General features: G+C 41.1%; 11 protein-coding genes and 1 non-coding gene across 24 annotated transcripts in view; 7 read left to right on the top strand and 5 right to left on the bottom strand.

Annotated features, from left to right (window-relative positions):
* The window catches only part of LOC133402688 (annexin A2-like), a 9,588-nt gene extending 2,433 nt beyond the window's left edge, over positions 1–7,155 (top strand). The window contains exons 5-13 of the mRNA XM_061676690.1: positions 133–246; positions 414–504; positions 1,458–1,537; positions 1,617–1,676; positions 2,016–2,109; positions 2,206–2,301; positions 2,389–2,447; positions 5,498–5,620; positions 5,703–7,155. Coding sequence (XP_061532674.1) covers positions 133–246; positions 414–504; positions 1,458–1,537; positions 1,617–1,676; positions 2,016–2,109; positions 2,206–2,301; positions 2,389–2,447; positions 5,498–5,620; positions 5,703–5,768 — 783 coding nt within the window. The 3' untranslated portion in view covers positions 5,769–7,155. The remainder of the gene's footprint in view (positions 1–132; positions 247–413; positions 505–1,457; positions 1,538–1,616; positions 1,677–2,015; positions 2,110–2,205; positions 2,302–2,388; positions 2,448–5,497; positions 5,621–5,702) is intronic.
* Positions 7,156–57,422: 50,267 nt separating this feature from the next.
* On the bottom strand, positions 57,423–58,367 carry foxb1a (forkhead box B1a). Its single transcript, XM_061677121.1, has one exon. It carries the CDS (start codon positions 58,365–58,367, stop codon positions 57,423–57,425), a length of 945 nt encoding a protein of 314 aa, XP_061533105.1.
* Positions 58,368–87,547: 29,180 nt separating this feature from the next.
* On the top strand, positions 87,548–99,889 carry bnip2 (BCL2 interacting protein 2). 4 transcript variants are annotated; one of them, XM_061678094.1, is made up of 11 exons: positions 87,548–87,833; positions 87,996–88,363; positions 91,305–91,400; positions 91,510–91,580; positions 91,990–92,157; positions 93,748–93,930; positions 95,273–95,375; positions 95,444–95,575; positions 95,658–95,744; positions 95,825–95,923; positions 96,746–97,038. In XM_061678094.1, exons 2-11 carry the CDS (start codon positions 88,020–88,022, stop codon positions 96,894–96,896), a joined length of 1,434 nt encoding a protein of 477 aa, XP_061534078.1. In that variant the 5' UTR covers positions 87,548–87,833; positions 87,996–88,019; the 3' UTR covers positions 96,897–97,038. The 4 variants fall into 4 exon arrangements, with proteins under 4 accessions (XP_061534078.1, XP_061534077.1, XP_061534079.1 ...); XM_061678095.1 differs by adding an exon at positions 98,627–99,889 and having other exon boundaries at positions 87,552–88,363; positions 96,746–96,781; XM_061678093.1 differs by having other exon boundaries at positions 87,549–88,363.
* On the bottom strand, positions 98,384–101,615 carry gcnt3 (glucosaminyl (N-acetyl) transferase 3, mucin type). The gene has a single exon (XM_061678098.1). The coding sequence runs from the start codon at positions 101,593–101,595 to the stop codon at positions 100,330–100,332; it is 1,266 nt and encodes a 421-aa protein (XP_061534082.1). The 5' UTR covers positions 101,596–101,615; the 3' UTR covers positions 98,384–100,329.
* Positions 101,616–102,882: 1,267 nt separating this feature from the next.
* LOC133403290 (proprotein convertase subtilisin/kexin type 5) lies at positions 102,883–123,724 on the bottom strand. Of its 3 annotated transcripts, none has more exons than XM_061678091.1 (17): positions 123,640–123,724; positions 122,786–122,980; positions 118,970–119,173; positions 118,706–118,774; positions 118,490–118,532; positions 115,385–115,530; positions 113,470–113,664; positions 112,492–112,578; positions 112,223–112,421; positions 110,480–110,703; positions 110,173–110,415; positions 108,785–109,030; positions 107,098–107,293; positions 106,558–106,763; positions 106,342–106,442; positions 104,735–104,906; positions 102,883–104,528 (listed from the first exon to the last, which is right to left on the bottom strand). In XM_061678091.1, exons 2-17 carry the CDS (start codon positions 122,961–122,963, stop codon positions 104,164–104,166), a joined length of 2,874 nt encoding a protein of 957 aa, XP_061534075.1. In that variant the 5' UTR covers positions 122,964–122,980; positions 123,640–123,724; the 3' UTR covers positions 102,883–104,163. The 3 variants fall into 3 exon arrangements, with proteins under 3 accessions (XP_061534075.1, XP_061534076.1, XP_061534074.1); XM_061678092.1 differs by lacking the exon at positions 123,640–123,724 and having other exon boundaries at positions 102,883–103,295; positions 104,164–104,528; positions 122,786–123,090; XM_061678090.1 differs by lacking the exon at positions 123,640–123,724 and having other exon boundaries at positions 122,786–123,090.
* A 121-nt stretch (positions 123,725–123,845) lies between these two features.
* otud7a (OTU deubiquitinase 7A) lies at positions 123,846–171,518 on the top strand. 6 transcript variants are annotated; one of them, XR_009768639.1, is made up of 14 exons: positions 123,846–123,983; positions 139,432–139,560; positions 142,840–142,993; positions 146,963–147,148; positions 148,159–148,377; positions 149,500–149,601; positions 152,919–153,046; positions 153,345–153,457; positions 155,776–155,903; positions 155,979–156,128; positions 166,158–166,272; positions 167,580–167,664; positions 168,531–170,228; positions 171,296–171,518. XR_009768639.1 is itself a non-coding variant. In XM_061678088.1 (14 exons), exons 4-14 carry the CDS (start codon positions 142,909–142,911, stop codon positions 170,079–170,081), a joined length of 2,862 nt encoding a protein of 953 aa, XP_061534072.1. In that variant the 5' UTR covers positions 123,846–123,983; positions 131,297–131,488; positions 139,432–139,560; positions 142,840–142,908; the 3' UTR covers positions 170,082–171,517. The 6 variants fall into 6 exon arrangements, 3 of the variants coding, with proteins under 3 accessions (XP_061534072.1, XP_061534071.1, XP_061534073.1); XR_009768638.1 differs by having other exon boundaries at positions 168,531–170,842; positions 170,934–171,518; XR_009768637.1 differs by having other exon boundaries at positions 170,746–171,517.
* A 15,853-nt stretch (positions 171,519–187,371) lies between these two features.
* Positions 187,372–229,726, bottom strand: poc1b (POC1 centriolar protein B). Its single transcript, XM_061676685.1, has 13 exons — positions 229,326–229,726; positions 229,029–229,113; positions 226,106–226,277; positions 225,280–225,459; positions 224,455–224,562; positions 224,260–224,375; positions 224,069–224,202; positions 223,192–223,260; positions 221,868–222,029; positions 221,647–221,799; positions 192,903–193,220; positions 191,966–192,080; positions 187,372–187,448 (listed from the first exon to the last, which is right to left on the bottom strand). Exons 1-12 carry the CDS (start codon positions 229,359–229,361, stop codon positions 191,967–191,969), a joined length of 1,647 nt encoding a protein of 548 aa, XP_061532669.1. The 5' UTR covers positions 229,362–229,726; the 3' UTR covers positions 187,372–187,448; position 191,966.
* A 521-nt stretch (positions 229,727–230,247) lies between these two features.
* On the top strand, positions 230,248–236,514 carry cep41 (centrosomal protein 41). Of its 2 annotated transcripts, XM_061676684.1 has the most exons (11): positions 230,248–230,916; positions 231,182–231,245; positions 231,339–231,386; positions 231,471–231,532; positions 231,737–231,806; positions 231,881–232,013; positions 232,985–233,145; positions 233,947–234,014; positions 234,128–234,242; positions 234,326–234,541; positions 236,042–236,514. In XM_061676684.1, exons 1-11 carry the CDS (start codon positions 230,884–230,886, stop codon positions 236,173–236,175), a joined length of 1,104 nt encoding a protein of 367 aa, XP_061532668.1. In that variant the 5' UTR covers positions 230,248–230,883; the 3' UTR covers positions 236,176–236,514. The 2 variants fall into 2 exon arrangements, with proteins under 2 accessions (XP_061532668.1, XP_061532667.1); XM_061676683.1 differs by lacking the exon at positions 236,042–236,514 and having other exon boundaries at positions 234,326–236,035.
* A 1,003-nt stretch (positions 236,515–237,517) lies between these two features.
* cpa5 (carboxypeptidase A5) lies at positions 237,518–245,103 on the bottom strand. The gene is made up of 12 exons (XM_061676682.1): positions 245,002–245,103; positions 243,006–243,281; positions 241,911–241,989; positions 241,680–241,814; positions 240,962–241,066; positions 240,783–240,884; positions 239,465–239,566; positions 239,276–239,386; positions 239,115–239,205; positions 238,369–238,568; positions 238,209–238,293; positions 237,518–237,771 (listed from the first exon to the last, which is right to left on the bottom strand). Exons 2-12 carry the CDS (start codon positions 243,068–243,070, stop codon positions 237,584–237,586), a joined length of 1,263 nt encoding a protein of 420 aa, XP_061532666.1. The 5' UTR covers positions 243,071–243,281; positions 245,002–245,103; the 3' UTR covers positions 237,518–237,583.
* A 1,949-nt stretch (positions 245,104–247,052) lies between these two features.
* On the top strand, positions 247,053–260,955 carry tes (testis derived transcript (3 LIM domains)). 2 transcript variants are annotated; one of them, XM_061678086.1, is made up of 8 exons: positions 247,053–247,257; positions 250,335–250,420; positions 251,633–251,705; positions 252,664–253,089; positions 254,331–254,747; positions 257,376–257,591; positions 257,841–257,999; positions 260,445–260,955. In XM_061678086.1, exons 1-8 carry the CDS (start codon positions 247,231–247,233, stop codon positions 260,523–260,525), a joined length of 1,485 nt encoding a protein of 494 aa, XP_061534070.1. In that variant the 5' UTR covers positions 247,053–247,230; the 3' UTR covers positions 260,526–260,955. The 2 variants fall into 2 exon arrangements, with proteins under 2 accessions (XP_061534070.1, XP_061534069.1); XM_061678085.1 differs by lacking the exon at positions 260,445–260,955 and adding an exon at positions 259,368–260,365.
* A 164-nt stretch (positions 260,956–261,119) lies between these two features.
* trnan-guu (transfer RNA asparagine (anticodon GUU)) lies at positions 261,120–261,193 on the top strand. Its single transcript has one exon. It is a non-coding gene; the product is annotated as a tRNA-Asn (tRNA).
* Positions 261,194–281,299: 20,106 nt separating this feature from the next.
* On the top strand, positions 281,300–288,048 carry cav2 (caveolin 2). The gene is made up of 3 exons (XM_061676676.1): positions 281,300–281,735; positions 283,407–283,594; positions 286,213–288,048. The coding sequence occupies exons 1-3, from the start codon at positions 281,583–281,585 to the stop codon at positions 286,361–286,363; spliced, it is 492 nt and encodes a 163-aa protein (XP_061532660.1). The 5' UTR covers positions 281,300–281,582; the 3' UTR covers positions 286,364–288,048.
* Positions 288,049–288,358: the final 310 nt, after the last annotated feature.

The following is a 288,358-nucleotide window of genomic DNA, read 5'->3' as shown; positions in this document are numbered from 1 at the left end:
AAGGCTGTTTATTGTTCATATTTGGAGTTTAAATAAACGTTTAACTTAAGGTGAATAAAACCAGTGTGACGGAAACATGATATTGTGCAGGATCACTTAAGGTGACCATAATATGATGCCACTGTCTTTTAGGACATGATCACAGCTCTGAAGGGGGCACTGTCGGGCTCCGTGGAATGTGTCATCCTTGGTCTGATGAAGAGCACGTCCCAGTATGATGCCTCAGAGATCAGAGGATCCATCAAGGTACACAACAGGACACAATATTGCATTACACTGTTCAGCGTGCCGGCAGGCGCATTTCCAGAGCGGCACTTCCCTCTTGCGGGCAAACGACAGAATGCGCCTTATTTCACATGTCGGATGTCTTGTAACTTTGAAGAGTTCAAACGAGACGTGGGTGTGTCTTTCAGGGACTCGGCACTGATGAAGAAACACTCATTGAGATTCTGTGCTCACGCAGCAACTCTGAGCTGCAGGAGATCAAGCAGGTCTACAAGGAGTGTGAGTAATAATCATTATGAATGGCCCTTCGCACCCGCTTTTTTCATGGCGAATCCTCCAAATGATCATCAAACTTTCACGCCATGCCCTACCCACATTAGATTGCATTGTCAAAACCATCACAATTTAGCATCGTCCATCTGTGTTAGGATACCTGGTTCAGGGTTTCGGGGGAATTCCCTTGTAAGAGTTCAAAGTTCACCCAAAGATACCTACTTTAAAAGAAATTTGCAGACTCTGTTCAGTTGCTGCTCGAGACTCTTCCCTTCATCTTGTTAAAATGGACATGCCCATACAATCTCGTGTCACTCGGTGAACCTGGTGTCCGGGCCTGACTTTTTTTCGAACTTTTCAGAGGTCACTATTAAATGGTTAATGCATAATTAGATTTTCGGATAAAAATGCACCAGAATTGAATGTGTATGAAACTTTCCAACTTTTTGTACAAACCATCATGTCATCAACCCTCAGTTATGCGAGTTATCGCAACATACACAGGGAGTCCGCTAAGCTGTTTTCCGGGTTTGGTCACATGACATTCCGCTTATAGCTGACGCAACGCGAGGGGGCAGTTGTGATGTTAATTTCGGTCGACAGCAGAGGGGCATATTGCCCGACATGGCGGCTTCCTGAGATGGGTGAAAATTGATTAATTCATATTTTAATCTTATTCCACAAACACAATTATTAATCAGAATATTGTGCTCGAGGGGGCGCATATGACGTATTGGCTTTAGTTCCTCTTTAAGGCTTCATAGCCCAGCCCTTTTTTTTTTATATATTTTTTAATTGTGGAAAATAAGAACTAAAGACTTCTCCTCAAATAAAGGCCGCCTGTTACTTTCTGCAGCGGGATAAATAAATGTAGCGGCCACTATACAGTGTATAGCAATTATAATGTGTGTTTCTGCAACATCGCCATTGCTACATCTAAAATGGAAAACTTTCCACAGTGTTCAAGAAAGACCTGGATAAAGACGTAGCAGATGACACTTCGGGAAACTTTGCAAAGCTGCTGCTCGCTCTGGTGCAGGTGCGCTCAGACACTCACACCAACGACTTTGTTTATGTTCATAATTTTGAGTCTGAATACAAACTTTCATTCTGCGCAGGCCAAGCGAGACGAGCCGTCCTCTGTGGTGGACTATGAAAAGATTGATGAAGACGCCAGAGTAAGTTCTGTCCACACTTTGTTTCACTAACAGATTAATATTTACAGCATCGTCACATTTAAAAGTTGTAATTTTTAAATTATAGTTGTAATAAAACATGCACCGGTCCTTTTAGGCACTCCTAATAAAAATCCCTTGATTGCTATTTGCTTGGTATTTAACATCAGAGGGACTTAAGAGGACCATAATTAAAATAAATGCCACTTCCAAATGACTTTGCAAAGGGACGCGGAGTCATTTGGGCTCCTGATCCTTTTTCTACCATCAATTATCTCAAACACACCAGACTTGGATGATAAAACTTCGCTAATTTACTGGCGTCTTGTTGATTCAACGCAGAAACTCTACGACGCTGGTGTGAAGACCAAAGGAACGGACGTGGCAACGTGGATCTCTATCATGACGGAGAGGAGTGTCCCCCACCTGCAAAGAGGTTCAGCGCACGTCATTGTTGTGTATCGAATGCAGGTTGTTGTTGTTTTTAAAGCGGAACAAAAAGCAGCTCATGAAGCGCTCGTGTCCTTGGTAGTGTTTCAGAGGTACAAGAGTTACAGCCCCTACGACATGCAGGAGAGCATCATGAAGGAAGTGAAAAGAGACTTGCAGAAGTCCTTCCTGGTTCTAGGTACTTAAGATTTAAATATAGTACATGACTTCCAGTATTACTTGTATGGTGATTTATTTTTGACTTTTTTTTCTTTTCTTTTTCTAGTACAAAGCTTTGAAAACAAACAGCTGTACTTTGCCAACAGACTGCATGACGCTATGAAGGTAAAAGGATACACTAATAATAATTAAATAAAATTCTCACTAGAGGTGTGCACCTATGGGGAAATCAACAAGCAGTTTGTTACTATAGAACTATCAGTTACAGTACATGGATATTTTCAGTTTATCATGAGGATGATGGGTTTGTATGGAGCATTCATTTTTCATTATTCAGTTTGGGCTTCGAACTTGATTCTTATCAGAATATTAGGTCCTATGTAAACCAGGCTATATTATTATGTTATAGTTAGACTTTACGCCGATCTGATCGGTGTTATCGGTATTGGCCGATAATTAACATTTTTTGCTTGATTGGCTGATCGGCTTTCATGTCATAATTCGCCGATGCGATCAATGACGTCATCGATCGGCGCCGCACAAGACATTTAACTACGCGTCTTTGTCGCTGAATCCAAAAGCTAGTTTATTTTTAGCCTTGTCCCGTGTCTTGTTGCGCAGTACTGTAACTATCTGACGGCCAATAAAGTTTTTTTCAATCTTGTGGGTGAAAAAACACGTCGTCGGTGCGGAACTATTTTGCGGTGTCTCATACAAACACCACGGAGGTTATTTGCAGTCTGTGCACAACTGAAGTACGTCGTGGGGAACGTCCTCTAAATGCTTCAACACAACAAATTTGAGCGAGCACCTGAAGAATGTACACAAGGAGCATGCTGCGTTCAAGCAACAAAGCGGGCAGGGGGAAAGGGGGGGGAGTCAAACGCACTCGAACAATGGACAAAACCCATCCATATACCTGGGACAGTGAGAAAGTTAGAGTAACCCATTATCATATCACCATCATTAACAGTGTTTATTAAAGTAATTTAATTGCAATAAAGTAATTGAATTACAGCAAGTTATTACCCGCCAGCACGATGAGCGACTGGTTAGCACATCTGCCTCACAGTTCTGGGGACCGGGGTTCAAATCCCGGCCCCGCCTGTGTGGAGTTTGCATGTTCTCCCTGTGCCTGGGTGGGTTTTCTCCAGGCACACCCGTTTACTCCCACATCCCAAAAACATGTAGGGTAGGTTAATTGAAGACTCTAAATTGCCCGTAGGTGTGAATGTGAGCGCAAATAGTTGTTTGTTTACATGTGCCCTGCGATTGGCTGGCGACCAGTTCAGGGTGTACCCCGCCTCCCGCCCGAAGATGGCTAGGATAGGCTCCAGCAGCCCGTGACCCTAGTGAGGAGAAGCGGTAAAGAAAATGGATGGATATCACCCATTATTTCAGTCATGTAATGTTGATTTGTTGATTTTTTAATGTTGATTTCTTATGTCATTGGCCAATCCTTGAATGTCCCCTAGAGGTCATTGGTGTTTTAACTTTTGTCTAAAACGCTCGAGAATAATTTGAGCTGGGACGGCTCCAGCACGCCTACAGGAACAAGGATAAGCTGTACAGAAAATGGATGGATGGATACAGTATACAGTACACAAGTATATACAATAAATGAACAAGTCATGTAAATAGTCACATTGCTCCAACTTGTGATCGGTTATCGTTTCTTTTTAAACTTGCTGATCGGTGATCGGCCCCAAAAATCCTGATCGTGTAAAGCCTAGTCATATTCATCCATCCATTTTCTGAGCCGCTTCTCCTCACTAGGGTCGCGGGCGTGCTGGAGCCTATCCCAGCTGTCATCGGGCAGGAGGCGGGGTACACCCTGAACTGGTTGCCAGCCAATCGCAGGGCACATAGAAACAAACAACCATTCGCACTCACAGTCATGCCTACGGCAATTTAGAGTCTCCAATGAATGCATGTTTTTGGGATGTGGGAGGAAACCGGAGTGCCCGGAGAAAACCCACGCAGGCACGGGGAGAACATGCAAACTCCACACAGGCGGGGCCGGGGATTGAACCCGGGTCCTCAGAACTGTGAGGCTGACGCTCTAACCAGTCGGCCACCGTGCCCCTAGTCATATTATTATATTGAAATACTTATAAAAAATAATTTATTTTGTTTGTTTATTGGGCAGCTTGGTGGGTTAGTGGTTGTAGGTTCTGAATCTCAGCTCCGGCCTTCTTATGTGGAGTGTGTATGTTCTCCCCTTGCTTATGTGGGTTTTCTTCAGGTGCTCCAGCCGCCCCCTACATTAAAAAAAAAAATGCATGTTAGGTTCATTAAAGACTTTAAAAATGTCCATAGGTGTGAATGTGAGTGGGAATGATTTAGTTCATCCCACATATATTTGATGGGGTTGAGGTCAGGGCTCTCGAGTATTCTACATCAAACGTGTTCAACCTTACTGAAAAAGAACCTTGCCTAATGGGTCCCCAAAAATTAGAAGCATTCACTTGATTGATTAAAGGGAGTGTTTAACTACTAAATAACGAAGGCAGTAAAGCTATCTTAAACGGGGTGCACACATTCCACTTTTTAACATCATTCTTGTAGTATGAGACCCCACATATGAAAAATACACGTGTTTTCTTACTGCTCTTAGCGTGTGTGTGGTATACTCCAGATGACGAACTGCACGTTGTCTGTCGTAGTACCAAAACTGACCTGTGAGAGGCAGCATGGATCCACAGGGCATCCGGACCTAGGCTAAACATCCATCCATTTTCTTTACCCCTTTATTACATTATCTCTCATTTTTATTTTACATTCACACCGATGGATAACTATTTTATTATTATTACTATTGTTTTTGTTGTGAGACACATTCTAGAAATAAACAACACAAGCTTTTCTATTTATGTCCGACAACAGTGGCAGCTTCAGGTTGCTTCCTAATTTGGCCATTATTCCGTTTCATGTCATTACCAAGGTGTCCGTGGATTGACGCACATATAAGGATTTGTGAATGTAAATATTCAACTGGTTTAACATCTACAATTGTCTACCCTGACCATTTACTGAGCAAATTATTGTTAACACAGCCCACGGATAATCTATTAGGGACGTAATCTCCTTTTGCTGACTTTGATCAGAAGGCTGATTTGATCAATTCAACCTAATTTATCGGTATGCGTGTACCCCGCTTTAGAGTAGAACAAGTACAACTCCAGAAAGTGCTGACATATTGTCGCTGTGTTTAGAATAAAGGAGCCAAGGAGAAGGTGGTGACTAGGATCATTGTGTCGCGCTGTGAAGTGGACCTGAAGAAGATCTGCTCGGAATACAAAGCCCACCATGGCCAGTCTCTTCAAAAGACCATCATGGTGAGTCTACTAATGTATGGCCTCTTATGTTGCTATACAAGCAGCTGGATTTGATTGTGCTCTGTTTGTGCTCCCTGTGCAGGAACACACCAAGGGAGACTACCAAAAGGTTCTGCTGGGCCTTTGTGGACCAGAGGAGATAAATTAATTAATTCATTCGACAAATGAAGATAACTGGACCTAGAATGCTAAAGCAGATTTTTTATTATTATTATTATTTTTTTTTTTTGCTATATGAAGTATATTGATATCGATTATTGAAGCAAACTAGCAATAAAGCAGCACACACTATTATAAAAGCTTTTTCCTATCTGTAGTTACTGCTTGCATCCCATAGAGAGCGTTATAGTAGCGTTAAAAACAGGGCGACATTTTTAGTTGAGGCCTCGCTCAGATGATACACTCGCTGATGAAATGCACGTTGACATTTGTTTCTGTTTGTATATTGTAATGAAACCACAGATTATACATGACATTTGCGTTCATGCCCAAAACATATAAAAAGCGGTGAACGTAAACTGTAAAGATTTTATTGAATATTGCACAAGAACAATTTGCAACTTTTGAAGAATTAAATTGATAATTAGGATTATAGCAAACACGTTTTTGGACTAGCATGGTACAAGAATAGGCACCAATATCTTCCTCTTTTTTCCACGATGAGAATCTATGAATATGATTTAATCATTAGTGTGTTTTTCCGTGTTTGTTTGGTGCTAATATTTTAATTAAAAATGTTAATTTTACCTCCAGCAAAGACGATTTGCATAGCACTAAACAAGCGTATATACAGTGTTTCTGCTGTTTAGTTTGGGGTCTCTCAGGATGGAATAAGCAGCACAGTGTTGTCAAGGCATTTCTACTGAAGTATAAGGAAAAACAACATCCCCAAAAGGCAACATGACTTCTGCTGAACACAGCAATGAGGAAGCTAATGAAAATAAGTCCTGAAGATCAAACACAGTCGTTTATATTTTATTTTAAGAGATTAAATAAGGTTTCCGTCAAACTGTTTTTCCTAGTTGAGCTTCCGACAAAAAAATGGACTTAAAATTTTAACAAGACCTCAGATTTATGGTCATTTTGTAATAATACTGATGAGAACATTATCCCTTTGTGACACTTTATGTTTATAGGCAATAGAAAAATAAAATATAGCATAAAGTAAGCTAAAACACTATTTTGCGGGGAGGGGGAATTTATGCGCCAATATGCTTGACAGATTAATCACTCCATCATAAAGAGGAAAGTACCGCCATATTTCCTCCTTTTTTTTATATGGATGTACAACATGCTGTTCTGCTCAAGGCCGGCCCATGGGGACCGGCGGCGGACCCGAGGGGAAGTCTCTTCTCAATTGAAACCGTGCAATTTACTGTCCCAAACGCTGACACTTCATCATTCAGAGGACTTTAACCCCATGAATGTCAAACAGCGAGCATGCTGGGAAGGCGCCGGCACGTATCCGCATTACCATAACCACAGCTTAGTATCACCCCCCCCCCCCCAAAAAAAAGGGAAGAATCATAAACACAGACATTTCCAAGTAGAAGGTGACAACGATGTCTTTTTTTTTTTTTTTTTTTTTAATATAAATGTGGTGGCACGCCCACCACGACTTATTTTCATGCCAGCAGGAACAGGAAGTCAAAGGAACCCCAGTGTTTCCCAACCTTTTTTGAGCCGAGGAGCATATTTTACACTAGAACGAGCTCACATCGCGGCGCTTATCGTCACATTAGCTGTAAAAAAAAAAAAAAAGTTTTAATTTTAAAACTTTTTGCTTCAATTCAAAGGAAATTGTGCTGCTCCTTCTAGTGTGCATGCCATGGCGCCTCGAGACAATATAATACAGACATACAAATGTACATGTTACAACTCCTTAGCACTATTAGTCGTTCTTCCTGGAGGATAAAAAATATATGCCTGTGACTGTTATCGGTCTATGATGATCCACCGTTTTTGTTCAAATATCTGTTGGTTAAAGTTTTATAACTATGTGGTTGTTTTAAATACCTGTGTAATTCTTTTTGTTTTTAGTTTGATAGTAAACTTCAACTGGGGGTGGCAATGAAGAAGAATTGTTGACTATCTGCCAAACTGCAGCTTGTTGTAAAGTGAGTTGGGTTCACTACCACCGTACAGCATTTGTATATAAACTTTTTGCTGTCACGTCAAGCAAAACGTTGGGCAAACGATGTCATATCTCTAAAAACTCGTAAGTCGGGGTCACTCGTAAGTCGGGGTTTTTATTTTAAGGCCTCATCACCCAGCCTGAATCTGAACAAATGGAAGGTCATAGGATCAATTGGGTTCAACCAGAGGTTCCACTGTACGTATTCCTTTTGCGATCAATTAAATAAAAACGGCTCCATCTTGTGGCCACGAGTTTTATGTAATCAAGTGGCCTTTTAGCGGTTCAACAGCCGGCTGCGTCCTCCCATATTCTTGTCCTAGTTACGGTGAACATGTGGAAGCCTCCCCTCCGTCACCTCGGAGAGAGAACCCAGGCGGCGCTCGCGGCATCCAGCGGCATTAAAGTTTCACAGTACAGCTGGAAGAGCTGCTGCCGGCTCGCCAGACATAGCGAGCGCATGCACACCGGGAAGGTTCGAGTTTGTGCTTGTGATTAATTCATCCGACACAACTTTGAGGAGGGACACTTTCTTTAAAGGCGATGTGGCTCCCTTCTCGCGCTGACACAGACAGAACCCTGGCTCAGGATCGGGGGGGGAGAACGCCAAAGGGTGTTTAATTATATAGTAGGAGACCACTAAGGTCTTCTTTTTAATTGTGTGCATCTGTTTGTGCGTGTTAGCCTGCAGCTCTGTATAGGTCGCAGGCCTAGTCTAAATGAGAAGTCCTACAGGCGAAGCTGGAAGACGCGCCTTCCCTCAACACGAACGAGCACAAAGAGCCAGTTTGATTAATATTTTCTTAATTATCATTATTTAATTCGGCCCAAGCGCGACACATTGAAACACGGCCTTTTGTCTCAACGCTGAGGAAGAAGCCGGCTCATTAGGGCGCGGCGAGATGCTGCGTATGGTAAATAAGAGGCTCGTGGCCTGGGGGGGAGAGTCAGCACCACACTGAAGGACATCTCCCCTCCTGAAGGATGCTGCGGCGCTCATGTTAACCAGCACCAGATCGCAGAATAGCGGATGCTGCGCCTCTGGCACCGTCAAGGCCCGCTTCCTTTTATGAGGCTCAAGCAGCAGACGAGACAGCTGTGAACCGGCCGGCCCGTCACATCAGTCAGCCTCCTTTGTAAAGCAGAGCGATGCTTGAAATAAGAACACAGAAAAGGCAGAATGAGGCCCATTTCCTGGCGATTTGGACCGCACCCCATCAGTCCGTCGGCAGACAAAGCAGAAAGTTTGACGACGAGTAACTTTGTAGAGTTCAGCTCGGAGAGCTGCAAACATTCCCCGCAAAAATCCATGCTACTTCCTGGTAGGCCTTTAAGCAGTCACCTCCAAATATGGGCAAGCATGCATAAGTATACGAACGAAGAAGACGGTCACAACTACTCAGTATGCTGCAGTAATATTAGTTGTTGTTCGCAAACGATAACGAATATTTTCCTGTGAGTAGGGTTATGTCGTTTATGTACAAATATACATTGCTAGGGGGTTATAACTCCGCAGCATCGAGCTAGTTCTGTTAGCCCACATATGTCGTTTTGCGTTGTGTGTTAGCATTAAGCTATCAGACAAAGTTGTGGTTCTGTTAAATACAAAATATGTACAGTAATTCTTTTTGTTTATTTCAACACTAAACTTTGCTGCCATGTAGCGCTCACTCGACAAAAAGATCAGCCGAGCAACGGCTCGTATCAAAAAACTAAATCGGGTCAGTCATAATTCAAGGTGCCACTGTATTACGAATTCATCTTGCCATGAATCAATATACTGTATGTGTGTATATATATATATATATATATATATATATATATATATACTACGAAGCTACATTAAAAAACATGATTTGGTGAATTTGTGAACTGCAAAACGTGATAGATGGGGGTTCACTCTACATATTTTTGAGTTAATGCAGCAAGTGACAATTTGTGTTGAACGAAAATGGCGGAGGAACGTGAAGCTTGCTGCTTTTGTCATTACATTATTTTAATGATGTGCTGTGTATTGCTTCACACAAGATCTGTAGCGTACATATATTTTGTAAATAACACCTTATGAAGACAATGCTCTGTTTTTGTGTCTGTTGTGACGGTGGTAGTTTGCGGTGTTTTAGTAGAATATATTTGGCCACTGAGTGCATTTACATACTGGAAGCTTCTAGATTTAATCTAGTTATATGACCTGATTAAGTGACATGCAGGAATTTTTGACATGGGGCTACTTGTGCAAAGATTGTTGGTTATGAAATAGTTTGAATACAAGAAGCAAGTCCAGGCACGGTGTCCAATATTATATGGATAATGTGTGTGTTTGCATGTGCGCTTAGTTGTGTTAAGGTTTGGTGGCCCTCAGCCAGATGGACTGATGCTAATTCTCCATGAAATGCTTGTAATGACGTGGTCCTGGCTTCAGCCCCTCCTTTGCTATTTCATTTGCACACTGGATCACTGTGTGTGTGTGCGTGTGTGTGTGTGTGTGTGCGCACGTGCATCGCAGTGGTCGATGCTAATATGCAAAGAACTACAAGGAGGAGGCAGGACGCCCTCTTCATCAGCGTGGCATATTCACAATTATCTACATCCTGGCTAATATGTGCTCTGCTGCTAGGTAAGACAGAAAGATGTTAGGTAATTAAACTGCTTTGCTTCCCGTTCATCCATTATCCAAACTCACGCCTGCATACATAATGTAATAATATCAAATAAGACACAAATGGATGAGGTAGCCATTCTGGCGTGTTTTAGCGCTGGCAGCGTGTCGTAAATCTACACGGCGTTGTCACAGGAGACAAAATGTACAGAAGTTATCGTGATGAATTTAGGAAGACTCAAAATATGTATTCGGGTGGGGGGGGGGGGCGGTATATATATGACTCTTTACATAATGCAGTCGTGCAAGAGCACAAACAAGCTGGCGAGTGTTCATCACCAGGTGCTCAACCTCCAACCCGCTGGAGGTTTTCGGCTCGACCGAGTGGGTCTCTAATCCGTGTTGTCATGTTACTTAATCCTGCCGATTGAAGGCGAGCTTTGGCGCTGGTGTCCTTGTCACACTAGCCGCTGGACCCCACGCACACACGTTCAGGGCCTTGCCTTCACGCAAAAAAAAATGAAATCAGCCGGGCAGACACTCAAGCATGAACCAAATGCCATCGGCGAGCCACAAGGAGGAGAGGAGGCTGTGTTAATTATCACGCAGGTTCACGTACACGGCGAGCCTCAAGTCATTTCCCAGGTCCCACCCCTCCAGGGATACGTCAAGTGGAGAAACAGTTTCAACAAGTAGGCACTGATTAACTCCATGATGTATGCGGTTTTATCAATCACGCTCTGGAATGGTGATATCTCCATCTTGTCCTGACTGATGATGAATTTGTACAATTGCGTACCGTGTTGGTGAAGAATTTTACTGTTCATCAAAGCGCCGTATCATATGATAGTGTTTGAAGGCAGATTGTTGGAAGTTCTGCTTCTCCAAATCGAGAAAATAGCTACAAAATTCCCACATCTTGCATTCCATAGTCAACACACAGAAAGCCATTAAGGTAGGATCATGGTAGATTCTTCCCACCTAGCATATCGATATTCTGGATATCAGAAGAAGAAATTGTTCTGCTGCTCATAAAATGAAAAAAAAGGCAGAGCCCAATTGGAGCTGCCATAAGGTGTTCAAATGTACTGTCCAATATTTGCGTTATTGAGCTAAATGATGGTAGATTCTTTTTATTCTTACATTGAAATATAGTAATTCTTCACACTCGAAGGGCAAGTATTACCCTTTTTTTTCACAATTTAAAGGTGTTTGCACTTATCTTAATAAAAGGTCTCTGTTATTCTTCTGTCAAAATACACAATGGATCAAGAAGTATACAATACTTGATATTTACACTCTGATTCAAATCACACAGTTTTAGGAGGCGGTCCCTTTTCATGTCCATGACGGCCGGGGCATAAACTTTAACACTACGTTCACTGACTTTTCCAACCCCCTGAGCGAATATTTTTTTTTAAAAACTTGTGACTTAGGACTTTTTGCAAGATTTTGTCGACTCTGCGACTCCCTCCAGCGAATGAGACATCCAACCCTCAGCCTCCAGATAGCAAATGAAGGGTGCTTGCGCAAAAGCGACACAACGCAACCAATGTCTAATTTACCCATACACGCCAAAATATTTACTAGGTTGTTTGATTTCACACTGGGTGGGTAGGCAGTCACTGCCAAGACCCTGATTTCAGTGGCAGTTCTAGGGGACACCGCCTAACACTGTGTTTGCCCCCAATTCCCCCACCCCGCAAAACCCCTATGAATGGTATTTAATGTACCAACCAAGTTGATTGGCCATTGATGAAATTTATTTGGATGGTTCAAATATACCAACAATGTTTTCAAATGTACCAGTCAAGTTATTCCAAAGTAACACTACTCTTACTTGGCCACGATTTTTGGCGACTCCACCCACCTCTGGAACTTGTAATGGTGCATTACAAAGTGGTTAAAAACTGCCAGTGCACAAAACAATGTCATATCTATCATCTTCTCACAAAGATGAAAGAAAATCTGTGTGATGCACACCGATATTTAATGGCTTCGTCCTTACATGTCAATGCTGGTAACAAACAGACGCTCAAACACAGATAAGAACCGCCTGTCTAATGCTGTGGGCTTGAAGAACGTATCTACATTCGACTTCTTTTCCAACAACACGTTTCCCATGTGACACTTAACCTTTAGAGATTTCCCCTCCTGTCTGTTTGGTTCGTGTTAATTAACCCTGAGGACCCATCAAAGAGGGACTGGCGTCCAAGCGTCAATTAAGATGATTCTTTATAGTGATCAGTGACCAGAAGCCATGTGACCGTATGTGTGTGTGTGTGCACGTGCGTGTGCGTGCATGTGCGTTGCCAAGGAAGAGAAGGAGATGGCATGCGGCTGGTGCTGGCGTTTGTGTCGCTGTCACCGTTGTGTCCTCGTCACTGGGAAGAAGTTGGCTGGCACAGCCTGACCTCCCTCAGGTGGCCATGGATATGCAAATGACTTCAAAAATAGAAGCGCTTCTCTTCAAAAACAGCAAAAAAGGATTTTGGGGTTCTCTTTTCATTCATTTTGGCTGCTGGGAGAAGTTGCTGAAATACACAAAAGAACACTTCCTGGTGAAAAGAAGCACTGATGGCAGGATGAGCAGCAATGCCTGAGCCTCAAGGCAAGGAAAACACCGCGCATGTGAAATCATCTCAATGCTTGGGAATCAGCTATGTTGATAAAGATCCCCGCAAAAATATGTTATTTATCATCAGAGTCTGAAATACGTTTATTTTTGCAAATCAAGTGCTTCTGCATGTGCCAACCGACTCGTCTTGGTCACATGATAAGAGCACAAGCTAGCAAAGATAATTAAAAGACAAACGTCTTTGGAGAGCTTTTTTCGGAACGGGGAAAAGGCCAAGAGCCGACAACTGCCAAGAAAATGAAATCCGGATTCAAGAGATAATATCAGCAGTCCCACACCTGAAATACGGCTCACAGATATTTATGCCCAATAGTCAATCATAATTGTCTCGCATTACCCCAAGATGGGACCGGCTCGTTGCAGACAAACACGCACAGGGCTACCACTGATTAAAAGGTTTAAGATTACATCCAGCATAATGGTGATTTATATTTTCAATCGTTTGCTTTTATTTGTTTTCTATTCTGGTCCGACAAAATATTGCTTTATGTGAATCCGGTCCATGGCGCAAACAAAGTTGGGGAGCACGGGCTATGGGATCGAACGTTTGACCTTCTGTCATCTCCCTGAGCGTAATATACACCCGTGTCAGGACACACACTCTGCATTTATTCTCCACTCTGACAATCCTTTTGGGGTCTGAAAAGTGCTGTTTTCGTGGAGAGGCTACGGGGGTTGAAACCCACAAGTCAAACAAAAAACAGCGGAACTCTTCATGATGAAAGACTCGCTGCAGCACCACCAGAGGCTTTATTCTCCGTGTTCTCGGGGCAAATCTGCACCCGGCGCCTCTGTCTGACGTTTGTCTAAAGCATATAAAGACAAAGACAGGAAGTGTGATTAGCCATAAAGGATAGCGGCGTATCTTGCGCTCCCTCCAGGACACGTCTTGAGGTGAGGCTGATCAAAGCTGTGCCCAGAGACACGACGAGACTGAAGCAGCACTTTTTCAACGGCTATTTCTGCCTTGAGACATGATTGTTGCGGTGGGGTGGGGGGGGGGTCATGTTGAAGACATATTTCCCTCACAACGCCTTTATGAGAAAGTTTACAAATAGCTGTGGAACAATACGACATGATACATTCTGTATAACAATTTAGTAAATCGTAGGAAAACCAGCACAATTTTATGTTCATATACTTTCCAAATAAGCAAGACTTTGCCTGCACAAAAACGCTCAATCAAAATAAAATAAATTGAAAATTAATGTGTTCTATGCTGAAGAAGCACGGTGGACTTACAGTACAGTAAAGGTCTTCAAGTCTATTCTATTTGATTCCTCGCTCAATTTGTAAATTTTCTTGCCTACAAAGAAATTAACTTTCATTTTAATCTTTAAGTTTTATGGTTGTTTATTGATTACGGTAAGAGACGGAATATCAAAATAAATCTTCATAAGGAAATGAGTAGCTACTTAAGTTAGCGTTCGTTGGAGAAACCATTGCTCTTGTAGTTTGCAGGCAGCTCAGGAGGGATTCTGGCGCACAGAAACTCTCCAAATGCTGCCACTGGGAAACTCAAAGCTTCAGCTCCCTCAACAGGTTTCCTAATGGGTTGAGATCTAGAGACTGACTAGGCCGCTCCATGGCCTTAATATATTTTTTCTTTGGCCACCATAATCAATAAACAACCATAACAATTGGAGACTGTAATCTTTGTAAGTGAGGAAATGTAGAAATTCATCAGTGGATCAAACATTTCCCCCACTGTATATTTGGCTTCAAAATGGCCTTATTTTACCCTAGCTACAAGGATGTTAAGGTTAATTAGGTCACATTATTACCATAAAATTCAGGATGGGGGGGGGGGGGGGAAGGATTGATTTTTCAAGTAACCCTCTTTGAAGTGGTGCCATCAGACAGACGTTCCAAAAGCCCTCAGCTCAGTACACATAACCAGACTGAAGAACAGCTTTTGACCCAGAGCTGTGGCTGCTCTGGCCCTCGCCAAAAAACGCAAGATTTAATAAATACGATGCAATATCCATGGGAACTGCGCGCACACACACACACACACACACACACACGCACACAAACACACGTACATTTTCTGCCATAATAAGATCTACCGTAAGTCGATGATAAAAGCATCTAGTACTATACCAATGAAAACAAATGTGAATTTTGAAAAACTTACTATTCTTACGTTGTCATAATTTTAAAAATGTATTTCAATGTGTGTCCCATTAGGGTTTTGCGCAGCCATTTCTCCTGCTGCTGATGTTGTGCATCATACAAAAAAATTATATACGCCTTATGTATATAGTGGGAGAACAAAATATGTGAACCCTTTGGAATTTGTTAAATGCATTAATTGGTCATAAAATGTGCGCAGATCTTCATCTAAATCAAAAGAATTCAACAGTCTGCTTAAAGTAATACCATACAAACAATTACAGTGGAAACTCGATAAAATGAACCCCGATATAACGGATATCAAAAACGGACTGTCGGGACTGACCAATGTGTCCAAAATAGTTTCCATTTGTCAATTAAAATCCCGTTGAGAAAGTCTGCCAGTTCCAGAATTGGTTGCTGTTGTTTACTGCCGCTGTTGTGCAATGCAGGCAGAGAATGGGACTGACATGGTTCCGGGTCACAGATATACAATATGACTGGATCCAATTCCAAAAGACGTGCCTCCCGCACCTACGTGGCAGCCATGTTGAATGTGGAGCACCGATGTCGCGGCCATGTGATGAGGGTTCTATCTATTTTCTATTGTGCATAGAGCAAGAGAGAGCGGCATGGCTCTGAGAAATATAAAACTGGAGTCTGGAACATACTATTTTTTGTACAGTAAAAAAAAAAAAAAAATTATTTTTTTGCCCAGCCGTTTGCCTTTGCAACCTATTTGGAAATAGGAAGCACACTAATTCCTCGCGGCTCATGAAAGCGACTCGCCTATGAGAAGTACTGTTCGTCAACAATGTCACGATGACCAAGCACACCAGCGTGGTAAATTTGGATAAAATATTAAACTTTCAAACATTTTCAAGCGTTTTTTTTTTAATACACCCATATACTGTAACTTTGTACTGTCCTGTGTGTTTTAGGCCACGAAAGAAACCTACAGAACAAGGATTTTGTACTGTACAGTAATGGTGCATATGGCTTCAAAACAAAAGTGCTTCAATCTAACAAACAATCGACTATATCAGACATATTGTCTATAAATGGCTCAAGTTTAGCACTGTTGCTTCTCTTCCAAGGAGTGGCCATCCTGTAAAGATGACTGCAAAAGGACAGTGCAGAATGATCATCCATCCATCCATTTTCTGTACCGCTTATCCTACTAGGGTCACGGGCGTGCTGGAGCCTATCGCAGCTATCTTTGGACAAGAGGCGGGGTACACCCTGAACTGGTCGCCAGCCAATCGCAGGGCACATATAAACAACCATTCGCACCCACATTCACACCTACGGGCAATTTAGAGTCTTCAACCTACCACGCATGTTTTTGGGATGTGGGAGGAAACCCACGCAGGCACTGGGAGAACATGCAAACTCCACACAGGCGGGGCCGGGATTTGAACCCCGGTCCTCAGAACTGTGAGGCAGATGTGCTAACCAGTCGCTCACCGTGCCGGCCAGAATGATCAATGAGGTTAAAAAATCTAACGATCAAATATACCATACGTAAAACATTAAGAATGGGTTTAATGGGAGAACACCAAGGACAATGCGGTTGCTGTAAAAAAAAAAAAAAAAAAAACACATGGCTGCACGTTTCAAGTTCGCTAAAGAGTACTTGCATGTTCTACAGCACTACTGGCAAAATAGTCTGTTGACAGAAGAAAACAAAGTTGAATTATTTGGGAGGAAAAATAGCACAGCACACCAACATCAAAATCTTATCGCAACTGTGAGCATGGTGGAGGGAGCATCCTGGTATTGGACATACTTTTCTACCTGAGGGCCTGGACAGCTGGTTGTCATCAATGGAAATATTAAATCACATGTTTATCAAGATATTTTCCCTAAGATCTTGAGAACAGCTGTCCAAAAGTTGAAGCTCAGAAGAGGATGGGTGTTGCAACAAGACAATGATCTAAAACAAATCAAAAACACAAATCGACAACGGAATGGCTTCAGAAGAAGAAAATACATGTTCTGAAGTGGCCCAGTCAAAGTCCTGACATCAACCCGATTGTGATGCTGTGGCATGACCGACCTCAAGTATGCTATTCACACCAGACATCCCAGCTCAGCAAGATGCTGAACTGCAACTGTTTTGTCAAGAGGAATGGTCCCAAATTCATCCTGATTGTTGTGCACGTCTGATCTGCAACTACAAGAAACGTTTGGTTGAGGGGCATTTGAAACGTTTACAATAAACTTGAAATATTACGAATAAACTTGTAAAGTTACAACATTACATTGAATTGGGCATTTTGACACTCATATTACTTTTTTCAAGTAACTGGATTTTTGAGTAACTGTGTCTTTGAAGCAATTCTTCTCAACTAGTTTGGGGTCTAAAGGAGCTGGCAGCTATGGAAAGGTGAGCTAAAGTGTGAGTACTTTTATATTGTCTGCCTCTTGTCTTGTCTGCCTCTGCGCTTTATTCTCATAATATTACAACTGTTGTCTCAAAACGTGGCATTTTTCTTCTTTTCAGATTGCCCCTAAAAATGATTGTCGTTGAGAATTCATTTAAAACACAATTAAAAAAAAATAATTTGACTGGCAATCACTGCCGTAAATGTAAGATTCACGTCTTTTTGTGTGTCAAAGTTGGTGATTGTTCCAACGGCTTTCTGATGGACTGACAAGTGTCACATGTTGCACGCTGTGCTGCTTTCAAGTGCGGCCTATGCGCTCCAGTGGAGGAGCAAAAGGAGGCGCAGGTACATTGTCATGGCCTTAGGGGCTGCAACTGCTAGTACGAGGCTCGGCCTGGTAATTGAGGCAGAGGGAATTTGATGAGACGCTGGTCATTATAGACCTGTGTGAGACTTGGTTCTACCACAAGAACCACTTTGATTGTTGGGCCTTCGGCACTTGCAGGTGGAGGAATGACAGCTCATTTGGATTTCATTGTTTTGTTTTCTGTTGGAAGTTTCTTCACTGCTATCATCAATATTTGATTTTTTGCTTGTGCAAAGTTGCCTGTCTATGTAATGACATCCACATTGCAAAGCTCCTCTTCTCCATTCTCTTGCATATGCAAATGATGCGTCTTCCTCTGGTAAGTGAATAATACTATCAATACGTTTTATGATTATACCGAGCAGGGCAGAATTGATACATACTGTAGATGTTCATAACATGTTGGATATAGCCAGGAAGTCATCAATGTGCTTTTTCATAACAGCACAAATTTCTGTCCTGGCCTCTAAGCCTCTAAACTAGGAGACTAAATATATACTTAATTTTGTTTTCAAAGAGGAAAAAAAACAACCCTCTCTGGCAAAAAAAAAAAAGAGCAGCAAAGAAGAACTTTACTCAAGGATAGGAAGCACATCATTATAAGGGGGAAGAAATATTAAAAAGGGGGATATGAAAGAGTGAGGAGTTACTCGCCTTTGGCTACTCCAACTGGCTTCAAAAGCATCTGGAGATCTTTCCCTCCCTCAGACCCTTACTCTGCCTTGTTGTTTGACTTTATTTGCCAGCTCTTGCTCTCATTCAGGCTGGGGAGTCTTCCATTAAATAACCAATGACACATGGCAGCATAAAGGCGAGGGTCCCAGTGTGCGCACGTGGAGGTTACGGCAGCATAAACACAAGCGTGGGCACAAAAGCGACCGCCTTCCACCTCCTACCCGCCGTACCCGCTTGTGTCTGTTTGACACTTCACACTTCAGTCAGGCTTGCCCTCATGTGACTGTGGCCTGGCTGGCCTAATTACACACAAGTACGAAGGTTGTGGGGAGCGTAAGTGTAGGTATGAAGGCAATTACCTGATTTTGCCTCCCTGTGCTCCTCTTTTGTCTCTCATCATCTGTGACACGGGGCAGCGGGCTGTCAGATTAGAGGAGGACATTAACACATTACTCCCTTCTCCCTCATGGATAATGGAACATGGTTTTCATTTGAATGATAAACAAAATGACTTGAAGACAGTGGGGAGATCACTGGAACTGCAACCCCCCCCCCACTCGCCTCGCTGGCATCCATGCAAAGCTGTATTATGCAAAACAAGGGACAAGGATTTTGGGAGTCCCTTATCTCCAAGGCATGTTGGGACAATTATGAGCCGGTGCAAGTAACTCTACCTTGCTAATGTGATGCAGCATGATGTGCGCTGCTCTTTTATCAGGGCCGTGCTACTTTCATCTGCAAACTTCTACACCAAATCCTGTGTTCTTCGCATCAGCATAGACTTGCAATTTGAGGCCCTTAATCACACCCTAGAAAACAACAAAGCCTCGTGCAATATATGTCCAGGGGCTTTCATGAAGTCTTGACCTTGTCAGAACAACCAAATCAAATAATAGAATATGAAATATTAATGTGCAAAAGGTGAAAATGTAAATATATTTGTAAGAGAAAGCTTATTCGGCAGCACATAGCTGCAGTGCTGTTTATTTTCATTTAGCAAGACTTTCAATTCAAAACAAACTGAAGTTATTTTAGTTTACTTTGCTGCCAATAAACAGCTGGGGGGAATGTTGTTCCGCAGTGACGCTCCTACTAAAAAAGGCACTTCAAGTTTCCCAAAAAACTACAGCGACGTGGCTCACGCAACACTGCCTCGCTTGAAGAGTCACTCTTCAGAAGTGCATCTAAAAAGGGAGCATTGAACATATATTGGTTAACATCCTTTCACTGCAACTACAATTAACGTGTGAAGCTGCGCTCGAATCACACTTTGTGCCATCCACCTGCCAATCACTGTGTTTGCAGAGCCGGATCACAGCATTGTCTTCCCACTGTGTGTGTATATGTGTGTACTCGCACCGGTGTAAGAGGGCCGCGTTAACTGGTCGTTTGAAGACGACGAACAACCACTCGTGCTGTGCATAAACTCGTAAATTGCAAGAAAATACAAATAAAAGGCAGGAATGAAGGTATGTTGGCAAGTACGTGGGCTGACAGTCACGCCGGGCTCGTTACTTGCACGGTGTGAGTGCGGTGCTGACTTCATTGCCTTGTGATGAAAAGGGATTGTTCCATCGCAATTTAGGATGGGAATCTGACATAATTACTTTGATCATAAATGAGGAAAATTAACGCCAATGAAGCGACTGCTTTACTGTATTTTCAATTTGCTACTTCTCTTTTCAGTTTTGAGCAGTCGGTATGGTTGCAACGCAACGGAGATGTAAGAATCGCTCTCCGAATGTTATGAACTCCTTCTTCCACGTCAGGGTTGTTTCGAGCAAAAATAATGATGCCCAGAGGAGTTGTGCCATCGTGGAGGTTTGCGGCTTTAGCGAAACTTGCCGTAGACCCCAAACTAGTTGTGAATAGTTGCTTCAAAGACACAGTCACTCAAAAATCAATTCCACACAATCGATCGGTAATTAATCTTCGGTGGCAGTAAACGCTTGGGTTCCACTTGACGAATATTAACATCCACGGGAGTAAATGAGTTCATGATCAAAATATCATTTATAATGTCCATCACTGGTAGCAATGCCCACTTTGCAGCAGGGCCAAGTGAAGTAGTGCCCTACCAGAGCCACCAGATAGCTTTGATTTTTTTTTTCTCCCAGAGTGGTATTAGAGTACCTTAATTGCTCCATTCAAGCGGAGGTGTTTCCACAAAAAAAATTAAACGACCAAGCTATGGTTTGTAATTCAAAACACTCAAGTCAATATATAACCACTGCATATCCCGAAATGACTGTGATCCTGCCACATCTCCCTGTCCCTGTCCCTTATGTGGTGCAGCAGAGCCTTCTGCGCCAAGTTGGTAAAGAAGCAGCATAGTAAAAACGACAAGCAATTTTTAAAAAAATGGATTCTGATTGAGCCCCCAAAAAATTCTACCTGACAAAAAGTGACCGGGTAAAAGACAAATCGAGAATTCACCTACATTGCTGCATCTGCTAAATACTTAGTTTTGGTTGCGACGCTTTGAAAATAAATCACGCGTGTTTGTGCAGTGCCATCCCGAGATCAATCGGAAGCAAATAGAGCACATGCGACAGTAAGCGAGAATAGTTTTAAATAAATATGCCACCGCCCTGTAGTCGAGGGCCCACTTCCTCCTCATTTGACAAACTGAGCAGTTTTAAAAATGCACATTCCTAACTAAATGTCTCGATACATACAAACTGGCATTAGCTTCTTCATTTCGAATCTAGAAACTGTAAAATTCCGCCCGAGTGCTCTGTTCAATTGACTTTGTGTGTCTATTTTCTCCATAGCCAGTATTTCACTCTGCAAGTCTTGTCCTGCAGGGATTGCAAACAGTTCACGTTTGCTCGGTTCTCCAGCGATTCGATCATCCAGAGAGGTGCCAATCCAGACATCTCAGCACCTCGTCGAAAGAGAGCCCACAGGGCGCACGAAGACGCAAAGTCCCTCATCAGGACACGGCGCCATCTTTTTATCAATGTTGACCAGACAGACTCCTCGTCTTGTCGCATCGAGGGAGCTTTTTCTGGTCCCTTTTCTTTGTCGTCTCAGGTCAGGCGGTGCCGTGTCTCCACCATGAGAATTGTGACAAAGGAAATACTCTGAAGGTATGGAACAAGGAATAACTCGAACCCGTGGATGAGTTCAAATTTATCCGGCGTTACAGAGCTCTCCGTGACGGGGCGCGGATCCACAGGGAAGCTCAAAGATGACAAATTCAAGTCCGTGAACAGTCTGTCAAAATTACTCTGACTCACTGGATTGCAATTGGTGTTCACATCATTTCAATTATTTCCAGGCAGCATTAGGGAGGCGCGGATTAAAAAGATAAAACATGAGCTTTTATCTATAGGCCACTTTGCTAATGAGATGGATTAAAACGCGCTCTGCGAGGGGAATTAATTTGCACGTGAATGGCAGTTAGGAGGCAAACGTGTTGAGCAGATGATTCAAACGCCCGAGGGCGCTCCACGGTTAGTTTGGCACAATTTAGAAATTACACAACTCGTTTACTAAATAACAGACTGATCTTTCCCTGCACTGCATTCTTTGGCGCTGGCTGTCACTTGACTTTCAAATGTGTTGAAAATAGGTTAGTCTCTCCCAGTGAATGCGGCCTCCTGGTAGGAACCACTCACTGCAATATGGTCATTTATAATTCATGAGGTGGCTCGTCCCCTAACTTAATTTTGCCCAGGGCACTGTTTATTTCTGCTTTGTACTTTGTTTAAAGTGAGTTGTTGACAACTCTTGCACATGTCAAACTATCACCGCTAATAATTGCTTAAGGAGATAGAACTTTTGCAAATGTTGGTTCCACCAGAGGTACATTCTGCTCGCCCTGCGCACAACTTCTTCAGATGAATTTTTGATTCATCTCCTTCTTGCTCTCGACAAAAAAGTCCTCTGTAATTCAAAGCCATCGCTGTAAGAGAAATGTTAAAAAAGAATAATGTAGTGCGCTCTCCATAACATCCTAGATGTTCATGTGAAATAGGAAACGTCTCCCTCCACCACCGCCTCGCCCCCCCCCCCCCCCCTCCCTGTTTCCTTTTTCTTTCCCTTCGACTTTCTTCTTCTTTTTCGTTGCATATTGACCAAAGTCGCTGCGCTGCCGTATGATGACAGTCACACTTGCTGGATTGACAGAATACATTGTAGCGGAGTTGCGGGCCTTGGGCGCTACCTCGATGGGTCAACGGCGTTGCTTTCTCCGAGCCCAAAGTGACATTCCCTCAATACAAGCAGTCACTTGATTAGTGCCAATTATCCAGGCTGTCACTTTCCCTGGTGAGCGTGGCCCAGGATGGGATCCCCCCCCCACGCTTCCCGTCTACGGCGGACGCACGCTAAAAGTCTGCGCTCGTAGCTGTAGGCTGTGGGAATCATTTTGAATGCAGAGATGAGGAAGGAGGGATGGGGGTGGATGATGGGGAATGAAAGACACGCGGGAAGCAAGTTCGGAGTTTGACAGTGTGATAGCATTGACTTCCGAGACGGTTACAAGGGGAGTGTCAGTTCCCTCACAAAGACGTCTCCCCAGGGCCGCACCAGCTTCCATAAGTCAATCAGTCAGCAGCTTGATATTCAGCTGTGCACCGTCTACACTACCCAACTGGGTTACGCTCACTCCAACATTCACTTGGAAGTGCGTTGGTTTTAGGCTAAAACTGAGCTACAATAACAGCCATGTGGTGAGAACATAATTAATGTGCCGGAAAATAAATATAGGCCACATTCGGAATCCAAAAGGACGACCGTAAATCTTTGACGACAGTGAATCAAATCCAACGCAAACATGTGTTCGCAGCTGGTGCAGAGCCTGAATAAACACACCAAACAAAGGCAGGGCCTCGTTAACGCATGTGGACTCAGGAAAGTGAAAAGGACTACAATTACTATGATAGAGCGATAATTGACAATTCACTCCATTATTTTACGGTCTAACAAACAAAGCATCTTTTCTATCCCGATAGAATAATCAATATGTATCAATTTTCCCTTGAATGGTCATTAGGATTTTACACTGGTTTGTAATTATGTGATTCCCCCCCAAACATAAATTCCGTTGAAAATGTTACAAAAATATTTAAACACAATATTAAATTTACAAACTGTCTATTTTCCTGCACTGTGTTCTGAGTACAAACTCAAATCCTAATGACACACATAATTATATACGAATGTAAAATCCTGCACAGAAATCAGAATTGGAAAAAAAATCACAAACATATAAACCCTTGAAGAAAAGAAAATTGACGAGCATAATTAGTAATAATAATAATTACTTTTCTCCAAAAGCCTTCTAAAATCTTACTACTATACTAATTTAAATAGAAAAAAAATAAATAAAATACAATCAAAATACATCCATTGTGCTAACATCAGAGTTGATTTAAAAAGTCTGCAGCATGTTCAAATGTTCTGACAATGCTCATTTCAAAATATTGTTGAAAGTCTAACGTCGCATGGCCCTGAGGTCGTACATTTCCCAGTTCAATGAAAATATTCAGAGAAACTATGCCTCTAAAGTCACACAAAAACAGCTCAAAAAGCTGTCATGCATGCCCTTGAGCAAGACCAAAGTCCAGCGAGCATTCAAGGATTAACTGCATGTGCATGTTGTTATTTTTGTTTCGTTCACCAACCGGTACTTGAATTCAATCGAACGCGGTGTCACTGTCAGATGTTATTTTGAGCTACTATTAGGTTTTTACATTTGATTAACATTTGATATTAACATCGTTCAACATTCTTATACTTGTATGAGAGTTAATAATGTTTAGAAGTTATTTTGGAAATTGTAATAAACTCTTAAGATGATCTTAATTTGACACTGGAATTAATGACTTCTATTTCCATTATTTCTGATAGGAATAATTGTTTCAAAATCAGAACAAGCTGGGTGTGAGCAAGAGTGTCAAAACGTTTTTGTTTCCAGCCTTTAAGAGGTTCACCTGCATTGTGTTTTTTTTTTTTTTTCCATTGTTATTGGCTTTGTTTTTCCCCCCAGCTTTTACCCTTGTTGCTTTAACAAAGGCACAACAAAACTGTTGCTTGATATGTATCACGCGATTAAAATCAAATTAAAATTTGAACTAGTTGGCGGTGCCTGACAGCCAAGTGGTCTGCAAGCTTGAAGTTTATCACCTGTTTGCAGTTGTAACCACAGTTTTTTCATCAGCTATTGCAATATTTCCCCCCACTTCTCTCCAAAAACACAACCCCTGTGTTATTGAGACACTCTTTAAACAGCGCTGCAGTGTATTTACTGATCTATTTCTTGCAGCTTTCATGTTGTTACTGTGCCTCTTGTAACTTTTCTGCATTGTGCGGCGGGTGCAGAGCTCCTTAGAACGGCAGAGGTTATCCTCAGTGTGGATGACTGCAGGGGAGTAAACACTATTGGAGCGCGAGTGAATATTTTGTGTGAGAGGACATTAATTATTCATGGACGCCTCATTGTGTATGATGATGTGTCAGGATGTTTGCCAATAAACAACAATATTCCTTGTAGGATTGATACGATATGAAAAGTTGTTGAGCGAGTTCGTCGCACTGTGGAGAAGCCTGACGGATGCAGTTTGTGGGAGAGTGGGTACTTATTTATGGAAATATCAATATTGTACTATAATGCTTTATGCTCTCCACTCAGTAAAAACAATAAACTTACTGCTACTTGAAATCTGGACTGTGAGAAATTCAAATGTATTTTTAAAGGAAGCGTAGATTTGAAAGAGAAAGATACACTTGGTAAGTCCACCGCAGATAATCTCTGCAAAAAAAACAAAACCAAAACAACAGCACTTCTGCGCCTGCTTTCAAAGTGTTAAGTTCCCAAATAGAGGCTCTAGTGAGGTATGGCGCACACCATTGGCTCAAGTGCACAGTGATAAGCTCCGCATGTCCACGGGGAGATTTGGTTTCCCTTTCATGGTGCCCCTGCCACCCGTCTCCCAACGACGCCCCGGGGAATACACCAGCCGCACGGGCAGGACTGCAGCAGGCCGCACGCCGGGCGTTATAATTGCTATCTCCTCCTCGTGCAACACTGTGAACTGAAGAGCACGGTGATTAAATGAACAAAAAAAAAAACCTCTACATCACAGTTTTTACCTTGCAGGCAAAACAGCAGGGTCCTCTGGGATGGGGTCATCATGGCTCCCTCTGTGATCTGTGGATGGGGGTGTACATGATTGTTCACTATTATGTGTCAGTGCAGAGAATACAAATACAAATCAGTCAAATATTCACATGCAAGGGGCGAAATATTGAATACATATTTAAACTTGAATGGCACTCAGTAAAGTCTCAGCGCAAAACTTGCACAGTTAGACAGCCACCTTATACTGTACGTCTGAAATTTGGCGCTATAGGAACGCATGCATTATGCATTGAGAAATTGAACAATAATGTGAACAAAACAACTTTATCAGGGTCCACACCTAAATTTAATGGGCTTTTTTTATTGGTACGTGACCCAATCCTCCACAGATTCTGTTTTTGGATAACCATGCTCGTAAAGTGGACCCGACTATTCGCTGGGGATCGGGACCGGGACCGACCGCCAACAGCAAAAAATTGTGAATAATTGACGGCCATGAATATAATTTCTATGAAACCAAAATTAGTTTTTTTAAAAGCATGAATGTAGGAAAATACCACCAATAAGAGGTTTGTGTGAAAAACAGGGATACGTTCCTCCCCAAATAAAACATTCACAACAATTAACAACAACCAAAAATATTGGAAAACAAATCTGTGATAGGCGAATCCACAGATCCCGAACCGCGAATATAAAAAAAATGTATATAATTGGCAAAGACAAACCTCATCGAATGAGGTAACAAAGTACTGATATGCTGTACAAATGACATGTCAATAAATGCATGTGAACACTTCAGTTAGAAAAGAGATACACTTCAGAAAAACTAAACCACAAATAGACAGCATGAAAACATTGTTAAAAAAGTGTGTTAATATGCTTCATTAATGATAGCAGGAATAATGCTAACAAACAATTGATGAGAACAAGGTTCTCCCATTCTCGGTAACTGGTTGTTGTCCGCAGTATAGACTGCATTTAATTCAAGAGGAGAATGAGGGCAGCGAGAAAACAAACATTGCAACAGAGAGGACACTCGGGAGCTTAATACTGCAGTGTCCAGAGCTAAGGCCCAGCAAAAGGGTAAAGTAACGCAAGCCCGTGTTTATTTTTGTCATTTCTAGCTGCGCATCCTCAAATGTTACAATGGCACGGCGATGACCACTCGCACTTTGCCATGCTTGGATCTCCTGAAAGGTTCCTCAACTCCCTCTGGCCAGCTTGTCAACAATACAGCAAATTACCCCCCACAAAAAATGCCAAATAACTAGCAGAAAGCAATGAAAACATACTGTAGCCTTCGTGGCTGAGGCCATTAGTGAAGGGGAGCTGAGGAGGAACAATAAACTGCTTCATTTCACGCTGGGACACAATTACTTTGAATTTAATCACATTCCTATTAGAGGATTCATTCCTGATTAAGCACAGCTAGTTTGAACCCTCACTCAATCAGCAGCATCCTGATTTAAAGTTGTCTGTGACCATCAAGGTGCAGATAATTCACCTGGAGCCATAAAGAGATTTAGACCAAGGCTTTACACGAAGTTATTGTCCTTGGACAACCTGCACATACACGCAGAGCCGGCCATTATCACATTGGGTTAATGGCTTTGTTAATTTGGAGACATTAACAACTGCTCGCCTGTCCCCAATGAACATGTCATACAAGGCGGGTCTTGCATTGTTAAAGGGGCTGCTAAGTAGATTGATTCCTCGGACGCAAAGCGCAGCGGCGACGTCGGCGAGCGGGTTAATTAAACATTTACACACAAACACTCGATTGTGCTCGGCTAATTTATGACATCAATATGCACTTTCATCAGGATTTTTCAGAGGCATATGTCCGCCTGCTCCGTGCTAATTGGCACCATGCCGCTTTAACTGCGCTGCTGTTCTTTTTTCCCCCTTTTTTTCCAGACTATTGAGCTTGCTGCGTTCAACCATAATAGGGACATAGCGTTCCCACCAGAGTGCACATGCAGACTTAAGCACCTGCACCCACACCTCCACCTCCGCTCGCTTTTATCTCAGGCACAGGAAGCTTTTCTACTTTCCCCCGCACGGCCTCAGCTCTCTCTCTCTCTCTCTCTCTCACACACACACACACACACACACACACTCATCAATGCAACATTTGTACACAACAGTCCACACTAGAGACTAACTCACAAGGCTCAATGTACAAGCAAGCACCACACCTCTTCCAAAACTCTTTTGCAAAACTCCTGGGGTCACCAGACCGCAAAACGTTCTCTCTTTTATCACTCACTTTCTGTGAATTTCTGTATTTCTCAGTGCAAAGAGGGATCGGGGCCAGAGGCGCCAACGTTCTCCATCTTTCATGTATCCTCGCCTGACGGGACGGCAACAAGAGAGCGATCAATCACCTCCCTGTTTCCAACTTACGTGCGTGTGTCGCTTAACTTGTTAACACTGGGAAAACGGCACCTTGTCTCTTCACTGGTCGTCACGGCGATGGAGCGTAAGGCTGATGAATCCCAATCATCGCTCCAGATGCCGAGCCTCATTAACTACGGATGTGTTTGCTCACAGCTTCGCCTTAATACTTCGAGTACGCTACACGGATGCATGTTGTTTTCTTCGCTTCCTTTCAAGTTCGCTCCCAATTCACAAACACACACATGCCGGCAAAGTCTTTAATACACGTGCCAAGCGTGCACAGGCCCTGGGTAAGATTCCTCCAGGCTGGATGTGTATCCACAACAGCGTCTCTCCCTCCGACATATGTGGCGTGGGTAAACAACATAGTTAAGCCTAAAACAATGCGGGTCCCCGGTGACTGCAATTATTTATGAAATCAAACACAATTCAGCTCGTAGCCAACTGGGACGGCTCTCTGACATCACTCAACAAATCACCACTCTTTAATGCAAATACGCCATGTGCCGCACCACTTATCACAATCAATATCTGTGCCATTAACCTAAAAAATGCATTTAAACATTGTAAAGTGGATCATGTGTAAAACGATGGCAAACGTATTGGTCCTCAGGCCTAAGACTCATCCCCGGTGACTTATGTAGGAGCCACGGCTAAATTATTCAAGCTGAGCTGTTATGGCTTGTGACCGCAGTGAGACATTGTCAGGGCAGTACGCATGCTCTCAGGGCATTGGCCTACAAGCGAGCAGCTGCTGCACACGGTATGCTCACTTCGGAGGGAGACCAAAAAGATTGCTCAACAAACAGCGATGCCTCTTCCTCGAAACACTCGCTCATACGACAAAGACTTGGGGGCGACTTTAAGCAAACAGTCACACTTTAGACGGACGCACGCAAGCAGATGCTGACAAGTGGACAAGTCACTCGCAAACTTTCCTCGATGTCGGTGTCACTGACCTCTGTCAGCGGTCCTCTCTCCAGCGGTGTAATTGGAGATTGGGACAATTTCATACAAGCGCACTTCAAGTGTTTAAGTGTAGAAAAACAACACTAAGGTCGGGCTGCGACAGCCTAAATCATCACAACTGTCTTGCTATTATTAGTATCATTTTGGGGGGGGGAACACTACAGTACACTAATACTATCCGGATACAATTCAGGATAAAAATGGACAAGACCTATTTATGTACTTTAGTCAAATGTTCAGCGTTTATTCTGTATGTATTATATTTTGTACAGAGAAGTGATTAAATTGTAGAATGAAAGCGTATGAATAAACCGTCCCTATAATGTTGTTTTTGGTGTCAGTTTATTGGGGAGGAACAGCATATGTTATTATTTGATTGGCCTGTGGGGAACAAATGATCATGCTCCACGAGCCAAGCAAGAATGTGGCTGAAAAAATGTCGCGTGTAGCCTACCAAAGTGCTGGATTCCTGGAAGAAAAAAAAAAAAATCATAAAACACCACTACATTTGTTGTTACTGTTGTGAAACTAAGTCAATACTCAAAGGCATATTGTGTGTTGTTTTAAAAATGTTTTAAAATTTCAAACGGTCGTCAGATGTTTCATAACATCTGTAACATGCTTTCGTCAAAACACCCCGAGGATACAAAAATCAGAATCAGAATCAGAATCATCTTTATTTGCCAAGTATGTCCAAAACACACAAGGAATTTGTCTCCGGTAGTTGGAGCCGCTCTAGTACAACAGACAGTCAATTGACAGAACACTTTGGAGACAGAAAGACATTGACAAAAAACAATTGTGCAAAAAGATGCAGAGTCCTCTAGCACTTAGAGCAGTTCGAATGACTAATATCGCAATAGTCCGGTGCAATGACCATTGCGCAAAGGGCGCTGAGACTTCAAGGAGTGTATGCGGTTTAAAGTGACGAGTAGTGCGATCATCTGGGACAATGTCGGTTGTGCAAATGTTACAGATACTCCTCAATCAGTGTGCAAATGGAGCAGATGCTACTCTGGCATGAGTGGCCAGTATATGCAAATAGTGCAGCATGGCGAGACAACTGCAGTGAGTGCACGAGTAATACATAATTGGCCCCACAGAAATGTGACAATGAACTCAAGTCAAAAAATTGCCAGCTTATTGTAATGGAATTATTGGTTAGGTGTTTAAGAAGTTGATCGCAAGAGGGAAGAAGCTGTTGGAATGTCTACTAGTTCTAGTTTGCGTTGATCGGTAGCGCCTACCTGAGGGAAGGAGCCGGAAGAGCTGGTGACCGGGGTGCGGAGGGTCCGAGAGGATTTTGCACGCCCTTGTCTTAGTTCTGGCAGCGTGCAAGTCCTCAATGGTGGGTAGCGGTGTATGTAATATGTAATATGTAAAATGTAATAATTCAAAAAATAAAGTGTACTTTATACACCTGACTTCTTGTCTTGCTGAATTCAGCCTATATTTAGGGGCCAGCCCTGTGTTATGCAAGTGAGCCAACCCTCATCCTGCTCGACTGTTACGTAACACTGGGGTTGAAATGCAGAACAGTTTGTTCACAAACAATTTCAGAACTAGGCAGAGAACTAAAAAGAGAAGCAATTAAAAAGTACATTTTCCATAATATGTCCCCCTTTCAACATTTCAACTTGAGACAATTACGAGCATACACAGCATTTTGAGACTCCCAGTCGCCCAGCTTGTGGCAGCCGAGCAGTGTAATCGACTTTGACTCAACTGCTTTGAGGAGTAATCAACAATCCATTCCAAACAATTGTCCGAATTCTTACCGATCGACTTATTGATTATTATGACCCTCCGTAGTTTATTGTGGACAAATGTACAAAAATAATTCTACATTGTTATTCCTATTGGCGTGACTAATTCAAATGTAATTCTAAGGAAAGAGTTGTCTGTTTATCGTGTGAAATTCTGCAGGACCGGCAAAGCAAAGAGACACCCGCATTTCCGATGCAGGGATTCTAAGCTCATAAATCACCAGCAGATGATAAACATGTGAGGGCGACGAAATTAAATGGTACTTAGCCTTGTGAGGTACAATGTAATAGATGTGGAGTAGGAGGTCTACAGAAACAAAAAGGTTGCGCGTCTTTTCTTCTCCAGCCAGTGGTTGTAAGCCCCCCAATGATGAGCCTTGGAACAAAGGAAAGCAAAGATCATAACAAGACCTACTGGAAATGGATCTCATTAGCCGCCGCTTCCCATCGCTTCCTGCAGCCCTCGGTGGGACTTTAGAGATGCAGCGCTGTCTGCTCCCTCCCTCAGCTCTTGTCAAAATCTTCTTAATTATGATTAATTACACAGCTGTAAAGATTTCCTCTACAAATAAGAGGAGCCTCTCGCTAAACACTACATTATTCATTCATTATAGGGCCGTTTGGTGCAAACTGTAATTCCTGCTGAGAACGCACTGCTCGTGACAAGAAGCCATGTTTTCTCACAATCGCTTGAAAAACATCTATTCGCGAGCAAAGGACGCCCTATAGCTCAGACTCCTCTGCATAGCGGAGCCTTTCCCTCAGAGGCCTCAATTGTTATGGATGCTGTTTATGGTGCTGCTATGACAAGTGTGAAGGGCACGGCGTGGTGAAAGATGCACGGCTCGCTCGTCTGCTCGGTGTCTGAATAGGATATAGGATTGTAAATGACCCTGCATCATGGCACAGGCTCACGCTGCGCTAAAGCGATTTTTCCTTTTTATCCCTGTGATGACTTTTTTGACACAAAGTGACAAATACCGCTCGAGAGCCTAAACGTCTGCAAATTCATTGGATTTGTGTGTGCACGCATGTGTGTATGCGCGTGTGTGTTTGTGGCAGGAAAGAAGGGGGTTGTTGCAAAACGCCTCTGATATCAGGAGATCAAATTATTTCGTCTCGCTCACATTGGAAGTTGTTCCCAAGTTTGCAGAAAGTCGTCAGAGGAAAACAGCTAGCTGTGAGTCAAACAGCACGACTGAGTGACAAGAGGCAGACTAATGATAAGCTTTATAAGTTTTGATAGTTTTTTACGGCCTTCTCGCAGGCAACGTGAAGCGCTCCAGAGCTGCAAAGAGAACAATGTGCCTTTGAGACGCGCTCGCTGCAGCGAGGCAGCCGCGTCCTTCCGCCTCCTGCCGCACATGTTTTACTGCCGACAATAAACCATTTTAGTGCAAAATAAATTGGGATCGTATTGAAATGCTGGCACTATATATGTCACGGAAGACATACAGTTATTTTTGAGCAAAGCTGGAGGGATAGTTTATCATCATGCTGCTGCCTAGATGGGTCTGTTCCACATCATTGGCTCCTCTTGCTTAGTTAGATTGTGAAGGTCAGAGTTCTCAAGCCGTTTATGGCTGTTTAACTTTGGAGAATTATCACATGGGCGCCACTTGGCTGATATACTGCACCGCTCCATCCCACCTCAGCATTGTTCAGTCCAAAGCCATTATTTGGACCCAGAGGACGCAAGGAGGTGGCCTCACGATGTGATATTTGCACGGATGGCCCGATTTCTATTGCTAAATAAAATCCTTTGTTTTTTACACGACAAGAGGGGAAATTTAAATGTTTCATAGCTTTCAATCAATTATTAAAAGTGATAGATTTGGCCAGAGGTATACGCACATGCACAAAGAGAGACGTCAGTATGAGGGGGCTGCGTATGAACAAATGCCCTAAGCAATATTGGAGGGGAAGGAGGAATGTTCTTTGCTCAAGGGCACCGCAGTAGTACTTGGGAAGCAAACTGGCAACTCTCCAGTATCCAGTCCTAATTTCCATATTTTGGTCTAAAGCAGTCCCCCCGAAGCTAAACTACTGCTATATTATTATTATATTACTACTGCTATATTACAGCTTTTTCTAACATTCACAGTGTTATTCTTAACACTTAACCCGTGTTTTGATGTCACCTACTTTATACTCTTGGGTGAATTTCCATTAGCTTTCTCTGTTGATTGGGTGAGAGAAATCACATGGTTCTATTGCATCAAGGCGAAGTGTGTGGAGTCTATTTAGACTGTAATGACCCGTCTCCACGAAACAGTCCCTAATTTGGCTATCACTATTGACACTACTGTACAAAGTACTACTTCTAGTACCTGGTTATTTTTCAACTGCACCAAGCCATTACCATAGGGGTGACAAACCACTGCTGTTCGCTTATTGATTTCCATCGCCATCGTCATGTCATTGTAGCATTTAACGATATGGACAGAATTGACGAAAATATTTACCCATGATAAAAAATGTTGCATGCCCCTTTGCTCATGTGCCTAGCTCTGGATGCTCCAGTATTACGCTCCACAGGAGCGGAGGCTATGTGCTGGCTTTAAATATACAACTTGTAATTCACTTTGTTTAATGTTTAGTTTGACAGTAACCTTCACCTGAGTGTGGCAAAATTCAGCTTTGCCTCTTTTTGAAGAATATTTACGAATTCTATCTGCCAAACCGCCGCTTGTTGTGAAGTGAGTTGAAACACCTGCCACCATACAATGCTTGTATGGCCATTTATAAGCTCGCAAGTCAAAGCAAAAAAAAAAAAAATTGCACGATGGACGGGTTATATCTTGCATAAGTCGGATCACTCGTATCTCAAGGCACCACTGTATGGTTCCTGTGCCTGTAGAGTGTACTACCTCTCTGGACATATCCATAAATAAAACATAGTTCCCACGCAAACCTTATGGGGAAAAACATGTTTGAATGATCCCATTATGTGGTACAACTATTTGATGTTAATTGCTTTACTGGGTTTCAAAACTTTGCAAACATAATTAGCCCTCCCAAAGTCAATGGAAACGTGTATGGTAGCACACAGCACCATCAGGAAATTACCATAAGAAAGGACTTGAAAGTTCTCAACTTGAAACCTTGAGGGGAGAAGGCTTCTCCCTGAAACGGGAAGGTGACATTTTATTTCTAACTGTTGGCTGTTAATTGATGCTCCGCTGATTAAAGCACATTTTATGGAGACGACCGGGGGGCTGCGTTTGCAGGCATGGATTGCAGCAGAGTTACGAGGCTGCAACATCTTCATCTTCATCTTCATTTGGGTTGCATCAGAGAGCCATGTTGTTGCAGGAAAGCAAACTGCAAAAAGTTAGTGAGGACAAAAGCTGCAGCACGCTCAGTGCCTGTTTGGAAGTCAGAGCAATAATTTGAATGGCAGTTTAAGAACTAATATTTGAACTGCTGTGGTGCTAACTATACGAGCGTGTGTGCTGTACTACACAGGCGACACGTGAAATATGACATTAAATCCTTTGTGAACAATCCATATCATTAATCACGATGCAGTATTTGTTTGAGCAAAGCAGACTCATAATTCAAAGGCGCGTGGTGATTTATTTATGGGAGTGTGCAATTGATAAAATGCCAAGAAGGAGCAATCTTTTAAAGCACCTCATACAAAAACCTCTTTGTCAGAATAACCAACACAATCTGCATAATTTACATTACTTACTTAGAAGTGTGCATCCCAGCCTTAAAGTAAAGAAGTTTGTTTTCTCGTGTTTGTGCCTATTAGCAACAAATTAATTAATCCACCATCCAAATCCTCATCAAGCCACAAGCTATATATTAATACAGTGTTCTTCTTGTTTCCCAGAATGCAAAAGGAAGTACTCCGGAAGCTCTGTTGTTTCCACAACATAATTGTGTTGCTTACACCCACACATATGCCCCCCCCCCCACACCTTTTGTTTCTATTTTAATGTATCCACAAGCCATTCAAGTTTGATTTCAAGTTCAGGCTAATTTATTGATCTGCCACTAGGGGGCGAGGTGCTCCTCCCAGGGCTCACCATGGCAGCAATAATATGCAGCCATAAAGTACTGATGAGGTAGCTCAGTGAATATTTATGAAGGGTCCTGCATTGGATTCGCTCTCAGCCATCTTCATTCCAAACGCTCTCAGTGGGCTTTATAGCCCATGTATAACGACACATCCCAGAGCACCAATCATATAATTACCAACGTCTCCAACTTGAGTGTTCAATTCAACTCCATTTCTCTCCGCCTTTCTGATCCTCTATCCATCAATGGTGTGAAAAAGCCCAGCTCCTCCATTTAATATTGTTTGTTTTGTTGTTTGTCAACACAACAGAAGGAGATGTGCTTTTCTAAAGCTCAGTGTTAAAGAGGCACCCCCCGAGAAGAATACACACAGTGTTGCCATGGAGACAATTGATGTGCAAATGTTTTCATTTAAATATTTTTAAGAGGATCAGCTCAGATTACGCCAAAGTTTGACAGAGATAATTCGATGGCTTGTGTAGCAGCTTTGTTTGGGGAGACCATCATTCAAGGCACGTCAGACCACCTTCACAAGCCACATAGACTTTTTAATGAAGTTTACTTTGAGAAATAGGCCAAAGCTTGCACTTCTCTGCCATATGAAGTAAATCGTCTTATTGATGAGAGCCGGTTTAATATTTTAAGTCCCGCGAGACTTGCTAAACAGGCTTTGGCTCTTTCTTGTGAAAAGAAAAAGTTTGAGTTAACACAATCGCTAATTCCATTTAACAACTCTTCGAAAAGAGTGGGGAAAAAGTGCCAACAAGCCATTATGGTGTCATCCAGCGGATATATTTGCTCTTTTTCCTGCATTATAGATAAATGCACCATGGAGACCCCCCAGTATTTGAGACAAGGGAGAGGAGCTTAAATATTTATGCCTAAGCCTCTAGAGCCCCACTATTAGTAGTAAAATGTTTTACTTTCTGGGCCTGTCACTCTGCTCGGGCCGCCATTAAGAACGGTGCTGACAGGGACCTCCGGGTCAAACACTTTGAAGCAACAAAAGAGCCTGATGAAATCGCTCAGTGAGACCCAAATTACTTCTGTGTCATTGGTAGACAATATTTTCTCCCCACAGCATTCCTCTGTCTGTTAACGCCGTGACCCCGTCCTCTGCATATGGAAAGATTGTTTGCCTACAACACTGGGCTATGGAGATGAGGAGAAGTTCATGGACAATGTTCCCGGCGGTGTTCGACCCCCGTTGGCTGCGACGCTACCCTCCCTCCGTTTTGTTGGGCTTTGTGGAAAAAGTTGATAAAAACAGCTTGTAAATGGGATGGGCAGTATAAAATGAACATGTTGGGGTGGAGCAGTGAAGCGGGAAATCCAAATATACAAGACCTCAAAGAAAAGTGGCAAAAGGAAAAAGAGAAAAGACTCTTTGCACAAAGAAGACATACACGAATATATTAAGGAATATATACACGACATAACATTGAACCAGAGTCACCCAAATTGTTGCTATGAATTGGATGGTTATCATTTCAGTCTGTTGTTATCATCCATCCATCCATTTTCTGTACCGCTTATCCTCACTAGGGTCGCGAAATGTGTTCTCATCCCTCAGACCCCTGATGACGACTCGGGTCTCTGGTGTTTGCGGAGAAGTATCTGTGACGTCGACACGAGTCTCCTGGAGAAGAGCCATGTTACCAAGGAGTCGCGGTGAAATCGAACGTGTCGATTTCATTTGAGACCTTTTGGCGACTCCTCTATATCAGTGGTTCTCAACCGGTCAGGCTTCGGGACCCACCATAGCTCCTTATAGACAAGCCGCAACCCAGATTTCAACATCTCAATTTAATGAAAATGTTGCGGTTTGAACCTGAAACATTACAAAATATGACAGTGTGCCAATAGACACAAAATTCAAGTTTATGTCACGATAGAATCGTATCAATGTTGACTGGACCCAGAAGCAGACAGAGGCGGAGGAAGTAGTGGAGAAGGGTTTATTATAATCCAGTTCAGGGTATGTATTTCCAAGGCATGATGATGGACTGTAGGGACAAGGAACATGCAGAAGCAGGGGGCGTGAGCAGGTGGGAGAGCTTGGCGGCGTGGCTGGAGCTGACAGCGAGGTGGGGAACACAGAAGGAGCACTGGAGATGAAAAAGAACACAGGGAGGTAAGTGCGATTACAGGGAGTCGAGTAACTTACAACAAGGGTGCAAAAGTCAGCCCGTGTACCACAATTGAGTGATAATACTCTGGCGGTGGAATCCTGGATGTGGCAGGCTTATATGCAGGCAATGATGAGTGCTGATTGAAGACGGTGTGCGGCCAAGGTGATACTGATTGCTGGGGAGAGAGAGGGAGAGAGAGGCAAGGCACAAAGCGCCACCCAAGCTCCAAAGGAGGAACTGCAGGGCACAGATCATGACAGTACCACCCCTGAACGAACGTCCTACCAGGCTTCTCAGGGTGAGCGGCATAGAAGTCCCTAATAAGAGAGTTGTCCAACATCTGTTTGCGTGAAATCCAGGAGCGTTCCTCAGGATCATACCCCTCCCAGTCCACCAGGATCTGAAATCGCTGGGTACTGGTGGAGACAGGGTTAAGCAGGGACACATAGAATGTTGGGTGGATCTTGAGGGATTGCGGGAACTTCATTTGAACTGATGTGGGATTGATGATTTTAGTAATCGTAAAGGAACCAATAAAGAGAGCTTACATGATTCTGTTTGGAGCAGGAGGACATGGGAGGAGAGCCAAACCATCTGACCCACCTTGTACTGAGCCGTGGGAGAGCATCGAAGATCCGCCAGCCACTTATTCCTCTCGGCAGACCGAGTCAGAGTCACCCTGACGTCCTACCAAACAGACAGGGTCGCAGGGGATCCCTCACCGCGGGAACGCCACAGTATGTTCCTGTTCCTGTTCCTTAAACAACTGAGGTTGGAAACCGTAACATGCCATGAAAGGAGACATACCTGTGGCGGAGCTGGTAAGGGAGTTGTGTTCATATTAAATCCATGGGAGAAAGGTGCTCCAGAAGGTGGGATTGTGTGCCGTAACGCAGCGAAGAGCCGACTCCAGATTCTGATTTGCCTGCTCCGTCTGGCCGTTGGACTGTGGATGGTACCCAGAACATAGACTGACTGTTTTGTCCACCGCCTTACAGAACTCCTTCCATACTTGGGGGAGAACTGAGCACCTCGGTCCGAGACAATGTCAGTGGGGATTCCGTGAGGTTTAAACACGTGAATGACAAGGAGGTTAGCGGCTTCAAAGGCAGTGGGTAGCTTGGGGAGGGGTATGTAATGGACATATTTGGAGAACCGATCAATAATGGTAAGAATGATAGTGTTACCTTCAGAGGGAGGTAGTCCAAGGCAATGTGGGACCAAGGGTGGCTCGGGATAGGTAAGTGGCTCAGCAGACCAGCTGGGGGCAGATGTGAAGTCTTCCCTTGGGCACAGACGGAGCAGGCTCGGACGAACTCCCAGGTGTCTTTCACCAGGCTGGGCCACCAGAAGTGCTGTTGTACGAATTGAATGGTGCGTGTGATTCCGGGATGACGTGAGTTTTGAATTGTGGGGCCACAGAACGTGCCGAATTGGGTACAAATGGCCGGTCAGGAGGTCCAGTCTTGGGATCCAGTTGGGCTCTCTGAGCATTTTTAACCACCTGCTCAATCTCCCAAGTGGCTGCCCCAACGAAGCAGGAGGAAGGAAGGATGGATTCAGGTTCAAAGGGGCTGGATGGGGGTGAGTACATGCAAGAGAGAAAAAGGGCCCACCGAGCGTGACGTTTAGCGGAATGGAGATAGGCGAGATATGTATGATCAGTCCATATAATAAAAGGAGAAACGGTCCCCTCCAGCCAGTGCCTCCACTCCTCCAGGGCCCAGACGATGGCCAGCAGCTCATGATTCCCCACGTCGTAATTCCTTTTGGATGGGGAAAGGCGACGGGAAAAGAAGGCACAAAGATGCAACTTCTGGGATTCGGGGTCCCGCTGGGAGAGGACGGACATGATTGGCGGACATGATTGGCGGACATGATGGCGATGTTCTTCAGGAGAGCGGGAGAAGATGAGGATGTCGTCTAAATAGACGAAAACGAATCGGTTCAGCATATCACACAGGATGCCATTGATGAAGGTTTGGAAAACGGCAGGGGCGTTGGTTACATCCAAACGACATGACAAGATATATCCAAGGGGGGTATTGAAAGCAGTTTACCATTCATCCCCCTCTCTAATGCGGATGAGATGGTATGCATTGAGATGGCAAGCTCTTTACTGAAGACCAGAGAGGGGTCATGGTATTCTTCCGGCGTAAAACGGCGTTGTTTGTTATGTCCGTGGATCTGTCCATTTGTAATACACATTAACCATCTTCCTCAATGCGGGCTGTGGTTTGTTGTTTGACATCTACCAACATATCTTCAATTCGCCGACTGATTTGAAAGAGGTATAATTTTCAGTTTGATTGAGCAAAAACCTGTCTCACCATATCCATGGTTGCAGGTAAAATAAGCTCTTCTGCAATTGTTTGTGGGTTCTTCACCTTGGCAATACGATGTGGCACTTCGTAAGATGCACAGAGTGCCTGTTCCTGCTTCGAGAATGAAGATGTAAGACACTTTTGTGATGTCCTCAGGTCTTTGTCTTTTTTTAAAGTACTCAACAGTTTTTTATTTGTGAGAAAGGTGTTTTGATGTTTACAAATGCCTCATGAGTTTTTGATAGCTTTCTTGTGCCAACGCTTCGCTACACAAAACACACAAAACTTTTTTGTCCTCGATATAAAAAAATCTATATTCTATATAATCTGTGTCGTACTTGCATTTTGCTATTGTCAATACTGATTAGTACGTTGAAATTGCAAACAAACCACAGCTCTTCTTCTCTCTGTAAAATGGTAGGAGTCCATTGGCATTACAAGTCATCGTCGCCACCTACGTTCTGGAGTGTGAATAGCAGGCATTCTAAGCCCTTCAAAATTAAAGCAAGGTTGGTTTCTTTTTTTTTTCTCAGTTAAAGTCCGGCGAGCCATTGAAAACATATCCACGACCCACCACTTGAGAATGACTGCTCTATATACTCACCATAAAGCAAAACCTTAACGTAGCTTAATGTCACAAAACTACAATCAATTGACACCTAAATTTATGTGGACATCTCTACTTATTCCTACTTCAAAGTCCAAAAGTATCAGAATGATTATAGCAATATTTTGGGTTTTATGGATGTGAAGCATTTTTCTGCTCTGCTCTTTATATAGAAAAAGTTTAACATTGCTTAGTGTCATAAAACTGTGATCAATCGTCACCAACAATTATGTAGACAACTCTATAAATGTTCACATCAACCTCTGAAAATATCAGAACGATGGCCCCAATTTTGGGGATTTTATGGACATTAAAGTGTTTTCCTCTTTATAGAGGACTGTCCCAGTGTCCGTGCTCTGGCGACCCAGCATGGAGCACTTACGCAAACAAAACTTTGGGACTAACACAATGTTCGCGCACAATGTTCAGACTCCTTTGCACGATATAATCGAATAGGAGTTGCAAGGAGTCAACTGGTCATTTATTTTAACAAAGTTAACCCACACTTCTGATCTTCTTCGTTGGTGGTTGGCAGAACAAACATCGAAACTATGCATTACTTATATAACATGACATTGCATTTCCATGCCAGTTTCAATTTTAATCACACATTACACAAGCTTATGTTTTACCCATCCTAAATATTATCCACGCAAAATTTCCATGACTGTTCCAGAACTTTATAGAAAATGTTATTTTTCAGTTGTGTTCAAATCCGGCCTCGCCTGTGTGGAGTTTGCATTGTACTTCCCGTGCCTGCGTGGGTTTTCTCCGGGTACTCAGGTTTCCTCCCACATCCCAAAAACTTGAATGGTAGGTTAATTGAAGACTCTAAATTGCCCGTAGGTGTAAATGTGAGTGCGAATGGTTGTTAGTCTATGTGTGCCCTGCGATTGGCTGGCGACGGAAAAAAGATGGATGGATAAATGCAAGCAGATAATGTACAAGCCCAATTCCAATGAAGTTGGGACGTTGTGTTAAACATAAATAAAAACAGAATACAGTGATTTGCAAATCATGTTCGACCTATACTTAATTGAATACACTAAAAAGACAAGATATTTCATGTTCAAACTGGTAAATCTTATTGTTTTTAGCAAATAATCATTAAGTTAGAATTTTATGGCTGCAACATGTTCCAAAAAAGTTGGGACAGGTGGCAATAATGACGGAGAAAGTTGAGGAATGTTCATCAAACACCTGTTTGGAACATCCCACAGGTGAACAGGCTAACAGGTGGGTGCCATGATTGGTTATAAAAGGAGCTTCCCTGAATTGCTCAGTCATTCACAAGCAAAGATGCGGCGAGGTTCACCTCTTTGTGAACAAGTGCGTGAGAAAATAGTCGAACAGTTTAAGGACAATGTTCCTCAACGTACAATTTCAGGGAATTTAGGGATTTCATCATCTACGATCCATAATATCATCAAAACGTTCAGAGAATCTGGAGAAATCACTGCATGTAAGCGGCAAAGCCGAAAACCAACATTGAATGCCCGTGACCTTTGATCCCTCAGGCGGCACTGCATCAAAAACCGACATCAATGTGTAAAGGATGTCACCACATGGGCTCAGCAACACTTCAGAAAACCAATGTCAGTAAATACAGTTCGGCGCTACATCCGTAAGTGCAACTTGAAACTCTACTATGCAAAGCAAAAGCCATTTATCAACACCCAGAAACGCCGCCGGCTTCTCTCGGCCCGAGCTCATCTAAGATGGACTGATGCAAAGTGGAAAAGTGTTCTGTGGTCCGACGAGTCCACATTTCAAATTGTTTTTGGAAATTGTGGACGTCGTGTCCTCCGGGCCAAAGACGAAAAGAAACATCTGGACTATTATGGACGCAAAGTTCAAAAGCCAGCATCTGTGATGGTATGGAGCTGTGTTAGTGCCAATGGCATGGGTAACTTACACATCTGTGAAGGCACCATTAATGCTGAAATGTACACACAGGTTTTGGAGAAACATATGCTGCCATCCAAGCAACATCTTTTTCAAGGGCGCCCCTGCTTATTTCAGCAAACAATGCCAAACCACATTCTGCCCGTGTTACAACAGCGTGGCTTCGTAGTAAAAGAGTGCGGGTACTAGACTGACCTGCCTGCAGTCCAGACCTGTCTCCCATTGAAAATGTGTGGTGCATTATAAAGCATAAATTACGACAACGGAGACCCGGGACTGTTGAACAGCTGAAGGTGTACATCAAGCAAGAATGGAAAAGAATTCCACCTTCAAAGCTTCAACAATTAGTATCCTCAGTTCCCAAATGTTTACTGAATGATGTTGATGGTTATTTTCTAAAAACAATAAAGTTTAGCAGTTTGAACATTAAATATCTTGCCTTTGTAGTGTATTGAATGAAATATTGGTCGAACATGATTTGCAAATCATTGTATTCTGTTTTTAGTTATGTGCAACACAACATCCCAACTTAATTGGAATTGGGGTTGTACATGCAAACAGCAAAATATGCATGCTGCCTTGAAAGCAACGGGGTAGATTTTTTTGGCTAATGTTCGTATTTCATCAGCACATGGTGGACCTTCATTTAACAAACGATTCATTTAGCAAGCTGGATGTGCACTGTTTAACAAATATATTTTTAATTTCTGAAGCTTTTTTTTACTGTACTGTATATCAATTGATATTTCATGATGACAGAGTGGACATGTTAGGCTTGACAACAACCAACTACATACATAATATGATGAAAATTACAAAACATAAGAGTAAATATTTAATTTGCAACTATCCACTGTTTCAGCTTCCACTGAAGAAAGACCAAAAGCAGGTCGTAATGTCGCTGAAAACATCAGAGGTTTTCTTAAAGTGGCAGTTAGCCTATAATGACAGGGTGGACAGCGATTTCAGGGGCACACAAAATCTTCAGTATGATTATGAAAACATGTTATAGATGTTCAGAATGACTTGTTTTGTCAAATAACGTATTGTGGACAATTAAACCATGTAAAACTAATTTTGATTTTGTGTCATTTAACCACTTATTACACACAGTGTATTTATCAAAGCAGTGTGTGGGGCATTCCAAAATCACGTACATCCAATGAAAGAAAAATGGTATAAAATGAAGGAAGCACATTTTAGGACACTTATTGTACTGTAATCTTTGGCCACTTATAATAAAACCTCAGAATTTCATTATTCTGCAAAACTTTTATAATTATTAAGTGATTCTGATGAGGACATCAAAGGCACTTTATAATGGTATTGACCCAACTGCTAGTTCTCCCAGACTGATGTGTAAAAGAGGTCTGTGGTAAGTAACTCTGGACACATAAACATACACTTTGCTGAGAAAAAACAAAAAAACAGTTAAGCACAAATGCTACTACTGTATATTGCTGCAGTTCACCATTATTGTTTTGACAGTGATAATCTCGTGCAGACGCTATGGCGTACCTAAAATTCAACAGTTGAAGCCTCTCGCTCAGACAGCTAAAGAGTTACATTGCAAATACTATCAGAAAGACGAGGAAAGAAATGGGCAGGGAGGGGGAGCTTCAAATCCCCTCTCAACCCTAAGTGGGTGGTCCTCTCTTTTTACTGCGGGTAACCGTGCAGTCGCCAAGCATTCGCACGGAGGTTTTGGAGGAGGACTGGCTCTCCAGACGCAACATTCAGCATCCCAGGACCATACATCCACACAGAATGAGATTCATGCTACACTGACTTTATTTAAGCCAGCAGTCCTGGCAGTGGCAACGCTAAATGACAGCCAGGCCTGGGTTTCCTTTCTCTGGATTAAGGGATGATTCAGGAGAGCTTGACAGAAAAGGCCAGAGAAAGAATTCATTCAGGGAGAAAGAAGTTTATCTGAAAAAGTAACTGAGACTCGCCAAAGTGTTTCGAACATTGACAGAAAAAGACACCGTCGCCCACCCCCAATTGCGCCTTCAGTCTGCAAAGCTTTTACACAACCTCACCCAATTTAAGAGGTCTCACATATTAAAGAATGCTGGAAAATAGATTGTGTATTTCATGTTTTCATTTTTAATTAGGGAAGAAAAATATTCCTTTAAACATAATTTTTTTTGTGCTCATTCAACATAAGATGACCAGTCAGTCGCATGGGGTCATAAATAAATAAATAAATAAATCATCAGTGTAAGTGTCATAGCCTCTGTTTGAGCAAGCACCCGGGCCTGGGAATGCAAATTCCGCCTCCGAGCCAAGCACGGGAACTGTTTAAGTTGGCCCCACATGTCATACATTTGAATGATTTCAAAGAGAACCCCAATTAAAAGCAACAAACATGCCTTTGGAATGCGAACTAACACAATTAAAAGTGCTTCGTGAGTGTATTAGAGGAATCAGTTGTGAATTAGCACTTTGAATACACAAGGCTATGTTCACTCGCGAAGCCTTTCACTCATTTAAGAACCGGAGGCAAAAGAAGGCTTTTTGAAGTCAGCCAGTCCTCTTTCTTTCTCCGAGCAAAAGAAGATTGAGTCGGCCTAATCTGCTCCTTGTACATTTGAATGTCTTCTCCAAAGAGCTCATCCTGGTTGCTTGATAAAGGCCCAGGTGCAAAGACAGTGGCCATGCCTAACTTTGTCTCTGTGGGGGCTGTAAATCATGTGTGGGGTGGGGTTGAAGCCCAGCCTTTGAAGATACAAGCCTGCTTTCCCTGCTGATTTGTGGCCACGAGGGCAAGCCCCTTACAGCGCGCCTCGTCAGCAAGGGAGGGCGTCGCGGGAGTTGGCCTCATAACTCGCCGATATGCTGGAGGACCCTCCAAGCACGCTGCACAACACACACTCCACGCAAAGAGGAGCGGGACTTCTGACTCTCAGGGGTCAAGTGGGAGAAAAACTTGTTGACATGGCATCCATTTGGTCACAGTGGAAAAGTCAATAAAGTTGTTTAACCGACTCTCATGAGGAAAACACATTCAGCCTGCAAACGTGTATTTAGGCTTCTAGTAAATCGTGTAAAAACTGAAAAAATTCTCCTCGACTACTCTATTAAAAACAACTTTGATATGCAGTAGAGAGGCTATACAGCATTAAGTACCTGAAATCTACAAAAAGAGTTGTATCACAAATTCAGCCTTTACAAAGCTAACGATCAGTTGATACATATTTCAAGTATTTATTCAACAATTTGTTCATTCTTTCTAATATCTGGGTTAATCAATTCAGTGTCATGAGAATGGCAAAATGTTACATGCATATATACTGTAAATTACAATGTGCAATTTTACAAAAAGTCAAACAAAAAAGGCAATCATTTTGTGAAGAAATTAAAGTTGACATCATTACGAAAGCAGAATTGTTGGCACAAGTTTTGTATTGGATCATATTAGATTGTGCAAGTGTACCTAATGTTTTGGCCTGGATTTAATAATGCAAATAACTAAAACTCAATTTTCAATTTACTCGCCTGAGTAATCTCTTTGCTCCCATTGTTAAATGAATCTAAAAAAAATAAAAATAAATAGCATCCAATTTAAATAACATTAAGTGACAACAACCCAAGGTCCAAACTATCAGGCTCTTCCTTTTCAATTGTCTTCTACAGCGCAATCTAATGATGTCTAAGAAAAGAAATTAGTCGACCATTGCGCGCTCCCTTTGACAAACAGAGTCATTAGAGGTTGGCCAAGGCTGCATGGACCAAATCAATGCCCTGTGAAGCTCAGAGCGACACGCAAGCCTGCATTGCCCTGTTTGTTATTTAGATCCTTATTTACACTTGTTGTCAGCGACAGGCTGGAAGCACAGCAGTGGCTTCCTCCATGAGCCAGATAACAATGAGCTTTAGGGAGCAGCCTAGCGAGGCATTTAGCCTCGGCCCTGCCCCGTCTCGAGGAAAGTGAGCCGAGGTGGTTAACTGCATGTAAATCACGCTCCCCTCATACTTGAATATCTACAAGCGAAGGCTATTTGATTTCAGGCCCAAAATTGCACACATTCAGGTTACTGTTGAATAGCTCTAAGCGCAAAAAAAGCTTTGAGTCTCATGTTTTCCACTTTGCAGGTTCCAGACAGATGAGGTTAGATGTACCAAAATGAGATCATTCTTAAAGTTCTGCTTTTGGCTCTTACGTTGTGTTTCATCATCCTGTACTAATGAACTTAATGACAGCAAAAAAGTAGATGATAATTAATGCTTTTTTAATGCCTCATCACAAAAACGACCATACAGTTTGAGCAAATTAAGTTTTTTTTTGTTTTTTTGTTTTTGATTAAGCATTTTCTTAAACCAGTAACTCTTTTGCAGAGGTGTTGATGGTTGTCGTATTTTTTTTTTTTAGCACAAGAAGGAAAGACAGTACCTTGAAAACTGACAGTATATTTCATCATTCACAAAGAAGCCCAATTCCCAAGTGTGTTGCCGATCCACATCCCCATCGCAATAGAGATTAGCAACAAGTGTATTGTACGATCGAGGTGCACAAAAATAACAGTTTTAAATTTTGTGTTATCTGAATCCTGTGTGGGTGTATGCACCCATTGTAGCTTTTTTTTTTTTTTTTTTTTTTTTTTTGTCTGGTAACTTCCTGAGAAGACAAGCAGCATGTACGGAGGTATCAGCAGCTGCATACTACGTGCCTCTGATCCGGGCAGCTATTGACTTCCTGAGATTTGAATTAATTACTTGCTTCACAAGAGAAACTGGATTGCAGAGGGAACCCCCTAAGAAGTCCGCTCATTCTTGGGAAACTGCCCCATGGACTTGCAGATGGTTTCACTGAGATGTGCTTTCCCATAGAGAACAATTACACTGGGGATTGTGGCACTGGCATAAACCGGGAGCACACAGTCTCCATTCTGAACATCTCAAAACAGCCATAGGGGAGGTTTGTGACTTAACATAAATTAGACCACCAGGGAACGGGCCAATCTGAAGTGGCGGAAGGGCAATATTGCAAATAAATGGACTGTGCTCACACCTTGTGCGCCACATAAGACACATTGAGACTTACATTGCAACTCCATATTAATTTATGCTACCAACTGGTTATTATATATCGTCACTGTCCGACTGAAAAGACTGTATCTCCACTTCATGCCAATTTTGACATAACGTTTTCTTTGTTCTTCTGCATGTACTGCGAAAAGTGGGTAATGGAAACATGTTTTGTAAAATGAGCATCTCCATTTTCCACAAGGCGTGTCCTTCAAACAAATACATTGACTTCAGCGCACAATGAAATAAAAATGAATGGCAGTAAAGATGAGTAAAGACCAAAAACACATAAAAGCTAAGAGCCAATAACCATTACTTTGTTTTAATAAATCAACATCTGACAACTTTGGATAATGGAAGTATTTTTTGAGCAGATGATTGACAATAAAGGTGTATGTCTGACTGATTCATTCAGGTAGAAATCGGGAGGCTCAATAAGCTTTGCTACTAACTGCTACAAGCTGAGGGAAACATAAATTACTCGTAAGTATCAGTTTACTATAGTGATCCATTATGACAGTTACACACATAGCAATGTCCCTGCTCGGACAAGGACATTTGGGGCAAGCCTGCTTAAACATTTCAAAACATGAACCACACAACATACAGTGAGGGCTGTGGAAAAAGACAGTAACGTTTCTAGTGCAGAACAATTTTTCTCCCATAATAGAATAGAAAAGTGTTTTTATGAAATACTTTACTGCAAAATAGTTTTAATTTCTCCTGAAAAGATGCTACTGTAATGTGACATACATAGTTGTTATCAAACAACTAAACAACTGATATAGTGGAGAAGCTGGTTTAGATTAAACTTTGTTGATTTGGGATATTTGTTTATTTTATTTCAGAACCTGAAAACATAAATACCGTATTTTCACGACCATAAGGCGCACTTAAAAGTCTTAAATTTTCTCCAAAATGGACGGGGCGCCTTATAATGCCTTATGTGCGCACCGAGTTCCAAAATCTATAAATGTGGTGTGATGAGCACTCCGCTTGACTGACTGGGAGCATTTCCTGCCGACACGCTGCTTACACAGAGGAAAAGCGGACGTGGCTGAGGACAGCATGCGGACGTAAAGGGGGAAGGGTCCGTGTGAAGGAAGACGCTAAAGGCACGCCCCCAGTAGGTATATAGCGCCGGTCAAGCCAGCCTCCACTCGTAAAGTAGCAATCAAGCCAGCCGCCCCTACTTTTGTTCATACTAGGCATTACGGTAATAAGTCGCCAACACGCGGCGAAAGCCACCTTCAAAATAAAAGCTTCCCAATAATATGGACGTCGAAGCTCTTCGGTTAACGAATGCAACCAGCAATGTTAATTTGAATCTTGAGATGCATTAAAAAATGTAGTTTATTAGTTTTCGGAGACTTTTATTTTGAAATACAATATCAGATCTTGATCAAACCTCTTTCAGTGGAGTCCTTGGTGGTCTGTCACACAGATCTGGACTTGTAGTACGATACCAATGGGATTATGTTGGGGTGGCTTTGGCTCAGTAGGTAGAACTGGTTTGAATCCCTTCTGTGACTGTCCGCATGTCGAAGTATCCTTGGGCAAGACACTGAACCCTAATTTGCTCCCAGTGGGCCTGGCAGCGCCTCGCATGGCAGCAGTCACCCATTGGTTTTTGAATGTGTGTGCGAATGTGAGGCTTTGTAAAGCGCTTTGGGTACTTTGATGATGTTGATAAAGTGCTATATAAGTGCAGTCCATTTACCATTTATTTTCCTAAGATATGAAATAAACTAAATTTTTTAATGTATCTCAAGATTCAAATTAACTTTGGTGATTGCATTCCTTAACCGTAGAGCACTCGTGTCCGTATTTTTGGGAATCTTTTATTTTGAAGGTGGCTTTCGCCGCGAGTTGACAACGTATTACCGTAATGCCAAGTATGAACAAAATTAGGGGCGGCGGGCTTGACTGCTACTTTATGAGTGGAGGCTGGCTTGACCGCAGTCGAAAACGGCACCTACGAAGAAACACGCTTACGAAGCACAGTTTAAACTGCAAGCTGGACTTGCAAGCTACTACCCACTGTAGTAGTCTCGCCACGCTGCACTATTTGCATATCTGTTGTTGACCATACTGGCCACTCATGCCAGAGTAGCATCTGCTCCATTTGCACACTGAGTGAGGAGTATCTGCAACATTTGCACAATCAACAATGTCACAGATGATCGCGCTACTCGTAACTTTAAACTGCATACACTCCTTGAAGTCTCGGCGCCCTTTGCACAATGGTCATTGCACCGGACTATTGCAATATTAGTCATTCGAACTGCTCTAAGTGCTAGAGGACTTGTCCAAAAAGAAAAAGAAAAAAAAAAAAGGTACCGGCATTACCAGATAACTATTAACCCTTTATTGCTCAGTGACTGTTTTTTGTCAATGTCTTTATGTCTCAAAAGTGTTCTCTGTCAATTGACTGTCTGTTGTCGTACTAGAGCAGCTCCAACTCCCGGAGAGACATTCCTTGAGTGTTTTTGGACATACTTGGCAAATAAAGATGATTCTGATTCTGAAGGTATCAGTTAAGCGGAGGAACATGGGAATCGAGCAGCCGCGAGAGAATTCAAGATCAACGAATCCATGGTTCGCAAGTGGACGAAGCAGGAAAACGAGCTTCGCCAAGTCAAGAAGACGAAGCTGAGTTTCCGCGGAAAAAAACGAAAAACAAAACGTGGAAACAAGGCGAGGTAGCCCGTGTTGGAAGCCCAACTCGAGCAATGGATTAATGAACTCCAACCGCTGGGCATCGGTGTAAACAGGGCGTTCAAAGTGAAGTTGCGAGCGGCGTGGGAGCGATGGATGACAGATGGCGAACACAGCTTTACTAAGATTAGGAGGCAGCGCCGGGCGACTTACGCCACAATTTGTGAATGGATTGTGGATGCTTGGGCTAACGTCTGCTTGCATTGTTGTTCGAGCTTTCGTCAAAGCCGGCATCATTTCTGAGGAGCCGCACGGCAACGAGACTGACTCGAACCTGGCGTGTTTGATGGAGAACTTGCACAGCTGTTCATTTCAGATACAGAACATGAGGACTTTGATTGATTTGTGGATGAGGATTGATAAAAAAAAAATTACGTGAGTACATTGTTAAATACTTCAATAAAGTTGAACCGAACTCAGTTTTGCTCCCGCTGCCTTTTTAAAAACATTGTTTTAGCGTGCTACCGTATGTTTTAAGCTAGCGTATGTTTTACCATGCCTGCGCCCAATAATACGGTGCGCCTTGTGTATGTGTTAAATACAGAAATAGACCCCGTAACTGAGACCGCCTTTTAATACGGTGCGCCCTATGGTCGTGAAAATACGGTACATGAATACAGGACTCAGGTTGGATGTTTTGTAAACAAAAGTGTTACCTCAACTTTTTCTAAAAGCCAAAAACCTAATTGAATGTTTTGTGTAGGCATGTGTAAATATGTCACATACAAAAATAACACTGGTGGACCACTGGGCTTTTTCTGCTTACAGTGTTTCTGAAGCAAAGTGTACATTTATTGGACTGCTACTTACCTTTGCTAAATTCTAAAATTGCAAACAATGAAGGGTAAAGGTATGATCCAGGAGTACAGGAAGTTATTGCGCAATTGCATCGTGTTTCATCGGCAACTGCCTGTCCGCAATGTATATTAAAGCGTTGACAACCGAGGTCCATGTATACAAAGAATTGGACAATGTTACTGTCTCTACTAGAAACTTTACTGTTTTTTGGTTTTTTTAACTTGGTCACCATGAAAATGTAACCTATACTTGGTATGGCTTCTGAGAGAAAGAAAGCCACAATGAGAGTCATTAATCAAGTGTAGAAACAATTACAGTTGAGACTCTGCAGGGTTTGTGTCGCCTGAAAGGGATTAAGTTGCTGCGGCGTTTGTATTCCGCTTGCTTCCAATTTGCCCGGGTCTTGTGTTTGGTCTTGTTAGTGCCAGTAGCCGTGGTTCGTCCTAGTGAAGAGTACACTTGAGCTGTGATGAAGGATCCAGGAACGCAGAGTTTACCGGTGGCTGCTAATTAACCCCACATTGTGTTCACTAACAAAGAGACAAAGGAACAAAGTGGAATTTCAATGCAAGAGATAATCACAATCACAATGAGCGCAGCGCTTGGATCATGCACTTAATAGGGATTTTCACACCAGTCATGACAACATGGGACTGGATCAAAGAAAGATAAAGTTGAATTAACAGAACAATGTGGCCTTGTTATGCAATAACAAACAGCCATCTGGGCCGCCTCCCATTGATGGCTTCCAAGTGTACGGCGTGAAGAGGCAAGAGAAAAACCTCTACAAAATGTTATCAGACAGTAGAAAAGAAGGTGGAATCCGTTCTTACACACACAGACAAAAGAGGAAATGGACTCTGATCCGGGCTGATTATTGCTGTATCTCCTTCTGTCCCACTGGCTGAATGGCAATTACCGCCGACTTCCTATCCAGTATGGCCCCGCCTGGCTCCTCTGAGGACACTCTGACCCAGCAAGTTACCCAGAGGGGAGAAACAGGAGCTGTCAAAACTCACACCTCGTTGCTCCAGATGCTGCCCCACGGGCAACTATCGCTGCGTAACTCCCGCTAATCAGCTCCTACGCATCTCTGCAAGTAACTGGCCCCGAGTGGATGAAGGCCCCGTCTCACCTCTGCTACTCCGCACACCTTTGAAGTCCTGTGCAAGTGTTAGTTTACGGCAGGAGAGGCTATGGTAAGATTGAAGGAGTGGTGATGAATTAGCTTCTTGTCACATGTTTGAAAGGGGAAACAGCAGGCTGATAAAATCCACAGAATCTGTTAGAGTTGTAGCACATCATAGTTAAAGCACTTGAGAAGGAAAAACACTGTTGTGGCAAATCTGTTAAGTACCTTCATTAACGCAGCTCGATTGTCTCTGCTGGTTTCCCACACTCAGGTTCTGCATAAACAAGCATTTGGTCAGACCGCAGTGCCAACAGCAAGCACGCCCTTCCAAAGCACGCGCCACCGCGAATTACATCTATTAACAGAATTGAGGTGCTTCGATTTCGTTCATATGACAAATAATGAAATAGCAGAGGACTTGTGCGAGACATGTCAGATGTAATTGCTGCAGGTTGTCAAGGCTGGAGCTCGAAGTATGATGGATAGCGTTCTGTTGGTTCTGTCTCACCTTGTCTCGACCGGCCCGATGCACGCAGGAGCCAATAATAAGAGGCGTAACAAAAATCTCCACATGAACTTAAAAGGGTATTATGGGCGAGGAGTGGGGCTGGCCCTGTGAACTCATCATATATCACTCAAGTGAAATGTACATATATTGCTAACAGTTGACCTAAGTTAAGGGCTTTCTAAATGCTGACATTTTGACTCGAAGAAAAGCACTAGGAACTCTGAGAAATTCTATGAAAATATAAAGAATTTGAGGAGGGTAAAGTCATTCGTATAGAACAGGCTATAAGACGATACAGCATAGAGTCTGCGGTGCAAGACTACTTAATTCACTACCATTTACGGCCGTTGAATTCAAATATCCATGTTCACATGGAGGACTGGCAGTGAATCCGTTTTTAAGAACTTACTTGTTTCTTAACTTGTTATACTGTTATACGATGCAAGTTCTCAAGAGACTTTAATACGATTTTGAACAAAAAAAATAATGAACTGTGATTAGTACACAATTGACATTTATACACACTTTCACACATACATTGGTATTTGTGTTAAGTGATATTTAACGAGCTTGAAATAGCAGAAGAAAAGTTTACAATTAATCAGGTTAAAAGTGTATCTATATGGTATCGTAGGGGCCTTTTGTTGGATAACAAAGTCCATAAAGTCAGTTTGGGGACGTTTAATTCAGCATTTACAATTCTGGCATGCATTGACTCAGCAGCAACGACTCAAATGCATTTTGAACAAGGTCAGATACCAGTTGTTAAGCAATATATACACAACACGAGGGGTTGAAAGACTATTGAGGTTGGTTTTTGTTTTTGTTTTTTTTTTGTCGTTGACGCAAAGGTGATGATAGTTGAGTCTACGTTGGTGCTTTTGATCATGCATTCTACACATCCAACCAGCAATATAGTGAGAGATTTTTGGTAGTCCTCCAATTTTGTTTAAAATCACCACTTGCTTGTTTGGATGTCATTGGAAATGTTCTACTGTTAAATTTAAAAAAAAAAAAAAAAAAAAAAAGATAAACAAGTATTAAAATGTGTCGTAAATAATATGAACTTTTACATTTCATGTGATATGAGAAAAGTAGAAACACTGTCACATTATATGAAGGAGAAAAGGCAAACAAATGTTTTCGGAATTGTTTTCTCCCCTAATTTCCTCACACACAACGCATTTTAAGTTTAGAATGCATCCACCCTGGCTAGAGTTTTCCAAAAGCAATGTCTTCAGTGCCCTAAAACTCTCAAATCACAGACTAATGTTTTTTGTTTTTTTTTAGGACGGGGTACATCACACCATAAATTTGTAGATTCATAGATCTGAGTGAAAATGATTGATACAAAAACTAAAAATGCATGATTACAGCTGAGCAAAATATATCCTACTGGGTTCCATCCAATTATTCATGATCCTGTACATGTGCATGTGAATTGATGCTTAAAAAAAAAAGAATAATAATTAAGTCAGCTCAAATTATGTTGTCAAAGGATTTTGGATGAACACTGAAACTTTGCAATCAAAATTGAAGCGAGAGAAACCATTTTTGGCACATGTTGAGATTTTAAGTACTGTTAGAAACACAAAATTTGAGTGAGATCCAAACGAAACTGTGACCTGTTTTCTGCACACAAGAAAAAAAAAAGAATGTAGAATGGCCACCATTTGTGGGGAGTGTGCTCAACATTATTGCGGAGTGTGCAAGATGCAGGCCCTGTGACACTCGGGTTGCTTTAAATTAGTCCAGTTTTAACACATTATACCACTTAACTTTTTGTAAAAATTCCAATTCAATTTTGAACGAAATTCTGAATGAACATGCCGGAAGTAATCACGTAGAAACAAAGAGAATATTTACCAAGTCAGAATCGCTTATGACGTCCACTGTCTGCTGCTGCAGTGCAGTTTTGCCACCCGCTGACATAATTTGTTTCACAGTCACCAGCCGGCAGCATGAATCAAATGTTGACACTCTAATTTCATGCACACACGGGTGTTTGGCTGAGCCAGCCCACGAACGCGCCGGCCCTGCCCTGACTTTTCTCCCAGCTATACCCACTACACCTGCCCTTTGCCCTCCCACACTGACATGTAATGTATTTAGTCTTGAGTCATTTTTATGTTGTCAAATAAAATAAAAATGTGACGTACAGCAAAAATGTTGAGATGAGATTTAGTCAGTGTCCACATTCCGCAGGATATACAGTTGTATGCAACCATAGACGGAAAGTGGTTGTTGTATTCTAGCTATCATAAGGAGCATACACCACGAAATCTGTTTACAATACTGCACAGCTCCAAGGGAAATATTTGGTTAACTTTGTTGTTTTTATTAAAAAAAAAAAAAAAAAAAGGCTTGCAAGAAATTAAAACAGCCTGCAGGCATGTTTGAAAATGTCAAAGTCCTGCCCAAACTTGACACGTTTGCAGAGGATAATAGATGTGAGCTTGGTCCAGTTATACCTGCCGCTGTTTGTGGATGTCCTCGTTCTGTCAGCATCAAGCGTGCACTGTTTTTCAACTCCAGTGACCAGCAGGTAAACATATACTGCATATAGTATGTTGAGGGCGCAAGAGGCGGGAGAGGGAGCTAAGGTAATCCCCAAGTCCCCTTCATAACAAATCTGACAGTTTTCTTTTTGGTATGAGCATAAATCCACAAGATAAACCCATAAACAAATAAGTTGTTTGTGAAAGCCAGACAACGGGCAGGTTTTACGAAACACTCACATCCTCTTGACAAATAGCCAAACAATAAACACATAGTAAATAATAACAGCCCCGTCTGTATCAGTTCCACCGTACTCGAGGTTAAATTGAGTTTATTGCAGAGGCCACCACCTGCATGCATTAAGCAAATCATAAATTATCCATGCTAATTACCTTGGGCCTCCACTTTAATGAATTATTTTAATTAAACTACAACGCTGGGGTTTTGCATGCAGTCTATATTTCATCCCACGCCGGAGATGACCTTCGTCGTTGTCTAAGTGGAACAAAGTGGAGCAACAAGGACAATGCCCACAACACTGGTGGGGAATTATCAAATGAAAAGTTGCATGAGAAGTTGATTTTTGTTTTTTCACAGAATTAACGAGAAAGGGAAATGGCTCAAAAGCCTTTTTTGTCTGAATTTTCTTTTTGATTAATTTTGATCAAATTCATTCGACAGGCCCTCAATACCATTTTTTTCTCCTTCACGCATGAACCTTACCGATTTTCATCACTGAAATATAAATTGCTCCTTATGCTCCATATTTGTATCCTGAGATTAAAAAAAATGTGTTCCGGAAATGCCAAAACTTTGAAAAGGTAGCGCCATTTTTACCTATTAAAAGAAACATATGCAGTAATTGCTTACTTTTGCAATCAAAACATCACATTATATGTATATTTTATGGCTAAATATTTTAGGGTGAAAACACTCATTTTCTGTTTTTACTCTACATTATATACATAAACCCCACTTTCAACTGGCCAAAAATATCCTGAGTACAAAGAAAATTATAATAGTAAAAACGTAAATATTTTGTTTGTTTTATGTTTAGCGAATGATGTGACATTGCTTTGAATTGATTTCGAATGCGTTTAGGGTATTTTGGGTATTTTAATTATTCGGTCAAAAATAAAAGCTTGTAATGTATTGTCCGAGTTCCAACATCAGCAATCAATCAGGACTTAATGTTGCTCACACAACACAAAAGTGAGGAGAAAAAAAACGGACACTGTTGTACAAACAGTCCATGGGGGGAGGGGCGGATTTAAATTCCAAAAGGGTCTCGCAGCTCGTTTCCTAGTTCCCCAGTCAGCAATGTGTTTGTGGAAAAAAAAAAAAAAAAAAAATTCAGGCTTTTTGTCTTGCTGAAAAAGGCTAAATCTACATTGGTGGCCCAGTTGAAGTTTGCTATTCTTTGCACTTTCAATCCAAGTGAATGAAGCAGAATGAAGTGGCCCGGTCGCCTTTATTTGATCTAGTCCATTGCATAAAGTGACGGAATGTATTTGCTTAATGCCCTACGATGGACTGACGCTTCCATGCGTTTATTTCAAACGACGCAAAAATAAAAAATAAAAAGAAATCGAATTTAATACATAAATGTAGAAGGTGTTTTGCCGAATTTATAAACTGTTGAAGTGCACACAAGTGCAAGGGGGAGAAGGGGGGGCGAGGGTAATTTGCGTGCATCATTAACGCAAAATGTCGCTTATTCCATTAGCCGATGTTGAATGCGGTGCAAATCTGGGGTGCAGATTGCTTGTTGAAATGTTTATTGTTGGACTTTTTTTTTTTCCTTCTTCTTTATTCAGCGCGCAGCTTGATGAATGAGCACACTTGTCTGCGCTGTGGCCATGCCATGGCTGCACCGTGCATTCTAATGGGGAGCACAAATCGTGTCTGTCTGCTTCGAGGGGAAAAATCTCCCACTCTGAAATCATACAGGTTGGGATGCCACTTCGGAACAGTAATTATTACGCTTGAAAAAATAATCAGAACAGGCAAATGGGGACGTCGTTTCAATCTTTGAATTTAGTACGAGGAAAATGATGACAGTTATTGAAATAATAACAAGAAACATTTTTGATTGTTTACTTGACTTTTAATGAGAAAATATTTGGATGACCTTTTTTTTTTTCCCCCCCAATTCATTGCAGACTGTTTGCACACTTTTCAAAAGCACGCATGCTCGCAAAACAAAGAAACGAAAAAAGTCAATGACATGAACATTAACACATTTTTTTTTTAGTTTCAAATGCATGCTTCACCTTTAAAAAAAAACCCAACAAAACAAAAAAAAAAACCCGAACAAATTTACAGCAACTGATCCACGTGGTCACCACCGACTTTTTAAATTAAATGCTTCACAGGACACTTTTTTTTTTTCTTCTTCTGTAAAATAGATATCTAAAACGTATAACTAAAAAGTGCATTTCACAACATTTCCGTTTCAGTTACTTGCAATATTCACATCTTGCATTCTTGAGCACGTCACATTTAGACTTTTCAATATTCAAATGATTTTTCTCTCTTTGTGACTTGTTTTGTTGAGTTTTTTTTTTTTTTTTTTTTTTTTTAAACAGCGAAATCTAGCCTATTTGGTATCCCCTCGCCCATCACTCGATTATGAGAGGAAAGCGAGTGTCGTTGACGTTACAGTGGCCACACAGAAAAGTGTGCAAAAGTTTTGCGAGTCTATGAAACCGAAAGCTCCGTATGGAACCTTAACAAAAGTCCTCTGTCAACCGTCAAATTCACGATGAACGCTTCAAATAATTTATATGATCTTGAAAGAGCAATACTGTGAGAATCTGCGCTGGACTTTTCATGAGACAATTTAAAGCGACACATTCAACATAGACACAAGTGAATCGATACGCAACTCGCCTTGAATAGCGTCCGACGTACGACACAGAAAAAAAAAGATCAACTTTGGGTTGGTGATACCAGCGGTCGGTTTGGTCCGTTCGGTCAGTGCACGGCCACCGACTGGAGGGCGGCCGGGCTCGTGAGCGTCTCGCTGGGGGTGGCGGGGCTGCTTTGGCTGGTGGCAGTCTGCGGGGAGGTCGGGCTCAGGGACTGGGGCGAGTTGGAAAGGAAGGCGGGCAGGTGGTGCGGCAGCGCCGAGAAGCCGGCCATGGAGGTCGGCGTGGGCTTGATGGGCACCGGGATGGCCGGCAGAGTCTGCGGCCCGTGGCACAGGGACTTGAGGGGCACGCCGTAGGCGCTGTAGTCGCCGGGTGCCATGGAGATGGGCGCCGCCGTGTCCATCACGCCGCCGTTGTACATGTGCGGCCAGGCCGCGGTGAGCTGGTTGTGCAGCGGGTAGCCGGCAGACATGGACTGCACGGTGGAGAAGGCCAAGCTCCCGGGGACCTTGTACTCTCTGGCGATGATGTTCTCGATGGCGAACGGGTGCTTGAAGGTGGAGGTCTGGGACACCCCCAGGTTGTAGGTGGACATTTGGGGCAAGTGCGTCCCGGTGGCCGCCTGCAGGGCGCTCAGCCTCAGCTTGGCCTGCTGCTGGAGGTAGTGGGCGGCGTCGGACTGCTTGCTGGGGGCCAGGTGGTCGGACGCGCCGAGCACCTTGAAGCGCTTACGGCGTCTCAGGAAGCTGCCGTTCTCGAACATGTCCCCGCAGCTGGGGTGCAGCGCCCAGAAGCTGCCTTTGCCCGGCTGGTCGGGGCGCCGTGGGATCTTGATGAAGCAGTCGTTGAAGGACAAGTTGTGCCTCAGCGAGTTCTGCCACCGCTGCGTGTTTTCTCTGTAGTAAGGGAAGCGGTCCATGATGAACTTGTAGATTTCACTAAGGGGGAGCATCTTCTCCGGGCAGCTTTGGATGGCCATGGCCGTCAGAGAGATGTACGAGTACGGAGGCTTCTGGTCGCTGTACGTGTTTCTCCCCGGACGAGGCATCCTCAATATACTTTTCAACCCCCCCCCACCCCACCCCACCCCCCCCAAAAAAAAGGAAGAAAAAAAAAGCAGTCACCCTTAATTCCTCGGTGCCAGTTTCTTCATGCAGGAGTTGTTTTCCCAGCCTGTGCGCCAACCCATCAACCGAGAGAGGGGCGGATTGCCCGGACGTCTTTTCTCAGCTGCTCCCGCTAGGCGAGCTCACAAGACTTCATTGGGGCGTCCCGGACTAAGTGGATGATGCCTCCATGGCCCTCCTCGAACCATCTGATAGTTTTATGTAGTGACATGAGCAGAAAAGACCCCCGCCGAGGCGCTTCCATTAATGTGCCACCTCTTTGCTATCACATGACAATTGCCATGGGAGGAGGAGGAGGAGGAGGAGGAGGAGGAGGAGGAGGAGGAGGAGGAGGAGGGCGAGGGAGGAAGGCATAATCTGGTTTCATTTACACCTATTTACATGGACACCTTGGGCCAATGGAAATCATTTCCATTTGAAGACAGAAAAAGGGGTGAAAAGGCTCGGCTGGCGGAATTGAACTGCGATGGCACTCGGTGTGTGGAGGTATGCGCTTACGCTTGACATTTGCACACATATTTTGAAATTAATACGGCCGCAGGAGTTGAATTTGGGATTGGTTTTAAAGGGGAAACGCCTGAGTGTTGTGTGCTAAAATAACATTTAGACTATTTGTATTTTACGTCATAACAGAGTATTAACACCTACAACGAGACAAACGGACATGTAAAAATAACGTCATTCGTAATACTAACATTAAAATAAACATTTAAAAATGCATGCCGATTTTGGATTCAACTATTGGATTAATTTATTTGTCCATTGTTTACACGAACGCACAGCAAACATTTTGGGGGAAGCGGACGCCATTGAAAACATTGCAACACAATGCAAACAATGCTGTTCAAACTGCAACTTCATGAGCCAATCAATCCCATTGTGTTTATGTAAAGCAGAATGAAAAGTACTTCAGGAATGCAAATAAACCCTTGAAGATGGTGTGGTGGAAAACTGTATAAAATATCCATAAGTCAATTATATGAATGTGAAAACCAAATGGGAAGCCTATTTTGAACGACTGCTATTCAAGCTTTTTTTTTGGGGGGGGGGGGGGGGTCCTATGGAGGGCCACCTTTCCGCTTGGAGGGTTAGCAATGGCGAGGACCACACACACGCACACGCAGATTTGCTCATAATTTATGCAAATTCCAAAACCTTACCCCCTCGCCACCACCACCCCAATAAATCCACAATGCACCCCATCACCAGTCTGATGGATTACAGAAAAGAATCGCATTGCGGGGGACATTTGGGGCAGGAAAGAAAAAAAAAAAAAGCAGAAGCTGCCCTTGGAAGAGCAGACGCTCAATTCAAAACACAAAAGAGAGCATTTGAAAATAGAAATACCTTACAATAAAATAACATACAAACTGTTTAAAAAAACAAATAAAAACAATTTGCAAGCCCGGGAAATATCTTTTAAACAGTGCGGGTGTTATTCTTTTTTTCTTGGGGGGGGGGGCTTCCCCTGCAGAGTGGCTTTTAACACCTGTCAGTTCCTATTAATGTTCAGCCCAAAAGGTTTTGTGCAAAAGGAAGTGCGGATAATGACAACACATCGCCATGGATAAACAACACTTGACAACCATTCATTCATGTATTTAAGAAAAACTATTTCTTTCAAACAAAAAAAGGGATCTTTTATTGTGTTTAATTCGTGCGCGTAAAAGTCAATCACATCATCTACGCTCATTTTATTCTGCAAATGGGGAAAATGTCACGTGTGCTTTTACGCACCATTCTTTAAGCTTTTCAGCCTAATTGAAATGATTCATCTATTTTATTTGTTTATGTGCAATAAAAAAAAAAAACAACTAACGGGCCATGCACGTTTTTTTGTTTGTTTGTTTTTAAATTCTCATGTCACGCACAAAGTGCGTGGCTCCAAAGTGATGGGATATCATTATAGGGCCTTTGTCCGTGTCCAGTGCACGCACTGAAAATACCACCATGACTCTGAGTGTGAATGGGGCTCTCTTCGCTGCACCCAAACTCCCGAGTTCAAGCAGCAGTAGATCAAGACTGCACTATGTTTGGTCATTTGTAGAAAAAGCCGAACAAAGGTTGGCATAAGCCAAATTGCATTGCACTTGTGAACCGTGCCTCAGTCTGAAGTATCCTTTATAAGCAGGAGGAGGGGGTTCACCGAAGAACAATTTTGTGCGAGATTTACACACACAAAAAAAAGAGGAGAGAAAACAAAGGGCACTCTCTGCAACATCTTAAAGTAGAGTAGTGAGGCGTGACATTCCCAGGGTGACGAGACACAAAAGCCGAGGTCATGGGGATGAAAAAGAGAATCAAACAGCCACTTTCACACGTCTGCCCTCCTCTGCTGCACCCCCGAACACAATAGGAAACAAATGTTGTTAAAAGAGGATCGATGCCATTCATCCTAAAGCGGCAAATGATAGCCAAACAATATTGTCACACACTGAAGCCAGTTGAGATATGCTACCACCCAGAGCCACGCAGGGGGTGGGGGGGAGTGGGGGACCAACCGGTTTTATGGAATCATTAAGGGTTGAGAGTGGTTCTTAAGAGGTCAGTAAATATTAATTAATGCAATAATTTCACTTCAATCCCAATTTGTAGGTGATGGATTCTTTGGAACAATTGGGATTTTTTTACTCGGTGAACCATGTATTTTTTTTCCCCTTTATGCAAAATATTGCCTAATTGTGAAATGTGATCATGTGTTAAATGTGCAATGTTTGGAGCAGACTAATTTCTTTGTAGACTTTTATTATTATTATTTTTTTTTATATTTGTATTCTTTTTCAAATCTATCATTTTATTCATTTTTGGAAATCATTGCATGCTCTTTTCTATTGTAAAGTACATTTCTCTCTGTGCTAGCAATAAAATGGTGTCTTAATGGATAAAGGAACCTGTGTTCAATTCAAACATTTTTATGTCTATTACAAAACGTCAACTTTAATTGCAATTACAACGTACATGAAATCGTTTTTTTTTTGGTTTGTTTGTTTGTTTGTTTGTTTGTTTTTTCAGCAGGTCTGAGGTTTTAAAGCGATTTGTCATGACTTTTGCATTAGTGTGAGAGTCAGCAAGCGAAAACAATTTCCAAGTCAACCAATAGGTCCACGCTTCTAATTAAGTCCGCGGTGATTTCAGCCCCCCGGAGATGTTTTACGGTGCAATTAAGGACGCTCTGATGGTAAGGTATGAATATTCAGCAGAATGACAATTAATTAGCAGACGGAGGGCCCTCATAAGGAGCTCTTCAATGCCAAAATTAGCCCATGTGACGGGACACTCGCACCTCTTAAAGGCCATCCTCAGGAGCTAAATATGTTCGCCAGGAGAGGAGCGCTGCGTTGGTTAAAGTCTCATCTGGAATAATGCTACATTTTTGCATGTTTTCCTCTTGTGATCAAACAGAGGATATCAGAGTGTTCCTCGTCCCACTCCATTAGTTGTTTTGTGCGGGGTGACATCAGAGGGAGTACCTGGAAAAAGACCTCGGGGCTTTCAGAGCATATGCTCGGATTATGCTTAATGGTCTAATTACATAAATTAGGCATTCATTATACGGTACATCATCTGTAACAGATATCTCAATTCTGCGGAGGCGGGAACGTCTAATTCAATTTGTACTTGTGCGTTTTCATCCAATTAAATATTTGTAAACTATGAGAAGAAAAGGAGAATTTCAATCAACCATATCATGTTTCTTTCAAAAAATATATATTATTATTATTATTATTGCGGTTAATATTTTCAAAATGATGAACTGGATATTACCTATGATACGAGAAAACGCATGCAAACGTAGAGATAGCAGTTTCCCTATGTGACCATCACGGGAGTTACAGCGGTAAAATTGTGGTTGACGCTCACTGATTTCATTTATCCTGTTTATGTATCTAGCCACAATTGATTGTGATATTTACTGTCAGGTCATTTCACTGTATTTTTATTTTGTGGTTGTCATTTGGAGTGATGCCTAAATGCACCTCCTCACAAAGTAGCCGTGGTCCTCAATGGGTTACCTTCATAGGCTACATGAGTCAAAATATTAGAGCTCTTACTACAACCACAATAACCACAATAATTTGTGTGTGTGTGTGTGTGTGTGCGCGCGCGATATGTGTGTGTGTAGGGCTCTCCCAGATCATTGACTCCATATGGTGAGAAACAGCAGGACTGATGAGTGCACTACCTGAGGTCCATGTTTGTGCTGCCGACTGGAACCAAATCAGAGACCCCCCACGCGCCCCTCAGCCAACCGCACGATTCATTACAGACAAGACAGCGCAGCTCGCGCACTCATTTCATCATTTAGCTTTTTTCCCCAGCTTATTCTGACACGCGCCTGCCTAACAACAAATCATCCTATTAAACTACACATGATAGTTATCTGCTGACAGATAAGAGAAGAGAGGCAAAGAGGATGGTGAAAGCGAGGAGAGATGTAAATGGGGGAGGAAGATGAAAGGGAGAAAAACAGAATAACAATATGACACAGTCCATTTCAATATGGCGAGGGAAACACAGGAGGCCCTCATTACGATACAAGGTTTCTTAACGAAGGGCTTTTACGTGTATGATAATTATGGACATTCCTGGCTTCATAGCTGGAAATGAGCAAATAATGCAATATCGAGCCACGTTTCGATCATAATATATTCACAATAATTTCAACAGGAGAGTGAACATTCACCGTGAAGAAGGGAGATAAAAAAAATGGGCTATGATGCACAAGAGGGGGAGAAAAGATATGAATTAAGTTCAGTCACAAAGCGTTAAATTTTGCAGAAGATAAAAATTAGATGGAGGACTTTGAGCTGCACAATGAGAAAGGGGATCACAGGATGAAATAATATTAATGGAAGGATAAAGACGAAGCGATGGGGGCTTTAAAAATCATAACTACTCTGCCGTGACGATGTGGGGAAACATCAAACGTGACATAAGAAGTGAAGTGCACTAAATGGATTGATATAGTGGGTCACTTACAGTTTGACCTCTGTGGGTCAAAGTTGTGGGTTTAACCTCCAACGCCTCTTCCCTCTGTTGCCCATATTATCTCTTCATCTCAGAGAGAACTGCTATTCATGCTGGCAGAAGGCAGGTTAATAAGAACTTTTTACCTGTAATTTAACAAAGGAATTGAGGTTAAAAATCTTAGTGATCATTTAGCTGACACTGGCGTTCATTAGACCGTTACAGCGACGCCACAAACAAGTCACTCCTTTGGGGATTTAAAAAACATCAGGAAAATCCTTTTTTTATTGTGTGCTTGGAAGGCACGGCGGTCTTTTGTGAGACTCGCGTTCATCCAGACCTTGGCAGTGATCGGAATACACTTAACCAACTGGGACCAAATGAGGGGCATTTCCTTTCTGTCTTTCATCTAATACATGGGGGAAAAAACTCAGTCTCCAAGGATGGCTAACCATGCCAAAGACCAGAACAACACAATACATAATAATAATAACAATATGGAAGGTGTTTATGGCACTAGTAAACAAAAACACACGTGTGATGGTGGGGACACCCCCGACGGGCAAGGGAAGGTAATACTGAAAACTACACTATATAAGTTTTACATTTGTTGAATGTACAATCAATTAAAAATCAAAAAGAGGTGATAAACGTACCTGTTGAGGAGAATCGTTGTTCATTCCGTGTTGCTTCTGAATCCTCAGCTGCCTGAAGGCCCTTTGCTCTGCTTGCTCATCTTTATACCCAGTTGTTAGCCTTTCAGTCCACTAGCTTATTGCTAACGCTAAATAGCATCTATGTTGCAGTGCTATAACGCTTTAAGCATAAATCACTCATTTGACATAAAGTCCCCTTTATTGTTTTTTTTTTTTTTTTTTTAAAGGAATGGACTGAACACAAACATTGTAGCAATACATGTAACAGTACTCACCGTCAGATATTCTTCATCCTTTGCGAAAAATTACTAATAGTAGTGCTGTACTGATGACCTGAAGGAGTTCAAACGTTTCAATGAACAGTATATGTCTGTCTGTCTGCCTGTTTCGTACTGCCCCCAGGTGACCAAGGTGGGCACACCAGAAAGAGTACGATAATTGCCATTCACAACTATTTATTTATATTTAATGATATCGAATTGTTATTACTGTATGTTTTTATAAGGGGCAATATTAGGGAGTGCTATTTTTCCTCATTAAAATACACCTAACATTTTTTTTTTGTTTTTTGTTTTTTGGAGAAGGCTGGAACAGATTTATGGCATTGCCATTAATTTCAATGGGACAAGATTTGAACCTTGTAAAAATTGATGTTTTTTGAAAATTGCAAACTACCCCTTTAAGTGATGCCCTGACAGAAATGTATTGTGCTAAGATTCTTTAGGGGTGAGGCATTTATTGGAGGAAGCATTTCCTTGCAAATGCATTTTTGCGATAATATTCATTATTAATGCATATATTTTTCCATAAATAAATAACTATACATCAGCAAAACAAGACAATGGCATTTATTTATTCAAGGGGACAAACTACGACGTCTATTACCGCAAAGACTGCAATCTTTGGAAATACTGTTTTTTGCCAAACATTTCAAAAATAATGAACATGCATGAAATGCATGTTCGTAGACGACCACAACACATTCCACCGGGCAGCGTCCAATTGTCACACGCACACACACAATTAATTTAATCATTTTCTAGCTACCCAATAGTCAGTTTTGTAATTCTACTAATTCCATTGAGTTAGTGTTTGTACACAACCTGACAAAAATCTCGTGAAAACACAAATAACACCCATATCTCATTAGAATTTCACATTCTTTTTGTGTTACATTACAAAGGTGGCATCACCTCACCAATGAGCACTAACACAGTGACTAATAACCAAGTGTACCCTTTCTTGATATGTCTTAATTGGGCTGTGAAATATGCTGTTGTTAGACTCTAATTTAAATCGCTAAGCACAACAAGCCTCACAGTATAATCACAAGAGGACTTTATGGAGAAACACAAATCAGCAATGTTGCTTGAATATGCTGTATAAAGCGCCTCCATGCTTGACCAGCTCACTATGCCTCTGCTAAGAGGTAATATGCATGACACATTTCCAGGCACTAATTCATTTGTTTAGTAATAGGGAGAGCTAACCTGAGCCGTGGTGAGGAAAACATAAAGGTCCTGTTAATCCACAACTAATCAAAAAGGGCGCAGGAAACAAGGATTTTGTTATATTAATTAAGTCGAGGCTTGAATATATGAACATCTCGGGAAAAGCGGGACACATTGGTGCATCATTATTCCACAAGACTGCAATGTCAGAGTGGCGATGCAACTCTGTGCTACAGGCAGCCGAGGACCACGGTGAGCATGGTGAATGCTGAGAGAAGAATATGTATTCATGTGTCTGAAATTGTTGATAAAGGGCACTTGAAACAGCATGCGGTATAAGGGATTTGTCATTGAAGTCTAGTGGCAACATAACAAATGAACTGTGATGTTGATTAGTATAGGCCCTTAAGAGGCAACACTCAAAACTAATGCTGTTGACTCTGACCTGTTCAGTAGCAAGTGCTTCAGCGGTAGCAAAGCATTTGAATTATAGTCAGGGAACAATACATACGGGCTGCGGCACGCACACAAAAGAATATAATTACATTTCTGTCAAACAAATTTGATCTGGAGTTAAGGTTTGGGTTTTTATAATAGACTGATGGGAAGGAACAGGAAGAATCCTATGAAATGTCAAATACTGCCCCATATGAAGAAGCATCACTATTGGTCACAGAAAATGTGGGCTGCACAGAGATATTAACAGTCTTATCAACTTGGGAAATGTTTTGTTCCTTTGCCTAAACTACCGCTATTATAATCCCAAATAATTAACTTTCAGCAGAATAGGCTGTCGCCCTGACAACAAGGAGGATGCGGTACTTTGAAGACATGTCACACTGAAGATAAAAAGAATTGGAGGAGTTCTAAAAGTGATAACTTTGCAACGAAACTCACGAGGTCATGTTTTTCGTCACTTTACTCTCGATCATACATGATAGTCAATACATGGTGATGATAGAATGCTAGAATGGATGGTACATCACACGGCACACGTGACAAAGAACATTAAATCTGAAACAGAACTGAACTTCTTTTATGTAAAACGAAGGGCCATTTACATGACTGCATTTTCATCTGAAAATGGGGCGAAAGGCACCTGAGTGTTTCATGCAAAACAGGTCTCAAAGTGACACTGATAAAAATTCCATGTCAACCCTGAAAATGATCATTTTTTAAAATGGAACACATGCTCATGTGTATTAAGTGTGCAAGGAACAGGCATAATAATCGATTTATTGATCGTTAAGAATCCAGTCATTTGTCTGGGACTGCTGATTAATCAGGTCTTGAAGTAATTGAGACAAAACGGGGTGCTCGGAGATTTATTCAGTCCCAACTAGTTTGCAATCTAAAGAACAACATGGCATCAGTTATGGGAAGTTAAGATGAATTTAACGTCGACCGTTAGATGCTTTACATCTACATCAAGCAAAATCACATTAATTATGTTTTTAAAGCGTGTTTCATTGCAAAATTGACAAAGCCAACTACTGGCCTGGGGTACATACTTTAGAGTTGTTGTAGGTCCAATAATTGATCATTTTGACAATGCAAATTTTAAATACAAACATCCATCCATCCATTTTCTGAGGCGCTTCTCCTCACTAGGGTCGCGGGCGTGCTGGAGCCTATCCCAGCTGTCATCGGGCAGGAGGCGGGGTACACCCTGAACTGGTTGCCAGCCAATCGCAGGGCATATAGAAACAAACAACCATTCGCACTCAAAGTCACGCCTACGCGCAATTTAGAGTCCCCAATTAATGTAAATACAAACAAAAAGACAAAAACATTCTCGTCTATCTATGTACTCACTGTGAGATGAATATCTTGATGTACAAATGTTGTGTTCTATAGGGCACGTTTTGATGTTATGATCTCAGTCCAGATTATTTAGAACAGTTGCAAAAATGTGCTTTTATCAGTGCTTGTCATTGTTGAACAGCTGTAACCCAATTTCTCTCTTTCAGGGATGAATGCACCGGTCTGCGCGTCAGACTCAAATCACACGTCAAGACTCACCCGTCAACGAGGCAACTTGGATTTGTAACATTCAGTATATCTGAATGTTTGCTTGGGTTCAAATTTTGCTGTGGTCATGAACTGTTCCCATATCTGCACTGTTATTCAATCATTACCCTGTTTATGTCTTCATCCAAGTGACAGGCATCAACAGGCGCTAAACCAACTTAGGTAATATGGCGTAATAAATGGGCACCAATAAAAAGCATTTAATCGAGAGTGTCAACATGATTAATTGTGCACTAAAATCCATGTGAGACCTCCCAGTCATTGGGGGCAATGAAAAGGCATTTTGCATCTCAGCATAACTTGTACCAAGACAAGCCGTTATCCGAGTCTATCCGTGGAATGGGATGAATAGCAAATTAATAATTAGCCATGTAATTTCTCCTCAGGAATTACTGTGCCACAAAGTGGCTGGTGAATTTAATTATTAGCACCCTTTTTGTTTTCATGTCCCTCTCATTACTGTCAGGATTGATGTAACGTAAACTTCATTAAAAATTAAAGCGGGAGTCTTAATTATGAGGCTACACTGACTGAAGTTAGAATTAGCCAACTCAGTGATGTGCAAATGAGAGCATTATTTAAGAAACATGCTGGAAGTAGTTATGCTAATTTCAAGAGTTCACAGTAGCAGACCTTTTCACTTGCACTTGCATATTCATTAAACACACTATGCAAATTTAATGTAGCAGTCTTCGTAATGCCTTGTTAATTTATTCAGATTTATCGAGTACGACTTGTAAAAAGTACAAATTTAATTACACTATCTCCTTGGAAGGTAAGGGATATGGCCAAGGTTCTAAACTGTGTAAATCAGGAGTCGGGAGAAAACTGGAATGAAAGGACACTGCTGTTAATAGCCAAGCTCACAAGATATGATGATTTATCTAAGGTATGATCCAAGGAAAAATACTTAATGTGTACTGAGCCAGTCAAAAATAAAAAATAAAAGTGCATAAAGCTGTAGAATGCTTTCAAGTTTAACATGAATATTCCTGCCATAATATAATACAACAGGAACTTCCTGTTCGTTGAATAAACAGTGTGCACAATTTATCCATTAGGGACACATGATTGTTTTGGGCTGCTATAACACTAAAGTAAATGCATTTGTGGCCAGAAATGACTGACGACCTTAAGCATTAGAAAGTTGGTTAATGAAGATTAAACAGTTACAAAGGTTTCTGGAATAACATTTGATTAAGTTTTATTTACCGAGGAGGCGGACGGAGGATGCGTAAAATGCTGTAAGACAAACTTCTCCATGTGTTGACAAGCAGAAACCGTCAGGCGGTCAATGCACAACTGTGGTCGCAGAGCTAAATTAAACCTTAACAAAGAAATGAAGAACAAGATGAGTTGCATTTAAAAAAAATTTTTATGGGGGTGAATCACAGATTTACTCATAAAACAAGATCACAATATTTTACCAATAATAATGATAGTATCATAATATGATAATTGATAGATTAGAAGAAATCCCGATATACAACTGAAGAAGGGAAAATGTAACCATATGTCAGTCAAACTGTTTTTTTTTCTTTTTCAAATAAAATACTAAATAGTAACAATAACTAAATTAGTAATGATTACAAATGTTTTTGTTGACACAGCCACTGGAGATCTGGAAGGAAAGCCAGAAGTTGTGTAACGTGTTCAGTGTGTATTTTGCAGTATTGACAGAAGAGAATGCATCCCACAGATTGCAGCATTATCAACACGCTGGTCGCTTATTGCCGGTTTATCCACGCATTTGAGAAAAACATCCGCGAATAGGAGGATTCATTCCGCCTGTGCCGAAACGCGAGTTTGCTGGGGTCCACTGTACATAAGAGAGAAGCATGGTGCTGCATTGCAATATCAATATATCCTTCCACCCCTAGGATTTTACATTAAGCGGCTAATAAAAAAAAACAGGTCATTAGAATGGTGACAATTACAAAGAATACAGCAACAAATGTGTGTGCACTATAAGTAATGATGAATAACAAACAGAAAGACTTAAGGCTCATAGAGATTGGTTAAAATGGACGTTTTATTACATATTGACACCCAGAGGGGGGGAAAAAACATGTCTGACAAAACTAATTTATATATATTTTGTATTATTGTGAAGTAATTTCTAGTTGCATTTAAAACAATACAACATTTGTCTCATAAGCTTAAAGAGAGAGAGCTTGGAAAAGCTTTTGCACTGTGCAGCCAAATAATCTTGTTGGTTGGAAGTGGTGTGGTCAGTTGTCAGTGACTGGATGTAAGCCCTCTGAGATAGTATTAAAAAAAAAGAAGAAGAAAAAAAAAGAAAACCTCAATCGGACAAAAAAACAGCATTGCGAGAAGCCTACTCATTGTGGTGGTGAAAAGAACCTGCAAACAAGCACAGAGGGCCACACAGCTTTGACCAGAGCGCCACACAAACACACACACAAACACCACTCCAGGAGATAATTACATTGACTGGTTGTCTGTTAGTCTTGTCTTTTCATCCTCCCTTGGGATGTGTGCTTGGCACTGTGTGTGTGTGTGACTGCACACCATAATGGTCTACAGGACAGGACTGAAATCACCCTTAACAAAAATTAAAAGGTCCAACACAGAAACCAAATAAATACAAAATGCTTTTTAAAATACACTCTGCACCGTGAAGCTGTTCAGGGTTATATTTATTTTTAAGAAACCCCCACACGTTTTTATTGCACACTCCATATGAGGAAGAGCACTCCAAAGCTGCAAATGTAAGTGCCTGGAAAGATTGTAGATGTACCATAAACACCTCTGAGTTGATTACATAAATATTGCATTACTCAATTATTTATGTGTTATTAATTAGAAAACATTTACTTAAAAAGGAAAATATTTGCAAGTACCCTACCGGGCCCCCTGCTTAATACATTGAAGCATACTTCATTTGCATAAACATATATTATTATGTTTACGGTCTAATTTGCATACTTGGGAGTCGGAAATAGAATGCGTGCACACACACAAGTGCATAACGTTTCAAACTAAATAGGTTTTAAATAATTTTTGTATTCTGCTATTTTTTTTAACATGCTTTAAAAAAAAATGACTGAATGAGAAATGTGATCATTGCACACAGTCTTAATAATATGGAATTATGAAGTGAAATTTGCTGACACTGAATCTCATGAAAATGGCTGTAGACGTCCATATAGAGTATAGGCTCATTTCAAATTGACGGAGTGGATCAGAGGCAGGTGTCATTACTTATGAGGTTGTGGGTTTTCCAGGACAGTGATTGTACAATCAAGCTATTAGAACAACCCCTGGTGTTTTCCCACATTATTCTGACAAATGTCAAAATTAAAATGCGGCCCCTATTCAACCCTATTGAACCTCCGACTAACAGATGACTTAATATACATCCTTTTTCCATCTTCAGAGGAATCATTTCCATTTTTCCTCACTAGGAGTGACAGATGTGAACCGTCCCATTGACCATAATTAATCTGTGTTTAGAATGAACCGGCTGCACAGTGGAGTAGGCATATAGCCCAGGGTCTGAGGGCCTGTAACAGTTCTAGCTGTCTGGCCCCGTGCTTCTCAGTGTAATTATCCCATTGCCATGAATAATGGGACAAGAGGGATCAGAAGGATGCTTTGATAGAGATGAGATTAGTTTAATCAAGTTCATTGCTTGGGCTAGGCCATCGAATCTCATCATCCCTCCTCTCAAATCACCAGACCCTCACCCCACCCACCGACTCTCCCTTTACACGTGCCACATTAGCTGGAAAAATTTATGACATCGTTAGTTTTAAGTGCCACCTCGGTTAGGACAATGCATACTTAAAAGAAGAGACCTCTGCGACGTAAGAGGATTCATACAACATGGAGCAAAGACATTCCCAAATTGTTGGCTGGTGGGGTGGAATTGGGTACCTGCGGCCTTCTCCGGGTGGCTGGTTGTCGTGGCGCCTAGGTGGGGCCAGCGGACCGCCTTGGGTCCCTTGGTGTGGGATGTGCCCCGTGGACTCCTAAACCCGATCCCGCCTCTCATTTGATTGGGTGGGGTCCTCAGCCACCGCGGTGCAGGCACAGCAATTACAGGACACTTCTGTCAGTCATTGTGCATGCGAAACGGTGTCAATTCACTTGCATGTGTCCGCAGGCACACACCCTTGGGACTTTTTCGCTGGGTGTGGGGCCACTCACTTATTGCGACAAATAACTCATGAATATGCGAATTGCTTCGGTATCCCCTCACTCACACTCTCGTCCTATAGACTTTTATAATTTACATAGTCACTCCCACCACACTTCAGTTGTACAGCCGGGTTCACGACCGTTGTCCTGCATGCTTCTTCTCCTGTCCTTGTCCCGTCCTATCTTGTCCTGTCCTTCCCTCACAGGGTGTAGCACTACTGCCCCATACAACACTCATATCTAATGTTTCATTGTTCTCGATATATAAGGATTTTTTTCTCATCCTGTTTACAGTTAGTACTTTGTTTTTTGTCTTCTTTTCTCATTCCCCTCTAGAAACTTCGTTCTGTTCAACTCATCGCCTCTGATTCTCAATAAATAGCCATTATAATACTAAGTAACCACAGCGGCAGCTTAAAAACTCCACTGTGACACAGTAAAACTGTTCTGGCATAAAAGGGATAAAGATCGTCAATTCTGCTTGACATAACAGCTGGATGAAACAAAAAAAAGAAAAGAAAAAAGATAAGTCGACTGCATTTATAAGTGAAGAAACATATTATCGATTAGAAGTGCTGCAGTAGCCCTTTTATTGGTGAACATCATGCATTTATTTATGTTTTTAGGAGAGAGGAGAGAAGGCGACTTGGTGGTGGACCCTCACAGTACAGGAAATCATACAAGGAAAAAGGTTAGCTAAGAAGAAGTGGGACACTGAGAGGACCGAGGAGAGGGGATAGGAATACATTGAGATGCGACATAGGTCAAAGGTAGAGGTGGCAAAGGCCAAACAAGAGGAATATGATGACATGTATGCCAGGTTGGACACTAACGAAGGAGAAAAGGATCTATACAGGCTGGCCAGACAGAGGGATAGAGATGGGAAGGATGTGCAGCAGGGTAGTGTGATTAAGGATAGAGATGGAAATATGTTGACTGGTGCCAGTAGTGTGCAAAATAGATGCAAATGGAAAGGCAGTTGGTCCTGATGGCATTCCTGTGGAGGTATGGAAGCATCGAGGAGAGTTTTTGACCAGCTTGTTCAATAGTATTCTAGCAGGTGAGAAGATGCCTGAGGAATGGAGGAAAAGTGTGCTGGTGCCCATTTTTAAGAACAAGGGTGATGTGCAGAGCTGTGGCAACTGTAGAGGAATAAAGTTGATGAGCCGCACAATGAAGTTATGGGAAAAGGTAGTGGAGGCTAGACTCAGGAAAGAAGTAAGTATTTGCGAGCAACAGTATGTTTTCATGCCTAGAAAGAGTACCACAGATGCATTATTTGCCTTGACGATGTTGATGGAAAAGTACAGAGAAAGTCAGAAGGAGCTACATTGTGTCTTTGTAGATCTAGAGAAAGCCTATGAGAGAGTACCCAGAGAGGAACTGTGGTGCTGCATGCGGAAGTCTGGAGTGGCAGACAAGTATGTTACCATAATACAGGACATGTACAAGGGCAGCAGAACAGTGGTGAGGTGTGCTGCAGGTGTGACAGACGAATTTAAGGTGGAGGTGGGACTGCATCAATGAATGGCTAATTTGGGTGTAATTTAATGCAAGGATGACCAAAAATAAACCATTCATTTATTCATTCAGAAAAACATGTAAACTACACAGAAAGATCAGAGTAACATGCTCAACAACAACAAATCATAATTGACAAAAATGACACTAGGGTGCAGGAGAAAGGCAGTGAGCCATTGGCAGCTGGGCAAATCCATAAACACGTGTTGCCTACAGAGTGCCATTACTATGCCAGCATTGAGAGTGTTGCCAGCGTTGCCATTTCCACGTAAACATTTAACAGTCGTTAAGTGACAAGTGTTCAGTCTGTGCTTGCAAAAGAATATCACACTCAAACACTAATGCGCTGTTAGGGTATTCAAAAGACAATTCTGTACCGACGTACAACAGTTGCTGTACATACTGTACATGCAACGTATTACTGAAATGGCCAACTACTGGCCTGGCATGCATGTTAATACATTTTTGCTGGTCAGTGTGGGGAGGATTGTTTTGAAACATACCTGTGTACATGAGCAATTGTTGTTTTTGCCCAGGTTTTTATCCGACTGTTGTTGTGTAAATGTAGCACAAGTCAAATTGTTAAGTGTATCCTATAGTGTCAACACGCTGCTCCACAGCTCTGTGGACAGACGATACCGCTATTGCAGCACAATTTGCGAGTCATTGATAAAAAAAGACATTGGATTAATTAAGCCTGGGGACTAAATTAGCCTCCCTCCTTGCTCATCAAGGTGTAACCTTGGTTTCGGTTTGGAGGATGGGGTTGAAGGCTCCATGCTGGTTATGAAGCAGTAGGGATTTGCTATTGCTAGGATGTATGTACTTGGAAGAATGTGTTTTTCAGTCGGAGCTCCAATGATTCTGCTCACCATTACACCAAAAGATGTAAGAAATCCAGAAAGCTATTTTTGACTGTCTAATCCAAACAAAAATGTCCTTCTGTTTCTCATGCAATGGTAATTGTGAGTCATTCCTCATTTCAGGTTTTAGTTGAATAGTTAAGAAATTGACACTTAAGACAACAATGGATCTTCTCATCAAAATAGGTGCAGTGTTTTTTCATTATACATTTTCACAATAATCTGACACACACATACAGTATGTTCTCACCATACTGGGTTCATTAGTCGGGAGACTCTCGTCCCTGACTGGATAGGGTCCCGCTTTTGATGAATGGACTGAGTCGCTAATAGCTGCAGGCTACGATTCAGCACCTCAAGAGGCAGAGACGACCAAACTCTGTTTAGTGTAAAGAACCAGAAGAAAGACAGGAGGAAATGAGGGGGAGAGAAGGACAGAAGAAAGCAAGGGATGAATTTGGATTACCCAGGAGTTTGGTTTCCCCCGAGTCCTGCATCTGAGAGATATTAGGAATCTAATGTGCTATTGTTCTCCATCACCCCCTAGGCCTAAAACATCTGTCCTTGGGGTGCCTCTGGTAATAGACATGGGCTTTCGGACCCTTGGCTGAGACAAGATAGCAGCTTCTACAAGGGCCCTCGACGTCCCGCCGACTTAATCCGCGAGTACTTCTACAAAATTGACATTGCCTAGAGAGTAAAGCAATCAGCCGACACGGTGCAACACGGCATTCTTATTTCTGCTGCAGAAGGGAAGAGCTGACCTTTAGGAGGTCTGGCAAAGAATTTAATTTGTTTCAACAACTTTCTCGAATTTGCTTGCCATTTGAGTTTTCAGTTGCTGGAGAGATGTGAACGAGGCACTGAACACACCCAAAGCCTAGCTCAGGAGGTATATACAGTGTGTGTGTGTGTGTGTGTGTGTGTGTGTATATATATATATATATATATATATATATATATATGGTAAATGTACTGCATTTATATAGCGCTTTGTCTACACAATCACAGTGCCCAAAGCGCTTTACAAAGCCTCACATTCACCCACTCACACACACATTCATACACCAGTGGGCGACTGCTGCCATGCAAGGCGCTGCCAGGCCTAATTTGGGAGCAAATTTGGGTTCAGTGTCGTGCTCAAGGACACTTCGACATGCGGGCAGCCGCTGCTCAACCTGCTCTACCTACTGAGCCACAGTTTACAGTATATAACCACACATAGACACACACACACACACACACACATACTGCGATTGGCTGGCGACCAGTTCAGGGTGTACGCCGCCTCACGCCCGAAGATGACTGGGATAAGCTCCAGCATACCCGCTACCATAGTGAGGATAAGGAATACTATATAATTTTGTTATTATCTAAACTGTTCTGTTTTTGTGAAATGCCCATTAAAGCATCTCTCCAAAATACATCACACATGAGCCATGCTGCATAAACGATTTGTTTATTTTAACTAAGAAAATTTGGATTTTTAAAGGAATCACACTGAAATAAGGTTAGTTGTGTGAGACTCATTTTAAAAAAGAATTCGATACAGACAGAGCCCAATAGGCTTGGGGCAGAGAGCAGAATAACTGGGAAACAGACGGAAACAGTCTTTAGCCTTTTCTTGGGATTTGTTGACAATTGCAAACATAAAAAAAATCTAGTTAACCTTTTGGCTTTAAGGACCAAATGCTGGTAAATTCCACAATGATGACAGTTTGATCCTGACATCAACGAAACATGTTTTCACTGATCCCCATCTGATCCAATGTATTGCTCTGGAATTTTGCCCCACAGATCAAATATGTTCTGTTAAGGTGACATTTTGCAAAAACAACCAGCAACAATACAGGCATTTTAGCCTAAAAGTTTACTTGAAATTTCTTCCTTAAGCAAAATATTAAAACTGCTTTAAATTGAGCATTTATCTGTGTCTTCTCGGCATCAGAATAATTGTTTTCACATGACCATAGATTGAGTATTCATGTTATTCATATTTAACATGAAAGATCAGTTAATGGAGGCCTAGTATTTGATGTTGTATTTCTGCTAAGTGAATTAAATCTAGTCAAAGAGCCCTGATATTTGTCTTAAAGGCTTTTGTGCCCCCAAGGTCTCATTATTAATGCGTCCCCGTAAATGAAAAGAATATATCTTGATTCATTAATTATTGATGAGTGCAGTGAGGGGAAAATACTATGGACACTGATTAATTTAAGTGAAATAATATTTCAATGTTGCAAAAGACAGGATAACGACAACTCTGCTGTGCCAATGTCCCAATAGATCCATCATAGAGAGTGGATGAGACCACACAGCCTGTTAAGACACCAAGTTCCTGAGCTACGCTTACGTAAACCATGGACTGAGCAGATGGCCAAACTTGTGTCTTCCACTCGCGAGTGTTTCTGTAGAGCAATTAAAAGTTTGAGGCTGTTTTTCCTCTCCCTTCCCCCTACAGTACAGATTGCAAACATGACAAGGGGTCAAATATCTGCAAGGGGAAAAGGAGTGGAACAACTGTTCCAGAGAGCCGCTTTGGCCTCAGCTGGTGTGCAAACAGACGAGTATTCACCTGCAAGAGGATGCATAATCACCCAACACCGGAGTGAATAATTAGTGCAATAATTACCCGGCTCCAAATGAATCTGCAAGCTGGCCTCCCTTGCATTGCCGTCAAGAATAACAGGTGTTGAAAGTGCCTCGAAGGGACAGAGATTAAAGATAGTTGCGTTATCCTGGTTCTCCTTCAGGCACAACTGTTCTGTATTTTATCCTGTCACCCAAAGCAAGGGTCGTGCGGGGGCCCATTTTCCTCCGGCTTGGCAGTTTCGGAAGCGATAGGCATTTGACAGAGAATGAATGTTGTTTAATCTGCGAGTATGAGGCGTCCTTGAGCTTCCCAGACACACCGTGTCCACATAACCGCCAGCTATACAAGGAGTTAGGTTGCTGTAATGCTCATTACAAGCAGCCACATGCTGTACTTTGTGCTGAAAAAATATGGACACAGTCAAAAGCAAACTTATGTTGAGTTCTGTCCTGTGCTGTCATACTGTTGACAAATCAAGATAACAATTCAAATAAGCAATTCTGATATTTCCTGTGGTTAATATATCTCAGCATCCTTTTTTAATACTTACTTTCTAGGACTAAAAACTAAGAAACAATGGACTTCTTTTTGTAAGAGTGGTTGTTCCTTTATTGGGTCTCCTTGAAAGCCTACTGGCTGTATATATATATATTCTGTTTTGACTAAAGCAATGAAGCAAATGAGCCTAGGGGTGTTTGTTCTTGTAAGAATTACTTAAGACTTGTCAAGATGCCACAATTCGTGCTTCAGTTCCCAGGCACTTTCTCTGTTTGTTTTTCCAGACTTCCTGTGTGTTTTTGAAATAGCTACAGCAGGTGGAACGGATCTTCCACACGAAGAGTTAAAATATTTGTTCTCAAGCCTAAGTGGTGTGTATTTTGTACGAGTGCTTATAAATGATCATTGCATTTGAGTGCAACTGAGCGGTATGCCCAGACATTGTAGTAACACAAAAGGATTGCCCTACACACAAAGCTATTTATTCCCATTTCCATTTTGGTATGACGAGGATATGTCTATGCAAAATCAAGATGAATGTGCAGTTGAAACAGACAATGGTTGATTATAGTAGCCGGATGACATGCTGCACTTTATCTTTTGCAGTTCCCTGTTGTCTTATAATGTTGCATCATTAGTTTCCCTGACAATGATTAAGCTTTAAGCCTGCTACCCAATTGACCTGTGCTGTGTTTAAATGTAACCTTCTTTTAGTCCAAGCCATCATTTGTCACTTCTGAGCGGTCAAATACACACAAATTGGACACAACCTGCCACCCCCAATGACAGCAAGACATAGAGGGGCAAAAGAGGAGCAGGGAAATCAGTTGCATCTATTACATTTACATGGTCTGGGAAGGTTAGCAAGTCATTCCTGAAAGATAACCACCCCTAATTTCTTTAGGGATGATGGGACCTTGATTCGCCTGCCAAGCCTGTGTTCCAGGTCAGGGGCCCCTGAATGTTAACTAAGACCTGCAGGAGCAGGTCAGCAAGCAGGCCAAGGGACTGAAGGAAAATCTTTCCCCACCTCATATACTGGCAGCCAGCAATCCATGCAGAAAGTTGCCATCCATCTATGGCACAATGCTAATGAGCCACTGTAGGAAGAGGTCTGTGGTTAAGAGAGCTATTCAGGTGGTGCCTCCCAGTGGCTAAGCACAGCACCACCCAGCTTCCTTATTTCTGTCAAAGGTGACAGAAATGTTTGGAGGACTGACAAATAATTGTCCTCCCACTCTTATCCATCAATCCCAAATTACATTCTTAAAGAGGAACTAAACCCAATATGTCAAAATTCTGTTATATTTTGAAAGTGCACATCTTCATTATCTGACGCAGTTTACATAAATCTACTAAGTATATAAACATCACATCTACTCGGTTACGGAGGCCGCCTTGTTTAGGGTTTATCAGTCTCGCGATACGTATTGCAAATTCATATCAGCCTTTCCTGCCCGCTTTATTTGCTAAGAAAACTAGAGAGAGTTGGTAAATATTCAGCAACAACAAGCTAAACATCAGACAGATCCCCTGATCTAGCCAGCTATTGATGGAATCTTGGCAGACTCTCAACAGCTGTTATTGCATTGTTCAAATTGGTATTATACCCTAGATTACTATCATTTACTGTTGCCACCAACATCATCAGAACACCATTCCAAAATCGTGTTCAATCGCTAATAAGCAAAAAAACATAAACAAAAAAATGAAAATTGATTAAAATTGAACAATCCCTTTTTAACAAACCAGCCTTACTAAAATGTGCTGAACTAGCAGGCAAAGCGCTTGGCCCCCTTATAATGATAAATTATTCAATTTTATTCTTATTCCACTATCGCAATATTAAACAGAGTACCACATTTTGACTAGTGGTGGCACATACAATGTATTCTTGCAAAAAAAAAAAAAAATAAATAATTGGGTTTAGTTAGTTATAGTTGAGCTGACAAGCTCAAATTTGAGTGCCGTTTTCAAAGGTGTGCGAGCGGTACAGGGCGTACCCTGCCTCCTGCCCGAAGATAGCTGGAATAGGCTCCAGCAGCCCACGACTCCAGTGAGGATAAGCAGTAAAGAAAATGGATGGATGGATGCATTTTCACTCTTCAAAAGCCTGTACTCATAGAAATAAGCAGCCAAAATTTGGGCCATAAATAGCCCCAAAGGCTTGGAGCAATGGAATATACTAAATTAAACTTGAACTGAAACTGTACAGTATAGCCATTAATAAGAACTAAGTTTAAAAAGACTGAAATTATCAATTTACTAGATGAATGGACACTAACATATTTACGATTTTGCATTATATGCAATATTTACAGTGTTAGGCTTACTTAACAGTAAGTACGGTATATAAAAACAGTATATTTCTCTTCTGCTTTTGTAACATGTTCAAACAATATATGTACAATATTCCACATCGTCAGGAGCATGCCCCCTAAAGGGTACAAATTTAAAAGATAATACACCACCATATTCTTGATCAATGTGTCTGATGTTATCTTCTCTAATTGGGTTTCCAATGAAATGGCCAATTAAAAAGGGCTCCGTTGCTTTGTTAATAAAGCAGTGACTCGGGGGAACATTTGGCTGGCAGTTAATTATGCAGCATTCTCAGACTCTCTTTTGGCCAAATGTACAGTGAGGCTATAAAGCTGTTATTGTGCTGTGCTTCCTTTTTTGTATTTGCATAACAGAAAGAACGAGCATGTGTTTTGTTGCTGCCGCCACATGCAAACTCTCAGATTGTGTTTAAGCAGAGATGCATTAGCAGTTAATACAAACTCACTGGATTCAGCTCTGGTTACATAAAAGGTAGAAATAAATTATTTTATTTTTTCCCCAAACATGAGTATGAGTACATACATTTGTACTGTTGATGTTTCCATCTATACTATGGAACTTAGGTTCATTATAAGAGCATCTTGAAAAGACAACGCGCACGAACGACATTTTCAGTTCCAGTAGATTTCAATGGTCTAAACTAACATTTCCGCCCTTATTTTAATCTAATCATTGAACTGTGCTACGTCCAGTTTGTCGTCTTACTGGGATAAATGATGCTTGAACAGCAGGGACATTGCCCACCACCTTGCTCAAACATATGATTTCATGCAAAAGGTGACCAATGTTGGTGGACATTAGCATATATATATGTATAAAAAAAAGAGTTATGCAAATAAAAGCTATTTAGAAGCTAAATTACATTATTATTGCATTTTTGTTTTTTTTTCAGGATTTCTTTCTTGGTAGTTTCACTATTGTGTTTGGATTGTGTAATTACATTGTTGTTTAAATTTTTTTTTAAAACATTAAATATTTACATACAACTCTATGTGAATACATGAACTTTACAAAAACGTATGATTCTTCTACTTGTCGACATGGCTCTTTACATTAACACCAAATGAGATCAGCCTCCCCTTAGCCATAATAAAAAATATTGGCTTTTAACAGCGACATTAAAGCTTAAGGGAGCTCAAGGCCATGTCGACATTGTGTAAAAGCCAAAAGACATAGGGTGCGCAGTGTGTAGATTCCCACAGCAAAAACAACTATCGCTTCATGTGAGAATGAGCAAATACTTATCATTTGTGTGACATAAAAGGGACCATTGCAACGCTCACTGAAATAATAAAATATTGAAACGTCTGTGGAACATAAATGTGAATTCTTGCTATGTCTGTCTCCTGCTAATTGAGTTGCTACCAAGAATGTTAGCACTCTGGAGAATAATTTGTCAGTGCAAAACATCGAATGGACCAATTTATTGGTTGCTGCAGGCTGTAGCGTTCCAACAGTCTTTGATCAACCTTTTTGGGTCAGTAACTCTCGAAATAGAGAAAGAAAAATTACACAGCAGAGAAAATATTTCATCTTTTTAAAAGGCGATGAAGTATTTTTGTAGTTGCACTGAAGCTATAATACCAGATTAATTCTTTTTGAAGGCTTGAAGCCAAAGTAAGACAATAACAGCTTCGGTGCACAATATTTATTGTTCTGTGTGGATGGAAACTTAAACATTTAACATGAAAAAGTGACAGAAAGAGTAATTATAAGTTTTGCTTTGTCGCATCACTCACAAGATGTAAGCCGCTTGTGCTGACAGTTACCAGTAAACTCAGTCACACTGTCAATTAAAATAAGCCTTCAAATGCTTGTGTTGGCAGAGGCGTTGATGAATCTTAGGTTTTGAATGATTTCTGGCTTTTGATGACTTGACAGAAGTGCAAAACATGTTTTTGATAGCTAAGACGAATGTCAAAATGAAGTTTTGTCTCAAAACTACACGAAGTCTTGACTAACAAATAGTGTGCTAGTCTTGTCCTTAAGGTGAACTTGTAGTTAAACCAAATTAAGTACTGAATGCTGTATTTCTCATTTAAATCATGGTGCATTTAGTCTTGTTCAAAAGAGTGTCACTGATACAATAATAAGTAATTGAGACTATTGAGCAGAATATCGAGTTTGTGGGGGGGGGGGGGGGGGGTGTTACTTATGGTCTGTGGTGCAACAGTGTCAAAAGTATTAATTGTGCACTCTTACATCAATTAATAGCACACACTAAGCAGTCTTATGATGTGTTTACATTCAGTCTTTGTGCATAATCTGTTTTCTACATGCAACTCAATAATACTGTATACTCATTTGTTGACATTCCTGAGTCAACACATTGAGCTCATTGAGTGGCCATTACGAACCTGTTCCACTTGCAAAGGTCCTTTCTTTGGATGAGCATAAAGAGTTTACTGTTTGTAAAGACCCTGCCATAGCACTAAGGCACCCGTGGTTACCAGAAACAGACAACAAAACTCCTTTAGTCACATTGTAGCTGGCCCCCTTCAATCTATTAAGGGGCTACAAACATGGTGTCATGTTAAAACCTGATTACAAGAGCCCTGTATCTAACTATATTGTAATATGGCCTTCCTCTTGTTAAGCAGATTTAAACAAGCCTATGCTTATGACTGCCTCTCATTCATTTACCCTACAAATGGCTGCAAAAGGCAATTACGCAGGCAGTAAAAGGAAATACTGAGGGGTACATTTAAAAAATGCTGAATAGGTTCAATGAATGTAGGCAAGGTAGTAGAGTAAACTAGGGGAGGCTTATCATTCTGTGTGCCTTCAAATATGCTGCCTCAACACAAGCAGGCTGCATTTGCTTTGCTTGACGGTGCCAACGTTAATCTAACTGAATGGTTGTTTTATTAGGTTTTATATTAGTGTAGGTTCTTGTCAAATAATATAATGTAGATGTCTTAAGACGTGTTACTCCAAAAAACAAACCATGTTTAATTAAAAATCTAATCACGGAGCAATTTTTTTTCTAAACCACATCGAGCAAAACCCCTCGTGGCGTATCAAACCGAGAAACAGTGAGCGAACAGATCTAATAAAGTAAAGTATATTTGCTCGGAATATGTCAACACTACATAACAGCGATGTGCTGTAATTTCATTTATGCTCAAAACATTTCATTGAAACCCTAAAGATGAGATACGAGCTTGTGTGGCACGTCGTGTTGGTCCGGCTCGCGCATGTACACCGTCTCGGAGGACCTTTAATTTGAGAAGGAAATATTCTGTTCCTGCGGTATGAGGTTAAAGTGTGGGCGACAAGTGAGGAAAATCACATCTGAATGCATTAATTAGGTAGACCTAAAAGCATATTTATGAAAGGTTAAGCCACATGGGAATGATTCGGCGAAGGATCTAGTACAAACGGGACAGGTTAATAGAATAAAAGGCCTTGAATAGAATGTGTGCTTATACATAAAATATCAACCTGATCTCACGTGTAAATGAATCATTAGGACGTAGCAATTAAATGTGATGGCAAGCTGCTGACTGCTTAGCGTTTGCAATGACCTTCATCTGGTCTGACAGTGCCAGTTGGGTTCTTATTGTAACTCTGTTTAAAATGTCAAAGCCTCAGACTTGAAAAATTCCACGTGAAATGAAACAATATTTGTTCAGTGAAAAGACGGTTGGCATACATTTTAAATTGTCTTTTTCAAGCACCAATACTGAAGAACAATCTCTTCATCAACTGCTAAATGATATTGATGATACTGGAGAGTAGAATAAAGTGCTCTGTAATTCTGACTGAATTGCCTAACTGGTGTCAATCACAAGTGAATATTGAAGAGGGTGAGGTGGTCCATTGTCCTACTGAGTGATGAAGAGATGGCCCTTCAGTTGGCGAGCAAAACGGATGGCGCTGATTGAGGGAGCTTAGCTTTACGGTGGAGCCATGGAATTGTTAACGGGATGTGATAGCTTGCATCCGCTGCGCTGAGCGGGGAAATAAAGCTGTTGGGATCCAGCTGCTTTCCCATCATTCACAGGGGTAATGATGTCTGTCTGGCTTAGAGTTAAGTAATGGTCCGCCCACAGGTTACCGACCAGGACAAAGCGTCGCCCACAAAGTTGAACTTGGATCAGCGAGCAAGGGTCACTGCTGTATTTTAATGCATTTAATGAAGAATATAATATAATTCCAAGGTATGGTTCCAGAATATAATATAATTCCAGAGGTTCATGAAGTTTATCTGAGGGGCAACTGGCTCCAAATTTCACGCTTTGGAGTTCTGAGGTTATTCATTATGCTCCAGTAATGACGTAGCTGGGGACCAACATGCACCGCTGCAAAGCTAAAACTCTTAAAATATCCCTTGTGTCCTAATAAAACAGCTTCATTATCGCAGACGGGTATGGCTACATACTATAAACGATATTCTTAGGATAACAACAGAGGTAAGAGCATGTTGATGGGACACAGTCAAATATCAAGCTCCACTCAATTATCTATAGCAGGATAATTAATCAGATCAGTATGCACATGGAGTCTCAGAGGCATATTTGAGATAATTGTTCTCATTGACTTAATTATTTGTTTGCTGATTGAATTATTCTCACATTTAGAAAACAAATGATTATGCGCTCATACAAAGCACATATTTGTTTATTAATTTGTTGTGACGGGAAGTGAAATTAACAAAGTGCACTGATGCTGAGCTACATTCTAATGGAGAATGTCCCTTGAGAAATGAACAGCAGCCATGTTTGCAATCTATGCCATCATGTGTTATCTTTTTCCCGCCGACAGTAAATCTCAGCCTTTAGGAGGTCAATGAAACACGTCTGCAATGTAGTAGCAGCACACACGACAAGGAAGCAAAGGCTAATATTTCTCAGCTACGAGGTCAGCCCTCGGTTACAGACGCTCTGTCCTGGTATGGCTGGCATTCTGAAAACAATCATCCCGGTCCTCACGGCTACTGCACCACAAATCATGAGGGTCGTTCTAATGGCACTCGCTTCTATTTATCATGCTGTTTTAAATGTTTTGCTCATTTGTTTCCTTTAAATATTTTATTTTCCCTTAAATATTCATTTAACTTTGCCTTTCAATCTTTTACCACTCCCCCCACCCAGCTATCTTCTTGTCTCATTTTTAGGCATCTACAATCATAAAAAAATTATTCATCTACCCAGAAAGAAGATCACATAAAACATGCACATGAATCCTTTTTGTCTTTTCTCATTAGTGATATACTTCGAGTTGCCTAAATACTTCCCGCTACCACATTTATGGAAAGTGGTTGGAGAATCTTCCTAATGACTGCTTTGGTTACACCGTCCAGCTCAGATCCTGGCGTTCCTTCCTCTTTTCAACATGAAAGGAAGGTGGAGGTAGCTCTGCAGTATTTGCGTACAGTTATAGAGTTCTTGCATTATTTTTTTAAAAAGAGAACTAGTCATATCCTGCATCTGACTGTTTCACTTTAGTATTCAAACCGACTGGCACAATTAAGTGGAGTAACACATGCACGAAAAAGCTGTACACTGGCAATTAATTTTAGCTTTAATACATAAGGACAGGAGCAATATTACAAGAGGATGTTTCTAGCTTGCAATAATTTATTGTTATTAGTTTGCCAGACATAACACTATTCCTAAAATAGTGGCCACCCTCGAATAGTCGCCATGCACTGATTAATAGCTGGGTGCATCATTCACTTGAATAAATAAACGCTGAACCTCAATCAGACATCTCCTTTTGTCAACTTCAGGTAGAAAAATAACAGGTGGTGCACTTGGTGGTTCTAATTAACTTTACTCTGACATGGCATCTGTAAAGCAGAAGTTTACGGTAGTGAAAGAAAAATTATGGCAGTATGCAGTCCATAGCATTCTGGAGCAAAATCGGTCCAAAGAGATTTCTTATCCCTAAAAGATGCCTGGTAGTCTCTGTAGTTGAGTAAACAGGGAGTTGAGAATCGGGAATGTGTAAATAAAATAACAATCATATTTGACGATGAACTTTCAAAAGAAACAATTCAGAAAATGTATCATTCGGTTATATATGTAATGGAAATCTAATTAATTGTATTGCTCATCACATAAAGAGCAACCAGACCCTTTCCTATGTCAAAGCAAATTCCATTTGTAATTTGGTTATCATATCACTTTTCTGTCTTTGAAATCACTGGTACCCTTCTGTCGTTGCATCACAAAATAAAACACACAAAAAGGCTAAATAATAAAATAAATACAACAGTCCTTTCGAAGCTCGCACAGCAGAAGTCTCACAATACACACTTTAGTCTTGCTTGACGTCATGCATGATGATGGAGTGGGTTTTGTTTGAAAGACACAATTGCACAAATATTGATGTACAGTACATCTAAAATTAATTATCATAATTTATTCATTGATCATTTAAATATTATTTTAAATTTAATTAAATTTAAAATGAAATTGAAATTACATTATTAAATATTTTAAAAATATATACTATTGTTTAATATTATAATAAAGATCCATGTGTACACCAAAAAAAGAGGCCTGGTACTCATTGTAGTTAAATAAACATGGATGGAGGAAGACGGTAACCATGCGGTAATGGCATGCTAAAAATGTCCTCTTATCTGGGAATCTATGAGCAAACGATATATTGAGTGCTTCATGTGTCATGGCTACAGCTTGGCGAGCATATTTATCTTGAATTAAGTGAAAACATTTGTCTTCATTTGTAAGGTATGTTCCACGACTCATTAGCAACCAGCACCAAGAAGGATGAGAAGCATAAACTCTAAATTTGACCGGATTATCCTTTTGTGATGAGCCCTAACGGTCCAACAGAGTAAATAGCAACGTGGTAATTAGAAATTACAACGGATCATCCCATGCACACAAAGAATTAACCTTGAATCTGCATTATGTGAGCTATCGCTTTTTAACATGGGAGAGGGTGGGATAATAACTTTAAAAAGAAATAAAATGAAAATATGTCATTGACAAAAGTAGAAAAAACAAGATTCCCCCCCCCAAAAAAACAAACGTAGTTTCTATAATGTGAAATGATTCCTGTTAAATTCATATCTAAAGGCAAGACTTCAGAGTTTAAGTGAGCATTTGCCTCCACCTAGAGGAAAAGGTTAGCCACTGACTCAAAACAAATATCTGATACGAACCCACCTGTGGACATGTACTGTGTGACTAATAACGGGTTATTTATATGAGATATGAAACTAACACAACAACTGCCATTCATGTACCAATCACTGTGAGTTCAAGCCACACCTGGATGTGATTAAATATTATATTCCAAGCCGCCTGGGGAAATGTCTAACTAATCAAAGTTTATTTACAGTACATTAATGACATATTGATATCTCAAAGTATGAAGTATTCAGAAAGTCACTTGAGGTCAAATCCATCCCTATTCTCGATTATACGCTTGAAGCAGTACATGTACAGGCAGTTATCGCATGTATTCTTAGTTACGATTTTGTAACTTTTTTTTTATTTAAAGGAATACGGGTCACAAACGCATTCGATAATTTAGCAAATAGTACAATTACGTAATATTGTATTGGCCGTGGAATAAGTGACAGTCGACAATCTTGATATCAACCTGTAAGAGTGAAAGCCAGTGGACAGCGGCTCCAGGTCGCAGCCTTCCCGTAGTTCGGAACGCTGGAGGCGGTGGCTACCAGGGTTGCTACGGCTAGCATTTAGCGGTGTTAGCACACAGCTAGCATGCTGTTAGCGTTAGGGGGGTAAAAATGAAGAGGGAGTGTAACTGCCAGCTAGTCTTGTTACTAAACGAATGGTGACTGCAGCAAAATGAAGATACGTTATTTTAAAGTAATAATAATTGAAACAGTGCATTTTAAAATGCGAACTCGCGAAAGCTAGTGCCGCAAATCGAGGTTGTTAGCAAAATTATAGTTTGTGGCTGTTGTGCGTCAGTGATAAAGAAATGTTGGTACCACTTTGCCAATTATTTTGGGGTGGTGATCGTTAACGTAACAATTAGACGACTGACGTCGCGGTGAAATGATAAACTCGACTTGCATGCCGGTGGCGACTAGTCTTGCCATTTAGTTACCGCGGCTCGTTTACGTCACCGTCGACGTAGCGTCACTTACTTACGTCAGTTACGTAGGCTTGGTGGCTAGGAGGAAGGAAACCGACAAGTGGGCTCGCTGCGCACTGTTGGCCGAGTGAAGCGACGACTCCTTTCCTGTACTTTTTTTTTTTTTTTCGGTGGCACGTTTGGGGGGGAGATTATTTTCTGCACCCGGGGCGACATTCGACACTGTCTATTGAATAAGATATGTAGTGAGTCGGTAAGTAGCTTGTTGTCACCGACAACGAAGCGAGCTGCTCCGCGTGCTAAAGCTAACACGCTAACTTCCAAACTCCTGAAGGAGTTGTGTCATTATTTCGGGGTGTCTGCTTGACAGAGATTACACGACAAACCGGTGTTTCTTCGTTCACTCACAATTTAGCAACGGCGGTGGTAGGCGGACGTTATGGCTTCAGATGTGATAGAAAGCGAGGCAACTCTGAAGGCGGTGAGTGACAGCAACTTGAACAATAGTCGCCCAGATTTTGGCACACCCAGGCGGACTCACGACAACAGACGCACGTCCAGTCCCTCGTCGTCTGGGGTGTCGGGAGAAGTGGACGAGGAGGAGCTGGACGAGCTCCAACAGAGCACGACGTCCACGGTGGAAAATGGCGAGGAGGCATTTGAAGCGTGTTTAACCAAAACAAGCAGCAGTCCACAGGAAAGGACGAGTCTGGACAATGAGCAGAACCCTGGTGCCCCAGTGAGCCTCCCTCAACCATTCTCCACTGCTGGACCCAGTGGAAGGTATGTTGAGGCATACAGTAAACAGTTCATTAGGTGCACATGCATGATCTCGTGATAACTAATACCAGATATGTATACATCGTTTCTTGTTTTGCAAGTGCGCTGATGCATTTTGAAAGAGTGCCTTTGGACAGGGCGTTTTCTCTGTTAGATCGGTCCATTCGTGGAATGTAATACTGACTGCTATAATTGAACTCCCAACACTCAGCTCATTCTCTAAACATCTGAAGAACATGTCAGTGGATAATCAAATCTGCAACCGTAACCCTTTTATAAACTGCTGATTTCCTCATCTGTTGTCATTACAGCTCACATTTTACAGCTCACAGATGGAAATTAGCAATAGGATACATTCATTTTATAATGTTTTATCATTTTGCTCCATCCTTTTTCCAAATAAATGAACTTCAAACTTGACTTTGAATGAGACTGTAAGAGAGTTATTAATTTAACAGTATGCTTATAATTGTTGGTATACTTCATTTAACCTGGCCAACTAAGGCAAACAAATATTCAAAACACCTCTTAGTAAACAAACTGCAACCACATCAGCATAGTTAATATAGTCTAGTATCTGTTGGTGTCAATCAAATCTGAGCATTATTATTTTTGTAAAATCCCATTTTCTTTTGCTAGATCTCATCAGATTGGCACACACATCGTTGAGTTTTGTGTTGGTAGGCAGTTTTTTTATGTTGGTATGTTTTGGATTAAAATGTTGTTTGACAGGCTGTGAATTGCAGGCTACAGTAATTGTCTTAGTGCTCCGTGATTGCTTTACAGTTGGTTTTCATTTACACCCCAAACAATTTAACTGGCAGCTGTACAGACAGAATTGGATTCAACTTTGATTTAGGCAGCGCTCAGTCAAGACACATGCTGCTCGAGTCAAAGCTTGGTGAAATTAATTTTCAGTTAGCATTATCATCACTTTTGAATTTGGATTATTTTGCCAACCCATCAAACTACAACAGCTAGTTCAAAACATGTAGTGTGTGATCTGTGTTGAACCAACATCAATCATGTCTGCATTATTACAATTGGTCCACTTTTGATTCATTTGTTAAATGTCATTTTCCTGTATGGATTCCTGTACAATTTGTACCTCTAGGTTGTATATTATGTGGGGGAATTAGGCGCACACCTAAGCTCTACAAGCTAAACTGAATACTCTTAGTAATGTCAAGTAAAGAATGCCCAGCATGTTTGTGTGTCCGGATTTGCAAGTAACAATCATCTATGCGATTATTACAGCAAACATACAGATGATCAACATTCATTAGTGAAGGAAACCTTGAGGTTCAGCGAACTAAGCCTTAAACACCAGCATGTAAGCTTTTCAAGAAGCCAATGATCTGATTAGGTGGCAAGTAGTAACTTGTAACAGTTGGAGAGACTTTTAATGATCGTGCATGATTGGACAGGTGGCATCTGACCAGTATTAGTGCAAAGATTAGGGGCCGATTACGTCTCATCTACCACGCAATTGCTCAAATTGACTAGGTCTATGTTTTTTGGTCAAATCACAAAGGATTGTTTCAAGGGTCATTATAATCTGTTAAATTAATAGAAAGAACCTCTGCCTTTGCTAGAATTGTACATGTTTGTGTGTCCAATAATTTCATTTTTGATTGTTTCATCTACTGTACCAATCTGAAATCTTCAGCTGTCTGCAGCCAAATCCTGTCAAGGATGACACAAGTCTCTGCAATATTTCGCAATATTGTGAGTCTAAAAAATAGCACAGGTGTCATGGCGGAAGTAAGCAAAATGGTAGGCAATTTAAAAAATATGTGGTACTGTCGGCACAATTAAGGCCAGCCTCTTTTACACAGAGATCCTGCAGAATTGCTGCATCAGAACCGTAACAGTGGATGTAGCATTTATTCGCCTGTGCCTTTTGCACAGAAAATCCAGCAAATTGGAATACATTTGTAGCTGTGTCCGACACCGCATCAGATGATCGGATGCAGCAGCGTCTGGTATGACATACAAAATAGTCGACACTTGACAACCAGTGAACATTGCTTTTGAAATAATTGGTTGGGTATGTATCATTCTTAAGTTGGGCGTGTGTCAATGTGTATTGCTTCAGCGGTGGATCCCTTGCAAAGATATTTTCCTTGGTTCTTACATAGAAGTTTGTTGGATAAAAGGCCACTTCTATTGCCTCTTGGCTTGTTTTGTAGATCATAGAGTTCATTGAATGCTCCTATCTGAATGCTAAAGGTGGGATGATTCACACAATTTGAAGTAAATTTTAAATGCGGCCTTAAGTTCCCTACGTTATCCCACGTCAAAGGCCAAATCTCAGAAAAGAGAACGTATGAGGTGTTGTTTACATTATTGACAATGCAATGTTTTGCTTTACACTGCACCAGAAAAAAACATAAAACTATGCGGAGCCAACGTCTGTTGGCACTAACTAGCTCTGGACCATTTGCCTCAAAATAAGAAACTCAAAAAGTCATTTAATGTCATTTTTCAGAGCCTCGCAAATGTTTAAAAATACAGCCCTTGTTGTGTCCTTTATAAAATAGATGTCTGTTTTAAAGAAACATTAAAGGGACCTTGCTGATGGTCTGCTATTGTCCTGGTAGTGCTTCAACTTAGCCTTTAAGATGGTATGTTTCATGCTGTTCTTCAAATGTTATATAACGTTTTAGGACTATTAAGTGTAAGAGGAATTAAATGAGAGCAGCATTGCCTCCTTGCATATCCTTCGTGTTCATTCCAATATTCCACAGCGGCCTATACAAGTCAGTCAGAGTTAGATGAATATGTGTTTGGTATCCGCGTAGGACTCATCACTTCCCGGACTCTACTTGCAACCAACAAATTTGTCATTCACCAGGAGCATTGTCGCGAGCAAGGTTTTTTTTTTTTTTTTTAAACATTTTATTTATTTATTTATTAAATTGCTGTTTGTTTTCTTACCCAGCCTGGAGCGCCAGGAATCCGTTGCCACGACAGAGGCCAGATTAAGGATGGAGGGAGTCGAGCTTAAGGAAGAGTGGCAGGATGAGGACTTTCCACGGTAGTATTACAAGCACCCTCTCATTGTTGGAGGGAACGTGAGGACGACGCTCACAGCTCTGCAGTGCACAAGCCAAAAGATATTTCTCTGATTACTTTCTGCCTGTTAGGCCTCTACCTGAAGAGGAGGAGGAGCTTGAAGAGGAGTTGTTTGCTGGAGGCTCTGAAGAGGGAGATCCTGGTAATTATAAACTTGTTAGTGTACACTACAGCATAGTTGATAAACAGGAAGCAGAGAAGCTACGCTTGACTAATACCTTCTTTACTGAACTGAGATTTTTTTTTTTTTTTTTTTGTTAAGGCAGAAGTGTATTGGATTTCAATATATTTTGTAGAGGTACTTAATTTAGTGGCCATTGAGTGTATATTCTCAGTTATGGGTGTGTACAGGGAAGTACACTCAAAATAGAAGAAATATGAACTTGTGAATATGTTCATTGAATTCATTAATCTTGGTGAACTGTGGATGAATTTTAGAAATAATTTTTCCTGTTCTTTAAAACTACTTGCTGATTACGGACATTTAGGGCATCTTGTAAACACTTACCCATAATGCTTATTATTCTCCATCTGCATCATATGCTATGTAGTGAACCACAATAAGAAGGAGAAGAAGAAACTCACAGCTCCAGACATCAGCCTCACTCTTGACCGCAGTGACGGGTCCATTCTTTCTGATGAGTTGGATGAAAGTACAGAGCTGGACTTGGATGACATGGACACACCCTCCGACAACAGCAATGAATTTGAGTGGGAAGGTAAGGGCCTTTGACAATGGCAGGTTTCTTATTTGGAATGTGCTGATTAGTCATCTTTGCCATGTTTGTATGTCTGATAACTCTTGAACAAATATGGACAGTTTTAACATGCAGTGGTGCAATTTGTCAATGAAATGTTGTGCCTGGCATGCACTTCAGTGTATAAGAGAGTGCATTGTTTTTCTGGTTCTTTGACCCGATAATACGCTATATGGACAAATGTATCGGGACACATAGTCATTACAATTACTGGAAGTGATAATGGTCGAACATATAGACTCGGTCCATCCCAAACAGGTGTTAAGGTCAGGGCTCTGTTGTTCTTTCACACCAGACTCATCAAACCACCTTTGTTTTGGAAGCTGTAACCTATCCACAGGCAACAAAAATATCTAGCAGAACCCTCGATTGTTAAGAGCTGTCCCATGTTTTCGTCCATATAGTGTATGTTTCGTCATTGGTTCCCCAGGTTTGGGTTGGCAGGGAACAGTCTAAAGGTGTAAATTTATGCTGTGTTGTTTTTGTCTTTCCACACTGCTGCCTTCCGCTTTTTCACGTGGAAGGATTGTTTCCATTGCCTGCCTGGAAACAGGCTGCAGGCCAGCAAGAGGTTTCTCTCTCTTGCTCGTGGTAAGGTTCCTAGGACAGTCCCTGGACCCCCAATTTATGGTTAATCAAACCTTGTTGTCCCGATTATGTTCTGTCATCACCATTCTTTAAAAAAAAAAAAAAAAAATCATAAGCTTTTTCATTCTTATTATTTTTTTTGCATGACTTTTTTGCCTTTCCTTAAATTCGAACACATTTTGAGAAAACATAAGTAATGTGCATGTATCATTCCTGCAAATATAAATTTCAACATACAAAAATAGGTGAAAAAGCAAACCTTCAAGGTAAATCAGTCTACAAATGTGTGAAGTAGACAGCAGCACAACCTTTCTTAATTACAAATTAATTAAGAAAATTAAATGAATTAAACTTAATTTAAAATCAAAGCTACTGTAAAAACTAATGCTTTTCTTTAAAAACAAAAAGATGACATTTCTAAGTGACCCTCAACATTTGAACAATAGTGTATAATACAATTGTGCATTTTAATCCAAAAACAGGACATGTTCATTAGGGTTGGCTAAATAACACGTTTTATCTAAATGGTTTGTCATAGAAAGTCAAGGTATCGGAATGAAAATTGCATTCTCAAATTGGTAATGTTTACTGGTGTATTTATACAGGGTAAATGGAGCAGAAAATATAAATCAGGCTAATGATAATCTTGATCCTTAATCCCTATAAATAGTTGAAATCGGCATGGTTGCTCCACAAGCGAAGTAGCCATGATTCTCCATGTAATGATTCTTTGCTTTCTGCACCACCTTTATTTCTGTTACACTGTGAAATGCTAAGATCATCTACTCTATCATTATTTAAAAATAAAAAAGGTATGCAGGTGAGATTTATTTTGTAATTCAGATGCAGCATGGCGATCCCTATTGATTCGTCTATTGATCACAAATATTTGAGGGATTATTTATTACGACCAGGGATGCAAAGCACACAACAATCACCTTGTGCCACCTAATTTTCTCTCAGATGATCTCCCCAAGCCTAAAACTACAGAGCTACTAGAGAAGGGCGTGGAGTCAGTCAAGCAGTACTCGGCCTCGGACGAGAGGGAGGAGGGCCGGCGCTGGAGGGTGTTTCGCATCGGAGACCAGGAACACAAAGTGGACATGACAGCCATTGAACCTTACAAGCGGGTTATAAGCCATGGAGGTCAGTGTGGAGGTCACACCCCAAAAACAGCTCATGACAAGCTCGGCTTCTTAGGCCATTCACTCCTTAAAGTAGAACTGAGTGGTCTGTGTGTTTTATAATGCTTTTCAGTAACAGCGGATGAAACTAAATGCCAAAATAGCTAAAAACTGATGGGGACAATTGACAATAAATCTAATGTGCCTGGGTGGAATACAACTTTGGTAGTACCTTGCTTTACAAGGTTTAATTTGTTCTGTAACAGAGCTTGTATCACAATTTCCATCCCAAATTGTGAGTCAGACGCAGTTGGATGTTGTGGCATCCGCTGCCACCATCTAGCGGCGGTGTATCTGAAGCTCGCTTGTACCTCAAATTTGGGCTCGCAACACAAAGCAAAATGAAATCTTAAATCGGAAATCGGAAGTCAAGGTAGCATTGTATATATGTACAGCCCGGTGGGCCTGTGGTCTTGCACGTCAGCGTTGCAATTCTAACGATGGGATCTCGGGTTGGACTTCCTGTGTGGAGTTCGCATGGGTGTTCTTCGGGTACTCCTCCCACATTCCAAAGACATGCATGTTAGGTTCAATGAAGATTAAATTGCCCATAGGTGTGAATGGTTGTTTGACTTTAATTGGAACGGGAAGGTCAATTCCTTTGTTTTTGTTGTATACTGAAGATATTTGGGTTTCAGATCAAAAGATGAATGTCTTAAGTCGAGATTTAAATCTTTATACTGAGGTAGCAACACGAATATCCGCAGGTAGCGCATTCCAGAGTACTGGAGCCCGAACAGAAAATACAGACCTTTTTTTTGTCTCTCTGTGTCACCAAAAGACCATCGTGTTGCGAACGTAGGTTTCGGGACGGAACATACAGTACCACTAAGTCAGCAAGATAGGAGGGTTCTATGCCACGTAATATTTTATGAGTAAGTCACAAAACCTTAAAATCGCATTTTAAATTGACTGGGAGCCAATGCAAGTTTAGGTTCCAGACCACCCTCAAGTAAAATCTGTGATATTGAAATACCCTATTTAAATACACTCTAGGTTTGCCTTTTATCACATTTATGGCACTTAAATGTTTTTAAGGTGTTTAAACGCATTTATGGAACAATTCAAACACATTTTAAACACACAATATATTGAGAGAAAGCAAGATCAATGGACGGCAAAAATATTGTACAAAAGGTATTAAAAAAAGAGTAACAACTGTAATTCAGTTGCAAAAAAAAATCTGCACTATCGCTGCACTGCGAAGTGTGTACCGTGATAAAGTCGGGGATCACTGTAATATGATCAAACATACTACACATTGCATTATAATTGAAATACTTAATTGATATTTTTCTTTTCAGGTTACTACGGAGATGGCTTGAATGCTATAATTGTTTTTGCCGTGTGCTTCATGCCTGAGAGCAGTCAACCAAATTACAGATACATCATGGACAATTTATTCAAGTGAGGGTTTTGTTTGCCTCCTGACTGAACATTTTCAAACTTTTATGAATGTAATGAAATCCTCGCAGGTATGTCATCGGCACCCTGGAGCTTTTGGTGGCGGAGAACTATATGATTGTGTATCTTAACGGGGCGACGTCACGAAAAAAGATGCCAACTGTCGGCTGGCTCCGAAAGTGTTATCAGCAGATTGACAGAAGGTAAGTGTCACTGTAAAGTTACAAAAATAAAATAAATAAAAATCATTTGTCATATTCTGTCTTCTCAATTTCTGTGTTCCAGGTTAAGGAAGAATTTAAAATCTTTGATAATCGTCCATCCCTCTTGGTTCATTCGCACCCTGCTGGCACTCACAAAACCTTTTATTAGGTAACATGAATTCTTAGAAGAGTAAAGACTTCCCCTTTTGGTTAATTCGTTACATTTTAACATATTTCTTATTTTGACAGCTCCAAATTTAGTCAAAAAATCAAGTTTGTGTACAGCCTGACAGACCTTGCGGAGTTAGTCCCGATGGAGTACGTATCCATTCCAGATTGTATCAAGCTGTGAGTACTTGGATCCTCAACTCTCACACACATTCTCCCTTTTCTTCCTCTGTTTTAAACAAGCAACACACTGTTTTTTCTTCTTGTCTTCTGATGATAAACCATGATATTCTCTGATCCGCCGTGAAGAATGAATACTTGCACAGCATTAATCGTGGCAAACCTGTCTACGTTTATATAACAAAATTAGTGAGTAGAAATCCTATTGGTCGAGAGTTTGTTTTCCGGGAAGGTGTTCCGGTTTAAGCCTAAGTGAATCAGGTGATTGTAAATACACAAGAACCATCCGTACAGGTGTGTTTAAGTGTTTTATTTTTTAAGGACTCTCAAAGTCATACCTCATTCTCCAGAATCTCTCTGGACTGCCAAACATTTACATAATCAAGAATCCTCTAATATTGGTTGCATTAACTTAGCATAAGATATTCATTTATTTATCTATTCTAAAATGAGGGGCTGATGATGATACACTTTTTCCGCCGGCGATCCTTTCGGCGGGGCCGGGGGATTCTTTAAGTGTTTTTGAACAATATATGATAAAAAAAATAAACCACATTTTCAGCACAATTGTAAAACGTAATGGCATTATCAAGTGTCGGTACTTGGTATTCGCCAGTACTCAAATGTAAGTAGTGGTACTCTTACTCGGTCTGGAAAAGTGGTATTGGTGCATCGCCTAGCCCTAGATCAACCTAAAGCAAAACTTGTGTTCTTGTGACAGTCTTTATGAAACATATTTGATCATTTGTATGTAAGATTGCTGTTTATTGGCTGCCTTTTTTCCTCTCTCCTAAAACTTAATTTCCCTTCCCCCCCCTTAAGGTTTGACGAGGAAAAAAATAGGAAAAGCCGTAAAAGGTATCATGTATTTTTCACCTCGGGCTTGGTTGCCTTTCACAAAACTAACACAGTTGTCCTGTATAGACACCCCAGCACACCTCCTCCCCTCCTTATTGTTGTTGTTTTTGATTGAATTCTTTGCATTTGTCTCCAAAATCAATAACATTTATAAATCACCACTGTTTGGCCATTCAAATCACATTCACAGAGAATCATATTAAATGTATTCTTTGTTGCTTAATTCAAAACATCACTATCAGAGCATCTCTATGCCGATGCTGCTACCAAGAAGCATGTGTGTATGTGTGTGTTTTTTTTTTTAAAAAAGGTTTACAGTGGGACTTTTTTGATATTGGGTAAGTTCAACCTTGTTGGCATAATGGAAGTGGGTGGAGTCACCAGGAAGTAACTAGACATGGTCACTGAGGTTGTGCAGTTCCACGATAACGGCCCTCACATGGTCCACCCCTCGCCTCCACCGGTCACTCACTGAGTTGAACCCTCACAGCTTGTTTGCATGACTCACCACAAACCCAACTGTCAAAAGCCTTATTGCTCTTTATTTGCGCACATTGATTTAATCTGCACAATATTAAATGATGACTGCTTATTTGCTTCGGTTTTCAGTTAGAATTTTTTTATTTTTTTGAAGGGATGTTTGAGCACTGCAGCACATCACGTACACACACACACACACACACACTTTTCAACTGGACCGATAAATGTGCACCGCTGCCGAAAAATATGCAGACAAACAAACAAGATGAACCTGAAGTGCTATAGTCACCTCTGTAGTTGACAAGAATTAGAAGTTGCACAATTGAATGTCATTACTTTGCAAGGACATGTATGAGAACATGTAAAAGGTTCCTCCTTCTTTAAAATACTAATACAAGTAGTCCCATTGATAGTGGAGTTGTAGTACTGTGGGATGCAAGTCAACCCCCATTTTGCATTATTGGCTGGAAATAAATGTCACAATCATAAAACCTTTATGAATTGTACAGGCACTGTTAACATTCTGAACTGTCATACAAGTGTAAAAAGACTTTAGTGAGGTATAACAAAGGCACATCCAATGTCACGAGACAGTCAACAAACAAAGTAACCGAGCCAAAATTTCCACAAGACAGGAAAGACTGAAAAATACGTTCATGTTCATATACACTATATACAGTAAAAATATCAAAACATCTTCAATGTCTGACATGAAATCAGAGTAACCTTTCCTGTTTTAGGTTAAGATGACCGCAATTATGTCCATCTGCTGAATGCCAGAATAATGAGAGAAGGATTTTATTAGACCATTTTTCATTAATTTCTTAAAAGTCAGAATTTTCAGCTAACTGCGGGCGAGAGGCGGGGTACACCCTAAACTGGTCGCCAGCCAATCGCAGGGCTCATTGAAACAAACAAGCATTCACACATATGGGCAATTAAGTCTTCAATGAACCTACCATGCATGTTTTGGGGATGTGGGAGGAAACCGGAGTACCCGGAGAAAACCCACATAGGCACGGGCAGAGCACGCAAACTCCACACATGCGAGGTCGGATTTGAACCCGGGTCCTCAGAACTGTGAGGCAGATGTGCTATTTCAGTAAAAGTAGTTTTTTGACATTTTGGGGGGGTGGTGTGCCTTAAGATCTTTGTGTATAATGTAAAATATGTGCCTCAGTTGAATAAAGGTTGGGAAATGCTGGGTTATTGTATAAAGAACTTGGGTCTAAACCTGCTCTGTATCGGTGAAAGCGCCATTAAATAACATTTGAGGTGTCAAAGAAATCCAAAGTCAAAAGAAATGGATGCGTTGCCATTACTATCACAATAATGTCTGTTTATTGTCCATTGCTGAATGCGCAGGATCGACCAGGACGTGCACGGCAAAGTGGAGACGGCCACCGCCGCCGTTCCCAAGTGATCCTGCGAAAGTACACAGGAGGAGGACGATGAAGACTGTTCGACTCGCTGCCGCTCTTTCTTTGTGCATGTTTGTATTTTGGGGTGGTGTGACTGGAAGTTCTTGCATCAGGAAAGTGCCTTGTTAAAACGATGCTGCCTCTTACATTGCGGAACAGTTTGCGAGTTGCGTTACTCCGAAGCAGCTCTAGGCTTTTTTCCTCTCCCCACACGTTTTCCAAGAGGTTTTTAATCCTTTTTGTCTTGTTGTAATTTACTGTCGCTGTATCCTGTCAAAATGACCTTCGCTTCATCCTGTTGTATCTACTCTTTATTTAAAGCACTATGTTACAAACATTTGAATCAGTTGATGCATGTACTGCTTTATTACATTTAAATATATTTATATTTCAAAAAGGTGAAAAAGGAAAGTAATATATTTTTATGTTTGCTCTGATTTTTAAAAGTGCATTTTTAGGTCTCTGACCCAGCCCCCTCCCTTCTAAAGGCAATTCACACATTTTCATTTACCTGGGGAAAATAAATCCACCCCCAAATACCTGCAACTTGTGTGGGTCTAAACACCACTTTCTCTATGCCATTGATCAGAATTAGTTATATTTACATTAATTATCAAAATTGCTTATTCATACAGACGAATCATGTGGCTACAAGTCCATTGTATCTTTCAGATATTACCCACAATACTTTTTAATTTGGGCACTTGGTGGCACTATAATCCTTAAATTACTGTATAACATCCATCCATTTTCCGTACTGCTAATCCTCACTGTTTAGACACAAAAGAAGGTGCTTTGTAACATCAAATATTGTTTGAACAAGGTCTAAATTACATAATCAGAATATCATGTAATTTATTTTTAATAGCCTACAGTTTCCCAGAAGGATAGAAAGTACACCAAGATTGTGTGACTGTGCCTTAATGTTTTCAGAAAGGTCAATGTAAAGTTTCCTGAGAAAGCGGGGCTCGAACATTCCTGGGTGTTTTCTCACGATTTGATGGTTTATTCCATGGAGGAAAAAAGCCACTGATTGTGTAATCTGACTAACGAGATGCAATGTGCGCATAATACTAAAACCATTAAACTGAATGGTCAGAGACAAAAAAACGAGAGCCTCCATGTTGTAATTACAGGGAGAGTACATTTGCTATGATTAATTGAAAGATGCACTTAACCTACTGCTGCATGAGAAAATTAGATGCAATAAAATACAATTGCCTCCCTTTAAAGACAATGTTTTGATTGACACGACCAGAGAGGTAGTCATTTAACATTTATTATTCTGGTCAGGAGTGTGCATTGTCTTTGCATTGGCCAATGTATTGAATCTGAATCAGTGTAAAGTTTGGGCCTGTGACGTACAGTCAAGGTGTCCCCCAAAATTTTACCAGCCTAAAAGGTATTCGAGATACGAGTTCTCGTTCGGCCAATTTATTGCTTAGCCTTGTGAGCAAACATTTGAGATATGAGTGCTGTATTGTGGCACTGAACTTAATTCACTTAACTCAGCCTGGAACGGATTCATGGCATTTCCATCCATTTCAAAGGGAAATGATGATTTGAGATACGAGGATGGCCACGGAACAAATTCAACGCGTATCTCAGAGCACAGGTGAGATGTCGGATTTTGGGGGACACCCTGTATTAACCCCGATCTAAAGCTTTAAAATACAGAAACGACTCCAGGCATCTAATTGCAATGTCATCCACCATGGGATCAAACTTATTAGCCAGGAGGTGATGTTGCCTCAGGAGCCACGGCAGGTCTCCAGCTCCATATACACAAACTGCTCTTCTATTCATCCCTGTGCACGGCTCGTATGGCGCCCCTTTCCTCACATCTCCTGACAAATAGCTCCACTTGACCACGCGGGCGATAGCTTGCATGTCCGACATGTCGTACTTGCCGTTAGCAGGGACCGATCCGGGCACAGAGGGCATCCGCTGTAAAGTGGCCCACAAGTGCTCGTCTGGGCTGTAGGTGTCCTTCTCCCACTCCAGCAACGCCAGAACCTCCCGGTCCTGTGTCACATGTTCCACGAAGGCCCTGCTGGCCACAAAGTACGCATTCCCAGTGAACATGGGGCTTCTAATGGGAGGGGGGCTTTTCTTCACGTCGGTCCTGACGATGGAGTCTGTGACGTTGTAGTGATACTGCCAACGTTGCTTCTTGTAGTCATTGGTGGCTTCTGTTTCCATGCTGTTCCTTCCATTAAGAACCTTCAAAGCTCGCACTATCTCCCTGTTGGTCTTAATAGGAAAATCCGTCCCGCATGTGTTCAGCAGGTATCTCCACCGGACATGGGACCCCAACAAACTCACCATGCAGTTCAAATCGGCCTGCACTCGAGACCATGAGGCGTAAACAACGCTCTCTAATTTCCCAGCTATGAATACATTCTCAAAGCAGGAAACAATGGCATCCACGGCCTTATGGAATTCCACTGTGGATTTTCGGTCCACATGCACGCAGTAGATGTTCTGAGGGGCGTAAACGGCACGTAGGAGACGCTCGAACATCTCAATCTGTCCGTGGATCACCATAGAGTACGCGATGGGAAAATCCTTCTCTTCTTTTCCCAGAGGAACTGTAAAGAAGCCTCTGTGTGTACGATAAACTTGACAATCCTGGGTTGCGTTAAGGTAGAAGTCCTCTGATAGCAGAACTTGTCTTTTCCTGGATGATAGAAGGACTTCCAAGTCAGTTTCACGGCCTGCCAAGTCTCCCGTGATAATAGCAGAGCAGGCGGGCAGGTCAGCTGCAATTTGCTGCGGTATCCTGGGGTCAGAGTCTGCTTTCCAATGGACAAGTGAAACAAAAACACTCAGAAGGATGAGGGACAGGATTCTCAGAAGCCATCGACCTTTGAAGAACTTGGCCAAAATCCTTTTCTTGTGGGAGAGCTTCATTGCAGAAGCAAAGGATGCCACTGATATCTCAGATTGAAACAATAGGAGAAGCCACAGTGTATTTATTACTTGACTACAAAATCCTAAATCCAGTAAGGAGGTGTGTCTTACTTGACAAAGTCAACACATCACCAGAGCCTGCTCACCCATTAGGCAATATAGGAAGATGCTAAAGGTTATTACTATTAATTCTTAAAATAGAAAAGACAACGTGGATTTAAATGTAAAGCAATGCCCAATTAATATTGCTCCAAATGATTGTACCAAATAAGATACAATAATGGCAAAGTAAAGGTATCAGTTATTTCGCAGTGCACTGTTGAGTTGATAACTTGCTTTTAAGCGATTAGCCTCAACATGCTATGTAATCAATAAATAACCAGTTATATATTTTGGTATCTGGGCAACATTTAGGGATCATAATTGTTACTGATCTTTTATTTGTAGCGCTTGAACCTACTCAGTCGGTGTCTAGAATCTACAAAATGTGGAGTGTTAACATTTTAGGGTTACATTTTTGGGAGTTGATTTTAACTCCAAAAGTGTAATTTTAACATTTTCTAAATTTAATGGTGTCCAGACTACGGGTTGTTTCACAGCTTTGATCACATAGTTTATGATTAACTCTGAAAAGTAATCTGTAATTAAATTAAGATCCACCTTTGCACCTGCATTTGACTGGGGTTTCTCCAGTTTAAAAGAGACCATTTTCCTCCTCCTGCATCTTCACACGGTAAGTGAACTTAAGTTCAAATTTACTAGAATAATTATGAATTGATGCTGTGAACTGCAGTATGTACAAGGAGAAGAATATATATTGTAGCGACGGTGACAGCCATGCTACACGCACTGCTTTGTGGTGCCCATGTTGGGCGAGTTCGCATGTGGACGTTTTCCTTGAATAGAACCATGACTGTGTGTTGTATGATGACCTTCCGGCCATGTTCGCTGCATCGGCAAGAGATTCCTGGAGACTTATCAGCTGTGTAATAATAATAAAAGTTATCAAAAATCATTTTATTATAATTATTTTATACATATACACATCACGGGTCAAACATTTTGAACACCCCAGTTTTTCCAGCTTTTTTTTTTAAATTTAAAGTTATGCAGCTCAATTTTCCATTTTAGAAGTTTGAATTTGTGTAAGGTGTGCACGGTTTTGACTTGCACATCCCACCAGCATCTGTTCACTGTAGCACATTTCAAAGGTGCATTTCAAATCATTTCACTGATACATGCAATAGCACATCAAAGAGAGAAAAAAAAACAGTCACATTTTCTTAATTTATTTGTGTATCAGTGTTTACTCACTTGGGTAACAATTTCCATCACAGTATCAATATGCAGGCACTTTGTACAACAAAATCAAAACGGCCCATAAGAAGTGGGAGGGTTCGAAACAATTCTAATAGTTCTTACTTTGATTGTAAACTGACTGTGTCAGGTAAAGTGCCCAAAAAGGAGCATGTAAGCACTGATCATCTCTGTCTTGTGATGGGTGTAATTAAAAAAGAAATGCTGCTTATAGATATCAGCAAATGAAGATTAAGTCAATGCTCCTCATACCATCCATTCTTTATTTTCTACAGCGCTTGTCTTCATCAGTGGCACGGGTGAGCTGGAGCCCATCTCAGCTGAGTTGGGCGAGAGGCAGGATATACACTTGACTGTTCGCCAGCAAATCCCAGTGCACATACCTTGTGGACAAACAGCCATTCACACCTATTGACAAGTTAATTCACACCTATCAATAACTTTCTTCAATTAACCTAACATTTTGAAATGTGAGAGCAAGTTCGGGGGTACCCAGAGAAGACACGCAAGCATGGGGAGAACATGCAAACTCCACACATTCGAAGCCCGAACCTCAGAAATGCGAGGCAGTACATTAGTGTGCCGTGAGAGATCATCATGTGTGCCGTGGACAATTATCCAATTGCACTTAATTGGTCCAAAAAGCATTATTTATTCATTACAAATAAAGTATCTTTGGTCATCTATCTACAGTGTGCCAGTGACATATAGTGACAGGCATAATAATTAAATGTGCTTCCACTAGTTGGCAGAAGGTACAATTAACTTGTGTGTCCATCCTGTTGGCAGAATAATAGTTTTGTGTTCTTCTAATCATGCCGAGATTTCACACTAAGAAAATGTGAGTAATTCGAGACGCCATAATCATTTAATCAGTACGTACACCTTTTGTGGTAATTTTTGTTTGATATAGTGCTGTGAGATTTTTCCCCTTGGCCCAAAGGTTGGGAAACACTCCACTAGACTACCTAACATCATTAGCAACATAACTTAAAGAGCAATAAACAAAATAAAAACATCAGATTTTTACTCTTGACTAAATTAAAAAGAATCTTCCTATTGATATTGTGAGCATCACCTTTACATTTCTTCTGCAAACTCTTGAGGGGCATTCAAACAACAGAAAGTGACATCGCCAACTACTGGCCTGGCATAAACTTTACGGTGTGTACAGTAGGTTTTTTTTGCAGGTCCGTGTGAACATTTTCCCATTATGACTAAGTCGTTGTGGTCCCCTTTGGTGGGTCTTACCTAGGACTGGTTGAGACAAGTACTCTCATCTACATGCCGATCCGAGTCATGGTCATGGATAAAACTGTAGCGGCGGTACACAGAGCCGCCTCGACTCGTGTACACCACGTCCACCTCGTCGCCGCTGTCCGGTTCGGGTACACCGTGAGGCATGTTGGCGCCACCGCTCAGTCTCTCGTAACTCCGCTTCCAGCAAAGCCTCCTCCTTGCCCGGGCCTTCACCAAGGCAAAGGCGAGCAGAGCCAGAGCCAGGGCGGCCAGCAGCGCGACGGGCGCGGCGGCCGACGTGTGATTGAGGACGCTCGAAGACATGCTCTTGCCTGTTACCGGCTCGTCTCCTGACTCTCCTGACTCCACGCACAGAGCTACAAAATATTTTTTTTTTTTTACAGTCGGTAAGTATGCTGTAAAAACCTATTAAAAAACCCTTCAGTAATAGACAAGTATATACATTCCACAACAAAAATTCTGCAACAGAAGGTGAACAGTGAAGTAGCGGGGGGAAACTGTAGAATAGTGAAGAAGTTGGTCAGAGCCAAGGGTGATGGTTTATGATAGTGACAGCGTATACCTGAGCGGCTGTCGCAGACACAGCAGTCCGTGTGGTTCCCCTCCGCCTCACAGCAGCGAGCACAGCGGCTCTCCACGGCGTGAAGGCCAGAATCTCGGTGACAACTCAGGCAGTGGTCAGGTCTGGGGCCGCTGCAAAGCTTGCATGAGCTGTCACATGGCTCACAGGTGGCCTGCAGAGGTAGCCGTCACGCAAAAGCGGCTTTTTAATGCTTCTGCAAAATTGCAGTTAAAACATTTATAAAATATATAGAATTATTTTACAATAGAACATTTGGTGGGAAACGCAGTGTGACTGTTGACATTACCACAACAACAGTAGAAGTAGCTTTGTCGCTGTTCGGCTTCACAAATTCACTTCTTTGCATATTTTTTTTAGGTGGGAAAAAACTCGTCTATTTGCAGATTTCTGTAGCACGGCAAGAAAGTCAAAAAATGTTTGATATTCGTAGCAAAAATACTGTCTTCACTGTGTATGATATTTCTCTTTTATTGAGACAACAAACGGTTATTGTTGAAAAAAATCCCACTGAACAAGTTGTCCACTCGCCCAATCTTCCACAGTGGAAATTATGCCTAAACACACGCTCACTCGCTTTGCTCCCTCAACCAATTTACAAATCTGACAGCATCCACCTTAGATTTGTGATTAAGAGTAAGCGGGAATGGATAGATAAGATGATAGTTTCGCCAAACTACGACTAAACACGGCATCAAAACCAACGGAATCCATAACAACAGCTCAGCGGAATACCGCTAAACCGATCCATGACCACCAGTTTGTGTTGCCAATGCGTGGATCCAGCTGTTTCGGTTCAGGTAAACATCGAAGCGCTGGCAATTCTACAAAACCTTGGCCTAGGAAGCAGCGTTGTTTCCCACCAGGCCAGGCCGCCTCTGAAGCGTTGGCACCACCAATGTGATTCCGGTGCTTTTGCTGTGCAGTCAAATGTTCATTGTTTTACACTGAACTGCACTACTACAGTAATTCATCATCATTGACATGTACAGTATGTACAGGTATTGTATATTGTGTACAGTATCTATGTGCTTAGCTGTAAGCTGTTTATTGTATTTTTAAGGCTATGCAATGTTTGAAAATGTTTGTAAGCATTTAAAATGCTATGAAAGTGTTTGGGATCATAGTTTGAGGTATAGTTAGGGTTTAAACTATTAATATAAAAAATTATAATCGTGTTTAGTGGAGTGTAAATAATTCACGGAAATTCACAGTCAGGCTTGGTCCCCATCACCCGCGAATAGTGTGGTTGCACTGTATTACAATTTCCACTTGTTTGTCGTTGTGCTTAATAGTCATGCTATTGTTTGTCCTCATGAGGAGGGCACATATAGACAACCCATTGAGAGTATTCAATGAACCTAACATGTATGTTTTTGAAATGTGGGGGGAAATCAGAGTACCCAGAGAAAATAATTTGCAAAAATCACAAAAGAAGCTGAGATTCGAACCCCAAACCTCAGAGGCAAACGTGCTAAGCACTATTCCACTGTGCTGCTGAGAAACAACTAATAGCTAACGATATTGCGCATGAATAAACACCAGACGAAAAGTGGTAGTGTCAATATAACAATGTGTTTTCAGCACACCTCTTCAGTAAAGTACTTCCCCTCCTCACAGCGTGGATAGCAGACTTTGTCCTTTAACGTGCTGCCATTGTCGCAGGTCATACAGCTCTGAGGGGAGGCGTCTGCCAAACACATATGTCACTTGCTAACAAAAGAGTGTGCAATATTGACAAATAGGCAAGGTAAAGGGGGTAAGAGGTCAAAATGATTTTAGGTCGAAGGTTGCTCGACGGTCACCTGTGCAGGTGTGGCAACTGATGTGGCATTGCAGACACACGTCATCGAGCCGGTAGAAGCGCTGAGGGCAGCGCTCCACGCACAGCTTGGTGCCTTGGAGCTCCAAGAGGGGAGGCAGACAGGCCCGGCAGGACTCAGGCCCGGGACCTGTGCACATCCCACAGGAGTGGTGGCATTTCTCACAGTTGGAGCCCGCTTGGTAGTACCTTTAGTAAAGCACAAAGACATTGATGTGAAACAATAGCGTTGAGGGGATTGAAAAACAAAACATCCACCCTTCTTTTCTGGAGCGCTTGTCTTCATTAGGGTCGCGGGAGAGCTGAAACCTATCTATCTGTTTTCATAAGATAGGAGGATCAGGATGACAACTGTTCTTTTGTTGATTGACACTAACAAAGTCAATGCCATTTAAGATAGATATGTTGACTTAAAATCATTTCTACTGAAAGGTGGAGGAAGAAGCAAACAGACCGCAAAAAGTGGTTGTCTCAATACAAAGTCAACAATACAGAAACAATGAGATGCCATTCAATGTCGTACCCAGTGGGGCAATGGCGGACACAGAGATGAAGGAGGCGCAGGTATCGCGGGGAACACGTGAGGCAGTCTCTGGGCGATGCCCCCGTGCAGGTGGCGCACACGTGGTCACACGGCAAACAGAACCCCAGCTGGGTTCCATCTGCCTCCTGCCCGGTCGCGTACGTACCAGCCGGACATTCGCTGCCGCAGGTCCTGTCTGCAAAACAGTACACAGACACACCTCTCTTTGTATGCTCCACTCAAAGACAATTGTGTACATTGTACTCTCATCCCATTCTCTAACTTCTTTTTTTTTTAAATCTTAGCCAGAAAAGAACCATATTCTATTGTGCAAGTACATTTTCATCAAATAAAATGTGTAATTTAAAATATAAGTATACCTACGATATCAAACCTTTTCACGTTCCACAGCAGCACAGTCATGTACTCTACTTTGTGCCTTGACTTACAAGTTGAATTTGTTCCATGACTGTTCTTATAACTCAAAACACTTATCTCAAATCATTTTCCCCCATTGAAAATATGGAAAAGGCAATCCATTCCAGATCCACATAAAACACCCCCCCAAGAATTTGAATGTTTTAAAATAATTATCGCTCTATAGTATTGTACTTTATAAAAACACAGTTATCAAATAATTAAATAGAATGTAAATAAATAAACAGTCTGTGCATCATGAAATGCATAACCTGTCTCCTTTAAAAGGAAGCCAAACCCAAGGCCACTTTATCCATAGAAAATATGATTACTCAAAATTTTATAGGAATTCACCCAAGACCTACAAACACCAACAGTAAATGCTACATTTTCACAGGTTCTCACAGATAATTCTCCACCTTTAAGTCTCCTCAGTTCCAACAAATTCTCCAAGAACTCCAAAGACAATACAGCAGTGTTGTTTATTGTCAATTTATGACCTCTGAACCACAAACGTAAGGATCGTGTCATTTGTACGGATAATTAAAGCCTGAGAAAATCAAATTAAATATGTTTTTAAAGCTCTGCAGACAACTTGTAATCTGTTACAAGACAGATCATTTCTGTTCCTGACCTCCAATTTTTGTAACTTTTTTTTAATGAAGAAAAACTGTTTTATGTCATTATTTGTGGCAATAAGTGACATATATACAGCCGATTTTGTTTTTTGATGTCTGGCTGCTATCACTATTAAATCATCAGTATGTCTGCGTTGAGGGTTTATACTAATTTTAAGCATTTTAGGCACGTTGATGACCAATATGCAAGCCGTAACAGAGCATTACAGTGTGGGTACAGTGTAGAGTGCAGGGGATTGATTCACCTCAATATAGCACTAGGATGGAAATAGGAGCTCAAAACATTCATATATTCTCCTGTTCATGTTGGAAAAAATAAACCCCATAGTCAATCGATCCAACCATTTTAGATCAAGGAAATTAATTTCAACATAACAGCAGAAGAAGAGGCAATGTATGCAAAGCTAATTAGCTTTGTTATATTATTATGCCCATATGTACAGAAATCCATTTAGTCACAAAGTCAACCTTTTTTTGGGGAAACATAATAGTTGCATTTTACAGCACTCTAAAACCAAAGTACTTCTCTTGAAAACAAAATCCAAGCATCCTTTTTGGGAACCCTGCATAGTGGTTTGCTTGACATTCACAAGCACTTCGGCGCAAGATGAAGAAAATCAGTGGAAACTCACTGTGAAGGTATCTGGGGATGGCACACGTCAGGCATTCGTCGCTGCCGAGCCCCTCGCAGGAGTAGCAGTGGCGGTGGCAGCCCATGCAAGTGAACTGGTCGTCATGCAGAAAGGTCCTCGGGGGGCAGTAGCTGTCACCGGTCACGCCACACAGCAAGGTGTTCGGATCCAGCACCAGGCCTTGTTCGCATTGGGTGCACTGGTTTGGGTCTGGACCGGAGCAGCTGGCACATGTCTGGTGGCACTCTGCACATCATCAGTATCATTTAGGATAATTGTTATCAAAGCTTCTACCTTTACATCGATAATAATGCTCTACTTGTCTATTCAGTATTAATTAATGGTTTATTATTGTGGTTTGCAATGGTGTATAGCTGCTCTCTATCATACCAAGAGCTATTTCTAATAAAGCAGTATAAGCAATTATGTATCGGTGTTACGGCCACTGAGCATATACAGTACTGGTACAGTGCATGAGCAGCATGTTTCATAGTCAAGCCAATTGGGAATGTGGGAGGCAGCTGGAGTACCCGAGAAAAACACAAAAGCAAGCACAGGCAGAACATGCAAAAGCCACACAGGAGAGCTTCAGCCGACATTGGAACCAAAACTTTTTCATTGTGAGGCAGACGTGCCAACCACTAGGTCGGTAAGTAGGTCACGCAGCTGATACTGAAACCATTCTCTTTGTAGGAGCCCAAATACAAGTTTAATAATATTTGGATAGAAGGTGATTTGTTCATTCTTATAAAAAGGAGTTATTCACATTATTTGCAGATTGAAATGTTGTCACAGTAATTCATTTTTAAAGTAAGTCATTTTAATTCATAGTATTTAAAATATGTGTAGATAATTTAAAAGATGTAACTTTTCATATGGCTTTCATTATATTGAATAATATTTAATGGCAAGAGGGGGGTAGGAATGCACTACATTTACTCCGTTACATTTACTCAAGTAATATTTTGGATAAATTGTACTACAACAGCAAAATTCACATTCACTTGCAGTAAATTTTCATTGAATTGAATTTTTTGTTAGTTTTTTGTGTGAAATTCATGTTTTGTTGGTTTTGTTCTTTTAACACAGTGACTTTGTGTGCAACTGATGCGTGGTTCATTTTGTGCATGACCTGGATGACTGAGAATCTACACAGACAATAAAATATATACCTGTTTTGAATTTGAAATAAACCATGTTTTATTTTTCAAATTAGGAAGGGTTCCGTGCACTCCGCATGAGACTTGCGGGGTTCCGTCCCTCCAACAAGGTTAAGAACCACTGCTCTAGACAAACTGTGAACCCCCTCACAAATCTGTTCATATTATTAGCATGGATGCAAACAACTCATATTAAACAAAGCACACACTCAACATATCAAGGCTCACCTTGGCACTCTGTAGCTGCAGCCTCATAGTAGGTGTCAGTTGGGCACTCTTTTGAGCATGCGCCCTTATAGAGTTTGGGACTAAATGTGGAGCAGGTCTCGCAGTCATCGTCCAAAGACCCAGAACAGCTGCCACAGGTCGGGTGGCACAGACCACAGCGGCCCTCCTCCATGTCTTCGTAGTAGCCCGTGGGACAATTAGCCTTACACGCACCGTTCAGCATCAGGTACAAGAAACTGCACTCTAGAGGGATATGGAAGAGGGGTAGTAGGCTTGCGGTTTGATGAAATAAACATTTATAACTCACTGAAGCAGGTCCTGTCGTCTGAGCAAACGTCACAGTGTGGGGGGCAGCGCCTGCAGGTGGCGTCGTCTGCAGGGTAAGCCCCCAATGAACAGTTGAGTGTGCACACGCCACCCTCCAAGTAGCGGCCATCAGCACAGGACAGGCACTTTGTACTGGACCCATCACAAGTGAGGCAAGAACTATCGCAGGCACTGCATGATCCCTCTGCTGTGTCGAAGTACCCTCTGGAAGTAAAATCAAGTCAGATTTTCCTATCACAGAATTGGTAATTGTGAGAATATGAATTACATTCTTATTATTCCATGATTTTTATTTATTTATTTTACACATTTCTAACTCTATATTCCTCAACCTATTTAAACAATTCCATTACGTGAAAATATTCACCTCATTCAGGAGATCCTGGGTGCTATTTTTCACATCCACTCACTTATTTCATAATTACACTATTTCTACAAGACAAAAACTATTCCAATCAATGGAGAAATTAACAAATTCAAATTCTCAAATTCAAGATTTCTTAAACAGGCGGCACGGTGGTTGACTGGTTTGAGCGTCAGCCTCACAGTTCTGAGGACCGGGGTTCAATCCCCGGTCCCGCCTGTGTGGAGTTTGCATGTTCTCCCCGTGCCTGCGTGGGTTTTCTCCGGGCACTCCGGTTTCCTCCCACATCCCAAAAACATGCATTAATTGGAGACTCTAAATTGCCCACAGACGTGAATGTGAGTGCGAATGGTTGTTTGTTTGTATGTGCCCTGCGATTGGCTGGCAACCAGTTCAGGGTGTACCCCGCCTCCTGCCCGATGACAGCTGGGATAGGCTCCACCACGCCCGCGACCCTAGTGAAGAGAAGCGGCTCAGAAAATGGATGCATGGAAGATTTATTAAACAATTCAAATACTGCAATTGATGTGTTTCTACCTCCACCTTTCTTAACCAATTCAAACCTTTCCAACGTCAAAATATAAATCAAATTCAAGACATCCTGGGAAGTATATTTCACATTCCCAGAATTCCCACTTTACCCATAACTTCAAAATGTTCCTACTTAATAATTCCACAATTTTTTTTTTTTTTTTACAAATTTACCCTCAAGTTTCAGCATGTCTCAAATTTTACATTTCAAATTCATCCTACAGCATTTAAGTTGACCATGAGCTTTCCAGCATCTCCACGCAATTTCTACAGAAATTGCAATTTCTACATCCATCCATTTTCCATACCGCTTATCCTTACTAGGGTCGCAGGGGTGCTGGAGCCTATCCCAGCTGACTCTGGGTGAGAGCTGGCATACCCCCTCCACTGGTCGCCAGCCGATGGCAGGGCACATATAAACAAACAACAATTTACACTCACATTCACACGCATTGGGCAATTTAGACTCTTCAATTAACCTACCATGCATGTATTTAGAATGTGGGAGGAAACTGGAGTAACTGGAGAAAACCCACGCAGGCACGTGGAAAACATGCAAACTCCACACAGGTGAAGCCGGATTTGAACCCGGGACCTCAGAACTGTGAGGTAGATTTGCTAACCAGTCGCCCAACGTGCCGCGCAATTTCTACAGAAATGAAAATTTCCAGTATTTTACTAAGATATGCTTTGATGAAATAAACATTGCTAGAGTCCCCATTTGATGTCTTTCATTATGGCTCAGCAACTTGCATAGCCCAGTATTCACACAGAACCTCTACGAGAAATGCAATTTCTCGAAAGGATAAAAGCGTGCTAGCAGCTTACTCTGGGCAATATGACCAGCACCTGCCCTGGTGGAGAAAGAGCTTAAAGCTGCCTTTGGAACAGCCGATGCAGTTATCACTGGAGCCCACGCAGACCTCGCAGTTCGGCGAGCAGTTCTCACACAGCTGAGTGGCCGAGTTAGCATAGGAGCCGGGGGGACACTGAGCCACGCAAGAACTTTCCTGGTCTAGGAAAAAGCCTGTGAGAGCACAATGTCCGGTGAGTAGCATCATGTGTGAATTTCATTGCACGACAACGGGTGTTTGTACCTTTAAAACACATGGAGCAATCCAGTGCTTGTGGCCCAAAGCAGGTCTTGCAGGACACATCACATGTGTGACACTTACCATACTCAGCTAGAATGGAATAAAAACACACACAAGGGGAATGTCAACTCATATAAAAGCAGGCTGAGACATTATTAATCCAGTCAAGAAATAAATGCTCACTTGTGTACATTTTGTTTGGCACAAAATGTAAAACAATTATATATTTCACGGATGCCACAAACTTTAATAAAAACTTCCACCCAATCAACAGCTGTATATAAAACAAGTCCAGTTAATAATGTTTAGCTTTGATTGACACTTTTAAAGAGGTATACATTTAACGATATGTTTATTGTTGTGCTTGTAGTTTTGTAGAATTGTACTGCATCATACTGAGAGGGTGTTTTAATTACAGTACTTAGCCCCTGCCATGTAGCCAAATAAGGAGGGCAAAATATTGCAAAGGCCTGTTAGTCACAAATTTTGCTCATCTCATTAGCCTGCGTAAATGTCCCTCGTGACTATTATGATATTGTCAGCACAGCTGAAATAAAAGGCGACAAGAAAAACGGTGACAAGCAGATATATTTTGGGAAAAATAAAAATCATAATCATACACAATGATGAACATCATCCATAAACTATAAATAAAAGGAAAACGCACCCGACAAGACTGTTCATAATAATAGCACAGTTGACAACAACTTTACTGGTGCTTGAAATGTGGCAAAGAGCCCTGTGCTGAATGAGCAAAACTTTTGCACTAAAGCAGCTCTTGAATGAGAGCTAGCTGGTCCCTTGAGAGGATTCAAACCTGTGTCAGCTGTAAGCATTCACTCTGCTCAAGTGTCCTTGAATGAAGCTGTCAAACATCAGGTCAGCGTCATCTTGGGCATCTGGCACTTAACTCAAAAATGAGCACTCTACTTAACTTTCAGGGGGAAATTAGCCACATTCATGGATGATAATAAGCCTTACCGTCAAAGTAGTGCCCCAATGGGCAGTTTGCCAGAGGGCACTGCCCATGAAGAGGAGGGTTGTCCCCGAGACAGAGGTCACAGTCTGTTGACCGAGCCCCATGGCATGTATGGCAGGAGCTGTGGCAAGGCTCACAGCGCCACCCGGTGGTGTCACTGAAGGTTTGTTGGGAGCACTGTTTCACACATTTGCCTCCTGTCATGCACATAGTAGTAAAAAGACAACACTTGATATGTGATCTGACATGAATGTGGAATACAGGGGATTTTAAAAGTCTACACACCCCTGTTAAAATACCAGTTGTGAAAAAATTAGACCAAGATAAATACTTTCAAAGATTCCTCCCACCTATAACCTAAATGTTTGGGACCTGTACACAGTTGTAATTATACAAAAAATATAATTTGAAGAGGGCATTTTAAAATAAACAACTGAACTAATGCAGTTGCTGAAGTGTACACACTCTGGTGTAACTGGGATGTAGCTGTGTTCAAAAGCAACCAATCACATTCAAGCTCATTTAATGCTATTTTGAACTGTTCATAATTCCCTCTACCCCCTGTAAGGCCCCAGGTGCAGCTGTAGAAAAACAACACCAGAGCATGATTCTGCCACCAACATGCTTCACTGTGAAACCAAGGCTTAACTTTTTGACCATTATTCCAAAAGGTATGTTTGGCAGAAACACAACACCGTCACTGGGGTCTTAGTCAAGGTGGTGGGAATTATGAACAGTTCCAAATAGCAGTCAGTGTTAGTACAAAACATTCAGGCTTCTGCCAGAAAGCAAAGGAAAAATGTGTCAGGAAAAGCCTACTCGAATGTCTGAAATTTATTTGGGTAAATCACAAGCTCTTTAAATGGTGGCAGATGTGTGCTGACTCGCATTTAACATGAGTTTGAATGTCATTGGTTAATTCTGAATAACATCCCCACTTATAAGGGGGTGTGAACACCTGCAACACCACATTTTTATAAATATATAGAGAAGTGTTCATACTTATGGACAATTTAGAGTGTTAATTAACCTCACATTCATGTTTGTGGGATGAAGCCGGAGTACCCGGAGAAAACCCACGCACACCGAGAACAAACTTCACACAGAAAGGCCGCAGAAAAGATTCGAACCGCAGAAATGTGAGGCAGAATTGATAACACTAACCTTTCGTGCAACCCCATTTCCGAAATAATTTTTGAAATTGTATAAATTGTTGCAGTAATTCTCTATAATAAATAGTTTTAAGTCACAATAAAAAGTCATGTCATCCGAAATGTAGCAAATTTGCTTTTCCCTCTGTTGTATCTTTAGCCATTAAAACGAAATAAAATCAGGTTGTTAATAATTAAATTAGTTTATATTCTTTAACCAGAATGAATTTTTATTTTTGAAATTTGATTCGGATAGAAACCAAAGAGGTCACAAAATTTGGAAATTAGATGTAGAAACCATCAAACTATCCAAATGTTTTTTTTTTTGGGACATACTAGCAACAGTTACCGTGACACTTTTATACAGGAGGCCAGGAAGTGAGCAGAAACTAATATCATCCATTCATCCATTTTCTATACCGCTTATCCTCACTGGGGTCGCAGGTGCGCTGGAGCCTATCACAGCTGACATTGGGCGAGACAATCATAGGGCACATATAGACAAACAACTACTATTCACACTCACATTCAAACCTTTTGGACAATTTAGAGTCTTCAATTAACCTTACATGCCAATATTAAACCCTCAAACGACTTAATATTGCACATCATATCTTACACGCTTCCGCACATGCACATAATTTACAATTCAAATGAAGGCGGCATGCCAATGGGTCAATCCCACATAAACAATGGTAGCACGAAAAACACTAGTACTCCTAATACTAATTTGGGAACAACATGGATAAAAGATCAAGTGTGGTACCGTTTAAGAAATAATCTGGCTGGCAGGCAAGACACTGTGCATCACTCCCACAGTCTGCGCACAGCGTTGGGCAGGGAAGACACACACCCCTGCCCCGGTCCTCATATGTGCTCTGAGGGCAGTGCTTGCGACACTGGTGTCTGAAACTGTGAAAGAAAAAGTTAATAAACAACCCAAATGTAATGCCAATCACAATATTTACCCTTAATAAATAATAATTTGTCAAAAACACACCTTGGTATGTGCATGTGAAACTGATCAATTAATTATTGACAAGACTCAACTTTATTTCAAGCCAATACGCTGAGTTATTGTGACATTTAAATGGGCCTTTCAAAATGTCACAATAGAAGAAGATGGATGTTGCTACAGGCTGGTCCCACCCACTTGTAGTACGATGAAATGACAAGACAAATGATAAAACATCCACCACACCTGCAACTGTATTGCTTTCATACAACAGGAGACAAAAACAGGGACAGATTTTGCTTCTATTTTCTTTCCTCTTAATAAAGCAAGTTAATTAGCATTTATTAGCAGCTCAGAGGCAAGGGGAAACATTATCCTGTTCTCGGTGCCCTCTGGGACCAATCTGAGCTATTAAACATGAACCAACCGCCCTGAAATGTAGTGCACCGAAAGATGTCACCCACACAAAAATTACAACAGGCAACAATCCACTAATCCTCTGGGTCTGTTGTGCCACCTTCCCTAATGAGAGTCTGACCCACTGACAAGCCAGGCTCCAATCTCTGTGCCGTTGCCTTGGCACTGAGATGCACTGGCTGTTTGAGAGGGAACAGCTGGAGGCGCTACATAGTATCAATCAAGTCACGCACAATAGCATCTGGCGCAGACCAGGCGCTGTCTCTGGAAACTCACCACTTGAGGAACTGCGGGATGTTTGAGGATCCTTCTGTGCAAATATTATACTCTCCATTCCAGAGAGAACAAAAGCATTACCCAAGCAACAACTTTGTTTTCTCCTTTTCCTTTATGCAGTGTGTAAATTAGGTAAAACACGGTGCAGATGCACCATAAAGTTAACCTTTGAGCAATGAAACAAACCTGCTGAGTGTTAGTAAATGAGTAAATTCTCTTTTCCTTAGAGAGGAAGCTAAATGTCAATAAATACCAAACATCCATCCCATTTTTTCAAAGTGAGGCTACTTCTACAGACTCATTACTTTTCCATGAGTTACTCACACCACAAAAGGAGAAATATATGGTCAGAGGCTCAACTCAACTTAATTTATAGACCACTTTTAAAAAAACAACTGCAGTCGACACTCCTCAAGGTACATAGAATATAGAAAAGCAAGTTTTAATGGGACATACATTATCATGGAAAATTGACTTTTTTAACTGCTTTTATACAAATAGTTGGGCCTCTTGAGTGCCAACCCACCCATCAAGTGTGAAATTAAACAACCAAAGAAAATCTTCTGTAAGCGACATATTTCTGACAATGTGTCTGTGAGCGAGCCGTTTTTGGGAACTTCCGCCCAACTGTTACATAACAGTTTCCTAACCTCTGCTAGTAAACATTCATATTCATTCAGATTATTGCATTCTCAGGGCACTGAATAAATCACAACTGGACTTTACTGGTTGTGCAAGAAGACGTTTCGCCTCTCATCGGAGCAGGCTTCATCACTTCATGCACATTGGCTAGTTAGGAAAGTTCTAGCCTGAGTTTTGGTGTGGAAAAGCAACTAGTTATTATATATTCTCTAAATTAGAGGCAGGCACAAACCAAGAATGGTTTCACTCTTTTGGGATGCAAAACGACAGTCGTTAAGATACATTGGCACAGCCAATGAGAGTCGTGGGTGGAATATTCCATGCAGTTGAAACAATCATTGTGGGGGTACCTCTAAGTCAAAAAAATGGCTGTGTTTGTTTGTTTGTTTGTTTGTTTGTTATTTGTTAGAGGCTGAATTATTGAAAGGACAGCATTGTCTGTGGGGGATATGTTATTTTGCAGCCCCTCTCCTCTGTTTCTCAATCTTAACGTAGCTAGCCTCTTTCACTCCTCTTTCGAACCATCTGTCTTCTTTGTACAGCATATGTACATTTTTGTCCTCAAGAGTGCTGTTTGTATTTGAGGTGCAGTTAGACAGCTGAGTCTTGACCTGTAGCGTTAGCCCATTTGTGAAATGCGCCACAGAGCAGGCGCACGAAACCCCAACATTTCTGTGTGGATTTGGATCCAAAAGCTAAGTCATTGCTGGTGAACCGGTCTCCTCCATGATTTTGGCAACATGCAGGAAAACAATTTTGTAATGCACATGCCATTCCCAGTAGCCTACTGACTTCCATAAATACACTCAGGTCCAAAAGGATTAATACCCTGGTGAAATCCTGAATTAAATTTATACTGGTAAATTTTGAAGGGTATCTTATAGGTGGAATTGACATAAGAAAGTGTAATATTAATGTAAGAAGTTGTGTTAGTCAGCTACCACAGTGAAAGTCGCCATCCAAATAAGTAAAATATAACAACAGAGTTATAATTTGACTTTATCTTCTGTGATTCACAAGTGGTGACGTCAAGGTGGACATAAACCCTCGGGCAGCCTTGCACTCTTTGCATACACCTATTATTTCTTTTGGAACAAACCCCTCCTCTGAGCACCACTGTGGCTCAGGTAACAGTGTCTCTTTCTGAATGTGAGGTAACCTGATGCATATATATTACCAGAAAAGGGGCTGATGCAAACAATCAGAGGTCTGTTTAAGCTCTCTCAACTGTGATCCACACTGTCTAAGTGATAAGTTGGTGTTGGCTGCCGATGGCCAACTGCAGTTTTAGAACATAGAGTAAAACTTTAAAACTATATAAATAGGAAATGTGTACAACGCCAATCGCACAAGGGGTGATTACTTCTGAGCAACATCTTGAGGCATTATAAACCATTTTCTACACCAAAAATCCCAAACATTGTCCTTCAAGCACTTTAAATTTTACTTTAACATTTTCAAATCATATGTCATATAGTCATATGTTCACTCACTGTCAGGGTGGATGAAGGAAGGAAATGCCACTCATTGACAGATAAAATGAATGCAAGATAAATAATCATATTTGTTTTAAAAACTCACAGAAGGTAACCTTGAACACAACTGGTGCAAATCTCAGGATCTTCTGTAAAAAAAAAAATAAATAAATAAATACAAAAAAATTAAAAAAAGGAAGAATGACCAATTTGAATTCCTATAGGACAGATTCACTGAGTAATTTTACAAACAGGGTTTTAATAGACATAACAGACCTTCAATAAATATATCAACAAATGTTGACGTAAGAGAGACTTTTACCTGCTGCGCATGCTTTGCAGGCCATCTCACAGTCGATACACTCGCCTGTATCGGGGTCCTGCACTTGTCCTGGAACACAGAGATATACAAATCTGACATTTTGTGACATTTTCTGTAATTACATTTTTAAAAAGCTTTGAGTTATTTGACCTCTATTTGTATCACATTTAAGCAACTGTGTATCCAATGAAGGTCGAAAAGTGCTCACTAGCAAGCTGTTGTTCTTGGATTTGTCAACAACAAAAGATTTGGCGTCCTGTTTACCTATATCACAGAGTGTCATTTGGCAGAGCCCGTTATGGAATTTGTAGTGTTCGCGACATTTGGCACATATGTTGCCATCTGTGCAGAGTTCACAATTGGCTATGCAGGGCAGGCAGGCATAGCGACCCCTGTCAGGATACAGTCCGCGGGGGCAGTGCGTCCGACAGCGACCTTGGTGGAAGAAACGTTCCTGTCCATCTTCATCTGAAGGAAAAGGGCACAGAAGACCTGTTTTTACAAATTCTGACACAGTTTCTTGTTCAAGATACCATTTGGCCCCAAGGAACCGTTTCATGCAATCCATCCATCAACCAATTTCAATACCACTTATCCTTATTAGGGTCGCAGGTGACGCAAAGCTTATCTTAGATGACATTTGGCGAGAAGCGGGGTACACCCTGGACTGGTCGCCAGTCAGTTGCAGGGCACGAACAAACAAGCATTCACATATACACACCCCATGAACGATTTTAAAGTGTTCAATTAAACTAACGTGTGTTTTTGTCATTTGGGAGGAAGTGGGAGAACCTGGCGAAAACATATGCGAGTAGGCCTGCAACTAATTATTACTTCAATACTCCATTAATCTGTCGATTATGTTTTTGATTAATCGATGAATCGGATAACTAACATTTTTTAATTACCATTCCTTTAATCATCCATCCACCCATCCATTTTCTGAGCCGCTTCTCCTCACTAGGGTCGCGGGCGTGCTGGAGCCTATCCCAGCTGTCATCGGGCAGGAGGCGGAGTACACCCTGAACTGGTTGCCAGCCAATCGCAGGGCACATACAAACAAACAACCATTCGCACTCACAGTCACACCTACGGGCAATTTAGAGTCTCCAATTAATGCATGTTTTTGGGATGTGGGAGGAAACCGGAGTGCCTGGAGAAAACCCACGCAGGCACGGGGAGAACATGCAAACTCCACACAGGCGGGGCCGGGGACCCACGAAACATGGGTGAGTCACCATCACACAACCAATACTCCCCGGGAAGTCACCCCAGTGGTTCCATCCATTTCCAATAACGCTTATCCTGTTCAGGGTCGTGGGGTGGTGGAGGCAAAAGGCGGACTACACCCTGAACTGGTCGCCAGTCGTTCGCAGGGCACATATAGACACGGACAACCATTCAAACTCACATTCGCACCGTCACTGAGTGGGAACTGAACCCAATCTGCCTGCACCTAAGTCACGCAAATGTAGCACTACACCATCAATGACTCATGGAATCCATCCATCCATTTTCAACACCGCTTATCCTGGTTAGGGTTGCGGGACGCTGGAGCCTATCCCAGCTGACTTCGGGCGAAAGGCGGACTACACCCTGAACTGGTCGCCAGTCAGTCACAGGGCACATATAGACACAGACAACCATTCACACTCACATTCACACCGTCACTGAGTGGGAACTGAACCCACGCTGCCTGCACCAAAGTCAGGCGAGTGTACCACTACACCATCAGTGACTCTCATGGAATCCATTTACCCAAATTTGTAATGATAAAGAGAGCTTCTCAGTTACAGGTAATGCATATGGTTATGATTGATATGACTGATTAATATGATATCGATATGATTAACAGTAAGGTATTAGCAGCAGTATTTCAGTGGTTTAGTTGGTCAGAGGAGCTTCACTCCCTCTTCTCTCTCCAGGGAAGATACCAGAGCTTGAGAAACTAACTTCAGGTATTGATTAAAAGCAAAATTCATAGTCATTTTATGTTCTCTGGGGAGGCTCATTGTCACTCACACACACACACACACACACACACACACACTGAAAACAGCCCTTGTGTATTTGATCCTAAGAGGATGTCTTGTTGCTTTATATGACTTTTAAAATAAGGTGATCCATCTTACACCTCCTTAAAGATGTACAGGACTGGATTTTAAACCTTGGGCAGCCGTGGCCCAATGGTTAAGCTCATCGCCTGCCACCGTGGGGGACCTAGGTTAAAGACCCCGACTGGATCCTCCGCCAACATCACCCGGACTCACGGCTGTGGTGTCCTTGAGCAAGACACTGATACCCCAAAATGATACCCGGGCGCTTCAGCTGCCCCCTGCTCCAGTGTGTTCCACTAACATGTGTATGTGTTCATTGTGATGGGTTAAATGCAGAGAACAAATGTTCATGACAATAAAAGGTGATTCTTCTTCTTCTTCTTGGATCCTATTTAATTGGAGCTGGCAGTCAGGCTGGTGTTAAACGTGCTGTGTTGTCATTCCTTCACCTAGCATTTTGAGGTATGGCTCAAAACATCAGCTTTGTTCTGATGTTGTAATTAATGGGCTTAGTTTTGAAAATCTGGACCAATATGGGCTAAAATGGGGAAAACTTTGGCACTGTAGATAAAAGTCCTATCTTCACATCACACCGTATGCTCTACATATGAACTTTTTATTTATTTTTTTATTTTTTTATTTATTTTAATCACTGTCACAAAGATATGCGTCTGCATTTAAGACAGTGCATGATATTCTGTTGTAAAACAAAGAAGAAGCTACTGGACTTGATTGGCATTTGCAAAACAGAAAAAAACAATTCTGCCCACAAAGAGAGGCTCAATGCGATTCATGAAAATGAGGATTTTGTTTGTTGGTTTTCAATTTCTGGTAGTAAATATCTTAAGTCATTTTGCAAGCCTAATATTTTGTTACTCTAAACTTGTTTTTGCCAGTCATCATAATTTATTTGGGAATAAATTTGTTTCAAAACAATAGATGTACAACTTATGTTGAAACAAAAGACACAATGAATAGGAGAGGATAACGCTAACTTGTTTGGAGTCACCAACTGAGAACCTCAAATTGTAATGTAAAAACTTTTTAAAGTTCTCTATGAATAAAATTGAGTTGAGTTGAATGGTCACAATGTATACAGTGTCTAAACCCGAGTTGCTTGTATATTCAGCAGGCCTTGCTGTGGCCCCTGAGGCATCCCTAGAAGCAGCTACGCACAGCATTAACTGCAAGAGTCGAGTCGGGACAGGAGAGGAGCCACATGCTGCACCTGCTTTTTGAAACTCCTCCACCACCCAGCATGCATGCATGCACACACGCACACACACACACGCACGCACACACACACGCACACACACACACACACACACACACACACACACACAACAGCTCCATGAAAATACACAGCGGAGAATTACTTTTGATGCTCTTTGAAAAACAACATCAGGACTGGCCTCCATAGGGCTGATTAATATTACACACAAGACTCTGCTGCAATGTGTACTGACTAATGGAGATGGCTGCAGCACACACAAATGTGACCATGCCACAAGTGTGTGTGTGGCAGAGAGGTTAAACCCGGTGAACCGCACAAATAATTCGAGCCAAAGGGGATATTTTCTCCTTTCCCTCGGATTAACAAAGAGCCCATTCTAACGCGATCAGATTACGCTGACAAAAAAAAAACAGGAGAAAAATGATCACACCTTCATTTTTTAACAATGTCAAGGGTCCCTCTGTTCGCAGAGATGTTAGAAAGCACACCCTTGACTGTTTTAACAAGGGTAAATGTTAAACTACAAACCACTTTGGTATGTCTTAAATGGTCATCCATTAAAATGGTGGACACAGACAATCCATTACATCTAAAATACAAATAAAACTGATTATACTAACTAAAACGAGGGGTTAAGTTGTTTAGATGTGGCAAATCATATCAATACATTAGTTCACTCATTTAAAAAAAACTATTAAATCCAATCCCGTAGTTAAAACTGTATGCGTTTCTATGAATAAATAATTGTTTTTTTTTGCGGTGTTCCAAGCCGTACATCCTTTTACTCACCCACTCCACAGGTAGTGCACTCAAACAGCTCATGGCCCCTGCACTCGGAGCAGGTGGGATGGCAGAGGACACACTGGCTCTTGAGCACAAACTGCCCTCTCGGGCAGGACGACGGAGCGCTGCAGCCGGCGAGAGCGAATAAGAGGGTCTGGATCGCACCGAACAAGAGGGACCTCATGGCTGTGGCTATGGTGACTGCAAAGTGAGGAAGAAGAGGAGGGAGCAGTGCTGCCGATTGACTCGCACCGACGCAGTGTCCGTGCAGCAAGTGAAGCAACCAGACTCAAACACCAACCCACTAACACTGTAACTTGCTAGACCAGTTCAGTGGGAAGTGGACACCAATGGTCAATGTGCAGGATTATATTATATTATATTATATTATATTATATTATATTATATTAGATAGATAGATAATGTATGAGTGTCCACGGGAATATACAAGCATGCATTCAAAATATGTGCGTGTTGTAATCATCTGACCTAGATTGATTCAAAAGTAAAATCTAGGTCGCACCGGGATAAAGGGTTTATTGAGGTTTACGGGGAAATTAGAGGGATTCTGTGGTTTTCCCTCGCCGCGGCTGTTTATTTATTTAACGCGAGTAAAACAACTGTGTTAAAGGAAGGTATGAAATAAGTAAAAACAAACAAGTATTTCGGGGTGATTTGGAGCAGGAGAGATGGCTCAAGAAGACCAAAATTATGGTTTATCAGGGGCTACGTAGTTTGGCGGAAGGATTACCTGCCTTCAACGTTTACGCACAAACTATTTAAAACACTTCAGTAGCGTGTCTGTAAATTATCGTAAACTCGTCGCTTTATTTGTTACCAAAACCACAAAATATACCTACTGAAATGCTTCGGGAGTCCAAAATTTAAAATAGAGATTTGTTTTTACTCAGGCACTACAGCGGCCTCTCGCGGGCTTTTGGGTCCTTACTCACGTTATGCGCGCGCGCGCCCGGGACGCGCGTGCGCGCTCCCGAGCTCCCGGCCGGCGGTTAACGTCACGCGGCAGCCGGAGGGGGCGTGGCTTATCTGTGCTGCAGCGGAGGAATATGACACGGGGATGAGCGAGCGCGAGAGAGAAAGACACAGAGAGGAGGGAGGGAGACGACCAGCCAGGAATTAACGGTTCGTCAAGAGGTCTGCACTGATAGCGTTACGATGGGGAGCAATGACTGACGGCAGAACGGTAAGAAACACTCGGGTTGTCATTTTAGGAGGGGTAAGGGGGGGGCTCCCCTAACAGTACCGCAGGCCCCGCTTCTATGACTGCTTTACTGCCGAGCACAATGGGTTAGCACTGCGGACAGGTGCACCTGTCTTCTTTATGTGCGTGGACGTGCTTCGATGCGTTCCACTTGGGCTACGGTTTAGCTTTTATTTTTAGGTTTGAGGCTCAAACATCCAAGGCCACCCATTACGACAAGTGGACGCGATACAACGTTAACCAGTGGCGAAGAGTTAAACACGGTCAACATGAATGTGAGGCTATGTGTGCTTAGTCACATCTAGCTTTTGTGATATACAGTAGCAATGTACACTTGCATGTGACAGTCGGCTGTATTTTGGGAGGCTAGCCCGTTTTCTCACCAGTAGACATTTAGCTCACTGAATCTAGCATACAGAATATCAATCACACTTTTTTCCCCCCTGGGACAGATGGTGTAACATAAAGAGATATGATCATAATAATCATACATGACTTATTAGAGGTGGACAAATGCAGCATAGTACAGTAGTACTTTTAATCTAGTTCCTGTGTAATGTACATTTTCCTCATCAATGGCCTGATTAATGGTGTCTCCCATCAATGAGTGCCTCAAGGTATGACGAAGCCACTATTTTCCATGTTTTTTTCCAGCTTTACATTTATGTCTGTCAGTCATCAATTTAAGTGGGGAAAACTGAAGTGAACAAATTATTCCAAAATTATTTCTTATTTTCCTTTTGTTTACAACACCGTATCTATTCAACGCTAACCTGCTTTTTGGACAAGGCTAGAACAGAGCCACAAAGCCAAGGCGAGCCATTGGATGCCGGGCTAAGCTTGTGCCATGCCGTCTACTACTGAAGGCGTCTATAAAGAGATGGTGCTTGGCACCCGATCAGTTACCACTGCGAATTCTGTTCCCTGTCAGTGACATTTAGATGCACAAAATCAGAACAGAGATGATGATTTGTGTGGAACTCAGCTGGGCTTTCATGTCACTCATGGCAGCGCTCAGACAATGCGCAGTGACATTCCTTTGCAAATATCCCTGCCAACTGACCACTACTGCTATTACCTTAGCAAAGAATTCCACCATTATGATCTGTAATTGTGAAAAGAAGAACAAGAAAGCAATAGTTCCTATAATAAAAAGCACATGACAGTCATGGCTTTCTGCCATGGCTACATTCGCCAAAGTTTAGTCCATCAGAGGAGATGTAATCACCGTCCAGTCACTGCCCTTCTTTAAAGTGGACCCTGCTCCTCAGACATACCTACAGGTGGGGAGGCCATGTCAAGCATCTTCCTGCATGTAGAGTGAGTGGGGTCATCTAGAGGCCACTGAGGTGCTCATCTCACAATGTTAGGCAACCTATATTTACTGTAAAACAGAATTGTGAACAATATATATATTGTTTATGCTCGCAGGTTTCCCTGACACTGAAAGCCATTAGAAGTTGAATTTGTTAAACAACAAAAACACAGTTAGAACTTGAATAAGCCAAACCAGATAATGTACATGATAAGCCCGCCACACACCGAGCGACATGGCCAAAGACGACTGCACTGTCAAGCAGTGCATGGAGGTTGGCAAATAATTTTCATGAGGAGCCAACGGTGGGCCACCGGGTTTCCTGGGATTCAAAATTTGAATCACCAGTGCACGGTGCCGCAATGTTGTGGGTGTAACAGCCAATCAAAATGCACATGAGCTTTTACACACACAGAAAATACCGTTTCCGGGTTTGAAGCATAAGAGAGACCCAGCTGGCTGGCACCGCCAATATGTACTAATACAGTTTATACAGTATACAGTAAGGGTGGAATGGTTCACAATATCCACCGTTCGGTTCGTGTCTCCGTTTTGTAGTCATGGTTTTCGGTTTTGTTCGGTACACGTTGACTCTTAGGAAAATCAATTACATATTGTATAGTTAGTTTAAAACTAGTGAAAGTATGTTCACTTAGTTATGATTTATTATTATTATTTTTGCTGATATCTGGGATAGGCTCCAGCACGCCGGCGACCCTAGTGAGGAGAAGCGGCTCAGAAAATGGATGGATGGATGGATTGTTGCTGTTATTGTATTATAATTATTTAAATTATTTTGTGTTAATCAGAAATATATCTTTGCTGTTCTATCTATGCCAGTGTCTTATTTAGTGACAGGCAGAATGGTTAAATGCTCTTCTATTGGATGGCAAATGATACAATAAAACTATCTATGCAGCAGAACAAGTGATGTGTCCCTCCATATATCTCAGCTTTGCGTTCAACTATCCATCCATCCATTTTCTGAGCCGCTTACCCTCACTAGGGTCGCGGGCATGCTGGAGCCTATCCCAGCTGTCATCGGGCAGGAGGCGGGGTACACCCTAAACTGGTTGCCAGCCAATCGCAGGGCACATACAAACAGACAACCATTCGCACTCACATGCACACCTACGGGCAATTTAGAGTATCCAATTTATGCATGTTTTTGGGATGTGGGAGGAAACCGGAGTGCCCGGAGAAAACCCACGCAGGCACGGGGAGAACATGCAAACTCCACACAGGCGGGGACGGGGATTGAACCCGGGTCCTCAGAACTGTGAGGCTGACACTCTAACCAGTCGGCCACCGTGCCGCCTGTGTTCAACTAAAGAAGCCCAAATTTCACACTTAGTAAGTACATTTGCGACCAAATTGAGAGATCATTTTTGCAGTATTCATACTTTTTATATTTTTGTTTCGTGGTTTACTGTGAGGTTTTTCTAATGTGCCTTGGCTCAACTAAGGTCCACTGATGACAATAATTCCTCAATGAGTTCTGGTCATGCATAAAGTTTACTCCATAAACTTAATCTTTGTAATAGTAGCAGCATTATTATATTATATATATTATATATGCTTCTAGTCAGGATCATAAATATTGGCACATGGACCCAATTATCATGTTTTTGGCACTAAATGCCTCCACAATGGATTTGAAATGAATTGAACAAGATGTGCTTTAACGGCAGACCTTCAGATTTAATTTGAGGGTATTTACATCCAAATAAGGTAAACAGTGGAGGAGAACAGTTTGTGTATATAACAGTTTGTGTATATAACACCCTCTTTTTAGGTGCTAGCATGCTAGCATCGTGTATCCTCTGGTGAATCAAAGTTTCTGCGGTAATTGAAATCTCTGTCAGTCACGAGCATAGCAATTTCCAACGCGTTTACTACGTAGTATTAGCACATACTGTATGTAGCAGCTCGTACATGGGTTGGCAGCAGTGAGTGACAGGCAGTACTGATGCTCGCAGTTTATGCTTTTAGCCTACTACAGTACAGGTACTTCTACTGAGTCTTTATCTCTTCTCTCCAATGAAAGATCTCTGGTGATATGCCTCACTGTAATATGATTGGCTGCTGCATCGCTGGAAGGGCATGACACAGATGACGTGTCCGCGCTGCCATCTTGTCTAACTTACTAGCTACTTTGCTCTGGCGTGTACACACTGCTTTGACTCATGTTCCTCATGGAACTCATGCCGACAAAACAGAAACAGTCGAACAGAACTGTCTGGACGGTTTTCAGAAACCGTTCCACCCCTAGTATACAGTTAATGTATATTATGTTTTACAATAATACTATACCATATTAATAATTTTATATGTATTTGTGGCTAGGAAGCCAAGCACGGAGAGTTTCTGTCGCCAAAATGCATGGGTGCAGTCAGTGAATGGGGCAATCGATCACTGTCAAAAGACTCAAAATATCAATACTCTCTCTCCTTTTTCTTGCCAATTTCCTCTTCTTTGTGGCCATCTTTTTCTTGACAGTCGTGTAATGTTTTTGTGGTTCAATTAAATAAATAGTAAGATATTATATGTGGAACCTCAAAACCTGGAACGGTATCAGCTTTTCAGCAGCGCGTCGGTCGATGAGCGTTATTCAGTTGCTTGATGTGCATTGAAGAGTCGTACTGTAATTTTTTCGCGATGGTTCCTTTCCTTCGCGTTGAGCCGTGTCGATCAGTATTCACGAGCAGCATTGAGTCCCTTTATAGCTAGTTTGTTTCCCCCCTTTCTTTAGTTTATTTGTTAACTGTGAGCATGGTAATCAATCTCTGTTGCGGACCAAATCAAGCCGAACTAGCTGGCAAGCTTCGGGTCCGAGTCCTGAACGGAAAGCCTTACCGAATTGTTTTTTTTGTTTTTTTTACCTTGACTCCGTAAAGTATCTTGGTAGTCAGAATCCCATTTTATATTCAATACTGAGTAGTTAAATCCAGGATCGTCTTTTTAAGACACTTTATCATTCATTCACGCTGTGTACTGTTTGACTTATCAAAGTATGAAATTATATGAAAATCCACATTCCGCGTCTGGAAAGTCAAAATCGTCTGATGATAACGCGGATTTAAATGGATATCATAGAGTTTTGACAAGATAAGGCTCTGCTTTACCAGAGCTTCATGTGCTCTACTGCCTGTGTGGCTTTGACATTTCTGATGACTTCATAAGAGGCTTTAGTATGATATTTATCATGAAATGGTGTCTTGACAGCGCTTTGCTGTACTGTATAGGACTTTAAAAAGTTTTTTTTTTTTGTCCTGTTCGGCTGTTAGGTCAAGCAGAATGGAAGATCTGCTTCCCTTTTATGCCGGAACAGTTTTACTCTGTCACAGTGGAGTTTTTAAGCTTGCGCTGTGGTTTTATAGTATTATAATTGATGTTTATTGAGAGTCAGAGTCGATCAGTCGAACCGAACAAAGTTTCTAGAGGGGAGAAAGAAACAAAGACTAAAGACAAAGCACTAATTGTAATCAGGATGAGAGAAGTAAGTCATTACATTATCTACAACAATGAAACATTAAATATGAGTGTTGCATGGGGCTTTAGTGCTACACCCTGTGAGGGAAGGACAGGACAACATAGAACAGGACAAGGACAGGAGAGGAAGCATGCAGGACAAGGGTTGTGAACCCGGCTGTACAACTGAAGTGTGGTGGGATTAACTATGTAAATTATAAAAAGTCTACAGGATGAGAGCATAAGCGAGGGGATTCACAAGCAATTTGCATATTCATGAGTTATTTGTCCCAATAAGTGAGTGGCCCCAGACCCAGTGACAGAGTCCAGGGTTGTGTGCCTGCGGACACATGCAAGTGAATTGACACTGTTTTACATACACACACACTGACAGAAGTGTCCTGTAATTGCTGTGTCCTGTAATTGCTGTGCCCGCACCGCGGAGGTTGAGGACCCCACCCAATCAATTGAGGGGCGGGATCAGACCCAGGGGTCCACCTGAGAGCAGCCCAGTGACGGGACACGTCCCACACCGAGGGACCCAGGGCGGTCCGCCGACCCCACCGAAGCGCCCCAACAACTGGCCACCCGGTGGGGGCTGCAGGGACCCACTTTATTTTGTATAAGCTGTAGATTTGTGTTTTTTGTCATTCTAAACGTATTGTTACAAATCTGTATCCAGTAGCTACGGTCAGCAGACATGGAAAGGTCTGCTTCTCATTTGGTGATTGGTAAGTGGATTGATTTAGTATATGAAATTAATTTATAAACTTTTAAGAGATTTCTTTTACTTTGCGGGAGAAGCTTCACTATTTTCTTGAAAAACTCTGTCAGTTCGAGGGTGCTCTGGAGTGTTGGTATTCTTTTTTTTTTTTTAATTGCTGCTTTTAATTTATTGTATTGAAGAAATGACTTGATCTCGCCTATTATTTCGTAAAGCCATTAATGGTTTATGGCATTTTAATTTACCCTACATTGTCACAAGCAATGATCTATGAATGTCTATGTCAGCCAAAGCAGTTTTTATTGTTAAAGCATTTCAATAATAGTATTTTAAGCTGCCTTATTTTTCCAGCTGTGCACAAGGTCCAAAGCTATAAAGAGGACACTCCAAAGCCAAATCTCCCAGAGGTCGTACAATTTATATTTCAACCAAACTTGCTGGAAAAATATTCCTAACATCATGCAAAATGCAGCATATGGCTCTAGACATCAGCGTAATTCTCCGGGGCCTCTATTACATGAGCATCAAAAACTAATGAAGCCGAAAGGATTGTGGTCGATCCTACAGGTTCCACTGGCATCACTCCTGGAAGCAGGCTATTTGCCGGAGACGTAGCATTTTCCCCACAAGGGGAAACAGGTAAAGCTATCTCCTGTCTTCAGCAGCAAGGGAAAATGTTTCCAAATCAAACAGAACACAGTTGCACAGGATATCCTTTGTGGGACAATTCAGATTCATGAAAACCCACAATAGGTCATATTCTTTCACAATCAAAAGGAGGTCAGACGACCTTTTCTATGCTTCTGGAAACTCTCCATTTTGTCTGTCAGTTTCTTTCTGCTGCTGATTTATAGTGCCTGTAACGGAAATGCAGGCTCAAATCAGTTGTTCAGCTGTTGCTCATTCAAGATCTTAAGTAGAGTAAACAAAGGCTTGCTCTTTTCGGCTCTCATTGAATGCTTATCAAACAAACAAATAAATGACATATTGATGAGTAAAGGCAGTACCTTTGCCCTTTCAAATTGAATAACACCACACCCTTGTCTGTTAACAGCCAAAACAAAAGAGGAAATTGGAAATTACTTTGGGTCAACAGGGAGAGCAGTTTAAAGTAGTGGTTTTCAAGTTCTGTCACCCTGGGACCCGCTTTTTCTATTGTCACTAGGTTGCGACCCACTTTTATAGGAGTTAAGAACAATAAAGAAAATGTATGATTAAAAAATTGCCTTTTAAAAATATATATCATGTTTTTAAACAGGCGGCACGGTGGGCGACTAGTTAGCATATCTGCCTCACAGTTATGAGGAACTGGGTTCAAATCTGGCCTTTCCTATGTGGAGTTTGAATGTTCTTTCCGTGTCTGCATGGGTTTACTCTGGGTACTCTGGTTTCTTCCCACATCCCAAAAACATGCATGGTTGGTTAATTGATTAAATTGCCCGTAGTTGTGAATGTGAGTGGTTGTTTGTTTATATGCGCCCTGCGATTGGCTGGCGACCAGTTCAGGGTGTACCCCGCCTCTTGCCCAAAGACAGCTGGGATAGGCTCCAGCACGCCCGCAACCCTAATGAGGATAAGCGGTATGGAAAATGATGGGTGCATATTTTTAAACATACCTGTAACTAAACATACGTACATATTAAAAGTGCCTTTCAGAGCACCTTATTAAGGAACTGAGGATGTATGCAACAACTGCATGTATTGTACAAAAATTAATATCGTGAAATTAGATATCACAATTGCACAAAATTCGATACTATACCTCTGCATCATTTGCTGCTACAGGCAGAAAAGGAGAGAAACTCATGGTGTGGCTCCCATCGGCCCGTGACCTCAACCCTATTGAGGATTCTTTGAGCATCCTGAAGCAAAATACCTATGAGGGTTGTAGGAAATCCACATCCAAACAGCAGCTCTGCGAGGCTATTCTGACATCCTGCAAAGCAATTCAAGCAGAAACGCTCCAAAAACTCACAGGTACAATGGATGTAAGAATTGTGAAGCTGCAATCAAATAAGAAGTCCAGTGTTAAAATATAACTTGACCAGTTAAATTGTTTTTGATTGAAATAGCTTTTGATTTCTGTAAATATGACCTCCAAATGCTGCAAATTCACGAAATGACTATTTTCAATTCTTTACAATGTGTAAAATCTTTGGAAACTCTGTTGTGCAAAATTTGGGTTGGGCATCGAGAATCAAGAACCGATTGGAACCGGGACTAACGTTCCGGTTCTCCCGGAATTGTTCAAATTGAAAAATTCTGGTTCCCAGTTTCGATGCCTAGTCCGGCGACCCCGAAGTAGAAGTGGTGAAAACCAACAAAGAAGAACATGCACGGAGACGTCCTTGTGCCCAACGGCGGCGAACAAAAGTGTGTCTTAACTTTGTTCAAATTAGTCCCCTCAGTGCAACACTTGGAATAAGATTATAGTGTGCAACGGAGGCTACCAAGATGTGTAGCGTCTGACGCGCTCCGAGCCTCAGCCTACACCGCGCGGAGCTTCAGTGAAGTCAACTCTCACTCAATTGGGCGAGTTAAACAATAAAATATGTCCATGCCAACATTGAGACAGCTAACAAGTTAAATGGTTGGTTGCACTTTTGCACTGATGGTTTTTAGCATTTATTTTAGTCTTCAAACCAACGTAAGAGCCAATGGCAGAAAAAAAGCTTAACATTGAGCGAAAACTTCACCGTAGCAACTTTACATCACAATGAATTGGGACAAAATTCTCATAAATGTTGTCTCACAGTATCACAAACACTAACCTTGTGCCTGATCAGTGGGTAAGGACAAGAATAAATTTTTTATAGCATTTGTTTCCATCCATTTCAAAAAAAATAAATCACCAGTGCCGTGTGAAGTTACTTTTCGTACCAAAATGCTGAGTTCTGGTGCGTATCCTTAAAAAAAGTTAAAACTTGCACATACAAACCATTTGACAGTGATAAAACAGTCCCAAATAACGATTTTAACAATGCTATATTTAACTTTTAGCTGAAACATTAATGAATATTAAGTAAATTGGTTTAGTTCCACACACATTGCCTTTTAGTTCACAGGTTTGATATTGATACCAGTTATAAAGAACACAGAGTCAAATGTTTATTTTAGTCTATGCTGCGGGGCTGCTAAAAAAATTGGATGTTCATAATTTGGACACCCTTTATTTTATCCATGCAAACCTTTTTTCACCCAGCCCCCTAAAAGAATCAGATTTGAGAATCGTTTGGAACCGGAATCGAAATAAGGAACCGGAATCACTCAAATTCAAATGATGCCCAACCCTATGCATAATGATTAACGGTTGATGACTTGAAAATTGTACTGATTCTGACATCAATTGCATCGACTCTTTAGGAAAACTAGAGAAATATATCCTTTGCATAATAATTTGATTTCAATTTACAGTAGGTTTCAGAACTACTGTAATTTCTCGTGTATAATGTGCATTCCCACCCCCAAAATGGTCAAGTCAAAAGTGCGCATTATACATAGGGGATAATGGAAAAAACTTTCACATTTTATAAATGAATGCCGCCATCTAGAGGTTATGAAAAAGCTGTACACTTTCATTCCAAAATGACACCGGCACCTAGAGGTTATGAGAAAGATGTACACTTCAATTCTAATATTCCACCGCCACCTATTGGGTAAAAAAATGTGTAGCCTACACTTTAATTCCAATATGGCAGGGGTACGTATGACTGCTTATATGTACAGTTGTGCTCATAAGTTTACATACCCTGGCAGAATTTGTGAAAGTTTTTTTTTTTTTTTTTTTTTTAAATATGACTGACTGACTGAACAATAACCATCATTACTTTCTTTATGGTCATGTTTTGTTTAATGATAATGCTTTTCTGAAATGCTTTGCCGTTTAATTTTAATCCCATTCAAATGAAATGTGTTTCACCTGGTCCTTCATGTTTTCTTTAAATAATTGTACACATCTCACAAATTCTGCCTGGGTAATTAAACATATGATCACAACTATGTGTTTTCTAATTTACTAAATAAAAGTAGGGCTGTGAATTTCAAAATAAGAGCAAGCAAATAAAAGAAAGTATTACGTGTTCAAATAATGTGCTAAACTTCAGAATAATTCTTTGAAAAAAAGTTACAAAATACACATAATTTGTTTTGATCATATGGGTGGAAGCAAAATCTTTCATTGTAAAAATGCATTATACATGGATAGAAAGGTTTTCCAAAATGTTGAGGTCAACTTTGGGGGTGCGTGTTAGACATGGGTGCGCATTATACACGGGAAATTACGGTACATGAGTTGATCTGATGAAAACTGAAGAATTCTGTGCGTGTGACACCGGGTTGGAAAGGCCCCAGTCGAGAAAGCAGGTTTCATTTACAGTGATAGCAGAGCTAGGGGGCTGACATTTAAGGGGGTTTAGATCTTCTCCTGTGCCCCTCAGCAACCACAGCTTCGCTTTTATTGAATGCTGCACACGCAGCTGCGTTTGTGTTCGTTGAGTCAGTAGTGTGCATCCTTTTCAGAGCAGCATTGATTGAGACATACCTCAAATATTCATGTTCTAAAAACAAGTCCCAATTCTTTGCACACTCTTGCTGCACTGGAAGTGTGCAGTGTGGCAATGAGCTGTAAAGTGACATTATTGCTTCCTGTTGCGTTTCTCACCTGGCATGTGAAGCATGCGTCTAGACTTTTAAAGGCCCAGGAGTTATAAAGCAGGGCAGCAGTGTCACATCTGTGTCATGATTGTTGACAGTGGATCAAAACGGATGCAGGCTCCTGGCTGCTGCGTTTCCAAAGGATCCCCCTGGCTGGGAGCCAATAAGCAGCTGTCTGACTCTTGCACAGTCATTTCCCCATACAGAAAAGGGTAGGTGTTGTAGATTTGTAGCCTATCCACTTCTGTACAGCTGTTTAATTTTCCTCATGGGATGAATAAAGTATCTATTAATTTATCTCAACATGTCAAGCTCCTGGCCCGCGGGATCAATTTGAAGTCAGCATGACATTGGCCCTCACAACGGCATCAGCCAAATATATGCACGCAATTCCATGAGTGTCTTCTTATTTGTATGAACTATACAGTACTTGGTGTTGGGGAAATATACCAATTTTAACAGAACCACATGGCTACTTATGCATCGCTTGTGCGTTTTAAGTACTAGTAACACTGCTAATTTTGGAAGCTTTGTTTGTTGTGGATTGAATGAAGACACATTACCGAATAACTCGTGGTTGTATCCGCGCAAATCTGCCTTCAAAAAGTGTTTTCGGCATCGAAAAACGCATTTATGGGATTCGGACACAATACAAAATTATATGGACGTGATTTACTATTATTATTCTTGTTTTCTGTGAAGTTTGAAGTAAACAATGTGTTTTTGCTGTTTAAAGGTACTGTAGCTAGTTTATTTAGTTTGCCCCAAACCGTCATAGTTACGAACTCGAAATCACTAGATGATCTAAATTTCATCAAGTGGTGGCGATCATACTGTATGCTAAATTACTTACTTGTATGAGCTATACAGTAGTCAGTATAATAACTATTTGGTGTTGTGGGCAAAGTATTTTGGTGAAGATCTCCATGACTGTCTCAAGCATTAGCCGCTGCCGACATGCCCGTTAGCTTGTGCCGTAGCAGTTTCCTAATCTTCCTGGTGTCCACATACAGTATAATAAACAGTACAAATAATAGATTAGTACAGCATATAGTACATGAATACAGTAGTTACACAATTCATTGATATAGTAGTTACTCAAAATGTGATTGAGTCGAACAAGTAAACATGAACTCAAAAGACATCAATTAATAATTTGATAAGATATGAAATCAAATACTGTTAAAACACAAATTTATTTTAATTCTCAAGCAACACCTCCCAGATGAAAAGAGAATCAAGTGGATATAATAAAACCAGATGCAGGCTTGTCACTCTCGCAGCCATATCCGGCCTGCCACATCATTTTATGTGGCCGGCGAAAGCAAATCATTTGCATCAACTTCCATGATTGTTGCTAAAATCTGTTTTAGAGGACTTCATGATTCCTTCTGCTGAGGATCTGTATGGTAATGCAGATTTCATCTTCCTTGCTTTGATGCTAATGCCATCACAGTGCTTGACTGGCCAACCAGCTTGCCAGATCTAAACTTTGAGAATCCATCCATCCATCCATCCATCCATTTTCAACACCGCTTATCCTGGTTAGGGTCGCGGGACGCTGGAGCCTATCCCAGCTGACTTCGGGCGAAAGGCGGACTACACCCTGAACTGGTCGGCAGTCAGTCGCAGGGCACATATAGACACGGACAACCATTCGCACTCACATTCACACCGTCACTGAGTGTAACTGAACCCACGCTGCCTGCACCAAAGTCAGGCGAGTGTACCAAAACACCATCAGTGACCCTTTGAGAATCTATGGGGTATTATCAAGAGGAAAATGAGGGGCACCAGACCCAAAAACAAAGAAGAACTGACAGCAAGCATCAAGGAAATCTGGGTTTACATAACTCCCAGGCAATCCCACAGGCTGATTGCCTCAATGCCACGGCGCATCAAGGCAGTGATTCAAGCAAAGGGATTCCCAACCAAGTATTGAAGATTAACGTATCGTTTTGAAAGTACCATATTGTGATTGATTTAAAGTGACCCTATTTTCTTTCGTTTGTCTACAAAAGCTGAGAAGTAAATGGTGATTTCTTCATCCATCCATCCATCCATCCATTTTCTGTACCGCTTTATCCTCACAAGGGTCGCAGGCATGCTGGAGTCTATCTCAGCTATCTTCGGGCGAGAGTTGGGGTACACCCTGAACTGGTCGCCAGCCAATCGCAGGGCACATAAACAAACAACCATTTGTGCACACATTCACACCCAAGGGCAATTTAGAGTCTTCAATCAACCTACCATGCATGTTTTTGGGATGTGGGAGGAAAACGGAGTACCGGGAGAAAACCCACGCAGGCACGGGGAGAACATGCAAACTCCACAGAGGCAAGGTCGGATTTGAACCCCGGTCCTCAGAACTGTGAGTCGCCAGTCGTCCACCGTGCCTCAAATAACACATTAAAGATAAATTAATATCAAGAACAAAGCTTGGAAAAGCCACTGCATGTTTTAACATTGGTGATTGTTTAATTTGAGTAAAGATGATTTTAAGACATACTGGACCTATAACTAGAATTTTCTGCCACAAACCTCCATGTACAGTACATGTATCTTCCTATAATGCAGGCAAAGGCGTTCAAGTGTGAGTCCAGTTTACCTCCCACGTGCTGCAATATGCATTGCACGTGGGTGACTATTAACTCACCCCACTACTGTGTCATGGGCATGCATAAGCAGTGCATGCGTACATTCATAGAATAACAGCAGGTTGTTCATGTAGATGTTAAGCATCAGGGAGAGAAAAAAAAACAACCTTTTCCTCTTGGTGATTATTGCTGATTGCCTTCCTGTATTGTACAGGAGAGTATTAATTTTCCAAAGGCGGACATATTGTGTAGGTGAAGTGATGCGTGGTCCTGTGTGTTGATAGTAGTAGTAACGTCAGTGTCTGAATGTCCACCATCGTTTTCACTGGAAAAATAATAAGAGTTTGGTATTTACTATCTACAGTGCACATGCCTAAGTGGAAATAACATGACTTGAGGTTCACTGCTCACAGATCAGTAGATGACATGTTAACAAGAGTAATTTTGTGACTACACACTGGTGAATAATACATGACTTGATGCTGTTACCCAAGTGTGGGCTCCTTAGCTCAAAGTAAGAGCATAACGCTAATTATATTGTTAGAATCGATTATTCCATTGATTCATCGAATAATCAGATAATTTATTTTGCATTGAAGTTTGTTACAAAATAAATTTTTCCAGATCACTGTTTTTTTCCCAGACTCATCAACCTTTTAAAAACTAAGAGCTACTTGATACTGACTAATGCGAAGGGCTACTAGTTTGATATACACTTCTGAGGCTGCTTTAAGTTCAACTACGTCAAATACAGTTTATTCATGCAATGGCTGCAAATAACGATTATTTTCCGAATAGATTTTTTTTAAAAAAATCATAAATTGAGTATGATTCAGTTACTGGTTTGGTTTGTAACATGTCAGAAAATAGGCAAACATGTTGATCATTGTTCATCAAAGATAATCAATCTGCTTTCATGGAGGACCACTGAAATCAGAGAACATTTATTGATGAGAGGCTGAAATCAAAGGATTTGGATAATTTTAAGTTGATGTCTCTAAATGATTAATCGGTTATCCAAAAAGATGTTGATTATTCTGATAATTAATTAATCGATGAAAAGGTTAACTTATAATCGGTATGAATGTGCTGTATGCAAGTACAGTGGAGCCCCCGCATACTCGTGGTTCGGCACCCGCAGATTCACCTAGCCGCGGGTTCACCTATTCATGGATTCTTTTTTTTTTTCCGAATTTTTCTTCAATTATTTTATTTTGTGTTTTTTTTCCTTTTTGGGGGGGCAGGGAACCATCCCCAAATACGCTCAGTGGTGGTCAATTATCTGTGAATTTTCACTAATCGTGGATAGTTGGGGTCCACTGCATAGTATGCAAGTCAGCATTTTAGTTTTGAGTTATTTTCTGATTAATAGAGGATACCGTACGACTTCAAGAATGGACCAAAGTTCCATTTTAATTCTGGGGAGGACTTTGCCGTTCACGCCTAAACGCCTAGTCATACTGTAGATTCTTCATTGGAATTTAGTTTTGTTTTTAAATAATCATGTCATCTAACTAACTAATATACTTTGCTACGTAACCCTCTTGATTTTGGAAGGAACCCTGATAGATTATTTTTTAAGACCTGCAACAAATGAACATGCTTGGAAAATGTTACTACACGAGTATGTCATTTGTCATTTGACTTCTTCCCAATATAATAAATTATTGATGTAATAGTTGAAGACTGAAGCAGTTGTTAAAATAAAAGAGCATATTCACGCTTGCTTCAGAATCCAAATAAGGAACCTGAACTCATATGCTAAACCTTTTTAGTGTTCACAATGAATGACGCATGGTGTATATTTTATTTTTAGTACGAGAACTTTGACACCAACTCTTCGATGCTTGCCTTCATTCTTGTGGAGAGGCTGGTGTAAGGTGTTGCCCGCTGTCCCCTACTGGGTAGAAAACATGATCAAAAAATACTTTCAAGGAAGGCATTTTCCCTGCAGGGTTCATAACAAGGCTGCTTTAGTGTTTGGCTTTATGTATACCATTTGAGGGGAAAAATAGCTAAATGAAAGTAATTCTACACACTACATATTGTATTGTTGCATTTATGGAACAGTTTAGTTACATTTCTTATGGTTGGAGGTCTTTTATATACCGTCAATCTGTCCCAATCTATCATATAACTTCTGTTGGATGTGTGTCATTCATGATAGTCCTTCCTGGAAGTCATCATCCATCCAGACAGCTTCTCTGCATTTAGCAGCATCAGCAAGTTGACATGTTTTTGTGTATAAGCAAAGATGGTAAGGCTAGTTTTGCACTTTCTCAACCAGGTTTCTACTCATTTCACGTGTGTCTACATTTTATTGAGATAATGATAGCCTGTGCACCAAAGACATTTTGGTGCTGTAACTACTAGAGTTGAGGCTCTGTGAGCAAAATAAATGTTTTTTGTTTATCTCAGAATGTCATTTTGCAGAAGCTGACAAGTAATATGACAAACAAGGCAGTGGAACTGCCTTTTCTCCAATATAACTCGAATGAAAGTCAGTGACGAGTTAAAAAAAATACCTAAGATCATAGTAATGCTTCTACTCAGTTGAGACTGTAGAAGTGTGATTCCATTCGGTGTCTTAGCTTCAAACTGAATTCAATCAGTCGGAACCTTAACAGTATAGTTTCAATGGATGTATTGTATTATTGTTTGTATTTCAAGGTTTTCTGCATCCCCACTGTCTTCCTCTCCTTCTCAACGTGTGAAGCCATGGACTAGAGCTGCGTCTGGTCCAAAGGGTCCCGCGGTCATCTGATGGCTTCGCATCAAACCTCAGCAAAAATACGGAAAGTAAGTGTGGTAACTAAAAACCTGTATGTGCTTCATAAGAAAAGCAGCACTGACAGCCAAATACATTTACTGTATTGATCTCATCCGTAAGCTGCCTTGATACACTCTAACAAACGTGAGCCTCTTTTGTAAGGTGAACTTAGGCAAACTGATGCCCCAGTCTGTAAGATTAGAAGTAGATACAGCAATATCCACCCATCCATCCATTTACTACCACTTATCCGAGGTCGGGTCGCGGGGGCGTAGCTTTAGCAGGGACGCCCAGACTTCCCTCTCCCCAGCCACTTCATCCAGCTCTTCCAGGGGGATCCCGAGGCGTTCCCAGGCCAGCCGAAAGACATAGTCTCTCCAGCGTGTCCTGGGTCGTCCCCGGGGTCTCCTCCCGGTGGGACGTGCCCAGAACACCGAGCTTCTCACCCTATCGCTAAGGAAGAGCCCGGACACCCTGCGGTGGAAACTCATTTCGGCCGCTTGTATCCGGGATCTTGTTCTTTCTTTAATCCCATGAGTAAATTTTCTTGTCATTTATTTCCAATTTATTACAAAGGGGGAGGAACTGTGGTCGTGCCAGTCTACACTGCCATTAACGGGGATGAAGATGATAGGATGGGGGAGAGGGGCGCGCCATTGTGGGGTCTCGCACAGGGCGCCATTCAAGCTAGCACCGCCCCTGACTTGCATTATGGGTCTGCGCGATCAGCTGATTTGGCGCACTTCTCTAAGGGCACCAGTCCCAAATCTTTTTTGCAACACAGTCTGGTTACACGTAAAAAAAAAAATTTGACAGACTGTCGTAGCTGCTGTACAGCAAGACAGAGACACCACTTATGTGGACCCCTGGTAATATTTATTAGAAGCGAAATAATTTAGTTTCCACACCAGTTCCACAACTTTTTATTTATTTATTTTTAGATTTTTTTAGTTACTGTAACTTTCTACCTTAGCTCCAGCCTCCTACCTTGAAGAGTTGAATACCAAAGCCCTTCTTTTTCCAGTTGCCAGCTTTTCTCTTGCAGCTCTGGCTTCAGTGAAAAACAGCCAAATGGAAACCAACCTGTATTTTCTTTTCATGTGGAATTAGTGGTCATTTTAAGTCCTTCATGTGGATAGCATAGAGAAAATATTACAGCGTTGTCTCTTTACTTAAATTCTTCTGTAGTTCACTTTGTAATGCTTTATGTGTGACTAGAAAATTTTTAAAATGATTTAACGGAACGACGGACTCCCGCCCACATGATTTCATGTCAGATAGAAACATGCAGCCGGCTGTTTCTGAGTCACAGTTACCTCCCACGTGGGGGGGGGGGGGGGGGGCTGATGTGAACATGACTGCTTTTAAAGGAAAAGATGAGGTTACTTGGAATAATTGGCTATTTCTGTGTCTTGTCCCTCAACACTACACATAAAAGCTACAGTGGGAGGAAAAGTTTGTGAGCCCTTTGGAATTTCTTAAATTTCTGCATAAATTGGTCCAAAAATGTAGTCTGATTGTCATTTAAATCAAAAGAATAAACAGTCTGCTTAAACTAATACCACAAAAACAAATGCATACATACACATACACATCTAAACATTAACAGGACAGGGAGGAAAAAGTAAGTGAAGCCTTGGATTTAATAACTGGTTAACCCTCCTTTGGCAGCAATAACCTCAACCAAACGTTTCCTGTAGTTGCAGATCAGACGTGCACATCAATCAGGATGATTGCATTGGCTTTTGGGAGCTGGAACGGATGAATGGCATTTCAATTCATTTTAACAGGGAATGTTGATTTGATATAAGAGTAAACTTGGTCACAAATTAAACTCCCGAGTCAAGGTACCACTGTATTTTGAAAATCTAGAGCTTGGGGTTGGCTAAAGGAAAATGGGTTTTCACTTGCATAGCTCTTTTATACCTTCAAGTTACTTGAAGCACTTTAACAACATCTCCTCATTCATTGACTGATGACATCAGGAGCAACTGGGGGTGAAGTACAGTGTCTTTGCTCAAGGACAGTTTTGACATCTTGTTATCATGAACCAAAGTACACATTTTTGCTTGTTTTATTAAGTAGAATTTTCATGTACTGTATCTGTACTTGATTTGGTTATTTATATTTCTGGGAACTTTCACTTTTATTCCACTTCATTTCCTGAGTAAAATGTATACAAGTCATTTTACTCCGATACATTTCGTCTAACCATCTTTGTTACTTGTTACTACAAAATAAACAATAAAGAAATTGTTTATTGACGTGTCTGAACAGTAGAGCACAAAGCGGAAGAATAGCCCTGCCCCAGGGATACCGTTAGAGGGAGGTTATGAAAATGAGACTCAGGTAAACAGGAAGAGCTGATACGGGCACGCTGGGAGTCTCTCTCACTTTCTCTCACTCTGTCACTCGCTCTCTCGTTCTCTGTCGCTTGCTCTCTTTCACTCTCCCCCTATAACGCAGTCCAAATGGCTGACAGTAACTAGGTCAGCTAAACTATTGTACACCCTAATTGCAACTTTGACTTAAATTTAAAATCAGTTAGCAGCTCTTGAGAGCCGATGGTAGCTGAGAGGACATTTTAAAGCCTAGATGCGTCTGTTCTCCTGGCTTGCAAATGTCATTTGTGCTGTTTAATGCAAACAGCCCGCAAGGCGAACTAAATGTCTTTAGATGCGGGTGGGGCATCTCCAGTGGGCTTGATCTCTTCTTGGGTCAAAGCCACAGGCCTTAGCAGGCTCTGTTCTGCACACAGAGGTCCACTATTGGTGTTGTAAACCTGTGGGTGTTTGTTTCTTTGCTGCTGTTGCTCGGAGCTGCTCTCTGAACCCCCCACGCTGCTTCTTCCTGAGGAATGAAAGTTATGCATGAAGTCATTCATTCCGCGGAACGAGGGAGTGAATGCATCTCATTAGTATTGTTTGTGACCTTAACTATTGACCATGAGAAATTAGTGGCTGTGTTTCTTGGACTTAAACATGTTCTCTCCTAGTAAACAGAAGCACTGATGTGGTTTAAGATACTCAATCACAGCCATCAGCCCACAGAGGCAGGAAAAAGAGCTTTGTTGCTCTTACAGGCAGTGGGCCAAAGGCTTTGGAAACAAGCAGGTGTGTCCTGTATATGACCTCTGGCTGCGGCTCTGTTGATATTACATCTGTACGGCTGGGTGTTATGTTATGACTGTGAGTAAGATGAGGAGGAGCGCCGCTTGCACTTGTTTGACCCCAGCTTCAGTTGGGACGCAAAAAGTTTTCTCTTGAGTGCTTGTTTTTATACGACCTTTCTCATTATTTCTTTGTCAGATGAGAACGTGAAGGCTGGCGTCCACCAAGGCCTCCGCTGCACCGTGGGCAGCGCACACACATGATCACATGACTCTAGACATGGATGCGGTCCTGTCAGACTTTGTTCGGTCCACGGGGGCAGAACCAGGTTTGGCAAGAGACCTGCTGGAAGGTAAGCGACTGTTGTTACTAATTGCACTTAAAAGGGATGGATGGTCTGATTGGTCAACTACTTCTTGATGTGTGCTGGGTTCTGCGATTAAGAGTGGGGAGAATCGGGATGGAAATGAGGTGGAAAAGGAGGAGAAAGGAAACAAAAGAAGGGAAAGGAGAATAAGCGCTCACGACCAGGAGCCAGCTAGCTGATTTAGAAGAGGCTGTAACGTTTTTACGAGAGTGTTCCCAAGAGACAGGTTTGTGGCCATTCACTGTGTCTCAATGAGGAGCACTGTGCTACTGGCATGTAGGCTTAACTCACATAGCCAACCAAACAAAACACTGGAGTGCAGAAGTTCAAAAGCCAACAGAATTATGGTCCATGGTTAGTGAGATCTGAGCCATTGTTCTCTGTAAATTGAAATTAAAGAAGATCATACATAGTGTATTGTAAATAAACAAATATAGAATTGGTTTCTGTATGTGGTGTAGCTGGTTTCTAGTGCTGTAATGTTTCTGCTGTTATACACCTTTCACATAGAAATGCAGAAGAAACCTGAATGAAACCTCAATTTATTTTCAGACGGCACTAGTGGTGTATTGTTTTTCCTGATTTCAATGCAGGCAGCGTGGATTCAGCTCAAACTCAGTGATAGTATGAACATGAGTGTGAATGGTTGTCGATCTCTAGATGTACCCTGCGATTGACTGGCGCCCAGTCCATGGTGTAGTTCCGTCTTTTGGCCGTCATCAACTGAGATAGTTCCAGCTCCTTGTGACCCTGAACAGGATGAGCAGTGTTGGAATTGGATGGATGTCATTTATTTTTTTGTTTTGAACTCATTAGATTAATCTAAGTCTTGATTAAAGCTTATTTCTCTTTCTTCAGTTATTTACTTGCCTACCGTAATTTCTCATGTATAATACGCAACGCCCACCCAATCAGGAATTCCCTTCTACCTATGTACAATATGGAACATTGATTTGCTGGTATCCAGGCTCAAAACATGATGTATTATCCGTATTTTATTAGGTTTTTCAAAGAAATTTTCTGCTCTGCGTGCATGAGCTGGCGTTCGTGTCACTTCCTCACCATGCATTTCTACTCGAGTTATGATATTAGCAAAGAACAAAGACCGTGATCTATTCAAATCAATGCTGGATGATACAGTAAGTATAACATTTTAATAGTACTGTACCATCTACAATGACCAAGAGAGAAGCTAGTCCATTTATCTTGGGGTTATTGGGAAACACAATAAAAAGACAACAAAACAGCAATTCAGCGCTGTAGCTGACTCCAGAAACAACAGAACTAAACGTACTGAACTCGACAGTTGGCTTGCTCGCGCCGCCAGTCTCTCTCTTTCTCCTTCCTGTGCCTACATACTGAGCAACTCGATGCATTCAAAACCACTCCGAAATAAGAGCACTAAGTACAACAGCTCAGCAAGCAACACAGCCTGCTCCTCCAACTGCTCAAAGCAACACACAACAATAAACAAACATAACCAGTTGATTACAGTACTGCTGAAAATAGTGCAGTCTTACCGGTTAGGAGCTTCTCCTTGGGTTTCCTCCATAATCGGATATTAGTTTTGTTTGTTGCACTTGGAGAACTGCTTCAATGTTCCTTTGTGACTCGGCAACAGTTATCACTTTCTTCTTAAAAGCAGTGGAGTAAATTGCCCTTGTTTTACTCAACATTGTTTGACTTGGAAGATTAATTGACGGTACAAGAAATAAATTTCCTGAAGACGTTGAAATCTGATGTCGTCAAATGGTAACACGGTATCCTGCGAGGTATGGTCATGAGTCTCGGGGTGCCTTTGGAAAAATTCTGCGCTGATCTGCTACACTGGGGACCATTCAGAAACTAAAACGTTGTTTGACTGTGCGGGACACAAGCACTGAGTTAGGGCGTCAGATTGTATTTACGAATGCACCCTTGGTGAGCAGTGAAAATTTTGCGTATTATATATACATAACCCTGGACATTAAATATCATATTGGAATGAAAGTACACCTTTTTCACAACCACTAGTTACCGGTATACGTTTATACAATGTGATTTTTTCCCCCCCCCCCCCGTTCTTCTTACACCCACGTATAATACGCTCCATCAACATTTGATTATATTTTGGGGGGGAAATACAGTATATGATTTGGCCCACGGCAGAGGTTTCTTGTCCTCGCTGTTTGCCAATTCTGAGATCATCTTGTATGAATTATTGAACACGAGCACCTGGACATTCACATATGGACATTGAACAGTTAACTGAGAGTTAACACCATTATTTAGAAAAACAGGACGACTGTCTTTTCAGTTGAATTAAAGTGTAGTCATACCAGATTACCACTTAAATGTTGTAAATGCAAACTTTTAAAGATGATGAGGCAGAGACGGTGTGTCCATTTTCATTTTCCAGGATGGTTTACATATTCGTAATAGTTCTGCCCAATCTGCCTCAGTCCAACCTGCCTAGGTTCTTGCAATTTCCCTGCATTTTCCCTACATCAGTTCTCTATTTTGAACATCGTTTTCAATTCAACCTGACTGGTATTCAGTGACCATAGTATGCAATCCATCAGCATTTTAGAATACACTAGTCCATAAATATGCTTTTAGTGCTGTATAGTAAGTAAATCCTGCAATGGTGGAATTCCTGAATGAGTAAGTTAAAGCTAATATATTACTAATGGATGTGGGTAACCCATGTTCATAATTTGTCTGTGCTTCTTTCTGCTGATGACAGCCATTTCAAATGAAGGAGAGAACAATTTTTCCATTTAGAGCTTGCGTGAAAGCACTTAGAGACCATGCATTTGCCGTCATAGTGCCGGGCCGCGGGTTGCCAACATGGGTTTTGATCACCTCTGAGAGACGTTCACTAAATCCACTTTGCATTGATTTGGCTTGAAAGAAGGGGATCAGTGGTGCCAAGTTTCATGTTCAGTTCGTGGAGAAGCATCATTTCTAGATGTCTAGAGGAAATAGCTCCTTTTAAAGGAGTCCATTAACTGGCCCGCGAACATGCTCCGGTTACAAGCCGGTTGACACTCGCACCCCTGAATGTCCCTGAATGCAAGTATTATACAAGTAGATTGTTCTCTCATTAACAGAAGGATCAGTATCCTCTATTCTGCCCTACTATTGCTCTCCTGTTAAGCTATTTCTAAAACAAAATCTATTTAAATGAGCTGTGCTTCAATTAATGTGTTGGAGCAGACTGGGCTTTAAGAGCTTTCTCTCTGAAAGCAGTTGTCTGCTTCCTCTGAGAAAGGACTCCATAAAAGTGATGAGAGATGCCAAGCAAAGCCAAGGACCTGACAATTAAACAATGAGTTTACACTTTAATCTGAGGCCAAACAACATTCTGCTCATAATTTCATTCCATTGTTCTTTGAAGAAATATTGATTTTAACTTTAATACAAGTTCAATAACACTTTTGCACACATACACACTTCCTTCAAACTGAGTCTTACCAAGACCGTGTGCCTGCTCATGTTCTTCCTACGCATCAGGATATTGCTGTCACTCTGTTAATGGATCTATCTCACTTTGCCATCATCACTCTTCTGACCCTACCCAACCTCAACCTTTCACAGTTGCTCACTGTTTCACTGTTTTTGCTTCATGTGGACTACTTTTAACATTGGCTTTTCGTTTTATTAAAATAAAATGAAGCACTAGAAAGAAGAAAAAAAAAAAAGAAAAACAAAATAGAGGACCAGTATGATTTTTATCTATGATGCTGTGCTACACATTTTACATTTTTTTTTTTATTTGAGCCCAGCTCATCACTTTCAGCTTTCTGTAGCATGTCCAGTATGAGATACACTTGTTTACAGTAAGATAGTTTGTGTTGCCCAACAACAGTTCCCTGGGAATGTTCAAACTCACATCTTTTGGTTAAAAAGAAAAAAAGCTTCACTTAAAATTATTTCATTATCTGGATATCTTTGTTGATTTTTACCTCACAGGTAAAAACTGGGACCTTAGTGCTGCTCTGAATGATTATGAGGAGCTCAGGCAGGTCCACACTGCCAACCTGCCGCAAGTCTTCAACGAGGGCCGCTACTACAAACAGCTGGAGGCACGTGACACACCAACCCATGTCAGCAAGATCGACAGGTCGTGTGTGCAGAAGCAGGAAGACAATGGACAAGGTAGACTGTTATTGTGACCACTTGGCAAATTTGTGTGCCTCGGTATTCTCCGGCTCTGGCTTCCTCCCATATTCAAAAAACATGCTTGTTAGGTTCATTGAATACTCTGAATTGTCCACAAGTGTTAATGTGAGTGTGAATGGATGCTTGCTTAAATGTGCGATTGGCTGGCAACCAGCTCAGGGTGTACCCTGCGTCCTGCCGTAATGTAAGATGGGATAGGCTCCAGCTCACCTGTGACCCTAATGAGGACAATTCTACTGTAGAAGATGGGTGGATAGTTAAAGTTAATGTGAAAAATATGTATAATTAGTGAAATAGTGCTCCTTTTTTTGCATTATAGTACAGCATTTCCTCACACTGGCCACCACTCAAATCGGCACTGTGGTCTCCATTTTCATGACTGATGTAAATCCAGCGCTGCGTGTGGCATAAATCTGGGAAGAGGTAGGTTAGACCCTGTGTTGATAATTTCATGGACCAGGGTACTCCGAGCACATTTAAAAGAGGGACATCTGCCCTGGTGTGGGCGTCATCACAGCCGACTTCAATCGTCCAATCGAAGCAGTTCCTCTTGTTCCCTTTAAATGCGGTGCGCCAGTGGCGTACTAGCAGTCTTTGACAACTGATTTTCTTGAGTCCAGGAGGTCAAAGCGTGCAAAGTAATTTATAAGGAACTGCAAGCAGACCTCAAGGAGTGGATGATGTAGAGTTGGCTTGGGAGGAGATCACAGGTTTATACCCTGAAGTGGGCAGTTGGAGACCACCCCCCACCCGATCGTTGATGTTGGAGTGTCTCTTATTTTGGACCGCATTACTGTGGGTGTTTGCACATGGGCTCATGCAGGCACAGTGATGTTCTAAAGTTGTTGAGTTCAATATACAGCATAACATTGCATTTGATTTCCTGCTAATGTTGGAACACAGCCACCGCCATTAATTATGTCGGCCTCCTCAAGCCAGTTGTTTCTCCATCATCCATTCACATCTGTCTCCATCTGCCCCTCCAGAGAAGCGTCTGTCCCGCGGAATCTCACATGCCAGCTCTGCCATTGTCTCCCTGGCGAGACTACAAGTGGCCAACGAGTGTACCAACGAGCAGTTCCCTCTTGAGATGCCCATCTACACATTCCAGCTGCCAGATCTCAGCGTGTACAGCGAAGACTTCAGGAGTTTCATAGAGAGAGATCTGATAGAGCAGTCCACTATGATGGCTCTGGAGCAAGCTGGTGAGTATAATTTTTGTTCATGCTTATCGGATCTGTTTGTACAGAATGGTGCACAGTCGACAACATAATGCAGATGGAGAATAGGATGAGAGTTAAATCTGAGAGTAAAAGCGAGACATCTGGGTGAAGACCCCAAGGATTTATTTTCCGTCTGAAGGTTTGAACTTGTGGAGAAACTAACTCGTGAAGTTTCTCATCTCCCTGCGGACTGCAAAGATCGTGACACCATCCTCTTTTTATATAGCACACAAACAAGCAAGAAAAAAGATTGTAGCTGTTTTATTTACAGTACATGGATAATGATAGAATGCCGCCATTGTAAGCCTGGAAGTTATTTTTTTAAAATAAAAGAATCATCCATAAGATGAAGTGGGTAGAAATATATAAAAATTATATGGCTCTGCAAATTATGAAATGCAAAAAAAAAAAAAAAAAAAAGTCTGTGTCTCTGAAAGGTTAACAAGACTCATAAGACTCTATTTACTGTTGTTAAATGAATGACTCAGTCATTTCAGTTGCGAGGACTGTGCAAGGTCTAGGGCTGTCAAGACGTGCCCCCACTTTCCCTGAGGGACGCCGACTGTGGTGATGCAAGAGGAAAAGGATTTTCATCTTGGTTTTGAGCGGATTATTTAGCATATTTTTCATGCTGTAACCTTACAACCCCTGATAAATATTAAAAAATGTTTTACCGTACCCAAGATGATGCTCCAACTGACTGTTTGGTTGCAGGATATAAAATGTATACTGTATAAATGTAATGTTCTGAGACTGATCATTTTACACCCTCCTTATTGTAATGAACAAATCTTTCACCCAAAAATTGACATCTGCATTTAAACCATCTTGGCAAACACATCAGGCACACAGCATCAGTGGTAGGAGAGGGTGATACAGTGAAAAAAAAAAATTTGATAGCTTAATACATAATTGTTATTGCTAGTGTTTTTTGTTTTTTGTTTTTTTAGTATGACTACATTTTTACTATTGCTTGATTTGTAACAATGGCTTTATTGTAAATAACACTTTACAAATGTAAAATCAATTTTAAAAAATCACATTGTTTACGCTAGTGTGCTTTTGATGCACTTCTTACTGGATATTTTGTATGTTTGTGCTCAGGTCGTCTGAACTGGTGGTCCACCATGTGCACCAGCTGTAAGAAGCTGCTTCCTCTGGCCACCACTGGGGATGGGAACTGCCTCCTCCATGCTGCTTCTTTAGGTCAGTGTCCCACATTTAATATGGATTCCACTTAAGGACTGCATCTTTAAACTGCAAACTAAGAGAGTGACTCATTACATTTGCCTGCATTAGAGTTTTTCTGCTGAATTTGTTTTAGCTCTGCTAGTGTCAGATCACATTATGGAAGAGGTGACATGAAACACAGTTGGGTAAAACATCAGAGCCCATGTCATTCACATTTTCTTCTGCTTTTTCTTTCGGCCTGTCCCGTTAGGGGTCGGCACAGCTTGTCATCCTTTTCGATGTAAGCCTATCTCCTGCATCCTCCTCTCTAACACCAACTGCCCTCACGTCTTCGCTCACGACATCCATTAACCTTCTCTTTGTTCTTCCTCTACCTCTCTTGTCTGGCAGCTCCATCCTCATCATCCATCTACCAATATACTCACTGTGTCCAAACCATCAAAGTCTGCTCTTTCTAACTCTGTCTCCAAAACATCTAACCTTTGCTGTCCCTCTGATGAGCTCATTTCTAATTTTTTCTTCCACCTGTTCCAACCTGCTTGGACACGTTTCTTTACTTCCTTAGCAGACTCACCATTGCTCTGGACTCTTGACCCCAAGCATTTCAAGTCCTCCACCCTTGCTATCTCTTCTCCCTGTAGCCTCACTCTCCCCCCTCCACCCCTCTCATTCATGCACATATTCTGTTTTACTTTGGCTAATCTTCATTCCTCTCGTTTCCAGTACATGCCTCCATCTTTCTACTTGTTCCTCCACCTGCTCCCTGCTTTCACTGCAGATCACAATGTCATCTGCAATCATCATGGTCCATGGGGATTCCAGTCTAACCTCATCGGTCAGCCTATCCATCACCACTGCAAACAGGAAGGGGCTCAGGGCTGATCCTTGATGCAGTTTCACCTCCACCTTAAACTCCTCTGTCACACCAACACCACACCTCACCACTGTTCTGCTGCCTTCATACATCTCCTGTATTATTCTAACATACTTCTCTGCCACTCCAGACTTCCGCATGCAGTACCATATACATGCCACCTCTCCCTTTGCCCTACGTCACGTTTTAATGTATTCTTTCGCCTCTCCTCGGTCCTCTCAGTGTCTCACTTCTTCTAAGCTCTTTCCTTGTGTGATTTCCTATACTGTGAGGGTCCACCACCAAGTATCTTTCTCTCCTCCACCAAGTATTCTCCTGCCTGTCGCTCTAATCACCTTGGCTGTAGTGGTCCAGTCTTCTGGAAGCTCCTCCTGTCCACCGAGAGCCTGTCTCACCTCTTCCCGAAAAGCCGCACAACACTCTTCCTGTCTCAGCTTCCATCACATGGTTCTCTGCTCTGCCTTTGTCTTCTTAATCTTCCTCCCCACCACCAGAGTCATTTTACACACAACCACCCTATGCTGTCTGGCCACACTCTCCCCTACCACTACTTTACAGTCAGTAACGTCCTTCAGATTACATCGTCTGCACAAGATGTAATCCACCAGCGTGCTTCTACCTCCGCTCTTGTAGGTCACCCTATGTTCCTGCCTCTTCTGAAAGAAAGTCTTCACCACAGACATTTCTATCCTTTTTGCAAAGTCTACCACCATCTGTCCCTCCAAGTTCCTTTCCTGGATGCCGTACTTACCCACATCACTTCTTCATCACCCCTGTTTCCTTCACCAACATGTCCATAACAATCTGCACCAATCACGACTCTCTCTCTGTCTGGGATGCTCAGAACTAGTTCATCTAGCTCCTTCATGAATTTCTCTTTCACCTCTAGGTCACATCCTACCTGTGGAGCATAGCCGTTACTCACATTATGCATAACACCCTCAATTTCATGTTTCAGCCTCATCACTCGATCAGATACTCTTTTCACCTCCAAGACATTCTTAGCTAACTCTTCCTTTAAAATAACCCTACTCCATTTCTCTTCCCATCTACACTATGGTAAAATAATTTAAACTCTGCCCCTAAACTTCTAACCTTACTACATTTCCACCTGGTCTCCTGGACACTCAATATATCAACCTTTCTCCTAATCAATGTCAACCAACTCCCGAGATTTTCCTGTCATAGTCCCAACATTCAAAGTCCCCACACTCAATTCTCTCTCTCTGGGTCAGTGATGTTCCGGGGGCCGCGCAGCCCTCCATGTTCTAGCCATACGTGTGACTGCCATCAGGTACTGGGATGAGATCTTCAGACCCATTGTGAAACCATATGCTAGTGCAGTGGGGCCCGGGCTCCTTTTGATGCATGACAATGTTAGGCCTCATGTTGGTGGAGTGTGTCAGCAGTTCCTGATGATGAAGGCATTGATTTTATGGGCTAGCCTGCCTGTTCGCCAGACCTGAATCCAATTGAGCACATCTGGGACATCATGTCTCATTCCGTCCACAAACGCCACGTCGCACCACTGACTGTTCAGGAGTTAACTGATGTTCTGATCCAGGCCTGCCAGGAGATCCCTCAGGGAAACATCTGTCGTGTCGTTACGAGCATGCCCAGGCGTTGTAGGGAGTGCATACTGGAACGTGGAGTCCACACATACACACACACACACTACTGATGCTCATTTTGACTTGTCTTGAGGGATTTCCACAGAAGTTTAATCGGACTGTGATTTGATTTTGAGTATGATTCTGAATTCAGACCGCCATGGGTTGAGAAGTTTGATTTCCATTAATCATTCTTGTTATTTTGTAACTAATAAAGGTTTTCAACTGGAATATCTCATTCATTGAGATCTAGAATGTGTTGTTTAAGTGGTCCCTTTATTTTTTTGAGCAGTGTACAACTGAACTGTACTTAAAATAATGTACTGTACTTGAGGTACCAAATTGAGGTACTGTACGGTATGGAATTTTAAAAAGGTTTGAATAAGCTGTTGCACAGCTATAACCTTCATTCTAATGTTTGATTGTATTTCATGTTTTACATGTAGTAAATTTTAATTGTATTTAATTCAGTAATTCGTTTTATGTACAACTAAAGAGAGCCAGCGTAGCACTAATGGTACTCATACCACACTTTTGAGAATTACAGATTTAGGCAATTAAAAATTGGGGGATTCATGTAAATACTAATTTTCAGGAGGAAAAGTACAGCGCACAAGTTAATGCATTAATGCTAGCGCTACCACAATCTTCGAGGTGTCCAGACTGGGATTCACAGTTGCCCTAGTAATGACTGTGAGACGGTTGCTAAATCAGTATACCAACAAGACGATTTTGTTAAAAATCGTCAGTCTAATTACCATGTAATGTTGCTTTAGAAACACAGCTGGGAAGAGCTGTCGTGTCCCATTGTCTCCAAGCAACAATAATGACGTCTGTTTCTCCTCCAGGGATGTGGGGCTTCCATGATAGAGACCTGATGCTGAGGAAGTCCCTGTATACCATGATGAAGAGCGGAACAGAGAGAGACGCCCTGAAGAGGAGGTGGAGGTGGCAGCAAACCCAACAGAACAAGGAGGTTGGCAGATTCTGTCCATTGTAGCACATTGCACCTGAGGCACTTTAATAGTCTCATCTGAGCAAGTCATTTTTGCTGGATACCAAATTTTGCCTTTTTGAGTGTTGGTCGCAGGGCCTTTTTTGTGACTCACTCCCCTTGATGAACTATTTGAGAGTTGAGTAGACTAACTAGTACTTTTTTGTCAGGCTTTTCCCTTGGTAGCAACAGGTTCAGCAAACCACCTTTTTGGAAACAGAGAATGATGAAAGGGATCATGTGGGCGAGCATGTGTTCATCAGAGTTGTTGCTTGTGCAGTCTGGCCTGATGTACACAGAGGAGGAGTGGGAGCGGGAATGGAACGAGTTGCTCAAGTTGGCCTCCAGTGAGCCTCGCACTCACCTCAGCAAAAACGGCAACACGAGCGGAGGGTAAGCTGTCTTGAAGGCAGGTCTCCCACACATACTGTATGCTCCAAATGCAACTTGCATAACATGCATTTCAACCTGTAGTAACATTTTACTGCTCATTGTTATTGCCATACCTGACCTATTGTGTGGTAATAATGGGGTAACACCTACAAAACAAACACTCAACCTGTTTTCAAACTACAACAAAAGAGCAATAAGAATTATCAATCGATCAAAATATATAGAACCAGCAAATCCACTATTTATTAAATTAAATACCCTCACATTCTACGACCTGATTGAATTCAAAACAGCACAATAATGTACAAACTACACAATAACCTTCTATTGTGCACAGTACTCAGAAGATGTTTGAAATCAGGGAGAGTTGTTGTAACCTAAGGGGAACAATTGTTTACAAAAAAAGCCAAGACAAGAACAAATATAAAATAAAGGTGTGTCTCTGTTAGAGGTGTTAACTTATGGAACAATTATGATACTGAACTGAAAAGGTGTGAATCATTACTGTAACTGTGTTCAAAAAGAGGTAGGTGTACCTGTGAGTAAGGGCTTATGAAAAAAGCGATGTAAGGGTGCAGCTGGCATATGTTTGTGTGTAATGCCATATGCTTCTATCTACATGTGTGTTGGTATTTGTTGATCTCAACCATATGATTATCAACCATTGGATTATCCATGTGCGTCTTTTATTTTTTGGGGAACACTGTATGAATAGCCTATTATTATATGAACATGACATTATTTTTTTATTTTTATTATTATTTATTACTCAAGGGGTAGGACTAGTTAGGTTTCCTATTTCTTCCTACTCCCTTTGAATATGTAGACTGTTCTTAACAATGACTCTTGATTTTTTTTTAAAACATTTTTTTCTTTCACTTTCCGTTATCTTCTTTCAAGTTTGTATGTTCAATAAACCAATCAAATCAAACATTCAAGTGCTTAAATTAAACAACGTTAAAAACAAACAAATAGCTGGAAATGACAAGTGGCAAAAGACTAAGTTTGGTTAAGAGAAAACGTGTTTTTTTTGTAAGATTTTAATTATTTTCACACAATCAGTGATAGCGATACATAAGGCTGACCTTCATCAGCCCGCATGGTATCGATTCCTGCTCAGTTACTATAAGCATGAATATCGTGAGTTTGAATTTGCTGTCTGGATGTATTATTATTATTATTATATATATATATATATATATATATATATATATATATATATATAATGATTTATTTATAATTATTATTTATTTATTTTTATTTTGACAAAATGTTTCATGTCGAAAAGTACTGAAAGCCCAATACCGGCATATAAAGGGCTCTACATTTATCGATGCCTAAGTTACCATGACTTGACTTTAGAAAGTCTATTGAAATTTGAACAATGTAAACCATTTGGGGCTGAATTTTGTACATTTCTGTGTATTTCTGTAACTATAAATGTAGCACCGCTGTAGCGTGCTTGCTAAAGCTTGAACATTGGAGAAAAAAGAGGGGGAAAATTGTTCAGGTTGTCTTTTGTCCTTCCTATAAGTCTATAAAAGCTCACGTCAACACTGCCATCTAGTGGCATCCCTTCGCTACTCCCCTTCTTAGCTGCTTAATTTGTCTCCCTCCCACTCAGGTGTGGCTTCCCTGTTACATAAAGACCAATGCAAGCACGTTTATTGAAGCAGATCTGAAACAAACTAGTTTCCTCCTCCTACATACAGAGAAATCACCTTTTCTCATTTCTTTTTCTCACAAAGCAGGTGTGATGTGTTGCACAAAGAGGAAACAACACTTGTTGAACATAGGGATGGTATTTCGCGCAATGTAATTTTAGCTGGTTTTCAGTCACAGACAACCTCCTCTTTTAAAATGCTTCATTTACTCCATTAGTGTGGTGGTTTTAACCTGTTATTGAGCTTGGCTGTAATGCGGTAATCAAGTTTAGAATGTTTGATGGTCCTAGTGGGAGACGAGCCCGTAAATGGGTTGAGTGGGATTCACATATTAAGAGGTTCTTCATTAGAGTTAATTTGGCCGCGTAGGCTGTTAGTGTGCCCAACTTAATTGTTGCACATTTTCTTGTTCCCTGGTGGTCGCAAGCCTTAGCGCTCTGAATCTGCGCTTGCTTTTGCTCCCTTTCTTTCCAACACATGTAGAAACTGAACAGATGGGCCTTTTGTTGTCCTGTCTGTAAACAGGCGCCAGATGAAATAGATATAAGGAGTGAAATCATGTGATTAACTATATATTTTTTCTATTTTCACCACTAGCGTGCTTGTATCCGTCAGTACCAACTCATGAAATCCCACGGGTGTTTCCAACTGCAGGGTGGATAACGCTGAGGATCCAGTCTATGAGAGTCTGGAGGAGTTCCATGTGTTTATGTTGGCCCACGTACTCCGCAGGCCGATTGTCGTGGTGGCCGACACGATGCTAAGAGACTCAGGAGGAGAAGGTAAGGCTGCTCCCCGTCCTTATCATATCAACAATGAGTAAATGTTCAACACTTAACTTCTTTACTGACTTTCAGCATTTGCACCAATCCCGTTTGGAGGTCTCTACTTACCCTTGGAGGTGCCTCCAAGTCGATGTCACTGTTCCCCGCTGGTGTTGGCTTATGATCAGGCACACTTCTCTGCACTGGTGTCCATGGAGCAGAGGGACCAGCAGCGAGAACAAGGTAAGCATCATTGCATATTCTTAGGAAAAACTGCAGCGGCGTTTCTTCAATCCAAGGCAACACCTTCTGTGAAATTAAGGCGGTCTTCTGACTTCATGGGGAAATTCCAAGTGTTCTGCCTGTTCTGCTGGAGGTGAATAATGTATGAAATAGCAGTGGAGCTATGTGTGATCCATTATTAAAATATGTCAGTTGGCAGCGGGAAACTGGGAGTGGCCAAAAAGTGGACAGCAGGCTCCCGTGATTTATTAAGGACTAACACTAAGGAAAGGTACAAGTCAATGTGTCGATATTTGACTGCCTAAATCTTTGTTGATCATGTACAGTACATCAGAAGATAAACAAAGGCCATTTTCTATCATTTATAGAAATGTGTGTGTGACACTGCACTATGTGGAGACAGCCAGCAGAAGAGTCATTTATATCATGCCCAACCAATTGGCTGCCCAGAAGGGATGTAGAAAACAAATCCAACGAGTTATGTAGTTGTTTGAAATGTTGCCTTCCTGAAAACTGAAAAGTAGGACATACCGCTTGGATCTTTTGATGAGTTCAACAAAGCTGAACATACCCCCCTCCCCTCCCACACACACACACACACACACACACACACACAACAAGCAAATATTTGCTCATTGTTTGACAATTTAACTACATAATAAATGTGCTTTTTTAACTACAGCATACCAATTTACACACAGAAGCAATATTGATACTTAGCACCATCTAGTATAACCACTAACTAATTTTTCTAATTGTTAACTTGATTGTACATCTCTGGAGGGTTATTAACTTCATCTTGGGGATGGATTTTACTCAGCTCTGAAGGTAGGTAGTCCGACTTCAAATGACATTTTACTACAATGCACCATTTTCATGTAATGCTAATTAATAGAATTTTGTCTTGAAAGTTTTTCTTCTATCATCAATTCGAGGTAAAAATAATGTTTTCAAATTCAAAACAAATGTATATTCAGTTAAATTAATTAAGTCAATATCATTATTAAATTGATATCAATATCATTATGGCAGCACAGTGTTCTAGTGGTTGGCATGTCTGCTTCACAGTTCTGAGGTTCAGAGTTTGAATCTGGTCTTGCTGTGATTGTCTGGGTTCTTTCTGGGTACTCGGGGTTCTTCCCAAATTCCAAAAACAACATGCATGTTGGGTTAATTGAAGACTCTGTAACTGACCATACGTGTGAGTGTCAATGGTTGTTTTTATACATGTGTACATGTGTCCTGCGAGTGACTGGCAACCAGTGCAGGGTGTACCTCGCCTCGCGCCCAAAGTCATATGATAAGCTCCAGCTCACCCACCGTCTTAAAAAGGGCAACCAGTAGAGAAGAGGCAGCACGGTCGCGGGCTGGTTAGCACATCTGCCCCACAGTTCTAAGGACCCAGGTTCAAATCCTGTGTGGAGTTTGTATGTTCTCCCTGTGCCTGCATGGGTTTTCTCCGGGTACTCCAGTTTCCTCCCACATCCCAAAAACATACATCCATCCATCCATTTTCTGAGCCGCTTCTCCTCACTAGAGAGAGAAGCGGCTGGAGCCTATCCCAGCCATCATCGGGCAGGAGGCGGACTACACCCTGAACTGGTTACCAGCCAATCGCAGGGCACATACAAACAAACAACCATTCGCACTCACATTCACACCTCCGGGCAATTTAGAGTTGTCAATTAACCTACCATATATGTTTTTGGGATGTGGGAGGAAACCGCAGTGCCCGGAGAAAACCCACGCAGGCACGGGGAGCACATGCTAACTCCACAGAGGTGGGGCCAGGGATTGAACCCTGCTCCTCAGAACTGTGAGGCAGACGCTCTAACCAGTCGTCCACCGTGCCGCCCCAAAACCATACATGGTAGGTTATTTGTAGACTCTAAATTGCCCGTGGGCTACCGTATAAGAGCTACAGTCACGTTATGGCAAAACTTGTTTGGGCACTTGTTCGGCTCAAAACAACACTGGCATGGAAACAGGATTTCAGAACATAAAGGGATTTCAATTCATTCATTCATTTTAACCAGAAATCAAGGAAATTTAATCAAACGTCCATCCCTAATTAAAATTCTTGACACATTAGGAAATGTAGCTGAAGTCCCATGCCCATCCAATACATACAGTAGTATTTGAACAGTAATTATGCAGTATAAATTAGTTTCATTCGGGTGCTGTGTTGGTATTTATTTTATTATTACTATTTTTTTCCCTCCCCCATTTGGTCACGGGACTCATTCTTGTTTTGCCCATTCAGATGACAGTGTTCCTACTCAGGATGTGTCGTTTATTCTTAAGGTCACAATCATCCTCGCATGTGTCCCTTTAATTGACAAACAGAGTGGATCTCCTTGACAACCAGGCTTAGTAGTCACGGCACTCTTGTGCGTCTGACTCAGTGGGTGGAACTCACTTGTCATTTCAGTGGGCAACCGGCCAGATCCGTCTTTCTGTCTCTTTTCTCGCATACAGACTCGCACGAAGATCTTCTCCTCCTCCATCTATCTGCTGAGTAAGATCCTATTCTCAGCATATACACAGCAACCTAGTTATTAAGTCAGAATATGACCACTACAGACAAGCAGGCAGACATGATTACAAAGCTGCTAACCCTGCCCCGCAGCATATCCCTTCACTGCCAGCAGCACTTCAAATGCAGCCAATTCTTCATAGTCATTACCTACCCAGCACCCATGTTTTTATTTATGTGTGGATTATATGCTTTGTCCACTAGATGGCGCCTAGGTCCACAGAAGCTGGTGTAACGCCATCACTTTGCAGCACGTCTGCACTAGTTCTCCCTGGTACACAAGAGTTCTGTGTAGGGAACATTTCAGCTGCAGTGTCTATCCAGGATGTTATGAAAACACTTTTTACTCGATTCATGCGAGGAGTCACATTACAGAAGAATGCCACTGTCTTTTTTTGTGAGACGGAAGAAATTTGTTCATATGCTTTTGCATGCTACCATCAGAAATAGTCAAATGTTGCTAGATAGGTTCATGTTTCTGACCGTGTGCCAGCCATACAAGAGGTCATCCGAGGAAAGGGTCAGAATGAAAAGCCCCCGCTGCCAATCAGGGCAGAGCAGTTCTAAGCAAACCCTTAACCACATCACCACATATGGGCAGGGTCCTACGGCCTGCCAGGGGGCCTCCAACAAGCCGAAACTCTCTCCCAACAGGAGACCACTGTGTGGATGTCTCAGGTGGAGACTCGCTCTCAGTTTCCCCCTCACGCAGCAAAGCGCATCGGAAGGACTGTTGGTGGTCATGTGTGTGTTCAGGTGCCACAGGCTGCTTGGTAATACTGGCTCTTTCTTCAGCCCTCTGTATGAAGAATTAAGGCAGGGTCCCTCCCGGTAATTTGATTCTAAATTGCACGGACACATCCTGCTGTTAGTGCTTTTGAAGTTGCTTGCATGGCTCCTCATTGGTGAACTGCAAAGAGGTATCCAGGGAGGGGCCACCAAAAGTTAGGGGTTTATTACAAGGGGAGCGTTCTTAATGCTTTATTACAGTCAGGTTGTGTTCCGAATATGGTTATCACACACACTGTTTGTCAAAGACCGACCTCTGCAGTGCCGCTTGCTGTGACTTTTCATCAGCCTGCATGTGCTCCTGTGGTCAGACTGGCCCACTGGAAAACTCTATTTCCATCCCTGCTCCTAAACCTATTACAGGTTTTCTTTGGCAGCCTTGCAGCAGCCCCTCCAGCTACTATTTGAAAGAAGTAAAATGCTGTCTTTTAAACATAAAGACCACCTACATAACAACCAGCTAACTCTGGCTAGCTTTCACCTATCTATTAAACACCCATAAATGTTCTACTCACCAGGCTGTCTGCTTAATTGAATCAACATGGCAATCAGAATTAAAACATTACTTGTTGTGGTTTCATGTGCTTCTACAAATGGAATACGGCTGTAATTTAACCACTAGGGTTTTGCTATTAAAAATCCGCAGCGAGAGGCTGAGGTTGTCTTAAAATGGACAACCGCTGTTTACTCTGCTGGTGAACTGGGCCCTTTAACTGTGCAGCTGTGCGGTGACCAAAGTCAGGAATTAAAGCTTTCCAGACAGCACAAATTGTTCTTGAACAGAGGAAACATTGGCTCAGTCTTGCAAAGCTGTAATGGGTGACTTTGTCCTCTGCAGGGTCTAAAAGAGCCCAGACAATCCACAGCTCGCAATGCTTGAGCTGCTGAGTTTGCATTAGCTGCAAAAAACACACAGTTCAGCCTCTCCAACAGCTGTTTGCTTGCAGAAAACACCCATGTTTCCCATCCTGCTGGCTACTTGAAGCTAAGATGCAGAGTGAGCAAGGTGAATAAGGCTGTTATGCATACCTAGGCCTATGATGTCATCCGAATATACGCTGTGGGAAACAGTCATTCAAGGACTGCAAAACAAGGCTGCCGGCAGGGATAGTAAATACATTACAGCACACTTTAACCTCCCGGAGCGCCATTGGCAGTCTCGGAATCTGGATATTGTCCATGTGGCAGCCATAGCTCACGCAGCACTTTGGAGAGGCGAGAAATTAGGACAGCTGCGCTTTTGCAGCTTGAGCCAGGACGCCACCTGATGGTCCTCCTCTGCCTGCTGCATGACCCCGACATAAGAGAGAGCTGATGTGAGCTCCCTTGTGCCCACATGCCTGTAGATTTTTTTAGTGTGCACTGTGTATTTCTATGGACAGTGCCTCTCATCATCACACTGTGCACACTGTGCACACATTAGTCATGCCTTTTGTAGCTCGCTGGTGTGACTTGTGTTGTGCAAAGCCAAACTAGACATCTGTGGCAAGGTTTCTAATAGGCATTGTGTGCTCCTTGTGATATTACAATAATCCCCCTTCATCATGGGTTATACATTCCACACCGTCCCGCAATAGGCAGAATCCGCTATATAGAGAGACCACATATAAAACATTTTTAAAATTGTTTCACCCATCTTACACATTTTTAACACATTTAAACTCAATAAAGCACACCTATTTAACATGTAAACATATTTGAACATGAAGAAAATAGCACAAGCAAGCAAGCATAAAATGCATAGGAAATACTGTACATATTAATGTGTGTAGTACCTATGTTAAATATGTGCCTTTAAGAGGCGGGGTCTGGAGGGGTGGTGTGTGACATGGCGAGCTGGAGGGACATTAGCCGGTTGTCTCAAGCTACAACGAGTCTCCGCGTGAGCTGTGGCTGACAGCAGCGTGTTAAAAATGTGTGCCTTTAAGGGGTGCGGCCCTAGCGAGTGACATTATGAGCTGGAGTTGGGTTGGCCGCCGAGTTCAGTGTGAGCGTCTGGGTGTGAGTTGTGACCTACATCAGCTCCTTACAATGTGTTCTCATTTTGTATTTGTGTTTGACTCTTTGTACTGTTCAATAAACGGCTGAAATTGCATCCACGACTGTGGTTCTCCATGCCCATATGCAAGGACATTGCAGTAACTTAAATGCTCCCCCCCCCCACCTCCCCCATTTCACTTGAGCAGTGGCGTATCTAAAGGAAATTTTGGCTTGCAACACAAAGCAAAAGAATCGACGAAGTCACTCAAAACAACTCACAAGTTGGGGCACTCATAAATCAAGGTACCACTGTATACTGTAAAAATCCATTGCAAAAAAAACAAAACAAAATAACTACTGATGATTGGTTCCTTGTAGTCACAGGAGTTTCAGGACAAAATAACAATTGGTTACTATTGGTGGAACAAGCAGCAAATGTAGCAAAAAAAGATTGTGTGGTTTGCATGGGTCCAAGGCCTTTGTTGCGAATAGTTCCGGCACAATTATCACAAAATTGTATTATTCCATTAATGAACGCTACTGTACCAACTAAGGGATGTAAATCATGGGATCGTATATATCCCGTAACAGAAGCAGATAAAAACAAACCGATGTTTTCTACTCTAGTAGCACCAAATAATTTCACTTGTATAAACATGATTAGTAAAGGCAAAAAATTAGGACCACTGAATGACACACAGTGTAAAGTAACCTTAAAAGTCAGACCAAATTTTATGCCAGTGTCACGGAGCGACATCTGGTGGTGGTGCGGAGATGATAGACTGTTTGATAGATTACCTAAAGATATATCTGGATTGTGTGCTATTGTCACTTTGATATTGCATGTGTCAGTATACCCTATCCCTGTTCAAGATTTAATGAAAAGGGCACCAATGTTTTTGTCTGATCTAGAACATAGACAAAAAAGAGATTTGTCCTGGCAGGGGCAAAATAATCCGACGTACATCGACGCCATAGGTGTTCCTCGTGGGGTTCCAAATCAATACAAATTGGCTGACCAAGTTGCAGGAGGATTTGAGTCTTTCATATGCTGGTGGTGTACGATTAATAAAAATGTTGATAGGATAAACTACATCCACTTCAATGTACAGAGATTAGGAAATTGGACTCAGAGTGGGTTGGAAGCTGTACATGAGCAGCTCAAGGCTACCTCTTTAATGACGTTCCAGAATCGCATAGCTGTCGACATGCTCCTCGCAAGAGAGGGAGGTGTTTGTGGTATGTTTGGAGAACAATGTTGTACATACATTCCAAACAATACTGCTGCGGATGGAAGCTTGACCAGAGCCATCGATGGTCTACGGACCCTCAATCACAAGATGAAGAGCCACTCTGGGGTAGACACTTCTTTGTGGGACAGCTGGATGGACGTTTTTGGTAAATATAAAACCCTAATTTCACCAATATTGATATCAATTGCTGTTTTTGCAGCCATTCTGACATTTTGTGGATGTTGTTGTATCCCATGCATTCGAGCTTTAATCAGTAGATTAATCACCACAGCCATAACCCCCATGGAGAACCGTATGGAGCTGATGTATCCATTACTGTTTGATAAAAAAGATAATGATGATAATGATGATGATGATGATTATGCTTTAACTGATTTGTTTCCTGATCCAGATGATTACGATGTTTAAACTATAACATTCATGTATGACAAATCTACTCTGGGTGTAAATGTATTTGTTTCATAAAAATGATTCTACAGTTAAAAATCGAAATGAAGTGACTGTAAGATGATATGAGAATTTGTGCAAATACATGATAAACAGGAGGGAAATGTTAGATATATCTAACACACTGTATACTGTAAAAATCCATTGCAAAAAAAACCCAAACAATCGTTATAAACTTAAAATTTCCACAATGTAGCAGGGATTTCTGTGATAGTACAACCCCAATTCCAGGGAAGTTGGGATGTTGTTTTAAACAAATAAAAACGGAATACAATGATTTGCAAATTATGTTCAACCTATATTTAATTGAATATACTACAAAGACAAGATATTTAATGTTCAAACTGATAAACTTTATTGTTTTTAGCAAATAATCATTAACTTAGAATTTTATGGCTGCAACATGTTCCAAATATACTGGGACAGGTGGCAAAAAAGACTGAGAAAGTTGAGGAATGCTCATCAAACACCTGTTTGGAACATCCCACAGGTGTACAGTCTAATTGGGAACAGGTGGGTGTCATGATTGGATATAAAAGGAGCTTCCCTGAATCTCTCAGTCATTCACAAGCAACGATGGGGCGAGGTTCACCTCTTTGTGAACAAGTGTGTGAGAAAATAGTCGAACAATTTAAGGGCAATGTTGCTCAACGTACAGTCGCAAGGAATTTAGGGATTTTATCATCTACGGTTCATAATATCATCAAAAGGTTCAGAGAATCTGGAGAAATCAGTGCATGTAAGCGGCAAGGCTGAAAACCAACATTGAATGCCCGTGACCTTCGATCCCTCAGGCGCCACTGCATCAAAAACCGACACCAATGACTGATGCAAAGTGGAAAAGTGTTCTGTGGTCTGATGAGTCCACATTTTAAATTGTTTTTGGAAATTTTGGACGTCGTTTCCTCCGAGCCAAAGAGGAAAAGAACCATCCGGACTGTTATGGACGCAAAGTTCAAAAGCCAGCATCTGTGATGGTATGGGGCTGTGTTAGTGCCAATGGCATTGGTAACTTACACATCTGTGAAGGGACCATTAATGCTGAAAGGTACATACAGGTTTTGGAGAAACATGCTGCCATCCAAGCAACTTTTTCATCTTTTTCAACTTCTTTTTCATGGACGCCCCTACTTATATCAGCAAGACAATGCCAAACCACATTCTGCACGTGTTACAGCAGGTGGATTCGTAGTTAAAGAGTGCGGGTACTAGACTGACCTGCCTGCAGTCAAGGCCTGTCTCCCATTGCAAATGTGTGACGCATTATCCATCCATCCATTTTCTGAGCCGCTTCTCATCACGAGGGTCGCAGGTGTGCTGGAGCCTATCCCAGCTATCATTGGGCAAGAGGCGGGGTACACCCTGAACTGGTTGCCAGCCATTCGCAGGGCACATAAAAACAAGCAACCATTCGCATTCACATTCACACCTACGGGCAATTTAGAGTTGTCAATTAACCTACCACGCATGTTTTTGCCGCTTGTGGCGCATTACGAAGCGTAAAATACGACAACGGAGACCCGGACTTTTGAACAGCTGAGGCTGTACATCAAGCAAGAATGGTAAAGAATTCCACCTACAAAGCTTCAACAATTAGGGTCCTCAGTTCCCAAAGGTTTATTGAATGTTGTTAATAGAAAAGGTGATGTAACACAGTGGTAAACATGAGTATCCCAGTATATTTGGAACGTGTTGCAGCCATAAAATTCTAAGTTAATGATTATTTGCTAAAAACAATAAAGTTGGTCAGTTTGAACATTCAATATCTTGTCTTTGTAGTGTATTCAATTAAATATAAGTTGAACATGATTTACAAATTATTGTATTCTGTATTTATTTATGTTTAACACTGCGTCCCAACTTCATTGGAATTGGGGTTGTAGATATGTTACATGAAAAAAATTCTGAGATGTACTGGGGTCGCAGTACGTGAACAATTGTATAGCGACGAATACTGTACTCGGCTTGAAGGGGCGCGTTAGCATTGTGGTCACTGATGTCAGATTACATTTAATGAGCATGTTGAATGTGCTAATGCCTTTCTGCAGGCTCTAACCCTGCACCAGGCCAGTGAGGCGTCATCACAGAACATGTCCCACCAGTGTTGTGATGCTTGTCACATACTGTACATAAGCGCACTTAAAAAGGATGCCAGAGCGAGCGGTTTGACCTGCTGCTTTTTTCAGCGATGAAAGTGGGTCGGTTTCTCTGTCGCGATGAAGCCTGCAGCGAGGAGCACCCTACTGTGTAGAGCGCGTGTCCAAACGGGGAGAAGACTGCATCTTTCATCTGTGTGGAGTGTTCTCAACTTGAGCAGGCTGCCTCTCTCTGCTGTAATGTGCTGCCTCTACCCCAATCCCACCACTCTCGATAGCCCAAGGAAATAAATCACCTGGGCAAGTAAAACTCTCGCTAGCGTACACGCCCATGCTGTGCACGTGCAGTGGTCGGCTCAGACAGACGCAGGAAGCAAGGGTGGGTGTCTGTTTTCTGTTCCGTGTCTAGTAATTAGTGCTGAGGGTCCTCTTCCTGTCTGTAAGGATCTGATGTTATCAGTGGTACATGAATGAAATCATCTGGTCTCTTATCACACGCCACTGTGTCTGAATGCACTCAATTATGGAACCAAACCAACTGGTACAACCATTGTTGATGATTTTGGAGAGAAATCTTTAACATGATCAGTTTCTTCACATAGATGAATATCATTAATTATTAATAATAACATAACTAAAGGTAATTGCCGCAAATTTGTGTTTTCAGAAGTGTGTTTCAAACTCGTAGACCTTCACATTAATCAGTCAGTCAATTAGAAAAGTAGTAACTCTCAATTTCAAAAAAATTGACGACCCCTGGATGAAATAATCCAATTTTGTTTTGTTGTTTGGTTTCGTTGTACAGAAGATCGGGCTCTGTTCAAATTTCAAAGTAGATCGTCTATCAAAGAAGTCAATGTCAAAGGGACGACTGTAGTTTTAATGATAAATCATAACCACTTTCAATTCTGATTCTCATGTCTTGCAGCTGTAATCCCTTTGACGGACTCCGAGCACAAATTGCTGGCGCTCCATTTTGCTGTAGACCCTGGCAGGGACTGGGAGTGGGCCAGGGATGACAACGATAACACCAAGCTAGCCAAGTAAGCATCATGTAGCATGTCATTGGGTTTTGATGTTTATCATCGGAGAACACAAACTGATTTCCAAATAAATTCAGAGCAATGACAAAATCAAATGCATTTTAGGTTTTTGTCTGTCATTGGGAGGAGTTTGAGTTGGCTCAGGTCACTTCAAAGCGTCAGCACTCAGAGAACAAATTCTGAGTGCTGTCAGTCATCCAGAGGCTTTCCCAGGGACGGGCCTCACTGAAGCAGCTACACCCGCTCTGATTTAGCAAGGAGTTTATATAAGGGTTTTTGTTACACATTCCGACCAGTCAGGGGGTTAAGTTTATCCTCTAAAGCGCTGCAATATGGGAACCTTGCAGATACAAAAGTATACACAAGCTGGTCAACCTCAAATTTTTTCAGATGCCGAGACAATTTTCTCATAAGAAATAATGGGGGAAATAAATACAACTGTGAAGTTTAGTCATTGACGTTAAGACTGAAATCTTAACTTTGTCTTAGCTTCAACTATAAAGCACAAATGCATAATGTGAAGGTGATCCACAGGCCAGATGCATGTCACACATTTAACGCTAACATTCTTAATTGTCACACAAGTGTAAAAAGAACTTAACAATTATCTGTTAAATGAACAAGGCACTATATCGCAACGATATTCTGACAACTTTTAATGTGAGCCTGATTACTTCAAATAACATCCAGAGTATATTCTTTCTTTTTGATCCTTCTTCTTTCTCTTAACACCCTTTGTTGAGGATAGCCGTTGTTTTGGAAGCGTTAATATTCAGATGTCAAAACTTGTTTTTGTTTTGTGTGATTTTATAGGCAGAATTTTTCCGCCCCAAAATTTGAGTTGTACGACCTCAGGTGAAATTCGACGTTAGAGGTTCCAGCCAATGTATGTATTTGATGTCTTTTAGGTCATTTGCACCAAGATCTTGCAACAAGGTTCAGCATTTCATCTGCAAAAGTCAAACCCAGCAAGACTGGAAATTACCACTGTGTGTTGTTTCCGCAATGAGATCATTTGATGTATGACACTGTCAACACAGCATCTGGTGTGACAAATAAAATACTGATTAGACAGAAATTACTTTCAACACAACAGGCCGTGAAAAGTGAGTGTCCAACTTCATTATGTCCCACCTTTCCAGCATTCCTTTAAGCACTGGCGCAGTCACTGTTACGACTTTGATACTACCTCTAAATGGGGAAACAATGGCAGGACGACTGTGTTCCCCCATTCCATATCTGCGCTGGTCATACACAAGAGCGTGACTTGGCTTGTAACGCTTACCCATATACATCTTCTGCTGCAGCCTTATCTTGTCACTGGAGGCCAAACTGAACCTGTTGCACAACTACATGAATGTAACATGGATCCGAATTCCATCCGAAACAAGGGTATGTTCTTTCTTGACAGCTGTGTATTTCTCTGCCATGGCTAAAGTAGCTCTAGAGGAGTGTTTGCCAACCTTTTTTCTGGACCATGACACATGTTTTACCTTAAAAAGATCTCACGGCACATGACCAAACAAAAGTATAACAAAATGTTTATACAGTGGTGCCTTGACATATGAGTTTAATTGGTTATGTAACCATGCTCATAATTAAAAACATCTATCTCAAATCATCTTTCCTCTTTGAATGGAAATGCTATTAATCTGTTCCGCCGCCGCCGCCCCCCCCCCCCCCCCCCCCCCCCTTATTTTAATTAATTGTCTACTATTTGCCAAACCGCTGCTTATTGTGAAGTGAGTTTACTGCCCCCACAGCGCTCGTATGTCACATTTGAGCTTGCAAATCAAAGCAAAGATTCGGTTGAATGACGGCTCACATCTTGAAAAACTCATAAATTAGGTCACTCTTATCTCAAGCCACCACTGTATGCTGAAATAATGATGATCTTGTCTCAATTTATTCAGAAATTTGCTTACTCATTATGAAATCTGGCCCTGTTGTACGAATGACAACAGCTACTAATACACAGGTTAATAGTACTTTCTGCTCTCTGGTGGAAGAGCATTTAATTGTTCTGTCAGTCACTACACTACTCAGTCACTACTAGATACATTATTTTTTCAGTAAAATCCGATTGGCACGCCAGATGATCTCTCACGGCAGTGGTTGAGAATCACCGCTTTCGAGAAACTTTACACCATGTGCTGTTGAAGTTGCAGAGTTCAATGAATTATAAATAATTATGAAAATGTCACTGAGGCTTTAGTGCTTCAACAATGTTCTTTGTTTTTCATCTTTGTGCAATGTAGGCTCCCCTGGCTCAGCCTGAGTCTCCGACCGCATCTGCAGGTGAAGACGTGCAGTCCCTGGCTGAGTCCATTGACTCTGACCGTGAGTCTGTTGGCAGCAACTCCAATGTCAACACGGGCAAGAGCAACAAGGACAAGGACAAAGAGAAACCGCAACATCGCAAAGACAAAGACAAGAGCCGGGCCGATTCTGTAGCTAACAAGCTAGGTAGCTTCAGCAAAACACTGGGAATCAAGCTAAAGAAGAACATGGGGGGCTTAGGTGGTCTAGTGCACGGCAAAATGAACAAATCCAACTCTGGCTCAAGTCGAAGCGGGGAGAATGGAGCAGAAAAGACAAAAAAGAAAGACTCTAAGTCACCCAAAGGGACTAAAGATGAGACGGGCCACTCAGCCAGCTCCACTTCCTCTGAAAAGGCCACAAGCCCCTCCCCTACAGATCGAGACAAACCCTCCAGCTCCTCCCCCACCGACAGAACAGACAGTGCAGGGAGGGTCTCGGGGGACAAGAGCCTTGAGAACTGGAAATACAGCACAGACGTCAAGCTCAGCCTCAACATCTTGCGGGCCGCCATGCAGGGCGAGCGCAAGTTCATCTTCGCGGGCCTCCTCCTCACCAGCCACCGACACCAGTTCCACGAGGAGATGATCAGCTACTACCTGACCAACGCCCAGGAGCGCTTCAGCCAGGAGCAGGAGCAGAAGAGGAAGGAGGCAGAGAAGAATCCCCCGGTCTCCAGTGAGGAGGCCGCCAAGAAGCCAGAAAACGAGAGCGTCTTCCAAAGGGAGAGATCGGACAGCTCTCCCCCGGAGAGCTGCTCTCCTGTCCTGCCCCACCACAGCTACGCCCCGCAGCCCACCGTGGCGCTCAAGTTACAAGGCAGGAACAGTCCCATCCCCGTGGCCCCTTACGTCTCGTTACCGGTTCCTCCGCTCACCCCGCCCGCAACCTCCCACCACGTCCCCCACCCTGCCTCTGCGCCTTACTCCTCCCCCAGTTTTGGTGCTAAGAGACTTGGGCCTGTTCCCGTGTCCGCCCACTACAGCCATACCCCTCCCATCCAGAGGCACAGTGTGATTCACCTACAAGATGTCAACATGCAATCTCCCATCGTCGACCCCTATAAGCCCGTGGTGGGCACCCTCAAGACATGCGCCACCTACCCACAGCAGAACCGCACGCTGTCCTCGCAGAGCTACAGCCCTGCTCGCTTGTCGGGCATGCATACCGCCAACACCCTGGAAACGCTGGCGTACAACATGCCCGGGGAACACAAGTCCCACACGTACACCAACGGATTCAACGCGGGAGACATTCAAGACTGCCTGGAGTTCGCCGACGAGGACAACTCGTCTTACACCTGGCTCAACCAAGACAAAACCAAAGGGCGCAGCTCTGGAAGCCCTATGTACTGCTTTCAGCAGCGCCGCTGCAAGAGGGACAACTGCTCCTTCTACGGCAGGCCCGAAACTGACCACTACTGCTCCTACTGCTTCAGGGAGGAGCTCAAGCGCAGGGAGAGGGAGAGCAAAGTGCAGAGGCCCACATAGCCATCGCCGCCAAGGGAGCGACGCTACTTGCACTTTGCATCCACAACAACACGATGGCAAACCTCTTGTTATTTTGTTGGAAGAATGCTCTTTTATTCCTGCCCCCTTTCCTTGTTAGTCAAGATGAGGGAAGCAGAACTCAAAACGGTGAGCAGCTTTGGCCAGATGTTGTTGTGCTTTTTTATTATTATTATTATTATTTAGACTTTTACTTGTTTTAGAGTAAAAGTCATCTGTCTCTCTTTGCGATGTTGCAAAGAGGACCCTCTTTATTTTTCATTGTAGAAATGATTTCGATCTCATGCTGGGGGAGCATTTTAGCGAATCAGTTTTGAATGCAATACCTCTACTTAGTTGCTCAAATTCACTCTGGAAGATTTCTAGTTGTTTTGCAATCAAAAAAGAAGGGGAGATTGGTATTAGCTTTGGAAGCAATAAATTGGTTATCTCCTGCTACACTCTCCCCAATTTTGTCTATGCACCAATAATATATAGATACTGTAGGTTAACTGTGGCTTGTAAATTGTCAAAGAATGTCACGGTGTGCTCCCAGGAGCAAATTTGAACTCCAGGACTTCAAACATTTATGCGATATAGCATAATGTTTGTTTACCTTGGCTCCGCAAAGGATATGACGGGTCAAAAATGGCTTTGTTTTTGAAAGGAATTTCCTGTGCCAAACACTGAACAATGGACCGCTTCTCAAATATGCAGTGTTCATGGTGTGTCCCTCTGAGTTGCCTGTCTAATACTCCTAATTGGTAAGTGTCTTAGATGAGAAGAATCGTGGGTAGTAAGAGCAAGAGCCGATGCGTATTTGTCTGAAGTGTGATTACGTGTGTGTCCCTGTAGGCCCGACCACCCGTCTGTCTCCCACGCAAACACGGTGTGCAGTCATGCTTTTTATCACTCCGTAGTGACCGGTCCCGTGAGACATTGTGCGTCCTTTGTCCACATGTAGAGGCCGTTTAAAGAAGCACCTGCTGCTATACTGTAAGAGCACCTCAAGCCTTTGTGATCATCAGTGCTTTAACCAATCAGTGGGTTTGGGGGAGAAAGATGGGGGGAACAGGAAAAACCCGGGCCTCCAAGTGCTTTCTGCTCATTGAACATGACGACTGTAAAGAAGCCGTGTTTGTGTTGCCGTTTGTTCTGGTGATGCTGTTTGTCGATAATGTACCATGCTGTCCTTAACAAAGTGTGTCCTGGCCAAGGATGTCCACTGCGGTTCGCTTCTGTCGGTCCTGTCCACACTGCGGTGTTGCTCCTCCTCCACCTCTTCGTTTCTACGTGACCCCCTTCATGGACTCCCACCATGTTAGGACTGTAAGATATGATTTTGTATTCCTTTAAGACTTTTACACTACTTTAAATTATTGATTTGCACATTAGGTACAGATGTATATATGAACAAAATAATAGTTTATTGTTACAAACATAATTTGTCTGTCTTTATTTTCTTGGAACATATACAGTCGATGGATTTTTTTCACAGTAATAAGGACCGAGCCCTGCCACATATAGGGAAAAACCGTGAGTAATTGATGCCCCATAAAATATGTATACATGCCTATATTAATAGTTTAAACAATAAATATACCACAAGCAATTACCACCATGCAGTTTAAATCATTTAAAACATTTTACCACATTACCCTTAAAAATAAATGGCTTACATATTGTTTGATTTAAAAATAAATAAATAAATAAATTTAAGAAAAAACAAGTATTGCATTTGCAGCAAAGACTCCCGTAACGTCCACAAACAACCCGGGCTAAACTAAGCTCCTACCTGACATACTAACCTTTACTCTAAATTGAGATATATCTCTTCAATATGCTTCCTGGACACCAAATTGCTAGGATACTGTCCTATTTAAACGGGGCTTTGGCAGCATTTAAAAATCCTTTCAAAAAATGCACAAAAACTGCAAATAGGTGAATTTTTGGGCGAATAGCTGGAAAACAAATTTGTAAATAAACTGGAAATATGCGGGCGATTACTGTCAATGCTCTGTGCTGGGCAGCACGGTGGATGAGAGGTTGCCATGTCTGACTCACAGTTGCGAAGTACAGTGTTCAAATCTTTCCTCCAGCCTTCCTGTGTGGAGTTGGCATTTTCTGTGCTTGTGTGGGTTTTCTCTGAGTGTGGGTACTCTGGATTCATTCCACATTCCAAAAACAATGACACTAAATTGTCCATACAAGTGAATGTGTGAAGGCTTGTTTTTCTAAATGTGCCCTGCGATTGGCTGGAGATCAGTCCAGGGTGTACCCTGGTTCTCGCCCCAAAGTCAGCTACGATAGGCTCAAGCTTACCTGTGACCCTATTGAAGACAAGTAATGTGGAAAATGGATGGACGGATGGTACGGTATGTGCTTTCACTTTTCACTTGCAATCCAGTGTAATGTCCTCTGAGTTTTTTTCCAGAGGGTCTAAAACCAGATGATAATAGTTTGAATTGATGGAGTTACACACACCTTGAATTAATTGTGCACAGTTACATTCAATGTGATGCCATGAGACTTTATTTGGAAATGTTATGAACAATCAAGCACTACATAAGCTTTAAGCTACGCTATTTTCCAGCAAATCCCCACTGCCATGATGAATCATCAAACTCCAAAAAAATGGCTGACATGCTGCACTGAAAACAATACTTTCAAAGTCAATAGTCCTATTTGTGAGCGATTTATTAATTGAAAACAACTGTGTGATTCCACCCCCCAGCCCCCCACCCCAGTAATGCAATTATGTGACCTGCAATGCACTCCACAAATGCAGCCGACATGCACTTTCCAATGAAAACGCAGTATTTTTCCACAAAATGCAATGGTTAAGGCAGTGAGGTTAGCTACCTTTACTGCATAAGAATCATGAATTTAAAAGATTTATGCTTTTTAAAGTAGAACTTAAATATGTCCTGCCATAAATATGGGAAACCTGTTGCCCACAGTTTCTTCATTAAAGAGAACATTTTTAAGTAACGCAAAAGCACATACTCCCTACTGATTTACAAAGCATTACTTTCTACTAAATACTGTAAGTGTGTGAATGTGCTCTAACCTCTTGTGCAACATTGGGCTAAAGCTTTAACAAAGGGGAGAATGCATACAGTGGAAACCAAATTTTCAAGGCCCTAAATTGAGACCGTTAAGCATATTGAAGAGCAACTCATGAAGTCAACTCACCGTCAGCAAGCCGCCCTCTACACTTCATCCAAGGGTGAGTAGTGTTATTTTAGCCTACTGTATTTGCTTTAGTGTTCAGGCAGCACAGTGAACAAGTGGCCTCTCATTTCTGAGGTTCAGGGTTTGATTCTTGCTTCAAGCCTTCCTGTCTGGAGTTTCTCCGGGCACTCGCACTACATCCAAAATAATGCATGTTGGGTTCAATTGTCCATAGGTGGGAATGTAAGTGTGAATTGATGTTTGTATATGGCCTGTAATTAACTGGCGACCAATCCAGGGTGTAACCCACCTCTCACCCAGTCAGCTGGGAGGCCCCTGCTCACTTGTGTCCCTAATGAGGACAAGCTCGATAGAAAATTGATGGATTTTATTATTAGTAGTAATTAGGGCTGTGAGAAAAAAAAATCGGCTAAGTCGACTACATAAATTGGTGGGCGCAAAAATGTCTGCCTCGAGGCAATAGAAAGTATTAAAAGCATATTTGCGCCTCCCCAAACCAATTTACGCCGCCTGGAAGCATTTGGCCACTATCCATGTTTCCCACACGAAAATTTTTTTGCAAACGGACTCACTGTTGGGTCAGTGGAGAAGTGTTGCCAAAAACAACAGCACAGCATCTGTAAGTGAGTTTTAAGACACTATTAGATGTGTAATGTACATATAACATGATGTATGAAGGCGTACCAAGTTCTCACATGGAAGAAAGTGGGGAAGTGACAAGAAAGGTTACTTCCTTGTTCTCTAGCCACAAATTTACTTTGTAAACAAATATAGTGCAGCTCAGCTGTTGGTTGGCTGACGCTGTGGCAAGCAATATGCCTTCGGCAGTACAGCAAACTCATTTGAAACAGCATTCAAAAATATAATATACTGTACATGGGGTTTTTTTAGAAGCTATTTTTAAACAAACCATCTTTATTCTTAACTTCTATAAAAGTGGGTTGCAACAATAGGAAAATGCAGGTCCCAGGGTGACAACAGTCGAAAAAAACTGGTTTCCACCCTATTTTTACTTTTACTACATACAAACCCCCATCATAGCACTCTTTATGAAACGCATGATAATCTATTTAAAGTTTCAGATTTAAAAAAATAAAATAAAATAAAACATTTAAATCAGGGGCAGTAGGGATGAGTTGGTGGAGTGAGAAGGAAGAGAAGGTTACTTTGTGGGCTGCAGCCTGGTGTGTGTGTGTGTGTGTGTGTGTGTGTGTGTCTGTCTTGTGACCGGACGGCCACATGGGTTCAACTCTCCTCTGGGGGTTGGCTATTATGGACTCCAGCTTGTAATAAATATAAACCTTTAAGGGTGAAGCCATGAAACCTCCATGTGATGTCGCGCTCACACAAACACACACACACACAAGGGCGTGCTGTTGTCGCAGCACGCCGTATTCAAACAGGATGCGCTATTTGTGGCCCCTCCCCTTTTCCCCCTTGGATGGCAACGACCTCACACAGTCAAACATGGCCGCCTCTCATCGGGGTTGCCCTCCGTGACCTTCTTGAGGGTTAAGCCTCCCACTCAGCTGGTGCCAGCCACCTAAACGCCCGACCCACCATGTGCAGTGCCTAGAGTGGGTGGCCTCCGCTTTAGCAAACACATATATATACACACACACACATTCTCACACACAGACACTCTTGGATTGGGCAGGGTGCAGCTGCAGCAAATACATGTGTGTGTGTGTGTGTAAGAGCTTGAGTGAGTGAACGACACTCACAATTGGACCCAAAGACTGCCCACACAGTTATGTAGCAACGATCGACACACACACACACACGTTTCACCTTGTCTGTGCTTGCCTATGGAAGCTGACAATGCAAGAAGGAAAAGTGTGAGTAAAGAGATCCATCAGTCAAGGCACCTCCTCCACCTCCACATCCTGTCTGCACACACACGCTGTAAGAGCGCATCCTCACTATGCAGGAGAAAGTGTGTCATCATCAGGGAGGGCCGACAACGTGACGAAGAGACCCTCAGAGAATGGGCCTCACACACACACATCTCTCTCTATCTTTCTCTCTCACACACTTTTTAATATGATGTATTTTTTAATATGGTTAGCATGCGTAACTGGTTGTAGTTGCATGACGAGAAACACAGGACACAGTATTAGGTACACCTGCACAATCGAATGAGAACCAAGACAAGAGATGTATCAAAAAACTAATGATACTCTGTTTTGATTGACATTGGGACAGAAGTATTGTCAGATTATGATTGTGGCTGTTTTTAGACCTACATTGCATTACTGACAGTTTCAAATATTTATTTATTTATTAATTTGAGACTTCAAATTTAGATACAGCTCCCAGGATAATACTAGGCAGTAATATTTGTTGCATAAATGTAACCAATTTTCTTTCTAGAATTTGTTAACCAAAAGGTATATCTTAATTTTTAATTCATTCATCTCATTAGATAAATTGAGTGATTGTAAATAATATTTAAAAATGTCAAACACATTTTTAAACATTTATTTTTATTAGATAATGGCATTGTTATGTAATTATAATTTCATTTATTAGAAATAGAACAATTATAATGAATTATCTATTAAAATAAACAAAATAAAGTAAAAATATCCGTAAATAGAAGAATTTTCTAGAAATATGAATTATTTAAATTTGTATTTGTAAGTGGTTAATTAAAATTTCCTTTATTATAAACTACTGTATAAAAATGAGATTAAATTATTTCTTTCATGTTATGTCAAACAAATTTTACCTTTTTTAAATTCAGATGAACTGGTCAATCAGTCCCTTTTAAAATCCAATAGGTTTTCAAATCAAATGTGACCCTTGAGTGCAAAACATTTTCCCTGACTGGCACAAGAGTGAATTAGCTTTATTGTCCCTAAGATTACCCAGACAGTTGCACATTGAACAGTGCAGACTAGATATAAAAATATAAACTCAGTAGAGGTATATTACAAATCCAAACCTGAATACATTTGACACTCATAACAATAAAAACAGCAACAACAGTGTAGCGCTATAGAATTACAACACCATCAATATTCCAATTGCTAAGTAGTAAGCATAAACATGAGCCTGTCGTGTTCCACATGTAATATGAATTAAATTTAATCCAAATTGTCCGTAGATGTGTTTGTAAGTGTGAATGGTTGTTTGTCGGTATTGTGCCTTGGGACTGACTGGCAACCACTCCAGGGTGTTGACTCATTCTAAAATTTCACTCAAGAATTAAAGGATCCATATTGTGGAAAATTGGGCAACTTGGTTAAGTAGTGGTTAGCATGTCTCCCTTACAGTTCTGAGATTCTGGCGACCAGTCCAGTGTGTAGCCTGCCTATCACTCAAAGTCAGCAGAGATAGGCCCCGGCTCATCCTAATGAGGGCGAGCGATAAAGAAGACGGATTGATGGATCGATTATGCAGGTGTCCCTCATGAAGTGTCCAGTGAGTGTACATGAAAGCCATGGGAAGTGAGCAGAAGCCCCTCGTGTTACCTCAATAAAATGAAAAGCTATCCTTTGGAGAACATGGCCGCTGTGTCGGCAAACCCAATGGTTCCGTAGTGCCAAGTGTGGCAGCTTGTGTGCCTCCAACCTGCCTGGAGACAAGCAGGGTGAAGACAGAATCATCAAGCAGAATTTCAAATGTTTGCACTTCCTTCCCATTTAACGCTGCATTGCTGAGTCTACAAGAAAGACAGCGGCGGAGATGTTTTTTGTTTTTTTTGGTTTTTTTTGCAGTGGTGGGAGGGAGGTCCAGGGATATTAAAAAAAAAAAAAAAGCCTTCTCTGCAGTGACCTACATTTACATCATGAATTCTAATATTTGTTCCATGAAATTGTACAAATGTATTCCCAGCAGCGTCACTGATGGTGTAGTGGTACACTCGCCTGACTTTGGTGCGGGCAGCGTTGGGTAAGTTCTCACTCAGTGACAGCGTGACTGTGCGTGTGAATGGTTGTTCGTGTCTATATGTGCCCTGTGACTGACTGGCGGCCAGTTCAGGGTGTAGTCCGCCTTTCGCCTGAAGTCCCCTGGGATAGGCTCCAGCGCCCCACGACCATGAACAGGATAAGCGGTGTTGAGAATGGATAGATGGATGGATATTCCCAGCAGGTTATTCTCTTCATTTCATAGCATTTCTCCTGGCTGCAGAGCTCGCAGAAAGTGATGTGGATGGTAAGTTTTGTTTTTTTTTCCCATCAGATTTGAGTCTATTTGTTGCCATGTCAATCTGCCCAGAGCCTTCAGAATCAGCCGTGCTTGCCGATGTAACACAAACTATTTTAGCAATTGGACTCTTTCTTTAACTAATCAGATTTCAAAATGATCCTCACAGGGCCAGCAAGCCTGCCCACTATAACTTCAGCATTTTACTGTCTTCTGTTTGGTTGGTCAGAGCCAAACTTGTAACAGCCAACTTTAACTAGAAAACACATCTGTACAGATCTACACACATCAATACATTGAATGATCAACATACCAACATTATAGATTGTTTGTGTAGGGATAGATGCATGCTTATTTGAAAGCTGACGCAATGTAACAAATCTGGTCCGTGACAAAAAAAAAAAAAAAGAGTCCTCAGCCTTTTGTTGATACCCTGTAGTTACTGTAAATATTTACACGGGTGAAATAAAGGACCAAGGTGTACTTCCTGTTGAAACAATAATACTTGCCTGTGTGAGAAACAAGCTCATCAGAGGCGGCTAGGTCTCCACCCTGCTCTGCTGTCATACTAAAAGGCTGCTTGAACCAATGAAATATAATCCTAAATGAGACACAGGAGGCCACATTTATTTGTACAGCACATTTCATTGCAGTGGCACCTCCAAAGTGGTTGTCAGAGTACACGTTGAAAAGAAAACTGAAACCCCAAAAGCCAACAAGCCAAAGAACACAGAATAAGTAATAAATCAACCAAGTCGTAAAATGTATTAATAGTGATATGAACATGGTTGGCAAGGCCCTTTCCCTCGCTTTCTTTGTTGCACTACTGCAACATGTTTAGTTTAACCTCCATGTTATGAACCAGACTGCAGCATTTATGACAACTGCCTGAGAGCTGACCTGCAAATAATGTTTTACAATAGTCCAGCCTGCGTGAGGAAGTACACAATTGTGTCCTAGAACACTTTCTATGTTATGTAAGAGTTAAAACTGCAACAACATTGAGGCTCTCAGATGTGCCTCAACCTTCAGTGTGCAATGTGCTGTAACTTAAAGATGGTCACATGTACAGTATGATTGTATAATACGCCCCAAAAACTTTCTGGAAGTGAACACTACTTCAGTGTGCAAACAACTTCCTGCTAATACCGAAACTAAAAAAAAAAAAAAAAAACTGGGCCACTTGAGCTCATAGTGTAAATCCCGGGCACTGTAGCACTGTAGTTTTACGAGTATGTAGGAATAGGGTTCAAATTTGTTTGGGTTCATATTTGAGTAATTTTAGGTTTAAATTGGAGTTACAGTTCACAGTAAGGTTAGGGGAAGGGTACAGTGTGGGGTTCGGTTCGGTCAAGTTAGGATCAGTGTTTAGTGTAGGCCTTTTCACTCTGAAATTAGCATAGCGCAGTGCGCCGTCAACCAACCCATTCATTGTATATGTGGTACCACAGCTCAAGAGCACAGCGCCGTATCGCAACGGAGCATTTCCGTTGTTGGCATGCCTGAATTGAAAAATGCTTAATCCGGGCAGCAGCGCGCTGTGACGACATCTCAACACATCCCCCGAAAAAAAAAAAAAAACTTTCACATTTTATATATGTATGCCACCATCTAGAGCAGGGGTGTCAAACTCATTTTTGTCTCGGGCCGCATTGTAGTTATGATTTCCCGCAGAGGGCCATTAGAACAGTGAAACCATATTAATGTTTAATCACCAAATCATATTATTACCATTACACAACAAATTGAACGATAACTACTTTTGAAATGAGAAGACAAGGATAATAGATTCTTCAAGTATTGTTTAAGTTAGTGTAGAAGAAGGGTTTGGTAAAAGAAAAATGCAATATCTCAACATTATTGTTTATTATTATGACAATCTGGAATTTGGGTACAGATTTTAGCAGAAATCACGGAAGTTGGCAAGCATGATTTGCTTTCGCAGGCCACATAAAATGATGTGGCGGGCCGCATCTGGGCTCCGATCCTTGAGTTTGACACCTATGATCAAGAGGTTATGAAAAAGCTGTACACTTTCATTCCAATATGCCACCGCCACCTAGAGGTTATAAGAAATGTGTACACTTTCATTCTAATATGCCACTGCCACCTTGAGGTTATGAAAAAGGTGTAGCCTACACTTTCATTCCAATATGACAGGGGTATGTATGACTGCATATATGTACATTTGTGCTCATAGGTTTACATACAATTTGTGAAATATTGTTTTTTTTTAAATACGACTGATGACTGAACATGTACCCATCTTACAATCTCTGCCTGGGTAATCAAACATATGAGCACAACTGTGTGTTTTCTCATTCACTAAATAAGGGTTGTGAATTTAAAAATAAGAGCAAACAAATATAAAGAAAGTATTACGTGTTCAAATAATGTGCTTACCTTCCGAATAATTATTTGAAAAAAAACTAACAAAATACAGATAATACTTCATTTTTTGATAATATGGGTAGAAGCAAAATTATGCATAGTAAAAATGCATTATACATAGAAGGGTTTTCCAGAATTTTGAGGTCAACGTTGCGGGTGCGTATCATACATGGGTGCAGATTATACACGAGAAATTACGGTACTTTGAATGTTCCAGGTGTGTCAAAAGTGGTACAAATATGAGATTTTAATATTGTTAACATTAAAAATAATGGCTTAATATAAAATGAAGCATAGCCGCTGTATTACATCTTCTCCTCATTAAAAGCAAAGCCAGGGCTTTCTGTTCTAACTACTTTAAGTCCAAACCAGAGGGAAATGGTACCAGGCTACCTTCTGTTTGTAGCTTAGCAATCAGTGCCAAATATGGTCAGGCTTGCACCATACCGTCGCTGTCTCTGGTGTGGGTGGTGTCTTCATGGGAGAGTGTCAGGGTTCAGGTCCTGTTTGGGTTTTCGTTAGGGTCAGAGTTAGTGATAGGTTTACCGTGAGGGTACAATTTAGGGCCGGAGTTAGGGGTTGGAGTTCAGGCCTGTATTCGGGCACACGTTTAAATTGCTGGACAATTCATATTAAGGTTATGATAGAAGGAGGGGAAGGGTTAGGGTTATGTTTTGTGTCAGGGTTCAGGTTAGGGTTTGTGTTAATGTTAGGGCCTTATCTGGATTACGGATCCGGTTAGGGTTCGGGTCTTTTTGGGTTAGGATCAAAGTAAGCGGTAGTGTTCAGGTTACAGACAATAAACCAGTATAATAATCATTTAACTGTCATTTGAATAATACATACAGTGTTGTTGCCTGTTGTGATTTACTGAGAGTTCATAGACTGTTCATTGTATGTATTGGCATGACTTGCCTTTACCACGGCACACTTGATGCTTGTAAAAATGAGTCGGAACAAGTTGGAGCTGCATATTTTATGGATTTATTTCCAAATGTAAACTTCACTATTCCATGCATACGAGTTATGACAACATTATTCAACAATCTTGTTATTTTTCATATTTGCATAGGACATGGTCACAATAGATCGTCTAACATGTAAAAAATAATGCCATAGAAAGGTACAGCAGAGCAGCTAAGACCAGCACATTACATATGTGGTTGGAATCCAAGGTACTGTACAACTGTAATACTTGTTGAGTGTAGTGATTTTGGTTTGCTGAAAGGAAAAACTCACAAAAAGTAAAAAATAAACAAAGACGACACCTGAAAGTTAACTGTGAGGTCAGAGGAGAATGTACTGGCCATAGCTGAGTCGAGAGTTATTTACACATTACATTAGAGCGATGCCGGCCCAGAGAGGGATTTTGAGGAGGAGGGGGGGGGGGCAAGTTGGAGTCACTACAACAGGCAACTGATGGTGATGGACAGAGGAGAAACGCACACGAGGTATCAAGAGAGCGACATTGCACTGAGGACAAACAGGGGGGAGGCCAAATCACACACCTTTGCTGCCTCACAACCTGCACTAAACACCTCCTTATAAGGGGCTGCAACATCCAACCAAAGAAAACAAAACAAAACAAGACCAGTTGCAGCATACATACCTCTTTTATGCTCATTTAAAGAAAGATTTGAGATCTAAGAATCAAGGAAGGTCCATTATCAAGCCCAGCCTCTGCCGAACCAAATTACTGCAACATTCATGTTTCCCTTCATAGCCTTTGGTAACAACTTCTGCACACCCAAGAATCACGCCAGCCCACGAATGAAGCCGTCTCAAAAGTCACTAACTAGTCATAAATGTATATTTAAAAAAAGGGAATTTGTTAGAGGGAAGACATGCTCTGTATATGTCCTTGACTCTTGAAGTTGTTCATTTTAATTGGCTCCACACAGGGCTCCTAAAGGGAAATACGAGGAGAGATTACACCTGGGAAACAATGAGGAACGTACCTTGTGCACAACTCACAATGTGTAAAAACTGACAGTCAGGACACATTTGTAGTCCCCCAAAAAAGCAACAACGATCGGGTCCATGGAAGCAGCAACACGTATAGCGCAAACGCAACTTTCAATCCTTTGGAATGGTCGGGCTTCGTCTGTTAGCATTAAAATGATCCATGATCAAAAACCTGTCAAAAGCCATTATACATCGCTTGTGTAACCAACAGCAACCAAAAGATCAAATTAAATAACAAGAATTAAAACAAAAAGGAGGCTACACAACCAAATGGTTTAAAAGCAGAAAATAGTTCACCTAATATAACAAATATGCACATTTGCTTCATTAAATCCTGTACATGACACAAAAGCACTTAAAAAAAAAAAACTGTACAATGTCTGATAGTAGCTATTTACCCTCTGACATTTATGTGTTTTGGCACACAGTTACATCCATCAACCCTGTACTTTGACATCAGTCGAGAATATTCTACGTGTAATTTTTTCATGTAGCTTTAAATATGCTTAGTTCATCAGTCAATTCAATTAAATGCATTGTTTGTTTGTTTTTTACAATAGGCTGTCAACTATTAAGCAGTACAATGTGATTAGGAACCTTATTGGTTGAAGTCCTTTTTAATGATAATGTAATCGTGATTCAATGCTGACATCATCCCGTATGTTGAAACCATCACAGTATGTGTGTGGCTCATTTTGCATTTTCTTTTTAAACTTTGAATCCAAAGCATGTGAAGGACCCTGACAACATGTTGTGTTTCTTTTTTCTTTTTTCTTTTTTTACATGTATAAAACCAACCCCAATGATTTATTTACATAATAGAAAGCCTCGTTTTCTCTCCTATCATTCAAGCAGAAACAAATAATCAGTTTATTTGTGCTACTTGTTAAGCAGAAGCTACACCATGTGTTTGGAAAAGATACTAACAAAAAGCAAAACATTTTTATGAAGAGGTATGATCCTGAAAACTATACACACTTTTATACCACCATAAGAAAGCAATAATATAAATTAGGACTAAATATGGACTGTTGCTAACTCTCATGATCTCTCTCTTTAAGGGAATACAAATACAATTTAAAAGAAAAGAAAATGAGTCATTCCGTGTAAAATGAATATACATAGAGGTCAGGAAGTTTCATTTACTAACTGTCGCCCACCAGCTGAACATTCCCTGTTCCAGGAACGAGGAGGAATTTGGGAGGACAGGTCGAAGTTGAAGCAAGCGCCCATCAACCGCTCACTGCTGAGTGGATGGCTGTTCTTGTAATAAAACAAACAATTCAACCATCAATGACCTGAAGATGATGGAAACGTTAAGAACCCCCTCCCCTCAAAGAAGTATATTATTCTGTCATTTAAAAAAAAAAACGGTAAAAATGTACAAAATGGTGTTCAATGGCCTTCTGTGTTGAATTATTCAAGTAGTTCTGTTACAGTGAGAGCATGGATGGATAGGATGGAATGAAAGGATGGATGGGGACATTTCCTCTTTCACACAATGCCGTGTATTAAGTCCACTGTGTGAGGGACATTTCATTTCAGCCTGAGGGAGCGCAAATTTTGACTCAGGCAGGATGTTGTGAAGACTTAAGAGGCAGGTGGGCCTTGAGGATGGGAGGGGAGTGGGGGGTTCACTGGACACTGACCAGCAGTGAAAACAAATGATCCCATAACACCCATATACAGCCCATGGAACCTGAGGTAATTGTGCAGTTTATGGATTAAGAAAGCATGCAAACCTGCACAAAAAGCAGCTCAACATGGCAATATATCATCCTCAGATTTCCAGGCATTGTTGTGCTATGTAGTGGACACTTTTTTTTTATTTTGGACAGTAAAGCTGAAGTTTCAAGATGGCAGCAGTAGCTGCAATCGAAGATTTAAAAAATGACCCAGTCTTTGTCACAATTATTCCTAACCATTCTTCACAAAAGATTCAGGGATTATTGTACTATATCAGGAAAACTTTTGCTTTTGACTTGAGGGCCGATCACAAATGAAGAAAAAACAAAAACAAACAAAAAAAAAAAACATTCCTTTTCACGTTATTACCATTTGCGATTATTCTCAAACCTCAGATTTTCAGGGAATATCGTGATATGGCAGAGGACTATTTTTGACGGTAGAGTCGATGATTCAATATGGCAGAGGTGGCTGTGATCAAAGTTTAAAAAATGTCATGTTCTTTGTCGCAAATATTGCCAACCATTTTACCCGAAATCTTCACTGATTATTGCACTATCAGGAAAACTTGTAATTTTGACGGTATCATCCAAGAGAAAAAAAAAACATTAGGAATTATTCTCAATCTTCCTCAGATTTTAAAGGATTATCATTCTATGACTATTTTGTGATCATTGATTTTGACCTCTAATTCAAAACGGCAGCGGTAGCTGGGACCAAGGGTAAAAGAAGTCAGTCATTTGTCAGCCACAAATGCTGTCAATTAGTTGCCCTCAGATTTTCACGGATTATTATTCTAGGAGATCTGATGATTCAAGATGGAAGTGGTAGCTAGGGCAAAAGGTTAAAAAAAAAAAAAAAAAAAAAGTTCTATTCGTGATTGTTGTCAATTAATCATCCTCAGATTTCAAGGAATTGTCATTCTTCAGTATGTCAAGAACACTATTGATTTTGACTGCAGGGAAGTTCAACTATGGTCCAAAAAAAGGTCCTTAAATGTCTCCTCTCTAAAAGTGGCAATTATTCTCACTCTTCCTGAAACTTTCGGGGACTATTGTTTCAATGTCAAGAACACCATTGATTTTGACGGTAGATTTGATCATCCAAAAATGGGGAACAACAACAACACTAGTGGTGACACTTTGGTGACAGCAGCTGCTGTCTGCCCCGCCATTCTCTTGCCATTCACATGCTAATGATACACAAATCATTTACATACACACACACACACACACACACACACAGTAGCGGCTCTAGTGTTATCAGCAGACCCATCACTTTGTTTGTTCTCTTTGTGTGTGCTTGTTGTACTTCCCTTCATTCAAATCTCAATAGTGTAGAGTTCATTGGTACAAGCAGAATGAAAGTGCACGCACACAACATTGCAGAGCGACATGGAGTCTACCACAACGTTTATCGTCATTAAAGACACTTTGTCTACATAATATAAGATCGTCTTTAACAGTGAAGACTGGGCGTAACAAATACGTCTAGTAGGTCCCCGGAACATAAAAAAGGATGCATTCAACATTGTGGAGCCAACACATTTCACCGTTTACTGAAGCGCTCATCATTGATCAAGACGCTGACTTCACGTAAAGCAAGATTGTGTTTAATACCGCAGATTGGGCGGGGGGAAAAAAAGTCCTGTAGCTCCCCGCGCAACATAAACATGGATGCACACAACTTTGCGGAGCGAACATGTCAGACTCTACTGGAACAATAATTGTCACAATTTAAGATTATCTTTAATAATACGGACTAAGGGGAACAAATTAGAAGCATAGCTTCCCAGAAAATACACATGCACGTGCACCACATTGTAAAACGACCACATCTCAGTCTGCTGGAACTCAAATAGTCTCCAGGTAATGTAAGATCATCTTATATACGACAGACCGGGTAGGACAAATAAATATTGTACTTCCCCGGACCATAAACACAGACGCACACAATGTTGTGGAATGACCACATGTCAGCATCTACTGGAACATTAAACATTTCCGCATAACGTAAGATCATCTTTAAAATTAGGCGGAACAAATAATAAATATGTAGCGCTGCTTCCCGAAACACAACATAGTGGAGTGACCACGTCTCCTGGAATGCTAATCGTCGTTAAAAACGTCCTCTCTCCACATAATGGGCGGTACAAATAAGTCTCGTACTTTCCCGGAAAATGAACATGGTCGCACAGAACACTGTGGAGCGACCACGTCAGATAAAGCCATTGTGTCTACATAATGTAACAAAAAAATTGGGCGGAACAAATACGTCTCGTTGCTCCCCCTGGGACATTCACATTGATGGACACGACATTGTGGAGCGACCACATCAAACCAGCCTTCAGTAAGCTCCGGACTCTTATCTCCGCCGGGCGTAAAAAATGTTAGTAAAAGGTTGGAGGGGGTCTGTTTTTTGTTTAACTTTGACCCCAATTAGCCTTCTATGCCTTGACTGCAGAGAACCCAGGAAACTTCAGGGAGACCAATGAGCTTGGAGGGACTGCGCCGGAACAAAGACGGGAGTGTTACACACCTTCCTGGGACGATAACTCTTTTTAATTGACTCGGGCCTAATTGCTTTTTAGCTCCATGCAGCACATATGTGAAGCAGTTTGGACTGATGTGTATTTATGTTTTAAAAGATGGAGTACAGTTGTGTTCAAGGAGGGAAATTCAGGGGGAACTGGGGAATGAAGTCTATGCAACACAGATGTGAAGTCGCAACTTTGCACTTGTGGTCATTTGTATTTTTGTTTGAAAAGATGACATACAGTTGTGTTCACGGGGGAATTTCCCAGGAACAACACAGGTGAGAAGCAGTTGGCACTTTGGACTTGTAACTGTGTGTGTATGTTAAAAAAAAAATGTTACCTACAGTTGAGGGGAATGTAGTCCATTTTACTGGCCAATGCAACACAGATGGGACAGGAAAATGACAGGTAATGGTTAGGGAAGGTAGTCCATTTCACAGGTTCATGCAACACATATGTAAAAGCGGTTGGCACTTTGTACTTGTTATGGGTATTTATGTTAATAAAGATAACACGCAGTTGTGTTAATTTGGAAAATTCAGACGAATTGGTGGGGATCGTAATAATTTTTTAGGTCAATGCAATACAGATGTGAAGGAGTTGGCACTTTTGCCTTTTTATGTCTAAAAAAGCTGCGATTGGCTCGCAACCAGTTTAGGGTGTACCCCGCCTCCTGCCCGCAGTTAGCTGGGATAGGCTCCAGCACGCCCGCGACCCTTGTGAGGATAAGGGGTACAGAAAATGGATGGATGTTTAAAAAAATATGAAGTACCGTATTAAAAGGCGCAGTCTCAGTTACGGGGTCTATTTCTGTATTTAGCACATACATAAGGCGCACCGTATTATTGGACGCAGGCCTGGTAAAACATACGCTATCTTAAAACATACAGTAGCATGCATGCACGCTAAAACATACGCTAGCATGCATGCTAGCGTATGTTTTTAAAAAGGCAGCGGGAGCAAAACCGAGTTCGCTTGTACTTTATTGAAGTATTTGACAATGTACTCACGTTATTTTTTTGATTAATCCTCATCCACAAATCCATCAAAGTCCTCATCCTCTGTATCCGAAATGAACAGCTGGGCAAGTTCTCCATCAAACATGCCCGGTCCCCTCTCGTCATTGTCGGAGTCAGTCTCGTTGCCGTGGGGCTGTACAGCAATGATGCCGGCTTCCGCGAAAGCTCGGACAACAGTGAAAGCAGATACCTTAGCCCAGGCATCCACAATCCATACACATATGGTGGCGTAACTCGCCCGGTGGTGCCTCCTCGTCTTAGTAAAGCTGTGTTCGCAATCTGTCATCCATCGCTCCCACGCCGCTTGCAACTTCACTTTGAACGACCCGTTTACACCGATGTCCAGCGGTTGGAGTTCCTTCGTCAAGCCTCCCGGAATGATGGCAAGCTCCGAGTTAATTTGCTGCACTTGGTTTTTCACAGCGGCTGTGAGATGGGCGCGCATGGAGTCACAGATCAACAGGGACAGTGACGCGTGGAAAAAAACATCCGGTCTCTTTACGTACACCTCACTCAGCCACGCTCTCATTTTCTCCTCATCCATCCAGCCATGCTGTCCTCAGTCACAGGAAATGTGACTGAGGACAGGAAATGCTCCCAGTCAGTCAAGCGGTGCGCTCATCAAAGTCACACAACAATGTTTACAGATTTTGGAACTTGGTGCACACATAAGGCGCGCCGCATGATAAGGCGCCCTGTCCATTTTGGAGAAAATTTAAGACTTTTAAGTGGGCCATATGGTCGTGAAAATACGGTAGTTGTGTTCAGAGGAAAATTAAGGGGAATTGTTGGGAAATGCCATCCATTTCACAGGTCCACGCAACACTGATGTGAAGCAGTTGACACTTTGCACTTATGTGTATTTATGTTGAAAAAGATGACATACAGTTGCGTTCAGTGGGAAAATTCAGGGGAATTGTTGGGAAATGTAGTCCATTTTACTGGTCCATGTAAAGGCTTCTTTATACTCGCGCAGGCGGTCAACGCGCTGACGTCACTGCGGCTATGCCTGCGCAGTTTGCCTTTATACTCGAGCGCAATCCACGCGCGCTGTTTTGAAAATGTGCTGCAGTTCTCCTCCAAGTCGGGGGTGTCGCTACGGCTGGTATTAGCTAGGACACCACAGGGTGGAGTTTCCTCTGCATTTTCTGCCATTTTCGGTAGCTGTTTTTTTCCTTTCCTTTCCGGAACAAGGAACAAAGCAACAACAATGTAGACCGTGCAACAGTGCCTGCTAGAACAAATGGACCTAGATGACCAGATGATGCGTTTAATTATGCTGCAAAATTGATCAAGAAGTTGGGGGCGTAGGTGGTACGTGGAACCAAGGGGAACGCTGAGTACATCATCACAGCATGTGACTAAAACGGACCAATCACAAGAGATGATCTCTGCGGCATTCTACGCGCAGCAACAATTTTTGCCGTGTGAGCGTCAAGTGGCACATAGGAGCTACGCGGCCCAATGCGTCGGTCACGTGATGCAATGCAGGCTCTGTCGGCCACGCAAGTGCGGGAGTATAAAAAGGCCTTAATACAGATGTGAAGCAGCAACTTCTTATTTTAAAGATGCTATACTAGGGTTGAATATCAAGAGACCTATTTGGGAATGTCATCCATTTCACAGTTCCATGCAACACAGAGGTGAAGCAGTCTGCACTTTGCACTTGTTGTTATGCGTATTTAGGTTTAAAACAAGGACATACAGTTGCAGTCACAGGGGAAATTCAGGGGAAATTTAATGGGAAATCTAATCCAATAGTCCTGGGAAAGAATAGTTAACAGGTTCATGCAACACAGATGTGAAGATGATGGCAACCTGCACAGCACTTTGCACTTTTTATTATATGTATTTAGGTTGAAAACGAGAAGATAGTTATGTTTAAAAGGGAAATTCAAGCAATTTTCTATGGGGAATGTCCCTGTGATCCAATGGTCCTGGGCTGGAATGGAACGGTTCACAAGTCCATGCAACACAGATGTGAAGCAGTCGGCACTTTGCAGTTGTTATGCGTATTTATGTTCAGAAAGATGACATAAGGTTGTGTTTAAAGGGCAAATTCAGGATCATTTTTGGACAATGCAGTACATTTCACAGGTCAATGCAACACAGATGTGAAGCGGTTATCAGAAACTGTCCATTTACAGCTAAATATTGTATTAGTCCGAGGTCTACTCAGGACTCCCGGGATGCAGCCTGTTTTGCTCGGCCAGCTGCCCACAGGTCTCGTGCCAGGTTGCGGCATCTAAAAAGATTTGCCAGTGTTAAAGCCCTTAAAAGTTCAAAGCTCCTCAGCGGAGGAAAGATCAGCACTTTCAATGCGTCACCCTAAAGATCACTGTCAAACGCCTGCCTCGCTTTTCCCCAACGGACTCCCTTCTTGTGGGAACAAACAGTTCCTTGGAAAGTGCTGACTTTGTGTGTTTACCCCACTCACTTCCTGCCATACTGGTGCCTGAGCGTAAATGTCACCACCACAACATTGAGGAGTTCCTCCCGTTTCCGGCCGGGAAACACCACCGAAGTCCCACTGACAGAACAGGACGCTCCGAGACCAAAATGACAAACACAAAAACTGAGCCAGGATGGAAGTTTGTAGGAAATATTGGGGAAACGTGGGAAAGTGAGAGTGTGGGAGGTGGTAGAGGAAAGAGAGCGAGCGTTACAAGTGATGCATCGTACCATGTGTTACAATGGGAAAATGAGATGGTACCTAATGAAGTGTCCAGTTCCATTATAGTGTGTGTGCGTGAGTGTATGTGTGTCCAGTGAAAGCAGGCGGGAGTCCAGTCAATCCAATTAGGCAAGTACAGGTAAAGCAGCTGGAGAGATGGAGAGATCGAGGGAGGACAGAGGAGCGAGGGATAAGCAGGGACAACAGCAGATGACCATAGTCACGTAGCAGGTGTAATGCCATGGTAGCAATGCATTGTGGGACATGACCCACAGCCCCCAAACTCTCAATGGACACAACATTGCAGTCACTCATTCACAAGAAACGCGACTTAGGTTATATTTAAGAGGAGCTTTGTCAGTCACACCGTTGTACAACAACGTAGTCTATGTTTGAAGTTAATATATATATTATTTTCTTTCATGGATAATGCAATACACAATATTAATAAAAAAATAAAAAACAAGATTGCAGTTAATAACATTTTCTCTTCTGTGTGATGAAATGAAATCAAGCAAATAAAACATGTTTGTGTGCAAATATGGTAAATGTAATTTGGTTTTACACATCGATACTATTAGTCTGTCTCCACGTCGTCTGTTATTTTGTTTACACATTATTAATCAATTTAAAGTAAATAGCTTGATGACAAATCTACTAATACTCTTGAACGCTCAACTGTCTGAGAGGTGTTGTAAAACTCGGCCTCTCCCCTCACTCTGCGGAAGCCGTGCGGCATTGTGTCGCCTCAAGATTAAAAGTCTGGATGTTTTTTTAGACAATAACAAGGGAAAATAGTTATATTAGATATACTGTATTTGAGTAAGCCTGTTTTGTCAGCCACAAATGTAAGTGTGAAAATTATTTTTTTTTTAATGAAATAAGATAAAATAAAGTTCATTGTTCATGTATAGTTTTTCTGTATGATTAAATAAAATGAAGTTTGCATTCAGTAATTTAATTTGAAATCATACTTTATCAAGATAAAATATTATTCCCTGATAATAAAATCAAACCATCTCACTAAGATGAACAATACTCTTGTAAGATGTAGCGCAATCTGGGTCCAGATGCAACAGAAGGAGCGCGATCTTGCACTTGCACGCCACTTACTGCAGTGACAGGCGGTGAGGGCGCGCCACTCTGCTGCACGAGTGACAGGCTTAAGTGAAAGAGTGACATTAAGGAGCTTCGGCGGATCGGCCGTGTGAGGTGGCGTCCACGAGGCCCGGGGGCAGAAGCAGGAAGTGCTCTCGGTAGGCTTGTGGTCATGATGATCAATGGCCCAATGGATGCCTTAAGCTTCTTAAGGCAGAAAGAGGATCTTCCTCTCATTCACCTTGCCCAACATATTTCTCTCCCTAATACAAGTAAATGGAGCAGCTGAGACTAGGATGGGTGGAGTGGGTGGAGACAGGAAGGACATCAGTTTCAAGCCTGGGTATAGGGTTAGGGTTTCAAATCAGGGTTATCATTCAAAATTAGGGATTCAAGTTTAGGTTAGGGTTTCAAGGTAGGATTTTTCAGATTTGCATTGCAGGGCATGATTAATGTTTCTGATTGGGGTTTTAAACTAGGGTTAGTGGTTCAAATTATGGTTTGAAATTCCAGGGTTTCGAGCCTGAGCTATGGTTTCCAACAGAGGTTAAGGAATCAGGTCGGGTTTCAACCCAGGGTTAAGGTTTCACACTAGGGTTAGGGTTTCAAGTCAGAGCTAGGAATTCAAGTTACTGCTTCAAGTTACGGTTAGTGTTTCGAATTAAGAGGTCCGAACCGGGGTTAGGGCTTCAAACACAGGTTAGGATTGAAAATTAGGGCTTCAAGCCTGAGTGAGTTTTTAAAGCCAGGGCCAATTTGATACCCCAACACTACTCAAAAACTGAAACCCTAATTTAAGATTAGAGTTTTAATCTGTGAACAGGAAACAGTCCGTGAGGCATCTTGAAAGTGTGACTAGATTTGCATTTATTTGACTTCATTGTGATAAAGATTGCTTTAAAATCTCTGGATAGGTCTCACTGGTGTCCTTAACACATTCACTGCCAATGATGGAAACAATCCAAATATCCATGTTAACTGGGAGGGCTGGCAGTGTTTAATAAAGAGTCAATTTTATGTCTCTGGTGGCAGATTTTGTTTGCTGTGGTGTTTTCCACACCACGTCAGAGTGACACATCCCGTCCTCTACGAGCCGAGTGTATCTCTGCACAGGTTTTTATGTGAGCGAGGAGGAAGTGCTCACAGACACACACGTGCTTGTCAAATGTACCTCATGTGAGGTGGTCCGGTGAGCTATCGGGTGGCCCTCCAACACGTGTGTGGGCGAGACACTCCTGAACTTTGTTTTCTGTCAGGCTGAGACGCTCCTCCAGCACAGAAACAGTCTGTGGTCGGAAAACAGAACAATATATATATATATATATATATATATATATATATATATAATTAAAAAACTTTTTTTTTTTACAACATAAGCATCAGCATCACCCAACTTCAATCGTCTTGCTATGACAGAAATAACTGTAAAAGTACTTCTTTACAAGAACAATATTTTGTCAGGATGACAAATAGCAATCTTATGTGAATAAAGTTATATTTTTCCCAAGATGAAGTCACAACATTATGACATTAAAGTCCAAGTTTAATGAAGAAAGTCATAGTTAAATAAGCAAATTTAAAAACTAAAACTTAATTCTCATAATATTACACATTACTACTACATTGAAAAAAAAAAGGCTTTTGTTCTTGAAAAGATAGGGCTATATTCCAGTAGTACTACACCTTTTGCCCTAAAAATGTTGTTTTATACATGCAGGGGTGCCAGATTTATGCGATATCATATCAGAGCTTTTAGTTGACTCAAAGCTGCTGCTAATAATTATGATAATAATAATAATCATAATAACTGAATTTGTACAGCAACCCATCAAAAAAGATTGCTTTAAAAAAATACGCGATATAGCAAGGGCGCGAATGATGAGCCGCAGTATCGCGGGAAGACGTAGCTCATTTGAAATCAATAGTAGTCTTGCTCTTATGCAGGACACTCTGGTGTTATTCAAAATCAATAGAGGCCTCCTTTCTGTTTCAACTCAGCAATGATCCTTTCAAATGATTGAAAAGGAAATAAACAAGTATGAGAGGTGATTTTTTTTGTCAGTCGTTCTTTAAAATTCAAAATAAACAGAGTTATTGCTGCCACTGACCTCCGTGAGGACGCCTAGCTGTTTGACCATGTGCTGCAGGATGGAGTTCAGAACAGGCGGGTGCCCCGACGTTGCCTCCGACAGGTCCATCGGATGTGCCGTTTCGCCGTCTTCCGGCCACCATTTTGTGCTGTTATCCTCTTGCCATGTCCTAAAATCCTTGTCCCGCCTCTTCCTGCTGTTGTCTCCTCGCCGCTTCCTTTGACTTCCCTCCCTGCCGCTATCATCCCTCGTCCAACCTTCATCCTCCGTCGCGACAGAAGACGAACTGTCACGGGCGTGTCCGTCATCAGCGTGGTGGTCATCGGCGACCTGGCGCTGCAGACAATAACACAGCGATACTTTAAAATCTCATGAAACACATACTGTAGATACATTACAATTAAGCAGGACTTGAGACATTGTGTATGCAAAGTAGTTTATTTTCAAAACAAAATAATTATTTTAATAAAAACAAATGAAAAATGGTTTAACTAACAATTTTCTATACTATGTAAAATTGTTTTTTTATTAATAAAACAAATAATTTAATAAAATTTAAAAAATGGTTTATTTTAATGTGATTTATGTAAGATACTTTTTAATACAACAATAATTTATGCTCATGTCTTTATTTGACTATTTCTAAACAATTGTATTATAACTAATTAACAATTATTTAATAAAACAATTATATCATTAATTTTTTAAATTTTGCTTTTAGATTGCATTTTATGAAAAAGTTAAATAAAACTAACTCATGATCACTTCATTTGATTACAGTTGAGTTTATTATAATAAATGAAACAATATTTAATAAAATAACGAATATAAAATGTTTTTTTAAGCATTTTTTTTTTTTTTAAAAGCTGCATTTCTTTAAACAATGCAATGACGTGTTGTGTTGTTACCCGCATAAGTTATATGTTGGCACAAAGATGCAACAGCTGACCACAGAAAGCTGCTTTTTGGCACAAAAATGACCACAAAAAAAATTACTTTGCCATGAAAAAATAACTAAGCAAAATAAATAAATAAGCAAAATCTTTTCAGCAAACATGAAATGCCTAACCACAAAAAGTTAAATTTTGGTCTACCAATGACAACAAAAAGCTGTATTTTGGCATAAAAACGCCACAAATCTGTTTAATGTACCAACTAGTTACTGGTCACTGCAAAAATGAACCAAAAACGTTAACATTATGATGTTTTTTTGTGATGGTTCGCGCACACACATGGACGCGCACACACACAGGAGAGAGGAAGAGAGGAAGAAAGAGGAAGGAAGAGGAGGGTGTCACACATTGCAGACTTAATGCACAGAGCAATCGATTCCGGCGTTCTTCCTGTCACGGCTTCAAAGAGCCGTTAATGATGGAGGGATCGGAGGAGGAGTGTAAAGACACAGGAGGAGGAGGGAAGGTATTAAACGGATGTGAACAAAGCTGTCAGTGTGACTCTGGCCGGCTATCTCTTCTTCATCACCTCCTGCTCAGCAGCACATCTGGTAGACATCTGCTGAGCTCATTTATTACTGAGTGCATCCAGACCCCCGCTCGCATTACCCAATACAGGAAGAGTGGCTGCAATCAAACCCATTCAAGAGGCAGATAAGCAGGACGCGCTGAGCACCAATCCACAAGACAACACTGATTAGCCTACGTGCTAATTAAGAGGCATTAAAAGGATGCCATTCGTTTGCCATTGTTTACAAACACATGCAATGCTTGACCATAAAAGGTTGTATTTTTTGGTACAGTTGACCACCAAATGTTGTTTTTTCGCAACAAAAAGCGCAATGGTTGACAATTAGAAGATGTATTTGGGCACTAAAATGCAGTGGTTGATCACAAAAAAAAAAGTAGTTTGACAAAATCATTCTACTGTCATTCTACAAAAAAAATTAAATTTTGGAACAAAAAAGCAACATTGAACACAAAAGTTGTATTTTGCACACAAATGATAAGACTATTTGAATTCTACAATAACAGTTAATCACATGGGGGGGAAAAACATTTTTGCATTGGAAATACAATGGTTGACCACAAAAAGTTGAATTTAAGCAGACAAATGTAAGAGTTGAACACAAAAAGCTGTATTTTGTCACAAAATTGTACTTTGGATTAAAAATATCGTTACAAGAGAACAGAATGCCTTTTATTGCCACTATATTAGATAAGATTGAAGGCAGCACAGTTCCTTCTTCAGTGCAGACGTAAGATTAAAAAATAAATCTAACTAATAAAAAACCAATGAATATTTACAATGAGATAAATAGTAATGCAAGAAGATAAAGAATAGCAGTAGTAGTAGCAGTAGTGTTCCAAGCACATCAGATATTGCACAGTACTAGAGCTCCAGACACATTTGAATATTATACAGTCAAGTTCCAAACACATGAATATTATGTTAGTCATTAATCACACACACAAAAAAAGCTGCATTTTGGCATAAAAACCTAATGGCTGACCACAAAAAGCTGTATTTTGGCACAAACAAAAAGCAATTTGAAATTTTTTGTTCAAGATGAACACTAAAAGTTGTATTTTGGAGTAAAAATATAACTACTAACCATTAATCACACACGCACGCGTGTGCACACACAAACGCACGTTTAATTTTAGCATAGAAACACAATGGTTGACTTCAAAAAGTTAGAGTATTTATTTATCTATTATTTTGTTATTTATTGAGTTATATGTTTTATGAGTAGTTAAGCACAGAAGTCGAACGGTTGACCACAAAAGTTTGTGTTTTGGCACAAAAATGTTGACGACAAAAAGTTGTATTTTGGAATATAAATGTAATTGTTTATCACAATTTTGTAAAATTCTGGCACAAATATACTGTAGTTAGCCACAAAAAGTTGTCTTTGGGCACAATAATCACATTTTAAGTCGAAAAAAACAAACAAAGAAAAGTCACAGCCCTGGTTTAGCCTGGCGACCGTTCAAAACATCTATTACCCGGTTCTTTTATTCTGGTCGAGGTGATTCTTTGATGATTAGGCCGGATGAAAAGTTTCCCAATTTATTCGAAAATACAGAGTCAAACAATAAGGTTGGTGATGGTTCAGCTCTGGGCTCTTCCTCACGTAGCTCAGAACAACGACCGTGCCGAAGAGACCGCGGAAGCTTTCGTTGTAGTCATTTGTAGCCCAAAAGACTGCTTCCTGTCGTGACGTTGTCCCGTCTCAGACCAATCCTAGCTTCGCCTCGGTGTCTGGGTATGTTCGGAAATTCAGTCCAACGCCCTCACTGCACCCTGAGATTGCAGTACTCAGAGACAGAGTGCGTTCCATTTTCTATAACTTTCCGAATGAATGTGTTGGCTATTGGTCAGTACATCTGCCATATTGAACAATTCAACAATGCCCCGAGTTCCGAAGGTTCCGGGATGGAGACAGCGCCCCCGCAGTGAACTTCCCAACGTATCCTACGTTGATATTTTGTGTGTTTGTTGTGTTGGTGCGACTAAGTGCAATGCAACTACGGGGTGATTGAAAAGTCAGTTAATGTGGTTCCCAGGCGGCTTGAGAAACTGGTGGCTAATGCTGGCGCCCATATCGAATTGTAAATAAAACTCCATGCAATACACTTTCTTCTCATGTTCATTTCTTATAAGAATCATAGTTCAGAAATAAATTACAAGTACTTAAAAATACGGAGTTACTTGTCAATCACCCTGTATATGTTTATAAGGAGATCTGGGTGTGTATCTGTAATGGCATGTAGCAAACAAAAAGTGTATGCAGTGTTGTGTAAGCGTGCAGCCAGTAATTCCTATCAATGCTGAACAACAAACTGTATTTTGCCATCGGTGTTGTTGATTGTAGCATTGGGAAGACCAGAGCCAGTCTCCAGGTAGCAAACAAAAACATGAGAGAGAAAAAGCCTCTTGAGTTGACATCAAACAGCTCCTCCATGTCGGAGCAGAGAGCACAGCTAATCCTAGCCTGCATGCTAATGACGCGTTTGATCCCACATCTGTGGAGGGAATTCCAAATGTAGGCGAGGCTAGTTTGAAGATGATGTTACTTTTGATTGCAAACGTTACAGCTGACCGGCCGCGGGAGGTCATCGCTTGCTTTCGTAACTGTCACAAGGTTGATTAAAAAAAAAAAAAAAAAAAAGTTGGCTTGATTGGACTCTCAGTCAACCAAAGAACAGCTCAAAACAAGTATCCATTCCAAAATATCACGCTGAGTGGGATCAGACACAGAAAAAGAACGATCCCATGGCCTTAAATTATATAGTTAAGTGCTGTTTTAAAACTAAATATTTGCCGTCTATCTTTATTTATTTCTTCTGTATAATTCAGTTTTTGTTGTTTTATTTATGTACAGTGTGCTTGAAGGCCACGAGGTGATTACAAATAAAATTTATTATTATTATTATGACTGTATTAATATGGCTTGGTGGCAGTGCGGCAGGTGTTCTGTCTCACTCGCTTAAAACTCTGGAATGTATTTTTAGCATGAGTGAACACTTATGTGCATTTTGATTGGCTGTAATCTGCATTGTTGCGACCGTGCAGGGCACGTCAAAACCAGTGGCCGACTAATCGCCGACTCATAAAAACAGTTGCCAAACCACGCACACTGTAAGACAGTTTAGTCGGGTTCAGCTACGTCTCTCGGTGTGCGGCAGCCTTTAGATGTTAACGAAAACGCACAATAGAATTTTTAGTATCAATTGTCTTTCATGATGACAGAAAATTGTGTTTGTTGAATACTTTTTTTAATTAGGTTAATTAAAGTCTAAATTAATAAAAAGTTAGGATCATTACAGTCTTTGGCGATTACAAGTATTAGGTTTGTTTAAGAGCTTTTCCCCCCCCCCTGAGTGTCTGACTCTAAACACGTAAGTTAGCTTCATTGAACACTCTAAACTATCGTTGATGGTTCATGGATAAAAGTACTGTAGGTGTTTGATGTGATGATGTTTTTCGACTTGGCGTCAATAATCATCCCCGCACTTTGATCACACAACACACAGGAAGCCAGGTGACAGAGATCTAATGACTCTTGCGTGCAAAGACTGCGTTCCGGGTTTGTTAAGGCGCCACGCCCGCAGCCGCAGGAAGACAAAACACCTGTGGGAGATACGGCATTGACAAACCATGTGAGCGTGTCGCCGCCTAAACAAACTCAATGTCCGCCAGAGGTGCAGCTCTCGCTTTTTTTCTTTTTTTCTCTCTCTCTCTCAGAGGAAGCAAACACATCCGCTCGTCTATCTTGGCGACATCCGCCCACGCTCAAACCAAAACATCCTGCTTGGCGGTCTTTCAATGACACACACACACAGAATAATGTCTCAGCCAAGGACTCGTCATGGCTCAATGGCAAAGCATCATTCAGAGAAAACACACATTTCTGTGGTTAATCTTTGTATTTCAATGCCAAAAGTCGTCAAAATGTTACTTTATGTGACACAATACAACGTTTAGTGGTGAACTGCTGCATTTACAACTTAAATACAACTACAAATACAACTTATTCTGGTCAACAATGCCCTGTTAATGACAACTTTATATGGTCAACCAGTACCTTTTGAAGCCTTAATAAAAAAAAATTGTGGTCATCAAATGCATTTCAGTGCTAAATACATTATCTGGTCAACTATTGCATTGGTATTCCAAAATATACAGTAATATACCTTTTTGTGATCAACCCTTGAAATTGTGCGCCTGAATACACATTTTGGTAGTCAAACATTGCATTTCCATACAAAAATTAAAAATGTGGACAACCATTGCATTTCAATGCCAAGATTAAATTATTTGTGATTGACTATTGCATTAAACTTTTTGTAGTCACCAATTGCATATCAACATACAACTTTTCGTGGTTACCGGTAACCATTGAAATTTAATGCGAACGTACAACTGTTTTTGTGGTGTAACAGGTCATTTCAATGTCATATTCTGACATTGAAATGACCTGGATTTCTGTGCCAAACTATAACTTTTTGTGGTAAAACATTGGCTTTTTATGGCAAAATACATCCTAAAGATGAATGCAAGTTCAACTAACATACACAAAAACATGGTCACTGGCAAGGGATGGTGGAAGGCACCATTGTCGTGGACATCATCACGATGGTAAACATCCTGTGTCCCTGAACACGAAAAAAACACTGTTTGTTCTCCTGCTACACTAAACTTTGACCCACTCGGAAAAACGAGGAGTTCCCCTTTCCAAACAGGCAAGTTGTTTATGCCAATGCCTTGAATGTACTCTAAGTCCATTAAATTCAACAAATACAAATATAATGCCACAATACAACATTTTTGTCATTAAGCATTGAATCTGTGTGCCAAAATATAACGTTTTGTGGTCAGCAAGTGCATCTTCATGCCAAAATACAACTTTTTGTAGTCAAGCATTACATTTGCATGAATGTATCCCTTGAAGCTAAGTCTATTAAAGCGCCATACTCGTTGAATTAGATCATTCTTCATCGAGCCCATGACAGGAAAGTTTGCAGTGCAGCTGCAAAGTAACAAATACTTATTCACAGTTTTCTTGATGCAGCAAAGGCTGCTTTTGTTCCGTCATTCATGGGCAGTGGTGAGAAAATGTCTGTAAATCAGAATGACACCCATGACACATGCGTGCCAGGTGCTAACGACACGCGTTAAACTGATTTTATCTGCCAAAAAACACAAAACGTGATTCGCCACCCAACATGTCCAAAGTCGAGGAATGTTCCAGTGGGAACATGTTTGACACTGGAATAATCAATTAGCTGCCATCAGGGAGGCCCTGGACATGACCTTCTTCAAGGAAGTTAAATGTAAATTCCTGCCAGTGGACATTCATTTTCACGCAACATGCTAATTTACTTCAAAATTAAAACGTTAGCATTTACAAATTGATGCTTCACTAAAGAGTGTAAAATACAACATTATCTAAAGCCAGCTTTTTCCAATGTCGTTTTTCTGTGCGAAACATTCAGACAGAATGAAACATGCACAGACTGGGGGAACAAAAGAGGTACCGGTACAACCAGGGGCAGGACGACAGCAGTGTCAAAGAAAGTACAGTGTTGCCCCGCTATATTGTTCATCATCGCGTCATTGCTATGATGCATTTCAAACTATTTTTTTCCTGGGTTTTCACAGTATACTTAATGAAATTCCCACACATGTGGGAAAGGGGAGCCACAGTGACCAATTCTTTTGTGTTCAAATATGATCATGTGTTTAAAATTTTTTTGTTTTGTTTTTAAACTTTTAAAGGGACACTGGCCAATTAAGATACAGAGGTAAGGCTTGAGTAATAGTAATTTCTTAGTTTAGCTGGGAAAAGCATCTAAAACCTGAAAAATACACCTCCATCTTTATTTATTTATTTATTGCAATTTTACGGCAGCATTTTCGATGAAGCGGACGTGTCCATATTAACGGCTAAACGCGGAAGTGATGTCACAAGTGTGTCAACTCAACGGTGTGCTCGTTGACGACACTTGTTTAAACAATGAAAAGGAGTCAAAGAAAAATACTCGATAGAAACATTTTCTACAGTTTTGGACAAAAATAACCCTTGGCATGCACAAAGGCATTGTCTGCCATGAAAATAATGTATATGCAGACAAAGAAAGGCAAAAGTGTTACAAACGCCTGATCGTTTAGGACTCTAATGCACCAATTTTGCAGGATCTCCAGACAGTAAATTTACAGGTTGACTTTGATACCACGAAAAGAGAAAATTAGCTTGTATAACACCAATTACACCATCTACCTTACTGTACACCATGCCTTTGCTAGTTTCTGCATGAAGTAGAAAAACGCCTGATCTTTTATAACTCTGCTGCACCAATTTTGCAGGATCTCTGCATGAAAGAGGCTCACATTACAGCTGTGTTGACAGTCCTTCAAAGTGATGAAACGCGTTAAAGCTGCATTGGCGTGTCGCCTGTTTCTGTTTTGTGTGTGTTTGTGTGTTTAGGTGGAGACGTCATGACAGTTACTTTTAGTGTGAGGAACTAACCTAACCTCGGCATCCCATGACCATGACTCATCCCTGGCGCGACGTTCTTACATAAGCAGGTGGAACTTCCTCTTTAAAAGCAACTGCAACAGCTCTCAGGCATCTTATTCACCCTTTAGGCTAGAGTTAAGGCTAAGCTAATGATATTAATTAAATCCTCGAGGAAAAGCCACATGAGCAAAAATACAGCTTTTTGCAGTAAAAAATTGCCAAAAGTCATCTTTTTGTGGTTACCAATTGCACATTTGTACCAATATTTAAAAAAATTGGTGAACTGTTGTATTTTTGCGCCTAAAGGAAACATTTTATGTTTTAATGCCCAAATATAACTGGGGGTCCATGGTTGCATTATCTTGTGCCAATAATACTTTCTGTCATCAACCATTGCACTAGTGCCAAAAAGCAACTTTTTGTTGTCAACTATTGCATTTACACTCCGAAAGACAACTTTGTGCAGTCAAAAATTATATTTTAATGCCTAAATACAGCTTTGTTGTGGTCAACAGTTGAACGGCTTTGCCAAAAACATTTTCTGATTAACCATTGCATTTATACGCCATGATAAAATTTGTGATCAACCTTTGGATTTTTGCTTCTCTTTGGATGAAACCAAAACAAGTCAAAGGCTCACTTTTATTGTTAACTGTATAGTGTAGCTTTAATGCTAAGATAATACTGTTAACATCCTAAATCTTCACAAAAGAGCCATGTGAGCTGTTGGCTTTTTTGCCCTCTTAAAGGTTGACAACTCACTTGTTACAGTTTTTTCCCACAGTTTAATGTAGCTTTAATGCTAATTTAATTTAGAGTTTTGTGTCTCTAAATGCTTTTGCAGGGGACACGAGCTAATGGCCATTTTCAGTAAAAAACAAAAGCAGCAACAGTTTGTGTTTGCGAAAGATGCGCCTGCATCACGGCTAATGGATTTTATTTAAAGAGATGAGAGTCCGATAACAAGGACACACTGGATCACGACTCTCGTCCTCTTCAAAGCGACACAATGATAGTGAAGAAGAGCTCTTCCCCGAACAAAACACTCCAGTGCTCATCACCACGCCAACGCGGCCGCCACTCTAGCCTTATTTAAAATGTTTTCAGCTCAAGCACTTTCCTTTCAATACTGCAGCCGTTTTTAGTTTACCTTTACCCAACCATGACCTTGAAAAACACAGACAGATGTTGTCTTGTGCTTGCCAGGCCACAAGTTGGCGACGTAGAAAATGTAGCACAATATCATAGCGGCACGATAAAGCACGACATTGTAGCGTGACATGTTAGTGAGATCACAGCAGGAAATCATAGTTTGACATCACAGTACTCCATAATCACGACTTAGGTATTTTTATATAATGGACTACAGTATAATACAGTAGCTGGCTCATCATTCATATGAAAAATTGTTTTGTAACATTAGTCAGGTGCGCTGTTAATTCCGTCATTGCTTTCGTATAATTACAACGTACTGGATCAACATCGGCTGGTAGACCTTGCTTAATAAATACAAATAAATAAATTATAGTAACATTATGTTTTAAGCTAAGTGTATGATTATATACATTGAAGGATACATTGAGGGCACCTTACAGGGTATAACCTCATATTATACCAAATACTCAGTCACTATACAGGAGAATTCCCCATTATGTCACAAATTCTTCCAGGTGGCAAAAGTCAAAGCGCTCTCCGATGGCACCAGTAATAAACAAACCCTTCCATGTCATTTGACCACGGTAGAACTACTACAAAAACAATTTTGAGTTTCTTTTCATTGTGTGGTGTTACGAGAATTCTTTTTCTCTACTGCCGTAGTTTGATGTCTAAACGTTTGGTCGAAAAGAAGTTGCTACATGAGGTAACTGCTTTGAATGGAGAATCACTGCCGGCATTAATTTACATTTCAAGTTGATTAAAAAATAGACATGGTGGAAATTAACAAGACCAATGAGGTATTGGCTACTTATAGTGTTTCCCAAACACTCAGTTGTTTGTGGCGGGCCACCACAAATGAATGTTGGCTGCCTCAAATAGATTTTGGAGCTACCTGTCAATATGCAACCGATGTATTAACTTTCTTTTGCTATGCTGGGATTGTACCGCTTGGCTTCTGCTATGCATCTGCTAATCTATAGCATCGCTTTCCTTTCTGATACGATAATGCAAATAAAGTACCGCAAATGACTGAAGGGTCAAAAGAATTGATATATATACATTTGGGAATTGATCTTCTGGTATCAGAGGCAACAACATTTTGGATAGTGTCAATCACTATAAATCTTTGATACGCTTGTCATCCTCATCAAAGCCTCTGCTCAACCCCCTAACCAGACAAAAAGCCTTTAATACTAGGGCCCGACCGATATGGATTTGTTTAGGTCGATGCCAATTCCAATATCCATCCATCCATTTCCTGAGCCGCTTATTCTCACAAGAGTCGTGGGAGTGCTGGAGCCTATCCCAGCTAAGCCCCAAAACATGCATGGTAGGTTAACTGAATACTCTAAATTGCCCGTAGGTGTGAAAGTCAGTGTGAATGGTTGTTTGTTTATGTGCCCTTTGATTGGCTTGCGATTGGTTCAGGGTGTACCCCACTTCCGCCCAAAGATAGCTGGGATAGGCTCCAGCACAGCCGCGACCCTGGTGAGGAGAACCGGTACAGAAAATGGATATTCTTAATAAAATAACTTCATTTTTAATCCCTTAAGACATATAACAACAAAGATATAAGTTACAGACAGAACATTTGACTGTTGAAAATACTTTGTCAACGGAGAGGAATTTTCAAGTACAAAAACATGCAAAAATGCATTAATTGATGAATTTTCTTTAGACTCAGACCAGAAATGTATGCAGTATATAAGCAACATAGTGAGCGACGTTATTGGCAAAGCATTACTTATGCATGATGCCTTTTAACATTAAAATGTATTCTTCTCCTTTGCCATAAAAGGGATGATTAAAAAAAAAGAGACACCTTTCTCAGATGTTGAAACATTTCATCTTCGACACAGTTCTATTTCAAATATACAATCTACAGAGAAAGAATTAAACTGAAACAAAAGCCAATCTTTTTCTTATTCATTTTTAAAAACGTTCCCATAAAGTTTCCCGACAAGAAATGCGTGTTCACAGTCACGGAACTCTGGCCAATTATGAATATTTTGAAAAGGGCTAATATGGGCCAATAAATTCAGGCGACCGATGAATCGATCGGGCACTATTTAATACTTCACAAAAGGAAACGACTGTGGTTGCATCATCTTTTCCGAACGCTTTTCAAAGGTCTAAGAGCCATAAGAGATGCATTGCAGCTATTAATTTTTTTAACAAAACAGGCTTACCCGAATGTAATTTAACTATTTTGACTCATTATTGTCTAAGGAACATCCAGACTTCAAATCTTGAGTCGAAATAATGCTTTACAGCTCCCGCAGGGTGAAGGGAAAAGACGGAGTTTTATGACACTTCTCAAATAGTGACAAGTATTCAAGAGGTTTAATAGATTTGTTCTGAAGCAATTTTCAACACTTTAAAATGGTTAATAATGTATAGAAACAACAGACAACATGGGGACAGACCAATCGTATCGATTTGTGAAAAAAATACAAAATTGACAATTTTGGGGCTACGGGGTTTCTGCCCAATACCACGATATAGGGGATAGAAATTGACACAGCCATAGAAATTGTCTTCCCTCCCCAGGTAGCAAACCCTTCTAAAGTACAGTAAGTCATTAATCTTTTGCCATAATGTTGACACAGGGTAAGGAACACCTCACCTTACCGCAAAACAGGCACTGCGACACTTATTTTGGTACCATATAGAACATTTGACAATGGAAACAAGGACAGAAAAGCTGGGTACTGTAACTAATTGATTCAACTTGGTGCAAACACAGCAGTGGAGCGTCTATATGGACACTGCAAGGTGAGGAACTTTCTGTTCCGTCTTTTTATATGAGTCAGTCATTCATGTTCTCAGGTTCCTCATTTTATTTGTATTTTAAGGTGACTGACTACACTACACTTCCTTTTTTCACTTGTGTTTTCACTCAGCTACGTGACACACGGCACATACTGATTCAGATCACTATCACCATTACGTGTGTTGAATAGCAGGTATGACCACACAGTCGCCCCCTACTGATTGCCAGCATACATTAATGGTTATGGTTGAGTTGTTAATTACAAAACTTGCTGACATCTTGCGTGACATCAATGTTTGTTATTTGTCTCCTGTTCTATGGATATACAATGGTGCCTTGTGATACTAGTGACTTGCGAGTTTTTCGAGATACTGTACAAACCTTCGATTGACCGATTTTTTTCTTTGACTTGCGAGGGCAGACTTTAGATATGAGCACTGTATGGTGGCAGGGACTCAACTCGCTTCACAACAAGCAGCTGTTTGGCAGATCCAATTAGTGAACATTCATTCATTCATTCATCATCCGTTCTGCTAATCATCACGACGGTCGCGGGCATGCTGGAGCCTATCCCAGCCATCTCCGGGCGAGAGGCAGGGTACACCCTGAACTGGTTGCCAGCCAATCGCAGGGCACATATGAACAAACAACCATTCGCACTGACATTCATACCTATGGGCAACTTAAAGAGTCTTCAATTAACCAACCCTGCATGTTTTTGGGATGTGGGAGGAAACCGGAGTACCCGGAGAAAACCCACACAGGCACGGGGAGAACATGAAAACTCCACACAGGCCGGGCCGGGATTTTAACCCCGGCCTGCAGAACTCTGAGGCAGATGTGCTAACCAGTCTTCCACCGTGCCACAAATTAGTGAACAATTATTCCAAAAAACAGGCTTCAAGCTGTTTGTTACCATTCCCAGTTGAAGACAAATTAAATAAAATATAAGTCCACTAGCTCAATGCTGACACTACAAAGCAGTTATCCAGCAGTGTATAACCCTTTATGCAATGAATTAAACACAAATGGTACAACAGATGTAGACATACAGTACTCCGAGTCATACATTATTTATCCTCTGCAAAGAACGACTAATATTAGTGCTTTACTGATGAGGTGAGAAGAGTTAGACCTCTGAATGAACAGTATACATCTCTCTATCTGTCTTATATTGCCCCCAGGTGGCCAAAGCCAGCACACTAGGAGGAACAGCACAGTGGCCATTCAATTGATGCAGTAAAAAAACAACAACTTAATTTTTAATTCTATTTATTTGTGTCATTACAGTATATTTTTTTAAATTAAAATATGGTGTGCTATTTTTCCTCATTACAATTGTTTTTGAGGGAAGGTGGAACCGATTAATGGCATTTCTATTCATTTCAATGCGAAAAGATAATTTGAGATATGAATGTTTTGAGTTACGAGCGTGGTCATGAAACAAATTAAACTCGTATCTCAAGGCATCATTGGCGTTACACTTTCCCCTCTTTGCATGGTAGTGGTGACATCACACAAATCAAAGAAAAAGGCAAAACATTTTGTTAATCCTAAATCTGAAGTCTCGCGAGATTTGCAGACATCTCCGAGACACAGGTTTATTTTTTGTTGGTCTCTTCATTTCCTCTTCTATGCTTATTTACACACTTTACAACTCTGCCATTAGAGGCAGTGGTGACATCACAAAAAAAGCCAAATAACAAGCAAACACTCTTAGTGTTTGCTTGCTCATTTGACGCTGACAGACCTGAAGTCTCATACGTTTTGCTGACATCAAGCTGTTTTTTTTGTTCCACTCAGTAAATTTCATGACATGACATAGCCCACGTGGCCATTCACAAGAAACACATCAGTGAAAAACTAGGTCTATGCTGACACGTTTCGTGTTGTTTTTATGATTTATTTTCCCAACCCTCACCGTTTCTTTCCCAGCAAGTGGAGGCGAATCCTTTCACGTTGAGGAAGTGAATGAGCGTCATTGTGGCTTGGCGTGGGATTAGCCCATTTTAAAGCTCCTCAGTAAGTAAGACTTACCCACATTATTTGCATTTTAGCGCACACACATGCACATGTGGAAGTAGAAAATGTAGGACTACAGAGAAGTGGATTTACCACCTGTCTTTTACACAGAACCAGCAAGGAGTCATTGAGCTCTTCACACTACCTTCACGTCGAATTCATGCATCAGAACCATAAAGGTGGAACAGGTATTTGTTTGCCTGTCCCTCTCAGATGAAACACTGCTGCAGTGTCCGAAGTAGCTGCTGCAGCTTTCTGCTTTAGATCATTATTGTGGGTACGTGGCTATGTCAGCGTCTATGACAGTGAACATTTCTTGAGAAATAGTTTTTTATTTTCATACATGAAAAAATATGCCACTAAAAGAAAAAGGTAAAATTAAGTTACTCGTGGGATACAGGGAATGAGCCTTCCGCGAATAGCGAAAATCCCCTAACAATTGATGCCCCTTCCTTAACGGGTTCATAACAGCCTATAGATGCCACAAGATGGCGGCGCAGGACTACTTTTGTCTAAATGGAGCTCCTCAACTCACTTACATTTTTTCCCCCCAGCGTATAACGGAGAATAGGTTAGCGAGCAGGTGAATGCGCAAATGCCAAACAGCGAATATGTGGGGGTTCATTGTACTACTGTCTCTTCACCGCATTTATGCACCTCTCACTTTGAGCTGCTCATTCAATCCATCCGCTGCCCACAGTGCAGGAGTGAAGCTTTAACATGAAAAATTGGCCCAATCACCCGTTTTCCACCGAAGTAATCAGCTTTTGAACACAATGGTCGGCTGTTAATCTTAGCTTTTTGCCCGGACGGTAGAGCACATGCCATAACGGTTTACCACTTTCCAGACAGGACTTCCTTTAAAAGTAATGATCTAGAGCAAACATTTCAATGGTAAAAAAATTGTCAGATTGACACATATAGTGTGCTTTTCTGTTCATTGTCACTAACTTGTTTTTCCATAAGATTCATATTAAAAAATAAATAAATAATAATAATAATAATAATTACTGTATATACCATTACCATTATTCTTTTTAAAAAATCGACTTCATGATGTCTGGATTATCATAACATTCCTCCCTTTTTACTTTTAATTTTATCATAAAATGACTACTTTTTTTTCTCTCTACACCCACACACTGCACTGTGAAGGCCAAAAACGCTGCATGACCTCGAATCCACCCCATGGCGCCGCCTGTCAATCACGCTGCCGTTGATGCCTGTGGTGGACATGCTGGCTACTCTTGTATCTGCTTTAACCACCTGCTATTAGCATCCCGCAGGCTGCCATTTCGAACAGAGTTTCAGCATTGTTTCTCTCTTTTACCAATAAATGTCAAAAGCGGTTGCAAACACTTTCTGGGGCACATCAGAGCAAGATACCGCGTTGACCACCAAAATTTATACTGTAAATGTATAATGTATATGTATATATATATATATATATATATATATATATATATATATATATATACACACACACACACACACACACACACACACACACACACATATATAAACACATATATATATACATGGCGGCACGGTGGACGACTGGTTAGAGCGTTAGCCTCACAGTTCTGAGGACCGGGGTTCAATTCCCGGCCCCGCGTGTGTGGAGTTTGCATGTTCTCCCCGTGCCTGCTTGGGTTTTCTCCGGGCACTCCGGTTTCCTCCCACATCCCAAAAACATGCATTAATTGGAGACTCTAAATTGCCCGTAGGTGTGAATGTGAGTGCGAATGGTTGTTTGTTTGCATGTGCCCTGCAATTGGCTGGCAACCAGTTCAGGGTGTACCCCGCCTCATGCCCGATGACAGCTGGGATAGGCTCCAGCACACCCGCGACCCTAGTGAGGAGAAGCGGCTCAGAGAATGGATGGATGGATATATATATTTCCATGCCAAAATACAACTTTTTGAGGACAACCATTGCATTTCAGTGCCAAAATACAACTTTCTGTATTCAACCTTTTTTGTATAACCTGCAAGCTATCAGTTACGTGGAGCAACATTCAAGATCAACAAATCCATGGTTTGCAAGTGGAGGAAGCATGAAAACGAGCTTCGCCAAGTCAAGAAGGCGAAGCTGAGTTAATATATAATCTCGCGGCTGCTCGGTTCCCATGTTCCTCTGCGTAACTGATAGCTTGCAGTTTAAACTGTGCTTCGTAAGCGTGTCTCTTCGTAGGTGACATTTTCGGGGGTCCTTAGCCAAACCGATGTTGTTTTGATAGAGATATATAGATAGATAGAGAGAGAGAGAGAGAGAGAGGGAGAGAGAGAGAGAGAGAGAGAGAGAGAGAGAGAGAGAGAGAGAGGGGGGGATATGGCTGTGGAGTTTTTGACCAGCTTGTTCAATAGAATTCTAGCGCGGCGTGAGAAGATGCCTGAGGAATGGAGGAAAAGTGTGCTGGTGCCCATTTTTAAGAACAAGGGTGATGTGCAGAGCTGTGGGAACTATAGAGGAATAAAGTTGATGAACCACACAATGAAGTTATGGGAAAGAGTAGTGGAGGCTAGACTCAGGACAGAAGTGAGTATTTGCGAGCAACAGTATGGTTTCATGCCTAGAAAGAGGACCACAGATGCATTATTTGCCTTGAGGATGTTGATGGAAAAGTACAGAGAAGGTCAGAAGGAGCTTTATTGTGTCTTTGTTGATCTCGAGAAAGCCTATGACAGAGTACCCAGAGAGGAACTGTGGTACTGCATGTGGAAGTCTGGCGTGGCAGAGAAGTATGTTAGAATAATACAGGACATGTATGAGGGCAGCAGAACAGCGGTGAGGTGTGCTGTAGGTGTGAGACGAATTTAAGGTGGAGGTGGGACTGCATCAGGGATCAGCCCTGAGCCCCTTCCGGTTTGCAGTAGTGATGGATAGGGTGACAGATGAGGTTAGACTGGAATCCCCGTGGACCATGATGTTTGCAGATGACATTGTGATCTGCAGTGAAAGCAGGGAGCAGGTGGAGGAACAGTTAGAAAGATGGAGGCATGCACTGGAAAGCAGAGGAATGAAGATTAGCCGAAGTAAGACAGAATATATGTGCATGAATGAGAGGGGTGGTGGGGGAAGAGTGAGGTAGAAGAATGATGAGGATGGAGACAGACTTATATGGAAAGGGATGACGCGCTGTGGCGACCCCTAAAGGGACAAGCCGAAAGGAAAATAAGTTATGTTGGGGAAATCTTGTCATGTTGCTACTGGAATTGCCCAGACTAAAAATAGTCGTTGGCAATAGACTGTATGCAATGAAAAAAATTGAATATTTATGTATCAAAAAGGTCATTAAATAAGCAATAATGAGCTTTCTATGTTACACTATTCTATTCTCAATAAAACCCTTGACCATGAACACAGGCCACATTTGTGCAGCAAGTCTCCTTGTGACCTGCAAACATTTTGCACACTTCAAGTGAGTCCAATGGAAGAAAGTGGGCAATCTTCATAGAAAGTCCCTTTTGCTGCTCTGCTTGCCCTCAAATTGATTGTGCCAGTCCAAAAAAAAACCTAACTCATGACAGGAACAGTCAGCCACTGCTGCGATTTCCGCTCTGAAAGTGGATCAGTGTGTTCTGGTTCGCTCATTTGGTTTTCCACGCCAAATCTCATGGTGTCACATTTTGATACAAGAGTTTCTCTGACAAGGATTGTAGTCATATAGGGATAAATGGATTATTGTCCTATTTAAAATCAAGAGCCAATCAATTTTGAATGACATGACAAAGGTTGTCTGAGTTGCTGAATTAAAAAAAATAATTATTTTGCAATTTAGCATCACCAATCTTTCAAGTATATACGCTTCAAGTTTGGTAGGAATAGGACAAAATCTAAAGTTTAATGCAGCCCTATGGGGGGCACAAGCCAGTGCAAACTGTAGGCCGGTCCCAAGCCTGGATAAATGCAGAGGGTTGCGTCAGGAAGGGCATCCGGCTTAAAACTTTGCCAAACAAATATGAGCGTTCATCCAAAGAATTCCATACCAGATCGGTCGTGGCCCGGCCCGGGTTAACAACGTCCGCTACCGGCGCGGTCAACCTGCAGGGCGCCATTGGAAATTCAGCTACTGTGGGTCGAAGTCGAAGAAGAATAAGAAGAAGAAGAGGTGGAAAGCGGGTTCTTCGGCAGAAATTGAAGAGGAAAGCACAGAGCCTTGAACTGAATGTGGGGACTTTGAATGTTGGGACTATGATAGGAAAATCTCGGGAGTTGGTTGATATGATGATTAGGAGAAAGGTTGATATATTGTGTGTCCAGGAGACCAGGTGGAAAGGCAGTAAGGCTAGAAGTTTAGGGGCAGGGTTTAAATTATTTTACCATGGTGTAGAATGGAAGAGAAATGGAGTCGGGGTTATTTTAAAAGAAGAGTTGGCTAAGAATGTCCTGGAGGTGAAAAGAGTATCAGATCGAGTGATGAAGATGAAACTTGAAATTGAGCGTGTTATGTATAATGTGATTAGTGGCGATGCCCCACAGGTAGGATGTGACCTAGAGGTGAAAGAGAAATTCTGGAAGGAGCTAGACGAAGTAGTTCTGAGCATCCCAGACAGCGAGAGAGTCGTGATTGGTGCAGATTGTAATGGACATGTTGGTGAAGGAAATAGGGGTGATGAAGAAGTGATGGGTAAGAACGGCATCCAGGAAAATAACTTGGAGGGACAGATGGTGTTAGACTTTGCAAAAAGGATGCAAATGGCTGTCGTGAACACTTTTTTCCAGAAGAGGCAGGAACATAGGGTGACCTACAAGAGTGGAGGTAGAGAAGCACGCAGGTGGATTACAGACGATGTAATCTGAAGGAGGTTACCGACTGTAAGGTTGTGGTAGGGGAGAGTTTGGCTAGACAGCATAGGATGGTGGTGTGTAAGATGACTCTGGTGGTGGGGAGGAAGATTAGGAAGACAAAGGCAGAGCAGAGAACGATGTGGTGGAAGCTGAGACAGGAGGAGTGTTGTGCAGCTTTTCGGGAAGAGGTGAGACAGGCTTTCGGTGGACGGGAGGAGCTTCCAGGAGACTGGACCACTGCAGCCAAGGTGATCAGAGAGGCAGGTAGGAGAGTACTTGGTGTATCTTCTGGCAGGAAAGGAGAGAAGGAGACTTCCCGAAAGGAAAAGAAGAAGAAGGACAAAATCTCATGTTTGTCTTGAGAAGGACACCTAAAAATTACTAAATGGCTATTTCAAATCAAAATGGCAGGCTTCCTGTGTATTTTCAAATATGGATTCTGGAGACCTTTTTGTGTCTTTATTCATGATATAGATGCATACATTTCTGATCGATCACCCCTTGACATGTTTGATTATAGTACTGTATAGCTTTATATTGTGTTCTAAGTGTACAAAGCTTTACTAAAAAAGGAACTTTTGTCGAAGCTGGAACCCATTATTCATGTTTACATTATTTCTTATGGGAAAATTATGTTCAATATAGGACTACCAACTTTTCAATTTACAAACCCTGTTTCAAGCGCCAATCAAGTTCATAAATCAAGGTTCCACTTTATATTCATTTGCTCTGAAGTATGCACCGATAGCAAAGTGTCAAGGATATCTCTTCAAGGATATGACCAGTCTGTTCTCTGGCATCCAGATGGGGAAGATCAAAATGAGCTCTATTGCCACCCTCACATACACACACAAATACAAGTGCCTCCTAATCAGCTTTTGCACTTAAGCTAATACCAAAAGGAGCGCAAAGAACCTGTGAGAAATTCTATTCTATTGAGAGTAAGCTTGTGGGTAATTGTTAATTGTCCCACAAGAAGACTGCGTGCATTGCTCTCTAGCTGCCCCAACCATCGCCACGTTCCCACACATACCAGGCGAGTGGCCACCGCCAAACGCATAAGCGCCTTACATGGAGACCTTAAACTCTGACAAATATCCACACAAACATAACACAACACATTGCAACAGTTGATCACAAAGGGTGGTATTTTGGCGATGAAAAGCAAAGGCGGATCACAAAAGGTTTTTTTGTCACAAACATTCCATGACTTACCATATAAAGTTGTATTTTAACACAAAAATGCAAAGGTTGAATACAGAAAGTTGTATTTTGGCATGGAAATGTAATGTCTGACCAAAGATAGTTGACTTGAATTGTGGCACTAAAATGCAACCGTTGACCACAAAAATACTTTGCCATGCAGATACAACGCAAATAATAGTAAAATGTTGTATTTTTGCAGTAAAATAAAAAAATTGACTCCAACAATTTGAATTTGGGTGCTAAAATACAATTCTTGACCACAAAACGTTGCCAACGGTTGTCCACAAATAGTTGTATTTTAACATGGAAATGCAATGTCTGGCCACAAAAAGTTGTATTTAGGCCAGAGATTCCAAACCAGTGTGCCGGGGGCACATTCGTGAACGCTCTTCAGGTGTGCCGTGGGAAATTATCAAGTTTTACTTAATTGCTCAAAAAATTATATTTACAATAAATAATGTATCTTTGTTAATCTATTTATGACAGTGAGGCATAGTGACAGACAGAAGAAATGAATGGTCTTCTCTTCAATGGCAGGAAGTACATACAGTAATTAATGTATCCACTTTTTGTGACATTTTTGTTTGTTGGTGTGCCATGAAATTGTAAAATATCTGCCTTGGCTCCATAAAGGTTGGAAATCACTGATTTAGGCACAAAAATGTAAAGGTCGACGACAACAAGGTTCATTTTAGCACTAAAATACAATAATTGTCAATTCAAAGTTGCATTTTGGCACAAAAACGCAAATGTAGACCACAAAAATTTGTATTTTGGCTTTAACATGCAACAGCTGACCACAATAACTTGTATTTTGCCACGCAAATGTAATGGTTGACCACAAAGGTAGTATTTTGGCACTAAAATATAACGGTTGACCATGATAAATTGTATTATGGCACGAAAATGCAACTGTTGATCACAAAAAGTTAAATTTTAGTATTAGAATGCAACATTTCAACACAATAAGTAACATCTTGGCACAAAAATACAACATCGACTGCAAAAAAGTTGTATTTTGAATCAATAATAATAATAATGCATATCACTTATATAGCACTTTTCAAGGCATTAAAAGACGCTTTACAATTGCACAGATTCATTCATTCCTCAGTCACACCCGGTGGTGGTAAGCTGCTTGTGTAGCTACAGCTGCCCTGAGGCAGTCTGAGGGAAGCGTTGACTGCCATTCTGCGGCTACGGCCCCTGCGACCACTGCCAAACGTCCAACCACATTCATTCAAATGCAATGTGGGTTAAGTGTCTTGCCCCGGGAGACGACAACGATATATGCTCGGGTGGGGATACGTGCAATGGTTGACCACAAAAAGTTGTACTTAAGCACAAATATCCAACGGTTGACAAGGTCATATTTTGGCATGAAAATAAAATGGTGGACCACAAAAAGTTGTGTTTTAGCAGAAAAAATGCAATGACCACAAAAAATTTATTAAAAACCTACATCTAGAACAACAACAACAACAACACAAAAACAGTTTCCGGAGTTGAGATTCAAATTAAAGTCAGGGGGTTTCAAAATACAGTCTGGGGATCAAGACAGGATTAAGGTTTTAAAGTAAGATTTCAAGTTAGGGTTTTCAAGTAGAGGTTCATGCCAGGGTAAGATTTTCAAAGTAGGGGTCAAGCCTGGGTTAGAGTTTCAAACCACGATTAGGGTCTCATATATGGGTTTCAAGCCTGGGCTAGGGTTTTAAATAAGTTTTCAAACAAACAACACTGCTAGTAGATAGGAATTGGATAGTTTATGCACAGACAATAGTAATTAGTTTTCTATTCTGCGCAATGTGCTTCCAAACATCTTCGCTCTGCTATTTTTGTATTGCCTGTATCCACTATTGCTGCTGAAATGATGCAAATTTCCCCATTGTGGAACTGATCGAGGTTATCTTATGTTATAAATATTTATTTTATTAGAGGTCCCATATTTTGGTTATTTAGACCTCCATAGAGTGACTCTCTAACACGGACTTAGTATAAAAGTATCGATTTCATTTTAAAAAAAACAAAACAAAAAAAACCACCTTGGTTTTGTCATACGTGTGTCCAGAAAAGGCCCCTCTAACAGCTCCTGTACTTCTGTTAACCCAGTTTTGTATCCGCTTTGTCCATATTTGGCTAAGACTGCCCCCTTTCCTCTGATTGGTGCCTCGGTGTAGAAGACCCACTTGGTGAAAGCACACGTGTTTATGTTGACAGCGCTGGCTCGGGAGCGGGGAGGTAGGCAGAGATCTTCGCTAGTGACGTAGATAAGGTCAAGAAATTGTCTCTCGGCAGGAAAAATGTTTGTATCTCAGGAATGCGTGGACAATTTTAATTCATATTTCACGTTTACTGAGGCACTATAGAGCCAGTCTTACGTCCCGAATACTAGAAAACGTTGGTACCTTTAAACTCTTGTTTTCAGGTGACATATCTGGTTCCATGCTACTTCATTTCTTTTTTCAGACAGCTTTTTCACTATTACAAACCTCAAAGGCTAATCCCAAATGCATTCTCCAGGAAAATATCAAGTACAATATTTTTCTGTTTTTATTGTCGATTTCTGAATTTTAAGTTAGTTCATTCTGTGTTGTGACATAATCCCTAACATCGACAAGTTGCGCACCGTTGCCTTCATGGTAACGACGACCTTCCCAACATGACCGCCACGTAGGCACGACAATCAGTCAGGCTGGCTTATCTAGTGTTAATACCTATGCCGGGGAAGCCCAATGGAAGACGTCGTGTGAGGTCATGTGACTTTCTTGTGTCGTTTGATTGGTCAACTAAACTTAAACGTCACTAGTGCATAAATTGGATTTACGCAAACAGCAGCCAACGTGGAAGTCAAAGTTGTAGTCTCGCGCACAAAATTGTTCATAAATAAGCAATAATTGATCAATAAAAGTAGCGAGCAAAATTGTTATCATTGTAACGGAGTAAAAGTACCGTTACTTGTTAACAGCAGAAGGAGCGGAAGTGTTTTTTTTGGTCTCATCAACTCCTGTGACTTATCCAAACAAAGCAGGTCCCGAGCGCACAGGTGGAACCTCAGGCCGATGCGCGCATGTTAGTCCGCTGCGCAGTAATATTCAGAAATTACATCTGTGTGGATGTGTGGAATGGATCTAGCTGCCAGCGTTCAAGGAGTACGAAACAGCCTATGACGTCAGCGACAAGAAAAACACATCGGATCTGTATGATTCACGTAAATGAGTTCAAAACGGCAAATTTCGCCGAAGGCAAACTGATTTGCATGTATGAATAATGTACTGAACTGTAAATGTATTGTTTACGATAGAAAAAAAACTAATTTGCGGCCCCCACAACCCCACCTTCTTAATGCTTTCCCAGATTGCTTACCGAATCGGACTCTTTATCGACTGATACTAAACATCAAATGACTGTACTCGGGTATAAAAAAATATGATTGGGAAATCCTTATGCACATTTATGCTTATGTGTGTTTTTTGTTGTGCAGTTTTTGGGAATCCTTGTTCTGGTGGAAAGAAGAAGAATCCTCCCTTCCTTCCTCCCCCTAGAGGTATTGCTATCTTTAGCTCGTTTCCGACACATCTTGTCACTCCGGCTCTCCTCTCCGCCATCTAAATATGGAAACTAAACCCCCGGCGCAATTCAATCTCCCAGCATCCCCTTTGCGCAGGAAGCTCCACACGAGGTGCAGCGATGTGTGTGCGAATGTGCGAGGCCTAGCGGAGGGATCGGAATTCCAGCATGGACACACAATGCTAAAGGACAAATAACCGCAAAGGAGAGCGCCGGCTCGAGGACACCCGGTTGGTTCACTCTGGCGTCACAAAGAGTGTCGGTGGCAACACGCGAGATGATGTCCGGTAACTCTATCGCGCTCTCTCATCCGCCATTTAATCACCTCTTTAATGCACAAATGTACACTGTCTGTAGCACTACCAATTAGCAGCTGTATTGTATTATTTAGGAACAAAAATGCAACGGATGTCCACAAAAACAGTTGATGATGAAGTTCTTGTACAAAATGTTAACAAGTTGACAACAAAAAGTCATATTTAGGCACAACTGTGAAACACAAATAGAAAAATGCTAACACTGACCACAAATAGTTGTATTTTGGCACAAAAATACAATGGTTCTGATGATGATTCCTCAATAATCATTGTGGTTGAAACGCCCAATGTGGAGAAGCGAAGCAAAATTAACGTTATCTCCAGACATCAGTGACCTTTGCAATGAATGGTCTCAAATTGCAGCAGAACAGACCAGTGGTTTTGTCCGCCCGTGGGAACAAAAAAGTCGCAATGACGTATGGTGCAGTATTTTAAATTCTACCCTTGGGGCCATTTAACATTATGTAAACTTTGAGGCCATTATCGCAACTTCTCATCTGTAATGAACAGCCGTGTGTTATCCTCATCCCTCGCCAAGGTCACCTCGGAGCCGGAATTTTTCAGGCAGACAAAAATAATAATTTTACCTTGGGCAGAATACCATTCAATACCAATCAGACGCTTGCTGTGTAATTTAATAATCATTTTAGAAAAGTAAAGAAGAGCTGCTTAAATTGGTGGAGAGGATGCCAAAGAATAAATTTGAAAGCTTTGTGTGTGAAAGGGCCTGAATTTACCAACAAATGAACCACCGTGTCACAAACGACCAAAAGGGGGTCGATGCTGACCGTTGGCGGCGGAACTGCAAGTAGCGGAACCTCCTGCCGATGTACCCACCTCAGGCCACTTCCGCGCTCCCCCATTTCCTACCATCACGTATCCGCCTACGCTGGGAACCATTAGAGCAAAACATGGAGGCGGGGCAAAAAGGAAAGCACTCTGATGAGGGATTGAGTGTGAAAAAGGACTGCTAGTGAGGAGGCGTGACCATAAAAAGTTCTATTGAGGCAGAAAAATGCACTGGAAGATCACGAAAATTTGTACTTAGGCATTAAAATGTGGCAGTTGACCACAAAAGGTCATATTTGGCACACAAATCCAGTGGTTGACATTTGGCAAAAAAAAAAAAATAATTTAAAAATGCAAAGGTTGACCACAATAGTTATAGTTAGGCACAGGAATGCAATGGCTGACAACAAAATGTTATATTTTGCCATTAAAAATACAATACTAAAAAAAAGTCACAAATGCAATGGTCGATCACAAAGTTGTATTTTGCCAGTAAGAATGCAATGGTTGACCGCAAAAAGTCGTGTTTCACAATTAAAAATGCAATGTTGACCACAAAAAGTTGTATTTTGCTATCAAAAAAAGTATTGATTGACCAAAGCTGTATTTCAGCATTAAAATGCAATGGTTGAACACAAAACCTATATTTTTCCAATAAAAATGCAATGACTGACCACAAATAGTCATTGTCATTAAAACACACAGTTTTAAAAGCTAACCACAGAAAAAATATTTAAGCCCAATAGTACTTTAGTCACACACATAAAGTCCTATTTAGACATTAAAAATGCAATGGTTGGCCACAAAATGTTCTATGTTGCTATAAAAAAATGCTATGTTGACTACAAAAAGTTGCATTTCCGGAGTGTAAATGCAATGATTGAGCTCAAAAAGTTGTATTTTCTCATTAGAAATGCCACGGTTGACCACAAAATGTAATTTGCCTTACTTTTTTTTTTAAATTGGATTAAGGCATGAAAATGCAATAGGTACCAATAAAGAAATATATATTTAAGCACAAATGTCATATTTTTCCATTAAAAATGCAATGGTTGACCACAAAAGGTTGCATTTAAGAACAAAAGTGCAATGGTTGACCGCAAAATGTCATATTTATGCACCAAAATTGGATCACTAACCACAAACACTCCTACGAAGACACAAAAAGGCTTACAAAAATGTATCTTAAATCTCACGAGATTTGCCAAGATCACACGTGATGACAGTTTGAAGCGCACATTTCTGCATGTGAGCAACAGTACCCCCAGTGATACGGTGTATTACGCCGGGTTGCTCGCGAGTGGGTGACTTAAACACACTCTGGCTCGTCTATTATTAGACCTCAGCGGAGGGCCCTCAGGGTCCCGGGGGCCGGCACGTGGACTCCTCAAACGCCCCCTCCACCCACTGCTCTCCTCCTGTGATCTCTACATCCCTCCATCTCTCGCTATCTCTTGCCGTTTCTCACTTGCCCAGCACATGCCTTCACATGCGCCAGAGAAGCACCAGGAGGAGGAGGAGGAGGTGGAGGAAGAGTGGGTGGATGGGACGAGTAGAGTGGATACTCCAGATAACATTCCACACGAATGGATCGAGTGGAGCTAGCTCAAGGATCTTAATGTCAGGGCTCATAAAAACAAACAATGGCCTGATCGCCAGCCAATGGCAGGACACATCGACAAGAAATGGACTGGATGCAAGCCAATGGCATGTTCCATATCTATCAGGGGTGTCAAAATCATTTTTGTCTCTGGCCACATTGTTGGTACGGGTTCCCTCACAGGGCCGTTATAACTGTGAAACCGTTCCATCGCCTGAAACCGTTCCATCGCCGTAGTATTACATATACACAATAAATTCGTGGATAACTTGTTTTGAAATCAGAAGTCAGGGATAATAGATTTTTCAACTATTGTTTAAGTTCCTGGATAAAGGGGCTTGGTAACAAAAATGCTTTCCCCTGTGTTCTTAACACAGCTGATGAAATAATAACAGAAAGTTTGGTCAAGATCAACTGCAAGCTCCTCAGTTACAGTGATAAAGCTTAAATTTTGCAATGGGACCGCTGTGTAAAAGATGCTTGAAGTAGTATCAAGATGTTCAGAGTGGGACTCAGTCGATACGGGTCAAGCCCGCTCGCCAGGCCGCAATAGTGCCTTGCCATTGGTGGGACGACGGTGGCTGTTTGTGTCAATCAAGACGACTTTGTTTGAATGACTTCCACTTGGCTTGCTCCATTTATAGCGTCCTCCCACACTGCAGCCACAGGCCATGCAGTGATAGAAGTAAGCCACAACACACACACAGATTATGTCATGTTAGGCAATATATTATATTTATGAAAATAAAGGTCTTCATTGAAGGCATGGTGAACGACTGGTTAGCACATCTGCCTTACAGTTCTCAGGACTTATGTGCCTTAAGATTGGCTGGCTATTGAAAATGGATGGATGGATGTTTTGAAGTGTTGCAGCAGGAGGGTGAAAAACCACAGACTGGTCTGCAGTACCACCTAGTGGACATGACTGTTAAGACATTAATTAACAATCCTCTTCAGTGCCCATAATACTGTAAATGCCAGTCATGTATATTTATAACTAATGCTACCTGTCGTAATACTACAAGAGTAAAGTAGTAACACTGTGAGAACGTTTGCATTTTTTGCGAGAATATTCAGAGAAACATAACATACTTTTTAAGGGTATAAAGTCAGAATAGTTTGTAGTTCAAGTTGTGGTTTTATACAGCTAAAGTTGTAATATTGCAATAGAAGTTGTAATTTTGCCAAAAACGTCATAATATTGCAAGAAAGCTGAATCTTATGAGAATAAAGTTATAGTATTGAAAGAAATTAAAAAGTTCTATGAATAAAATATATAATTTGTGAGATGAGTCATTACTACAATTACTATATACAGTAACATAATAAAGAATAAAATTCGGTATATTGAGAGAAAAGTCCAATTTTGAACAAGAATAAAGTCATAATATTTTGAGAAAAGTCGGATTTTGGGTGAGTAAAAGCTAATGTTGCGAGAAATATTGTATTTCGTGAGCAGTGAAAATGTGATGAGAACAAAGCAGGAATGTTGTGAGAAGTCATAATTTTATGAGTAGCCATAATTTGCAAGAAGTCGTACATTTCCAACAATAAAATTGTAATACGGAGCAAAAACTCTTAATTTCATGAGTTTAAAGTTCTAATATTTTGAGAAAAAGTTGTAGTTTTACTCAGAATGTCATAGTCCATCCATTTTCAACACCGCTTATCCTGGTTAGGGTCGCAGGACGCTGGAGCCTATCCCAGCCAACTTTGGGCGAAAGGCGGACTACACCCTGAACTGGTCACCAGTCAGTCGCAGGGCACATATAGACACAGACAACCATTCGCACTCAAATTCACACTGTCACTGAGTGGGAACTGAACCCACGCTGCCCGCACCAAAGTCAGGCGAGTGTACCGCTACACCATCAGTGACGTAGAATGTCATAGTATTCAAATAAAAGTTGCAATTTTGCTTGAATAATCGTAATATTGCGAGAATAAAATCATAATGTAATCATACTTTTACAAGAATTAAGTCATAATATTGTGAGAAAAGTCAGATTTTGGTTGGAAAAAAATAGAATATGAGAAATATCATGATTTGTGAAAAGAAAGTCTGAATTTTATGAGAATAAAATCATTACATGAGAAAATTCTGAATTTTATGAGAGTAGGATTTGTGCGGAAAACTGTAAATTACAAGAATAAAATCCTGATATTGAGGCAAAACGATAGCAGGAGAAAAGTCAGATTTTGGTGAGAAAAAGCATGATTTGTGAGAAAAGTCCAAATTTTATGAGAATAAAATGAGAATAAAGTTTTGTGAATAAAGCTGGAATTTTACAAAAGTAGCTTCATTAATGCGAGAAAAGTTGTAATATTGCGGGGTAAAAAAAATCATCTTCTAAGAATAAAGTCATAATATTGCAATGAAAGTCATAATTCGGCAAGAAAAGCCATAATAATATTACAAGATTTTATATATACATATTCAGACACACACACACACAGCTATATACATACACACATATTTTTTTTTACAAGAATAAAGTCATCTGTACGGAAGACTTTAACTTACTGCAATGATGAACATGACTTGGAAAGTGACTCACCGCGTCTTGGTGACTAGCTTCTCGGTGACTAGCTTCTCTGTGACTAGCTTCTCGGTGATTAGCTTCTCGGTGACTGGCTTTTCGGTGACTAGCTTCTCGGAGCTCGACGATGTCTGGCTCCGCTGAGTGTGTGTCCGTCAACCCCGGACCAACCTGTGAGGATGCAATAAACTAATGCAAACACTTAATTCTCTAAACATAAAGAGATGATCGTCGCGTACAAAAAGCCCCTCAATGTCCGGGGGGTGGGTCAGGTGAGGGTGGGGCACCCGGGGATGGATATCGGTCAGGTGGGGTGGCGGCTTGAGGACGGCCCGCTGGCTGTGCTGCTCCAGAACCTCCCGGTAGGATTTGGTGTCAAAGTTGGTCTTCCACAACATCACCTGGTTGACGGACACAAAGCTCTTCTTACTAAAAATGCAGTCAGGTTTATTCATTATGATTCAATATACAGTGTTCCCCTGCATATTCGCAATTCACTACTTTCATTTTTATTGATTTTTTTAAGCGCCTATCCGCCATTATTCACTGACTAAGTGACAAAGCCCTTTCTCAAATAAAAGTATGGCTTAGGTACCATCTTATGGTGTCATGGTGCCAAAGAACTATGTTGAAAGGAGGGGAGGAGCTTCATTTAGACAGGCCATAGCCCTGTCTAAAAGAAAAGTAATGCTTTGCGGCCATCTTGTGGAATCTGTAGCCAATTGAAAAACCTTTTTCAGGGGGTGTCAATTACGTGCAGATTTTAGCTATTCACGGCAGGGCTCTGTCCCTTTATCAGAATATAGATATGGTGGTAACTTGATGAGTTTAATACGCTCCGTGACTAAGCTCGTCACTCAATTTACTCGTACATTAAATTAATTTCTCCACTGAAGTTGTATAAAATATATTATTTTTAAAATAAACAATCAACCAAGGGACAGCTTGTAACTTGAAAAACTTAAGCTATATCATGATAGTTATTTCATGCCAGTGTACATGGTATGCCAGTATATGGGTATCTGAAAAAAATAACGATATGATATAGCACAAAATCAGTTTGACACTGTTGTATCAGTACTGTATCGTGACAGATGAAGATATGATAAATCCCGAAAATCGGTATTTGACACAGTTTTTCGATAATGTATTGTAACAGATAATAATACATCGTGGCATCAATATTTGATGCCGTTGTATTGATAAGGTAATATTCCCAATAACGATACAGTGTATCACAATATTGGTATTTAATGCCCGTTGTATTGATACAAGTACTGTGTCATATCATAGCAATATATTGATTGATATACTACAATACTCGTGTGTCGATATTGTGTTGTAACAGATAACAATGTGCTACATAGCATCATTGATATTTGATGCCAGTGTGTCAATACTGTATCGTAAGAAATAACAATACAATATATAACAATACTTTTAATACGCGATGCCGGTGTGTCAATACTGTATCGTAACGGATAATGATACGATATGTCATGATATTGATATGTTTTTCAGTGCTTTTGTTCATATAACATATCTCGAATAAAAGTCACCAACCTGAGAATCGAGGCCCCCAGAAGCAAAGAGCTCTCCAGCCGTGGAAAAGGCCACAGTGAGGACGGCGCCCTGAAAAGAACAACAAAAGTTTAAGAAAAGGATTGAACACTTTATTCTCAATATGACAATTTATTTTTTTCAAAATATTACCACTTCATTGTTGTAACAGTATTACTTATTTCCCCAACATTAAGATTTCACGTGCGTAACAATACTGTCTTTCATTATACTCCAACTTTAATTTCCTAACGTTCTGACTTTTTTCACAAAGATTTTTTATTTACAACTTTATTCTTGTTATATGATGACTTGATTCCCCTACAATTACACCTTTTTGTAATATTATGGCATTATTCATATTACAACACTATTCCTGTAACAATACCACTTTTTTCATAACCAACACTTACTGTAAAATTACTTCATAATATTAAGACTATGATTGTAACATTCCAAAATGCTTTTTTAATATTACAATCGTGTTCTTGTCACAGCTCAACTTTTTATGGTAATGTTGCAACTTTTTCACTGTAAATTTTCAGAATTTTAAAACTATTCTTGTAACTGTACAACTTTTCTTTTTTGTAATATTCCAACTTTCATCTCTTAAATCTGTAAAACAGCAAAAAATGTTCATGAGCTCAGGACTTTACAGGTATTCTCATCACATTACTTAACTTATTTTTGTAATATTCAGACATTATTCTCATAAAAAATAGTCAAATTACACACACTTTTCGTGCATTCTCGTTGAATTATAAATTTTATTTACAATATCACAACTTTATTCTTGTAAAGTTTAGATTTTTTGGCTGTATATTACAATAAATAAACTAAAAATAAATACATTTGAACAAAATAAAATAAAACAAAGGACCTTGTGTCCATGCAGCGTGTATATAAGGCGTCCCTCCAACAGGTCCAGGATCTTGATGGTGCCGTCGCTGGAGCTACTGATCAGGTAGTTATCGGACGGGTGGAAGGAGAAGCTGTTGACACCAGCGCTGTGGACTACAAAGAAAACAAAATAAATAGTGTTCCTGAGCTTCTTCTGTGCTGCTTTATTACCTTGATAATGCTGGATGAGCTTATTGGTGCGTATGTCCCAGATTTTAAGGGCGCTATCTGCCCCCGACGATGCGATACAGGTGCCTCTCGAGTTAAAGTCCACATATGTCGCAGATCTGGAATGTGGAAAATTGTGGAGAAATGTGGAAAAAGCACCGCAACATCCTGAAAATGTGTTTCATTTTGTTTTTTTACCCGTAGTAGTCTGTGAAGCAGTTGATGCAGTTTTTGCTGGACGTGTCCCATAACCTGACAGTGCGGTCGTCCCCGCAAGACACTATGAGGCGACCGTCTGGTGAAAACCTACACGGTATAAAAGGCGCCATCAGCACTTTAAATAAGGGTCCAGATTGTAATAAATGATCGCCCATTTGAGAAATAGTCACTCAAATTTGAGAAAAAGATCCATTGGAACAGATGTGTAGACCAGCAACACTCCATTAGTACTTAAAATGATAGTCCACACCCTATCAAACGATCATTGAGCGGATGACTAATCACAGACATCTGAAAATACATCAAAAGCTGTGATGGCTACAGAGGTGGTAAATCATCATTACTTTAAATAAGCGCCCAAACCACTGTAAACGATCACCGATCTGAGCAATGCTCACTTAAGCCTAAAACGAAAAGTCTTGCATGATTGATTTTTGGGATATCTTCCATGTATTGTGAAATGAAAGACAACCCTCCGACATTGTGCCTTGAGATGCAAATGTTAGTGCTAGCACTAGCTAGTTACATAACATAATGTTGCCTGCTTGCGAGCTGTATTAAAAGAATGTGAACATTATCTCAAGCTCTCCTTAAAGAATAGACTGCTCAAAACATCCTCTCCGGAGCACCCAGAGACCATACCACACACGTTTTATCCTCTTTTTTTTATTTTTTATTTTCAACACAATACATTTCTGCAATTATTGTTGTTGTTGCCAACATTTTAAGTTGTATCCACCAAAATCTGTCTTTTAGTCTGATCTTGGCATTTGAACAAGGTGCCCAGACCAAATGATCACATACCTGGCGCAGCGCACCCAGTTAGTGTGCTGGTTGAGCGAGTAGAGGAAGCATCGTCTGCAGACGCTCCAAACTTTCACCGATTTATCGTCCGACGCTGTCACTAGCCGCGCGCCATCTTGGGAGAACGCCACGCTGCGCACCGCGGCCGTGTGCGCCTTGAACACCGTCGACTCCCCTTTCCTGAAACACAACACATTTAGAAAAAAGTCAAAATTTTAAAGTGCCTGTAAACGCGACCAAAAAAAATTTCTTGTAAATATAACACACCACAGGGAAGACTGTTGTTAACAAATCTGCCAAATTTGAATGAATTAAAAAAATAATAATAATTCAGCAGGTATATGAAATCAAGCTTCACAATGGTGAAGAAATGACACCTTGTCTCAGCTTTCAAACGCTGTTGGCGTGTTCCTAAAAACACGCCCCAGCTGTCACTCAATACATCACTCCCGGCTCGTTCCGAGCGATGCACACGCTCTCACGGGACACAGAGAGGCACTCTGGCCAAGTTGTATTATCAAGAAGGAAGTGGTAATTGCGCCGAATAGCACTAAAGATGCTCACTACTTTTAAAATCGCACCAGAATACATAACAATTTTTGGAACTGTTAAAATTCCCAAATTCCATACAACATTACTACTTTTTTGCCCTTCTTTCACTAATAATGAATCAATCCAGGAAATATAGTAGAATGCACTCCTAGAAAAGGTTCAATAAGAAAAATGCTAATTTTACTCTTTTTTTTTTTTTTTTTTTTTTCCCCCCGTGTGCCAAGGTGGGAATGTGAAATTTCAAAATGGACTTTACAGGTTTTAAGCAACTTACATGGACGGCTTCCACAGTCGCACCATCCTGTCCTTGGATGAGGTCGCCACCAGGTTACCCACAGGGCAGAACTGCACGGCAGTGACGGTGTCTTGATGGTTGACGAAGCGCAAGGACCTCCCCTTAGCCGACAGGTTCCAGATCATCAGGCTGTTATCAACGGAGCCCGATGCTGACGAAGGAAGGAAACTTCATGAGCATTGTCATGCAAGATATCAGCGAATCACTTCAGCTCACAATTTAAATTTAACAAAAAATTCAAAGTAAAATTCCTCAAAATTAATAATTTTTATTGATTGAGTATACTGATCAGGATAGTTTTATTTTCATATCCCTTCTTTTTAACTTTTAATTTCTAACAGGAATTCATTCCGCCCAAGAAAACTGTAACCGCGAGGCTGCTGTGAGCAGCAGACTGAGTATGCGTGATATGAGTGTGTGTGTGCGCACACGTCAATGATTGGCACACTCTTCGGTCATGCTTCCTGCCACAACAGTCTCTGACTGGCTGTTCCTGTCACGGCGGGACAAGTTTTAAAATTAAAATTAAATTAGCCGGCACGGTGCACGACTGGTTAGCACGTCTGCCTCACAGTTCTGAGGACTGGGGTTCAAATCCCGACCCCGCCTGTGTGGAGTTTGCATGTTCTGCCCGTGCCTGGGTGGGTTTTCTCCGGGAACTCCAGTTTCCTCCCACATCCCAAAAACATGCATGGTAGGTTGATTGAAGACTCTAGATTGCCCGTAGGTGGGAATGTGAGTGCGGATGGTTGTTTGTTTCTATGTGCCCTGCGATTGGCTGGCGACCGGTTCGGGGTGTACCCCGCCTCTCGCCCCCGAAGATAGCTGGGATAGGCTCTGGCAACCCACGACCCTCGTGAGGATAAGCGGTGCAAGAAAATGGATGGATGGATCAAAATGAAATTAAAAGCATAAGATGGGGCCAGAGAAGGATGATTATTCAAAAGAGCATTTTAACAATATTCTGTCAGGTCACACACCGTTTATATATGGCAAAACGTAGGGCTGCACGATATATTGTTTGATCATCATCATCGCGATGTGTGGATACGCAATAGTTACACTGCAAAGTCCTGTAATGTTGGAGGAAAAAGAACTCAACATGCACTGTGTGCATCATTCCAGAAATAACAATTGGACTGTGAATAGATGAACAAATAGTGAAACACTCTCCAAACAAGAGGCAAAACGTTGATGCTTCAAGTTGTTTGTCCCTCCCAGCTGTAGTTTACTGTAAAACTGTTACATAAAACAAATAATTAGACAACTAATGTCCAATAACATAAGTGCTAGCATACAGTGATAAGGAAACCTAGACATGCTAATAAAATTATCAGTGTTGTTACGGTTTGAACTGTCCATTCTTCACGGAGAGCTTGAGGTAAAGTTCACATACTTTTAATACAGTTAGCAAGCAGGCAACATAATGTTATATTATGTAGCTAGCTCGTGCTAGCACTAACATTTGTCTGTAAATATGTCGGCGTTCTGTCAAGTCATGTTCTCATGTTTTAGTAAACATTGGTTTGTTTGTGCAATTAAATGTTGATAACGGCGAGCGACAATGCACAATCTTATTGGTCGACGTCAGGTGATATGTCAGAGGTTTCCCCTTCCCCTTCATATGTCACACTACACGGAAGATATTCCCGAAAATCAAACATGCTAAATTTGTTAATTTTGGCTTTGCGGGCCCAAGTTGTTGGTCGTGGTCGTGGATTATGATACACTACATGGAGTTTTGTCGTTTTTGACAAAATATGTCAGGCCCGATCTGGGAAATCAGCCAAGATAGCAAATCACGGCAATAATGGGGCTAAAATACTGTAGTCGCATCCAGGCACAAGGTGCACACAGCAGTGTATGTTGTTTAAAATAATGCACTCAAATAATGTACCCCCACATACTGGTATTTCGGCACCCACGCATTCACCTATTTGATGATTTGTTTTCTCTAATTTCTTTTCTTTTCTTTTTTTTTTTAAATGTCAATTATTAGAATTTTTTTCTTTTTGGGGACGAGGGGGTTTGGGAACCAACCGCGAAAATGCTTTTTGATGGTTTATCCCCGCTTAGTCAAGAATTTGGGGGTTTAAAAAAAACTAAACATTTTTACAGTGTAATTATAATGGCTATCCCCCGCGAATATAAAGAGTCCACTGTATGTTAAAAGATACTGCATGTGTAAAATTACAGATGAATTAAAAACAAATGAATAGTGTTAGGAATGTGCTAAAATACATACTACAGTATAACTGTGCATGAAAATAAATGATTTTTAACTTCATGTCTGGCTGGATACTAACCTGCTCAATACTACACTGCATTTAAATAGCGGTAGACACAAATAACTCCGTATACTTCTGTGCTCTGTTGAGCATAGTTTATTTTCGATTGAAGCTATTATCAATTGTCCAAAAAATACATCGAGGGGAAAAAGAAAAATGTCTGCTGGTTTTTACATGTACCGAGTATGTTATCTCGTATTTTTGAAGATCGTAATGTATATCGCAGGGTTACAAAAACAAATTGCAGTGTCATCTTTTTCAAATATCGTACAGCCTTAGCAAAGTGTTTTTTGTTGTTGTTGTTGTTCTTTTTTTATAACTGCAAACTCCCTCTTCAAGGATTGTGTTAATATACACGTTTTGACACAATGGACATTTGTTTCCAATACTAAATGCTTATTTTCACATTATATGTCTTTTTTTTTCCATTTCTGTTTTAAGTTGATGAAAGTTAAAAAAATAAAAATAAAAAGTTTATAGTTTGTCTGAATAATGTCCGTGACATTTGCTTCTTTTATAAGCCAAGGGGAAGTTTTTTTTTTTTTTTTTTAAGGCCACACCCCTCATTACTAGGTGAATTTTTACCAATAAAATCCATAAACACGGTTGCTTACCAAGTAGTTTGGAGTTTGGACTGAAATGCACGCAGGTGACGGCGTCCTTGTGGCCCTTGAACAGTCTCTCCATGCTGGGGTCATTCTGTCGTGACAACAGAGACGTACTTGAATATTTTTTCACTTATGTTTGACGTCCTAAGCTCAAAAATTACTGATAACAAATAGAGGAAGTTGGGAGCAAATGTAGCAAATCCTCTTAGCAGACATAAAACGCTTACTCAGCTCCTATTAGCACACACGGCTACTTCTTCCCGAGTCTTATTCGTCCCCCCCAACAAAAAAACTTTTACTCACCAGCACCGAGGCCATAGTGGGTGTTTTTTGCGTCATTCGATGCTAAAGTTACCCGAATTGAACGTTTCCTCCATTACACTCAAACGCAGCGCCTTCGGGACAGCAACCAGACCCGAGAAGTCAAGCACGGATATAATGATGACCAACCTCAGTAACTCCAGTCGACTATCTACAAACTACATAATGTTTTCACTTGTGCATTTTCGGAAGGCATTCTGTATGGTGCTAAGTGCTCAAGCGAAACCAGTATCGGGGAAAGAAATGAAATATCAGCTCCGTTCGTGGAAAAAAAAGAGAAAAAACAATTAAGTCTCGTCAACTGACATGCATGTTGGTAATTGGTATGGTGAATGAATGACGACATGATGTGTTATCCAGCTAAAAAACGAGTGAAAGTGATGTAGTCCCCTCGTCATCTTAGCCATGACGTAGGGCGTCCTTCCTGCCCCTTCGTAACCATGCCGACTTTGCAGTGTCGATGTTTGCGATTGGCTCCCAGGGTTGAATTTGTCCAATCAGCGCGTCCATTGATGGGACTTCGCCGTTTCCTATCGCCTGTTGAAGTTGGCTTCATTTTAATCATACACACCGGCTAAATTGTTCATAGCGAAAAGCTAAACCGGTAGGAGCTAAAGTAGTGGTACCGGACACTGTCTTTTAAAAATGACATGTATGTAAATAATTGGAAAATTTGAATGAATGACGACATGAGTTGTTATCCAGCTAAAAACAGATACAAATGGCGTATTCCTCATGTCACCGGAGCCATGAAATCAGCGTCTTCCCGCTGCTTAGCAACCACACAGACCAATCGTGTCTTTCGGTGCAGTGTCGACGTCTACGATTGGCTCAGAAAGTTAGCTACTGTCCAATCGGCGCGTCGATTGATGAGCCCTCGCTCATTTAATTCGCCTATTGACGTTGGGTAAATATTGTTGCTTTATGGTTTATAATTAGGTAGTAATGTGCCATTGTCATTTTATACATTTTCATCCGGTTTTAAATTATTCAAAATAGATTTGCTCGGTGTGTTGAGAGGTGGTGACAATGGGGGATACGATATAATATGATATATTTGACTACTTCATGGTTTATCGGTGCACTTGTAACAAGCAGCCTCCCAGGTAGCTAAGCTAACTTGCTAACATGATATCTCAAATGGAGACGTCCGACCTTGACGCTAAACTCTCGCTAGCGTGACGTCCCGAAGTTGGACACGTACGGCATTGATGTAATGATTATGATGATGTAAAGCCTGCTGTTGTCACACCGATGCTCGGACAATTGCCTTAAGCTATTGCCTTACAAACGCGTCTACTCGTCGTGTCGCCGACATCCGTCTTGTGTGCAGACGATCGATTAGTTGGCTCTGCGCATGTTTGGAGAGGCTACTGGAGGAAAATATCGAGGGGGGGGGGCGAGGAATTGGTTTAACTTAGAATAATTGGCTTGGGAACCAACCTCGCTCATGAGTTACAAAGTTTCTTCAAGATTTGAACATTTTGTACAACATTTAAACGTGAAAACGACGCGTTTGGTGTGGAGGCTCTGGTGAAAAATGTCGCTCTACAGGGGCATCGGCGGCGACCAGGTAATTTCTGTTTAAATAATTGTTTTTTACGCATTTATTTGACACTAATGTGGCGTTTATTTTGTGTGTATATTGACGTTGTTGGTCAGCTAACGCAAACGGAACAACACCAGCTAGCTGATAGCTGTAGCTTGGAGTTCTGTTGCTATGGCAACCGCAAAGCACACGCTAACTATGCTGACAAACTGCATTTAAATGACCAAACCTCCCCTTTGTATTTTGTTCCCTAATGAATAAACTCGTCTTGACTGCCCTCGCATCACAGTACATGAGGAAACGGATACCAAAGAATGCCAAGTATCAGCACATCAAAACAAAACTGGACACAGGTAGGCCCGGGTTACTAATATTTATGTTTAATAGAGCTCATTAAGCATCAATTTGCATGTGACGTGTTCGTGCGATGTCCCTTAAAAAAACAGGAGTTAGCCTCACCAAGTATTTGGAGCGCCTGGAGGAGATTAAACAACGTGAGGTGTTAGCATTTGTCAGCACGTGTCTTGTTTGATACATTACTAAATGAATGACTGATTTCATATCTTTTTTTTTTTCAGACTACAAGTTCAACAAAGGTGAAATCTTCAAGCGTTTTAAAGTGACGACATTTGCAGAGTTGGTGAGACATTTTTACATTCCTACTTCAAGCGTAAAACAAAGGTAAACTCGATTAATTTTTGTTGTGACTTTTAGGGTCCAACTTAGCCCAGAAAACATTGGTGGAGCTCTGCATTTTATGACCCCATTTTTAACTTGCCAAATAAGTGCCAAAACAACTAGTAAGCTAAACACTGTTAATAATAAACCATGGATTCTGCCTCAGATACTTCAAGTGGCGTCAGTGTCGGATCTCAATGAATGTGTCAGCGGTGATTCGTTTCACTGCCTTCATGGTAAATAAAATACTTAAGCAATTATGAGTGAATAGCCACTGTAAACCTGCTAACGTGTTAAATGTCTCAAACAGACGGCGGCAGCGGTGACGGCAGCAACATGATAGTGGTTAAAGATAAGTCGGATCACGCCAACGGCATGTTGGAGCCCGAAGATGCGGTGCAGAGTCAGAAACAAAGTCAGACCGTGAGGTCCACATTGCTAAGGTAATAACATGGTAAACGGCTTTCTTGTGTGGGGTATCGTTCAAAAATCAATAGGATGAGGCTTTCGCTGAATTTAAAAATAGATAATGATAATGGAAATGGAAATACTTTACCGCTTTCCTCCACTATTCACAGGGGGATAGGGACTGACACCCCCAAAAGGTTTGTAATTGCTTATGGATGCCACAAGAGGGCGGCAAAGCACTACTTTCGTGTTAGACAGGACGATAGCCTAACTAAATGAAGCTCCTCTCACTTAAACCTAATTCTTAGGTGACAAGAGTCCACAAGATGGCACCAAAAGCAATATTTTTACATTAGACACGGCTTTGGCCTGAGCACAAAAACGGCAAATAGGTGATTTTTTTTTTTCTTTTTCAAGATTCAACAGAGGATAGGTTAAAAAACAATCTGCAAATATTGTATTTACTTAAAAAAAATGAAAACAATGTATGTGAAAATGTATGTGAAATAATTAAATTGACTTACATTTTGTATCATTTATAAAAATAATTAACAAATTATGTAATGAGATAAATCATTAAAATATACATTCAAATTCATAAATACATTTTAATTAAACAAATTAAGGGAGAATTTATCTTTTAAACCCTAGCGAGGATAAGCGGTACAGAAAATGAATGGATGGATTTATCTTATAAATTAGGGCAACACATATTAGAGGACTCTGTAAATATTCAGGTGGGCCAGATTGAAGTACCCTAAAGTCCATATGTTACAGCGGTCATACTTTTCCCAGCCTGCTATCGATGCTCACTGAGCTGAAGTCTCACGTGATTTACCAAACTCTTACGTCTGGACTCTGGACTCTTGAGTTGTTTAGTGGCACTATTGAGGTTTTTCTTTTCCCCAGAAAAGTACGCTTTAAGGAAGTTTGAAGACTATTGTGACAGGGGAACAGGTGTTGTAAAGAATTAATCAAAATGGTTGTGCTGTTGTTTCCCCGGTAGCGTGATCAACGGCGTTGGCGAGCTGAACATGAACAGTGACAAAATACAGGCGGCCTGCGCGCACACGGACATGGACACTGAAAAGCCTTACCCGGATTGTCCCTACCTGCTGCTGGACATGCGTGAGCGTGACCTCTACGACCAGTGCCACCTTATCACAGGTAGGTACTATTCCTCCTCATAATAATAATGCATTTTTTAAAGGTGCCTTTCAGAGCACAAAAGTACACCGTACAATCTAACAATAAAATGACGGGAGAAAACATTTTTAAAAACACACAAAAAAAACAACAATGGAAAATATAGATTAGGGGGAGTATGAAAATCTGAACAGGTATGTATTGAGTCAATAATTTTATGACAAAAAATAGATCAAAGCAAAATCTCTGCTTTGAAGCTTCACAGGGATCATTTTTCCACACAGACTAATATCACTGCAGTCTCACACACCACTCCATGTAGAAGAAATACTGTAAGTTGGGGCGATGGCGGCGAGACAGGAGGATGGCGTTCCTTTAACTGTCCAGAATTTGGGCTCATTTCACACTTACCAAGGAAGATAAAGTGCCAGCCATTTTCATTCACTGATGCCCACGTCACCGGGCCAATCTCCACCTATTAAAGCCATCCACACTCATAAAGTCAGCGATACTACAGTAGAACATGAGAATGGTGACACTAATAAGTAGACAAGCTGCACTTCAAAGGCAGATGTAATTGTGTTTAATAATGCCAAATAAAATGTTTCTCTGATTAATCAATGGGATAATTGGTAGAATACGCAATTCTAAAAATGTTCCATTGCTGCAGCCCTACTAAATACTCTTTAGGCCAAACTATCATCCCGAGTAATTTGAATGGTGGCGATGGAAGTGTGCAGACAATGTGATGTTAATTTATGTGAGCTTGAAATGAGAAGGTGATGTCAAGGATGACATCATCTTCGTCTTCTTGCCTTCCAGCTCACAGTTTTCCCATCGCAATGCTGTCTCAGACCATGAACCCCTATACCAAGGAAGTACTGGAATATGTATCCTTCTTTCGCAATATTGTACAACTTTATTGCTTTTCCTCCCCCTCATTACAAAAAAATGTAGTTGGGAACAGATGTGTGGTTTGATCTTTAACGGTGCGCATTTGTAGAAAAATGCCAAGGATAAGATCATCATCGTGTACGACGAGGACGAGCGCATCGCGAGCCAGGCAGCAACCAGCATGTGCCAGCGAGGATTCGAGAACCTCTTCCTGCTCAGCGGAGGTAAGTCGTCAACGGCATCCCCTCATCGCCACGACGACGACGTCACCGCCACAATAACGACGCCCGCTGTTGTCCTCTGCCAGGTCTCAAAGTGGTCGCTCAGAAGTTCCCCGAAGGCATGACGACGGGCCCCCTGCCTGCCTCCTGCCTGCCCGCCGCCGTGCCGTCCAAGTGGAGGAAGTGCGCCCCGCCGCCTCCGCCGCCATTGATGCAGGTGGCGGGGCGAAGATGGAGGTTCACCGCCGACGAGCTCGCCAGGATTGAAGGCCAGCTGGAGAATATCGCCATGATGGGCAGTAGTAAGAAACACTCGACAAGTGCCATGCCATACCATGATACCGTATCACGTTACAGACATCGCGTGATAATTGAGGAAGGAATACGCACATCCAAACATCAAAATGGTCATTTTCATTTACGGTTCGATTCTCTCCAATTAAGAGTCAATACGATTCACTCGTGATTAACCCCAATTATAATACGATATATTGCACTGCAGTATGATTTGATTATCTCTAATTACAATGCAATTCAAACATTAAACTTGTTAAATTGTAAATTTCAATTTGTGTATCTCCAATTAAGATATGTTAACATTTACTCACGTGATACAGGTCATCCCCAATTGTGATATACTTGACTGTAATGTGATTTAATTGTTTCCGATTACGATGCGATTCCCCTGAATTATGATATAGTAGGATTCACTCTAATGAGAAGAAATAATTCACTTTAATGATACGACACAATTCCATCAAATTCAAATATTGTTCACCTTAACTACAATGCAAAACGATCCGATTACAATATGATTCACTCTAATAATGATGTGATGGGATGCACTGGAATGAAAATGTTATACAAGTCACTCTACTTACAATATAATCCACTCCAATTATTGTACGATTTACTCTAATTACAATACGATTCACTGGATACAATTCATTCCAATTATGATACGATATGGTTTAATCCCATTGTGATCTAATCCAATTGCAGTACGATATGATCAACTTTAGTTATGATGCAAGATGATGCACTTGACACGACTCACTCTCCTTACAATACGATACAATTCACGGGGTGCGATTTACATAATATGATGCACTCCAATTATGATACAATTCACACCAATTACAGTATGATTCAGTTGAGTTGCAATGCAACATGTATTCACTACTATTTTCATACAATGAGTCACTGCAAGTATGATGCAAAATGTAACTACTCCCTCCATTTATGATACAATTCACTCGATTTATGAGCCGATATGATTCATTAAGAGTATGATACAATTCCAATTTACAGATTTGACATAATACGTTTCACACCAATTACGATACATTTCACTTCAATTACGATATGATCTGAGTTACTATAATTACGTTGGCGAAATGAACATTTTCCCTCCATTTATGATACAATTGGAATATGTTTCACTCCAGTTGTGATGTGAAATTGCACGATTCCCTCCAATTGAGATACTGTACGATACAATTGACTCCAAATACAATGTTACAATATGATGCATTTCACTTCATTACAATATGATACGACTCCCTCCAATTTCTATACGATACAATTCGAGTCGCACCAGTGACAATACACTTCACTCCAATAACAAAACAATTCAGTTGATACGATAAACTCTATAAAAAATGTATTATTATTTTATTAAATTGGGTACAAAGTGAATAAGTAAAACTCATATTTAATGAAATCATGACTATAGATAAATTAATTTATTTAAAAATGTGATATAAAATGTCTAATATTTTTTTTGTGTGTGTGTGCTTGAGGTCGTACGTCCAGTCGCATGTCAACGTGCAGCAGTTTGTCCAAAGTGTCCGCCATCCGCAGCAACCGCCAGGCGTCCGCAGTGTCCTCTGTGTCCTCCAGGGACAGCGGACGAGTGCAGAGGCCTTGGAAGTGATAACATCACTAACAACAACTCCAACATTACCTCCCGATGCCCCTCTCTAGTAGTATTTCCATCTTTCCTAACATTTGAATGTGTTTGCACATGAGTGTCTTTTGCACTCCAATGAAGGAGCTGTGGATCATGATGATGTTTTTCTCTATTTTTATTAATATTTAATGTGCAAAGCAAAAGCTGCACGAAGGCTGTATTTTTGTGAAGCGCATCACAACACGTCTTAATGATCATTGCAAACTGAGTGAGGTGCGTGTGTATTGCATCCTGGGCGTCCCTCAGATCAGAAGTGACTTTTTTTCTTCTGACCTTTAAATAAATGTTTGTTGCAATTCTTAAGTGTGAGTCTGTTGGCCTATTTACTGAAAGTCCTCCAGGTAAATAAAAAGCTTGGTTAAGCTAATAATGAATAATATTCATTTAACCTGTGTGTGTGTTATTGTTGTCATTGTGCACTGGTTGTACAACTTACCCAAATGTTCTTTTGTATCTACAAAACTACAAACATTGATGATTTTACTTTAGACTTTATATCATTTTATAATTTATGTATAATTTTACATATAGTTCTATTAAATCTCTGATTTCGTTGAATTCTTTCACTTGTGTAATTTACATTTTTATTTTCTTCATTGAATTCTCTATTCATATTCAATGTATTCCTTAATTGGATTTTACTTTTTGTACTGTATTTTAATGAGTTAAATAAAATTTTGTACTATAGTTTATAGAATTGGGAGGCACGGTGACCGACTGGTTAGCACACCTGCCTCAGTTCTGAGGACCGGTCTTCAAATCCTGGCTTCACCTGTGTGGAGTTTGCATGTTCTACCCGTGCCTGGGTGCGTTTTCTCCGGGCACTGCGGTTTCCTCCCACATCCCAAAAACATGCGTGGTAGGTTGATTGAAGACTAAATTGCCTGTAAGTGTGAATTGTGTGCGCGAATGGTTGTTTCTGTGTGCCCTGCAATTGGCTGGTGACCACTTCAGGGTGTACAGTGCCTCTCGCCCGAAGATAGCTGGGATAGGCTCCGGCACGCCCGTGACCCAGGTGAGGATAAACGGTACAGAAAATGGATGGAAGGATAGTATATACATATACATATATATAATGTATAGTTTATACATGATTTTTTGTAATTTTAATTGTTATGCTTTATTGAATAGCATTTTCTTCAATATATTGAATCATAATTATGGTGAAATCGTACATTTTACTTAGCTTTTGTATTTTTTTATCAAATCTTTTAAAATTGTATAAAGTGTTTTGTTTTAGATTTTATTCTGCTTTGTTATTTTCATTGTATTTAATCGAGACAAAAGTATAAAAAGTCCAAAAGAGTGCTTTTTCTGACTTGCTTTATTGGCTTTACAGACCTCCCTCCTCCTGTAGAGGGCGGCATGTGCCTCAGTAGAGGTTCTTGGAGGTGTGGTCCATGATGGCCATGAGGCCCAACCATGTTTCCCTGGCGGTGGGAACGATCTGGTTGGCGGGCAGCACGAAGCCATAGCGTCCTGTGTCGCGCAGCTCGAAGGTGAACGAGTACTTGATGCCCTGATTGTACGTCCAGTCGATAGTTCCACCGCTGGCCTGGTCTGGAACGCGGGACGGTGTTAAAAGGTAAGCGCAGACCTCAGCCAAGGCATGATATCAAACCACCATCTAGCATCTTGACCACTAAAACTGTTGCTTTCTGTTAAATGGAAGAGTAAAGGTCCCATTTACAGTACACTGCTACGAATGTGGAATTTGGATCAGATCTGGATTTAACTTGGACTGACGTTTTCTGACTATCAGACACAAGTTAGCTAGTTTGTTGACCTTTTGTTATTTTGCTAATTGTTGATTATGCTCCTTTCCTTCCTTTTTAGTTCCAGAGGTACCTTGACTTATGAGTTTAATTTGTTCTGTGACCAAGCTAACTTGGTTCGCTGTGGATTATTTTTTAGTTAGTCAATTCAATGAACAATCATTGACATGCCTGCCAAACTGCTTGGTGGAGGTAATAGTGTAAAGCGTGAGAAGAACTCACAGATGGTGTTGATGATGCTTCCGTATCGGTACCGAGTGCGATAGAGAGAAGCCATGTCTGTGATGGCCTTCTTGGCCAAATTGTGCTGCACAAACACAAACATAATCAATATGGAACATAACAAGGCATCAGCAATACGACATCTGGGTTGATCGTCTACCAGCTCAGCCTGGTCCCTGACAGGCGTCCTGGTGTATCCGTATGGGTATAGCAGCAACTGCGAGTATGAGTGGATGGACACGAAGGACTTGATGTTCCCGTGAGACTTGACAAAGTTCACGATGGAGCTGATCTCCGACTCGGAGTGCGCCCGCGGCCCACGGTATGTGTCTGAGCAAGGATTGCCGCTAGCACCGGGGCCTAAGGTAGGATGAAAAATAGTAATGTTTTACTGCTGTAGACATAGTATGTCCAAGCTTTTGGTATTACTTTTTAACCAATGTTGTAATATACCCTACCATCACTAACCTGATGTTACCCTTCTATCGCTAGTTAAAAATGTCCTGCATGGTGTTTGTAGACGTTCTGCAGTCAATGACTCTGTGTGTGTGCTTGCATCGCTGTGTGTGTAACAAAAAAGGAACGACAACGAACTAAGCATGAAAGCAACCTAACAGAAGAACTGTATTACTAACTAAATGACAGAGGAACAAACAACTAACTCCATTTGTCAGTTAGCTTGTTCGTTCATAACAAAGGAGCGAACAACTAATGTAATGCATGAAAAGTTGATAGGCTGTTGTAAAAAGGCTATGTTATGTTATGTTAAACTAATGAAAAAACAAACAACTAACTAGCTGAGGAACAAACAACTGACTAACTTAACTAACAAAGAAAGTTGGTTAGTCGGCTGCTATTGTGACAATGTACATGATGTTGTCATTGTTGGTTACTGTAAGACGTTACCTCCAAAACCAGCATCCCAGTTCCTGTTGGGATCCACTCCCACACAGGAGGAACCAGGGTTGGGCTTCCTGGTCTTACGCCACATGCGGTTCTGGAAAAAAATCGCATCCGACATTCAAAAAAAGTCTGGAGCGTAGTGGGTAATTGCAATGCGGACTCACATTAGTGTGCGTGTAGTAGTAGCCGTCTGGGTTGGTGACGATCTCCAGGAAGATGTCCATCTTTTTGAGGATGGCAGTGAGGGCGGGATCGCGGCCATAGTCGTTGACGATCTGAAAACGACACATCGTTGGAAAAAATAAACATAGCTGAAAAAGGATTCACGTAGAAGCTGAGCATCACCGGATCACCTTCTTGGCAAACCAGGTGCCGCTAGCCTGAGTGACCCATTCACGGGAGTGGATTCCCGTGTCCATCCAGATGGCGGGACGGTTGCTTCCACCCGTGCTGAACTACGAACAAGAAAAGGGTTCAGTTGAATGTTGTTGTCAGGAAAAGGCTCACATCATACTAACGAGCTAATGTAAGTATCCATCCATCCATCCATTTTCTAAGCCGCTTCTCCTCACTAGGGTCGCGGGCGTGCTGGAGCCTATCCCAGCTGTCATCGGGCAGGAGGCGGGGTACACCCTGAACTGGTTGCCAGCTAATCGCAGGGCACATACAAACAAACAAACAACCATTCGCACTCACAGTCATGCCTACGGGCAATTTCGAGTCTCCAATTAATGCATGTTTTTGGGATGTGGGAGGAAACCGGAGTGCCCGGAGAAAACCCACGCAGACACGGGGAGAACATGCAAACTCCACACAGGCGGGGCCGGGGATTGAACCCAGGTCCTCAGAACTGTGAGGCTGACGCTCTAACCAGTCGGCCACCGTGCCGCCCTAATTTAAGTAGATGGACAAAATAAAAGTTTTACAAAGGTTTTACTTCTTCCTACTGCTTTTCGAATACTGTACGTATACTTTAACTTTATTTTTGTTTAAATCTTGTCTGTTCTGTCTTTTTTCTGTCACTTTCTCACATGTTCTCAATGAAGAATTCATTCAATCAATCAATCAAAAAGCATATTTGTCTAAAATGCTTAGGTCACTAACTACAAACGAAAAAAAGCGAACAAACAATTAACTTATTAACAAAACAACAATAAATGGAGTGAACAAACGACTTACTAACAATGAAATGAACAAAGGTACGACTGACAAACAATTTCGAATGAAGCAACGGACAAGAAAAAATGGTTCTGGAAAAATCGGATCAGAACCAAGTCAATTAGTCAAACTAAGTATCTAACTAACTAACTGACTGACTGACAGATGAACCAAAACAAAACCAAGAGTGATGGTCCACTACTCAAACTAAGTAGCTGACTGGCTGGCTGGCTGGCCGGCTGACTGACCGACCGACTGACTGGATGACTGGAATGACCAACCAGTGGGCCAAAACAAACAAAAGAGTTCAAACTAAGACTGACTGATTAAATAAACAGTGGACGAAAAGAGTCAGTTAGTCTAACTCACTCACTCACTACCTAATGGACAAAAATGGAAACACAAGAAACTAATAGCTCTCTAACTAACTAACTAAAACTACCAAAATAATCCATCAGTCAAATTAACTTAAGCATTGCAGGTTTCATGCGTCGGCCTGGCTAGCATTGTTACCTTAAGCACGTTGAGCGGACGCCGCTCATAGCTTTGACCAATCACCAGCTTGCTGACTAGTTTGGGATTCTCGGCCACCAGCATGTCCTGGAACCTGTATATCTGAAACCACCACAATAAATTGAAGACAACAACCGGCAATCGGACACTCACGAACATAAAAGGGCAATGAGTAACACCTCGCTGATGCTGTGGTATCTAGAGAAGTCAAAGCTATCGGTGTTTCTGGGCTCGGCTTCACGAGCGAAGGCGTCCATCTCCTCCTGCTCCTCGTCCAGGATCATCTGAGGAACAACAACAACTAGCATGTCAATCACTACAGTGCAGACCAAGGCCAAACGACCCTTAACAGGTCCTACTGACAAGCTGAATGATAGTCTTCCACTCAATTGCTGTTGTTCAGCAGTAACGAATCGACGACAATTACGAACATACGACAGAATAAATGAGGGATTAGCTAAATAGAGATGAAAGGAATGACTAACAAAATTGTATGAACAAACAACAAACCACTACCAAACTAATGACAGAATGAACGACCAACTAACAAACTAACTCACTAAGAACCAAAGGACAAACAGCTGCCAAACTAATCTATCCACATCTAACCAACAAATAAACAACGAAAAAAACACTAAAGATTGAATGAACAACAAACAAACTAACCACCAAACTAACAAAGGAATGCAAAAATAAGCGACTAACTTACAAAACACAGATGCTGAATGACTAACTTATGACGAGCTTACAACAATTGAACAATTGATTAACTCACATACAAAGGAATGCATAAACCAGGAATGATTAAAGGAATGAACAAAATAACTTAATTCATCAGAGGAGCGACTAAAGAACCCAAACCAACTAATTAACTCGTGAATTGAAGGGTGTTCTGACCTGCAGGTCTTCAATCATGACGAAGTATTCGATGTCGTTGCTGTCCAGGAAAAGTTTGACGGCCTCGAGACTCGCGAGGGGAACTCTGACGTCCACGTGAGCGTGCACGTCACTCGCCTCCTTCCAGAAGTCCAGCTGACAAGCGCACGTACACACACCAGATTATCAATACAGTACAATATTGATTGAAAAGGTGTGGTTTGATATTGCCTCCAGGGGATGCTGTCTCACCCCATACTCCTCCATGTCCTCCATTTGCTTCAGAAGAGAGAGCTGTTCATCTTTCGCCACCATGCGAAGAACCTGGTGTCTTTGAACGCAACACACAAAGTTTTAAACCTTTCTACACAACCACACAAAAAGAAGATGTCTTGGAACACAACGCACATTGTTTAACAGAACACATTTTTACACTACAGTGCCAAGAACCTGATGTCTTTGAACACAACACGCGATGGATTACATATTTTTAAACAACTATTTGAAGAACCTGATGTCTTTGAATACAGCATAGAATGATCTTTACGGACAACATGATGAATGTGAACACAACACAAAATGATTTAGACAACTTTTTTTACACAGTGCCAAGAACTTGAAGACAACTTTTTACGCAACACTGTGAAGAACGTAATGTCATCAAGCGTACACTTTAACCTGATATCTTTGAAGACAACAATCAAAGGTTATTTATACAATGCTTTTCATCCATAAAATGCAACAAAGTGCTTCAGATGGATTAAAATCACCCCCGCTTTCCACTCATGAACGAGGACACACAGACGTTACAAAATAATAATTTAATGACCTGACGTTGGTTACAGAGCACCAGGTGAGAAAACAGCAACTCACACACTTTGCAACAGTGTGAAGAGCCTGGTGTCTTTGAACGCGACATAAAAAGTGTCACAACTTTTAACACAACACCAGTAGGAAATAACTTTCTACATACGAGTGAGGAAAGACGTCTTTGGCATACAGTGTCAAAATAGACTCATTGGCCACTCACTTGTTACTTTAACTATATACAGCAATATGAAGGGGTGACGGCACACAAATGCCACGATTATTTTTTTCTCCCCAATGAAAGTACCCCAGACTTTTTTTTTAATTTTAAATTTTTTTTATGGTATGGTCTCATCATCAACTGCCTCGTTTCCATCTTAACGCATACTGCCAATTGCACAAGTAGCCGGTCTCTAAATTGATGTGGTCTGAAAAAAGTTTTTTTTTTTTTCTAGGCCTTTTGTGGACAGTTCCACCTGGGCTTATGCTCTACTGAGTACAATATGTACTATGTTTTTGTTTTGTTGGGCATCAACTCACCCCTCAAACATCTCCTTGCCTAGCGCGGCGACGAGCAACGCGGCCAACACGAGCAAGACCCTCATTGTGACAGACCTCAAGAGTCCCTTCTGGGACCCCCTGCTCGCCCCTTTATGGAACCTCCGGGGTTGGCTTAACGCCCCCTTGCTCAAGGGCAGGGAGGTGTTTTGGCAGCTGCTACGATTCCCACGCGACGCTGAAGGCCACCTGGAACTTTAACGTCCCACCTCTGCTTGATTTGGAACTCACACCACTCTTGACTCTTCAGATCTTAATCTGCCCATGGTCAGAAGCAAAGCAAACCAAATTTATTTATACAGCACATTTCCTACACACAGTAACTCAGTGTGCTTTACGTGATTAAAAGCATGTAAAAACAAAGAAAGAAACAGCTTATAAACATTCAAAACAAAGAGAGAAAAACAACAAAATAAAAGTACAATTAAAACAGGGTACAGTGCGAGAAATATCATTTAAAAGTGGAAATACTCTAAAAAGCATGAGAAAAAAGAGTTTTTAACATGGAGTTAAAAACATTCACACTTGGGGCTGATGTCACTTCTTTTGGCAACTTCTTCCATTTGTGTGCAGCATAATAGCTAAATGCTGCTTCACCATGTTTGCTTTGGACTCTGTGCTCCACTATTTGACCCGAGTCTGGGTTTATATTCCATTAGCTTTTCTTTCATGTATTCAGGACCTAAAGCATTTCGTGATTTATTGACCAGTAGCAGAACTTTAAAATCTATTCTAAAGATGACTGGTAGTCAGTGTAAATACTTTAGAATTGGAGTAATATGCTCTGACCTCTTTGTTCTGGTCAGAACCCGAGCTGTAGCATTCTGAATGAGCTACAGCTGTTTAATGCTCTTTTGGGGGAGTCCAGTCAGAAGACCATTACAATAGTCAAGTCTACTTGAGATCAAAGCATGGATGCGCTTCTCTTGGTCTGCTTGACACATGCAAGCCTTCACTCTGGATATGTTCTTCAGATGGTAGAAGGCAGTTTTAATAATTGATTTGATATTACTGAAGAAAAACACTAACTTTTACCCTTTTTTTTTCAATTTGCACCTTAATCGATATAGGTAATGGGATCAACAATCTGCATTTCAACCACTTCATTCATAACACCTGGACAATCTGACAGAATAATGATAAAACCACCATTATATGTATAAACTTAGTACAACACGAGATATAAAATAAACCAGACATGGAGATTGTTGTTGTCGCTAGGAGGACAAGCATGAAAAATAATTAAAATTTATGCAAATAAGTGCATGTACTAGAGCGGCTCCAACTACCGGATACAAATTCCTTGTGTTTTTGGACATACTTGGCAAATAAAGATGATTCTGATTCTGATGTGTACTTAATAATGTCGGTCTCCACAACTTGCTATTATGGCATTGTTTCATAGAACGAAAACACCCGGTAGCATAATTTTGTTGATTTAAAATTTTATGGATGTCCTCGGCAAAATCTAGAAACATGAAAAAAAAAACAAAGTAAACTGTCATCAAACCAATGAGCAAATAAAAAGTAAGACAGTTTCTCACAAGAAAACAGGAAGAAAATGTCAACAGTTGCATCGTCCTCTTTTTAGGTCTCAAAGTTAATTAAAAACTTCAATAACTAATACTAATAAGCATAATACGAATGAACATGTGCTCAATACTAATAAGCATAATAAAATGAACATGTGCTCCTCTTGGATAAAAATGTAACACACACACTTGAATGGCACTCTGAAATATGAGTCACATCATTCTCCTGCGGGGAATGTGCAAATATCGGACATTCTTTTGACTCTGCAACATTTATTTTACTTTCAGACAGAAAAAAAACCTTTAGCATTGTTCAAAAGCTGCAGCTTTTTCTTATTTAAGGTAGCTGATAGCAAAGTAAAGGCATACAGGCGATCAAAACACCTGCTACGCTCTCACACAGACACAAACACACACACACTGACAGACATTGATGCCAGACGTACCTGCTCACTGAAGATGTCTGAAGACGTGTCTTCCTCTTCTGCCTTCTTGTCACAGTGAGACAGCATTGTCACACAGAACTTCCTTCTTTATACATCAATTCGTGTAGATTGCTGCATGCTCACTGTCACTTGCTTGCAAAACAACACAAATGTACGCAGCCTCTCACAAAAAATCGGTCACTTGACACTGTCAACAGAGGTGTTAATACGCAGTTGCCAAACTCAAATTATTTTATGTGGCCACCGAAAGCAAACAACAAATGTTAACATCCATGATTCTTGCTCAAATCGGCATCAAAATTCCAAATAGTCATGCGTAATGAATAACAACAGTGAGATATTGCAACCATTCTCTTTTGTTACCAAACCCCTTGAACAATAGTTGAACTATTATCCTTGACTTCTGATTTCAAAATGAGTCAACCATCAATGTGTTGTTTATGATAATAATATGATGAGGTGCTTAAACATTTCTAAGGTTTCACAGTCATAACAGCCCTCTGAGCGAAACCGTAACTGCAGTGTGGCCCATGACAAAAATGAGTTTGACACCCAAGAACAGTATATTTATTTCATTTTATTTTATTTCTACTGTGATCCAACTACACCAATGCAATCAAAGCCACAAAGCAAGTGCAAATGTTTTTGTTCCATTTCATTTATATATTTTTAAATAAATTTAGTTTGGGGGTCTTTTTATTTGTGTGTGCGTGTGTGTGCGCGCGCGCACGTTTGTGTGTGGATGTACAGTGCCGTGAAAAAGTATTGGCCGCCTTCTCTTATTTTTTTTGCAGATTTGACCCACTTTAATGTTTAAGATCATCAAACACATGTAACCCAAGTAAACGTAAAATACTGTTTTTATATTGTGATGTTATTTATTAACTTATTTAAAGCCAGCCATTATGGATTAAGGAAAAATCTATTAAAAGCTACTTTGCTCTTATTTTTTTTGCAGATTAGACCCACTTTAATGTTTAAGATCATCAAACACATGTAACCCAAGTAAACATAAAATACTGTTTTTATATTGTGATGTTATTTATTAACTTATTCAATGCCAGCCATTATGGATTAAGGAAAAATCTGTTCAAAGCTACTGTGTGAAAATGACCAATAACAGTGCTTACTTAGCCTCTTTTTTAATTGTTTATTTGTTTAAAAAAAAATTTTTACACTTGAGGTTGTTACACAACAGTTAGGAATGTAGAAATTGTGAAAAACATGTTCGTCGAGGTTTATGACGGAGTTTTAAAAACAATGTTTTAGCGTTCTATTATTCAGTGTTCACCTTCTATTTACATTTGTATGACAGTTGAAATATGACTTAAAACGTTGTTATAAAAATTGGCTACTATACTCATGTAAATAAAGTATTCATATGATCAGTATACATATATAATAAAATGCTGCAATATGCAACAAAAAGAGCAAGACTTGACAGTAGACTGATTAATGACTTTTCAGGGTGTGGCAGCATGAACAAATTCTCCCAGGAAACCACATTGTTTCCTCCCAATTGCTTTGGCAGTGATATGCCCTTAAAGTTATTCTATGTAACACAATAAAAGCGTAAAATATTTTTGGGGGTGAAGGTAGTAGAGGTTGAAAGTGGGAAATTTGGTAAGGGGTCTCGGAGATTTCCCCAGTCCTTTGTTAGGATCAGGCCCCGCCTTCGTTGCACGCCTATTGGCTTTCATCGTCCCCGCAGTTTGTATGCCTCGTTTCGATTGGCTTGACGGAACATCTGTCAGGCGTCAGCACCGCTTGGGACATGTGAAAGTGAACGGGACTCGCAAAGTGAAAGACGTGTTAAGTTATCGAGAGAAAATAAATGTAATTTAAAAATAAAACAACAGCGATGCCTCCCAGTAATGAAACCTATGCCAACCAAGTGACAATATGTTGTTCGATCAAATGCTTATTAATTTAGTATGTCATATAACATTTAAAAACAACAAAAAAAGGACAAAATCACACGTCGTAAACGTATCTGAAGTCATCTTATTTTGTAAGTCAATACCGGAAGTGTTGACTTAAGCAGCGATAACTCGATGCTCTTGGGCAGCCGGCTGGCTGGCTTCCAGAACCGAAAGTGGCGTCAAAACCGGCCAGTTTATCGTCTTCGGCCCGTCTCATCGCGTCTCCTTTGCGGGTAACTTGTGTCAGCTTTCCCGGCGGCGTCCACTGGGTTCGGTTCGTGTGTTTTCGGAGCCGAGAGAAGCAAACATGGAGATCGAGAAGGAAGTGAAGAAGGTGAGTCAACGCCCTACTAAGGTGCGCGAGGAGTACACAGTGCAGGTGGTCGCCAATCAACAAAACCCCCCCAAAACTAGTTCAAACTTGCACCTTTTACAAACTGTCGCTTTAGTCACTCTGTCATTCATCATATCGTTAATTTATGACACCATTCATGCTTTCAGGCCCAGTCGGTTTGCAGTGGTCTTAAACTCGCGGCCCGGGGGACAATTGAGGTGCGCGAGACGATATTGTGCGGCCCCCTACTTGACATCGACGTTTTGTGTTGGTGCACCCCATGTTTTTTTTGTTTTTTTTTGCCAAGTTATTGCCCTGGGCCCTTTATGTTTTTTAAAAATCTCTTTTTAAGCTACCATAGCTCATGCTCATGACAGCTTTATGTGGTGTTTGTCAACAAGTTAGCCAAAGTCTTTCTCAAAACCTGCCATGAAGAGAAAGGCTGGTGACAAGCCCAGCCAATTTCAGGAAAATTCGGACACAGTATGTGTCCAATTTGTGGACTTTAATGTGAGCATCAAGGTGTGAGTACCACAGTACCTTATTTGCTATATATTTTTCGTCACTCGAGCGTCAGCATATCTGAAGTTTGCTCTTACCTCAAAGTATGGCTCACGACATAACAGAAAAACACATCAATATCGTATTTTGACTTACAAGTGCCCCACTTATGAGTCTTTCGAGTTACGAGGCATTGGTCGGTCAGTTGAGAACACTTGCAAGGAGCTGCTGTTGGCCACAGCTCATGCCCAGACCCTCACACACAGACTAATTAGCCAACCCAACTCCAACTCCTGATGCTGGTCATTAGGCCACGCCCCTTAAAGGTACAAATCCTACTCACGAATACTACAGTGGTACAGTAATCACACTTTATACAAAAATGTATTTCTTTACATTCTCTTTTATTATATTTTGTTTATACTCTACTGTGCTATTTTTTTAAAAGACGTAACCAGAAAAAATTGTGGTCTTTTTTTGGAAAGCTGGAACGGATTAATGACATTTCAATTTGTTTCAATGGGGAAAATTGATTTGATATGTAACAAGTCACAAGCGTCATCACAGAACTGTATTTGTTCTTTGCAAAGCAAAACAAAAAAAACCAACAAGATTTGGAGATGCGTGCTTTTCACTACACACTGACAACTTTTTGTTTTTTTAAGGGGGGGTTGGTTTTTATGTGTGTTACGAGTCAGACCCATTTGCGTAGCGTCTTTGTTAGCGTGTTCACAGACGCATAAAGTGATGTTTTGTTGAGCTGCCGGATGACCCAGACAGGCTTCCTAAGGCGTCTAATTTTAATCCCCGGCAGAGATAAACACTCTAAAATGCTGAATGCTCATCGCCACAGCTGTCTTCACTCTTCTTTGTGTCATGAAGCAGATGTTTTGTGGGAACATCTGCACCCACAAGGAAGGAAGTCACACTCGCAAAGGTCTCGACATGGTCTGACACGTGAAATTGCCGATGTTCTTCAGAGATGTGCCTAATCTTTTAGTGGAAGCTTCAAAATCCCAAAGGAAAGGATGGAAATAGAACCTTTAGTAACTGTACAGAGGGTGGTTTAAGTCACTTTAAAATTATTAACAGTCATACAAGTGTAAACTAAACACTGGTAAAATTTTAATATAAAAATTCTGTACTCGACTATATAATAGAAATGTGTTTAATGAATCATTTTTATATATTTTTTGCATTCTATAAAATGGTTTAAATTATTCATTTTTATTTTTTCCACTTTCTTTAGATGTGTTGAATACATGTTTTTATTTTTCTACTTTAAAAATGGGTTTTATCATTTTTATTGTATTTCTTTCTTGTTCAAAATGGCTTTAATCATGTTTACTTTTTATTTTGTCACATTTTAAAAATTGGTTGAATTAATCGTTTTTTGTTCTTCCCAAAAATTGAAAGTGGTTTAATAAGGGTCTTTTAATAAAAACATTTTTTTTTTAAAATGGGTTAAAGTAGTCCTTTTTATTTTCCCACATTTAATAAAAGGTGCTTAAACTGTGGCTACACAAGGAGTTTACCACCACCAGGGTGTGAATGAGGAATGAATGAATAATGCATGAAATTGTAAAGTGTCTTTTGAGTGCCTAGAAAAGTGCTATATAAGTGTAATACATTATTATCGCGGGCGTGCTGCAGCCTATCCCAGCTATCATCGGGCAGGAGGCGGGGTACACCCTGAACTGGTTGCCAGCCAATCGCAGGGCACATACAAACAAACAACCATTCGCACTCACATTCACTCCTACGGGCAATTTAGAGTTGTCAATTAACCTGCATGTTTTGGGGATGTGGGAGGAAACCGGAGTGCCTGGCGAAAACCCTCGCAGGCACGGGGAGAACATGCAAACTCCACACAGGTGGGGCCGGGGATTGAACCCCAGTCCTCAGAACTGTGAGGCAGACGCTCTAACCAGTCGGTCACCTTGCCGCCTATTACATTGTTATTATTGATTTATTTTATCTGTAATATTTTTTTAAATGGGTTACATTAAAGTTTTCTATTTTCATTTTTCACATTTTTAAAAATGGCTTGAATAAATAATTTTTTAAATTGATCATCTTTTTAAAAAAAAGATAACTAGTCAAAATACCACAACACGTAACACTCCAGGGAAGATGCATTTTTGGGTTTGTAGGCACAGCTTTATGGCTAACTTCACAATGTAGTAGTAGAAATGGGCTAAGCTGTTATTACCGAGCGACTCGGACTTGCGCCGAATAGCCGCCGATGCCGCTTGGTGCTTATAGACTGCAGTGTGGGAGGGCTGACTCACAGCAGAAAGTATCCGCCCCAGCCCGCATGGGTTATCGGGCTATTTTTTGTCCCGCCCCAAAAATATGGACAACTGAAATGTTGAAAAATGTTGTTTTGTTTGGACAGCTATTCCTTGGACAAATGTGAGTGTTAGAAAAAGATGAAGTGACAACACATGAGTCAGCTTGATTAAGGAACCACGCTGAGTCACCCAGTGACTTTGTGACCATATATGTTCACGAAAGGATGCAGCATTGGATTGTGAACCTCATGAAATGTCCTCTCAATGTTGTTTGTGTTTCAGATGACGCTAGGACACGAGTTTGGTGCGGGCGCTGCCTGCCTCAAGTGTAAAGACAAGTGCGAAGGTTTCGAGCTTCATTTCTGGAGGTGAGACCTCCACCTAGGCTCAACTTGTCTTGGTTATCATCAGTTATCGTGCTAATTTCTGCTTTCACTTTAATTGTGGACACAGGAGATATTTCCATGGACTCCTTTGTGACTCAGTCATTGAACAGAAATCCCTGATTGTGCACCATTAATCCACTCTCTATGTACCAGAAATTGGTTATATAGTTTTGCATAACCGTGCTAACTAACTTACAAACCCTAACTTACCACTAAACCTAACCCTTACTGAAAAAAACTTAATCCTAGCCTTTACCCTAACCCATTAACATATACAGTATTTTTTAAACTCACTCACTCACTGACTCTTACCCTTTCTCTTACCTCAATGGACTAACCCTTTAACTAACTAAATGACTGACTGACTAATGTATTACATTTTAGCGTTTGTCTTTCCTAATTGTGACAACTTATACCACATATAAAGAAATATCTGCCGATTAAAACAATATAATGTAATGTTTTGTATATGGAACGACAGTCGGTTCAATTTCTCATTTGGCACCTTTGGGGGGGGGAAAGTGGCCACCCCTGCCCCTAACTCTTAACTACTAACTAACCATTACCTTTAGCCTACTCCTAGTCTAACTCGCTAACAACTCACAAACTAACTTCAAGAACATATAAACACACAATAAGAGAATAAAACAGAGGGGGAAACAAAAAACAAGATATGATGTAAAATGTGAAGCTGGATTTTGTTGCTGAGCGCCTCGTTCTCGTTGAGGAACAGTCTCCAGCAGTGAACTTCATTAACAAGAGACGAGACTGCTTCGTTGAGCACAGCACACGGAACTCGCACAATGACTCATTAGTGGATTCTGGCAAATTCCCAGCGTGTGAGCTCTGACTCGGAACAGCGGCTTGGGAGAAAAGTGTGGACTGGAGACTTAATTAGCAACACTTGACCGATGTCACACCACAAAGGCTCTCCATTCTGCTCTCAAACGTGTCAGCAAACTTATGTTGGCTGAATTCTACAGTAAATGCTTTCATACACTTTTACACAAGGTCTTTCTTCAACTGTAATTATTAACATATGTTCCCACGTGCGTATTATAGCAGTATTAAACAATTGTGTTCATAATCGCTGACGTTGTCAAAACGCTCGACTGGTCGGTGCATGAAAATTCAGCCATTTGGATGTTTGATGAACACATTCATGAATTAGTGGTCCATTGTTGTCTGTTGCAGAAAAATCTGTCGTAACTGCAAGTGTGGCTTGGCGGAACACAATGTGCAGATGAACTCAGAGGAGAACAAAAAGGTCAGGAGCTCCGAAAGTGTCCCCTTCTACTTTAAACACATTATTATCATTTTTAAAAGTATATTTATTTACATTTTGGGGGGGATTTAATTATTTTTAGTTAACTTTACCGCCATTTCACTATTGTTTCCTTTTTTCATATTCACACGTGTTTAGTCACTTTTATTTTCCCATATTTTAAAAGAATGTTTACTGAATTATTTTAATTTATTCAATGCTATAAATGTATCTTTTTTTTTCATTTTTCACCTTTCTATGGGTTCAGCAAACTGTAACTTTAAGTAACTCCATTTCACTTTCATTTTTATTTATTTGTATCACGTTTGAATAAAGGGGTGTTTAATTATTATTATTTAAAGATTTTTACCATTGTGGGTGAACACCTGTAAAGCGCTTAGGGCACCGTGATGGTGTAGTTAGTGCTATATAAGTGCAGTCCAGTTATCATTTTACTTTATCATTTTTTCCCCCCACATTCTTAAAAATGGGTTCAACTGGTCAATTAAAATGTTCCCCATTTAAAAACGTATTTAATGAATCCATTTAATGTTTGCATTTTTTTAAAGCGTCTGTTTTTTTCCCAGACATTTTAAAATGGGTACAAGTATTTTCTTGCATTTTCATATTTTTTTCCAGATGTTTCAAAGTGGGTTTAATTAGAGTTTTTTATGTTTTAATTTTATTGTTGATTGAATGAGTTCATTTTTTCACACTTTTAAAACAATTTGTATTTGATACTTTGTTGTTTTTTTGTTTTTTTTTAAAATGGATATTAAAAAAAAAATTTCAAAGGTGTTTATGGCTTTGTTTTTTTTTTTTTTTTTTACGTTTCAGTATTTCTTTTCTATATCTTTCTCACCGCACATTTCTTAATGAATTGAAAGAAGTTTTTTGTTCTTGCGCCTTTTCCCCAAATACCTTTCTATTGCTTTTCTGATTGGCCTTAATGTCCTTACAGGTAGGGAAACTCTTTGAGGACACCAAGTACACTGGCCTCATCGCCAAGCTGAAGACGGATGGCGTCTCCATGTATCGCGGCAACGCCGTCACCATCACGCTGGGCGGCCCCGCCACTGCCCACACCGTGCTACCTGCCACCGCCGCCGCAGCAGTACCTCACACCGCCATTACCGCCGCGGGTTCCGTCCCGCCAGCGGCAGCCTTAGGAGGTATGGCGTCTGGCGGCGTCCAGGCATCCTCAGTAGGTGCGGCGCCCGGCGGCGTCCAGGCCCGGCCGGCGCCTCCTGGGGTCGCCCCCGTCAAGGCGAACACGGCGAGCGTTTCCATCAATTCCACCACGGCCAACGTAGTACCAGTCACCAAAGATGAGCCCCTCAAGTCCGTCACGTACGATTGGGCGCCCCCTGTGGCTAACAAATATGTGGTAAGTTATCTTATGTATACGCTTGAGTGATGGGCATAATAATGCGTTAATTGATTGTTAAGAAATTGATTGATAATGTCTTGAAGGAATTGGAGTGCACTTTCAACTATTTTGCTCGCTAAAGAACAACAGCTATAGGTATAAGTTGAGCTTTAACCACTCAGACCTCTGACAGCATTATTCTGATGTACTGTATACAGGAGGCATATAATGTAAAACTGTATATACGATATATATAAAATAATAATTCCAAAGAGTAAAATATTAATTGGTAAATTATCCAAATTAAATAAAGATTCTGTTTAATGCCCACCCTCTTATATACTTTTGATTTCCCAAAATAATTTAAAGTATTTCATTTTATTTTTAATTGTATTTTAAATATCATGTTTTTTAAATTTAAAATATTGTTTGTTTTTATGTTTATTTGAGTATATAGGTATATTAAATATTAACTATTGTATTTTATTTTGAATATATTTTTCTACTTTTTACAATTTGTTTTGTTACTTAAATTATATTTGAATTAATATTTAAATAGTTATAGCTTTAATTTTGTTTTGTATTTAAGCTGCATTTTTACATTTTCTTACATAACCATATCTTTTACCAAACCAGTATTTGTGGTTTGGTACCACAATTACCACCACCACTCAACAACTTATTACAACGCTAAGACACGTAATTGCTTACGACTCAGGGGTGTCAAACTCCTTTTCATTGGGGCCGACATCGTAGTTATGGTTTTCCTCAGAGGGCTGTTATGACTGCAAGAATTTTCGAAAAGTATGATCACCTCATCACTCGTTTTTACGTGTACGCCATTGCCCCTTTATTTCATTATGTATATTCAAAGGGGATCGATATATAAAATTTCAATTTATATACTGATTTTCTCAAATCCATTTAGCAAGAAACATCAGGTAGATACCCGTACGCTTGGTTGAAGATGTGGCCTGCTTAGTAGGATTTACATTTTTAGAAGCATTTGTCATCTTTTTCCTGCTTTAAAATATATTTTTTTTTTGCTGTAAGTGCTCATATCATAAGTGAAAATGTTGTGTCTTTATTTACAGTGCATCACAACACTTGCCTTTCTTTTAAACATTTTTTAAAATGATTTTCTAAATACAAATGGTTGACTGTGCTGGATGTTTGGTCTCTGGTCATATCTTACACCCAAAATATTTACCTCTTTCTCTTCCATGATTGGTCTGTTTTTTTGCTTTCCTTCCTCGCAGGCTGTTCGCTACATTGAGCTGCTCCCACCCGAGAAGCGCCCTGTGACTGGCACGGAAGGCGCCGCCTACCGCCGGCAGCAGATGGCCCGCCAGTTGCCCGAACACGACCAGGACCCCGCCAAGTGCCACGAGCTGAGCCCTGCCGAAGTCAAGCAGATGCAGCAGTTTGTGCGCAAGTACAAGGACGAGGCGCTGGGTGTCGGTGATGTGAGGCTGCCCGAGGAGATGGCTCTGGTGCAGGAGGCGGCCGCGGGTCAGGGTGGACCAGGTGGGGCCAAAGCAGCAGGGCTAGGAACTGTGGGTCTCAAGGGGGCAGCTGGAGCTGGAGGGGCAGGGTCCACATCGGCCGGAGGCGCCGTGGGTACCGCGGCCACCGCTGGAGCCATGACTGCCTCGGGACCCCCGCAGCAAAGCTTCGTAAGTACTTTTACTTTGACGTTCTTATTTCTTTCTCTTTTTCTCGTACGCAACATTGTGGAGCGACCACCTACTTCACCTTGTGTTTCGGAAAAGGCTTAAAACCAATTCAATATGCTGTAGGTCAACATGTGCTAAGCAGTTAAACGTATTTAAAGAACAAAAAAACTTAAATCTGTTTGGTGCTACTGGAGTCGAAGCAAAAAATTATTAGTGTATATCTGTGTGTCTGTATAGTACATTTAAATGTATTTACAGTTTTACAAAAGCAACATTTTCATTTTTTACAGAATTGACAAAAGAAATACAATAAAATGTGGGATAGCTTGTAACATTCAATTTTTGCTACAAATCTCAATGGAAATAAACTTAAAAATTATGCCCAAAGTTTTTTTTACATTGGAAAAATGTAATTTAAAATGAAAAGTGTGATATCTTGTAACATTAAAATGTATTTATCATTTTAAAACTTTAAAAAAATCATTATATTGTTTCCTTTTAAAAAAAAAAAAATACAATAGTGTGACATCTTGCAACGTTCAACTTTTGTTCCAATTTTCTTGAGGAAAAATTGGACAAATTTTCATTTAACTTTTTTTTCATTTAAAAGATTATTTAAAATAAAATCTTGTTACAGTCAACATTTATTACCAGGTAAAAAAAAACAAAAAAACATTTCATCAAACATTTTTTCATTAAAAGCAAAACATAAAAAAACATTTACATTAAAATAAAACAAATCATACTTTGTAATACTCAAATGTATTTATCATTTTAATTAGGTCAAATTTTCATTTAACTTATTTTTTAGTCCTGTTCGAGAAGGTTATGGCTGCCTAAGTGAAGCTCCTCCCCTTACTTAGTTCCTTGGCCCCAAGATGGCACCAAAGCGATATTTTTATATGGCCTGAGCACAACAATAGCAAATAGGTGAATTTTTCAGCAAATGACAGAGGCTAGGTTTGGAGGTAGGGGTGGGGCAAACTTGCGAATGCCGAAACGCATGACTGAGACCTGAATCGAAAAAATGCACGAAATGCGGGAGCTCACTCTAGCTTGTCAACTTCTGTTACACTTTTAATCGAAAGAAAATAGTATGCTGGTTCGCAACATTTTCAGTTTTGCGGCAGACCAATAAAAAAAATGTGCAAAGGTCACATCAAACCATTCCGGTGGGACACCGGATGTTTGGCTGTTCTGCGTGTGCGGCGCATTGTGTGCATTGGCACCAAACAGGCATTGTGTTATCAGCGGAACAATGAACGCAACATGCTGGAGTAATTCATCTTTCAGTGACAATTAGCCGACATTTCCTGGCATTTAACACACTGACGTGAGGACTTACTTTTATTTGCATTCTGGACTCTCGTCCACATGCTAACTGTGTCATAGGTCACCAAAAGTAGACGTAACTGTATATGAAACAAAAAATGTTTGATTGTTGCATCATCTATTTTTTGATAAATTTAGTATAGCCCTCGGAACCCCCTTGCTTGGGAAAGCAAGACACTTAACTCATTAACCAGTTTATTTTAAAAAAGGAATAGTTTTTACGGGTTCTTTAATGTCTCTTAACTTCATGCAAGTTAGTTTTGTTTTTCATTTCGTTTTTTTAACAAGTTTAGTTAACTCGGAGTAACTAGTAATCTAGTAACTCAATTTCAACTCATTTGATTGCTAATTTTCACATTTGTGGCTTTAATTATTTTTAATCTTTTTTTCATGGATTTAGTTAACTAATATTTCAATTTAATTGTTCGACATTTTCCCCCCACATTTATTATGGGTGTAGTTAACATTAGTTAACTTGGAGTAATGCCATTTTAGTATAAAATTTTTATTTTATTCTCTTTTTTTTTCATTTGATTTGTTTTCATATTTATAATGGGTTTCATTCTTTTTTTCTTTTTTTTTTGTGGGTGACTTAATGTCTGTTAAGTTGGAGCGACTTGTTTATTTATTTTGTTGATTTCATTACTTTATTATCGTTTGTGTTCACATTCTGCATTGGCTTAATTCATCCATCCATTTTCCTTACCGCTTATCCTCACTAAGGTCGCGGGCTGCTGGAGCCTATCCCAGCTATCTTCGGGCGGGAGGTGGGGTACACCCTGAACTGGTCGCCAGCCAATCGCAGGGCACACGGACACAAACAACCATTCGCACACACAATTCACACTTATGGGCAATTTAGTCCCGAAGAAAACCCACCCAGGCACAGGGAGAACATGCAAACTCCACACAGGCCGGGCCGGGATTTGAACCCCGGTCCCCAGAACTGTGAGACAGATGTGCTAACCAGTCGCGCGCCGTGCCGGTGGCTTAATTCACTGTCAATGTATTTGTATTTATAGTTTGTCAATATTTTAAGTGATTAATATTCCACATTTTGTTTAGTCAATTATTATAATTTTTTTAAACGGTTATGGATGTAAAATTTTTTTTTTTTGAATTCTGGTTTACTTAACAGTGGTTACCTTGAATAACCCTTTTTTTGTTGTTATTTCGCCATTTCTCGAAATTACTTTCTACTGTTTTCCCCTTACAGTTAGGGGTTTTAGTGCCCCCTGTTGCTTGTACATAAAAATGTAAAAAAAAAAAAAAGTCATCATATCTACCTCCCCGCAGTCGTGCCGCCGCTGCGCTCAGCCGATGCGCATGGGCGACCCGGCCGTGTATGCCGAGCGGGCAGGCTATGACAAGCTGTGGCATCCGGCCTGCTTCGTGTGCTGCACCTGTGAAGAGCTGCTGGTGGACATGATCTACTTCTGGAAGCGCGGCAAGCTCTACTGCGGACGCCACTACGGCGACAGCGAAAAGCCACGCTGCGCCGGCTGCGATGAGGTATGGCCAGTAGATGGATTCGATTAGACAAATTCGGAAGAAATTGTTGAAGTCACTGTAACTTGCGGTTGAAATCACAATACAGTGATTTTGACCTCACATTTTCCTTGTTATCAAGAACAGTTTGCATGATGTCAGAGGTTTTAGAGTTAGAGGTGGACAGAAGTTAGACAGAGGTCCAAATTTTCTATGCAGGAAAACCCCTGGTGATGAGTAATCTCTCATTTGGGGGGTTTTGTGCTTTCGTAGCTGATCTTCTGTAACGAGTACACGCAGGCCGAGGGCCAAAATTGGCACCTGAAGCACTTCTGCTGCTTCGATTGCGACCTGGTCCTGGCCGGAGAGACATACGTGATGGAGCAGGACAAGCCTGTTTGCACGCCGTGCTACATGAACAACTACGCTGTGGTAAGACCGATTGCACCTGGTCAACATGAAAGACATATATACCTCAACGACACATTTTCCTGTCGCCTCTCAACTAGCCAAACATTGTCTTTAATCTGAAACCAACTATTGCTTGCTACATCCTACGTGAACAAATGCACCGTGGTTCGAAACGCTGCAAAGCCAGTTATTGCTTTCTGTGTGAACAACTACAGTGCGGCGAGACATACTATGGACAGACTATGGTACAAAGTTTGTACTTCAATGAACCTAGTCATTTGCCAACTCACTCACATGCTTGCTTCAAGCTGTTCATTTTTCACTCCCAGTTAAGATTTCCGAAATCCCCGTTATAGTATGCGTAATTCTCAATATGTGCTATGCGGGTTCCCTCTAATGCTATGCGAAGAATCATTGAATTAAATGTTCAAAATGTACATAATATTGCAGTTGCTTAAACTTAATCCAGTTCAGTACATTTTTACATATTTTTAATACATTTTAATTAAAGCATTTAAGTACAGTGGAAACTCGATAGAACAGAGTAATAGGGGCGGGGTCTTCCGATATAGCTTATTCTCAGTTACATTGAAGCACTTATGCACCCATATTACTGTATGGTATAAAATATTTTGCCCAGTACAGCACAAAGGTATTGTAAATAAATATAAAAAAAGATGGAAAATGTTAGAAAGTTTCAGATTTTATCCAAACTTACCACACCGGTGTGCTTGGTCACAGTGACATTGAGGAATTAGTGTGCTTCCTAGTTCAAAATCGGTTGCCAAAGGTGAACGGCTTGACAAAAAAAAAAAAAAAAAAAAAAAAACCTGATACTGGACCAAAAATAGCATGTTGCAGACTCCGAAGACTTGAGTTTTGCACTCCTCAGCATTAACACCGCAGCCATGCTGCTCTCACTCTTCTCTATGTACAATAGACAGTAGATATAACCATCGTCACACGGTTGCCACGTCTATGCTGCACATTCAACACGGGAGACACGTCTTTTGGAATTGGATCTTGTAATATTGTACTGTATATCCGTGACCCGGAAACACGTCGGTCCCGTTCTCTGCCCGCATTGCACTACAGCGCCAGTAAACCACAGTGGCCAATTCTGGAAGTAACACACTTTGTCAATGGCATTTTAAGTGACAAATGGACTATTTTTTGGACACGTTGTTCAGTCCCGATGGTCTATTTTATCCAATATCCGTTATATCGGGGTTCGTTTTATCGAGGTTCCACTGTACAGTCTCTTAATTTCCTGTATTCAATCTGCGCATAATGCTGCAGTGGCCGAACACAACAGCTGCCTTTTTTTTAAATTTTTTTATTTGATTTGCTATGCGAACAGTTAGACTTTGACGTCTTTTACGTCCACAGAAATGCGCGGGGTGCGGTGAAGCGGTGGAGCCCGAGGCTCAGCGCGTGTCGTACGGTGCGTACCACTGGCACGCGGCGCCGCAGTGCTTCAAGTGCTCGGGCTGTGCCAAGGTTCTCATGGGCCAGCGCTTCATGGCGGTGCAGGGAAAACTATTCTGCTCTGTTGAGTGCAAGAAGAACGCACCCGCCTAGAAGCGTAATTCAAGATGGCAGGCGTGAATTCAAGATGGTAGCGTGGTGTTGAGGTGAATCCATTGTATGAGTGCCTTAAAGTTTGCACTTTTTCGATTCAGGTCTCAGTCATGCAACGACTGATTTTCAGAACAACTCCATTAGCTTGTGTCATTCAAATATGAATAAATGACTGAATATTTGCTGATTTCCTAGTTCTCCATTTTGGTTTGAAGCAGCCATTTTAGGCTCACAGTATTTTGTATGTTGCCAAGGGGTCATTCTTCGACAGAACAAGTCCGAGAGATTTTGTCTGACTGCTACCAAATTGGAAGCATGTGTACTAGACAAATGGCCGAGACTAAATTGTTTTTTGGTGGTGCGCACAAGACACTTTTAAAATTCAGCCCTCAAAGCCAGTTCCACGTAGCAACATGAAATTTGGTGTGCATGTCTATTATGAGTACAACCACAAAAAAAGTCTGAAGAAGCCATGCCTGAAAAGAGACAGGACTTCTACCATTTTGGTTTGAAGCGTCCATTTGTCGCAATCAGGCATTTCAAGACTTTTGTAAAAAATCAGCCCCTGAAGCCATTGTCGCTCAGCAACTTGCCATTTGGTAGGCACGTCTGTCATAAGTGGACTCACAAAAAAAAGTTTCAATAAGCCATGTCCAAAAAGACAAGCAGTCTGTCATTTTTAAAAATGTTTTGTTTTTGTTTTTAAAGCGGGAATATTAGGTGGCATCTCCAGGGAACTCTTCTGTAATGTAAACTGTTAAGAAATGTAATTTTCAACATTAAATGGCCTTTGAATGTGTCATGTATGTATGGCGTGACGGAAAAAAATTGCCGTGAGGCTTTTGTGTTTTTCCTCTCCTGGTTGGAAACCGTTGACAATTCCAGGAAGCGTCATCTCCCGAGGAACAACATACGCAGTCTCCAATGGCCGCAAGCCTCCTTCCCCTTCATTCGGGCCTGATGTGACCACCTTGTCAACCACCTGCATGACTCTGCAAATGCTCCCTTGGCCTGCAGGGGACGCCAGTGTACGCAAGAAGTGTGAGCTCCAAGCAAGTGAAGGCTTCGGGGCCGTGGTCATATTGAGATTGACAGGTAGCCACGTAGCAGCTTCCCGCTCACTTTATTTCCACGCTCACTGGCCACTTCGTTAGGTACACAATCTCGTGAAGTCCAACACAAAATCAGTCCCTTTTTCAAGAATCCACATGGTGCTTTTCCCATTCTAAATCAATCGAACGGGGTTTCAGACTGTGCAGGTGATCGTTGTCCTGTTTAGTTTCGCGTGGATGTGAAAGTTTGTGTCATGTGACGAGAATTCGAATGATCCAATTCACTGAGCATTTACCTTTATAACAAAAATAAAAAACAAGTCCAACCTTCATTTGTTCTTTGTCCAAACTTTGAACTCGTAAATAACCTTCTGAAGGTTTTATCATGTTCAGACTGATGCGAGCACACCTGCTGAACAAATGTGAACTGAATGCCTTCTTATCAAAATATTTCCATGCTGTCCTGTCAAGACAAAGTCCAGATATAGTGTTGGCATGGCAACTGACCGTCTCTGTGGCGCAATCGGTTAGCGCGTTCGGCTGTTAACCGAAAGGTTGGTGGTTCGAGCCCACCCAGGGATGTTTTTGGGACTTAACTGAATTTCAATTTTACTTTAAAGAATGTATACGGTATGTCTTTTAAAATTGTATTTTCTATTTTAAAAAAATATATACTTTATTTTATTTTTATTTATCTTTTGACTTAAAATACATTTTGACAGACAAGAGAAATAAGTGCAACCTAAAAGGTTGTGGCCACATTTATTATTAATGATCAAAATTCCTTAGAAGAAGTCGGGCATCTAATTTATTTATATTTTGATTATTATTATTATTGTTATTTTACTGTTTTTTCTAATTTTCCTGTCTGTAAAAAAAACAAACAATAAAAGACAAAAGAAGGCAAATTAAAATTAATTATATAGAATAAATAATGCATCATAATTTTCTCTGTATGTCAAAAACATTTTTTTAAATGAAAAAGAAAAAATGAACTGCCCACTAAATCAACAATCTGTGTCAAAAAACATATTGTTGTTATATAACAATATAATAAAATAAATAAATGTATAAAAAATGCCATAATGTAACTTATTCCTATGTATGTCAAAATTATTTTAAAATACAAATACAAACAAAATAAATATAAACATAAACTATCAAAATTATTGTAAATTAATAATGCCAAAAAATATGTTTAGATTTTCTGCCAGTAAACAAATTGTTGATATAAGAATTAAAGTGAAAAATAAATCGAAAAAATAAAATCTGCCACCAAGTTTCACATAATTCTCCACCTGTCAATTTTCTTTTTTTAAATAAAAAGAAATACAAAATGGCGGCACGGTGGACGACTGGTTAGAGCGTCTGCCTCACAGTTCCGAGGAGCGGGGTTCAATCCCCGGCCCCGCTTGTGTGGAGTTTGCATGTTCTCCCCGTGCCTGTGTGGGTTTTCTCCGGGCACTCCGGTTTCCTCCCACATCCCAAAAACATGCATGCTCGGTTAATTGACAACTCTAAATTGTCCGTAGGTGTGAATGTGACTGCGAATGGTTGTTTGTGTGTGCCCTGCGATTGGCTGGCAACCAGTTCAGGGTGTACCCCGCCTCCTGCCCGATGTTAGCTGGGAGAGGCTCCAGCACGCCCGCGACTCGAGTGAGGAGAAGCGGCTCAGAAAATGGATGGATGGAAATACAAAGTGAAATAAATATCAGAATACCTTTACATCCATAGTGCCACAAAATAAAATGTATTTCTCCGCCTTTCAACAATATACATTTTTAAACTAAAAAAAGACAAATTAAAACAATTAGGTCAAATAAAAGTAAGAAAATCACAAAAAAACAGGCCACAAAACTAGATATTTCTCTGACTGTAAAAAATACCTTCATGTATTTTATATTCAAAATTAAAGGTAGAACTGAATACCAAAAATTAATCATGCCACCAAATTTTCTCTGCCTGTCAGAAATATTTGATGTAAAAATAAATACCCAGAATAAATAATGCCACCAAGTTTCACTTATTTGTCTGCCTGTCCAAATAATATTATTGAAAAAATAATACAGGGAAATTGAAATATAAAACTTCCTTTAAATAAATAATTCCACCAATTTCTTTATTTCGGTGTGTTTAAAAACATAAAATTCACAATTAATTAAAATAAACAAAATTTTAAAAAAATCACAAAAAGTACGCCACCAAAGTAGATATATATATATATCTGTCTTTCTGTCAAAAATGTATATTTATATTGAAATTTAAAGTAAAACATAAAAAATGCCACAAAGTTTCTGTCAAATGTCTGTCAAAAATATTTTAACATAAAAATGAAATATCAGAATTGGGTGGATCGGTGACGTCTGGTTGGCATATCAGCCTCACAGTTCTGAGGTGGTGAGTTCAACTCCGGCCTTCCTGTGCGGAGTTTGGATGTTCTTGCAAGTTTTGTGCCTGCACGGGTTTTCTCGCGGTAGCCTACTCCGGTTTCCTCCCGCATTCCAAAAACATTCATGGTAGGTTCACTGAAGTCTCAAAATAGTCTGCAGGTGTGTATGTGAGTGTGAATGGTTGTTTGTCTACAGCATATGTGCCCTGTGATGAGATGGCGACCAGTCCAAGGTGTACCCCGCCTCATGCTTTAAGTCAGCTGGGATAGGCTCAAGCACACACGCGATCCTAGTGAGGATACGCCGTACAGAGTGGATGGATGGCTGGAATCAGAATTCCTAGAAATAAACAATCCCACAAAATGTGACATTTTACATATTTCGCTGTTTGTGTTTCGATAATATTTTCCCCAAATTAAAAAAGACATTAGAATGTAGAAAACAAAGTCATAAATAATGAGGCCACAACATTTAATCAAAATCTGGTTTCATATTTGTTATCTAAAAGCTGATACTTTGCTTACGTACATGCAAAAATATGAATGATGTTTTTAGGCCGGGTTGTGGCGCTGCTTGTTTGTACTGTTACATACACGCACGCACGCACGCGCACACACACGCACGCTTCCCATGACAAGTTTCCCCTTCCTGTCATTGTCTGCTGCGCTGGCAAACATGGAAAGATGGAAAAAGGGTGCAGCAGAATTCCAAAAAGCTCCATACGCTCAACAATCGATGCGTTCGAGGACCTTTGGCGACGCGTGTAAAAATGTGAGCGCACGGTTCTCCCTCACGACAACAGCAGTGAGCATGCTTCCGTTGTTTTGCGAAAACACAATGCAGCTGTTTGCGTGAGTCATGACCTCCGCCAAGCATGAAAGGCCTGCGGCATTAGCCCCTTTCTTACCCATGGCAATTTTTTATGCAAAAACACAACACAATGAGAATACATGAATATAGCTTGTGTGTGCGTGTGTGTGTGTGTGTCACCTACATGTGAAGGGTGGCCCGTGGAAGTGTGGATTCTAGCACTGGCGTCCCCTCCGAGGTCAAAGGTGCGGAGGTGAGCGGCAGGTCACGAGGTGTTGCCGTTGACCCCTGGAACGTGTAAGCGAGTGTCGATGGGAAACGTTTGGAAGAAGATTTTAGAACGGTTCCTGACGGAGGATAGAACCTCAATTCTCCGAGCATCTTTGGGTTTTTACACCGACGATGGGACAAATTCAACCCGTGTCGTCACTCGGTCGCTTTCTTTACATCTTTTCATGACCTGCATACAACAACTGTTCGCCAACTAGTGAGTAAGTTACTGTAGTTGTTAATCAGTCAGTTGGTCGGTTGGTTAGGAAGTTAGTTATCAAGGCAGTTCATTGTATTAGTTGGTTGCTTCGTAAATTAGTTGGTGAGTCAGTAAGTCAGTTACTGCTGTCCTTTAATTTGTGAGTCAGTCTGGTTGTGAGTTAGTCAGTCAGTCAGTTATTTAAGTATTCAATCAGTCAGGTGGTTGATTGGTGGGTTGGTTAGCTAGTTAATTATTGTTGACTGTTATTCAGTCCAGTTGTTAATTGATTCGTCAGTCAGTAACTCACTCAGTCAGTTACTGGAGTTAGTTACTTATTAAGTCACTCAGGTAATTAGTTAGTAGGTGGTCAGTTAGTTTATTAATTCATCAGACAGTCTCTAACCAGTTGGTTGTTAGTTTATCTAGTTCGTAAAAGTCTGCTAGCCAATAAGTTGTTTGTTTGTTAGTGAGTTGGCAAGTCAGTTAGTTAGTCAGTCACTTTAGTCAGTTGTTTACTTTGACACGATTACATATTTACGATCGTTTGGTAGTGTAGTAGTCAGTTACAGGGTCAGTTGTTGGGTGTGCTTAGCCTCCATCTTGGTGAGAACAATTTTACACAGCAGCTTGGAGAGGCCAAGGCAGCGCTCCATGTTTATGACCATACAAGGTCTCGACACATTCCTGACTCCCCCGTGGACACGCTACTACAGGAGGAGGAGGAGGAGGAGGAGGAGGAACTTATCTCGTGTGCACTCATTAGTTTGTAACAAGGGATGAGCCGGGGTCAAAGGTAAACCGGAGCAGGTCAAAAAGACGCTTCTGGAATGACAATTCTCCTTCTGGAAGCTTCCTCCCACAAACACTTGAGACGGATGGAGTGCTTCTCGTGGTGTTTTGCATCAGCACATCCTGCAGAGGGCGCCAGTAGTAGTGAGTCGACTGGGAAACGATAACGGCATCTACAGGCCGCGTGAAAGCCTCTTTCGCATGGAGATCATCCAAAATTGGTGCATCAGGGCCCTTACAAATGAGTCAACTTTTAGCCGTCTTTGTCGTTTTACACAGACCCCGGTGAACCAAACCGCTGAAAAGAATTGGGCGGAAAAAGTGAGTTTCGGGTATTAAAATGACCAGACCTTTCCTTTTACACTGGCATTGTCCTACCGGTGTTACTGCTGCGATCCTATCTTCAAAAGTGAACAATTGTTTACATGGAACTGCAAAGCGGGAAGAAGGCAGAAAAATGACGGCTGTGTGAAAGCCTGTTTCACACAGAGATCCTGCTAAATTGCTGTAAATAGAACTGCAACAGAGCCATTTGTTGTACAGAACCCAGCAAAATTGTATATTGCTTTCAGCACAGCAGAGTGGGGTAAGTGAGCGCCGGGTGTGAAACGTCGCACCCCGCTCCCGGCATTACCATGATTCGTTTCCTTTTAAACCAGCATCGTCCATTCTCTGCTACGGTTCGGATCCTACCCTTAACGCCTAAAATGAATATGTCGACTTTTTTTCTCCCCATTTTCGGCACGACATCAACATTTGTGCGGACTTTGTGAAAGCCTCTTTGACACAGAGCTGGCACAACATTTCTGGAGAACATCTTGCATTTATCTGCTTTGACCTTTTACACAGGCACCCGCTGCCGCTGCGATTGTGGAACAGTGACAACTGATTTCGACACAACAGGGCGGCAGAAAGTGTATGAATGAATAGCTTTCGTCACAGTCTCAATCAGGATCTCGTATGGAGCGTGTATATTTTGTTTACCTCATTCCCAGCATGCCTTTTAGGTTTACGTCTCGTGAGTTTTGGCCAAACCGGCTCTTCCTTCGCCTCCTCCTCCTCCTCCTCCTCCTCGCAGCGTCGCTTTCATACCTGCAAGCAGACGGGACGGCGCCGCCTAGTTTTTGCAACGTTTAGGAGCACGGCCGCAAAATCAACACTCGCTAAGCTTGTATGTTTTAGTTTTAGTGACAAGTTTTGGTGGGAGAACAAACGTGGGAAAGCCAAGCGTTAATCTTCAAATGTTACCCTAACCCGAGAGTTCAGTTTAGGGATAGAACGGGGTTTTGGGTTCGGGGTTAGGCCAAGGTTCGCATTTCGGTTACGAGTTAGCTTAAGGGTAAGGGATTATGTGAGGGGTTACGGGTTAGCAAGTAACGGATAGGATGTACTGTATGTCTACAAACAGACATAAACTCATCCAGTGAGGTCGGCGGGTCATGATTCTGATTCGAGAACCAGACCGAAAATTGTTATGTGCACCCCTGTTAATTGCAAGAAGTCTGCATAGATTCTCAGTCATCCAGCTCATCGCAAATATGAAATATTGCGTGCCAACTTGGTCGTATGATTCCTGACCAGCCGTTCCAGGCAGCCAACTCCCAAATTAATTGGAGAGAAAAACGAAAAAAAATCTCATCTTGGAAAACAAGACTTTCATTGACACTTTCCACAATGTGACCAGCACAAATGTACAAAGTGAATGCCCAGACTTGAGATTTGTTGACGTGTAAAAGCTGTGCCTCAGGAAAACAACCTTACCGATGAAGTCATCCTATTTTTTTCCCCACTCACTGGTGAGAGGGGAGGGAATTGTTTGGAAAACGGGCTACTTAGTCACTCCCGCTAATCCGGAGATGTCACGGCGTAACCAGTTCAACATTGGAAAATTCCTCCACTGAAGACATTCCTAAGCCCACCAGGAACCCCCTCCCACCACACCCACTCGCGTTTTTTTTTTTTTTTTTTACCTTCCCGTCTCCAGGTGGTACCGTGGCAGGCGGATGTTGCGTTGAAACAAAAGTAGCGATGACATGAAGCAGATGCATTTCTGCTGCTTGCTTCGCGGCTCATGTCATGTTGGAGATCTGACTATTTCCAGGGAGACGCACCTGAGCCAACTCCTTGGATTATTAGAAAATAAAAGATGTACTTCAATAATCATATCATTCGAATGTATTGCACTTACGGTAAGTTAACTAAAAGTCCTACCTCATAAATTAACTAAAAGTCGTACCTAATTTTTTTTTGCTGTAAATTAGCACTCAGTGTGGCTCTTGAGAAAGTGAAAAATACAAGTGACTGTGCTATTGGGAAGCCCTGGAAAGTGTTGCGGTTACGTTGGCGTCCGGTGAGCTTGAGAAGGCAACTTAGTTTTGGGCGTGGAACAGATTCATTCTATTTCCGTTCGTTTCAATTGCGTACATTGCATTGGTTTGTGGAAATTTCCTATTGTGAAAGAATTCAGTTCTACTATACGGTCATTTTTAAGAGACATAGTTTTTCTTAGGCAATCATATTTAATGGGGTTTTACGGTACACTTACGAGAACGTGTCCCCCATGATAAATGGGGCTTCACTGTTTTTCGAATAGAAAGCAACATGGTGGCGTATTCATTCCCATGTCATTCAGAATGAGAGTAGTAAGTCTTTAGGGCATGAAGGCGAGGCTCAGTGCTTCTGTCAGTATCCACTTTGGCCTCTCGAATGGCTCCAATAAATACCGGCAACTTACAAAGAGCAGCTCCACGGAGCTTCACAAGGAATGCGTATGTGTGCGTGTGTGTGTGTTTGCGTGTACCGTGCGGCCATTGTGTGAGTGTGCGAGCCCCGCCCAGTCTCTCATCTCCACACATTGTTTCAGCTATTTTCCTTGGGGCCTGTCAGAACATTCCAGCGCTCAGGTGCTCGCTGATTATTTTCCCCTTGAAGACAGAGGCCGTAGCTTGACGTACAGCATCGTTTTATGAGACGACGTGTAGCTACACAAGTGGAAACTGTTGATATGAACTTTTCTGTCAAAAGAGTTTCGAACTTTCTTTACAGAAATACTCTATTGTGATGTATTGCGGAATCACTGTATCGTGATAGTGATATTATCTGTATTGTGAATGTTAATGTGTGTAAAATATCAATATATTCTTTTTTTATTATGATATCGTGAGACTTTCGGTATCCTTGTCTAAATAACCTGATATCTGAAAACTTTACAAAGTTATGATATTTTACCCATACAGTCATTCCTCTGTAAAAAAAAAAAAAAACGTTTTCTGATCTCTGGTTTTATATCGTGATATTGTGATTTTATTGGTATCGTTGGCAAAATATCCTGATATCGTTGTACAGTACGTCAAATATCAATCAGACCATTGTTGTTGAAACTTTTCTGATCTCCGGTCACGTAGATGTTAGGATGCATCAGTTATCACACAATGGCTGTTTCATGATATTCTGTATTGTTGGCAAACAAACTGTTAGCTGAATACTGAATGCACTTGGGTGACCCTGCGGCCGTTTCATTGCAAGAAATATTCTGATCTCTTTTTTTTTATCGTGATGTTGTGATTCTATCATTGGAAAATATCAGATATGAGGATAGTTTGCCAATGATACCTTCTTGTTTATCGATACACAAGCATCAAACATAAATCTGAGCGTTTTTGGGTCAAGTAGATATGGGGCAGTGGTGTTTATGATGACCTGCAATACAGCGGGATAACATTGTATACCAATTATCGCACGACTGCTGTATTGTGTTAACCTTCCCGTGTATTGTTCCTGAAGTTTCGGCATTTTGTTCTTGTAGGTGTCCCACTACTTTTGTCCCTCTTTGGGATGTTCTTGTGATTCTTTTCTGATCTTTTTTTTCCCCCCCCCAAGCATCACAACATTCCAGCCTTTTGCTCTCGGCAGTTGGGATGTTTGTCGGGACATTATTTCCCTTGCTCCAACAATCGACGGAAGCGGCCAGCTGATTCCCGCGTCTTTAAACGGGGCCAGGAGGACCCTCTCTGGGGTGTCGTTTTGGCAGATGGAGGCTCCGGAACGCACAATAGTCAGGACACGGCGGAGACGAGGGCGTGTGAGGAAATCCCTGAATTTGGCGTTCCAAGTGGCCTCTCCCAGGGTTTTCCCTCTTAATGGAGCAGATGTGAGATGTGTGTGTGTCAATGCACGTCTTGATGTGTATATGTGTGTGGTGAGTGGCTTTGGAAGGAATTCCTTGGGATGAGAGGGTTTCCCTGTCGGCCCTTTTGACAAACTCTGCCTCGTTTCCAAGGCGGACGGAATTCCCGCACGCGTGTGGCGAACGACATCATTTTTCATTTCACTCCCAGTGCTTCACGTTTAAAAGTGTTTTACTGAAGAGTTTCGAAAAGGGTTTCGCAGGATGATTCGGAAATGTTTTGGGCTTTTCTCCTGAAAAATGAGCAACATCATTGCACAATTGCTTTACCGTGAACCCCCATTCATCGTAAGGTTTCAGAACCACCCCATAGGAGAAAATCCGCGATATGGAGGCCATATAAAGAAACTCATTTAAGAGGAGTTTTACCACACTTTCAACACATGGTAACTTATTAAAACACGCTTGTCAAAACGCACTTTTTCAAACAGTTTTTAAAGTTCACAGTCTCTCACTCACAGAGTTCTTTAAATAAGTTTATAACTTTTTATTTGTTGCTGCTCGTAAAGGTTGACTGTAAAACTGACAAATAAAAGAAAATATAATTAAACACTGGATATTTAAACACCAACATTTTTAATCAAACCCTAGAATTTTGCTTAACAAAAGTTCGCTACCTTAATGCTAACATATGATGCAAAAATCCGAGCAAAAATTAGCATAGATGTTACGGCAATGATAAACCTTCAAACAATTGCTACTTTAACACACACAGAGAAGCAACACATACAAACAGAGCATACAACAAACGTGAATTAAACATTCAGATCAGATTCAGATCAGATTATTGTGTCTCAGTTTTCTGACCTCAGGTAATAAAGATCATCGATTTATATCACAATCACTGAATCGTGTTGTACGGTATCGTTGCCACTCATACACAATACTTTGTTGATACACAAGCATTGATACGCAAGCGTCAAATATTGATATGACCGCCTTTGTAAAACAACATAAAACAACAAAACAACATAAAAGGTTTTCAATATGAAAACACACCAAGTTCTACTATATAGCACAGCCACAGAACTACCTTACAAGAGTCATGTAGCTTAATGCTAACACATAAGCAGAAACACCATAGACGGGCTAACGAAACTAGCATTGACGTTGCGCTTGTTATGAAACTTTAAGCAATGGGTATTTGAACATAAACGGTAGCAACACTTGCAGGCAGATAACATAAAAATACTCACAGGCATATATTCTTTGTCTTCTTCAAAAAGATGACTAATATTACTTCAGCTTGCGACAGTCTTCTGTCTTTATTCATCAATTCTACGTGTAGTATTTATGTATTATTCTGCCTCCTGGTGGCCAAGCCAGATGCACAATACCAATTGTTGGTGTATGAAATCATGATGCTCAATATTTATTCATTACATTCTTTTTAATTCTGTCGTTGCTGTATGTTTTCAGAAAGAACAGTACTTATTAAAAACATGTTACAACATTTTATATTGTTGTATTACAGGGGGACCTGGAACAGATTAATGGGATTTCCATTCATTTCAATGGGGAAAGACGATTTGAGTTATCTTGAGTTACGAGTGTGGTCACAGAATGAATTAAACTCATAAGTCAAGGCACCACTGTGTTAGAAACCCCCTTTTTATGGATGTCTCAAACAAATAGTGCTTAATGTAACTAAATTAACTAAGTAATTATCTAGATAGATAGATAGATAGATAGATAGATAGATAGATAGATAGATAGATAGATAGATAGATAGATAGATAGATAGATAGATAGATAGATAGATAGATAGATAGACAGATATTATTCATCTACAGCAGGCGTAAAAAAAACAAAAAACACTCTTATGTAATCTCTGATTGGTTCCCATTATCATGGCAACCGCATCACAACAATCTCCCAGTCAGCAGGATGGAGAAAAAAAAAAAAAAAGTGGGCAGCAGAGGCATGAGCCTGGCGCGTTCCCACTGACATCAGCTGAAGGGAATGCGTGTTTATGTGAGTGTGCGTGTGTGACTTACATCACTTTGGTGTTGCTGTTCAAGTTTGGCAGACTAAATTAATAGTAGGCTCATATATGTAATGTACAGGTGTGTGTGGGACATACACACAAGGCAAGCGTGAGTCACTGAGTGGAAAGTCGCATGATGACTATTTTTAGTTTTGTTTTTTGTTTTTTTCCAAAACTGTGGTTTAAATATAAAATATTAAGTGTTTGGGCCCCTTTCCAAAACTGGAGAGCTATGTTCAGTTTTTGAACACAAACGGAGTGTCCGTCTGAAGTTAAACAGGAAATAGTGAGAGTTGACGCTGTCATGCAAGAGAGATGCTTTGTCCAAATACGGGAAGAGGTGAAGCGTAAAGAAGGCTTTTGCTTTGTAGTAGAGAGTGGACATGTTCATACTTTTATTTTGTTGAATTACTCACTGCCAGCACGGTGGACAACTGGTTAGCACATCGGCCTCACAGTTCTGGGGACCGGGGTTCAAATCCAGGCACTGCCCGTGTTGGGTTTGCATGTTCTCCCCGTGCCTGCGTGGGTTTTCTCCAGGTAGGCCAGTTTCCTCCCACATCCCAAAAACATGCGTGGTAGGTTGATTGAAGACTCTAAATTGCCCGTTGGTGTGAATATGAGTGTGAATGGTTGTTTGTTTCTCTGCGCCCTGCGATTGGCTGGCGACCAGCACAGGGTGTACCCCGCCGCTCGCCCGAAGATAGCTGGGATACACTCCAGCACGCCCGCGACCCTAGCGAGGATAAGCGGTACGGAAAATGGATGGATGGATGGATGGATGGACGGTTAGGTGCTGCTCAGTATTTGGCTAGCGTTCCAGCAGATGTTTTGAGGACACACCCAGCAGGTCTCCCACGTAGAGTTAAGAACAACAAGGGAGAGGTCATCTCCTCTTTGCCGAGGAATGTTGCTCACAAGCATGCGGAGGAGGAGGACGAGGAGGATGACCTCTGAACCTGCACTTGACCCTGCTCCACCAAGGAGCTCCTGAAAATATCAGCACGAGGCCTACAAAATAAAAGCATAAATAATTCAATAAAATATAAAATAAAATCAAAGCCTGAACATTCACACGATATCGTGACTGATTCAACAAAATCAATAACATTTCCACTTTACGGCCTCTCATTGATTCAACAAAATAAAAGTAAAAAAAGAATAATAATAATCTCAACTTTACGATGAGTTATTGTTCACAATAAATGTATCGGAATCTGCAGTCCATAGCGACTGTTTCAACAAAATAAAAGTATGAACATTCCAACTTTACAAAAATAATTCCCGAAAAATAAAAGTATGAATATTTCCCATTCATTGATGGTCTCATTGAACAAATGAGACCATGAACATCACCCTTTAACTGAATTATCCAAAATAAAAGTCTGACTATTCACACTATATTGCGACAGATTCAATAAAATAAAAGTGTCAACTGTTCCACTTTATGGCCACTAAGTCAACAAAATAAAAGCATGAACATCATCATGAACGATTGTAGTGATGAGCTCACACTGCAGGAATTCACACACACACACGCACACACACACACCCACACACACACGCAGCTTACAGGAAGTGTGCAATAACTCCGATAACGAGAGTGTGCGTTTGTTTTTGTGTGCTAATGGCCCGGCTAATTGATGCTAGCAAACAGGAAGTGCGCGCTTTGTTGTCATTGTTGCAAGTGGAGGCTTTATCGCAGACTCTCAGGTCCCCCCGGCCCCTACGTCTGATACTACCTCACCGACTTGAACGCTAGCACCTGTCGACAGCTAATCCGCTAGCAGCATGACATGACATTTCCTAGGAGGAAAATATAACCATTAACATGAGTTAAATTGCTTTTATACTGTTAAAAATGTGACTTAAAACGTTGCCTGTACACTTCCTTAAGCTTCTATGACAGCCCCAGTTTGATTTCCATTATCGCCTATGGGAAACCCTCTAATAGTTATCTTCTTCTTACACCTGCAAAGCTACAACGTTCCAGCGCATTGTGGTCTCGCTCGCCTTCTTCCCAGCATCCCGGTCGAGTCGGCGAACGCACACTTTCCTGGCGCGCGTTCAGGAAGCGCTCGCTCCAAATAAGGCGGAGGAGCAGCGAGCAGGCAGGCAGAATGGAAACCTTGGAGACGCTTCCTTGGAGACCGGACCACCATAATAAAACACTCCCTCCGTGACTCCCGGCCCGACCGAGGAATTAGCGCAAAGACACAAGTGTGGGAAGGCTGTCTTCTCAGAAATGGAGCAAGTATGGACCAAAGTATTGGGACACCCATGTTGTTGGAATTCTGACACAGAAATGCAGCAAATGATGAAAATAGACATAGACAAAAGTATTGGGACACCCCACAGAAAGTGGCTAAAAGGTCTATTGTTCCCTACTTTTGGAAAAACTTCAAGCTAAGCTCCATGGAGGATCCCGAATTATCCTGGAATTCCCTCACTCAGCACTAACAGGGAATTTCCCCCCCTCCAAATGTAACCGGATGGGACACCAGTACGGTGTATTTTAATAGGCCAGTCCGTGATACCTGTGTGTGTGTTTGCGTGAGCGTGTGAGTGACTGCGTGAGACAGAAAGAGGAAGTGCATGTATGTGTGAGAGTTTGCGAGATGTGCGTGAGAGAGTGAGTGTGTGAGCAAATGTGTGTGTGCGCATGCATGTAAATGTGTCTGCGTGCGTGAGAGTGAATGAGTGCGTGTAAGTTTGTGTGAAAGTGTGTGTGTGAGTCAGTTCGTGTCAATGTATATGTGTGTGTGTGCGTGTGTGTGTGTGTGTGTGCGAGTGTATGTTTCTGAGCGAGTCTCTGTGTATGTGTGCGCCTGTGTCTGCGAGTGTGTGCGTGTGTGTGAGCATGCAAGGGAGTGTAAGTAAGTGTGTGTAAAAATAATAATAAATAAGTACGCGAGTGGGTGGCACGTTGGGTGACTGGTTAGCACATCTGCCTCACAGTTCTGAGGAACCGGGTTCAAATCCGGCCTCGCCTGTGTGGAGTTTGCATGTTCTCCCCGTGCCTGCGTGGGTTTTCTCCGGGTACTTGGGTTTCCTCCCACATCCCCCAAAACATGCACGGTAGGTTAATTGAAGACTCTAAACTGCCCATAGGCGTGAACGTAAGTGTGAATGTTTTTTTGTTTATATGTGCCCTGCGATTGGCTGCCGACCAGTTCAGGGTGTACCCCGCCTCTCGCCCGGAGATTGCTGGGACAGGTTCCAGGAAGATGGATGGAAGCATGTGAGTGCGCGTGTGTGATTGCAGAATGATGACTCATCATCATAATTACAGAGCAAGTCGGGACATTTTCATTCGGAAGACCCCGTGGCCTGCCGGGAGGAGGAGGAGAAGATGGCCGCCACGCCCTCTGCTCCTCCTCACCAGGGGATTCCTTCCCCCGACGGGGATGGCATTCCTGTCACAGCGTTGCCATGGCTACCTACCAGGAAAGTCCAAAACACAAAGAATATCCCAGTCAAAATCAAATTTGATGGGAAAATCAAAGTCATTAGTGTAGTTTTGCCAAATTTGTGCATGCTTCTTCTTCTTCTTCTTCCTCCTCCTCTTCTTCTTGACACTCGAGGCTTCTACGGCGCACGTTCACATTTTCTGCAGTGCCTTCAAAGAAGCTTTGTGCTCCTTGGAGACTCTTCCAGACGGACAAGTGAAAGCAGCATTCACCCGCCTGGATGGGAGTCCTGCATGTGGAAAACTACTCTGCGTATGTGTGCGTGTTTGTTATAAATGTGTGTGTGTGTGTGTGAGAGGCTATGTGTGTGTGTGTGTGTGGAGGGGGGGGGGGGGGTAGTTAGTTGTGTGTGTGTTTGTGTGTATTTATATATTCATAAGTGTGTTTTTGTGTGCGTGTTACTGTGTTGTATTTAACTATGAACAGTGGTTGACACTATCTCCACTTGCGTTACCGTTAATCGTGTTCGAATGTGACTTGTGCACACTTAATGAGTTTATGATGGCCAAAGTTTGACCCTGGGAGTGATTATTTTTATTTTTATTATTTCCCATGGGGAAAATGTAGCCGTTAACTGTGGTTCACTTCTTTTTACACTTGCAAGACAGTTTGAAAAAAAAATGTAAAAATGTCACTTTCTCTGATCTATTTCTATTTCATGATTTCACAAATAGGGACTTGCACGGTACTTTTCCCATGTTTGATGTTGCTTATTTACTTTTTTTCCAGTTCGCGTCTTACTGCACGGCCTTTGTGCTCCAATCACAATCAAACATGCTCGTCCATTTCATCCTCGACCATTGATTTTCTTTTCTCTTCACTTAATGTTATTATTTTGTACAAAGCGGAACATTCCAGTGAAAGGCTCGTGCCGCACGCGCGCGCGCACAGACACACAAACACACACACACAAACACTCGCACACACACACAGTCGCTGTTTTTGTCAAAAGAGAGCCACCCCGGCCCTACATGCATTCCTCTGCCTGCCCCAGGCTGACTGAGGCAGGAACAAGAACATCTTTAAACAGTCTTCTGCAACAACTCTGTGTGTGTGTGTGTGTGTGTGTGTATGTGTTTGTGGGTGTGCGTGTGTGTTTGTGGGTGTGCGTGTGTCAGGATTGAGAAGCATTGAGTAAAGTGTAAAGATCCTGAAGGAGGCATGAAAGTTTCTTATGGAAAATATGTTTGACTGACAGACGATTAATGACGCAGCGTACGCATGTTGTAGCTTAGTGCTACGTTGTCCAAATATTTCTTAAATTATTATCCATTCACTGGTGTGTTTTTCCTCACTGGATTATCCATGTAATAATTTATTTTATGACTTAAATCATTACATTAAATTGTCATAATTTAAATAAATATTTGATGTTTTGTAGCCTGCAGATAAATTGTTTTGTTATTTTTCCTGCAAGAGTGATACAGTCAGATTGTCCATACAGATATTGATTTTGTTTTAATTATTTATTTGATGGTGTGTTGTACCTTGCTAGATTGTACATAAAATTATTAAATTGTTACTTTAAAAATATAATTTATCCACTGGTGTATTTCAGCTTGCTCGATTGTTCATATAAATATTATTCAAATATTAATCAAATGATGTATTTGCTGTTGTCTCCTACATTGTCAAAATAATAATAACAACAACAATAATGGTAATAATAATTGATATTATTATTATTGTTAATATTATTGTATCAAAATAATAACATTATTAATAATAATAATAATGAATATTGATATTATTATTATATCAACATAAAAATAATAATTATTATTTAACATTCCTTGATTCTCCGTATAATGTACATAATTTGATTATTATATTAATTTTATATTATTATAAATTATAATAATGTTATTATTATTATTTCAAAAATGTCCATATGTTATTTTTGCAGGAGTAATACAGTCTGATAGATTATCCATCCAGTTTTTAAGTTGTTACTTTAAAATTCAAATGTATTTATTGGTGTCTTTTAGCTTGCTAGATTTATTACACAAATATTATAAAATCATTATTATTTCAATGATGTATTTACTTGTACGTTGTAATTACTATTTTTTTAAATTATCATTTACTTTTGGGTGAGTTGCAGCATGCTAGGGAGTGTCCAGAAAATTATTATTTATTATTATTAAAGTGGCGTCACGGTGGACGACTGGTTCGAGCGTCTGCCTCACAGTCCAGAGGTTCGGGGTTCAATCCCCGGCCCCGCCTGCGTGGGATTTCTTTGGGCACTCCGGTTTCCTCCCACGTCCCAAAAAACATGCGTGGTAGGTTAATTGACAACTCTAAATTGCCCGTAGTTGTGAATGTGATTGCGAATGGTTGTTTGTTTGTATGTGCCCTGCGATTGGCTGGCAACCGGTTCAGGGTGTACCCCGCCTCCCGCCCGATGATAGCTGGGATAGGCTCCAGCACGCCCGCGACCCGAGTGAGGAGAAACGGCTCCGAAAATGGATGGGTGGATATTATTAAAGTGTGTCTCATTCCTGGGTGTACATATGTCCGGATCGTTATGAAATCCATATTAATTTACATGCTTATTTACTCACTGGTGTTTTACATGCACGCTAGATCACAGTGTAAATGCCTTCAAAATGGTGCAAAAAATACTGGATCGCATGTCCCGACAGTGTGACACAATCAAATCATTGAACTTTTGCAAGAATTCTGGCCACGGGATTTGGTTTCACAATCGTGTTGCTGCAACATGAAAAGCCTCCGAAAGGTCAGAAAGAAACAAGAACATCAGAGCGAGCACGTCCACAAACTAATAAAAAGTCATATTTGCTCTTATTGACAAACATTTATGAGCTTGGCATAATCAGAGACGCTTAAAAGGTGATGATGAAGATGAAGGCATGAGTCCCGAGGCCATGGAAATCCAGCGCGAGAACTGACTGACTGACAAGACGCGTTGCGGCACGCCGGCTCAAGAACGTCTTTGGTGGGGAAACAAGCCTCCGCAGCTCTCATGCATCTGATTTGGACTTTTTTTTTTTTTTTTTGCATGTGAAATATGAAGCAGCATCACCATAGAAAGTCACACATGCAAAACAAATCACAATGCTAAGCTAACGTGGCTAACAGATCACAGAGGAAAAGTTCAATAGATGACAATATGAAGGAGTAACACTTTTAGCTGTCAGATTACTATTACGTAGCACCAACCTTGCCTTGTTAGCTTATCTTCGCCAGTTAACAGCAGCACAGCGATACAAAAATGCTTGGTGAAATTCTCACTAAGGAATTGTGAAAATTCAAGTCATGGGACCTGGCTGAAGTGTACACAGAGTTGACTGGCTGGACATTAAGTGTGGCAAACGTTATTGGGGAACCAAGTGGACCCAGTAAGCAATTGTCCCTGACAAACAACTAGTTTATACTTATGTGAAAGAAGCTTTTACACTGACGGCATTCTTCCAACTTCACTGGGTTCTGTGTGAAAGGCAACGGTAGATAACTGTTGCATCTTCTGCTATGGCTCTGATGCGGCAATTTTACAGGAGCTCTGTGTGGAAGGTACTTCTATATGGCAAGTTTGGGGGATTTCTGTGGGAAAGAGGCTCTGATAAGGCAATTTGCTGAATCTTTCTGTGAAATAGGCTGTGGTGTGGCCATTTTACATGAGCTCTGTGTAAAATAGGCTCTCACAGGGCTATTTGCGGGATCTCGGTTTGAAAGAGAATCTTATGTGGCCATGTTTTGGGTTCTCTGTGTGAAAGAAATGTGGCTGTTTTTCACGATCTCTGTGTGAAACAGACTCTGAAATGTCATTTTTGTTTGTTTGTTTTTTATGTGAAACATGCTCTGATAGGGCAATTTTGTGGGATCCCTGCGTGAAAGAGTATCTTATGTGGCCATTTTGTAGGATCTCTGTGTAAAAGAAGCTCTAATGAGGCACATTTGTTCGGTATTTGTGTGAAAAAGGATACGGTGTGGCCATTGTATTTGATCTCTGTGTGAAGCAGGGTCTGCTCGGGCCATTTTGCAGGCTCTCTGTGTAAAACAAACTCTGATTTGGCTTGTTTGGAGGAATCTCTATGTGAAAGAGGCTCTGGTACGAACATTTTGCAGGGTCAAACAGATTCTAAAGTGGCGGATCTGTGGGATCTCTGCATGACAGTGACTCTGATAGCATCCTTTTGCAGGCCGTCTGACTCTGATATGGGGATTTTGCAGGATCTCTGCATGAAAGAAGCACGGATGTGGCCATTTTGCGGGATGTTTGAGGGAAACACACTGATTTTGCATTTTTCAGGATCGCCATGTAAAAGAGGTGCCGATGTGGTCGTTTTGCAGGCTCTGTCAGTCGAAGAGCCTTGAATATGAAAATGTTGCAGGACCTCTGTGTGAAAGAGTGACATGGCAATTTTGCAAGATCTCTGTGCGAAAGCGGCACTGGCGTGGTAATTTTGTGAGAGGCCTGCGTTCTCAACCGACCGTACCTGTATATGTTTTTAAATTCATGTTTCATAAGTATATAGACTGTATACTGTACTTGCATTTTTCATTTTATTTTATTGATTGAATTTTTAAATCGTATATTCTACATGCTGCACTGAAGCAACTGCAACTTGTTCTGTATAAACTTGTGCACATCTGAATAACAATAAAGTATGTCTAAAAGGCTCTTAAGGGTCTTTCTAGTTTATCGTACACATTTTTCCACCTCCAAAAGCTCGAGGCACTCCTGGCTCCTGCGGGCTGATCAGGGACCTTAGTGCAGCGGTTCACATAGTTGTTGTGTTGCCGTGCTGGACGGTGTAATGCAGGGCTGTCCAAACCTTTTCCTTCGAGGACCACATTAAGACAAATTGTGGACATTAAGGATGCAATGGCCACTTTGACATTCTGCTACTTTTTTAAACAGGCTAAAACCAATTCATCAAACAACGATATATTATATTTGTTAGCTTTCTGTGAAAGGTGATTAGTTTGGGATTTTTCATGATTTGTTTTTTTTGGGAGGGGGGGTTGGCCCACAACCCTGTGTCCTACAAGAATAGATCCACCCCTGCCTTGAGCAAATCTCCATATTCTGAATCAGAACAAAAGCAAACTGTTATAAGATAACGCAGTATTCACTTGAGGATCATAATTAATCAATAATGTGATATGTACACAAATGGGACCTTGAAACAAAGCATAAAGTAGATGAAACATTTTTTGATTCTGAAGCTTATTTTTATCCATGAGGCATTATGAATATAAACTGTTCCTCTTTTAGTTTTTATGCATATGTAAAAACTGTATATAAAACCAGTTTATTAGTAGTAGTAGTACTTGCACTTGTTAGGATTGATTGCGTTCTAAATGAGTTTTTAAGGTGATTTTGGAACAGATGGAAGGAGCAACGGGCCACGCCGCACACTCCCCCTCACACACTCGTGTCACAAGTGCATTTTGCGCATTCATCTAGCAGGATTTTGTTCTTCTATTGTTCCCGTTGGCCGGGTTGAACCTGATGAATGTTTGTCTGATGTATTTCTGCTTAGCTGACTCACACTGATGGCCCACTTTTGTGACTAGCCTGCCCCAAAACACCACCCACCCACACACACACACACACACACACACACACACACAACTTGTTCCAGATAGTGGCGTCTACGCAAAAGCATGTCGCGTAAACAAATGTTCTGATTCTATTAAATGTTAGGACTATTGTCATGAGATTACAACTTATTTCTTTTACTGTTAAAAAGTGACACACTTTACTGGGGTGCACATGGTCAGTGATAGCAATTGAGATGTCGCCATGACAACACTCCTTGTTTTAGTCTATTTTAGTGTGTGAATGTTGTCTGTTTTAACAGTTGAAACTTTGTGTTTTAAGTTGCTGTCTTGGCCACTCTTCCCTTGGAAAAAAGATCCTTGCGCCTCAACGGGGCCGACCTGATTAAGTAAAGGCACAATAAAAATTTAAAAATGAGAACGTGCTGGAAAAAAAATACTAATATATTTATATTTACATAAATCAATTCATTAATAAAGTCCTTATTTGTATTGCAGTTTCTGTAATTTTTTGTTAGTTTTTTTGTACATGGAGATGAATTCCAAAGTGAAAAGGATATAGCGCGCGTTTATGAAGCAAGAATAAAGTTGGAAAATTATCAGGAAAATTTTTAATATTACAAGAATAAAGTAGTAACTTTCTGATAATATAGTGGCAATATTTTACAAGCATAAAGTAATAATATTATCATATATATTGTCGTGATATAGTATTACGAGAAGAACATTGCAATTTTAAGATTTGAAAATTGCAATGAAAATATGAGAATAAAGTCATATTTTTCTAAAAAGATGTAATATACCAAGAATGGGCTCGTGCTATTATGTTGAGGAAAATTGACTGCACAGAGTCAAACTTATTTCATCTTATCGGTTGCTGCTGTCCTCAAGATCCCGCCGACCCACTCGACCTTTTCCAGAAGATCATTTTAAGACTATTCTACTGTCAGCCTGATGGTAGAAATGACAATGTCAGGGCGTACAGAGAGTTTTAACATATGTGTGTGTTTTTTAAAAAAAAACTGTAAATGTTTCCTTTAAGTGCAGGAGTCGAATCAGTACTTCTCCTTCTATTAGAGTCCTTTTATAGCCAGCAGCGGTCCTTCAGTGACTGCACACGCACACGCAGAGCAGCGTGCTGTCGCGCCGTCGACGGTCGACCCCACGCTGCTTTGCAGTGAGCGGGGCGGGGGTGGTGCCTGCTCCTGCTCCTGCTCCTGCTCCTGCTTCAGCTCCTGCTCCTGCTTCTGCTTCTGCTCGTGCCGCAGACGAGCGGAGCGGCTCGCTGACTGCGCACTCGAACCACAACTCGAAGTTCCAAGTGGGGAGCGAGCGACAATGGGTGCGGAGAAGGAGAAGTCGGACACGAGCATCGTGGTGGACGAGGACGAGTTCAACAGGTCAGTCGTACCCATGCTGGCCCGGAAGGAGGACCGGTTGCCGTCCGCGCACGAAGACCGAGACCCCGACGACGTCAACGCGCACCTCAAGGTAAAACAAAAACAAACCGGAACTAACTAACCCAGCCTTCCATTGTTTTCAAGTCACCGTGACGCGGAAGTGGGGGAGTGACGTCATTGATCACACAACCGTTGTTTTGTTAGCGCAGGTGTGCTTCTTCCATCACCGCCATCTCTCTCTCTCTCTCTCTCTCTCTCTCTCTCTCTATCAAAAAATACGACACCGCTGAAAAATTACCAATGCACATTTTTGTTTTAGTCTATAAACTAGAGACAACCTAGCCCCCAAATAGGAATATTGTCATTGACAGCAAAAAAAAAAAAAAAGAAAATTGGTTAAAGTACCCAAAAAGATCAAATTGTTTTGTTTGTTTGTGTTGTTTTTTTGGTGTCTTAATTTTTCTTCTCAGAGCTGTATTGATAAAATGTTAAATATATCCAACATACAGACATATGTACAATCCTATTTATTCAATGTAGGATTGTACATGTATACCTGTTATGTTGGATATCTAAATAGAATATTTTTTAAATAAAAAATATGCGCACAAAAAGGAAAAATAAACATGGTGTGTATAGCATTTTATCCCATATTTGAATTTTTTAGCCCCAAAGAATAAAAACAGTGTCTTTCTGGAGCCACCTTCATTTTTTATTTATTCATTTATTATTAGCCACCATCTGTCGCATTTGAATATTAAATATTTCATTTGATATTTTTTCAGATTTTTACAAATCTGAATATGGACATTAAGAAGGACAAATCATAATTTTCTTTCACATGCCATCATTTATTTTAATTGTGCAAATAAAAATTGGAAGTAAAACATATTTTTTCTATAGAATTTCAATATTTTCCTTTTTTTTTTTAGTTCGTATTTTTCAAAATATAAAAATAACATTGTACTTCCATAAACACGAGGAGCACGCTCGCGCAGAAGCTGCTGTGTGCCACAGCTCACGCCCAGCCACACACGTGCAGACATCACGCGGCACGCCACCAGACCCCGCCTCTTAAAGGCACACGACAAGCATGTATGCAACAGACACCACAATACATACAGCATTTTTTCTACATTTCAGTTTCATAGATTCAAATGTGGGAGGGGTAAACCATGATAAACGCAGACGGTACCCATGAACGTTCCTCAGGCCCATAGCCCTCCCAGTCCACCAGATATTGAAACCCCCTCCGACGAGACGACAACAGCCGCTTCACAGCGAAGACCGGGCCCCCAACCACAAACCGGGGGGGAGGAGGGGGCCTGGAAGGCGGGACCAGAGGGGAGTCCCGGGCTGGTTTGAGTAGGCTGACATGAAAAGCAGGGTGGACCCGCATCGACCTTGGGAGCCTCAGCTTCACGGTGACAGGGTTGATGATCTTTGTGATGGGGAAGGGCCCAACGAACCTGGGAGCGAGCGTCTTGGACTCCACCCGGAGTGGAATATGTTTGGTCGAGAGCCAAACTCGCTGACCCACTTTGTAGTTCGGGGCCGGTGTCCTCCGACGGTCAGCAGCGGCTTTGTAGGACCGTCCCTGGCGCAGCAGCATCTGTCGGGCTCGCTCCCAGGTCCTCCTGCAGAGTCTCACCAAGGTTAATGCCGCTGGAACTCTATCTCAAAAATATATTTTTCTTCAAGTCACAATTACGCCCAAGTCAAAGTAGCGATCAGCGACTTTCTGTTTGTTTTTTGCCGTCAGGTGGGCTTCGATGATGTCATCGCCGAGCCGGCATCCGCTCGGACCTTCGACCGGGTTTGGATTTGCAGCCACGCCACTTTCGAGGTGGTCAAATTGGGCCTGTACCGGCTTCTCGGGGCGCTGTTGGCCGTGCCCCTCGCCTTCCTCCTCGGACTCGTCTTCGCCGTTCTCAGCCTCGTGCGCATCTGGTAAGCGACCACTGAGCGTCAAAGGGTTATCGCTGCGCTTTTTCTTTGGCTTGTGAGAGCGAGAATATGCACAGAAAATAAGCGTGTTCACGTTCAAAGCGGTAAGACTCTACTTTTTTTTTTTTTATGTAAATACATACTTGTATGACAGTAACGGATGCACAAAATGAGACAATAGAGACAGGGAATAAAGTTCAAATATTACAAGAAAAACGTTTTTAAAAAGATAATGCGATTTTATGAGAATGATTTTTTATTTTAAGAGAAGATAGCTGTCATTTGAAGAGTTACATTGTACTACCGCGGGGCAAAGTTGAAATTTTATGAGATGAAAGTAAGCAAAAAAAAGTTGTCATATTACAACAATCAGGCTATAATAATTTTAGGAGGGAAAAGTTGTAGTTTTTCAAGAATAAAGTTGTAATATATTTTCGAGACAAAACTGGTCATTTCACAAGACTAGAATTATAACAGAAAAAGTTGTAATGTTACATGAGCATATTATTATGAAAAAACGTTTAAATAATAAAGGAAAAAAGTTATAAGAATAAAGTCATAATTTTATGAAAAATAAAGTCTGAATATTATGCAAAGATATGGCAATATTAAAAGAAAAAAAAAATTTTGGGAGAAGAAAGTCATAATTTTACAAAGATTAAGTTGTAACTTTATTTAAAAAAAAAATTAAATTATAAATGAAAGAAGTTGTAATCTTACAATCATAATATTCTGCAAAAAAAATAATATTATAAGCAAAATTTTGTAATCTAATGACAATCGTCGAATTATTTTCGAACAAAAATGTCATTTATGAGATCAAAGTTGTAATTGTTCAAGAATCAGGCTATAACATTATTGTGAGGGGAAAAAGCTGTAATTTTGTAAGAATGAAGAAGAAATATGCAAAAAGGTTAATAGTAAAAGCAAAAAGTTGTAATCTAATGACAATAGTCCTAACATTTAATAGAATCAGGCTTTAATATTATTGTGAGAAAAAAGAATTTTAGAAGAATTACGTCAGAATATTATGCAAAAGAAGTTGTAGTATTACGAGAATCATGTCCAAAAACAGTTGAGATTTTAGGAAAATAAATTGATAAATTTACGACAATAAATATGTTATACTGTATTATGCAAAATCAGTTGTCATATTACATGAAAAAGTGTAATTTCATGAGGAAAACTTTGATTTCTTTGTATTTTCAGAAACATTTGATCGTAATGGAACAAGAATCCGGCTGTGATATTATCGCGAAGAAAAAGTTGTAATATTACAAGATTAAAATCATAGTTTTACGAGCTAGTTGTAATATTATGTAAAAAAAAGTTGTACTATTACAAGAAGAAAAAAACCAAACAGAATATGATCCAAAAAGTGTACGAATTTAGGCAAATGCGCTCAATGCCGTCATTTGTTTTAAAAATAGTCGAGAGCCGACGCAGAAATGAAAGTGCGTTTGAAAGAGCCCGGCAGACTATTATGGGATGTTTGCAAATGCTCCCAAGGCAAACATTGACACAAGCAATTTATACAGATGACGTCACTTTGCAAAATAGTGAGCCCTTCTCTCCCTAACTCTTATTACGATCATGCGGCGTGTTTTTTTTCTTTCTATTTTTTACTGCTGACATCATCACGTGGGCCACCTGGATGCTGTTAAGCAGCAAGCTAACGAGCGTATGAGCTAACAGGCTAACGAGCTAACCCAAAGAGAGCGCTCATTGATGGGAAATGCTCGTCGCCATCTGCCAAAAAGTGAGCCCGAGGAAAGTTGGTGCAAACGTGCCAAAAAAAAAAACAAAAGAAGTTCCACTGAGGATGGAGCGGTAGGAAAAAGCAGACAGGATGCTTGACATGCTCTTCAACACCGGCGTGGTACATTCTTCAGACCCTCGGCGGCCATGATGGAGGCCGGAAGTTTCCGCGGGAAAGCGCTTTAGGCTTTGGAGCGGCCATGTTTTTGAGGACCTCTGACACAAACAGGAAGTCCAGGTTACAATATCAACAGATTCTTGCTTTGAAAAGAAGTTTTCATCATAAAATCTCTGCCGTGTAATGTTGGATGCTAGTAAAAATCAACAGATTCTTGTTTTGACCATAAATCCCTGTCAACATTTGTTAGATACGATTGAAAATCAACAGATTCCTGCATTCACAATCAGTTTTGAACACAAATCTCTGCCATATTGCGTTGGGATCCTGTTCAAAATCAACAGTTTCTTGTTTTGACAATGTGTTTTGATTGGTAAACCCGAAGCCACCATCTTGAGTTGAATACCATTTAAAAATCAGCAGATACTTGCATTCACAATCAGTTTTTGACCATGAATCTCAGCCGACTTGCGTTGGGATTATCTCCAAAATCAAGTCTTGCTTTCACAAACAGTTTTGACCATGCATCCCCGTCAACGTGGTAGATACTATTAGAAATCAACAGATTCTTGTTTGACCATGCATAGCTGTCATCTCGTGTTAGAGACCTTTCAAAAGCAACCAATTCTTGCTTTGACAATGACTCGGCGTTGACTGCTTTGCCGTCTTGTTTCGATTTCTATTCCAAATCAACAGATTGTGTTTTCCCCATCGTAACCTTTGTCTTTTTTTTTGCCCGTCCCAGGCTGGTGATGCCGGGCATCCGGAGCTTCCTGGTGGTTCTGCCGTCCCTGCAGCTGGTGTGGACGAGCCTGACGAACACGTTGGTGGCGCCGTTCTTCCGCAGCCTGGGCACGGGCTCGTCCTCTGTCCACGTGCAGCACGCGGACCAATGACGGAATGTCTCGGGGTCTCCGTGGAGATGTTGCCCAAAAATTGATGTTTGGACTTCTCGCGCAGTGCTTGTAAAACTGGGGCCCACCGGGGGCCTACGAGCTATAGTTTGGGGGTCAACTAAATAATTTGCAATAAATCATATATTCATCATTTAAAAAAGTGCATACCGACACATCGTTAGCCTAATAGCGTAGTCGCCTTGGCAATTAGGCTAACTATATGGATGAGGAACTTAGCTTTGGGCCAATTAAAAGCTCTGATGCGAGTGGGACATCAACACATAAATCTGAAATCCCTGCATGAACAAAGTCATCTTTTTATTTTTGGAACAAAAGGCTTTTTATTACAGGAATAAAGTCTGTTTTTGTTGAAGACAAAGGGCATATTTTCTCGAAAAATAAAGTCTCATTTTTTGAAGGACAAAAGTATTTTTTTCTGAGAATATAGCCCTTATTTTCTTTTCTTTTTTTTAACAATAAAAACATCCAGAATAAAACATGTAATACGATGAAAACAAGTTGTTGTTAAAATATGACATTCTCCCCTCGTTAAACTTTGACTTGAATATCATAATATTACAACTTTATATCCGAAAAATATTTAAAAATATATTGAATAGTTTATTCTTGTAAGATTATGATTTTTTTTTTTTATACCTGTAAAATATGTTGTAAAGATTGATTTTGTTTCTTGAAAAAATATGACTTCATTCCTAAAACATCCCAAATTTTTATCTCTTAAAAATTTGGAATTTGTTTCTGGAAATTGGCAATTTTCTTTTGCACTTTTCCAAAATTTCTACGGCATTTAAGGGTACGCGTGGTAGTTGTGTTTAATTGTTTTAAATGACAAGAGTCATCATGACTTCTCAGTGGATATAAGTGGAGAGACCTTTAAAGTTTGAATTTAATATCACAATATTACGACTTCATGTTGGAAAACTTCAACTTTATTCTCACAAGATAATGACTTTTACACTGACACTACTGTATCAGTCTTTGTTCTTGTTATGATGATTTTTTTTTTTTACCCCCTTGGGAAAAAAAAATGCCTTCCTTTAACATTTCAACTTTTCCTTTTTAAAAAATAGGAATTTCTTATCATAACGACGAAATGAAAATAGGCCTTTTTTGCAATTAAAGAAATCTTATTGCATTTAGAGGTACACGTGGTAGTTATGTTTAATTGTAAAAACAAAACAAAAAAAAAACAATGGTCAGTCTTACTCATCCATAGATTTAAGTGAAAAAAGCCTTTTAAATTTGACTTTAATATTATAATATTTTGACCTTATCTTGGAAAAAAATCTGACTTTATTCCACGTAAGATTATGACTTTTTATTCCAATAAAATTTTGCGATTTAAGTGAAAGTCTTTTGGATGAAACCTCTTTGTGGCTAAACATGTCCAATTTGTGCTCAGATCAATTCTGTTTGGATACCAGATTGTTTTTGTTTGTTTGATTTTGTTTTTAAAACTATGAACAAAAGTACAGGGATGCATATGCAGGTGTCCCAGGCTGCGGAGTGAGACATAATGCTGAGTCATGTTATGTTGGTTTTAAATATATATTGTAAGACGAACGGGGAGGGGAAGATGTATGCTTGTCGCACATTTACGGGCTGCTTCTTTTTTGTCTGCTTCTGAACATCAAACTAATATAAATAAATAGGATTGTTCTATGTCTTCTCGTCAATGACTTGAATTCCACTTTTTTCCTAAAAAAATACCTGTCTATAGTCGTACAATATGGGGAAAAAAAAACAATCTTGTAATGTTTATTTGGGGCAATGTTTACTTTTTTTCCCTTTTTTTGGCACTTTTTGGGGCAAAATATGATGAGTTTAATGTCATAACATTACAACTTTTCATTTTGTAACATTGCAACCTTTATTGTAAAAGTGGACGTTCTTTCTTTAAATATTATACCATTATTCCCATAACTGTACAACTTGTTCGTAATCTTTAAATTTTACTCCCAAAACTACAATTCT

The sequence above is a fragment of the Phycodurus eques genome, chromosome 5 (assembly GCF_024500275.1).
Source record: "Phycodurus eques isolate BA_2022a chromosome 5, UOR_Pequ_1.1, whole genome shotgun sequence".
Taxonomy (NCBI): Eukaryota; Metazoa; Chordata; class Actinopteri; order Syngnathiformes; family Syngnathidae; genus Phycodurus; species Phycodurus eques.
Note: the sequence above shows the minus strand (reverse complement) of the source record. Positions and strands in the feature narration are given on the sequence as shown.

Excerpts from the sequence above, each read along its gene's own strand:
- foxb1a (XM_061677121.1), bottom strand. The coding sequence starts at position 58,367 with ATGCCTCGTCCGGGGAGAAACACGTACAGCGACCAGAAGCCTCCGTAC.
- bnip2 (XM_061678094.1), top strand. The coding sequence starts at position 88,020 with ATGGCTTCAGATGTGATAGAAAGCGAGGCAACTCTGAAGGCGGTGAGT. Across the intron at positions 93,931-95,272 it reads GCGGGTTATAAGCCATGGAG|GTTACTACGGAGATGGCTTG; the intron begins GTCAGTGTGGAG and ends TTTTCTTTTCAG. Across the intron at positions 95,924-96,745 it reads ATTCCAGATTGTATCAAGCT|GTTTGACGAGGAAAAAAATA; the intron begins GTGAGTACTTGG and ends CCCCCCCTTAAG.
- gcnt3 (XM_061678098.1), bottom strand. The coding sequence starts at position 101,595 with ATGAAGCTCTCCCACAAGAAAAGGATTTTGGCCAAGTTCTTCAAAGGT.
- LOC133403290 (XM_061678091.1), bottom strand. The coding sequence starts at position 122,963 with ATGAGGTCCCTCTTGTTCGGTGCGATCCAGACCCTCTTATTCGCTCTC. Across the intron at positions 110,704-112,222 it reads TGCTGGTCATATTGCCCAGA|AGGGTACTTCGACACAGCAG; the intron begins GTAAGCTGCTAG and ends TTTTACTTCCAG. Across the intron at positions 109,031-110,172 it reads TGCAGCTACAGAGTGCCAAG|AGTGCCACCAGACATGTGCC; the intron begins GTGAGCCTTGAT and ends GATGATGTGCAG.
- otud7a (XM_061678089.1), top strand. The coding sequence starts at position 142,909 with ATGACTCTAGACATGGATGCGGTCCTGTCAGACTTTGTTCGGTCCACG. Across the intron at positions 148,378-149,499 it reads GATGGCTCTGGAGCAAGCTG|GTCGTCTGAACTGGTGGTCC; the intron begins GTGAGTATAATT and ends GTTTGTGCTCAG. Across the intron at positions 166,273-167,579 it reads GATAACACCAAGCTAGCCAA|CCTTATCTTGTCACTGGAGG; the intron begins GTAAGCATCATG and ends CTTCTGCTGCAG.
- poc1b (XM_061676685.1), bottom strand. The coding sequence starts at position 229,361 with ATGACGCAAAAAACACCCACTATGGCCTCGGTGCTG. Across the intron at positions 224,203-224,259 it reads GCTCATCCAGCATTATCAAG|TCCACAGCGCTGGTGTCAAC; the intron begins GTAATAAAGCAG and ends TTTTCTTTGTAG. Across the intron at positions 192,081-192,902 it reads AGCTAGGCGTCCTCACGGAG|ACTGTTTCTGTGCTGGAGGA; the intron begins GTCAGTGGCAGC and ends TTCCGACCACAG.
- cep41 (XM_061676683.1), top strand. The coding sequence starts at position 230,884 with ATGTCGCTCTACAGGGGCATCGGCGGCGACCAG. Across the intron at positions 231,807-231,880 it reads TTCGTTTCACTGCCTTCATG|ACGGCGGCAGCGGTGACGGC; the intron begins GTAAATAAAATA and ends TGTCTCAAACAG. Across the intron at positions 234,243-234,325 it reads CCTCTTCCTGCTCAGCGGAG|GTCTCAAAGTGGTCGCTCAG; the intron begins GTAAGTCGTCAA and ends GTCCTCTGCCAG.
- cpa5 (XM_061676682.1), bottom strand. The coding sequence starts at position 243,070 with ATGAGGGTCTTGCTCGTGTTGGCCGCGTTGCTCGTCGCCGCGCTAGGC. Across the intron at positions 239,206-239,275 it reads ACTACTACACGCACACTAAT|AACCGCATGTGGCGTAAGAC; the intron begins GTGAGTCCGCAT and ends ATTTTTTTCCAG. Across the intron at positions 237,772-238,208 it reads AAGCATCATCAACACCATCT|ACCAGGCCAGCGGTGGAACT; the intron begins GTGAGTTCTTCT and ends CCCGCGTTCCAG.
- tes (XM_061678085.1), top strand. The coding sequence starts at position 247,231 with ATGGAGATCGAGAAGGAAGTGAAGAAG. Across the intron at positions 250,421-251,632 it reads TTCGAGCTTCATTTCTGGAG|AAAAATCTGTCGTAACTGCA; the intron begins GTGAGACCTCCA and ends TGTCTGTTGCAG. Across the intron at positions 257,592-257,840 it reads GCTGCGCCGGCTGCGATGAG|CTGATCTTCTGTAACGAGTA; the intron begins GTATGGCCAGTA and ends GTGCTTTCGTAG.
- cav2 (XM_061676676.1), top strand. The coding sequence starts at position 281,583 with ATGGGTGCGGAGAAGGAGAAGTCGGACACGAGCATCGTGGTGGACGAG. Across the intron at positions 281,736-283,406 it reads ACGTCAACGCGCACCTCAAG|GTGGGCTTCGATGATGTCAT; the intron begins GTAAAACAAAAA and ends TTTTGCCGTCAG. Across the intron at positions 283,595-286,212 it reads CTCAGCCTCGTGCGCATCTG|GCTGGTGATGCCGGGCATCC; the intron begins GTAAGCGACCAC and ends TGCCCGTCCCAG.